The sequence below is a fragment of the Athene noctua genome, chromosome 1, assembly GCF_965140245.1.
Source record: "Athene noctua chromosome 1, bAthNoc1.hap1.1, whole genome shotgun sequence".
Lineage (NCBI taxonomy): Eukaryota > Metazoa > Chordata > Aves > Strigiformes > Strigidae > Athene > Athene noctua.
The window spans coordinates 142666776-142955133 of record NC_134037.1 but is presented as its reverse complement, the minus strand read 5'-3'; the positions used below and the strand labels follow the sequence as shown (position 1 = coordinate 142955133).

General features: G+C 42.6%; 2 protein-coding genes across 12 annotated transcripts; one reads left to right on the top strand and one right to left on the bottom strand.

Moving 5' to 3' along the window:
- The first annotated feature begins 19146 nt into the window (after positions 1-19146).
- CD47 (CD47 molecule) lies at positions 19147-46779 on the top strand. 8 transcript variants are annotated; one of them, XM_074898766.1, is made up of 12 exons: positions 19147-19261; positions 22412-22762; positions 24100-24147; positions 31433-31522; positions 34694-34795; positions 35166-35258; positions 35785-35880; positions 37625-37717; positions 39196-39227; positions 41504-41528; positions 42182-42209; positions 44396-46779. In XM_074898766.1, the coding sequence occupies exons 1-11, from the start codon at positions 19216-19218 to the stop codon at positions 42205-42207; spliced, it is 1002 nt and encodes a 333-aa protein (XP_074754867.1). In that variant the 5' UTR covers positions 19147-19215; the 3' UTR covers positions 42208-42209; positions 44396-46779. The 8 variants fall into 8 exon arrangements, with proteins under 8 accessions (XP_074754867.1, XP_074754902.1, XP_074754841.1 ...); XM_074898801.1 differs by lacking the exon at positions 41504-41528; XM_074898740.1 differs by lacking the exon at positions 42182-42209.
- A 37119-nt stretch (positions 46780-83898) lies between these two features.
- On the bottom strand, positions 83899-231946 carry BBX (BBX high mobility group box domain containing). Of its 4 annotated transcripts, none has more exons than XM_074898697.1 (18): positions 231818-231946; positions 230199-230271; positions 213508-213650; positions 203232-203349; positions 148709-148879; positions 146926-147168; positions 140820-141018; positions 133997-134064; positions 127496-127576; positions 125182-125262; positions 119881-119961; positions 113412-114327; positions 112385-112523; positions 109041-109189; positions 101264-101371; positions 93829-94077; positions 92955-93147; positions 83899-90162 (listed from the first exon to the last, which is right to left on the bottom strand). In XM_074898697.1, exons 5-18 carry the CDS (start codon positions 148868-148870, stop codon positions 90075-90077), a joined length of 2757 nt encoding a protein of 918 aa, XP_074754798.1. In that variant the 5' UTR covers positions 148871-148879; positions 203232-203349; positions 213508-213650; positions 230199-230271; positions 231818-231946; the 3' UTR covers positions 83899-90074. The 4 variants fall into 4 exon arrangements, with proteins under 4 accessions (XP_074754798.1, XP_074754808.1, XP_074754818.1 ...); XM_074898707.1 differs by lacking the exon at positions 119881-119961 and adding an exon at positions 116520-116600 and having other exon boundaries at positions 93829-94026; positions 101282-101371; positions 109041-109114; XM_074898717.1 differs by lacking the exons at positions 101264-101371; positions 119881-119961 and adding an exon at positions 116520-116600 and having other exon boundaries at positions 93829-94026.
- Between the last annotated feature and the right edge of the window lie 56412 nt (positions 231947-288358).

Here is a 288358-nt window from a genome sequence, read left to right as displayed (position 1 = left end):
ATTAAAGGCCTTTCCCTCTTACTCCACGTGACAGAGTGTGTTGGTTTAAGCCCTGCCGGGACTGGAGACCATGTTGCCATTGTCCCTCCCCAACCCTCAGACACAAGTAGGGCACAAACCCCGGGTTAAAATAAGAAGAAATTTAATACAACAGTGTAATAAACAATCTGAACAACAACAGTAGCAATGATAACAACAGTAAACAGCAATAACAGTGAACAAGATAAAAGATATACAGAGGAATACTGCAATGGTTACAGACAGCCCCGTGCTCCCTGCCACTAAAGTCACAAAGGAAAAAGTTCCCGTGCTCCCACGCCCGGACCTGACGCCAGCATGGTATGAATAACCCGGCTGGAGATCCCTTCCCCCTCTCTCTCTGTTGGGGAAGCTTAACCCTATCCTAGCTGAACCAGGACATAATCCACCCCTTTATTCTATACCATCTGCATCATGTCCAGCTGCCATTTAGCAGTTAATAATAGCAAAGTAATAATTTACACAGACACAGCATAATTTCATGGCATGTTCTCACCCAGAATCAAGTCCCCCTGTGGTACGCATCGGACCTCTCCATTGTCCTGCATCACCCACCAGGTGCACCCAGGTCCTTGGGCAAAAGCAGTCCCGTGGATGGGTTTGCCTTTACCTTTGCCTGGCTCAGGACTAAACCAGACCATTTTTCCCAATATATTCCTCATGCGCACCACAGGGACTTTATCCCCATCTACAGCACGTGGAGGTTTCGACTGAGCCGGGCCAGCTCGACTGGCAGACCCTCTTGTGTTGACTAGCCAGGTGGCCTTTGCTAGATGCATGTCCCAGTCTTTGAAGGTCCCACCTCCCAGTGCTTTCAATGTGGTTTTTAACAGTCCATTGTAGCGCTCGATCTTCCCAGAGGCTGGTGCGTGGTAGGGGATATGGTAGACCCACTCGGTGCCGTGTTCTTCTGCCCAGGCACTTATGAGGTTGTTACGGAAGTGGGTCCCGTTGTCTGACTCAATTCTCTCTGGGGTGCCGTGTCGCCACAGGACTTGGGTTTCAAGGCCCAGGATGGTGTTTTGGGCGGTGGCGTGGGGTGCTGGGTAAGTTTCCAGCCATCCAGTGGTTACTTCCACCATTGTGAGCACGTGGCGCTTCCTGTGGCGGGTCTGTGGCAGTGTGATGTAGTTGATCTGCCAGGCCTCTCCATATCTATATTTCAGCCATCGCTCTCCATTTCGCTGGGGCTTCACCCGCTTGGCATGTTTGATTGTGGCACACGTCTCACATCTGTGGATGATCTCTGCAATGGCGTCAATAGTGAGGTCCACCCCTTGATCTCAAGCCCACCTGTATGTTGCATCCCTACCTTGGTGGCCCAAGGTCTCATGGGCCCACCGGGCTATGAACAGTTCACCTTTGCGCTGCCAGTCCAAGTCCACCTGAGCCACTCTAATCTGAGCAGCTTGGTCTGCCTGCTGGTTGTGTCGATGTTCATCAGTGGCCCGACTCTTGGGTACATGGGCATCCACATGGCGCACCTTCACAACGAGGTTTTCCACACGGGCTGCAATGTCCTGCCATGATTCAGCAGCCCAGACGGTTTTACCCTTACGTTGCCAGTTGTTCTGCTTCCATTGCTGCAGCCATTTCCACAGCGTATTCGCCACTGCCCACGAGTCGGTGTAGAGGTAGAGCCTCGGCCACTTTTCCTCCTCAGCAATATCCAAAGCAAGCTGGACGGCTTTCACCTCTGCGAACTGGCTGGATTCACCCTGTCCCTCAGCAGCTTCAGTGACCCGTCGTGTGGGACTCCATACAGCAGCCTTCCATCGTCGATGTTTTCCCACAATGCGACAAGACCCATCAGTGAACAGGGCATATCGCTTCTCCTCATCCAGCAGCTTGTTATATGGTGGGGCCTCCTTAGCACATGTCACCTCCTGTTCTGGTGACATCCCGGAATCTTTGCTCTCTGGCCAGTTCATAATCACCTCTAGTATCCCTGGGCGGCTGGGGTTCCCTATTCGAGCCCGTTTTGTTATAAACGCAACCCATTTACTCCACGTAGCATCTGTTGCATGATGCGTGGAGGAGGCCTTTCCTTTGAACATCCACCCCAGCACCGGCAGTCGGGGTGCCAGGAGGAGCTGTGTTTCAGTGCCGACCACTTCTGAGGCAGCCCAAACTCCTTCGTACGCTGCCAGTATCTCCTTCTCAGTTGGTGTATAATTAGCTTCAGAGCCTTTGTATCCCCGGCTCCAAAAGCCTAGAGGTCGGCCTCGGGTCTCCCCAGGTGCTCTCTGCCAGAGGCTCCAGGTAGGGCCATTCTCCCCGGCTGCGGTGTAGAGCATGTTCTTAACCTCCTGCCCTTCCCGGACTGGCCTGAGGGCTACTGCTTGGGCAATCTCCTGTTTAATCTGTTCAAAGGATTGTTGTTGCTCAGGGCCCCATTCAAAATCGTTCTTCTTGCGGGTTACATGGTAGAGAGGGCTCACAATCAGGCTGTAGTTTGGGATGTGCATCCTCCAGAACCCCACAGCGCCCAGGAAAGACTGAGTCTCCTTTTTAGAGGTTGGTGGGGCCATGGCTGTTATCTTGTTTATCACCTCCACTGGGATGTGGTGACGCCCATCTTGCCATTTTATTCCGTCTGGGGGATTTCCAACTGGACACTGGAGCTCCACTTTTCTTTGAAGACTTCCTTTTCGTGATGGTCTTCCCTTTCAGCTGCTCTACTCATGCAACTAGGGCAGCAGTGGGCTGTCCATCCCACCTCCTCATGTTTTCTCCATGGTCGTGGAGGAAAAACCACAGGGTGCCTCGTGGTGTGTACCTTCTGCTGCCTTTCTCTTGGGTGGGGAAACGTTTACTTCTAATGTCTGAGACATCAGCCCGTGCAGATGGAATGTAGGACATGTCCTCTTCCATTTCTGGACCCTCTGAGACAGTTCCTCCACAGCTGAGACCCAGGAATGTTGGGATGAAGGGAGATATCCCTCATATTGCCGGAGCTTGCCAACCACTCCTTCCACTGTTAGAGTGTGGGTGTCTGTCCATCAGGACACTATTGCCAATGCTTTTGACTGTGCTTCTGGTGCATTCTTCAGGAACTTTCGCCTCATCAGGTGTGTGCAGGGGGCCGGGTCCATGAGTGACTGCTCATCATTCAGATCACCATAGATCATCTCAAACACAGCCAGTTCCCTGAGGTTCTGAATTCCCTTCTCAATGTTGGTCCACTTACTTAGCTGACATAGGATATCATCCTTGTAGGGGTGCCTCTCCCTTACACTGAGCAGGAGTTGCTTCCAGAGGCTGAGGGTTTGAGTCTGTTTCCCTATTTGCCTATCAATGCCAGCATCCTTGGCCAAAGATCCCAGCTGCTTGGCCTCTCTCCCCTCCATTTCAAAAGCACTGGCTCCATTGTCCCAGCATCGGAGCAGCCAGGTGCAAATCTGCTCACCTCCCAGGCAGCCGAAATCTCTCCGCATATCTCGCAGCTCAGTGGGGGTTAGAGATCGGACAGTCACCTCTGGCCCTTCCTCCTGTTCCCGTGCTGGGCCTGGCTTATCCCCATCCCCCACTTTGCGAGCTGACTTTCTGGTATCTTTGGTTTTCTGTATTGGGGCGACTGACACTGGCACTGCCTGGCTCTCTGGCTCAGTCTGTGTGCTGGTGGAGGCAACTGAGACTGGCTCTGCCTGTTCCCCCGGCCCAGATAGCATACCAGTAAGTTCATTCTCAGATTCTGCAGCCATTTCTCCCCCCTGAGGGCAGCGGGTGGTATTAAAGAGGACACGGTAGGCATGGGCAAGTCCCCAGCACATTGCAGCGATTTGTGTCTCCTGGGTTTTGCCAGCTTGGTAACAGACCCTTTCTAAGCACTCCATCGGCTTCTCAGGGCTCTGCATTTGTTCAGGAGTGAAATTCCAAAGCATTGGAGGTGGCCACCGACTCAGGCCTTTGCCCATCTTTTCCCACACCCCTTGCCACTCACTATTATCTGACCTCGGGGCAGGTTTCCGGGCACTGCTATTGTTAGAGAAGTGCCGCATGGCCAATACTGAAATCAGGCAGGCATTCAGAAAGCATTGTGCCACAATCACACCGGCCTGCAGGCTCCTAGGATAATTGAAACTCCCAAAACCCGAGAGGATCTCTTCCCCTGGCTCACCTATAGAGGGGGTGAGACCCCTAACAAAAGCCCAGGCAGCAAACAGGTACCGGCCTGCCCGCCCCCCCCCCCCCAGCGATACAAACACATTATAAGCAGTCAATAGCCAGTAGAGCACAATAAGACCCTTTATACCTTTTCCACTGATAAGAAACACCAGCACTGGGATCATATAGTGGATTTAAGGGTTAATCCAGCCCCACCACACAAGCAAGTGGGCCAGCATTGCAAACATTTTCTTATCAAACAATACAAATACAGACAGAAAAATTACACCTAACAGATTGCTCTAACACACTCTGGTCATAGTCTGTCCCTTTTTGATTCTTATTTCAGCCCTCTTGTGCCCCATGTTGGTGGGCCAAAAAAGGCTGTGGTGGTTTAGGCCCTGCTGGGACCGGAGACCACATTGCCATTTTCCCTCCCCCACCCTCAGACACAAGTAGGGCACAAACCCCGGGTTAAAATAAGAAGAAATTTAATACAACAGTGTAATAAACAATCTGAACAACAACAGTATCAATGATGACAACAATAAACAGCAATAACAGTAAACAAGACAAAAGATATACAGAGGAATACCTTAATGGTTACAGACAGCCCACCGTGTGCTCCCCGTCACCAAAGCCACAAAGGAAAAAGTTCCCACGCTCCTGCGCCCAGACCTGACATCAGCATGGTATGAATAACCTGCCTGGAGATCCCTTCCCCCTCTCTGCTGGGGAAACCTAACTCTATCCTAGCTGAACCAGGACAAACTTCAAGGAGAATTCTTTCTCAAAAAGGAAAACAAATGCCAACCTACTGTTAAACATTGCCACTCTTTTTGGCATATAGCTCTGCCATGCACTATGACATACAAAAAAGTCACTGTATTGCTAATTGTAAGTTACAGTAAGAGCAATTAAGTCATCTTTGCGTGACCTATAATAAATACTAGGTATAAATGAAGAGCCTGTATGTGAACACATCCAGTTTCTGAGCTCTTTGAATTTTGCATCCAAATTTTGCAGCCTGGGCTTCTCTCCAAGTTTGGCAAATGTTAATTAAAAAAAAAGGAGAAATTAGTGCGATGCTGTTTCTTTTCACGCCGGCTCTGAGCCCGCTCCCTGAATGTCAATGCTGCAGTGTGCCTCCACGAGGCAGCTGCACGTGTGTGCACACACACGGTGCGCGTAGTCCTGCCTGTCCTTGGGCCGAAAGCAGCCGTAGGCTTTGGCAGCATAACAGTGTGCCTGTGAGTATCCTGTCCCAGATCCTCCGGCAGCACGGCTTTCCACTTTCACGTTGATGTATTAATGTTTCAGGAAAGGGCTGGGTGTTTTCAGACAAAGGCTTGAATTGAAACTTGGGAAAAGCCTGGCCTATGACATCAGTACCTGTGAACTTAAGTAAACAGAGGATAAGAGCACCAGCTTTTCTGCATGAATACTGTTCATAGGTGGGGAGTTTCCACAGGAGGCTGCAGGATTGCCAAAGTTATTTTTGTCTGCTATTTCCTCATCTCAATGTATTTCTCCCTTCAACAACACCATGACCAGGGCTTTCTCAGGTATTAGCTAATACTTAGCTATTATTGCTCCAGGTCTTGGTGTCGCTGGAAATGTTTGTCTTTCAGCCTCCATAGTAACAGCCCTACCGTTTTGCAAACAATTATTCCCAGAAAATGCTGGTATGAGCAGGGTTGAGAGCTTTTTATTGGGAATACATAACAATTTGAATAATGCTAGTCTTTCACTTATTGGCTAGGTTTACTCTGTTCTTTTTCACTCCTGGTCTTAAATTAATTAAGAGTGGTTGTATCTCGGAACTCCATCCCAGAAGTGGCTGAGACATGCTAGTCAGTGACATGTCTTAGCTACCTGTTGTAAAAATCAACAAAGATGAACATTTTAAGGTCAGAAGTACAGAATAATTATTTCTAATAACATTCCTCTCCATGACTCACTAACTGCAATTGTTCATTCAAAATATTCTCCTGTTTCTGTGGCTTTCAAAGGATGTCAGTATTTCAGATGACATCTTAGTGTTATTTAGTAGTAACATGAAGAATTAAACTGTGGGTTGTAAGCATCCCCTAGTCCAAAAGTTTCCCCTCCCTCTTCTAGTTTTACAACTGAAGTTTCCCACTGTATCTTGGGAGGGGGGCTTTTGTAAGGTTTTCAAGAGTTCTCTCTATCCTCTCAGCATTGCTGGTCCATGACCATTTAACATTCTTTCAAAGAATCCATTTGGGAAAGAATACAAGCCAGTAATCAGACCAAGGGAGCCAGGCCATTTGTGAAATTTTGTCAAAAAAATAGTGCCAAAAAGTGGTGCAGAAGGTTTCAAGAGGTTTGACAGCATCTGTTGATCATTGTTTCCTTTGTTACAGGAAATGCACAAGTTCCCAGTATAATGGCAGGAGGAATTTCTGCCGAGTTTGACAAATTCTATCAAACAACAGTAAAAACAATGCAAACTGTGATCTTCAGAGTGTCGTTCGTTAATTTAGTACTAATCTGCCATTTCATTACAGCCTTCTGTAGACTGCCCATATTATAAGCTCAAGTAAGACATACCTGAAGATTTTTATCACCTTCAGCTGTATCATACTGGCAATAAAGGAAAAAACATCTTGTTCTGAGAAGACTTCGTTCCTGGGGCAGAAAGGTATACTCTAAGTCTGGCAGGTTTGGAGAGGTTTTTTGCTAGCAATACTCCAGTACTCTTGACATTTGTTTGAATAAGAATGTACTTAATACTCTGTTTGGATTTGTGAGGTCTCTGTTGAAAAACAGAATTGCAGCTAACTGTTCAGAGAAGATAAACAATTGAAAGTCAGATTTTCTCTCAGTTGTGAACAGGAGTGATATACAGTTAACAAATTCAAACGGATAGAATGAAAAAGCTTCCTTTAAAAAGCTCTTCTGTATTATCTCTGCTTAAATACAGAAAACATGCCTTCACATAGTTATTTATATTCCCTTCATTGCTTCTAATTAATCCTCATCCCTCTCAGGTGCACAGCGTACTCCTCAGTGATGATGCTTCCCACCAAATGCTTGAAAGTTTGATATGACTCGAATATAACTGATGAGGTCAGTCTGCTGAGCTTCTGCTAACCTGGGAGGAAACTACCTGGTGTGTCTCTGTAGAGTGCCACGTGTAAGCAGCCACTGCCAGGAGGCCTGCTGACATCAACAGGAGACCAGAAGCAGAAGCTGACCTCAACCGATCCTGTCATATAAGCCTTAACTCCTCTACAAAGTATTTCAGAAAACCCTGTAGGAGACTGCAAGAAGGCTGGGCTGACTGAATTTGCAATTACAGCTACATGCAGAAGGAAGGCGAACACCATGGTGCTTGTCACCCTTCTGCTAAAAGCAGCTAATCAAAACTCAGTGTCTCGCTGATTGCTCTAATCAGGGGCAGGAGAAAGTGGTGATAAAGCCAGTTGGTAACTTCTGTGCCCAGAATGAATCAAGCTAAAAGCAGAAAATAAAACACACAAGCTGCTCACAAATTCAGGTCTTCTACTTGTAGACTTGATCTCTTGGCTTGTTCCTGGGATCAGGCTAAATGTTCTTCTGAGTCAGGATTGGCTTTCGTACCTCACCTGTTTTTTTCAGATCTTCACCACCTCTCTTCATACGCTGTAACCTTTATGCCTAAAGCCTCAGAACTCTGGATGGATCTGCTTCTGTCTTTGTCAGAAGAGACATCTTTGTGGTGCAGCCTTCAAACCCCCTTATATTTCAGCCACCGGCTTCTGGAAAGAAACTTCCTTCTTGTCTGCATCTTGAAGAGCTGTATTGATACCCAGAGTTTCAAAGCAGCATAACTTGACCTTTACCAACATAAGGTTTGGCTAGGAGGGAACCTTTCATTTGTGAAAAAAATATGTTCTCTCCAGAGGTGGAAGAAAAGGAGAAATGCGAGAAGATACGGCCTTCAGAAAGCTATAATATTCCCTGTGGGACCCAGATTTTTATCCGGTGGCTATATATTGTGGGGTGTCTGAACACCTGAATTTGCCATTCCTGATTTTAGCAATGACCCCAACATAAAGCTTCAAGAATATAGCAATGAACAGGACCCATAGCATACAGAAAGATCTCCCACTGCACAACAGTAGACTAAGTCTGCATCTGAGAAGAAACATGGCATTTATTTTTCAGTTACTCAGAATACAAAATACCAGTTTATCAGAGTGAGGGACCTTCTGACACCCAGAAGAGAGAGCTTTTCTGTGATGCAAAAAATGCAACAACAGTAAAGGGCAATGAAGTCTTTTTATGACATTGTTTTATATTCCATCCCAGAGAATGCCGATACCTCCTTTTCACTGTCTTAAGTGTGCTAGCTCCATTATACAGATCCCGATCTTTAAACCACGCTTTGGCAAATGTATCCTTTGTGGCACTTCTGTGATCGATTGTCCTTTACTCAGTGCCATAATTGTTTACAACATGCCACAGTCTTCCACTGGGTGAAAACACATTTATTACAGACAATGGTGCCAGTGCTGATCTGTTCTTATTGGCCATTTGAAAACAAAAGCCACACAAAAAGGCGTCTGTTTTCAGCGGCTGCTCAGGTTAGTACTGGAAGTCACTTCTTGGTGCTTTTCACTCTGTGTTGGAATACAGCTGCCCCGGCTCAGGGTCCCCTTTCATTCAGGACTGCCTCCCTAGGAGAAGTGTCGCGGTGGACTCGCTTTGGGGCTAATTCTAGCACTGACCTCGCCTTTCACAAGCTGTGCAGGCAAGCTTTCACACTGAATCATTAGAGCCCTACGAATGGTTTATACAGTTAAACAGCCCAAAGTGTCAAAATGAGTCATATTTTTCAAGTGACAGTTGCTATTTTGAGTGACTGTTTTGCATTACATTTACCGGTACACCCAGGAACCAACGGTGTTTAAGCTTTCCTGCTGATCTCTGTTCCCACCACATGACCAGCTAGGGCAGTTATATCACTCATATTGCAGAGCCACACCTTGCTCTTCCCCAGAAATCATATTCCTGGATGTACATGTCACCTTGTCAGGAGGAAGTGATGAGGGTTTCTACGAAAAGTTGTTTCAGGCAGAGAAGGGTACTGCTCATACCCAGTGCCTCTGCCTTGCAGAGAGCTGAAAACAGAACCGAGACTCTATGGGCATCTGCAACCGTACCAGCGTGCGGAGTGAAGAAAGGCGAGGTTAAGGGTGTGATCACTCCCGTGGAGGATGGACTTGGAGGACAAAAGCTGGTGAACACAAGGAAACAACCGGACATGCCCATGCGGAGAAACAATCCCAGAAAAGAAATAGGAAGGCTGCAGCATGGGAAGAGTCATCAGTAGCTGGATGAGGCTGTTTGTGTGATGTGAAGGGGCAGAAGGTAGCTGCAATTGCAGAGGAAGCCAGCAAGGAAGCAAAAGCACTGGAGCAAGTATATTTGCTATAAACAGCAAGACAAAAGCACAGCTGATAGGAAAAAGGAGCAGCTCGCTTAAAGGAAGAGGGAAAAAGAGGCATTGAGGGTGGGAAGAACAGACTGGTATGAAATTGGAATTCACTGGAGACTTAACATGAGCTGACATAAGTCCCAGTACCTTCCCCCCAGCATACACACATACACAAACACTCCAAACAAACCTTACGTTAACCAGAACTACCTTTGGTGCCCAAAAGCCACAAGGAGAAATCAAAGGAAATAAGGAGAGGTGGAAAATCAAAGGGAAGTCAAAAGGTTAGGTGAGAACGGAACTTCAGAAACAGATACACAAGCAAAGGAAATTGTAAACGGAAGGAGAAGAGGAGGGGGGGGGAGGAGGAGGAAAGCAGAGCCCAGTATGCTGAATATGCTGGAGTAATGCTGGTTTTTGCATAGTCCTCCTTTGTCAGCAGCTCTTCCAGTTCTGATCTCTGAATAGCTGAAGCCGTTCCAGCAGTTACGCAGGGAGATACTACGTTGTCTGCTGCAGCCACAGCAAAACAGATAAGCACAGTGTAAACTGCTGCAAGAGTACAAGCAAGCTCCTACTTGTAACAGCTACAAGTCAATAATTAATTGTCATTGTTTGGCTACGACCTTGAAAGGAAAAGGTAAAAAAATTCTTACAGTAACCCTTTCCAGGACACTATTTTCCCTCTTGCTTTTTTTTTCCCTTCCTCTTTGGAGATGAACTGCATTTATTCACTGTTATTCAGTAGATAAACAGGATTTCATTCTTGAATGTTGTATGTCCAGTATAATTTTTACAAGCAATAGGGAAATTTCAAACAAAACTGAAACCGTTTTACAGCGGTAATTCCGGTGGAGTTCCTGTTGAACAGTTCCTTTTTTTTTCCTGTTTGCAAGCTCAAATTTGGTGTCAAAGGGCAGAACCCACAATTATCACTTCAGGCACATTTAAAGGCAGTTATATTTTAATGAAGTTTAGTTGGAAAAGCACCCTTTGGAGACCTGCTCCTTGAGGAGGGCCATGAGCTAAATTTAAAGTTGCCTCATAGAAAATAACTTCTTGTTTCTTCTTTGTCCCTACTCCAAACTGAAGGCCTGTGATGACAAGCTGGTTGAAAATACTCCTGTGTAACCAAATTCAGGTGGAAAAATGCCCACGTGATGAAGCCAAAGTGCCTTCCTTGAAACGAGCCAGTTGCAGCACTCAAGCAAGGGTTCAGCTGGAGTGCTGCCTGCATCCCTGGCACCCTGCCTCAGCGCCACACACCAACCATATGTCTCCCTGCCCTGGGCCTGGGCCAGTCTGCCTGGGAAGACTCCTGGCTCCACGGAGATCCACCAAGCTGGAGAAGGCAATGCCTCGTGGGCTGCCTGCACTGCCTCTGAGAGCCTCGTAAGCCCCAGCTGTAACAGCCGCTCGACCCAGGTAGGCGTCAGGATGAAGCCTGTCCGGAGATGCAGGACTCTGACGACAGTCACAGTAGGAAAAAAGAAACATACAGCCCTCGGACTTCAGCTTTCCCGCTAGCTTAAACTGGTGGGTAGGTTCACTTGCCCGTTTTGTTTCCTCATCTGCAACTTTCTATCACTTTCGCCCAGGAGTTGCCAACCTATAGCAGTGTGATGAGCTGCAACAGCTCACAGATCAGCCTGAAAACTAATCCTGTAGCTAATCCCTTCTGCCCATACACTCCGCACCCGTCGTCAGCTCAGGAGCACCTTGGGAAGACACAGAATGGGAAACAGAGGAAAGGAAGGCACGGTGGAGTTTTCTGTTGGCAATCCACAGTTACACCAGCTTCAGCAGGTGGTCCAGGTGCAGCCTGCAAGGACAGAGTCTGTGACTCCCCATTACCTGTTAATGGCTCCTACCAGTACGGAAGAGTTTTGCCAAGCAGGCAGGCCAACAGTACATAATTACTAAAACCAAAATACTCTCCTATTTATTCCAGTACTTAGTGTTTCTTACATTTGAATTTGATCTTGAGAAGTCCCACCAGAGAAACAATTGAATGCTCCCACCTCCACCTCACAAACACTTTTAATTTCAAGAGAGAAACTCCTTACCCCCCATCCATCTCTGCACTCTCTTGAATATAATTTCAGAAAAGACCTTCATGGCTAAATTAAACATAAGAGAATGGCAGAATGCCGGCCACTTTATCTCATAATAAAATAATAAAGATCTCATATAATATTATTACCCTTTTATACTCATTTTGGCCTTTTCCCCATTGTCTCAGAACATCTCCTTTGTCATTCATTGATTTTATTCTTAATAACAGCATTATCCTGAAACACAGGCTAGACTGAGGCTCATGCACATAACCGTACGAGAAGACAGAGCAATCATGTTCACCCACGGTGCTTTTCAGTGTAATATCTGTTGTCTTCAGTGGAAGCTGCACCTCCTCTCTCTCTCCATTGTGGGCTCTAATATACGCAGAAACCGGGAGCTCAGGGAGCCTGAGCTAAAAAAAGACTGGAGGCTGAGGAAGCGCGAAAGTAAGAACTACCGTATACGTTTGCCCTCTTCCCCAGGCATCCACGTCTGGGCACTGTCATTACAGGACGTGGGGCTAAATTGCTCTTAGGGCAGGCCCAGCACAGCCAGTTTCATATATTATACAGCTCCTGAATTTGGGTCTGGGAAGTGGTGAGAATTAAAACCTGCATCTCATGGAATATTTGCCATGGACTGAAGCTTTGTGATTAGCAGACTACACACCATCACAAATCATACTGCACATTCACTGGGGAAACGTTCCTCAATCACTTCTGTTTCCCTGTTCAAGCAGCCTTATGCACTATTCATAATGCTGTATAGAAATGGCATACATGACATTACATGCACATAAAAATCCTCTAAAAAAATGAAACACTTGCTAATCTTGTGAAGACATTGTGCTAAAAGCGGTGTATCCATCAAAAGAAAACCAAATTCTATTTCATGCAAGCTTATCAAGAAAACATACACAATATGCAACCATTTCACAGCTGCCAAAAGCGATCAGTCTAATTTCTTTTTTTAGCTAGAAGGGGAAATCTAACCAGGCAAATCTGTTGGGAGCCAAGAAGACTATTTAAAAAAAAAAAAGAAAAGTAGAAACCATCCACAACTTCATCCAGAGGCAGAACAGTTTGTCAGTGAAATGCATGCACTGGTCCAAATGAAGTAGTTGTGACGCTAATGCGGCATGTCAATCTGTGAATTTGTTGGCAGGTTGTTTGTAAATTCTGGGAACTAGAGCTACAAAAAACATTTTGTGCAGTTTTGTTTCTGGTATTCCTCTGTCCTTCTCCCTCTTTCCCCTCTCCGTCCCCTTCTCAGCCCTCCCCCATACAACAACTGGTTGCATGCTCACAATATTTCTCTTTGTGCCTATGCAAATACCGTTAGATCCAAGCATATCTCGTGAAATTTAAGGCTATCACCTGTTCACATGTACTGGGTAGCCATCAGCTTCCATAGGACAACCATTCTCCCCACCCAGCTTTCATAAAAATATCTCAGGAATGGCTATAGTTTAAGTTAGTAGCAAGAGAATCCCTCCTACTCAGCTCCCCAGCCGACCCCAACCTGCGTGCCATCAGAAACCCATTCAGCCCAGAGAGGGCTGTTAAAATAATTTGGAAAAAATGAGTATTTGGACTGTGGGCAGGGTGGCTGGATTGTCCTGCCCTGCTGGAGCATGAGAACAGCTAAACCAAGGTGGAAGGAGGACAATGGCTGCACAATCCTTACCCAGGCTCTGCTAAGAAGTGGAGTGGTGAGGGCACAGGGCCCTCCTGGGGACAGCATGGGAGTTGTCACACAAAAGATGGCTCCAGGAGACTTTGTACCTCAGAGATACACCTAAGAATCAAAACTCGTCTGCCCTCTGGGAGAGGGCGATTAATGACTTACTCCAGGAATAAGTGATCCGTGTCCAGCTTTGAATCCCCATGCAAGTAGCTTGTAGATGCTATGGGGATATGCTTACATTTTTCTGTGTCTGTGGTGCAGTCACTCTTGAGGACCACGTGGCTTCCAGCCACGTAATTAACCTCTTGGGACCTTGGTCACTGCCTCTGAATGGGGTGATACATCCCTAGCTAGGTATTCTTCAGATGAAAGAAGTGGCATTGTAATTACCGCAGTACCATCCTGCTGCAAATGGACTGCTTGTGCTTGGTTACCTACCACAGATTTAATCCGTGAGCATAACAGTCTTCTCTCCGTGTTTTCATAGCCTGGCTCTTCAGAGGAAGGCCCTTTGTTCCCAACTAGGATGATAAATGGGTTTTAGCTTTATTTTCTCAGAGGGAAGCTTATGTGATTGTGCTGTCTGTCATCTGTCTACGCCGATAAGTTTTTAACTGCCACAGCCAATTATAATTATTTCCAAAGAAAAAGATCGCTAGAGGCAAACATCTCCATGATAATTATATATCTATGGATTTTGTGAAAAGCAGCAGCAGACTGGGTTGGGGCTAGGGAGGAGGAGGGAGAAGACAGAGCATAAGACCACACTGAGAGCGTGCCAAGGAATCCTGGGAGGCCTCAGCTGATCCACAGCCCATCCTGGCCAAAAGCAGCCAGTCCGTCTGCAGGCACTGGAGAGTCACTCGGCATGGTTGTCTCTCCAAATGGCTCACAAGATGTGCTGCCTCCTCCCGTGGGTATTATTTCATAGGGGACATCACTGCAGCTGCAGCTGCTGCGGTGCAGAGGAGGAGCCGGCACAGACCTTTCTGCCAGCTGTGATGGAGGGAAAAGGTTTTATTGTTTCAATGCTGGCAGTGACACTATTTTGCCCTGGGCCTGTTGTTGAAGGTTGCACAACCTGGATGGCGGCTGGGCTGGGCTGGGCTGGGCTTGGAGGTGCCTCCCAGGAGGAGGGATGGGCTAAGTCCGAGGAGGCATGGTGAGAATTTGCTTCCTGCTGTACCTAACTGACAATAGGTGCATTGCTAACAGATATTCCTAATGTGGGGGACAATGTGCTCTCTATGCTCAGACACCTGCCAATGCAATAATGAAAGCTGCTAAGGCCAGGTTTGTAAATGCATTTAGGTGACTGATCCAAGATATTTGAAGATAGGTAGAATCTAATTCTGACGTCAAAAGGGATTCTGACTTAGACTGCCTGGGAAGTCATGTCTTTAAACAGCTTTAAAGCTATGAACCTTTCTTCTTAAATATTTTAGAAGAATTGACCCTCTCTCTGAGCGAATCTTGACTGAAATTAGAGGTTTCTGGAACTGCCCTTGAGAACCAAGTAGAAAATTACAGGTTTTGCTTAACCAAGCCATTGCCTGGAATGACAGATACTGTTTCACCATTACAGAACTTTTCTGGAAGGGGCAAAATACCTAGGATGAAATCAGATCCCCATCTTCACCACCTATATACCGTAACATCTAATTTCTTTGTTTCTTGATAATCTGATCCAGTTCTCTGGGAGTCTCACTTCAGTGGAGGGCAGCTGCAGGTAACACCCAAGACAGTTGCTCTACCTAGATGTCTCAGGCCGTGTCCTGTCGCTGGTGTTTGGTGACCTCAACTGCAAATGTTCGCACTGAGTTCAGGAGCCCTTGTGGCAGGAGAGTGTTTCACAGGCCGGGTTTTCTGTGGCCACTAAAGTCAGTACTGGGATAAGCTGTGTGATGAATCCCAGCAGCTACAGCAGCGGGTGAATAGAGAATGCAAAATAAAAATGGAAATGCAAAAAAATGTATTCAGATACACAAAGGGAAAGAGAGAGAGAGGAAGGGGAGGGAGGCGTGTGAAAGAAGCACTATTTTCCTAAAACAGCTTTGAAATGGAGGAAAAATTGCTGCATTTTAGCCATATCAAACAACTGTGAAAGTTTAGCACTTTTTCACAGCACTGCTTTATTTTTGACTAGGTTTCCAGAAACTATTACTCAAAGTTAATTCAGGCTTTGGTCTTTGGGAAGTTTTTTAATATGCTAGTGCTTAGAAGTCCATTAATATTTATAAATGTCACTTGAATCCCATTTTTACCCTATTGCCCAGGAAGGATCTCTCATAGGAAGCAACTATTGTAGCTTTTCTTCCCCTCCCCTCCCCTCCGTCCCTGCCCCATTTTCTCTTTTCTTTTTTAGAACAGTTCAGAGTTGAGCCTGTTCTAAAAATGTCATATTCTACAGAGCTGTGATATATGGTTTTGGTAGCCTGCCTATGTCCCCAATACAGGTCTGAGAGATCTTCATCCTGGAGAAATGGATATGGAGTCTATTCTCAGCTCTGCCACTGGCTAATTATGCAACCTTAGTCAGTTCATTTAACCTCGGCATGCCTCAGTTTCCGAAAAAGAAAGGGATAACAGGCTCCTCCTCTGCAAATGCTTTGTGGTGCTTGAGGGACAACAAAATTATCATCCATCACATTGCTGCTCCACTGCGACTTCTGGGTAGGGATGGTTTCTGCAAGTGTTGTATGTACTTCAAGTGAGTCCAGGAACACGGAGGGAGGTCTGGCCACTGCATTTCTTGCTGAAGGAGACAGCTCTCCCAGTCAGTTTGACAAATCAAAGCGATAGACACCCTTTTTGCTTTAGGCACACGGGTTTTTAGGTCACTCTTCAGCATTTTCCTGCCACCACAGCAGTTGCTGCCTCCTGTACGTTGGCTTGTGTACATGATCCACACCTGTCACAGCTTCGCTTGCTGACCCCACACAGTGATCACAGAATCAATGAATTAACTAGGTTGGAAAGGACTTTGAAGATCATCCAGTCCAACCATTAACCTAGCACTGACAGTTCCCAACTACACCATATCCTTAAGCGCTAAGTTAACCCGACTCTTAAACATCTCCAGGGATGGGGGCTCCACCACCTCCCTGGGCAAAATCAATGGTGCTCCAAAGAGCAGTAAACCAGTATCAAACAGCAGGTCAGTGCCCAGTAGCGGTAATAAAATAGTTGCCTAATTTAAGAACCAAAAGCATGCCTTGGAAGTCATAAATGAGGGACTCATGCACAGTTTTCAAAATAGATGACCTATTGCTTTCAGAGCATTTGGACCCAATGGGCAAGTCAGGGCTGGGTCTGTGCTTTTCACATCTTCCAAGATGTGTTTCTGTGCAAGATTCTATAGCGTATGTACACTGGGTGAAGAGACACACAGTACCACAGGGCAAAAGGAGATGAAAATGGTCACAGTGACGTTAGAAAAGCAGTTAAAAGCATGCAGCTCTCCTATTACAGCAGGGTTTGCTTTGCGTACCTGACTCAGAAAGGAAAGCAGAACCTTTCTCTCGGTACGCATCAGAAGCATCAGAACTGCCTCGTGCTGCACAGTCCTGGTTCCTGAAACCATCAGCGAGCAGAGGCATTGCAGACCTTTCTCAGCAACAGAAGGCAGAGCATTACAAGACAAAGTATTGCAGATACACACCTAGCTGGATGGCACAGCTGCCTCCAAAAAGATCAGACAAACTGCATGCACAGAGAGTTATCTTTCAGGGATCTGTGAAAGCCGGTTCAGTAGTAGAGGAGACACCACCTGACACAGAGCACCCTCTCTCACGCAAAGCTCCTGGCTGCGTGAAATTTCCCATGCGTGCCGTTTTGCTTTTAGGCTAGCGTGGGTGTCTTACGTGCTACCCTAGCAACAGTGACAAATGCGTGCCGCAGCTGTAGCCTGCCTTCTCCTCTTCGCAGCAGGAGAGCATCTCCAGTTTTCTTACAGACACCACGCTGCACGGCTCCCCACAGAGCTGACCCCGTCCCCCAACGCCTGCCTGCGGCTCTCGGCGCGCTGGCTCTCAGTCTGCGCACAGATGCGTGAGCTACAGCAGAAGCAGACATGTCCTCCCTACCACCCTCCGCTCCAGCCTGTGTCTTCTGGCCTCCGGAGGACATCATCTGAATCAACCTGGCAGGAGCAGGATCAGCTGCTTCAAGCCAGCCCCCTCCATGGTTCCTGGTGTTCAGGAAAAAAAAGCTCAAGGCTTTTTACTGAACTTGAATGCCAGAGGATGTCCAAGTGCTTTTTGAGCATCTGGAGAACACAAACGCAGCAGCCAAGGCATTGGTATCCATTAGTCACTGAAGGAGGGATGGGCAAGAATTTGAGTCTCATCGGGGGCTGGGGGGAAGAACCACCCAAGCCACTATTAATGTTGCAGCTATAAAAAACCAGTAGAAAACCCACATGAGATATAGAAGACGTGGAAATTCAGCTTTTTGCAGAATTTTGATTGTGCCCTGGTTTTCGTTCTTTGTTGAACTTCGGGACCTGTAAAAACATTTTATGTGTATCTCTCTACATATATGTACATATGTATGTGTTCCCCAGATATATGTAACAATCCTTTTTTTAATGCTTCACCAACACATAAACCCAAAAATAAGGTATGGATTTAGGCTGCAAGTATTTACTGATCCAAAATTTTGAGACAATTCTACCATAAAAAAAAAAAAAAAAAAAAAAAAAAAAAGAAAAGAAGGTCCTAAAGAGAGTAAAAAGACATTTGTTTTCTTCAGCTTCTGGAGAAAAAAAACATTAGTTGAGACACTGCTCAAATAGTCAAATGCATATTATTGCACGCACAGGAAGGAGGTAAAGAGAGCATTTATCCTCTTTTATTGAAGGGCAACAACAGATCATTTACAAATTCTTCAGTGTTTTGTGCTATCTTAAAAAAACTTCGCATTTCAGTTGCGCGTAGAGTGTTCTTTCTGCTCTAACTCGCCGGGAGGCCCCGCGGCTCGAATACGGCGGCAGGCAGGCGGGGGGCTGAGGGACCGGCCTCCCCCCCCTCGGCCTGCGGGGGTGCCGCCGAGGGCAGCGGGAACCAACCTCTGCCCGAAGGAAACAGGGGCAGGTTTCCCAGAGAGATTCGGCCGATCAGGAGGAACCGCTCCGCTCTCTTCCCCTGCCGTGTCAGGTGATTAACGAGAAAGGGAGAGGGAAACCGAAAGCGGCCGCCGTCCCCTCCTCCCGCCTCGGGCAGCCGCTGCAGGGAGGGGGCGCAGCGGGGGCTTAAGCGCCGCTGGCGGGAGGGGAAGCCCCCGCGGAGCGGGCTTCGTCCGGGTTCAGAACCAACAGAGCGATCGGGGAGTCGCCCCGTCAAGGCTTCCCCCCGTCTTGGAACGCGGCCCCTTCCTGCCGGCAGCCCCGGCCATGTCAGTCCGCCATTTTACTCCGCCGCTACTCCACACGCCGCCTTCGCCTCCGCGCGGGCAGAGGGAAACAAAGCGCCGCGACCCCGCAGCTCAGGCGGCGAGGGCGATACGCCCCGGTAACCCCCGAGAAAGCAAACGCCGAGCCCCGCCGAAGCCACCCGGCAGCCGCGGGCCGCCCCCGCCGCCCCGGGAAGGGGAGGGACGCGGCTGCGGCCGCCTCGCCGGTGGCGGCCCCCGCGGGGGCGGGGCGCGAGGGGCCCCCTCGCCCCTCCCGGGGCGGCGGAGGCGGGGAGCAGGGGGGCGCGCACCGCCCACCCCCGCGCCAGCGGCCGCAGCCAATCAGCGGCGGGAGGACGCCCCCTCCTCCCCCGGACGCCCCGCCCCCTGCGCCGAGCCGCCCGCCCCCCCCCCCCGCCCGCCCGCTGCGGCGACCAGCTCCGGAGGCCGTCGGGCTGCCTGGCCGCGCTCCCCGCCGCCGCTCCGCCATGTGGCTGCTGGCCGCTTGGGTGCTGCTCAGCGCCGTGAGCGCCGGTGAGTTCTCGCCGCCCTCTTCCTTTACCCCCTCCTTGTTGTCCCGACCCCGGTGACTGCGGCCGCGGCCAAGCCGGGCCCAAGACACCCTCCGCCCGCCCCCGCCTGCCCCGGGTTTGTGGTGCAGCCGCCCGTCAGCCCCGGAAGCGGCCCCGGGGAGGCCTCGGGAGCGAGGCGGGGTGCGAGGGCGAGCGGGAGGGCAGAGCTGCCTCCTGTGGCCCGTGGGGAAAGGGAGGGGCGGCCGCCGCCCTGAGGCGGGGGGTGCGTGAGGGGGGAGAGGGGACGGGGGGCGGTGCGTGCCCGCCCCGCCGCCGCTCTTCGGTGGTGAGGGGTGTGGGGGGTGCGGAGGGTGCAGCTCCCTCCCGTGCATCGCCCCTGCATGGAGCTCCCGGCGCTCGCTGGTGGCCGCTGAGAGCCAGCGACGGTGGCAGCAGGCGTGTGTGGGACTGCGGTCTGCTTGGCCGCAGGTCGCCAACCCTTGGCGGGGTTCCTCTAGCCCTGGGCTTTGCCGCTTCCCTCCCTCCTCCTCCTCCTCCCCGGGTTTGGGGGTGGGCCACTTCTTGGAGAAGTTGCGGGGGAGAGAAGGGGCGCCAGGACTAGCGCAGAGCTCCTCGCCTTCATGTGTCTAGTAGCATTAGGGCAGCTTAAGCTTAATGTGCTTCTTGAAGAAATACCGATGGTCAAACTGGACCTCTGTTGTACGGTCTCTAGGGTTGGCGGCATTTCTCGATCTGAAGAAAAGTTTGGGTGTCATTGATGCGTAAATGACATCTCGCAATCTAACTTCTTATTTTTCTGTGCCTCAAGAAGCAGCTCCGTGTGGGGAGGGAGAGTTAAAAAAACGACAGCACTTTGACAAGAGGTGCAAGGGCTAGATTGTTAGTTCTGTCAGTAAGCAGCACATCTAAACCCGCATGTTTAAAGCTAGTGTCTTAAATTCACGTCTGAGTCCCTGAGCTAGCAGTAGTCTGGCTTAAACGCTGAGTGCCCTAGCATGTTTTGTAGCCAGTGAGACACGCAAGTGTCCATCAGGTGCAACTACCAAGTTTAGCCAATTTTGACCTAATGTGCAGTATTCCCAGATTTGCACTGCACATATAATTTGAAACAACCTCATATTCTTCAGAAGCGGGCCCCCCAAACTGCTTGGTATAAGGCTCTGTAATTGTCACCTTAATGGGACGCCTCTAAACTGATAATCCATGAGAAAGTTCGAGGCTTGGAGCCCACCGGGTAGTCCACTGCCCGCAAGACTTGGGAACCAGTGCTGAAGCGTTCCCATGACTTCCTCCTATCGCAAGAGGAATGTCGGAAGTTGATAGTGGCAGTATCATCTGTAGTAAGCAGTCAGGTTCCCTTTAGCGAGACAGCAGCCACGCAACCTCTTCTACTAAAGCGGTCAAATTTGCAGAGGACGAAACCCGCAAATACTTGTCTGCGTGCTTCTGTTGGTGCCTGTCTGCAGCCTGCCTGTCATTTCCTCAGCACTCTGCTGGTGGAGCCGCTCGCTCAGTTGGCTCCAGGCAAAATGTGCCAGCTCTCACAGACTACACAACAGCAAACCAGTGGAATCAGTAATTTACAGCTGCTCGCCGTTCTGGGCTAGTACCAGGAGAAAATTGCCATCAATTTGTTTTAATTCCTTCAACATGGTTGTTTTTTATTTGCTTTGGTAAATATTTTGAAGTGTAGTTGCTTCCTTTAGTTGAAGATTAACCTTCTCAGTGAAGTGCAGCCGGTGGTGAATAAATTCTTCCAACGAAGTGTAAATGTGCTAGTTCTAAAGGAAGGAAAAAAAAAAAACCCAACAATCCCACGCTCAGAAACCTTTTATCGTGAGGCGGTGTTAAAATAGAACAGATGTGAAATTTATTTAGTGGAGAACTGTTGAAGCACTATAGCTTTTCATTGTGTGCATTTATCTTTTATTAGAGCATAGTTTGAGGTTTGGGTACAGTTTCCCATTGTTCTGCTTTTGTTACTTCTATTTTTTGGGGTACAGTTTAAAAATTGCAACACAGTGAGTAAACCAGAGAATAATTCTTTCTTCATTGTAAAGTTCTGTCATGCATAATACGTATAGAGTTGGTTTATTATAAGATTTTGCTATTCAGTAGTAATCCTGGTGTAATTTAAATACCAATGTTATAATTTGTGGTATTCTCAAGAACTGGTTAATGGATCTTCATTTCCGATAAAATCTCAGCATAGCGTTTGGGTCTTTCTTGAACTGTGGTTAGTCACTACTATTGTTTTAGAACTGTGGTGCAGTGTGGGAGAGGAATAGTAAAAACCGGCAGTGATAAATAACATAATCCTGTGTGCTGGTGATTTTTCATTACCTGCATTGAATGCTGTTGTTAGTAGCATTCATCACAGGGATTTATGGTACAGGTCGTTTATTGCTACAGATTCTCCATTTTCAATTCTACTGTGTATACACTCAAATACTAAGTAATTAATAATCTTATTTAATATATGGTATTGTGTGTGCACCTCCTTCATCGGAAAGGAAAAGATAGTTTGCAAGACATGATTCAAACCTATGGCATTTGGCTCCACCTTCAGAGATAAGAAGGAACAAATGACAAACCTTTGTTGACTAAGATGCCCTGCCTGCCTTTTCTCAGAAGTGTAAAAGTAGAATTTTTTTTCCCCTGTGCCCTTAACGAACTGTAAAGGATGCTTGTGGGGAGCTAATGCCTGCACCTCCGTTTTTACAGACCTGCGTGATCAGCAGCAAAAATTTGGAACATCAGTGAGACAACATGTGGTTAATGTTAGGTGTAAGCTTTGCAGAAACCAGGCCTTAACGTGTAGTTTCTGCCTGTGGCATCTTAGGGGAAGTGTCCAAGTTAGTGGCAGCCCAAAGTTTTGTTACTTGGTTTTTTAAATCAGTGATAGGGTATGGTACCTATACATTAAATGTTTGTGAGAATGGCCAAGTCCGTGTAGAGGGGCTGTGGCCGAATTATAATAATGCATTTTTTCCTTCTTTTGTTACTCCCTTAAAGCATGGTTCTTTTTTTGTGTTTTTTGGGGAGATGTTGTTTTGTTTTCTCAGATCAGGTGTTGTAATTTTTTTGTTCTGCCTTCTCTTGTATATTAAGAAATATTTCTGAATGTGTCAATTTTCATTTTTCTTTTTAGGTTCTGCCCAGTTGATGTTTAGTGTGACAGATGTTGTTGAAAAAACTGAGTGTAATAAAACTGTGATTTTACCTTGCCATGTGATTAATCTAAAGGGTAACAATGCAAATGCCATGTTTGTTACGTGGAAAAAACAAGGAAAAAGATTTTTTTCTTTTGATGGAGCAAGACAGCAGTTTTACAGAGATCCGACGGTTCCATCAGCTAACTTAGCATCTCTGGCGGATTTACCCAAGGGTATTGCCTCTCTAATGCTTGACGGTGCAGAAGCAGCTGTTGGAAATTACAGCTGTGAAGTAACAGAATTGAACAGAGAAGGAGAAACAACAGTTGAACTTAGACAGCGCATAGGTGAGTTGCCTGCCATTGTTTTAGAACCTGTTGGGAGAGAAATAAGCAAAATCTTACGGGAAAGAGAAAAATAATGAATGTAACAGTGCATTACTTTAAATTGAAAATATAAAAAATGTGATACCCAGGCCTTCTAACTTGAATGTGAATATGAGTTATTTTGGATTAAGTTATAGGGGAGTGCTTCTGTGGGAAAGATCTGAACACATTCTTTCATTCTCTAATAACATCTGGAGATCACTTGTCTAATATAGTAAAATCTGTGCTTTCCCACATCTTTTCGATTATATAGTCGGTGATATTTTCAGCACCCTCATGTTACTGCATTACATACTGAAACATATGTCTAATATCTTTGTAATACAGAGATGTATACATCCATCACAGTGGCTGCAGAAATCTTTTCTTCGAAGAATTGCATCTTGCAATCTTTGGTTATGCTGGAAAAATTACAGATAGGACTGACAGAAGTTCTGTATAAGAGCTCTAAAACTTGAGCATTTTCCAGTGAGGTTGAAAATGCTGCTACTAGATGGTAACTTGTTACGGTTGTCTAGCATTAAATGTCATCTTCAGAAGACGATGTTTAAAATAATGGTGACTAAGTGATGAATTTCTCATTTAGTGAGCCATTTTATCTTGTGAGACGCAGCCCATGTGCTTTAACGCCTCAGCTATTGAATAATGGGATCTGCCGTACATGTGCAGTCTGTCTGGTATTCTGCAGAAGTGGTTTCACTGAGCGTATGTATGTATTGCTTATCTGTTCTGCACAAGAGACTGGCTTCTTGCTTCTGGAAAGCTGCTCAGAGGCACTGAGTAGTTCTGTCAGCGTAGCACGTGGAGTCTTACTTGTGCACTGTAGAACTGTTGTAGGACATTTTTGCTATTAGTTTTTGCATTTGTCACTAAAACATTTATGAAACTCAAACAGATGTTACTTGTGTGCTGATGCAGACATCTGTGTAATTCCCAGTTGGGTCTAATTATTCAGTTAACCATATACACATAACAAATGTGATCCTGAAACGGATTGAGAGCCACTGAGAGAGAGAGAATGCTACAAAATTACTCAGTTCTTGGAACCCTACAAAACCAGGGGAAAGGGTATAGGCAGTTTTCTTCCTTCCCTTACAGCTTCTTCCTTACTCAGCCTTGTTGGACTGTTTTTGCCATTCAGTGTTAAGCTCTAGAAGAGGAAACAAGACTCAGGAATGTAGTAGAAACAAGTCCCATGTGGAACTTCTATTGTTTTATTTTTACTTTCTCTGTGTTTAGAATTTTGACAATTGTATAAAGCAGGAAACTGATGCAATTTTTCTAATTTCATTTTCTAGTTGTCAGTTGCGACGAGGAAAGTACCCCAACTCCAAAGGAAAAATGTGGTTAGTGAAGAATTTATAGTTGCGAGGTCACGTTAGGTTTGAGAGTATATGCTAAAATGTAAAAATTAGTCTTATATTTGAGGATTTAGCTGAAGGTAAAACAATCACTTCTTCTCTCTTTAAATTCTTCTGCATATATTTTTGTTGTTTGTCCCTCAGTATTCTAGAGAGACTCTTGAGATAATAAGCCAATAGAAGAAAGTATAGCAAGTGAGTTTTGAAAAGGGTTAGTCAACAATGGAAAACCTGTACCAGTCTTCACTCTGTCCTTTCTGAGCAATGAACTTGTGCTGTTGCTACTAATATGTTCCGATGGATGCTTTTACCAAGATAGTCTTACAAGAGCCAACTATTCTCCATTTCACTTTACAGAATTCCTGGATTCACCTAGGAAGTGGGTAGCAGAGTGAGCAAGATTTCTGTGCCAGTGCCCTCGTCTTTGGGCACACTCTTTCCTGATCAGTTATCTTCACAGGAGAGTGACCGTAAAGTTTCCCCTTTTTTCTCTTCTCCTTCCCTTCTCCGCTTCTCTCCTCTTCTCCGCTTCCCTCCTCTTCTCCGCTTCCCTCCTCTTCTCCGCTTCCCTCCTCTTTCTTCTCCGCTTCCCTCCTCTTTCTTCTCCGCTTCCCTCCTCTTTCTTCTCCGCTTCCCTCCTCTTTCTTCTCCGCTTCCCTCCTCTTTCTTCTCCGCTTCCCTCCTCTTTCTTCTCCGCTTCCCTCCTCTTTCTTCTCCGCTTCCCTCCTCTTTCTTCTCCGCTTCCCTCCTCTTTCTTCTCCGCTTCCCTCCTCTTTCTTCTCCGCTTCCCTCCTCTTTCTTCTCCGCTTCCCTCCTCTTTCTTCTCCGCTTCCCTCCTCTTTCTTCTCCGCTTCCCTCCTCTTTCTTCTCCGCTTCCCTCCTCTTTCTTCTCCGCTTCCCTCCTCTTTCTTCTCCGCTTCCCTCCTCTTTCTTCTCCGCTTCCCTCCTCTTTCTTCTCCGCTTCCCTCCTCTTTCTTCTCCGCTTCCCTCCTCTTTCTTCTCCGCTTCCCTCCTCTTTCTTCTCCGCTTCCCTCCTCTTTCTTCTCCGCTTCCCTCCTCTTTCTTCTCCGCTTCCCTCCTCTTTCTTCTCCGCTTCCCTCCTCTTTCTTCTCCGCTTCCCTCCTCTTTCTTCTCCGCTTCCCTCCTCTTTCTTCTCCGCTTCCCTCCTCTTTCTTCTCCGCTTCCCTCCTCTTTCTTCTCCGCTTCCCTCCTCTTTCTTCTCCGCTTCCCTCCTCTTTCTTCTCCGCTTCCCTCCTCTTTCTTCTCCGCTTCCCTCCTCTTTCTTCTCCGCTTCCCTCCTCTTTCTTCTCCGCTTCCCTCCTCTTTCTTCTCCGCTTCCCTCCTCTTTCTTCTCCGCTTCCCTCCTCTTTCTTCTCCGCTTCCCTCCTCTTTCTTCTCCGCTTCCCTCCTCTTTCTTCTCCGCTTCCCTCCTCTTTCTTCTCCGCTTCCCTCCTCTTTCTTCTCCGCTTCCCTCCTCTTTCTTCTCCGCTTCCCTCCTCTTTCTTCTCCGCTTCCCTCCTCTTTCTTCTCCGCTTCCCTCCTCTTTCTTCTCCGCTTCCCTCCTCTTTCTTCTCCGCTTCCCTCCTCTTTCTTCTCCGCTTCCCTCCTCTTTCTTCTCCGCTTCCCTCCTCTTTCTTCTCCGCTTCCCTCCTCTTTCTTCTCCGCTTCCCTCCTCTTTCTTCTCCGCTTCCCTCCTCTTTCTTCTCCGCTTCCCTCCTCTTTCTTCTCCGCTTCCCTCCTCTTTCTTCTCCGCTTCCCTCCTCTTTCTTCTCCGCTTCCCTCCTCTTTCTTCTCCGCTTCCCTCCTCTTTCTTCTCCGCTTCCCTCCTCTTTCTTCTCCGCTTCCCTCCTCTTTCTTCTCCGCTTCCCTCCTCTTTCTTCTCCGCTTCCCTCCTCTTTCTTCTCCGCTTCCCTCCTCTTTCTTCTCCGCTTCCCTCCTCTTTCTTCTCCGCTTCCCTCCTCTTTCTTCTCCGCTTCCCTCCTCTTTCTTCTCCGCTTCCCTCCTCTTTCTTCTCCGCTTCCCTCCTCTTTCTTCTCCGCTTCCCTCCTCTTTCTTCTCCGCTTCCCTCCTCTTTCTTCTCCGCTTCCCTCCTCTTTCTTCTCCGCTTCCCTCCTCTTTCTTCTCCGCTTCCCTCCTCTTTCTTCTCCGCTTCCCTCCTCTTTCTTCTCCGCTTCCCTCCTCTTTCTTCTCCGCTTCCCTCCTCTTTCTTCTCCGCTTCCCTCCTCTTTCTTCTCCGCTTCCCTCCTCTTTCTTCTCCGCTTCCCTCCTCTTTCTTCTCCGCTTCCCTCCTCTTTCTTCTCCGCTTCCCTCCTCTTTCTTCTCCGCTTCCCTCCTCTTTCTTCTCCGCTTCCCTCCTCTTTCTTCTCCGCTTCCCTCCTCTTTCTTCTCCGCTTCCCTCCTCTTTCTTCTCCGCTTCCCTCCTCTTTCTTCTCCGCTTCCCTCCTCTTTCTTCTCCGCTTCCCTCCTCTTTCTTCTCCGCTTCCCTCCTCTTTCTTCTCCGCTTCCCTCCTCTTTCTTCTCCGCTTCCCTCCTCTTTCTTCTCCGCTTCCCTCCTCTTTCTTCTCCGCTTCCCTCCTCTTTCTTCTCCGCTTCCCTCCTCTTTCTTCTCCGCTTCCCTCCTCTTTCTTCTCCGCTTCCCTCCTCTTTCTTCTCCGCTTCCCTCCTCTTTCTTCTCCGCTTCCCTCCTCTTTCTTCTCCGCTTCCCTCCTCTTTCTTCTCCGCTTCCCTCCTCTTTCTTCTCCGCTTCCCTCCTCTTTCTTCTCCGCTTCCCTCCTCTTTCTTCTCCGCTTCCCTCCTCTTTCTTCTCCGCTTCCCTCCTCTTTCTTCTCCGCTTCCCTCCTCTTTCTTCTCCGCTTCCCTCCTCTTTCTTCTCCGCTTCCCTCCTCTTTCTTCTCCGCTTCCCTCCTCTTTCTTCTCCGCTTCCCTCCTCTTTCTTCTCCGCTTCCCTCCTCTTTCTTCTCCGCTTCCCTCCTCTTTCTTCTCCGCTTCCCTCCTCTTTCTTCTCCGCTTCCCTCCTCTTTCTTCTCCGCTTCCCTCCTCTTTCTTCTCCGCTTCCCTCCTCTTTCTTCTCCGCTTCCCTCCTCTTTCTTCTCCGCTTCCCTCCTCTTTCTTCTCCGCTTCCCTCCTCTTTCTTCTCCGCTTCCCTCCTCTTTCTTCTCCGCTTCCCTCCTCTTTCTTCTCCGCTTCCCTCCTCTTTCTTCTCCGCTTCCCTCCTCTTTCTTCTCCGCTTCCCTCCTCTTTCTTCTCCGCTTCCCTCCTCTTTCTTCTCCGCTTCCCTCCTCTTTCTTCTCCGCTTCCCTCCTCTTTCTTCTCCGCTTCCCTCCTCTTTCTTCTCCGCTTCCCTCCTCTTTCTTCTCCGCTTCCCTCCTCTTTCTTCTCCGCTTCCCTCCTCTTTCTTCTCCGCTTCCCTCCTCTTTCTTCTCCGCTTCCCTCCTCTTTCTTCTCCGCTTCCCTCCTCTTTCTTCTCCGCTTCCCTCCTCTTTCTTCTCCGCTTCCCTCCTCTTTCTTCTCCGCTTCCCTCCTCTTTCTTCTCCGCTTCCCTCCTCTTTCTTCTCCGCTTCCCTCCTCTTTCTTCTCCGCTTCCCTCCTCTTTCTTCTCCGCTTCCCTCCTCTTTCTTCTCCGCTTCCCTCCTCTTTCTTCTCCGCTTCCCTCCTCTTTCTTCTCCGCTTCCCTCCTCTTTCTTCTCCGCTTCCCTCCTCTTTCTTCTCCGCTTCCCTCCTCTTTCTTCTCCGCTTCCCTCCTCTTTCTTCTCCGCTTCCCTCCTCTTTCTTCTCCGCTTCCCTCCTCTTTCTTCTCCGCTTCCCTCCTCTTTCTTCTCCGCTTCCCTCCTCTTTCTTCTCCGCTTCCCTCCTCTTTCTTCTCCGCTTCCCTCCTCTTTCTTCTCCGCTTCCCTCCTCTTTCTTCTCCGCTTCCCTCCTCTTTCTTCTCCGCTTCCCTCCTCTTTCTTCTCCGCTTCCCTCCTCTTTCTTCTCCGCTTCCCTCCTCTTTCTTCTCCGCTTCCCTCCTCTTTCTTCTCCGCTTCCCTCCTCTTTCTTCTCCGCTTCCCTCCTCTTTCTTCTCCGCTTCCCTCCTCTTCTCCGCTTCCCTCCTCTTCTCCGCTTCCCTCCTCTTCTCCGCTTCCCTCCTCTTCTCCGCTTCCCTCCTCTTCCCCGCTTCCCTCCTCTTCCCCGCTTCCCTCCTCTTCCCCGCTTCCCTCCTCTTCCCCGCTTCCCTCCTCTTCCCCGCTTCCCTCCTCTTCCCCGCTTCCCTCCTCTTCCCCGCTTCCCTCCTCTTCCCCGCTTCCCTCCTCTTCCCCGCTTCCCTCCTCTTCCCCGCTTCCCTCCTCTTCCCCGCTTCCCTCCTCTTCCCCGCTTCCCTCCTCTTCCCCGCTTCCCTCCTCTTCCCCGCTTCCCTCCTCTTCCCCGCTTCCCTCCTCTTCCCCGCTTCCCTCCTCTTCCCCGCTTCCCTCCTCTTCCCCGCTTCCCTCCTCTTCCCCGCTTCCCTCCTCTTCCCCGCTTCCCTCCTCTTCCCCGCTTCCCTCCTCTTCCCCGCTTCCCTCCTCTTCCCCGCTTCCCTCCTCTTCCCCGCTTCCCTCCTCTTCCCCGCTTCCCTCCTCTTCCCCGCTTCCCTCCTCTTCCCCGCTTCCCTCCTCTTCCCCGCTTCCCTCCTCTTCCCCGCTTCCCTCCTCTTCCCCGCTTCCCTCCTCTTCCCCGCTTCCCTCCTCTTCCCCGCTTCCCTCCTCTTCCCCGCTTCCCTCCTCTTCCCCGCTTCCCTCCTCTTCCCCGCTTCCCTCCTCTTCCCCGCTTCCCTCCTCTTCCCCGCTTCCCTCCTCTTCCCCGCTTCCCTCCTCTTCCCCGCTTCCCTCCTCTTCCCCGCTTCCCTCCTCTTCCCCGCTTCCCTCCTCTTCCCCGCTTCCCTCCTCTTCCCCGCTTCCCTCCTCTTCCCCGCTTCCCTCCTCTTCCCCGCTTCCCTCCTCTTCCCCGCTTCCCTCCTCTTCCCCGCTTCCCTCCTCTTCCCCGCTTCCCTCCTCTTCCCCGCTTCCCTCCTCTTCCCCGCTTCCCTCCTCTTCCCCGCTTCCCTCCTCTTCCCCGCTTCCCTCCTCTTCCCCGCTTCCCTCCTCTTCCCCGCTTCCCTCCTCTTCCCCGCTTCCCTCCTCTTCCCCGCTTCCCTCCTCTTCCCCGCTTCCCTCCTCTTCCCCGCTTCCCTCCTCTTCCCCGCTTCCCTCCTCTTCCCCGCTTCCCTCCTCTTCCCCGCTTCCCTCCTCTTCCCCGCTTCCCTCCTCTTCCCCGCTTCCCTCCTCTTCCCCGCTTCCCTCCTCTTCCCCGCTTCCCTCCTCTTCCCCGCTTCCCTCCTCTTCCCCGCTTCCCTCCTCTTCCCCGCTTCCCTCCTCTTCCCCGCTTCCCTCCTCTTCCCCGCTTCCCTCCTCTTCCCCGCTTCCCTCCTCTTCCCCGCTTCCCTCCTCTTCCCCGCTTCCCTCCTCTTCCCCGCTTCCCTCCTCTTCCCCGCTTCCCTCCTCTTCCCCGCTTCCCTCCTCTTCCCCGCTTCCCTCCTCTTCCCCGCTTCCCTCCTCTTCCCCGCTTCCCTCCTCTTCCCCGCTTCCCTCCTCTTCCCCGCTTCCCTCCTCTTCCCCGCTTCCCTCCTCTTCCCCGCTTCCCTCCTCTTCCCCGCTTCCCTCCTCTTCCCTTTCCTGCCCCCCTCTCCCCATGCCTGGAAGTCTCTCTTGTTAGTTTGGAAGTGACTTCTTTATACTGGCTCTCAAAAGAATACTTTTTGCCAGGAGTTTACTTTATTGCTATGAAGCATCAGAGTAAGGGAAATGTATTACTAGGAAAATATGTTCAGCTGTTTCTCTTTTTTGCCTGTTACATGTACCAGCAGTATTGCAAGCATTTCCATACAACAGACTCTTAAGACTGAACCATGTGTGGTTCCATGTTGCATGCTGAAGTCCTAGCAGATACCAGGCTTCACGGCTACTTTCCTTCTATTTGTAATACCTGGTGGTGTCACCTGGAAATGCTACAGAGGAAATGAAGCTGCTGCAGAGTCTCTGCTTGCAGATACTTTGAATTCATTAATAATTCTCAGTTGCATCGAACAGCACTGCCTGTGGGATTTGGCTTATCTGGAGAACAGCAACTGTGCATTGAAGTTACTGTTCAATATTGGTTGCTTTTCTGAAAATGCAAATGAAACAAAAAGCCTTCCTTTAAACAATTCATTAAATTTGGCTTTCTTTGGCAATAAGGAAGTTGGCAGATACTTTCCATTTCTCTGCCTTTAGTATATTTTGTGATTGCCTTGTATGCATGTTGTAACCACAGTATCTTCTTCTGAGATCCTTTGCGGGAGGAGGGGATTTGTGAATTTAAAACTGTCCTTAGGGTATTTATTTGGCATTGAAAGTTGTCAGGTATTGCTACTTAATTCTGTGTTTGTGGAGCTGCAGATACAGCTTCTAAATGTGGAGAGTAAGTGCAAGGAGTAAGCATCTGAATGAAGATGAGAAATTTCTTTAGAAGCAAATGCGCAGGCAGAGGAATGGTGGCGAGTATAATGTAAGAAATGGAGACTTTGATTTCCACTGAATGAGTCCAAATGAAGTTACGAGCAGAAATGCAAGAATCAACTGCATTTTCTAGTTCAGTGGAGATACTTTCAAAATTTTCTGTCAGAATGTGGCTTACACCGTCTTTCAGCACGAGTGACTGAACAGCCTAAGGCATCCAAGATGGATGGGAAAAAGGCTAAGTGGATGATGGTGGGAAGACCTGAAGGAAAATGTGTGATTTCTAAAATTAACAAAGCAGTGCTTCCTTCTCATTTAGATTAGCTCCTGTATTCCTTATCACCCATCTGGATTTCTTCAGGAGTTACAGCAGTTGGAGGTAGAATAGAATAGCTGGGGAAGCATCAAATTAGCCTTTCATATCTTCCCAGCTCGTTTTTCTGATCTAAATTGCTGTTTGTAGTTCCACAAGCTAACTAGCTTGCACTGCCAGACAATAGCATAAATATATCCTCTGCGCCAGCGGAGGTTAAGACCTCCAGTTTGGAAAATGTTAGTGTAACTAGAAATACTGAAAAAACCCTGTGTTGTCACACACAAGATCAGAGTGAAAAATACATAGGTAGAAGTCATAGCTTTCTTAGCCTGTTATAACTCTTAATGCTAACTATTATGTACAGTATTGAGTGATGTAGAGCATAGCCTAAAAGGAGCAATAAATGTAAAGCTAATAACCTCAGTTTTTGTTTTCTTCCTACCACTTTTCTTTGTTTATTCTCTAGGATCATGGTTTCTCCTAGTGGAAAAGGCTATCATCATAGCGTTGGTGTTCTTAGTTATTATTTTGTGTTCGGCTCAGTTCAGTATTATTGGTAAGTATTGACTCTAATTCTTTGCAATTACTGATTTGTCCTAAAATCACTTGCGTGTGTAAAGGCATCCATGTGAGACGGAAGACGGTGCTCACATCTGAAAGATGTATGGTAGAATTGATCCAGATGATACACAGAGAGATGGTATGTCTGCTTTGTCAAATAACTTGGCATTTGGTTTGCTCTGGAATCCTCTCCTGCTCATCCACGCTGTTACTAACATTTGCTTCTGGGCTTGATTTTGTCATTAATCAGCTAACACCATGAGAACTACCTTGTATACAGTTCGCAAGATGGTTCCTGATAAGCGCTGTTACTCACAGGCTTGGTCAGTGAGAGCACACCAAGTTACACTCTTCTGCATTTCATAGTCTTCCGTGTCCTTTCCAGTGAGCCTTGCACTCTTCCAGGACATGTAACATATATGTCACATAAAGCTATGAAAACACTAGTCTGCTGTAGCGTTTTCAGAGTTTGGGACCTTTGAACTGAAAACTTGGCCCCATCAGAAAGGTGATGGGGCTTCAGCGTGCTGCATGGCACCAGAGTCATGCAGGGTGGGCACAGGCACTCTGCCGTAGCAGGTATAGCCCCGAGCAGTGGCATCTGGGCCAGTCCGCTCTCCTTGCTTGGAGGCCAGGGCTAGCTTTCTGGAGTTAAGATTTTCAGCAGATGTATGTCTTCATAGACAAAGGTATCAGGTGCAGCCTAAAGGGTCTGTGTTTAGAGTGTTTAGAGCTAGTCTGCCATGTGGTAATGTTTCTGCTGCCAGAACTGTTGCAAAGGATGAGCTTTTCTGCATGTGTTTAATTTTTGTGGGGTATAATTGGTAATATCTACTGTCATTGGTTAGAAGAAAGAAGCTTTTCTTCACTGTTGGTTCACCATGATATTATTGAATCATTAGAAACAGAAATGCATTTCATTTGATGGTCATAAAATCAATATTAGAGAAGGATGGTGCTTTCTTCTTAGTGTAAAATTGTTCATTAGTCTTTTAGCACTGGCTGAGTTATAATTTAACACCAACATCAATGATTTTGTTAAATGTTTTTAGAGGCAATACATTCACGAGTGTCAACATCCTTAGATTTTTTTATGTAGTGGTATCCAACATCTGTGCAATGCAGAGTGTGCTTATGTCCTCGTCTTTCAGATGGTTCCCTGTGGTGCAATTTGTTACATCAGTCTTTTTTTTTCAGCCTTTCTCAATTTGTAAACTTCTAAAAAAACAACAAAAAAAATCTGCTTAGGGTTGAGTCCATAAGAAATGGAAAGAAATCACACTTGGAGTGATTTATAGTAATCACATACATATTCAGCCATATATATGTAATTTTCTTTATTAACTTTTACTGAACCTCTGAAAATGGCTCTTCAAAGGTCCATCCATGGTCAGAGGTTGAAAACTAATATATATATATTTAATTATTTTATTTCCCTAGTGGTAGATTCCTGATTTTCATTATTGTTTATAATGGTTTAGGAGTCTCTGAGATGTTCAGAAATTGTCATTGCCTTTGCATTCATAGCAGAAATTCAATATTTTTAGCATTTTCATAGGAAAGTAATAATTGTCCTGAAATAAGCATGGATACCTCCATGGAGAATACTGTCATTTTACAGAAGTAAATTGAGCCTGATTGGATTTTTTTGCATCTTTGCACTTTCTTGTGAGGTCTGTGAGGAAAAGTAATCATGCTAAACTTAATAAATGTGAGTGTGCTTACTGCTTGTTTTGGTTGGTTTGTTTTTTTTTTTCCCCCTTTAATTTGCACTGGTTTAGTTAATCTGTGAATCCAGTGATGCTACAGTGTACCTTGAAAGAGTTTGTTAAATGGGGCTTGATTTTTCTGTGTAACATTTGGGAATATGTTTTCTTGGTTTTGTGATTTATGAAGGGGGGGGTGGTAGTTTGGGGGTGTGTGGGGGGGTTTTGCTTACAGGATTGGCTTTTAGGATTTAACAATAGTGTATCCATTACTTATTTTTGCCTTTGTGTCTTGTTTTTCTTGTTTAGCGTATTTATAAGATGAAAAAATGTGAATTTACAGTACAGATATGTGGGAAGATTTTACTATTACTACTATCCCAAATATTTTTTTTTGTTTAAATTACAGTAGTACTCGAGAGTATGACTGGGATTCTGTTGTGTTAGGCAATGTGAATATAATGAGACACAGAGTTTTAATTACATGAGAGTGTATTCTGTAACCCTTCCATAGATTAAGATATATTAGAGGTTTTTGTCATATGTACACTCTTAGAATATTTACTGCATCTTCATGGGGTTTTTTTGTGCTAACACAGTGCATGTAAGTGGGATGTTAATTCTGTATGTGCTCCGTGTTTTTCTTTTTGAAGTTACTTACAGTATTTGTTCTCTGTGATTACCAGTTTCAACATATACCAAGATTGTTGGTATATTGATTTTCAAGCTTGGAGCAAGAGCTGCCTTTTTTGTGTCTTAGTTTTAGCAGCGTATAAGGCAGAAACAAACATGGCTTATTATGATGTTGTATTTGTACTGTTCCTTCTTTTCCAAAGACTACTGAAGTGCTGCTGCTTTGAAACCCTCCACTGGAATCAACCATTTCAGAGATGGCAGCTATTTAGCAGTGCACTTTTACTGAAAATTACTCTTGTCTATGGCATCTGAACATATAGGTCATCCCATATCCACTCATCCTCAAAGCTTTCTCATGAGATGGGAACATCACCCTGTTCCCTTGGGGACAGAGGCAATATGTCTGAGCTCACACAGTGTCACAGGGAAGAGAATTAAGCCTGGAATTTCTAAATCCTTGTCTGACACTCACCTGAGCGACAAATTCACTGTAATGTTATTTAAATGTCAGTAGTACATCTACTTGAATTAACCTCTACTATTGTTCCAAAGTTAATTTGAGGACATATGCTTGGGTTGTATAGATGGAATTAAGAATTCAACTAGAACACTGATGCCATCTTTCATTTATCTGGGTAACCCATATTAACCATATCAAACAAAGAAAATAAATAAAATCTTGGTAATACATACAGTTCTAATTTTTTAGGAGTCTGTTTCTTTGTTTAGGACCACAGTCCTAATCATAAAATGTGTGTATTTTAGTGAGAGAATCTGTATGTCTGATTGTTTTCCTCTCTGTCTCTCTTTGTTTTGTCTTTAAGCATTAAAATATGAAATTGTACCTCAGAAGAAAAGGGGCATTATTGTAGCAGGTATCATCTTCACAGCTGCTGCTGTTGTAGGCACTGTTCTTTTTGTCCAAGGTAAGTGTGTTAAAATTGCCTTCCTAGTTTAAGGGAGTAAGAGCACAAATGAACCTTTTTCATGCAGTAGTATGGAAGTTAGTACAATCTACTAATCTTAAAATAAAATTTAAAAAAATAACAGAAACAGCATTGTGGTTGTCAGACCGTGAGATGGACATAGGGAGATACAGACTACAAACCTATTTCTTGTTTTCTAACTTGCTACCATGGGTGACTGTTAGGGGCTAGGAAATGACTTCTGGAGCTTCAGTGGGTTTTTTTCTGGACTCAAAAAAACTTGACGATACTAGTGATTTACTTTTGTTGCTTTGTGCTTTCTTCCAATCAAGGATTTCTGGTTTATTATTTTCTGTACAAATATTTTCAGATGACTATAATGCACAGAATCAGTCTGGTCTTGGCCTAATTGTACTCCCTGCTGTGATTTTGGTACCACTTCAATACTTTATGTTTGGCATGGGTGAGTATTTATTTATTCACTAGCTCAAGAACATACTGATAGTAAAACTGAGTTCCCCTCCCTGCTCCCCACCCCCGAATTACATACTATTTTTATAAAGAGGTGCTACAACAGTGTACTGGATTCCTGACCTTCCTAGTATCTCAAAACAGAATGTTTAACCTGTATTTGTTTGGCTAGGTTGCTTCAGGGAAGAAGTATATATTAGCTGCTTGAAAAATGAGATTTAGGGTAGGACATCTGAGTGATTCCTGCTCTTCCTTCCCAGGTCTTGAGACTGGGATGAATAACTAACTCTCAGAATGTATGTTTCAATTTTTCTACTTGAGGTTTATTATATGCATAGATTTTTGTGTGTATATACACATACAAGAGCCCTGAGTGACTTGCGAGTTTTGTTAACTGCACTGGCCAGCTGAGCTTGGAATTGAGAAGAATCTGATTTCTAGCTTTATGTGAATGATTTACCTTTTGTGTTTCTAAACTTTAAAAATTACAATTTTGTTTCTCTTTCTGTCTTTCCCAGTTTTTGATAGTCTACCACAAGCAACATTTGCTCTGATAGGTTTGCAAATTCTTGGTTACATAATTGCTGTGGTTGGTTTTGCACTGTGTGTCTCAGGTAAGCCATCTATCTTCTGTAGAAGTCTTTTCACTTTTGTCTGCACCTGATGTTTGTTTATTTGTAACACTGAAATGCTGTGAAAATGGCTTCACTACATTGAATTGTTAGCAAGTAAGTTCTGTAAATGTACTTTAGGGTTACTCTTTTATCTGGTGAAAGAACAGCCCAAAGGCAACATTACATGTATCAGTTTCATTAGTATGACTATCCAGCATAACTGCATTCTATGAGCAGTTGCTTTAAAAAAAAAAAAAGTAATTTGTTTTAATTTTGCAACAGTTAGTGCCCTAAAGAGTCACCTAAAACCAACATTGACCTTTTTTACTGTTAATTGTTACTGATGCCTAGACTATTTAGAAACTAGGGTCACAGTAATTTTCTCATGTTCAATGATTAAATCAGAAATTCTGTGTTTAATCTCTGCTTGTATGCGACTGGTAACTGAGTCTCTTGGAAACGAATACCACTGAAACAGCCTAAGGTGGCAAATGTGGAGACAGTAAACTTGGAAGTGTTCTTGGACTGTTTTACATCTGGTTGTGGCTGATGTTCTGTTCCAGCACTGAAAAACACTCACTGTTGTAAAGGAATTCCAACTAAACACCGCACACAGTGATACCCCTTATCCCTGCCTCTAACCTTCCTTTGTCCTCTGCCCTCGTTCCCCTCTGCCCACCAGAAAACCCCACAGCAGAGAAAAGGGTGAATTTAGGGCTAGGCATCCTCAGCAGTGTATTCAGTAGTAGAATGCATACTCCTGTTCATTAAAAGCATTGTTTTGTAGAGGCGTTCTTAATTTTAATTGTTTATTGAGTTGGGGGTTTAAGAAAAACTGTTTCTTCTTGAGGTGGTTTCTAAAGGTTTGTCTAATCTGGGTGAAATGATAGACCTTGCAGTGGAGTTGTGATGTGAGTTTTATGCTTATTGTTTAGTATTTGCAGAAGTATTTGTAAGGGGCACCTAAGTGTTGTCAAATGTAATAGTAAAATAAACTGATGGGAGATGTCTGGTAAAGCATTAATCCTCTAGAGAAATACAAAATGGACGTGTTTTTGTTGTGCTCTCAAACAGAAAGTCTCCCTGTTTTTTTCAGGGTGACTTTTCACAGGTCATATAAGGTAGACATTATCTGTATCTCTGGAAGCCCAGCTCAGTAACCCTTAAGTGTCAGTAGAAAGAGCTCATCCTAGATTGAGCTCACAGACAGTTGTAATGACTTCAAGTCTCTGGAAACAAGAACCAGAGAGTTTCTGTAGTGAACTATGGTTCAGTTGTAATAGCCTGGTCCTGCTCTGTGGTATCTCTGTAAACATGGAGCATTCCTTTTATCTGTGGTGGATTTGCCTCAGAACTGGCTTCATACTCTGTTTTATCAGTAACAGTACTGTATTCTGTAATCTAATGCACTTAGAGTTCAAAACCATTGGGACTGAAGATGTAAGTTTAAAATTAAAATACAGTTATTGAAAGAATGTTGACAATTGCAATGAATTACAGTAGAATAGCTAAACTGTAGTGGAATAGTACATCGAAGCAGGATAAATCAGTAAATGCCTCTGCATCATTAAAGAGTGTATACAGAAAAAGGTGCAGAAGTAGTTCTGGGATAGCTTTGAAAGAGAAAGTAATTATGTCTGGTTTTATCAGGCTTACTTATTTCAGCATTCGGTTATATCTAAAAATATGTTTGTGCTTTTACTGTGTCAGATGATACAGTTTCTTTTATCAATTTTTTTAACAGCGTGTCCTCCCTTACATGGGTCTGTTGTGATTGCTGGCTTAGCTATTATGGCTATTGCAAATTTGCTTAGTCTGGCTTACGTGTTTATTATGGGTAAGTAGCACCTAATATTCTGCATTATTTGTTTTTAGCACTTAAATATTCAGAAGAGCAATTTTTTCTATTGTACCTTTCAGAGGTAGACACAGCTTATTTGAACATAAGGTGTGATTTCACAATTGCATAGCTTAAAAAATTACTGAAAAGTTGTCTGTATATATTGGCTTTGTTTCATAAAGCCTGTGGGGAATCTTGAATAAGGAAATTTACAGCTTATCATAATTAACTGTCTTGAGATCAACACAGCCAGGTTTCTTAAGTAAGAGTGTTTCAACTGTAGGATGGATGTTGCTGTTTAAGCTCTGCATTTACACAGTTGTCTAGCTGAAGCTTAGAAGGAAGAGAGCAAAAGCATTTCAAGGATTCTCTAGAGCAGGTTATGGGATAGTGCAGACAAAAGCTTATCAAAACATGAATTTAAAGAAGCAAAATCCGCCTAGTAATTTTTACCTCTAACCAAAGGTAGGTTAAAATAAGAGCAATTTTTAAATGCATGCCTTTCATTTTAATGAATCCTGTTTTTTCGTATGCTTAATTTTAAAAGCCAGGAGCAAAGAATAGCAATATTTTATTTCAAAAACGGGTCTGTTCGCTTGATCTCAAAAAGATGAGAAATTTAAAGGTAGAAAAGCCAGTTAAGCCTGCTAAAGAGGCAAAAAAAGTATTAATGCCATGTGATAGAACGCTGGCATACCACAGCATAACATTAGGTAGACTTTACAACTTGGGTCTGAGAGCAGAGTGGCTTTGTTTGTTTCAAGCTGTGCATGAAGGCTCTTCAGACAGCTTGTTAGTTTGGGTGCAGAACCGTGCAATTGAGGATATATTGCTTCCAGACTCAAGCTGATGTGTATACAGTCAGCGCAGTCCCTAGTCTGCGCTGAAGTGTGCAGTCTTCCAGGTTTAGTGTGGGCACAGTCAGAAATAACAGACCCTGAAACGGGGAGGATTTCCATTAAGGAAGAAATTAAAGCAGAATGCCTTATATTTGATATTTGAGATAGATGAGGATAAGTCAGAAGTGTGACAGAGGTGAAGTGAGCCTTTTAACAACAATAAAAGTAACTTTTATTGACTTTGGGCTACTTTGATGCTGTGTGCTAATGGTCTGCATAAATATTGCATCTGTAGTTTGATTAAGCTGGCTGAAAAAGTCAAATATGACTACTGGGATAGATTCCAGCACACCAAAATAAGCACAAAGAATAGTGTGTAGAGTCATTCGTTTTTAGAGCTGAATGCATGTGTGAGGCAATTTGCAGACTGTGCATGATAAGATTATTCAGTTCCTAAACAGAGCAGTGCTTAGAGGCTTTAAGTATTTGCAGGTCATCGTATTAAGTAGTTTTGGATCGGGGAAGCTTCAGTTTTGTGTGTTGCTACTTTGTTCCAAGTTTTATCAGTAGGTATTTTTATTTGGTTGATCATGACATTTATTCATCTGCCTGGTTACGTTTTTGTAATTATTTTAGGTTCCAGAATGAAAGATCGTCCTCGTCCAGGGGTAAGCTTAAAATTAATAAATTTGGGGTGACTAGATGGCTCAGGGGATTGTAGTGAGATACTGAACCTTTCTTCACTAGTTCCAATTCAGACCAGGTTGGTAGCAAGCAAAAGTTCTGGCTGTGTAACAGATGTCTAATGTTGAGTGAGTTGGTGGTCTTCATTGTCCCTATTGAGTGTGTCTATAGTACTGTAATTGCCACCCTTACCTAATGGCTCCTCCGACTGTTGTGCCCAAATGGAGTTTCAAAGGCTGTCACAAAAAGATGGTGGATGTGAAGGGAAGTTGGTGTTCTTTTACAATGCATTCTTTCACGTGAATTTATAAAGACCTTTTGCTCAATGCAAAATAGCGTTGGATTTTTTCATCTAGGTGGCTTATAACAAAGACTGAGGGGTTTTTTTTCCTATTATCTTCTACAGAACCCGTTAATATTCTCTCGAATTCCCAGGTATATGGATGCTATGGCCTTGAAATTTTTTATTTTCTTACTTACCTATAATGCCGCTTAATTCAATGAGACCATCTGAAAGCAGAGTGTCTGTCTTTAGGTAACACAGAACAAATGGAAAAGCACTTTGTCTTTTTAAAGAATGTTTTTCAGTCACACTTGAATTCTGGAGTTGTCATTCCTAAACCAGTAATTTTGACGGACTTATGCAGTGCTTTCTAGTGATCTGTGAATATGAACTGCTTGATTTTTGGAGTTTTGCAGAAGCAAGTAAAGAGGCACAACTGTAAAATACCAGTAAAATTTGCTTGTAGAAGGGGAGCATGACAAATATTATCCCATATCTTGGCTGACAGCCATAATTTGAGACATGTTTCCTGGTCTCCAGTCTACAGTCTGATACTCAGCTGTTGAAGAAACATGGTTTAACAGTGGGGCAGGGCAACTGACAACAGATTTTACAATTTTTTTTTTCTTTGATTTTTCTTACTCATTTTAAGGAATAGTATTTCAGAGGATTAGTCTCTTACTCATGGGAGGAACATAGGTGTACCAAGTTTTTTAAAAAGCCCCACATTAAAAAGGGTTCACAAAGTTCATTACGGTATAAAAATTAGCTGGAAGTGTATCACAGATACACTTCTTTCAAAACGCAATCCTGCCCTCATCTAACATGCCCATGTTTACTTGTAGAATGGAAGCAAACATAGCAGAAGGAGATTTTTTTTTTAACTTCATTTTTGGTTGTAAATAAACTTTGAAATAGAAACCAACATGCTAAATAACACCCTTTGTGGAACTCCATTCTCTTTATGTGCTGTTTTCTTCACAAGGTGGTTTTACACTGCAGCACGGATTTGACCAAGAAATAGAATTACGTGCTAGTGAACACCATGTTACACTCTGAACTGGAGACAGGAATGAAGTCAAAAGAAATTTTAAAACTTAGAGGTCATTGGAAATCTCAGCCACTGAAAGTACAGTTTCTGCAGCTGCAATTAGTGGAGGGTCAGAGACAGAGGAATTCAGGTGACAGTAATTTGTGCCCATGACCTTAGGAAGTTGTGGAAAGATCTAGTGGAAAATTAAATGTGTTAATTGTTGCTTGCTTCCATCAAGGGCTGTTCAGCATATATTGCTGAACTTTGAGGCAATAAATAGGTGTGAAGTAATCTCAAAAATACACATTGATTCTGTGTAATCTAAAGACTGTGGAAAACTTAATATTGGTGAAGTGCTTCATTTTGACACTGGGGCACACTTACAAAACGAAGCTTGATATTTTCTTGAGTCTGAGGGGGGAAAAAGGTGCATATTTTGGAATCTGCCATCTTAACCAATTACTTACTGATTTTTTTTTTCTTAACATTTCTGTAGATTGTGTGTGTTTGTTTCTGATGATTGTCTACCAGACTAAATGCACAACTGTGGTTTATTTCCATTTGAGGAGATTACACTTGATTGCTTGGCTACAATTTTTTTTTTTTTTAAATCATGCTCCTTTATTACTAACCATTGATCAAATCACGGAAATGATCAGTTAGGTTTTAGAACTTAAAAGTAGTATCTGCATGCCTTTTGCTGCCACCTAGAGGTATTTAATCTGAGGAAACATTTACAGTGGGGGAAAAAATAATAGAGAATGCAGTTGTTGATTCATTTTTTTCAGAACTCTAGTCATTAGTTTTATTAACGTTCAGCTTTCTTCATTTTTGTAGAATCACTACTTACTGTATATGTCAATTAGAGTAATTTAACTGTGGCGAGCCAAAAGTAAACATGAAGGCTTTTTATACATATATATATATTTTTAAATGTTTTGCAGAAAGCTGTAGAAGAACCACTAAATGGTAGGTGATATTCAAGGCTTATCTTCTAATTAAGGGATTAATTATGGAAAAAAGTCAAAAAATAATTGTACAACAGCACTAAAATGGCAGATTGGTATGTCAGCTTACGTGGCTCTGAGTCAGTAAGAGTTGGATCTCTCAAGGCAATTATGTCTGCAGCTCCATACTCTCTGTTCTATGCTACCGTGCTTGCTAGCCAGTGGCATTGTTTGACTGTTTTAGGACAAATTTAGTATTTGGGATATTATATCTGCCCTCTTCGCTTTGCAAAGAGTCCAGCTTTTAAGAGGAAAAGAGGGACAGGTCTTGAAAGTTGATGTTAGTTCTTCTTCATAAGCATTTATCTTGGTAGAATACTTAGGATTACAGCAAAAACTATCCTTCTTGCTCTATTCTTCTGATTTTTCTTTGGGTTGGGGAAGCTACCATGGCGTGGGTAAACTCTGATAGCACTAAAGATGGGGGTAATTTATGGTGAGAAAGGGATGACTCTGAAAATAATATTTTATTTTTTTTTTTTGCTATTCTGTTCACTAACTGGCATGCCGAGTAGTTGCAAGTTCTAACCCAAATTTTAGAATTAATCTGAATATTAATTATGAAGCATTTCTTGCTGTTTCGTTCTTACTAATCCATTTGCTTGGCTTTTAAAGATGCAAAAGGAGTGATGTTAGAATGATGGTAAGTCCAACTGTTGTCTCCAGATCTTTATTTTAATTAATATATATTTAGGGATTTTGATGTTTAGAGTTCCCCAGTGCTAATATGATGCAACTTGGAGGACAGGTTTCAGTGCAGGTGCTGTTGTTGCTCAAATTGTATTTCACTAGAAAGAATACATATTTTCCATGTCATATATAGGGGAAGAATGTATTTCTAAACAGTGAAGAGGATGAGTCACTGAGAGGGAAATATTAAATAGTATGTTTCTGATCAAATGTGGAAATTAAATAGTTTGCATGCTTCTTTTATGCATGCACAGTATTTAAGATACAGGGACTGTTTCCTTGCTGGTGGGTGGCTGTAATTTGGTTTTGGGTTTTGTTGTTAATATAACTAAGCTTTCTCTACGTATTTAATTGGTGATCTCCCATGGAAGTTCACAGGAAAATGGTTTAAAAGTAGACTTTCTTCCCCCCTCTTCCCCTTTAGATATTTTTTAATTTCTCTGGGTTTTGTTAGATTGTTCTTATTCCAATCAGATTTCACTCAATTTATTATTTTTCAGGGCCAGATAGCAGTGTTTAAAAATGAACAGAACTGAAACATATCTTAATAAAACTTAAGAACTGCTTAAAAAACTTCAACTTATTTTTGACAAACTGAATTTTGAACTTTAAGGTCTGAAGGTGCACTGTGGCTTTTGTCCATTGGTTATGCCTGGTGTTTAAAGCTCTACCAAATTTTGTAAACAAAGTTGTATGTTGCAGTGTCCTGGCCTGACTTAAGCTTTCTTCTGATTTGAAATGTCCTCAATGCTGGGATTAGTCGGTTTTTATTTTATAATGACCTGTAAGACTGCAAGACCTACTACATGTAAATAGACTCCTCCTAATTTATAATAAGCCATGAAATGAGAGGGACTGTATTAACTTGGCCCAAAATTCCCTAACTGGTACCTAGAGTGGGTAGCCAAGTGTGTGAAGATTCTTGGTTCCTGCAGCTCATATCCGTCAGAAAAGCAACAAGAGTTTGCCTGGCCAGATTGCTTTCATTGAAGAGCTTAAATTTAATATTAAATGCTCAGGTTTGAAAATGAAAACAGTCTGATTGATTCTTTTCTGTTCAGAAGCTGTACTTCCTTTTCATGGGAGTAGGATAAAAGAGCACTTGATGCTCTTGGTACTTAATGTTTCTTCCTGGAAGCTGAGAAAGCTTGTCATGAGGTATCACTCGACCCTTACCTTAGTGCTCCTCCATCAGATTACAACTTTCTCCTAGTCAGGATAAAGAGTAAGGTCACTCTAAAGCTCTTCATTTACTTGAAATGTTTTTATGTCATGCCACTTCTACAAGGCATGAATTGACAATGTGACAATAAATGAGATCAGCCCTGATTGGAACAAGGTGTATCCATTGATTTTTTTTTTTTTTTTTTTTTTTTTTTTTTTTTTTAAAAAAACGGGCTTCCTTACAAAGACCGGAAGGGAGGAAAGAATGGGGTCAGTGCAGTTACCACATACTGCTGAAGAGCAAGCTAAAGTTTTAGTTGGAGATTTTAAATAAGATGACTGTCCTTCTTGGGTCTCATTTAGACTTATAAAAACCTGCCTCCTCTTCTAGTGCTGAGGTAGAGCTTCCAGCAGCACAGAAATTGCTTATTATCCATTTCATTTTGACTTAGGGTAGAGTTAGAATTCTGTCTGCTTTTTCTGTCCTGAAGGATGTTTCCTAAAAATAACAGAAGGTTTTACAGATTGAAAGGAAGGGCTCTGAGTCGCAAGCTGGAGGGAGGAACCTTTTGAGCTTTACCTGTTTTCTACCTTAACCTTCCCTTGAAAGTTCCCACACACAGTGAGTGGGGAATGAGTCAGATGCTGAAGCATACTAGCTTACAAAACAGCATGTGAAAGTAAACCAGCACTAGGAGTAAAGACAGGACGGGTCAGACAGCTAAGTTTGGGAGCCACTACAGCTTATTCCAGTTCATGAGTTGGAGCTCCAAGGCAGTGTCCACTTTTCTGTTGTGGAGAGGCTGAAACATCACTTGCTGTTAGTACTAACTCTTTTCCATTATCTGAGCGCTAAACATGCTTTCAAAGTTGGAAATGAAAAAAAAAAAATAAATTCTTTAAGCTGTAACTTGGATAGGCAGCACAAAATGTTGCTGCTCTTCCCAAACAATCTTTGTTTTTTTTAATTCCCAGAACTGCAGAGCTATGTGATGTGTGAAAAGTACACCGTTGTTGATACACCGTGGCCTTGAAGATGCACTACTCAACGAGAAGAAATTCAGGAAACTAATTGTTTTGCATGTGTGGCAGAAGTGCTTTTGATATAAATGATGTAATTTTATAGTCACAGCAGCTGTAGCGAGGAACATGTGTGTTTGCCCACATGTGATCTTTATTTTCTTTTGTTATGGTATATATGGGAAGGTCGAGGGTGAGAATATAAAAAGCACTGTTTGCCCACTACAGGGTCTCCCTGTAGTAATCCTTAGTGGTATTATTTTCAAAAACTATCATTAGTCACTGCTTTGGTAATGGGCCTGCTCAGCCCAAAGATTGCAATACCATTTAGACTATTGTTTTCTTTATTTGTGTGCATGAGCAAGGTATGGTCATATGTCTATGATACAAGCAGGAAGTAGAGATTGTACAAATACATCTTTTCTGACATTCAGCAAAACCTTTATAAAAAATTAAAATGCTTATACACAAAGTTGCGTAAGTACAAAGTTTACTCCCAGCTCTCCTTAAGTTATTAACCAAGTTTTCCTAATTCCATGACACAGTAGTATTCCTCTCTATGGACAGTAGTCACGTGTGCCCTAGTGGCCAGTATTTTAGTCCAGTGAGAGAGCTCTCCGTGCCTCTTCTGTATTCTTTGATGAGAAACTGCTCAGCTGTTGGGGCCTAATTCAGCACTGGACTTATGGAGCACCGCAGCTAGTAATTTTCATGCTGAATGTGGTTCTCGTGTGTGTTCATGTTGTGCAGTGTGGACTGGAAGCAATTTCAGGCTTTCTTAACTCAGTGAATTTGTAGAAGTCATAGATGCTTCATAAAAACAAGGGTTGTCCTATTTGGTGTATTTTTGACGAGAGTTTTAAAATCTATTTTCTTGAATGGAAGAAGGAGCTATTTAATTTCTGACCCAAGTTTGTGATGCTGCCATTACATCACAAATACATAAAATAGAAACAAAGTAGGAGGAGCTGATGAGAAGTGAGGGGGCTCAGTTTCTGTATATATGTGAGTGGTACAGTTAATAATCAGTTTTCTAGGACTTGCACATTCCACAAGATTTTACCATGTTTTACAACTGTTTTGAGATTTGTTCCAATATAGTTGGTTTCTCTTGGACTTTATGTATACTTTGTAGAAATCTTGACACTGTCTCCTATTTGTACTAAGGTAATATATTTCAAAGGCACACATGGTTTTCTCTTTCTAACAATTTAAAACTTTGTTTGGAAAGCTGTTGCCAAACAGTAATGTAATAAAATCCATGTTTTGAAAGATTATGAGTAATTTGGCACGTCTCAGAGTTCGATGTTACAAATTAAGGTTCATATCCGTGTTGTGGGTGCATGTTGCGGAGATTCAGGTCTCTGCATGTTGAGCTCCAAGTCTTGATGCAGACACCTTACCTCAGTTTTATTTTGTTGAATTCTTGGTGCATCTGATTTTACAATATTTACTCTCATAAACAGTCCTCTTGCTAGGGCTGCAGGATTGAAGCGCTTAAAGCAACCCATGGTCCAGCCCTCACTCAAATCCGTGGAACTGGCCACAGTGAAGAGGGTTATTCATGTGACAAAACATTGAAGAAGCACTTACTTTCATACCTTCAAGTTTGTCAGTGGGAGTATTCATGTAAGATTTGAGCTCCTACATAGGAGTCTTTTGATACAGGTGTTTCCATAATCAGAGCAATCTCAACCTGAAGATGGGGAGATTACTCTCCGTTAACAATTCAGTGTAAGTATTTACCTGATTAAGTACCGTGCAGAGCTCCCTATTTATAACTAGCAATTCCCTCTGGCAAGTTGAAAGTTGAGCAGTTGGGGAATAAAAATCAAACCAGCTGGAATTCCTTGAGGTATTCTGCCTTATAAAAGCCATTATGTATAATAGCTTTATGTTAACTTCTGTAAAGTGAGCTGCAGTAGAACTCGTTTGTGTCACTGTGGGATGAGGCCAAGTTGTTACTGGGCATTGCCAAAACATGAGGAGCTCAGTGGCCATGTACAGGCTGCAGAATCAGTTGCCCCAGAAACGGGAAAAAACCCACTGTGTTAAGGGCTCTGCTCTGGATTCCTTGTAGGTACAAACTTAAAAACAAGAGTTTAAAAAGTAATTGATACACCCAGCCCTTTCCCACCAGTAATTTAAAACCAAAGTTGTTCATAACTGTATGCTTCCATTTGTGTGTGTACCTATGTGTGTATATATAAATATATAGACATTTTAAATATCTATAGATCTATAGTCTTTACCCAACAAAATGTTTTTATTTATGAAACATGAAACAATTTTGTAAATATTGTGCTAATATACTTAAAAAATAAAGTAATTTTAAGTTGTTCTTGTGAGAAATTTTCTTGTTGCTATCACATTGAACTTCTGTAACTGCTTCCATAAATTCACAGCCACAGCTCTGCCCTGCCTTTATGCCCTGTCTCCCTCCAGGTTGCTCACTGCATATACAAAAATGTTCTCAGCGTTACTTAGGCTGCTCAGATGGTTTTAGTTGGGAGATCCTGGTGTTTCTCCTTAAAAAGGTCATCCAGTTGGGGAAGAAAGTATGTAGATTGCCCTCTAATAACTTTATTTGGACTGACTGACTGCAACCATCAAATTTTGTCACCTGACTATGCTGTGGGAGCAAATACGAGCTGAGGAATAACAAACTCCAGGTGTAACTTTAAAAACACAGCAGAGCAGTGTGTACTTCCAGTCAGTCTTCATAATGCCTAAATGATATTACTGTGAGAGCAGAATTTTTTGTGTTACTACTAAAGCAATACTGTGTGAGTTCTGGCATTTCTGAAGTTGTGTTTAATAGTAGAGAAATGAGAGAAGGCTGTTAAGTCCTGTCTGGAAGTGTTTCCCCTCGCCCATTCTCTTCAGTGGAGCTGAGCTGATGGGAGCACTTAGAATTGGCAGTTCCCTGCTTGTGCAGGGTAATTTGAACCATGGCTCTTACTTCAAGATCACTTCTGAAATCTTTTGTGATTTGCCTTCACATTTGCTTTCCTCTCTAAAGGAGCCATGAACCACAGTTTGAGTTATGAAATTTAAAAATTTTAGAATTTTGCTGGACAGGGACCTAGCTGCAGGGTAAACTGTAAGCTCAGAGTGACCCTGGTCCTGAAGCTCAGGAAAACTCTGTGCTTGGGGGAAGTCTCATCTAAATGTAAGTGGTTGGAGAATCTCTCAATGCAATCACATCTAATACTGGTAATTCATGCTGTTCAGTCAGGTAACCCAGGAAAACCAACCCCAGCTGAACAGTCCGGAAGCCTTCTGAAAGGGCTTCGGGGCTTTATCAGAGCTTCATCACTGAACACTTACTACTTTTGCCTAACAGCAGAAGTGGATATCCTCTAGTTCCTTCCACTTAACAGAAGAATTTGTGGGGTTTTTTCTCCAGTAAATAATTCTTTTGTGCTTAGTGTTCTGTGCCTTTGCCATCAATACAGTCAGTAGTATCCTGGAGATAAGTACATCTTGCTTCCTGTATTCTTGAGGACTCTTGCAAAACTTTCACGATGAAAAATGTGCATGAGCTGGGCTGCCTCTCTTGTTGGTTGCCTACTGTGCATGCTCCCGAAATCTGGCGAGGGTATGGCGGGACAAACCCCGCACGCCTGTCTCGGCACTGAGGGCTGGCCAGGCCCCCTTTACCGCTGTAGCGGGGCTGTGGTCTGAGGGGAGGGAGTAGTCCTGAGGTATGAGGAAAGGGCAGAACCAGACTCTAGTGCAGTGGATTGATGAATTGGCAAGAAACTTTAATACACAAATGTAAACAGCACAGAGACAAGGATCATCTGCTTTGGGGGAGGACAACTGCAGTGTTGAAACAGGTTTTGGTTTCCTTCTGTTCTTTTGCTTGATTTTAAAGACTACAGAAAGGAGGCTTTGAGATTATTGGGCTGGAGAGTGGGTGTAATGAAGAGAAGAGAGCCTCTGTCATGAATACACATTTGGTGGAAGTATTTTTTAAGAGCTTAGGAACAGCAGATTTGCTGGAAGAGTGAACAGTTTCTCCAACTTAACTCTTAATAGTGGCACTTGTGGACCCTTCAGGAGTTGTAAGACTGTGTGTATAGTGCTAGCTGCTGTATGGGACCAACCGACTGACCAAGATGTGGTTGTCACGTGAAGCTGGCGTGCTGCCTCCACACCTCAGTCATGTCCCTGGGGCACAGGAACTAACTGGAGCGGAGTGAGGTCTGGCACGCCTTCGACTTGAATTAGAAACTACAATTTTACCTGTCGTTCACAATTTATGTACTTGCAGATAAGAAAAGATTTTGAAGCTGATTGCTCTAGCTAGTTACTCTTTTCCCTTTCTTTTAAGATTGCACAAATAGTAGGTGCAGGTTAAACTTGATTACCAGGCCTAGGGAAAAATGAAGGATGACAACATTTTTCAGAATTTCTACCGTGGGCTCAGCTTGATGGTGCTTTTATTAGGTTACATTCATTTAACTTTCCTTTATTTCTTCCATAAATGCAGCAGGAATTGCTTTCAGAACAAGAGCATTTGCTTGTATATTGGGTGTTTGGGGGGTTTTCTGCAGGGTTGTTTGGGGTTTTTTCTGTGTAAGGAAGCAGCATTCTTTAATAAATTAGATATATACCAAAAACCTAGCAGAAGTTCACTCTGCTGTTTACCAGAAGGCTCATCCAAGCACAAACAATGAAAAGTTCAAAGACAACAGTAAGGACAATTGAGATCTTCAAGGTCTATCCATTACAATTAATTTCATTTAAGTTTCAGTATAACCAGTCAAGATAGAGTTTCACTGAAGCACAAAGTGATTTAGGATTCTCTGACATTTCTTACACGTTGAGCTCTGTCGAAAAGAGAAATATCATATTAAATAGGAAGTGGAAGTAAAGGTGCTGTGTGGTGTACAGACCTCTGCAGGCACCGGGCATCAAGCTGGGTTGAATTTGGAAGCTTTGATTCAAGAAACACCGAGAATTTAAGGATTATACTACTATAATGAAAGGAGGCCAGCATGGAAACAGAAGCCTCTGAGCCCTGCACTGCAGTTATAAAAAAGTGAAGCGTTCAGCAACACGGTCCCTCTATAGCTGAAATTACAGATAAGAATGGGAACATTGCATCAAGTACATCAGGCTTTGACAGAGCGAGGCGGTTTCTATTCTAGGAAGTTTCTGAGGCTTTGGCTGGCAAACAGTTAAACAGGTACAACTGTAAGAACCTAAAATGTCCTTCCTGCTTCCTCCTCCCTTATCTGGTATGTAGGTAGGAACCTATATATGTTTGATAGACTGAGAAAGCTGAACTATACTGTGATGCTGCTATTTAATGAAACGACATTAAGAAACGTGGATAAATAAGGTTGAGAAGAGGAGGAGGGCAATTGCATTTTCTCTACAGTACCCTTTAGCTGCCCTTTTGTCTGATACTGCGGTCACCGGAGAGCTTCATCCCAGCAGGACAAGATGGTCAGGGGGCACTGGGCCCCTGTGGCAGCACAGCGGGTCCCCTCTCAGGCTGGGTGGGGAGGGGGATGCACAGCTCATCATCTCCTGCCTGCCTGTGAGAGGTGGGGAAGGGAGCCTGGCCTAGCCTGGAGGAAGAGGGTGAGTATGGATGGATGTGCAGCTGAGCGGGTTGTTTAGAGCAGGGTGTGAGATTTGCCTCGCAGATGTGCCACCCTACCACCCTTACAGCTGTGTTTAATAGAGGTGATGCCTTGATACTACCGTAGCCCTCTTCGGTTGTCCTTTTTGCTACACTTCTTCCTCGTACTAGCTCTCCAGTGAACAATCAGGGAATTAAAAAAAAAATATCACCAAATAGTTCTGGACCATGAGGCTGCTTTTGGCATTTGCAATGACAGTACACCAGAGCACCAAATATAAACAGCTTTAAATGTCACACTGAGCATGAAATGAAGCTGGTTACAGTGACAGTAAGGAGGTACGACTAAGGTATGATAAGATACATCATGACTGTGACAGTAACAGTGAAGGTGGTGGAGGAGAGAGGAGTTGCTGTCCCCCAGGGCCAGCTAAATGAACTACAGATACTTCATTGGAGACAGTGTGAGCTCTTGACAGGCTCTGCAGGTGAATTCATATTATAGCATGAGACATGTCAAAAAGCCAGGAGGGAAAAGATGCTAAAACAAGCAGCACAGGAGAAAAGTTCTGTGCCAAAAGGTACAGGACACTGCTCGTTTATTTACCAACAGTACAGAAAACACCCTCTTCGCCATGTGCACTTGGTGAGGGACTGCTGCATGCCTGAACCTGCCCTTAATCCAGATTGCAGCCTCAGGCTGGGAAACCTGAACAAAATAAGATCTTCGGTACATATGTAGCAGGATCTGCCAGGCCAAAATCTGGCCTCAGGTGAGCCTCAGAGAAAAAGCACTGGGAGCTCACAAGGCTCGAAGAAAAGAGCAGACACTGGCAAAAGGGAGCAGGTGGAGGAGGCTTCAATTGCATCTCTTCTATGTCAAGCTGTTTGGGGGCTGGGGGGGGAGCTCACATCAGCATGAAGCAGATGTAACTGGCAGTACAGTTTACCAAAGTATGGGCTAGGCCTTCCCCTGCCTTCAGCGCCGTGCTGTCCAAGCACCTTTAACTTCCCTGGCCGTGCTCCTGCAGGTGACGGACACCTCCGTTGTACTTGACACTCACCCCTGTTGTTTGCCATCACCAGTTCAGCTCGGGTTGGTTTCAACCTTCCTGAAGATGAGGAGTGAGACCCACTGTTTCATTCCAAAGCATCCCAGCATCTCAGAGTTGTATTTCAGTTTCCTCATTTGAAAAGTGTGTGTGTCCCCAGCCTCCTCCCCAGGGAGTGACGCTGCAGGGGAGATGCAGCCCATCGCAAGGCTGGCACTTTGCTTGAACCCTGCACCACCAGAGAAATGTTAAGCCTACAGGACAAAAGGGGAGTGTCAAAACTGCAAGTGCTGTAAACATCATCCTAGAAGGATTTCATACCAATTGGAAGACCTAGGAACATTTTGCTGAAATATTTCCTGATCTTGAGAGGTATGGTTTCTGTCAGGAGCTGGTCTACATTCTGCTTTGATGGCACCTGAATGATCCACAAAAAAACCCAAAACCCACCAAGCAGAAAGGGAGCTATTTTATGGATTTCCAGGTAACTTTACTAGGCCAGTCAATCTGTGACTTCTATTTTTTAATGACACAAATGTACATGCATGTAGTTGTAGGCGGATCTTCAGTTTACCATTTCTAAACCTGGTGCTCTCACAGATCTGAAAAGGAACCCAGTAAAAGAGTAGCTTTGGCAATAGAAAGATTTTAAAAGCCATACACATAGGTGACAGTCTTATTTCTCTGGAGTCAGAGCATCCCTAGGTGCCGAAGTTACCTCAGTGCCAAAGAGGAACTGATGACATTTTGAAAGCCCTTGAGATCTGCATCTTCAAGTAGGTGGATGTCTGGAGAGAATGTTGCCACCTCTGAGATGGCCTCTTACCAGCTGGATTCCTGAAGGTGAAACGGTGACCCCAAAGGAAGAAAAACCTGATTTTGCCAGTGAAGGACTAAAGATGAGAGCAAGGCTGAGTGTGTCACCAAAGTGGCACGAGGGGGATGGAGTGCAGCAGCGAGCAGAACTCCCCTTCCACCACCTTATTTGTGGTGGTTACTCGATCTCTTCACACCTGCCACAGCAATGATCTTAGCAAACTATAATGGTGGCCTACCTAATGCAGTAAAAAGCCATCTTTTTTACCACAGTGCTAATAACCTGCCTCTTCTGTAGTACTGGATCATGCTTCTGTGGTCTGATTTTACCAAAGTGACCTTCTTTTGACTCTAATGTGTAAACAGGTCACCCAAAATATATAAACAAAAAAGTGGGAGAGGCAGGGGAAGAAGACAGCTGCTTTGAAGGTACCGCCACCGTATCATGCAGATGGTACAAGACCAGCACTTGCTTCTCTCAGTCTGGAAACCCAAACTCATTCCAAGAGCCTTGCCATGCAAAATGCTCTTGGCTAAAAGAGGCAATCCCTCTTCCCACTACTGCAGAGTTACTCCTTAGTACATTTCCCTGTATTCTAGCCTAAAAAAGCTCAAGTGTGTGTGCGCTTTCCCCACTTCCCTTGGGTACCATGCACATGCTTGTGAGCCTCTGAAGGGTATCTGGCAGATCAGGTTCTTGGTTTAGATTTTTGTCCCGTCTCTTTTAACCCTTACCCAGAGCAGCTGCTGCTGAGCCCTCAGGTCCCTGCAGGCTGCTCAGGTGGCAAACACTGCCAGCACGGAGCTGCTCCCTGTTACTCAGCCAAGCCGGCTGGATTCTGTGAGGTGCAGCCTCTGAAATGCTGGTTAAACCATCCTGGACTCCTACAACACAGCACCAGTACCAGATTTCATTTGGTTTTGATTTAGTAGCAGGCCTGCCTCTATTGCCACTGCATGAGTAAACTGAAACTGCCCATAAATAAATTGCCTGTGCCAGCAAAAGCAAAAGGTTACTTTCACTTTGGTGTAAAGGCAAATAATAATAAAAACCCCTATAGTTGCTTTAAGGCTTGGGCATACTAGATGTTTGATGGCTATGGTAAGAAATGTAGGGTGTCTGCCTGGAAACCTGTAGACCCTTCCAGTGCTATAGTCCTAAACCTATTCCCATTTTGGGACCTGTCAGTGTTTTTGAGTCTCAGAGAAATTGCGTAGTCCATAGGTGAGAGAGAGAGAGGGAAGCCGCAAGTGATGAATAAAGAACGCAGACCAAGCTGAAAGGTGCTCTTGGAGCAACACATCACAACATCAGTATAAATAACTTGGAAGCTGTTAAATTATTTAACCTGAGCCTGTACCTATGTGTATGTACCTGTTCATGTGCATACACAAGCTGTGCATCCCCCATCAGGAGGAGGAGATAGATGACAGACAGACAGCTTCAGCAGACTGGAAACAGCAGCACAAGTGCCACCTCCTGGAAATGATCATCTTTAGCTGTAGCAGAGGACATGGAGGGAAAGGAGAAAAAAGGGACGTGCCACAGCAGGCAGATGCACACTCTCTGTAGTGTTCAAAGAATTTGACTGATTCTAAGCTGGCTGAGTCACCTTGAGCTGTTGTTGAGAAATGCATCCCATCGGGCCGGAGGAAGAAGAGGATGGCCTAAAAGCGCCTTGTCACTCTTCCCTTCTGCTCAGAAGCATCAGGGCCCCAGCTGGATTTTGGGAGCTGTAGTTCAGCTGTGGCTCTGTTGGAGGGGATCCAGGGGAGCCCAGGGAAAAAAACGACCCTAAGTCTAGAAAAACATGGTCTTAGAGGAAGAATTGAAACTAACAGGTTGTTTAATTAAAAAAAATAATCTGTGGCAAGGCAAGACAACACAAAGGATGAAAGGGGCAATAATCACTTCCCCAGACCCGCGGCAGGGAGGACAAAAAGCTGACTCTGCACTGGGGTGGAGTGACAGACCAGACGATTCTAAAGCTACCTTTTGCCAATGCTAATGTTTATGTTTTAACAGCTCAGCGAGAGCAACAGAAAAAAACAATTTCCACCATGGTGGTTCCTTCCCAGCCATCCCAGTGGGGAGCTGCTGCCACGTGCCATGCCAGGAGCACACAGAGGCAGGCTCACTGAGCTGGGCACGGCACCGGCACGTGGCGGGAGCGATGGCCTGCAGAGCCCTCTGGTCCCTGCTGCCCTCTCATCCCAGTGCTGCTCGGCCACTGCCGGCACAACGGGCTGAAGGCAAGGGGCAGGGGAAGCAGCACCAGCGGTGGTTTTAAAATAATTATTGGGAACTGCTGTTCATGCAGAATGGGAAAGACTCAGAACGATGACAAAAACAAGACAGTATGTCTTTATCTGTTATTTCCTCTGCAGCCACTTGAGAGATCAGTGAAGCAACACCTCAGGGAAGCAGATTTTAAATATTTGTCCAACTTCTAAAAAATTAACTTGTCTGATTGATGAAGTGGTTGATTTTTGGACAGTCAGCAAGGAGACTGGCAGAAATCCATACTACTTGTTCTCCCTCCCATCAGATACTCTGAGGACATGCTGACTCTGAGCTTGCACAGTGCTGTGGGTGAGATGGGGTAGGCAGCTCAGCCCCCACCAGGGGGATGGGGGGGAGAATTGGAAGAGTAAAAGTGAGAAAACTCGTGGGTTGAGATAAAGACAGTTTAATAGGTAAAGCAAGAGCTGTGCACACAAGCAAAGCAAAACAAGGAATTCATTCACTCCTTCCCATTGGCAGGCAGGTGTTCAGCCATCCCCAGGAAAGCAGGGTTCCATCACATGTAACAGTGACTTGGGAAGACAAATGCCATCACTCAAATGCCCCCCCCCCCTCCCCTTCTTCTTCCACAGAGGAGAGTCCTTGCTCTTCCTCCATATTGCATCTGATGGGGGGGGGGGGGGGGGGCAGGGAAAGGACTTCATCCCACAGTGGTCATCAAACAGCTGAGTGTCAGCCACTCACCTAGGCTCCTCAACAGCTAAAAAAGAGAAAAAGCACATCCACAGGGAAAGATCCGTCATTTGTTTTTAATGAAGCTGGTGAAGAGCCTGGAGAACAAATCCTGTGAGGAGAGATTGAGGGAGCTGGGACTGTTTAGTTTGAGGAGGAGAAGGCTGAGGGGAGACCTCATCACTCTCCACAACTACCTGAAAGGACATTGTAGAGAGGTTGGTGCTGGTCTCTTCTCACAGGTGATCAGTGACAGAACAAGGGGGAATGGCTTTAAACTGCAACAGGGGAGGGTCAGACAGGACATTAGGATAAATTTTTCACAGAAAGAGTGGTCAGACAGTGGAATAGGCTGCCCAGGGAGGTGGTGGAGTCACCATCCCTGGGTGTGTTTAAGGGTCGTTTGGATGAGATGTTGGGGGATATGGTGTAGGGGAGAACTTTGCAGAGTAGGGCTGATGGTTGGACTTGATGATCCCAAGGGTCTTTTCCAGCCTGAATGAGTCTGTGATTCTGTTTTGGGATGGGAATGAATCGCCTTTAGGCAATTTGTCTTTGATGTTTGTAGCTGAGATGTAGATGATTACCTTTTGAAAGGACAAGGCCAGGCCAAGTAATCACCACCATCAGGGACAGCCACTAGCTGAATGTCCCAAAAGGGGAACCGCCACTCTTAATTTAATCAGGAGTCTCTTTGCTGGTGGTACGTTTCTTAATGGCTCAATTCCTGGTGTCACATAGCTACATGGGAATCTCTGCTTTCATTTAAAGAAAAGCCATCCCTCCTGGCCATTGAATACTTGAAAATGTCAACCTTCTGTTTACCACAAACACATACATATACATGTGCACTCACACGAGCTGGGCAGTATCCCAGTGCAGTTGTTTTTAAAGACACCTGATGAGTTTTAGCTGACCCAGCCCATCATTTCTGAGGTTGCATTTCAGAGGTTGGTGTGGTAAGAAGGTATAAGGTCAAAGAAGAAGGTTTGGATGGACTGATCTCCTCAAACAGTGCATCGATGCAGCAGAATGGTCTCTCACGTCTGTACACCCCAGTCACACAAGACTCGGAGCTGCACTGATGGACTTCATTTTGCAAAGCTACACTACAGCCCCATTGCTTTATCTCAGCCTGTAGGAGACCAGAGAGTTCTGTAAAAACGGTAATCAGATTGTGAGGATGAATATTGCTATTCTGAGAGCTAGACCTGCAGGCAAAACCTCCTGCCAAGACGGGACAGACATGACTACAGCTAGGGAAAAGTGTGAGAAAGGACACGGTGGAGGGTCTGAAACTAAGTTTAATGTAAAGAGGGAAAATAGCCCTTGTGATCACTGGGATGGGAAAGGTGTGCATTTGACTGGAAGAAGACTGGGGACTTGAGACCTCATGCATGAAGCCAAACAGGGTTCTGGATCATGAGGGATGATGAGGACAGTGGTTTGTAGCAGTTCCTTTTCTTGGGAACAGCCTGCAGGATTCACAAAAAGAAAATCAGAACACTGTTGTTCCCTGGAAATGCCTCTGAAATCATGCATATGGGCTGTGCCAAAAAGGCACACAGCCATCCTCTGGTGAAGAGGAAGATGGCCAGCATTACATTTTAATGACCAGTGAGAGTCATTGGAGAGTGGGGCCCATCTTGCCTCCAGAGGCTGTTTGTCTTTGAGGATAATGCTCTTCAACAGTGGCGGGGGTTGTCTTATGCAGGGGATTATATCTACTAAAACAAAGCTAAAAGAGAGCAATTGGGGAAATATGTCATGATTACTCATAAAGACCAATTAAAAAAACGTTTTTAGTGGCTTAATTCTCATTTAGTGAGTGTGGTTGTTGGATCCATGCTTTGTTTTGTTTCAGATGGTATCTGCAGCAGGGTGAATCACTTGAACTAAACCCCTGAGCTTTTGAAATACCAGCTTTTCTTTAAGAAAGCAGAAAAATAAAGCCAAAATTTAAATTCAGGTGATTAAAATAAACAGTTTAAAAAAACTGCTTAAAAGTTCTGGTGTATTTTAACCTCTGAACTTATAAAAGAAAAGAAAAAAACAGCTTTTGGACAAGCTGTTTTAACAAATACACAGGTCCTTAAACTGCTTTGAAACCTCATAATGTTGCCAAACAGACTTTGGGGATGGAGGGTGAGACGGGAGAGTTAACAGGAGGAAATGTCTGCTTTTCTTGAGGTGTGTTTTTTGTTTTTAACACAAGAAAAAAACAGTATTGAAGGCTTGCAGGTACTGTTTTGGCCCAACCAAGCACAACCCAGGTAAGACTGAGGACCACAGCATCCTCTGACACCACACCTGGCTTTCCCAGTATAAGCAAGGGCCATGGTCTAGGAAAACCTTAATCTTCATTCCCTAGGGGCAGGTGATGCTGGTGGCTTTTTGCCTGCTGATATGCTACGGACAAATTTTAAAATATTGCTAAAAGACTATTTTTCCCATACCCAGCAGTGTTCTGTTCACTCACCTGAGAGCATGAAATGCAGTGCCATGTCTTAATGCAGTGCCATTATTTGGGTACAACAGTTAGAAAGATGGCCTTGAGGTACTTGTTAATGGTGTCTTGAGCCCTCTCCCCACACCATGGTTTTCACTTGTTTGTGACACCCAGAGCAGGGAAACACGGCAGGGAACAATGTTACTGGCACTGATCACACCAGGTGTTGCTCCACTTGCTGCAGGCCGGTGTGCTCCTCCCTTACTTGAGGGTGATGCAGCTGAAAGCAGCCACAGCTGCCCTCTCCCAGCCCAGCCATGCAGGACTCAAGCTGGGAGGATATGAAGCTGCTTTTCTGTTTTATTCTTCTTTAGCAATGCACTGACAGTGGTGTAGCCCCTATTGCAGCTGTAGTCAAACAGACACAAGAAGCTCGGTACTCATTCCTGATTTTCTATATGGAAACCAGTAGTTACCCCAGTACAGGAGATAAAGGGACTTGTACTATTTTGCTGTGGTATATAAGGTAAGTTATTAGATATATGCACATGCATACATACATAAATACACGTAGTTGTATACTGTGTGCGTTACACCGTACTGGAGCGGTGAATGCACCATACTCTGTGAACACAGGCAAGGGTAGCCTTAATTTGCAACCAGCGATGATACATCAGCTTGGAAAATAAGGGAAGGGATGGTTAATCAGCTCTTTTCTCCTTCACTGTACATTTGCTTCACTCCAATAGCTTGCAGGCATTATTAATGGACTTTATTAAAAGCCTAATCCTTCTGTCCACTCAGCTAAAGGCTGAGAAGCCCCCAGGGCACAGTTCTGAAAGGGAACCTTCAGCAGAAACCAAGAAAACAAATTCAATAGCCCAACTGGATTTTTTAAGGGCCCAAACTATGATTTCCTCCCAGGAGAGCTTTTATCTATAACAAGGCTTTCACAATAGAGCTTTCCTTGGCCATCAGGGAAAGGTGGAAACACCTCCTCGGGCAGGGTCCAGAGCATGAGCCAGGCTTTCTGCTCTCAGGGCCAGGGGCTTGCAGGTGGGGAGGCATGAGCTGGCCTCACCCCGCCAGCGGCAGACGTGGTCTTGGGTGCGAGCCCAAGGAAGGATGCCCAGGCGAGATGCGTGCAACAGTCATGCGGTGCTGGCTCGCTTGGCAGCTGCACTGCAAAGGCTTGGGCAAGGGAAAAGCATCTGTGCTGCCACCCCAGCTGTAGCTACTCCCCATTAGCTGTAAAAATTAACCTATGAAGAGCAAGCAATTAGTCAAAACTGGTAAGTTGGAAGTGTATCTGCAGATGTAAGCTGTATTTTATTCGAGTCAAAGACTACCTAATATCGCAACAGCTACGCCATATTTGGTAAGCTTCAGGAGAGGTACAGAGACATTTTGAAGGTTTCCAGCAGAATGTAAATGCTGCAGAATAACACAAGGTTTTCTAAGAGAAGTGAAATCATAAAGTCTCAGAAGGAGAGGGCAGAGCAGTAGGTATTTGTAAAGATAGCCAGCAGAAAGGAAAGAGCACAGGCTTGGGCCTGGCCAGTAGCCAAAAATGATAAAAGGAAAGAAACAGGTGAATTTGCAAGGGAAGAAAAGGGGAATTAAGGCATAAAAGCTATGGCAAAAATAGACATAATATCCCCCAAATGAAGGAAAAACCAACAATGCAACAGAAGTGACTGAAACCATGAAGTATTTCTGGAAATCCCTGTGCCCTGGGAGTTTGTAAGTGATTTAACTCCATCCTGAAAAATGCTGAGTAACAAATCCATTCCTGACTTGTCCCACACCCCATCCTTGCACACATGCACCACCGAACTGGTGCTAGACCAGGCAAGCGGCCCAGATAAACCTCTTTAATCTTTTAAATTGGACTGTGAGCACTTTTTTCCTCTATTTTTCGTAGAGAGGCTCATCACCACGGTGTGTCATTTTTTGTCTAAATGGCAAACCACAGTTGCTTTTCAGCTAGCGTGTAGCAGGGGGAGTATTTTATCTGAGTCACCAGAGCCATCTGTTTTAGACAAATATTTTAGTGAATGATCTCTTTTATAGTTAGACAGTTTCTTTATTCTCCTGTTAAAGGATCAGTTACATGAAGAAAAAGGCAGGGTGGCCTCATTGGCTTGCTCACCCTCCCTGAGCACCTGCTGGCATTAAACCCTGTGCCTTACCCAACTTCAGCACCACCAAATATTAAAATGGTCGGTGGGCAGATTTTTCAAGCTAGGTTAGAACTATGGATTAAAGTTTAAAAAGAAACATTTTTTGCTTCCTGGGCAGTTGCAAACTTCTCTTCAGTTCCCTGCATATTGCTCGGGGTATAAGAACATCATGTGGTGGGGGGGCTTCCTCAAAACATTGGCCCATGCCTGCTTCCCATGGCACTCAAACATCATTCAAGGTTCACAATCAACATTTCCTCAGCACGACAAGTTCCTCCTTTCCTTGTGAAGGGTTTGGGTGGCTTCAGCCTCAGCTCCTTCCCTTGGTTCCCACTATCAGTGGTGTTCACTTCCCCTTCTCCTTTACGCCCGTCCAATCAAACCCCAAACCAAACAGCCTCCACAACGCACACATCGGGGTGGCTTCCCCTCACGATTGGCAGCACGAGGCTCGGCAGCATCCTCTCCCATACCATGCTGCAAGACTGGTGCCAGTGGGCTGGCTACCTTCCCAGTGTCCCTCCACACATGGCTGGGCAGGGTGGGTGGCTTCAGCCCAACTGGGCTCCTGGCCTCAAACTCGCTGCAGTGCCAGGCCAATGCCTGGGTGCTGGCAGCAGTTTTGGCCGAGGCCGGTGAGGAAGCTGTAGCACACAAGGCTTCTGTCAGCAATGTCCTGTCACCCATAGCTGTGGCTATACCCATCACGTGTCTGAGACCAGTAGTCCCTGAGCCTCGGGATGTGGCACTCCATGGTGGCCAGCCCAGTTACAGGCCTTTACAGCCTTGGGATATTGTTTAATAGTATTTTTTTAAAAAAGTGATCTACCGGTGCTGGTTAGTGCTGGTGTTACTCATTCTCACACAGCACCAGAACTGTAAATATGCTATCTGATAAAAATATTTGATCGGATAAAAACTTTCCACAGAAGAAGCACAAGAAAACCATAGAGCAGTTATTTAGAAATAACATGTTCTTTGCACAGCAATAGATTGGCGGCAGGAAAAGCATCCATTTCAGAGACTTATGCATTAGCGGTGTGTGAGATCCCATGTGTGCTAATGCCACATGGACGCAGAAGGAAAAGAGGGGCCAGCGCTGCAGTGGAAGACCCTGCAGTGATGTGGTCCTAGCAGAGATGCCACCACTGCTGCTCTCGCTCAACCCATGTTACCCAAGGCACACAGTCCAGCCATTGGTGCCTCGCTCCCTGCTTCCTGCCAGCCACTGGACTCACGTGGGGATATGAGGCTTCATGGAATGGGGCAGAGAAAACACTGGGGTTTTTGTCATAGGCCAGAGTTTGTCCTCAGTTTCAGTGCAGCCCAAAGCCAGCTCTGCACGGAGATGGGTTTGGCTTCCCCTTTCTGCAGCACACCCCTCTGAAGTCACCCCTCTGAGGTGTGTGAAGGTTGGACTTTCACCTGTTCTTGCTCCCCATCGCATCCATGGGCAGGTGACACTGCTCCGGGACAGGTGCCTGAGCCCAGGTGGGCTCTTCCCAGGGTCCCTCCTCACTATCCAGCAAGGCCAAGCAGGTCAGCTGTGAGAAAGTGATTTTTCAAATGACTCATTCGCAAGTAATTTGTTGCAATGGACTAGAACAAGACAGCTTAACTGCTGACTCTATTGAAATTTCAGGGGTTTTATACACAACTAGGTGTAGTCTGTCTGTCTGTCGCCATGCACACGCACTGAAGGCCCCTAGCGCATGTGTGGCTGGAAGCTGTCCAAAAGAGGCTCCTGTATGTCCCCTTTAGGGCTTGTGTTTGGGGCATTCCTGGCCCAGAGCTGCCAGGTAATTAAATGCCAGAAGAAAATTAATGCACATGGACCACCCCACCTCCCTGTGCAGCAGAGGTGGGGGGTCACCACAGCAGCTGATCCAACATCACACAACTCGTCCAAACCAGCAGAGGCAGGAGGAGATAAATTGAGCCAAAGCACTATCGAGTGCACCAGTTTAACAGAAAGCCTGGCACGACTTGGTGGTTGCATGGGGTCCCTTGGGTCTGGGCGGGATTAGCCCTCCCTTACTGGGTGTTTTGGGTCAGTTCCACTGTGCTTGCATATGATAACCTGAAAATTGTTAGTGGACATCAGGACAGGTCTTGTTTATGTTTCGGTTTTGTACTACATAGGATTAACAGTGCCTTGTTGGGGCTTAGCTTGAAACAGCACTTAACCAGTGTAAACAGTGCGGATGTAAGTGGCTCTGAAACCACGATGTGGTATGCACTACTCGAAAAGCATAGGTACTTGCCTGGGTCTGCAGGAGACTGATGACCTATGGGACATTGGGCCATCAGAGCTTGAGAACCATTGATTCTGCTAAATAACTAAAATTAATAGAAAGCTTTGGATTGGGCTGCATTAATTTTAATGATTCTGCGCTGATTTTAGTCTTGTCTGGAAGGTGCGCAATAGCACTTCCCTCTTCTAGCAGCTCCGGGGTACCTCCAGGAGTGTCACACCTGATGTTTGATGCTGCTCTCAGAAGCACGACTCTAAATCTTGACTGCAGCATTAAAAACTGATGAAACTAGTGCTGAGCCTAAGAGTTTGGCCTCTATGTCACGCTTACACCTCAAGCATTTTACATGGGAGAAGCTCCACTCATGCAACAGGTCCCTCCACAGGGCTGCTGGTAATTAATTATCTGCATTACCATCAAATGCTGTAGCTGGACTATGCCTGCACCAGCCAGCCAAAGCCTTTTCATGTTCAGGCAGTGCTTCAGCCTGGATCACATCACTGGCTCAAACAAGTCTGGGGAATAGAGATGAGGGTGAAATAAACTGGCTTACATGAAAATTAGTAGTGCCAGTTCAACTGCTCTCAAGAGCTGGAGCAACACTGGTGAGACCTGAGAAATATCCAGCATCTCTCCAGGCCTGCAGCAATTTAAACTGACTCTGATAAAAGTTTGCTGAGTCACATGGGAGGGGCAGTATCCCCCCAGGACTCTGGGTAATGGGACCTCGTTTTCCTTCAGTGACTGGTTAGAAAAAGAAAAAAAAACTAAAAGGAAAAGCTGCCTCAAAATCTGATTATCTATTGGAAAACACTTCGCCTGGCAAAGAGGAGCCATTGGAGGCACTCTCGAAGTCAAACATTTTGGGGAGTGAGAGCCAGCTGCAGGGACAGAGCCAGGGCCTGGGGGAACTTCTGCAATAAGATACACCCTCAAGCAGGCAGTAGCTCAGTGCCACGAAGCCTGGAACCTTGGACAAACTTGTTTTGGACAGTCTTGACATTATTTCAGCTTGTGTTTTGCTGTAAGAGCAAACTGCCTGACTGTTGCCTAACTCGCTTTTAGCATTGCTTTCTGCAAGGAATGATAGCATGGGTTTGTCACTTACCACACAAGTGATCATCCTGTAACTACACCTGCAGACAAATAAAAAAAAAAAAAAAAAAAAAGACTGCTCAACCAGACTGTTTCATATGTGTAAAAAATAGCCTCAAATGAGCTCTTGATCAAGGGAAAAAACCTCATTGTTGATGTCCTTCTCCTGGCAAAGAAACAGGGATGTAGAGCACATGCCATACCAACTCATGAAGAGTAAAATAATAATAAATCAGATAATTCGTATTAGGAATTTCAGTAACATGGTAACTGAATTAATAGAACCTGTTGGGTTTTATTTCGATTATACAGGCAAGGCTTTGTTAGACTATGAATATACTCGTTTTTCCACATAGCGGATATGGTTCCTCAGCCCATGTAGGTTGAATTAAACTTCTGTAATGCAGTAAAGCAGAATTGCTTTTCATCAAGGTACTCACAGAACCCTTTTTGACCAGTCCTAGAGTCAAACTCTGGTGCCAAGTGCATCAGCTAGGGAGCAGGGAAAAGCAAGCAGCATTGTCTTTCATATCCTTCTATTAAGTGACTTGATCAGAAGATTAGATCTGCTCTACACAATGACGAACCTTGCCAAAACCAACATCTGGAAAATGGGAACAGGACTTAGAGCAGGGGCCGGCAGGAGGGATGGTGGCACACTGCAGGGGTGGGGGTTCACCATTGCAGCTCTGCAGTCCCAGCCTTCGAAGGGATAAACCTGCTGGCAAGATTATTCAACTCCCACTGGGGATTTTCCCCTTTCCTTTTCCTTTTTTTTTTTTTTTTTTTTTTTTTCCCCATGCAGACATCCCCAGCTGTGTTTAATCTTTAAATCATCTTTGTCACTGATGCATTTCCAGAGCTGCTGTACCCTGTCCCAGTGCTTTCAGAAGAAGAAGAAAACAAAGGACATCAGAAACGGGTGGCAGTAGTGGCTGTGTGCCTTGGGGAGCAGCAGCAGTGAGGCCATTAACTGTGAGACTTTGCATGCCTGTGCTCTGAATGCTTGTTTAAGGAAAATATTGAAGTTGAGATTTTTCAAAAATGTCGAAGGGATAAGCATGTCTAATTCCTATTAAAATCAACAGGAACTACATCCAGCTAGCTGGGGGTAAAAGACAAGAAAAAGGACATTAAACACCTGGCTAAAGCTATAGTGATTAATCAACCATACTCCAGCCCCCAAAGGATGAATCAAGTATACCACTAATCCAGACTTTTCTAGCAACTAAAATTTGCCTTAAAAGTCCATGTGTTATGAATACATCACTTCTTTCAGTAACATGCAAAACAAGGGAATAATTATATTACACATAAATACATATGAATATTTTCCATTAGCCTTCCAAGGACCTGGTTTTAAAAAGACCTTTACTGGCTGTCACTCAATTATACAAATTATCTGGAGATACAGAAACCAAAACCAGGGGCTAGGCCAGGCCATTTTCTCATGTGGCAAAACTCCACTGACTGCAAGTGCATTTAGGCATGGCAACAAAACATCCCTCCCAGGAACAAAAGGAATGAGAAAACGCTGGGGAAAAACTAAACTCCCTCCAACGGCTGCCTGGCATGCTGCCTTTCTGCCATGTGGCTGTGGCTTTTGCATCAAACCCACCATCACCATTAACAGCGACTGTTGAAAAGACCCAGTGGCTGAAGAAGCGACCAGCAACACGTTGGCGGACAAAGAAACGTGCAGGCGATTAATAGAGGGCTGCTGACAGACAGAGGCAGGAAGCCCTGCAGTGAAGCTCCTGAGAGGGAGACCCACCACCGCTGACAGAGGGCCTGAAATCGCATGGGAACACGTCTGCAAGCGCCGGGGCATGAGGCAGGATCACTGTCAGGAATCGGGTCTGTGTGTGTGTGCACGGGGGTGAGTGGTTTGCGGGGAGGGCTGGCGTGTAACTCCCTACCACAGAAAATGCAAACACAAAGCCCAAGCCTCTGCATTTACCACGCTCCCAAGAAGAGCAGTTACTGCGTGCAGGGGTAACCTGGACTCTGCTCTCAAAAGCTGAACTTTCTTTTGCCCCCACGCAAGCCTTTGACAGCTGATGCTTTATTAATGTTATCTGAAAGGGACTTTGGTGGGTTACTGTGCCCCTCTCCTTGCTTTGCTTCCCAGCCTACAGCCCTTTCAGAAAGCTTATTCTGGGACACCCTGCTTTCGAGGGACTCCAACACCTCCCTTTTCCTCAGCCCTGGTGACAGACCCCCCTCTATCTGAGCTCATCACCACCTCCCGGGGCCGCACAGCCCTACAGTGGTGTGCTGGTGCCACAGCAGCCTGCCTGCACCGGCCTTTCCAGGAAACCAGCCTTTGATGTCTTCAGCAGCAACTCCTCCTGACCACCACTTTCCAGAGAAGCAATTATGTGTTTGTCATCACAAACAGCCCAAAACCAAGACTTTCACGCAGCTTTAAACTTAAGCAACTCAGTTGGTATAGACCTACTTCTTCTCTCCCTCTGAAATATGGGGGAAAAGAGGATATAATCAGAAGCCCAAGTGTCAGGTTTGCTTCCTCGTGCTCTTCACCCTGTGTTTGCCATATGTGCCGCTTCATTACATGCCCTGGGAGGTCAGCACATCTAAATCTCAGTCACTAAAAGCAGCAAAAGCACAGTAGGTTATTTGCAGAGCCCTCACCCCTCCTGCTGCTTATAACTGCTGGAGACCCTGGAAGAAAAACCCTCTTCCCAAGCTGGTACAATTAGAGAATTCCCTTCCAAAGGGATGACTGGTACTGAGAATATCTGTGTTTGGTTTCCCCTTCCCCAACTCTATCTAAATAAAAGGGAATTGCAGAAAGTTTGCAGGCAAATTTCCTTTCCCAAGTGTCCATGCTATTTTAAATCTCATGATGTGCCATCAGGAGAAAAGCAGACTAGATATCAACCATTTATAGCATAGAAAGCTCAAGAATTTAAGGAGTGAGACGTATTAGTGAAAAAAAAAAATCTATATTTAGCTAGGGAGACATTAAGACCAGGAAAGGTGGAGCACTTTGGTTAAGAATTTACATCCAAGAGTGCCAGTGCCACTGCCACTGAGGATTCCTCCCCTGTGCCTTGCAATATCAGGCTTTTAATTAAAGACTCAGGTCCTTAAGATAGGAAATTAAGTGCCAGCCCAAGTGTGCCCTCAAAGCTATCTGAACGAACAGGGAGCTCATGAAATGCAGTAAGGGGGAGGAGGAGGATTTCTGCCCCAAATGGCTTGCAGTGCTTAGCTTTATTTTTTTTTTCATTTAATTTTTAAATCGGAGGCTATCACTGCTGCTCAGTGACCCACAGCCAAACCTTACCTTTGGTTATCAGACGACAAGGAAGCCGTACGCTTTTCACAGGGCAAGTCCAATACCAGGTAGCACTTGCACGCCAGGCATGTGGGCTGCCCTGTCCTGTTCTTGCAGCCAGCCCCAACAAAGCCCCGGCGGTGTCGGGCGGTGCACAGGGGCAGCTGCAGGATGGGGTGTGTGCCGCCCTGCAACGCCCGCCACGAGGAACGGGCTTTCGGGGATTCGCCTTGAGAACCTGGCTGCCGGTGTTTCCATCCCAGCAGCAGCTGTTTCCATAAATATTAACAGGACAGAAAATGAGCTCCTGGTGCGGGTAGAGACCTTCCACCCAGGAGGAGAAACGCATTTCACCACCAACCACTGCCGGTGGTTGTTGCTGCTCGAAGGGGGCCTGGCTGGCGTGGCCACGGGTTGGAAACGAGCCCCGGGTGCAGGTCCCTGGCTCAAGGGTCTTGTCTAACCCGGCCCCTGTGCAGTGGATGGAAAGCCACGAGCTGCGACAATGCTCACACAGATGAGCCCCAGGGCTTGCAGACTGAAACAGTGTTTGTTTTTTGCCCTAAACCAGTTGGTTTAATTAAAGATACCTCCCTATAATCCTGTCAGATGCATGTCCCGAGCACACAACCAATGAGACTACCCAAACCCACTGGGTTGGTACAGCCATGGGACTGGTCATTCTCTGACATGTTTTGCTTTCACCCGGGACAAGCATGTCCCCGCAGAGACTTTGAAACAGCTTGAAAGTGCTCCTTAGTCCACTGGGGTGCGAGACTTCCTCTTTGGTGAGCTGCTTCAAAGTCTTCACCAAACAGTGAAACAAACTGCAGAAAGGTACCGGTCTGTGGCTGAAGATGTGGGGTTTACCAAACCACAGCTTCTGGAGGAGCCTGGAGCGTCCCCAAACCTTCCCTCCACAAACCTGGGAGCATCTGCGGCCTGGGGCTTCCTCTGAGGACACAAGGCCCAGCATGGACACAAGATTAATTTTATTTGTACAAACGTTCTCTGTGACTGCGAGATGGAATAATATGGAGAGGAAGGTATTAACTTCCTTCAGTCTCTGCAGCAACCCTTCTTTTCTTACATCTCATTTGTGCTGGCAAAAAAGCCTGTGTCAGATCCAGTTTGCACTATGGAAAAAAACCCCAAACCGTCAATCATAAATAAGCCGTAATAAGCAATTTTAAAAAGGAAAAACATATCAAATATAGACACACGCATATAAAATATGCTTCATAATTGAGGTTTTACTCCAGCACTCATTAGTTGCTGAATATAGATGCTGTGGGCTGTTGTACACCCACTCAGAGCTGCCAGCTTTGCTGCGGCCTATGTTACCAACAATTTCTCCAGGTGGGATGTGCAAGTAAGGCCAAGTCCTGGCACAGGCACCTGAGGACACAAACCCAGTCTTTTAGGGGTTATGGTCCAAGGGAGAAGCCCCACTGCTTAGAAACAGGAACCAGCTTTTATTCCTGCTTTTCCTCCACGATGCAGCAAGCACAGCAAAATGAAGCCAGGCATTTCCCAGATGCAAGTCTCTGGTTTGTCTTCTCTGTTGATGTCAAAACAAATTGAATAATCCTCTCTATAAGACCACAAAAAAGCACTTTTTTCCCAGGAGGGGTGTGGATGGTAGAGGACCAAACTGGAGGTTCAAGAGGTCATGTTGGATTCCCTCTTCTAAACAAGGAAAGCACATCCTGAAAATGAGTAGCAAATCGTTTTTTGACTTGCTGAGCCCTTTTACAACAACATAAAATGAAGATGTGCCGCCCTTGCCCTTGCAGGCCCACCTCGAACACATTCTGGTGAGGGGCCCCTCTATCCTGCTGCCAGCAGCCATGGGGCACCCCTCGCCATGGGGCTGGCTTCAGTGTCCCTGTGTGATGGCAAAAGCACCTTCGGGGCCCTTTTTTGCCCCCACCCCGGGCTGTCTGTCCCTCACAGGCAGCTGTCAGTGGTGGGAGGGGAGCAGCTGCCCAGTTAGGATGGAGGCAGCAGCTTGCTCCACTCACCTCAGCCGGATTTGGCATGCTCCAGGCTGCGTGTGGGGGGACAACCTGACCCACAGGAGGGGATCAGCCTCTGGCTGTGCAGCACTGCTCTGGCTACGTCCCTGCACCTCCCCACTGCAGGGAGGGCAGCGGGGCTGGGGACCCTGCCCAGCGGTGCTGCATGTCTGTCTGTAACCTCATCATCAAGGTGCTCCGTCCCTCCTTGGAGAGCAGTAGCTCTTCGCCCCCTGGTGCACAAGTGAGCCCTTCCGTGGCTGCCTGGCTGGGCACTGGGGCTGCCATCCTGTTCCCCCAGGAAACCCACCTTGCGGTGCCTGGGCCAGGGTGGTGCTCAGGCAGGAGCCCAAGCAGAGCCACATGAATGCAAAACTGTAAAAATACTGTCACGTTGGCAACTGCCACCATTTAGAGCATCAGCATCCATGAGCAATTCAATTAATTAAATTACTAGGGAGTATGGACTAAGGTTTTCAGCTGTCCCTCCATGTGTACACACATGTAGTATGCACACACGTGTCCACACTAAAACCAGCAAAATAGGTGAAGGTCAGAACTGAAGCAAAAAAAATCTATTTGACTTACAAATGAGAGTTTTGTATTGCTTTTTGGAAAGCTTTGCTGCACAGGCAGCGCCACCAATTCAACTTTTGCTACAGGGTGGAACGGGTAAAAATAAATACCAGAAAATGGTTTTGACTGATGAAGGCTGAGTTTTTTAGCAGCTTCATCTCCCCAGACACCAGAGTTGTTTGTTCCTTATGCAATTTAGCAGGAAGCAGCTTTGCTCTCTTACACCCCGTCCCCTGAGCCACCACACAGGAGCAGGGCCATGCACCCACATCCCAGCTCCCAGAGAAGGACCGGCTTTGTCAGGTGAGTGACTCCATCACAGCCCCTTTGTTCTGCCTGCACCATCTTCTGCTGAGGAGAGCAAAGTTGGGGGTGATGCTGTTTGTCCCCTCAGGAGGCGACCGGTGACCTCTGAGCAGCAACGGCCTGGGGAAGAGGAACGGGGTAGAGAAGGTCATGCTCCTCCTGCAAACACAGCAACTGGCATGCTTCCACTAGTCACTTGTGGGAGAGAAATTTTTTGAAACGCAGAAAAAAAATGCCACAAATGTCAGGAGGGAGAGGAATTGCCATGCAGAACTTGACTCCCTGTTAAAATCAAACCAAAACAAAGCAATAAAACCCAAACAAGTAGATGGGGTAAGTTCAGGACGTTTGACACGTGCACGAGCGTGTTCCTGGGAGCAGTGTTTCGGCACACGCTGCCTGGGCGTGTTGCCGCTGAGGATGGAGGATTTGCTTTCCTCTGTGCGTGGGAAAGCACGGAATGCCCCCGCCATTCCCGGCCAGGCCACAGACCCGAGCCTGGCATACACGCCAAGCTCTGTACCTCAGGGTAAAAACTGGCACTGCCAGGGCACCGGGCTGTTGAGAAAGCCAGAAACTGCTGGGGCAGTGCCAGTACCTGCCACTGCCACTGCTGTCCGTGATGGAGAAGTAAAAAGTGGTGTTGTGTGAAATGAGAGGATACACAGTAATTCATCTGTGTCCACATGGTCTCCCCACATCCTTAGGGTTGGCTAGGAAGCAAGGCTACGACTGCTTGTGGTTGCAGCTCCTTCCTTTTCAGTAGGAAACGCCAGGTTTTTGTCTCAGGTGCTTGCCTGGGCCCTGCCTTGTCAAGAAGGTGCCAGGGGAGAGGTGTCCTCCTGCCAAGCAGCAGCTGCAACTCCGCCATCCACCTCCGCCGACACTGACTCCCCCTCCATGGACAATTAAGAAGCACACCGCTTGGCTTCAAAACATACAATATACTTTATTGCCTGCTAGATAATCAAAGTGAGGAGTAAACACCATAGCTGGAAAAAGCAGAAAAGGACCAGGAGAAGGAAAAGAATATCCAGTCACCAAACAAGTTATCAGGCAATAAACCATACACAATATAAATAATCTGTTTCCCAAACAACTAAATCTTTATTTTGCTAATGGCCATTATATGGTTAATTATCAGTAGTAAAATCTCTGGATTTCCTTTTCTACACAGCATTAGTAGTAAGAAATATATAAGGGACTCTGCAGAAAGCAATACAAAGGAGTTATATACACAGGCACCTTCTGTGGAGCAAGAACAGAACCTCATCTAATAAGGAAGGGCTATCTACAAACCAGAAGACCATGGTAATACAATATTAGCTCAGACTTAGTTTAGCTGCAGCCTTTCCACAAGGTAGGCTAGCCAACTTATGTATACATATATATTTTAATATAGATATATATAGAGATTTATTATTTTAAAAATAATGTGAACTACCTGTAGTTCCTAGACTAATTTTAAAGAGGCAGTGTACCTTTCTGAAGCTTCATTTCAGGAAGTATATTAAAAATGGTGTATAAAAGACTAGCAGACCCAAGCTCACAGATCAACTTCCACTATCTTCCCTCCAAATTTTTTTCTGATGCTATAGCTGCCATCTGCATTGACAGCAATGCCTTTAGTCATCTGGATTGCTATTTATGTTGCTGTAATTGCTACCACTAAGATTACTGGATTATAGTGTTAGTAATTGTTGAGTATAAATAGCAATAATGCTGCAGTACACTGACAAAGCCTGGCCGCGTTATGAAGATCTAGTCTGTATGTGCATGCAGAGTTTTGTTGTTTAATCTAAAAGAATAGTTCTCAGTCAAAGTGCTTCCCCTGCCAACCCCGCCACATTGTTCAAACCGTGTTGCAAGGGCTCCTCTCCCTAAGGAAGATGTGATGCTTCTCACCCCACACCAAACTCTCAGCAGCCCTTCACGCAGCATCCATTCATCCATCCATCCAGCCTATAATATTTTTAGGTCCATAACCCTTCCCTCTCCCACAACCAGTGTCCTGAGGGCTACTAAATATGACTTATTAAAACTAAACCCGATTATTTGAGGAAATGTTTTTAACACATTTTGGGCCAGATCTCCAGCTGGGCTACTTTGGGCTCATGCTCCCCACAGCAGGCAGACAGGCAGGCATGCAGGCTGCAGAGTGCTGCCTGTTGCCACTGCCCAAGAGCCAAGCCCAAGCCACCAAGCAGAGGATGGGTAAGGGAAAGATGTTTGCTGAGGACACTGCTAGGACCCTGAGAGACCAAGGGTGCCTTTTGTGCCACCCATTTCCAGCATGCTCCCTCTTTGCACCTTGGGGCCATTCACAAAGGCAAAGTGGAAGCACGTGCTTGCAGATGGGCAGCATGTCTTCCAAGAGAGTTTCTACTAAAAACAGGGATCGAGGGACAAGGCCCCTTTTGTAAGTGACGTCATTTTGCTCTCAGCCCAACCCTCCCCAGGCTTCGTTGCTCATGAGGTGCTACATCACTTTTGTTCACGATGCAGTTGTCACTTAACACACCCCTTGCTGTAAGGGTTTGTAGGAGCCTCTTCCCAAACCAGTGATGACACCCTAACACGCAGTTGCTCTACTTCGGGTGCCACCCCTGTGGTGAGGAGTGAGGTTTGCATGAAGTAAGTGGCTCAGATCTGAAACAGCAGCGCAAGCACAGGGCTCTCCCACTTGGGAAGAAAACGCAGTGGGATGAGATGGCTGTGGGGGTGGGAGGGATGTTTCTGGCTTTGACTCTGTTTTCACAAGAGCCCAGGTATCCCTCCCAGCCTGCAACGTTTCCTTGCGACCTGCCAAGCCAGGATCCTGCCCATGTGACTTGGCACAGTCCCACCAGCACAAGGGACCACTCTGCTCCTCTGGGATCCCTGGCCTGGCACAGGCCACTGGGCAGAAAAGTTGACATCCGACCAAAACCACACAACACACCCCCAACAGAAGCCGTCTTTTGATTACAGCGCAAAACATGTATCAAGAAAAGTGTGGCTGGCAATAAATAAACTGTTTCCCATAGTAACTCTGACGTTTTGATAGGGGAGCTTAAAAATGGGTGTTTTAAAGAAGGATGCCCTGATGGAACAGGATGTACTTGCAGTATTAGAGAATGAAGGATGGACTGTATTTAAAAACACATCTGCCATTAGCACTTAGCCAGGCAAACATGTCCTTGCTGAATTCAGTGCTGCCCTCTGCATCTTTGCTTACAAAACAGTAAAGCTAGAAAATTCCTGACTGATATTTCATAGTGACCTCAGAAGCAATCTTAGCTATTCCAAGCAGCAGGTATCCCTTCTCTCTCATCCAGGTACCCATCTGGAGCGCGCAGGTTAAGTACCACAAGAAGAGAAGCACACACAAAAGCTAGAAGCTGACCTGTACGGTGCACAATGTAAATTCTTCTGCCTGTACTAGGAAAGCCACTGTGTACAGACACTGCTTAAAACTCAGTCACTTCAGTGTCTGCATCGCCACAGAGTATTACTTTGTCTTATTTACGTACCTGGACCTTGCTTTACCCTTGGTGTTACACAGATGGACATGCAAACACAAGAGAAGGTAAATGCCCCCTTTTTTGTATTTTGGTAAGAATTTTATGCTTGCAAGGGTTACAGGATTGGTGCTATTTTTCAATTCTGTTAGTAATTCCTGTGCAGGTCTACAGGACTCAAAGCACAGGCTGATACTCAACAGCAGGCAAAATATGAGAATCACCCCGGTACACTAGGAAGCAGAAAAAAAAAGGCAAATTTTAAGAGAGATGCACTTACATTGGATATAAAATCAACTAAAGATTAATCCTTACTGTCTGCTTTTGTGTTTTTTTGTCTATGAAGGAAAAATATGTACTTTGGAACTCGTGCTCCGGTTGATGTGCTGCAAAGTGCAGCCTTTTTTGTCACTTTTGACTCCACCACAACCTATTTTTGCTTATCTTGAGTAGGGTTGCTAGGGCTGAGCAGGAGCAAGGAAATCAGGGGAAGCACGAGGGATTAAGAGTCTTTCAGAGCAGGAGAGAAACTGTGAAACACGGAAGAAAACACTTTTCCTTCTCCAGGCATTGCTGAAGATTATATCAGTCATGAAAGCTGGGGACTGCTGAACATATTGGTTAATTTGCAACTGAAGTGCAGTTTGACAGGCATCCATTGTTATAGTTTGTGTGTGAAACCAGGAGCCAAAACCTCCTAGCACTAGGCCATCCTTGCCAGGGTGATTACTGGGCTTGGGGAACATCAGTTCAACCCTTCCACACCCTTCATTTCCCCTTTTAAAGTGCCATTTCTTCCACTCACAAGATTGTTGAGGAAATTGCATTTTCTGAACTGCTCTGTTGCACCCATTTCCTTTTTAGCCACTAAACGCTTTTTTTCTTGACACTCTGAGATTGCCAACTACTGCAGGAGGTTGTCTGTGGAGATACTGCCCTTGAAAACTCAGCCTTTGGTTGGTACCCTTTGTACTGGGTTATGTCAAAGGCTCTTACTGGAACTAGACTTGGGTCCCTTGCCATATCCATGCCCATAACTGGGCCAGCAAGCACCCATAGGTGGCCAATGTTTCTGAGGCCTCTGCTTCGTGTCCTGCCTATGGTATCACTTAATTTCAGCTCTTCAATACAGCACCCAGTCCGTGTTTTAATTTGCTGTGCCTCCCTGGGTGTCAGTGACCGGGTCTGTACCACCACATGGAGCAGCTTAAAGGGAGCCTTGGGACCACAACAGGAACTGATGGGCACTGCACCCCTCCAGCAGCACCTGCAGGGACACCTCTGCTGCCACAGAAATTCACAGCTGGTGCTCAGCAGCATCCCAGCACCCTGTGCAGCCCTCAACGGTGCCACCGGCCCGTGCCATGGCAGCATGGGGCCAACAAGGGGCTGCCATGCCTTGTAGAAGGAGCTAACACTGCTTGCTGCTGGAGCCAGGGGGCTTGGCTGTTGCCTCCCCCCACCTCTGAGCTGCGTGGGGCTGCGCAGAAGAGTGGGGCTGGCGAGACCTGGGGCTAGGTCCCAGCAGCATGCTGGTACAGCTGGGCTGATCTTTGCCTGGTGCCTGGACCATCAGCGTCAAAGAGGTTTGCCAACCCATTTCTTGCAAGCCTATGATTTCCACTGAGCACAGCAAAACCCTGCCCTGGTGCCAGGCACAGTGACCAGGAGTGCAGGCAGGGAGCCTCCCGACAGCCTGGAACAGGTAGAAAATGAAAGCTATTACACCCCTTGCTTGAGGGATGTGCCTTCCCCTTTGCTTGCCCCACTGGATGCATGTTCCCAGTACTGGGTATTCTGCATGGAGAAAAGCACAGTCTGTCTCACTGAGACTCCTCGATAAACTGTGGCACCGCCCCAGATAAATCAGCACACCGTCAGCAAGGGAGCACGCTGCTCTTGCTAACACGCTGGACTCACTCCATTTGTCTCCTAAGTGTTTCAAAATTATTCCACTGGTCCTGGTTTTGGAGCTGGAGGGCGTATTGTAGGTACAGCCAAGAGTCCCTGTCCCAAAGCGTAGACCTAGGGATGTTCTGGTCCCTGCGTGGCTGACACCATCACGGGCAGCTTTTCCCACATTTCCTGGGGAGAGGCTGCATCAGCCACCAGGCAGGCACCTCACTGCAAGCACACGCAATGCTTTGCCAGCAGCATCCCACCAGAGGACAGACAGGAAAAAGCCCGCTTCCAAGCCTGTCGGGCAGCTGAGAGGATGGCTGTAGAGTGAGGGCAGGCTCCGGCACCCGCCAGCTCACCAGCCTCTCGGCATGGCTGGCACAAGCACTACCTAATGAAACGGATGCTGCTCTCTTTTGGTTTCCTCCTTGCAATATGGCTTTAATGAAGGACTTGTAGTGTCTGAAAAGGGTACTGAGGAAAAAGCTTGCAAGCTGGGTTGCTATTTTGGGTTTTTTTTGGTTTGGTTTGGTTTTCTGTTTTTTTTACTGTCAGAACTGCGTAAAAAAAAATTAAAGGCATCTGCTAGATAGAAAACACAGCACAAGGAGAAAGGTCTCTCTGAACCTCTCTGATATGGCTATTAACTGTCAACCTGACTCACAATTAGAAGGAAGAGATTTTCAAAGGCATGGAGGAATCCTGTGGCTAGCAGTAAAGTTGGGCTGGTGCTCTTTGAAAATCTTGTCTCGTATTTTATCTGATCATTATTTCTAAGGCTGCATTTATAAAAACAGCTAAAATGCTTCTCTAGAATGTTTTGGGATACCGTCTTTTTCTCCTATACCCTAAATTCTGTACTTAGGCACCGGGGGAATAAACCACCCTCAAAAAGAAAAAATAGTCAAGAAAGGCTTTTAAGGGCAGGATCAACACACACTCATCAGGTATGTGGTAAGTATAGCTTAACCTGCCTTAGGGCAGAGAAACTCTCTAGCTGATGTCTTCAAGTCCCTTTTGGCTCTGTGATTCTCTGCCAAGTAAATACTGCCAAGATCTCATCCTGCCATGACCCAGGATGTGTTTAATATCCTGACTGGCTGCTCAGTTTTCTGCCTTGGCTTGCTGTTTGTCCAGGAACACACACAGGCTCTTCAGACATCCTATTAGAGTCAGCTTACATACTCCTCACAAACCATCAAAAGCCTGTCTACTTTTACAGTCCCCCCCTTGAAAAAAAAAAAAACAACCCAGGGAGCAGCAAATCAAGAATAACGCAGAAAAATGTTAACCCTAACATTTCAAAGACTGCCACAGAAAGCTTTCCTTCAGCCTTTTGTCATCTTGAAAAAAGTTGACTGAACTGTTGGCAAGTTGATAATGAGCAAGAAAACCCCATACTGACAAGAACCACTGTGTCTTCTAAATATCCTCTGCTGGTCCTTGCCAATAGCTTGCATGGGTCGGGAATTCAAAGAGTAGCTGTTTTTTAAAATCTACTACAAGTAGCCCAAAGAATTAACTTGGTTTACATGAAACATGACTGCCTCAAAAAAAAAAAAAAAGTCAAGTTAGGAGCCTGGGACATTTTAAATAGGCACTCACAAACACTGAGATGAAACACCATCAGGAAGTATCAAAAGTACCGTGATGATGATTTGCAACGTTGCATTTTATGTAGTATGATTGCCCAAAGCCGACCCCACACATAGAGCTCCTTTCAGCTGCCTTACAGTGTGCAATTAATATAACAACATTAATAGCAACCAACCTACAGGGAATGCAAGGGAAGAGAATAAATAGCAGCAGCACTGGTCTGTCATGCTCACCTACGGATGGCTGTAGGAATCCATCTGTTTACCATTTTTGCAGTGAACAGTTACTTTAGCAGCTTGCTGACCTGCCCTCACCATAGAAACACAAACTCAGAATTTGATTTATGGAGATGCTGGCCTTTCCTATAGGCTTGTCTGCACTCTGAATTATTTTTTTCCCTCATTTATAAATTTCACAGAGGTGAAAAAAGACTACATAGTGACATATTTAATGACGAAAGTCTATGGCACCCTTCCCGAATTCATGTTTCTTGATGAAATCAATGTCCCATAACAATAATATGATAAAAATGCCTGCGCACCAGCAATAATGCCACATGCAACAGGGCCTTGAGACAACCACCACCACAGTATTTCAAGGAGACAGCCAGAGTTTACAATGGCAAGTATCCGGTGCTGCCACAGCCATTGTGAAATCTTCAACTGTAACAACTGAAAACCACAGAGACCTGCTCACCCGACACCAGCGCTGTGATGCAAAGTGCCTGGGACAGCTTTCAAACAGATGTAGGCGAAAGATGCGGAAATTAACAGCAATGATCAGACATGCAGAGCAGCAGCCCTTACTGTGATACGTGAATCCTGCAGGTGCGACTCTTACTGCAGCTTTCTGCCGTGGGTGCTGTGGGGGTCCGTTTGCACCCTTCAGCTGGCATCACGCCCCTCTGCCCCCTCCCCAATCCCTTTGGAAGCAGCAGGGCTGCTGCACGGTGCTTCCCGACAGCCAGGGTGCCTTCTCCAGAGGGACGGCAATGCTGCTTCCCAGAAACATGGTCCTGATCCCACAGGCTTCCCCGACACGTACCTGCTGGCTTAGGCGAGGCTACACGGGCAAGGTAACTGGAAAAGCCCGTATTATGTTTATATGATCTGAAGGTTTCTTCAGTAACTATGGAGGAAGAAAACATAATTGTTTGGGGACATTTTTTTCCCCTCTAAGAAGGAAATTTAGAAATGCAGTAAGTTTTATTTTACAAGTTAAGGCTTAGTATGAGTTAACACAAATGTCGTAGGCCTAATATTCATGTGCTGAAAGGGGTTTTGATTTATTTCTTAAAAAAAGCATGTGACTTCAAGGTACATTAGTTGCTATAACAAGCCATGGACTGAAAAATGAATGAGGCCAAATCCTCATAAACCGTGAATCTATTCTCAATAAACTGTTAAGAGAAGGAAATAATTCATCTTATTTCAAAAGCCTGACAGGTTCCTGACACTAACACAGCTTGGGCTTTCCTACAGAAAGCCAGGGCGGAAGAAGGGCCCGGGGAGCCCAGCTCTGCTGCTCTACCAACCTTGCTGGAGGATCCCACCTCCTTGTGCCTATCTTTTTGCAGAAGCTGTATTTGATGCACAGCCATGGTTGGGGAAAATTGTTGTTAAAATATCACAAATTCAAAAATTACTCTCTGTGGGTTTTTCAGAGTTATGCAGTAGCTGAGGAAGGTGTGGGGCACTGCCTGTCCTACTGAAAATCCGTGAGAAGCTTTGCTACTGATGTCCATCAAGTATTTAGCTGCTCAAGAGAGGAAACGCAAGATGACCGAAAAGGAAGGTGAGAAATTTGTAAGTGAGGCTTGACATTCCAAATTTCCAGCAAGAAGAGATTTGCCTCTATCAAATATGAAGCATTTTCAGTTGAACAGTATATTTGACAAAAGTGACAAAACCCAACTAGTTTTTAAACATCTTTTATGCCCCTTCTATCTTGACGGCAATGGAATTCCAAGGGCAGAGATTTATAGGATGGTGGTTTGATGCTGAAGGCAGCTGCACATTCCAGACATGACACCACATCCTGCCACATGCACTGCCAAGTGTGACAGGCCAATGCTGCCAAGGGGCTCCCATCTAGGTCTGAGGCAATGTGTGGCATCTAAAAAATGACATCCACCACTTACTATTTATTTGAAAATTGTTAAACTAACTGTATTTGTGGTTTTATTAATAAAAAGTAGTAAAAAAAAATCACTCATCTTGCAAAGCACTTGGGAGTATTTTCTGAATGGTCTAAAAGCCTAGAAATTTGTATTTAAGAATACGTTTTTATCTCATTATTAAAGATGCTTTTAAATCCCTGCTGGCAACCCTTGGCTGTCATTATAGAATCACTTTGCCAAGATGGAACAGCACACATCTATTTTTTCTCTAGGTTTTTTAAACTAGTAGTAGATTAACGTTGTCTGTGAATGTGAAACTACTGCTTTTATATTGACTCTTAGGGTGTTTTCATGGTTCTCACACATGAAACATGTATTATGAGTACAACTCTCACAAAACAGTTATTTCAAAAATACATCTGCATAGATGCTGTTTGAAAATGCTAAAATAAGAACCCAGCCATACAGATAATCTGGAGATTATTGTTCTTCCAACCACCTGATGACCAAGGTATGTCAGGTACATTTTGCCACCAGGTAGATCCAGAAATCTGTAAAACATAGGTATGTTTTCCCCTCACTCGTTTATAAGAAACGGAGTGCAGCATGCACACTGCACAAGTAGTGCAGCTGTCAGAGCTCATGGCAGCAAACATCGTGTATTCCAGGCAATTTTTATATGAAAGCCATAAAAGACTGAATGGATCCTGTTGCTATGTGTGTATGGATGCAACTGAGTAAAAACCTGCTTCACTTTTATACGGACTTTTTATGAGCACCCGGTATTTCTGCTGTTCCCAGAGCATGGCCCAAGCGAAGCTGTCAGGGACCCAAGGACAGCCAGCCTTTTCCCTGGGCATTCCTGCAGCACTGAGCCCAACAGAGTCACGCAAGGGACCTGCTCAAGCTTGCCAGTGTTGCCACCGCACCCTGTCCTCCAAAGCAGGTGGTAACTGCACTTGGCCACCCTGAGGCAGCAATCCTGGAGGACCTTGAGAACCACTAGCTACCACTTCACTGCCTTAAATCTACAGTGGGGCTGCTGCACCCGTCAGTAGGCAACACTCTTACATCAAGTATCCCTATACTACAGCTACCACCGATCTAGGCACCCGCGACCATCTTTAGAGCCAGGTATAAGTTAAGAATGTTGAGCTGCAGAAAACCAATCAACATCAAATGCTCAGGACAAGCATCACAGCAATGGAGCCTCCCGCTACAGCAACCCTCAAACTCCCTCTGGCAAGAGCACATGGTGCCAACAACAAGGTGTTGGACTCAGCAAATCAAATGAGCTTTAAATACTGCTGTTCTGATGTTTAAACCATAGGCTCTTTTGTTTTCTGCTCATGCAAGTCATCACAATTTCACTGTGAACCTGTGCTGGTACCTTCCAACAGACTAGCTTGTAGGTCTGCAATCATACATCTCTTATGTTCTACATCTGATGAGATACAGTGTTTGCATCCTTCAGCAACCCTCCATACCTAAGAGATTCCCTTGCGGGTCTGGATTTCTGCATGAGAATTAAGTAGTCACCTTCACTTCAAAAGATCCCAGAGCTGAATTAACATATGCTCAATATGGTACACTACAGATAGTTACTAGTAAAGATGTTTTGAAAAAAAATTATGTATTGAGATTAAACAGTCACATAGCAAATGCTTCCCTCCATTAGTTTCCAGAGTAGAACTATGCCTTGTGCCAGCCAAGCACAATATATTTTCTTGAAACACAGCAGGAAGAATTTTCTTAAGCACTGATTAAAATAATGATAAACATTTGGTATTATTTATGATGTACATGCAGGGAAGCACTCACTGGCAACACTTATGCCACATGTCAAATACATCTGTCATCTACAAGCAAATGGAATGGTTTAGAACTGCATCACACCTCAAGTAGCTCACATACTACTTCTGACTGAAAAATTATCACTACAGTCACTGAAGTAAACACAGCATTCGTTCCAAGCCACAGACTAGAAATGCAGGGTTTTTTTGGTTGTGGGTTTGGTTTTTTTTGTTGGGTTTTTTTTGGTTTTTTTTTTAGACCAGTTGGCAAACCTTGCTCCTGAAATTGGAACCTCTTGAAGACAACGAAATAGTCCATCTGCTGTGACGGTAATTTCCCTGACACCTTACTTCCATTAGAAAACACTGCTCTTCAAAACAAAAGGAAACCCAGCTTTGTTGCTGTAACCCATCAATCTCTGCACAATTTACACAGAGGCTCTAACTAAGACGCATTACGCCCTGCACTCTCAAAATGCTGCCTATTGAAACCTGGAAGCTCACGAAGGTCCGACTTTACTTTACTGTTGAGTTCCCAGCTCGGTTTGTTTCATTTTGTTTTACACAAAAACGTACCTGAGCAGCTGTGGGCAAGAAGAGGTCCCAGCTGCACGGACAAAATTGTTGTGGTATAGACACACTTTGCTGTCCTGGAGGGGAGAGGCTGGGAGGCTTGTGGCAAAAGAGCCTCCCTCTGCCAGAGTCCTGCTTCATGACAAACGTCACAACTGGGAGTCCTGGAAAGGTTCACTCAATAGGCAAGAGTGGGTCTTTGACCGAGCCAGCTAGGACCAAACTAGATGGAACATCCCAGAATGTAATAGGGAACTACTCGGATGTCTGCCAGAGAGAGATGTGAAATGCATTTAGATGACATCACACTGACCTATGCTAATGGCAATGGCATGCTGCAAGCCATCTGAACCACTGTCACTAGCCACAAGACTGAGAATACACTAACTCAAGATCTCAAGTTTACCATAGCATGCAGAGCTCAGAGTTGGAACTGCAGAAAGACAGTGGCATTACAAAAGCCACTATTACTGGACACCAACACCAAGTATCTTAAATTGCTGACAGATCTGGACTATCTGACTTCCAAATTCTCCTTAACTCCTGAAAGATGGAAAAATGTTTCAATAACCCACAGTGATAAGACAGCAGCATCTAGAGGCCCATGATTAGAACAGAAATCCATGATGTTAAATTTTCTGAGGTTGGTATCTGAGATACTAGACCTTGAAACTTGTGGCAACATGCTGCTGAGTCTTAAGACCTCAAGCAGCAGTATAATTTAAAAAGTCTCACTCATGAAAACATCTAGGAATCAAGATTTTTCATAATTGGAAATCCTAAAATGAGATCATAATTCTAGGTGTTGACCAAGTATTAAGGGAACCCACCCAGACCTTGGAAGGAAGGGAACTGATGCTCAGATTGATCTGACTGGAGCCTGACAGTCTGCCATGACTGGAAAGCCTTTGATAGGCCATATATCTAACTTTAAGATGTACTCCAAATAGTTTTGAATTGGAAGGATGTCTCCAGAGAGCTCAATTTTTTTCCTCAAATTTTTTTTTTTCCTTAAAGTGGATGTTGTTTGACAGCAACACCTGCATTCTCAGTGTGCAAACTGTAATAAATGCACCTGACACTCTCAGTGTTATTTGTCCATATCCAAATACTACCATAATGAAAGTAATAAACAAAATGCTACAGACTGGACTAAAGTATTAGGTGCTCACGTTGAGAAAATTACAATTCAGTGCTAAGGGTGACATTCTGACTCAACTGGTTTGATTTTTTGGGTCTATTTCAACTAGTTCCTCTTGTTTCATGTGCTGATGAATAGGTTGAAGTGCTGCTCTATATGGAATAAACTTTTTGTATTACTTTAAATAGGCTGGAATTTCAACTGGATTTTCAGCTGGGATTGAGACAGCTACATCTTGTGCTAGCTTACTTCCGCTGAAGATCTAAAGTACATTTTAAATACAACTATATTAGAGCTCAAATTCTTGCTGTTGCTGTGCCAAGAACAGTCCACAAAAAGAAGATGACACTGAATAGATGGTAGGCGTTATGTTTTACAGGTTTTATTTCTGAAAACAAAACAAACAGAACTTTGCAGCAGATATAGGATCGCAGCTCGTGTTTTGTTACAAAGTGCTAGTGTCCTACTGAGAATTGACAGCTTCACAAGCTGGTATATAGCATCCTTAAGGTAGGCTCAAGTATACTTTGTGTCTTGCTTAATGTTCTCACATTGTAGGAAAAAAAATAGTCTGTTTGAAAGCAGGGTTAGCTTCACGTTAAAAAACTCCAGGATGAACAACGAAAATGACCCAAAAAATGGCATTAAGGGGAGAATGTCAGGGCCCCTGGCAGAAGCATGGCGCTTGAGGAGGATGATGCCTTTCCACCCCGTGTTTTTCCAAAAGTATTAGGGGAAATTTATCTTACCTGACAGTTAAGAAAGTGTCAGTGTAATGCCATGCAGCTGCAAGAAGCAACGTGAAAGCTGGGTAACAAACCAGATCTAGATGGACTGAGAGTTAGCTGAATCCAGCAGGTCTTCTGCTGGAAGAACAATATGAAAGCAGATGACAAAAGATGGGAGTTCGAGGAATGAAGATGACCGTTTTAACGTAATTCAATAAAAAAACCCCAAAACAGAACAGTGACTTCAAGGTCCCTGACTCGGCATACTATACTGAGAGAATATCTATTTCTTAACATTTCTTCCAGCTTTTTTTGCTCACTGAATCAGAGCTTTTCTCCAAGTGTGACCTTTACATGGCCTTTAATGCTGAAGCTCTTCCACTCCTGGTGTTTCTTTGCAGACATACTGACGCATACCCAGTAAAGGCAGTGCAAGATTGTGTACATTTCTTCTTTCCTGAGTAAATGGCACATAGTTAAAAAAAAAAAAAACAAAACAAAAACCTAAAGGCTTCCCTTCTGCTACTTTTGACTCGGAGACAGGAGTTCTGCTCCCATATGAACAACTGGTGTCTACTGATTTAATGAAGTCTGAACTTGCGTCTTCTGTGATCAGAAAAATACATTGCAATCAAGGAGGCTTCAAGCATCCAAGGACAGGAAAAGACAAGATCCCAAACAGTCTAATTTTCAAGCCTCAAGAGGGTAAAATATATGGGCAGAACAGAGTCCTGGTTTAAATAAGTTTCCAAAGTAGTGAGGACATTTAAGTTTAAACATTGATGACGCTTGCTACTCATTTCCAGAAGAGAATCCATTTCTGAGTAAGTTCTCTTAGAGTCCAAAGACCGAAGACATAGCAAGGGCTTCTTCATGTGAGATGATTTCTCCTATACTTGTGTGGACTATAAACAAGCTTCCCAGTTGTGCAAAGACGACAAAATCCAGAAAACACAAAGTGGATACCTGGAAAGCTCAGAAGAAAAGGCAAACTTTTCTCTCACAGGCTAACTGCACTGAGTCCTGGCTCTCTCTGTCCCACAGTCTCCAGCTTTAAGCCAATACAAATCCATTGAATTCTGGGGCACTTGCATGGGTCTATTGATATTTCCAACAATGTCAACAGTGCTGAACCAGGCTCAGAAGTTTTAAAAAATAAAATGGAAGCTCCCATTATAGACATGTGTAAGCAAGAACAAATGGGCAGAAGTTCTTTGCAAAGTATACGACATCTTTACAGTCACTGTGTAGAAGTTGAATGGATGATCTGACAGGGAACTACAGCTTACAGTTCTGAGGATCCATCTCTGGGTTTTGGCATCTTCCATTTTCAGGTGGAAAACGAGCTTGTTTCTTTTTAAGTATAAAAAAAGCCAACAAACTCATACTGTAGCTAAAAGCAAATTCTGCAAATACTGCTAACTCAGCCATATGTTAAACAATCATTTGATAGTAAAGCAGGTGAAATATCAAAGAAGGTCTGTTTGAATAGTATTTATTTGCAAACATTAGTTTTAAATGGGAAAACTGTTTACAGGCACACACTAGATAACCAAAATAGAATGAACATAAAGAAATCTATTTGAAGGTCCTTATCAAATATTTCAAATATTTTATTAAATATTTTATTCGGTTTCATTATCACAGTTTCATGTACTTTAGCATGTTATACACATGACTTAACATGTGCACTTGAAAATATCAAATTAAAGTTTTTTGAAGAAAGTATGACATTCTAGAAATGTGCTTACTGACTTTCAACTACACACATCTAAGAAGGCAGTAGCTCTGTTATATCACTGATGGAGATAAATTATTGTAAGGCATGTTTACACCAAGCTTTGGAGAGAATGAAGCCAAATACTGGGTCAAAATTCAGTGGAATTATGTGTAAGAATAAAAGTTGAAGGATTGGGCTCTAGGAAGAAAGATCATAGCAAATCAGTTGTGTTAAAACTGTCAACAGATACAGGTTATTAAAAGCAAGCACTGCTGAGAAAGGTTTCCGTAGCACCCAGGGTCAGCAGGATCTGTGGTGTTTTTCAGGTGTGATTTTTGAAAATCACACCTTATGATGTAATGTGAAGGAAAGAGACCGAAACCTAGCAAGAAAGTTGGAAAACTATCATCTGAGAATCCTCATGTTGTTTTATGACCTAACCTGGGAACACTTTTGTACAGAGAACATGTTGCGAGTCACTTCACTCCGATGTGTGTGTGTGCGTGCATATGTATGCATACACATAAGACACATGCACACATTATGCCTCTCTTGCTTTTGCCACCTTAAAAGCCCCAACTACTGATTAAAGCATAGCAGTGTATGCGGGAAAATAAGGTAACAGTTGTAGGTGTGGAAAGAGTAGATGAGACCGTTACATTTGGTAGCCTTGTTAGTTAGCCTGTACGGGTGCGTTTCTTTCCAGTAGAGTACAGTGTGGGTCTGTTGGTATACGGTAACAGTCGAGACCCAGAAATATAATTATTTGGAAGAACTCAACAAATGTTAAGCTATTGGCAGTCGGTTTCAAAGTTCCATGTCAATGAAGGCCCTAGGTCACAATGATGTGCCTCCCCCAGAAACGTCACGCAAGCCCAAGTTTAACTCCAAGAGCGTAGTGGTCCATAATCGGGGCTCCTGCACTGTCACAGTGCAAACAACAATGCTGCCCCTCAAGTGAGGATGGTTTTCAGCGTAAGCTTAGGTGTGTTCCTGAGTGGAGACCTCATGTCAAGTCTTCCTAGAGTTCTGCCTTAGAAGAATTAGTGGGAGAACATAAAATACACATCCATCTCATAAGCTTCTTCAAAGTTGTCAATTCAGTAGAAAATACTGAGTATATAAATGACTATAGTAGTACTTAGGTGAGAGCATAAACCTCACTGTGCCTTTTTATTGGGGAATTCAAGGGAGGAGGCAAGTAACTCTCTCAGAGCCTAAATGCACTCATTCACGGCGCTCAGAGTCCTGAAGTGCCTCAGCATCCTGGCAGCTGTAGGTGACAGTTCCACAATATGTACAAGGTAAGGAGAATGCCACAAGTATTACAAAACATGGCAAAGATACCTAGGAGCTCTACAATCTATCAAACAAGCACAGCAAACAAACGGCATCTAATGGATAACGTATGGTATACAACACACAAGTTGCACAGTTATGTTTCCTTGTGAAATGAGGATTGCAAACGTAAACTCCAGAATAAGTTTCAAGAGCAGTATTTGGCTTACTGCATCACCTCTGGCAATATCTGAAGTCTACCACCCCATGAGCACTGCATTTTCTGCTGTTACAAAAACCCATCTCACTGAACCAACCAGAGCTTGCAGGCCCACATCCTGCAACCCATATCACTATGGCAGAGGTTAAACAAAAATGCTCCAGCAACATAGTTTGGCTACCACTGTATATTCAGCCTTTACCTTGTCTGTGATACATAAACATTGCTCTTTGAAAGTAAAGCACACAGCGATATACAAATGGTATCAATGGCTGAAAAGATTACATGATCAAGCCTGAAAGCAAATGGAAGTTAACAAAAGTAGTCTTTTAGGAGAGGTAGCCATATTAGACTCAGCATTCAAAAAAAGGGAGTGCACTCAAAGGGTCAACATACATTACAGTCTCTTGTAGACCCATCATGTTTTTGTTTTTCCTACATTTTTTTTTTCCAGAACGTACACACCCAGGCACACACGCATACGCACACATACATATATATACATCTATCTATCTATCTTTTTTTCCTTATTCCCCTTTGTTGCCATAACTTTGCCATACTGAGAACAAAGGCCAGCTTTCCTTACATCCTCTCTTAGCTGTCCCACGTCTACAACTGCTGCCTTCAGTCTGTTCAGTATCCGTACAGTAGCTAAACAGGCAGTAGAAATCCAAACTGCTTCAATTTAATATCCTGTTCCAAAAGACAGCATCCAAACTATAAGGCATTCCCTCTGTCTGATGTGAGTTACAACTCTCTTCGGTTTCTACTTGATACACACTGCAGAGTGCTCTTCAGCCTTGTGCTACAAAGACAGCTTTCACCCAAATAATGAAGACCAAAGCTGGAATTTACACACCACAAGTTCACACACTTCTACCAGTCCCTCGTTCCTGTGCCCCTTTCCAACAACGCTTATCACTTTAAAAGTCATGCACCAATGCTATAAAATAGAAACCCAAACTACCAAGAAGTCTCTTGCTCATGACTTTGGGATATTGTATTAGTATAAAAGAGCATTCAGTCATCTTAAATAAATATATTCTATTTCTGAAATCACAGCACATTCAAGGGGTAGTTACTGCCATAAGCAGAGCATTAAGTAATTTCCATAGATGTTTTTAGAATCATAGAATCGTTCAGATTCAAAAAGACCTTTAAGATCATAGAGTTTTGATTGATTTGGTCTAATATCTGGAAAATAACCTACTGTGGGGATAAGAATCTGCATCTCAAATGTTCTGCAGAACATTTTTCCCATATTTGTATACAGTACTAGAACAATTAAGAAGACATTACAGTAATTTTCTCCCAGCTGCTTAGATCTGTAGCTTCGGCTACGACAATGTATTTTGTATACCTCAAAACTACATATGAAATATCAAAGATCACTAAATAAATAAAAGCCAAGGAAAACTGGGACAGTACTGCATTTTACACTTGAGACAAGATTCCCCCCTCCCATGGATAAGTCACAGAGGACAACTATGGTAAAATGCTTTTCTTTTTTTTTTTTTTTTTTTAAAGAAAGATTTATACACAGGTTCAGATCCAGAAAATAATGTGAAATGCATAAATATCGATAGCTTTAGCTAAGTTAAAATGGGTTCAGTAAAGTATGATACAACATATTCAGAATAAACAAAGGAGAAAAGCATCATATTTTGGTTTGCTTGAGATATACATAAGGTGCAATATTTCTTCTCTAGAGGCATTTGTGGACAATGTGTTAACGGGTAACAGTGTTTGCTGGTATACTGAAGTACACACAATAGCAATAAGATTTTCCAAAATGGAAGCAGCTGAAATTAATAAAAATTAAAACAAAACAAACAAGGAAAAAAACCCAACCCCAATACAGTAAGATATTGGTCTGAAATTTTTGTTGTGCTAACAGACTTTGTTACCTGAAAATACTGATACCCCTTCTAGTAGATTCAGGGAAAATTCTAGCTACTGAAATCAAGACATCACTCAGAGAACCAACAAAGGCAAATGCCTAGTGAACTATAAAGCTTTGCAGGATTTCTGCTACTCTCAGTGCCTAATCGCTTAAAAATTAAGCATATCTACAAAAAGGTTTATAAGTATCTGAAAACAGTCATATCCAGTAAACTGACCCAATCCTACCCCCTCTCTAAGGGAAAGTCAAGGAAAAGCAGATCAAGTAAGATATTAATTCATATAGAAAAAAGTAATTTTCTGTTTCTTTTAAAAAAGGTACCATTAATATACAGAAATATCTTCAGGAACAATATTGAAATTTAAATCGAGGAAGGATGGGGTGCTTTGACAAAAATATATCTACTCTAAAGGCTTCTAGAGAAATAAGTTAGTACCATTGTCAACGTGAACGGTCTGCACTGTAACATATTTGGATTTCAGCTAATTATAAAGTGGTCCAAAACTCCAACAGCCACCTTGCTGTGACCCAACAGTTTTAATTTTTTCCTGTCTTGTTAAAATAACTTATAAAACTTTAATAAAATCTTATTAAAAATACTGCCATAGGCTGCAATGGCATTCTCGGGGCTCTTAGTCATATATTCACCTGAATTTTTTAAAAGCCTTTTCACTGACTCATTGGCTCATAAATTTTGATGTTCTTTTGTTGTTGTTCCCTTCTTCCAACACATGCATCCTCGATGGTGCTGTTTCAGTGACACTTCCCCAGCCACCTGCCTTTTGTCAGACCTTTAATCCTTTGTTACAACTTGTGTGGTATGTTGTATATCGTTTCCTGACACTGAACCAAAGACTTTCACTTAACTACAACAATGAAAGGCTAAACCTAGCAAGCATTAATAGAGTTACCGTCCATATGGCTATTACATCAAATTAGTTATAAAATAACCCCAAAACACATTATCAGTTCAGTCAAGTATAAATAAGAATGCCTGATAGAATGATGTAAACTCGCATCATTTAAAGACTTAATTCAAAGAACTTCAAACTCAATCTAATACTATCAAAAGTTCAGCCGGTATGACGAAGACTAATAGAAAATTATTGCTGGAGTCCAATTTGGTAAATTGTTGTGCTACAATGCAAAAAGTAGGGAAACATCTTGTGCTATAGAAGAAGTACCCTGTTGAATTTGTAGCTTCAGATCAATTACTAGTGATCATTTTGCATCTATTGGTAGGAATCAATGCTTGGTTATACAATAGTGTAAGTCAAGATAGCAAAGATAACAGGCCAAGTGATACACTTGGCCTGCTTCTGGGATGTATTTATGAGCGCGAAACACAAAAATTCAACATAAGCAAAGACAGAAACTGGCAGATGGATCTGTTTGGTAGTCTGAATTCAGTCAAATGTTACTCTTCCGTTGTAGTTCGTCTGTATACAACTTGCCACTTTACCAACACCAACTGTAATTGGCCCTTTTCGCAAACTCTGAAGCTGATCTGGACCGTGCATAGTAACTACAACAATGCCAGTGTCTGTAAAATGTAAAACACATGTGTATTGGTGTACATGTATATTGAAAAGTCACGGGTTTAGGTTTTTCAGAACGGTGAAATAATACTAAGGTCACTTTTGAAAAACGCATTTGCAGTACTTTTTGTTTACAGGAAAGTTTCACCAAGTCGCTCAGATATCTACGCAAAAATAAAGGAAACCTCCAAGGCATGAAAGACAAGTCAATATCTGCAGTATTTTCTTTTCCATACACCACTCCTTTTTCTAATGCACATCATCCTGGTTATTCAAAGCTAAATTAAAAAGAAACAAACCCAAACATAGCCTGTCAGAATTTTTCCCAGTAAACTCTACCACTCTGGTGGCAAATATAAAAGTGCAGAACATCTGGACCACATGGCTGCCCAAACACCGCTAACAATGGTACATCTGTCCAGGCTGCCTTGAGTTCTCTGGAACAGGATTTTAAATTCATTCTACAATATAAACGTAGGCATAACCTATTAATATAAACCATCTTAGAACTTAAATCTTCATGTACAAAAATGACTAAGAATATCTAATAATAACTAGTGCAGTGCGTCAGTGTTTTTGTTGTTTTTTTTTCTTTTTTTTTATTTTCATTTAGAATAACTAGGTATTATACGAAACTAGTTGCCATACTCTCTGGTTGGTAAAAGAGATGCTGTGTGAGCTAACAGTAAAGGCAGCCTTCTTCACACCAACCACCTATTTACTGTTTAAAAGCCTTCAATAGAAAGCAAGCTCTGGGATCATTTAATTTCTGTTCAGTCATAGACAATTAATATCACCCTCCTACATACTGGGTTCCGATTTGAGGACCTGGCCCAAGTTGCTAACGTCTGGCTTCCAGTGAATTCTGGGCCACTCAGAACAATAAACACTTGCTTGCAGTCTATAGTTTCCATCATATGGACTGACTAGCTTCCCTTGGTAAAGACAAGGCTAGGATATTAGGTAAAGCACAATGTTTTACAATAAAGTGGAGCTTCACTGGTCAGCGCAGGAAATAAGCACTGGAGCCTGAGACATTTCATTTGGCTGTCCGTCATGTGGGAGAGGTGTGGTCCTCTGACTTCTGCAAAAGAAGAAAAGAAAAGCCACACATCAGTATTTGGAGCTGGGGAGGTGCTTTTCTCAGACCAGAAAGGATGGAAAGCAGTACATGATACAGTTTAACATCCGATATGACAGCACAGTAACTGCCTGCTGCTACAGATGCCCACATACCACTGTTACAGGCTCTTTTTAGTGGTATTCCTGCAATAGTAACACAAGATCCTGAGGACAACCTGCAACACAATGCAAAGTCAGGTAAAACCACGAGGTGATGTATTTGACCACACAAAACAAAATGCATGGCGGAACAGTAAGCAAAGAGCTCACAAGTGCTGTTGCTCCTTTTGTCACTCATTTTGTAAGGGAGCAGCTTCAGCCCTCAGAAGCAGAGAGTACAGGTCATATGTAGCAAAAGAAGGTAAATGCACAGAGGCATATATCACATTAATGTGAGTCAATAGCCAGATTTTCCGCAATATGGAAATATACTCATCAGAGTTGCACATTGGGATTACTCCAATTTTCATGTCTTGACACTTCAACAGCCCAGCACAGCATCTCTTTCATTACTACAGCAGTGTTAACTTACAAATGATCCCCTGGCACAGGGTATCATAAAAATAAACTGTGCCAGAATTATGTGCTGGAAATCAACATTAATCACTGCAGCAGATGGACCTGGGAGAGCTCCTTTGCAGCTTGCTTTTTAAAATACATACACAAACCACGTCACTGCCTGTTATCTAATCTCACAAGTCAGGTTCTATTTTTGCTACAGTATGTGTCATTTGCAGCAATGAAGTTCTGGGGCCCACTTCTTATTTACGCAAGAGCCACTTTACCTCACTGTGGCACAGCCAAGACCCCAGCAGAAATGCAGTTACCAACGTGGTTTGCACAACCAGGGTGCAATGAAGTGGCCTTGGCACAAAATGAAGCTCAGGCATGCAGTGCTTAACCGGCTCATGCACAAGGTAAATAAAGCTAAACAGAAGCCTTCAACTGAAAAACCATGCTGCCACTTCCAGACAAACTTTAATTACAGTTAAAAAGGAGTTTGGCTTCCATGGCCCAAGGATCTGTGAAATTATTTAATAATTGAGTTCAGACACTGGAGAAACACATCAAGAAAACCTCTAATACTATTCTCATTTCCAGCTATTTGCAAATAAAGAAATGAGTTGCAAAAGATAACAAACAGCTGACAGAGTAGAAAACAGACGCATCTAGCCCACCAGGTTTTGTTTTCTGTTTTGACTTCCATTGGCCAAGTCTGTGAGAGTCATGGCTAAGTTTCTACTGGGAAAGAGTTCTCCCATTGTCATTTTCCCTTGGGGTGATTACAAGATGGAATTTGCAACAGTTGCTGGACATTTGCTGTGTGGTCTTTTCAGGCCTCACAGAAGGTGCTGCACTGCTCTAGCTGCATGATGAAGTGGCAAAAGGTGGAAGTAAGAAAGACCCGAAGATAGGGCTATGGAACACATTAGCTCACTTCAACAGGGACAAGAGGAGGACAAGAACTCTTACAGGAGCAAAGAGGGAAAGCAAAGTGAATCCCGTTGCTCTTGTGCAATTCCGGTCAGTGTTAATGGAAATCAATAAAACTACAAGGGTGAGAGTGAGAGCAGAATTTAGCACAGCACTTCCCCAAGTCTCACTTTGTGGCTTCTGACCATGGAAGACAACAGAAATGAGTTCAGACTTTTGCTATCTTGATAGCAGACACCTGCTTTGCACTGTTGGGAGGAAAAGCCAGACTGACTGCAGCATGAAAACACTTCTCGCCCAAAACTATGTTGCTTAAGAAAGACAACAGCTTCTGCAGAGAGGTCAGCAGGCGGGGTTCAGCTGACTGTTTCTTGTAGGGCCCCTGAGCTTCAAAATGTCTTTCAACATTTGATGCGCAGCCTGAACATGCAGGACTGGGTTGGCCAACAGGTGCCACGAGATCAACAGTAAACTGAGGTTGTGAGTGGTTTCATCAGCTGCTGCCTTGAGGAGTTTCTCAGGCAGCCAGCAATCTGTCTAATGCCATCTGCAGAGGCTGTGATGGTTTCATACTGGCCCAGCACTTCCTCACTGACCCTACACTGCAGGAAAAGATGAGGTTTCATCTCCAATAAGCTGCAGCATCATAGAACAACACTAGATAATTAAGAGCCAAGGAGGACTTGCTGTCATTGGTTTTCTCCCATCACAGGCCCAGCATGAAGGATCTGACTATGCCGAAGTGATCCAACAGCCCTAAGTAACCTGGCACATTCTCTACCTTATTCGTGTGGATGGTCTACTCAGTAACTGAGAGGACCAACCCAAGCTAATGTGACTTTCCATCACCCAGAGTTGTTCTGCCCCATGGCATTCTGCAGATGCTTTGCCTCCTAAACAGCAAAGCACACAACTAAAAATAAGTTAGCTTCCTCCAGCCATGTTCAGCATAAAAACTTCAGCTGAAGTCATATGAAATTCTGTCCACAGTCACTGAAAAATGCAAATCAGCATGCAAAAGTTACTTAAATCTATATTATCTGATAAATGGCATCAAGCATATGAACCCGTTTATATACAAAAATTGGTAGGGAAGCTTACCAGGGAGGAGCATTTTACTAACTACTGAAATAGGCTGTATTGTCATTTAGGTGGAGACTTAACACTACTAAGCAAGCAATGTAAAACAGACATTCATAGAAAGCTGTGGAAGAGGAAGCACAGGCCAAATTAAACAGTCTGCAATTCACATGCTTTCTGAACAAGCTGGTAGGCACATACTATCCATTTAGATAGCAAGGGGAAAAGAGAACCATATACCTGTGTACATTTTCCATGGCTGCTACTTCTGCCAGAGCAGCTAAGCTAAAAAATGCAGACACTGCTGGCATATCTGATGTAATACTATGATTTTCTTCTGTCTCTGCATTTCTGGAGCATTCACTGTTGCAATCTGTTTCTGCACTGGATGTTTTTTGAAGTGTACTTTGTGGCGGCTCTTTTGGCTTCTCCTCTGCAATAAAAGAAAGTTACACTTGCAAACCTAACCCTTAAATTCACAGCTGCCCATCAATATACTCACTAGTCTAGTGTTAACAGAATCTTTACCTTTAGGACCTGATTTTGCAAGTATAACCTGATACATGCTGCAACCTCTTCTGACCCAAGCTAATGGCAGAAGCACATTACTAAGGTTCATGCAGCAGTTTACTCCTTTTACATTCAACTGAGTTTGATCTTTTAGGTGAGGCAGGGGATCTTTTGCGTACATTTTAGATGTAGAAGTCCTGAAAGATTATCTTAACTGCAGAGGACTCCTGCAAGGACTGTGGCATTGACTGTCATATTACGGAATTCATTTTTACGTCCTATAACTAGGTACAGTGTAATTTCTTTGCTGGACTGGAAACAAATTATGAAAGGTAACTGTTTCCCATTTCTCTTTATAACAGCTCCCGGTTCTTAGAGAGGAATATCCAGGGAGAGAACACAGATTTGGGCATTCAAACAAAAGTAGGGCATTATGGACTCACCTATTTCCCAGTTGATTGATACCTGTATTTTAAAATAATGACCTTTCTAAGTAGGTATGAAATAAAGCTAACTGAAAAATACTTCTCTGATAGGTTGCTTGTACTCCCAAACCTTCTCCAACCATTCAGTTTTAATAAAATTTAAACTCTAATTTCCTTACCCAATGTCCCTCCTGCTGGTGACACTCGGCCGTCTGCTGTTCGGACAAGATGTGTGATCTTAGTTTTTCTTGCCTTCCTCTTCTGGCTGCCAACTAAAGGCTCATGCATCATTGCTGGCTCTGGAGTGTTCAGGGCAGATACAGAAATTTTATTCTTCCAGGCAGACTCACTGGAATTTCTGTCTTCTGAGAGTATGGCTGAAAGAGAATAAAAATGCAGTTTTACGTGGAGAATAATTTGGCTACTAGCTATGCTCATTTATCATTTTGCATCTATCTATCTATATGTATACACTCTTCCCTCACAGGTACTCAGAGCATAACCCATGGCAAGACATGATCTGAAAGTTGCAGATGCTTGCAGAGGAATAGTAGCATCAGCTCTTAAAGATATCCAGGGAGGTTCAAGTTTCTAATATTTGCAAAGAAAACTGTGAGATGGGCAATAGCGCTTCAGTGGGAGCAGGGTATCAAACAGTCTGTATAGAATGCTCTCCAACAGAAGATGCCAGCGGGTAGCTAAGAAACAAAATGTATTTAAGGAACAATAATGGTCCTCATGTAAGCTTATCTTAGCTCACAGATGGACTCACAAGCAGAATTCAGGAATTCCTGACTAACCCCCAGTCTTCCTTCTATAGTCAGTCTATGTCATCTCTAAGCAGAGGGAAATACAAAACTACAAACCTGAAAAAACACCCAAAAGGCAGCAAATATAAAAGCAGAGCTGATTGAAGACAAGAATGTGAAAAAAAGAAAGTAAGCCCGTGATAAAATACTGTGACTGAAATACGGCCTACATAGAGAGAGAAAGGAACAGTTTGAATCTTTCTCAACAGTACCAGTGTTGGCGTTTTGAAGTAGCCTTCTGCCCTGAACTGGAATATGATCACAAATTTTTACCTGACTAAACAGTCACTTTAATCTTGTTCATGAAGAAACTGGTGAGACAGCAATCACAAGATGTATTTAATCTTCCAAAGTCTGAGATCATGTGTAATCATCAATCATTTGTCATTTCTGTTGATTTAATAAGCCATACTGCTGATACCACAGGGTATCACTAGTCCATAAATTCAATGTGTGACATCGTTCTCCTCCTGTGACAGAAGTATTATAAGGCCTACCCCATCTGTGATCACGGTAAGCTAGGGCTAGAAAGAGACTACAGGTAGCAGAGGGAACACCCAAGCGATTTCTTAGAGATGCCTCTCTAACCTGTTTTGAAATTGGGAGCACTCATGGTATCTGCACCAAGTTCTCGGGGTACTATTTTACAGTGCACTGCCATCCTGAATCATTACGTATTTTATTCTAATGCCTGTATCTCATCTCCCTTGCTGTATTTTCAACTCACTTTCTTCACTACACGTCAAGGTTATACCCCATCTCTCTGAACAGTCCTTTCTATATTTCACAGATGTGTCTGTGTCTACAGTTAGCTTTCTCTTCCCCACAATTTCTTTTACTCTTTCTTCCCATTTTAAAGATATGTTTAAGACCCATTTGTTCATTTTCTGGGTGGCAGGACCAGAAAGAATTACATGCACAAACCTTAAACCAGAGTGCAAACAACTGCTCTTTCAGAATGGCTAAGCACTGAACAAGACCAGCCTCCTACACTGAGACTGGTTGTGTCATGCAGGAGCACCCGACCTCACAAACCATGTCCAATAGTCAAGCAGTCTGCATGGACTTTGCCCTCATTCATTTTAGTGTGTATTTACTGTTCATTTATTGTTTATTTTGTAGATTTAATGAGCTTCCTATTCAAAGATACGGCCAATATAACCTCTATCTTTTGCTAGGTTCTTTAACTGTCAATTGTGCAAGGATGTGGACTGGATGAAGAGAGTAGTTCCAATATTTTATCTTGTAAGCTGTTATCCTTTGCTCTTTCGTTTTAATTGGGAAGGGACCTTTTAATGTTTTATGGCATAAGAATACAATCAGATCTAGTACATACATATAAAAACATTTGGAAATGTTCCAAACCTTAAGTCGCTTATGCTCTTAATTCACCTTCATATCTGCTCTTGTAAAACATTTTTGAACTTGTGCATGCTCTTTGTTTTTAAAAAAGCACACAGCTTCAATTAGCTTTTCTCAGTTTAGCTATAGCTGCCAGCCTTTCCAGAGCAGAGCTATGCTGTGAAACTTTTTTTTTTTTAATAAACAGAGAAAGAGAAATCACAAGAAAAGATCTGCCTCATAACAGTCCAATTAAGTAGAAGCACCAATGATTGCAAATGTGACTTTCAAGTAACTCAGTCTGGCTAATAGTGAGATGTTCAGATAAGCTTACTGCACTGAGACCAAAATCTTAGTTGGAATGTATAATTAAATGGGCAGCTTTCTCTCTAGATTTCTTATTTGGGAATTCATAAGTGTTGAGTATGTATTAATGTAATGGTTTGGTTGTAGTCCAACACTAGTTGTTAATTCTGATTTGGGGATTTGCTCTAATTAGATCGTACTTTGACAGTGCTGTTTAATTCTAGTTTGACTGAGTTTATAATGGCTTTAATCTTAGTAATACAACTTTTTTTTTTTTTACACTTAAAAATATAAAGACATGATTTCACACAATAAAAAACATACAATAGAAATAAACCTGATTTGGTATGTTTTTAATTAGATGTGTTGTATATTATAAGCCATGTCAGGTCAGAAATTAACTTGATTGGTCAATACAGTAGACATTTCCCTTTTATATTTCTTATCTTTTAAGATCAAGAAATTAAAGATAAAATGTTGAAAGGCAAAATAAAAGGAGGCAATAGTTATTAAACACATAAGAAGGAGCATACAATGTGTTTGACTAAGAAAAAATAGGCGGAAGTTGCCAACAAACTCAGGATGCAGCAAGTATATTCCCTCTCCATGTTTAAAGGTTTTTCAATCCTTTAAATGAGACTTGAGTGTCCTCTACATTTTTTTTTCTCCTCTAGCACTAAAGTAAGCTCTTTATCACTTCATCATAACATTACTGCCATACAGTTTTGAAAAAGGAAGGATTAAAGGTGAACAACGAATATTTTTCTGTGTGGAGGGTGGACGTTGAAGGGAAGAGCTTTTTTTTTTTTCTCTTCTCTAGCAGTCTTAGTGGGTGTTGGGATAAGAAAACATTTAATTGACTTCTTTAAAGATTATTAGTCAAACAGACATAAAACCTAACCTGAAGGAAGTCACAAAGGCTTCACTCACAAGACCCTCTGCACTGAACTCTAGAGAAGTAAGTCAATGAAGAAGTAACCACCATATAAGCTAATTTAGGTGCTAACAGCGGTCCTCCTGTACCTTCTTCAAGAGGAACAGCACCCCACTGCTTCACCCGACAAAGGTATACCCATACCGATGCTCCAAATCAGGGCTTGGTTTTGCTGTGCAAAAAGGACAGGGCTAATAAAGTTTAATTCCCTCTATTTTTCTTTAATAATTTCTTTAATCCATTTCACATCCCTCTTGTTTTCACACAGTCCTGTGTTCAAGAGCTGTCCCATGTAGAGCTCACCTAATTTTCAGGAGAATGCTGTCTAAAAAGGCAATGAGGTTCTGCAGCTACTGTGCAGTCCTGCAAACAGGTATTTACATGGGTAGCTTTCCGCATGACAGTAGCACATGCCAGAACTACAGGACTATTTTTGCAAGCAGAGCTGAGCACATGATACAAAGATGTGGGCCTTTTGGCATGCTTACACCACAGCGACAAAAACGACTTTGAGAGAAAAAACATCTAGAGCTCTATGCCAGATGGTTTCCTGAGCCAGATTTGTTAAAAATTAGCACAGTTTACCTTATTCTGCAGGCCTGCAGCATCCATATAAGTCTTATTTTCCCCCATCTTTGTGAACAAGAAAAAATGAAGTCAACTGATCTGACTCAGCATACTACAGAAGAGGACAAGCTTTTCAGACTGAACCCCAGCAAGACACAGATTTTAAAGAATTTCTTCAGTGATGCCTATCTGTTGTGAGAGAGAGCTGAAGAAGTTCAACCACATTTAGTGGAGAATGAATGCTCTGTGGGTCTAAGCATGCTGGTATCAAGAAAGAAAGGTGAGTTGTAATGCTTTAATGGTCTTTATGAAGTTAAAAAGGGGAAGCCTACCAAGGCAGAGCAAAGCTTCAAACCACCAGTGCTTGGGGAATCACTTCATCATAGAAGTGATGCCAAGCATGCTCTGACCTGTACTCAGCTCTTCTGACAAGGGGATGCTGCTGCAATACTGCTTGTGGGGTCAGGCAGGGCACAGGGAGCTGCAGCAAGGGCTGGGGACTAACAAGCAGAGAGACACCAGCTGATAAAGCAGCAGATGGTCAAGCCAGGTGTATGGGCAGCCGTCTGGGTGGGAAGCTCTGCTGCATGAGCCTGTGCTGACCCAGCCCTCTCCCATCCTCAATGGGACACCAAAGGCACAGAGCAGCTGGCCCCCTCTGGGCTGTGGGCCCCACAGAACAGGGCTTTCTCAGCAGGAAAAAAAAATAAAGGCCATTCTGCTAATTTTCTGCACTTTCTGTTCTTTCTCAAACATATGTGCTAAGGCTGTACAGATGGATGGGCATGTGGGAGAGCTGATGGAGTATCAGTAGCAGACATTTAGCTCTACCAGCCACAGGAGATGGGGCTCCTTCACACATCAGCTAGTGCTGAGACTGGTGTATATGTTCCATCTCCTCTCCTTCTTGTGCAAACACCAGCATTGCATCTGGTTGTTACACAAACCATGGAGGAGCCCCCAGAACGGATCCCTAAATGTACCTGCAGGGAGTCAACAGTTGTGACTTACCCCTTGTTATTTAAAGCATTGCTTCCAATCAGAAAGCCTTGACAGTGTGGCAGAATATAAATTTCTCAGCTGAGTGGTGTTCAACCTCCCCAAACAAGGATGGGTCCAGCCGTGCTTCTGTCAGCCTTCTTAAGGAAGTGACACACCTCTTAACATATTCAGTTGCATTACTGTGTGCTCTCTGCCAGGAGGAGCAGGGGTGGCAGCATGTCCACCAGGATTTTACTGGGTTGTATCTATCTCTGTGAACACCTGCAAACTCATAATATGGTTACTTGCACTGGTGATGCTGTGTATGATGTGGTAACATGGAGTCAAAATTCACGCAGAAACTCAACCCAGAGACAGACCCAGACAACATGATCCAATCCCATCAAAACTTGCCTTTACTGTACTTACTTTTCTTCACTCAAGAGGGAGATGCACACAGGCACACACTTTTCAAAAGACAATAAAACATAAATCCAGCATGACAGCAACCCTTCCAAGTGTCTCCTCTCCAGCTATAATAATATTCAGGCTCCTTCTTCCAGCAAAATTAACTCCATAAAAACCAAAACCACACATTATAGACTTGTGATACACTACATAAAGGAGCTGAAATTTTCATCTAGTGTTTGAGTCACTAAATCCTTGTATATTTGAATTGAAATGAAGATGCTGGGATTCCCAGCTTGAATGTGCAGAATACAGGACAGCGGAGTCAACGAGTTTAGGGCCATGCTGCCTAGGAACTCATGAAAGGATGGAGTTACGTAGGCAGCACATGATGGCGAGGCTGTACCCACACTGCACTTCACCGATCAACACTTTGCTTTCAGTGTCACTACACTTCAGAGTAGGCAAGACCCCAGATTTTCTCCCCTTTGTAACTCAGAGAAAATGGAGTTCCCCACCAATGTATATACCCACTGTCTTTCCTTTGATAATTTCTATGTGGGCTGTGTAAGACTGCTAAATTCCTCGTGTCTTTACTTCAGTCTTGGGAGGAACTGAGCAAACTGGCCCTCCTCCAGCAAATGCACAGACACATCTTTAATGTTTAGACACGATGACATTATTCACATGCTTAACTTCCAAGGACATGCCTCTGTGTTGTGCTGGAACAAGGCCAGGGTACTCAGCACTTGCCAGGCTTGAATCTTTGATCATAGTGCACACTTCACTTTATATCAAAACCGGCTGGTTTCTTGTAATCAAATGGAGGTTTTGACATTTTGTTTAGCCACATTTTATATCTGCAGATTTTAAGATATTTATATTTTTTTACTCCATCATGTATCAAACACTTTCTGTTTCTTTTCCTACAGGAGAATTTAAACACCTCTTTTTCTTAATAATTTGTCTACATAGTATATTAATTCAGGAACAAAAATCTGAATGACACCCAATAAAAGCTACGTTAATGTATGATGCTTTTTTCACACCGGCATGGAAGCAATATAGTTACTTCTCATAAGTGAGAAGTAACACATGTTTGTTGTACAAATACAACCAAACAGAGCAAGTAATTTCAAAATATTTGCACCATTCAACGCAGTGGAGCTGGCAGAGCCTATGTGGGAAAACAGTGCACCACAGAGGACAGAAAACATAGCATCAGGATAGAGGAAATGACACAGCCAAGCCTTAAGGAAAGGTATTAAGCATAAAGGGAGCTGGGGAAACTGGAGATGGGGATTGTAATTTTATTATTGTAGAGACAGATATGGATGGGGAAAAAAAAAATGGAAGAAATTCATGGAGCTACCTAAACAAGCAGAACCAGAGAGACTCTTCTACACCACAGGGACGCTGTGGGAGAGAACTCCACTCTGGAAGGGCTAAGGAAGAGCCTGGGCACAATTTGAACAGTGTGGGCAACATGACTACAAAAGTAAAATAATAAAAAGGGCCCAGGGAAGCAGGCTAAACTATAATCCTGTGCATACTGTACACCGGAAAACACCCCTCAGAGTTGTGAGTACGCAGGTATGCAAGATCACAACAGTGTAACAAGGAAAGGACTTTGGAGAGCTACCAGCAGGATAGGGGGCAGAGCAAGCCTGGGACATAGCTTAAAAACTGCTGAATTTATTTTAAATCTGAGGGAAAGAGAAAGCTGGTTAAGATTTCTGTAGAGATGGAAGATTGGTTTAGGTTAGCATGTCTGAGATCTAGTGCAGACACAAGCTCTTATATCCTGACCAGCTGCAGTCTGCAAAGTTCTAGACAGTGGGAAACCACAGGGAGAGGAGATAGCGACATGGAGATAGCGACATGGAGAAATACTCTGACAAACGGATAAATAATACGGTCTCAGATATAGAAGGGCTGGAGATAAGAGTAACCAAAGGACTAAAGAGCTATGAGCTGTGGAAGATAAAAAGAGTTCAGGGCCAAATGTAAAACTGCCCTTGCTTTGTCAGCTCTGCTGCATGGTGCCTGGAGCAGGGAAACTGTAATTAAGGGAGATGCCAATTAAAAATAAAACAGCATCATACTGCAATAAGGTAATATGATCAATTGGAGCCAGGAGCTAACAGAATCAAAGCAGATAGGGAAATAAGGGACCAAAGCAATCAAGTACTAGAGAGCTGAGCAGCCTCTGTCTAGAAGCATTTCCCCGAGACTGAATCGAGAGAGAAGGCGGCCCAAAACCTTAACTAAGTAATGCACCAGTACCTTTGTCCGGAACATTAAGCTTCTCCTTTCTGTGTTTACATTTGCTGACAATTTTGTGGAATAAGTTCTTTTTCTGAGACTGGAATGAACCTACAGACAACATTAATAATACATACTTTTAATTAGCAGTTTTAAAAAGAATATAACAGTCACAATATCTACTATACAACCTCCCCTTCCACTAATACAGGAAATCATTTCATGGGGAAGCACAAAACCTGAGCTTCTGCCAGAACGGACTCTGGAGGCTTTCAGCGGGCTGTACTTCAATCCATCAGCTCCCAATGCTAAGTGCATACAAAGCATTTCGGAGAATCATGACCTTAGGAAAGCTTATCCATACAGTAAAACAAGGATTATTTTGCTTACAGATATGCTCTGTTTTGTGTGTATACTGGGTTTGGCTGGAATGGATTAAGCTTTCCTCATAGTAGCCTGGATGGTGCTGTGTTTTAGACTGGTGATCAAAACAGCTGTCAGTAACACACCAATGCTTTAGTTACAGCTGAACAGTTTTTTACAGAGCATCAAGCTCTCTCTCTCTCACTCTGCCACCCCAGCTGTGTGGCTGAGGGTGCACAAGAGATTGGGAGGGGACATAGTTGGGACAGCTGACCCACACTGACCAAGAGGTGTTTCATACCACATAACGTCATGCTCAGCAATAAAACTGGGGGGAGAGTTTTTTTCCAAAGTGGTCATTGCTCAGGGACTGGCCAGGCATCAGTTGTTGGTGATGAGTGCTGGCTTTTGCATCATCTGTTCCCCCCCTCCCCTTTTGAAACTGTCTTTATCTTGATCCATGAGGACTTTTTTCTTGGTTTTGCCCTTCCAGTTCTCGCCCCTACCCCACTGGCAGAGAGTGAGTGAGTGACAGTCTGGTGACTTACCTACCAGCCAAGGCCAACCCACCACAGGATACAAGAGTTACCTTTGCCTTTTTGGTGGCCAGAAATGAGTTTACAGTAAGTGCAGAAGCAAAAGCTCTCAGGGGAGGAAGTTGAGGTTATGCCCAGCTCATGGTATCATTCCTACTTCGATAGCAGAGTCTTTACTAGTAGTAGTCAGAAGACACCTTATGTGACATCAGACTACAAAGTATGTCACTAGCAGAGGTCATCAAGAAGCCATCCTTAGTCTCACAGAGTAAAGACACAACAGTAACACAGACACAGCAGTAACACAGACATAACAGACCAAAGATATAACAGAAGCATAATCTCTACACTGCAAAGACATTTTTATGGAGTCACTTTTCAGAAACTGCACTTTCAAATCTTCTTTCCAAAGATACAGCACGCAACCAAGTCTTCAGGCTAGCTCAGAAGAGACTGGCCCAAACAGAAATGAGATGCACTACAGGTGACAAGATGGCTTACAGCCTAACAGAAGGGTGTCCTTCCCATCTGCAGCTGACTTGGAACAGGATTCTACCCACCACAAACACCAGCCTCCTCCACTCCTCATTCTTAAAAGCAACCAAACACACACATTGGCTACTGAGACACAACTGCAACCTTGGTCATGTGTTACTACATGGTAAGTCTATGTCATGCATCTGCAATTTGCCATCACCGACTGTCTACATGCAAAGAAAGGAGGAAGAAAGTGTGTAGCACATGAAAGAAGAATCTCGTCTTACGAGGGGAAGACCATTCATAGACACTAGGCTGTTTGAATAATATTGAAAATTACTGAGAGAAAGCTAAAATCCAGCCAGAAACAGGCATAGAAACCCTAAGATTTTGTATGTGTTGGTTTTGTGGCTCACTGATGCTTGTTTTTTACTACTGAAGAAATCAAAACTTTGGGAAAAGATTAACAATCTCCCCAAAATCCAGAAGTCAAACAACAAACCAAATGGAAGTCTAAAAGAGACGCTGTCTTAGGCAACATCAGCTTGAATCTGAATAGCTTCAGTAGAACTTGTATAGAACATATGATAGTTCAATAGAAGAGGCCATATTCACTCAAACTGATTCAAGTGTTCTGCAAATTTTACAGTATCTTCTTGAGTATCAGAGCTGGATAAGGAGTCGTTTCAGTGAAATAAAAATGCAAAACAAAATGAAAAAGCTCAGGCAGGTTGAAGGAAAGCCCAAGTGAAAAAACTGAGCTTTTCTGAAGGCTAAGGTCAAAGACTTTGTCCACATCAACAGAGACAAGTCTTCCCACAACAATTCCAGAAGACGACAAAGGTATGTGACAAGATGATTCTTATGACTTTTTTTTTAGATTAGTTAATTAGTGATTTTTGTAGGTGCTTGGAATAAGCAACATCCTACATAGTATCACAGAAGCCTCCATTTCTACAGCTCAACCTGCACCCTATAGACCATTTCAATCAGTATCACAGAATGTCAAACAGTGCCAGCAACTCTGAGTAGCTGAGATGAAAAACTCACAAAAAGCTGACAAGCATTGCATGAAGAAGGAAACCTGTGTCTTTCACCTCTTTTCTATCATACGAGGCACCTTTGTAATAAGCTTCTACCCATGACATGTAGCGTACTACAAGGCCCGTGCCACTTGCACATAGAATTTTATTCCCAAATGAAAAATACAAGAACATTGACTTCAGTGGGGTCAAAAGAGAAGCTGCCTTTTCATAAGGAAACCTCCAATTTCCTTCCCTTTTAGCTGTTATTCCTGTGAGCCCGTGCCCATTGACCCTTGAGTACTCTTCCACCATGAATGCAGTGAAAGAGAAGATGGGCTAATAGCTAAATAGGTCAACATGTCATACTTGGACCTGAGAATATAACTCGTGACTCCATGAGAAACTTCATCCACACTCCTCGCCTGAACTACTTAAGAGTGAACTAGAGGATATGCTCACTGTCCTGTGTGCAAAGCCAAATGACAATCACTCTCACACTTACACATACAAATTGTCTAGTAATTACTGAATAGACTACCTGGTGGTTCTTCAGAAATGGCCACATTCCATCCTGCCTTTAGCCAACAGGTCTAAGCCAATGAAGTGCCAAATACAGAATCTCTGCGTGGCATATTCAGGTATGAAACCCAGAGGTTTTCGTTTATTAGAAGTTAACTGAAATTTTTAGGAGAAATTAACTGAACTAAACCAATGCGAAGAAGGAAAATATAGTCTGGACTGGAGAGAACATCCTCCAGTGTGTAGGAAAGACTGAACAATAGGGCATTCCTGTGATCATGTGCTGGTTTTGGCTGAGATAAGAGTTAATAGCCCTTTTCAGGCTCTCACTAGCAGGTGGTCTAGGGGCACAGTTTAGGCACACTCACCCATGCAGGAGTTTACAGGATGGATGGATGGGCTACACCTGCTTCAATGGGGACAGCAGGCAAGCACTCCGAGACTCCAAACAAATGCCACTTTGTCAACATTCAATCCAGAGAAAATCCGTGATTGAAAAAACCTAACTAACCTAAAAGGCTGTCTGTTAGGCAGTGGACCCTGGATGTGATTTCCTACAGAAAGCTGAAAAACACTTTTAATGTTAGTTTACTTGCTATTGTTATACAGTCATCTGCAAGTGTAAAGTGAGTCCTTTTCTCCTGCTCATCGTTCTCTACTGGAAATATTCTACATGGCTCTTCCCATACCTAGCACTTCAGCAGTTGCCACAGGATTTAACCACCTGCTAATCCCTGGTTTGTCCATTGTGCTCACCGAGGGTGGCAGGGATTTCCACTTGGGAATAGTCGCTGTGGCCAACAGCAGCTGCTCGGGGAAGCAGCAGGCAAGAAAATGAACCCACCGTACATAATGAACCATAACTGCATTTCCTCCACATTTCTGGGCATATGCCTCCTCTGCTCTCACAAAGTTCCCTATTTTAAAGGGCCTGATCAAATAGAAAACACTTCAACATGATCATAAGAAACCCAGGACTAACAGATTTGTTTGTGCATTTCTACATCTTTCAGGAGGAAGATGCTGTATTTTTAGGTCATGGTCTTTGGAACATTACGGTATGTGATCTCCAGGAATCTGAATGCTTTGAACCAAGCCAAAAAAACCCTCCACCCCAAGCTCCCTCCCCATTTGAGGAATGCCACAAAGAAGCATCCGTTTTAAGCTGATGCTTTATTTCTAGTCCTAGAGGCCAGAGACAAAAAATTGTAGGCAATCCTTTTTCCAAATAAAAGCATGCTATGCTTTCCTCTCCTTGCCTTCCCCAAATGAAAGCTTTACTGAAGTGCTTAGTGTATAAGTGAGCATTTCTTCACAGCACAAAGCAGAAATAATGACTATGCCTGTTGCTCATTTTTGCATACAAGCAGATTAGTGACTCACTGCAGACTGCTGACTTCTGTGTGGTGGGATGTTTTGGCACATATGCCATTGGAAAGAAGAAAAAAAAAAAATCAGTCACAGCTCCAGCAAATGTTGGAGCAGGCCATCTGCACAGATTCAGCATAGCTGTATTTTTCAGACATTTTGTGACATTATTATTGTATATGCACACTCCCAGTTAAAAATGCTTGGCGTAGAATTTGCCAGACCATTATGGCTTCTTCAATCCTGCTCCCACTGAAGAAAGCGGGAGCAGAATTTGAACAATTAAAAAAGCTCTGGGGAAAAAACTGCTCTCATTTAAGAAAGTTCAAATTTTCTCTTATACATGTAGATTTGAAACAGCTTTCATGTTACAGGGTTCTTCGTGTGTTTTTATATGGAAAGAACTGGCTGGAGTGATGACTGGACATGACAAGCACAATGGAAGGAGTCAGTGGGCACTGACCTGTTCACTTTCCACTTAGGAGTGGGAAAACATCCTGACAATCCTGGCTGTTTAGGTTAGGTAGCAGATCAGGCCTCTTGCAGGTATAGGTTAGCGACATTTGACAGAAAATTAATCTGGCACTATTTACTCCAAAATAAAACATATTAAGGCATACAACCCTAGTTATGGGGGGGTGGGGACATGACACACCACCCTAAAACCAGCAAACAAAAACATTTATCCATTTTTATTCACCTAACATCCTGGGAAAGTCTTAGTTTTTGCAGCACTCCAACCTATTTTGCAAATTTTAAATGTAATTCGGTAGGCACTGATCTGCAGACTGCAAAATTTAAGTATTTATCTGAAAACTGAGAATGCCTATGAAGTTTATGATCCTGCACACCAACATTCAGAAAAAGCAGGGAATGATTTTCAAGAGTGTTTACTAAACCTATCCCTAGTGATTATTACCTGTTGTTTAGAAACATCTAAAGGCCCCAACCACTAGTAGGCACTATCTGTGCTGGACATCTCTTTTAATTACCTTACAGACAGAGACAACCCCAAGGAAGAGGGAAGCAGCAGAAAGAACTCCACACAACACGGTAATGCAGAGCACAGCAGAGCAAAGTTAAGGTCCCCTACACCCCAAAACACAATCACAGCCATAAGACTATATTGACCCTTAACAGTTCACGCTCATCACACTGCAATAAGATGATGTTAACTCTGATGGTGTAAAAAGACATGATAATTCAAAAAAACCAGAACCATTCTACACCAAGCTCCATCATTTTGCTTAACACGCCATTTTCATTTTCTGCAATACTTGCAGGAGCGTAGTATGCAGACCTTTATGCTGAACACCTTTGGAGGTCAGTATTCTCTAACTGTTTTTGGAGTCATCACAGTTCACAGGCAAGCCAACAGCATGAGGCGGCTGAATGGCCTGTCAGTACACCACAAATTAAATTGAGGATTCAGCTTAATGAATGTTTTGCTCAGCTGGAACAGCTTCCCTACTAAGCTAGTAAGCTTGCTTGTATGCAGTGTGGTTCAGGTCATTTCAAATCCACAACTTGCATCCTAATAAAGAATAAAACAAATTAAAATAGACCCATTGCCATGGAGTAGTTACTTTTTTTGCAATCTTTCTTTTCCAAAAGAAAAACGGTTTGTCAGAAAGTTTTTTAGCTACCTCTTGAGAGCTAAACTTCACTCTCCAGGGAGCTGGAATGACTGACACAAGCTGACAGCTTGCCCAGCTAACTTGAGCAAATTCAATATTCATTGAAATTAGGAGCAGATATCACTAACTCCGTCTGGATTTAGTTCGGGGCTGTGGTTAGATGTTCACTACAGGAACAGCAGCGTCACTATCAGATATTCCTGCCCTGGGGCTGCTTGTTGCAACCCCACAGCTCAGTTGGTGGAAAAGTTCATGTGACTGTTTACCATCTGCTTCAGTGCAGTCAGCTGGCTTAGTTTAAAGAGCCCTTATTGTCAGCTAGAGGCAAATGCTCCATGGCCTCCTCCACAGGGCTGTGCCAAAACTACTTATATCAAGCTTGTAACCTGCCTGCAGTTATGTTTCCAACCTACCCTTGAGGCAAGGTCAAATATATTCCAAAGCTTTTTTAAGTGATGTGAACAAGGATAAAAATTAAGCTCTTGCGTATGAACCTAGCCAAAAGCAGAACGCAGTTCTGGGCTGCCTGGTTAGAGGCAGCATTCTAGTGTGACATTCCCAAACAACACAGGGCCTTGCAAAATTTTTAGACGTACAGACACTTGAACAGGTAAATACTGTAGAGAGAAATCCAAGGAGCTATTATTACTACTTCAATTGCCAGACCACGGTAGATGAAGAGATCTTGTTCCCAACAGATGCTGCTTAATTAACCACTGTATTATCATACTGTAAAGCAATTCATTCATGCTCATTGAAGAAGTTCTGTCAAATACATAAAAAGTGAAATGCATTTGAAGTCAGAACTCACTTGTTATTAGCACAAGTCTAATTTTGCAAAAGTGACTGTTCCACATCTAATTATATAAATACAAAAATCAATACCAAAACAGGCATGTACTAGAAAAGAACAGCTGCTCAATCCTGCATATTGTAATGTGATTATTGGTGAAGCCTTCAAAAGGCATAGATCTAATCCAGGGTCACCTGGCTAAAACAGCCATATTAGACCTGAAAACCTGCCAGTCAGTGGAACTACCACAGTAGCAAGAAAGTAAATGAGCTTCACATTGTGAACTCTGCATAACAAGGATCCTTTTATCTTGCAAAATGACTGGTATGTCATTCCTTCATTTTGTGATGCTTCTGTACTGTATATATACATCAGTATTTCTGCCACAATCTAAAAATAGTTATCTCCCTACGACATTCTCACTTCTCTACTACTTCTGTGTCACAGGTTGTCTGAATATAAAACAGTCAAATGTGTCATGAGTTTCTCCCTCCAAGAGCCTCAGCAATGGATCTGGGTATGGAATCAGTTTTCCTGTCCTCTAACCCTTTTTTATCATGTCAGGACATTTTTGCTCCAAACTTGTGATAGATTTTTAACATCTCAATATAAAAAAAATCCAGATGTTTAATTCAGGCATCTTAAAGTAGCTTATGTTGTAATTTATAGAGCCTAAAATTGCAGTGAAATACAAACTGGCATAAAACTACGTTTTGAAAAATGTCAAAATGTAACCTTTTGATCACCTGCCATTTCTTCTCCATTTTCTCATGGGAAAACTTGACAAATTCACTTACCCCACAAATATTCATGTTTTTAATAAATCTGCTCGCTACGAGGAATAAATTTCACATACAAACTTTAACCAGTTCTACTCAGCATGAAGGTCAAGAGTACCGCCTGAAATCTAACCCAGGTGAGAACCAAATAATTCCAGTGATAGAGAAATGTTTTCTTTAACTTCACACTTTTCACATATAACAATAAAGCAAGAATGTATAAATTCCTGAGGTTGGTGTAGCACTGTTGTTGCATAAGAATGTACTGCACATGGTAATTTACCTTTGCTGGATTTTGGTTGCTCAGATGAGCCGCTTCCAACCTTCCTCTTTTTCCTCGGAACAGCTGAATTTTTCCTGTCAAAGGTAATGGGACTGTATTGAGGAAGGCTGTTGAATTTCTTTTCAAATTCTTCTTCCAACTTTGCTAAGCTAAAGGGGAAACAAAACCAATCAAATTAAATGTAACTCTGTTTCCAGAGAAAAAAATTAAATTGTTTAGGAGCATATGTGTGTGTATACACATACCTACCTACACAGAGAGGGGGAAAGAGGTAAGGGCACACACACTGTAAACATCAAACTAGTATATATTAATCCATCTTTGGGATGAGAATGTACACTCCAGCTTCTGCATTTGTAACTCAGTACAAATTTATTACATTAGCTGCATATATTAAAATTAGAAAAAAAAAATCAATGTCATAGTGGTGACAGTTAGCTCTGTTTGCTGCACAGATTTGTACAGGAGATTTATCTGGTCTGTGAGGGGAATGAAAAATGACGATAAATAAACAAACTAAGAAGATAACTTCACATAAAAGTCCTTGCACCAGAATGAAAACAGCAACAATTCAAACCAGAAGAAAAACGTCAAGCTATTCAATCTTTCTAAAACCTGATGCTTTGGGGTGGGAATTAGCTTTGTATTTGTTCTGGGGGATTTTATTTTCTCCTCCCATATTTTATTTGTTGAGAGATGAAAAATACAACCAGTTGATGCTTTCATGAAACACAATATCCCTCATACTTCAGCCCAACCTGAATGACTGTAACTAGATTACCTACAACTCAAGAAATCCACAAACATGGTTCTGTTGTTCCTAACAGCCAGATGAAAACAAACTACTCAAATAGGATGGTATCGCATGGCATATCCTGACTGTAATGACTATGCTGGCTTCCATAAGCACTCTGTTCTGGCAAATTTTTGCAGTCAGGCAGGAACATAGAAAGAAATGATATTTTAATAAAATGCAGTGTGCACAGCTAGGCAGATTATAAATAGTACTGTCAATGACAAGGGAATGATGACATTTTCTACTTGTCCTTAATTCTGTTTGCTACAGAAAACCTGAACTCAGCAAAAGTTGCCATGACTGTTGGAGGGATGGCCCTTACACACTGTACACTTGGAAGCATCACAAGAAACATGGCATTTCTCCCTGCTCTCTTGAAGCATCACTTCAAACAAATTGCATTCTGAAAGCTTTGGTTCGCAGAACAGTACTTCATTTTATCTCTATAATCACTACTTCTTTCTGTAAGCAATCTCCCATCTTAAAACACAGCCTTGACTCTTGGCAGACTGCATGCATGGTGGGGCTTGTTTGTTTTGCTTCCGCGTGTGTGTGTGCACATGCTTCGTTTTGAAATCACAGAGCTATCTGACATTGGAGGTGCTCAGTACTGCTACCTTTCTCTTCCACGCAGATGTCCCTGACAACCATAAAGCAAGCTGATTTTCTGCTCTGACAGCTGTCATACAATTCCATCCTCTGCCCCAGCTCCTCTCCCACTGCCTGTTGCTACCTGTCCCAAGGGCATATGAGGGGCTGCAGCTCTAATTAGGAAGGCCCAACCCTGAAAGCAGATGAGCTGCCATCCTGGCTAGTAATTTACAGCTTGTGTGACACAGAGGCAGTGGAGAGTGCTGCTATCACTATGTCAGTGATTAATTATTTAAAAAAAAATAAAAAAAAGATCATTCACATTGTCATGAATTTTCAGAGCATCTCACAAGCCTGGTTAGACACACATAGCTGAGCTGAGGTCTTCATGCTGTACAGCTTAGGAGATAGACGCAGGCAGAGCACTAGCTTGGCTAAGGAGTGGGCTGCACATGGGCAAAGCACACCTGCCAGGGACCATCGGGGAAGTGTGTGCAACTGCTGCTGGAGAAGGTAAGAGGACACAGGGAGAAAGACATAATGCCCAAGGGGTGAGGACCCTCCCCCCTACACACTCAAAATGAGGCTGAAAGGTGATGCTGAAGGGAGCAGGAAAGAGCTAAGAGGAGCAGGTAGAGGTAAGAGCAGCTCTTCAAGTAGCCAGAAGATCAAGTAGTGCAATGAACAGGGATAACAGATACCTTCTCTAGCACTTACGCTCCACAAATTACCAATTCCAGTAAGTAATATTCATTAATGATGTGACTGAATCAAGAAGCAAGATTGGCAAATATGTAATTTCCACATCCAGCCGGCTAACAATGGTAGTATTTGTTTAATGAATTAATTATTAACACAATTTTCCTAGCTACTTTGAATAAATAATTTGTAACTACTTTTTAAATTTTGGTTAGGAGATGCATGTACTTTTCACACCATTAGGTGTGAAGAGTTTTCAATCTTTCAATTCAAATTTTAAAAAAAAATTACAAAACTTAAGATACAATGCACTCAAAATACTGAAAGTATTACATTAATTTCTCTTCACTATTCCAAGCAAACAAGACTTAGAGATTTTAATCAGTTTAATATTTTTGCTGTAAAGTGAGCTGCAGCTAAATTTCACATAAACTAGGTTATAAAAAAAGGCCTGCACAAAAAAAATGTATTACAATTTTAAGCATGATGTGTGGAAAATCTACTCCTCTCTAATTAATTTTCACCCTCTGAATTCAGATAATTGGAAGTCTTTAAGACTTTATAAATAAGTATGAATGGCTAAGCAGATTTAACCACTATGCCTGCAGTTAAATAAATCTGACAAAAATTGTTATTCATATACTAGAGAAGTAATTCTGGTAGCCTTGCTAAATTTTAATGCATTTGGAAACATTAATTATTCTTCTGATGTATTTAATTTCTTCATGGTGTACATGTACAGTTTAAATATCTTGTCTCTACAATGGAAAAATGATGTATTTATTATAATTATTTGCCAATATTAGAACATTGTTTACTCTTCCTCTGTAAGGAATCTCTACAAGCAGGCAGAGGCATCTTTCTTTATATTCTAATTCTGTTTATGATGACTGAACACCTACACAGAACTTCAAATACTGCTTGCAAAGCGCTCTGGAAATAAAAGCAAACGTCTTCACCACCTCTTGAGTGGGTAAATATTGCATGTGGTTTTAGAAGTGAGCAAAAAATGTTACCTAAATCTGTTTACAGTAGTGTAAACCAGGAAAGATCTCAAAGGAATTACTTTGGTATATAGACAACAGGTACCTGCAGGATCACTCAGCCAGCCCAGTGAGGTTTGTAATTTTCAGGAATTCTCTCTAATTGTGATTATTTGGGTGTTGGATGCAGTTCACTCAGCTGCAGTGAGGAGGACTCACTTAAATTACCAGGCTGACCTAACTCAAACTCTGAACAGTGTTAAGCTGTAACTTACCCGAAAACAAACTCTTCCTTTGGCTTAGGCTTTTTCAGTTTTTTGTTCCCACTTGTCCCACTTTGGGAAAAAGCCCAGTTTTCTTCATTCCAGCATCCTTCATGGTCTGAGGAGTTGCCTTTTCCTGTGCTTCTTTTTCCTGGGATGAAGGCAGAAAATTGTTTCTTACCTTTAGAAAAATGTGCCAAAACAAAGTGGGCTCAGAAGGAACTTGTGTACCCATTCAGCATTGCAACTTACAATGCTTGACCTTCTAGAAGGTGTTACAAAACGTTTATTTATTTATTTTAAACTGGATATTGATGATACTGGCAACTACTCCCTTTCCACTTCCCCCTCTGTTTTTTTATACTACCTCTAAAGTCAGGGTCTCTCAAGGTATAAAGGAAGAGAAAAAGATGAGCAGGTTTACAGTAATAAACTACCGTAAATTACAAGCATCTTTTCTTTTCTGACTGTTCTAATCACACATATAAATCTACTAATTGGAAAAATCCATTTCAAGACATCTCACTGAAAGCTTCCAGGAATTACCTCTAATTTATCCTTCTACAATGTAAAGGGTTCTCGCCCACCACCTACAGCAAAACTAACAACCACAGCAAAAGCACAACAGATCTGTCTCTTGTAGGACTGAGAACTACGCTCACAACCACAAGAGTTGTTTATACAGAAACAAGCTAATTGTTCAGGGTTACACACAACACAAGTTCTGCACACATCTATCATCAGGCTGATAAATTAACCAACAAAGCCTTTGGTCAGAAATCTTAATCTTGGATCACGAAAGGCAAAAAGGGAGAGGTTAAGAGTTTGTGGGGCAAGTAGGAACACAGGCTCCAGAAGAACTGCCCTGGACCATGGACTCCATCCCCTCCACCTGTCCCCAGCATCTCAGGTGACCAGACACAGCATTCCCACCACACACTGTTCAAACTCCAGCTTAAACACAGACTTTTGCTTTTCCTCTCACTCCAGGCAGGCTTTTGTGGTTCATGCTGTAAATGAAACACTCAGAGCCACCCACCTCTGTCCACGTTAGCACGCAGAGATGTGAGCATGCCCTCTGACACCAGAGTTTTATAAAGAGCACCTTTGCAAGATCTCTCAGATTTCCTGGAGCCACAGGTTTCTATCTTTTTAACACAGTCACTGTCCTCAGTTTTGACCTGTCCTGGTAAGTTCTGGGGTACCACCTCCTCTGTTGGGGTCAGTGGTTCCACTTTAATGTTATCAGAAGCCTCACATGGTACTTCCTTGCTGGCTGCAATACTAAGGAAATCAGGAGGCTTTGATTCTTTGGTGGTCTCCGTGGGTTTCTCCTTTGATGTTTTCTTCTCTTTCGATTTCACTTTTTTCTTTGGTGATTTTGTATCCAACACGCTTCCCTTCGCATTTGAGACAGGGCGGGTTTTTTTGCGGGGAGGTTCCGCGAGTCTCTCAGCACCCCAGTCCCCTTTTGCAACGGCTTCAATTGTATACATTACGCTTTCAATGTCCGACTCTGAAGACTGTCTCTTTTTACAAGGTTTCTTGGGGGTGGATTTTTCATTTGTGTGCCGGTCTAACTTATTTTTTTTCTTTTTCTTCTTTATTTTTTCTGGCTTTAGCCCAAGGATATTCATGTCAGCCATTGAAAGCTCTGGAGAACAGCACATGTGATCCTTTGTGTTATCATTTCTCTCAAAAGGACTGTTCTCCATTGCAAGACTAGTAAAATCTCTGCATTTTGCAGTTTGTGATTCCTCAGCTTTTGTCTCGTTCCGGTTTTGCATTTTCTCTGTCTCTGATTGTTCTAGTTTTCCTTTACAGGAGTCTTTCGCTGGTGTTTGCTCCAGGTCTACTTCCATTTCCTCTAGAACTTTGTCTCTCGCATCTGCTGGTGCTTCCACTTTTGTTTTCCCAGGTTCTTTCATTTTTACTCCTTCCGAAGCAAGGCACATCTAAAACAAGTTTAAGAACAGTCCCATGAAACAAACATCAATTGTTAACGTTACTTACCTACATTAACAGGAGCGTTACAGAGGCAATCTCTCTGGCATCTTAGCTCAGGGAAGCAAACTATGCTAAAGGACAGTGCTGAAAAACACTCCGAAGCCCTACTGAAACTGATGTGACATGATGATAGCTAAGTGCTAGAATAAGGCTACTGGGTTCTACCGCTCTAACAGAAAAAGACTCCAGCTGATCTCCGTAGTATTTCCACAATCATTTGAGTGCCTTTTATATAACCTGGAAACTCATTGCTAGACTGATTTTCAGAATACCCTAAATGCAACAGAACAATACAGTATCTCTCACTATTGTCACAGACAGGTTACTTGAAATCTCACATCCATAACCCCTTCAACTCCCAAATGTCCCTATATACAGTTCTTTCCTCCATTTTCCAAATGGCCCTGAAGGAGGGGGAAAAAAATAAGTTAATTGAATCTCAGTAACTGAGATTATTTTCTTTTACTCGAATGTGCAAAGTAATTTGGAAGGTACTAAAAAAGCCTTCCAAATCTTTCTTCTTGTCACAGACTTATTTTGCAAAGAACTGCAAAGCAGCAGTGGTTGCCATGGTTATTTCCTCCTGGAGATAACATTAATGGAAACCAAAACCCTCATACTGTCTGAGGAACAGCAATATTCAAAAAAAGAGCTGTAAAAAGGTCCTCAAACTGCCGTGTTCCTGCAGCAGACTCGGGAGATCCTCTCGTTTTTGGATCACCTGTAAGCTACTCTGACTGCTACAGAAGGTAGTCCTTCACAGCACCAAGCAGCTGCCCTTGGGAAGACATGCTTTCTTCTTCTTACTCTCCCTTTCAAAGACCCCAAGCTGAATTCCCAGTGCTATTTTAAAAACAAATGTCAACCAGACAGCCACCTGGAGCAAAACCAGATGGAAGAGGCTTGCTCTGAACAAACATCAGGAGTTTCCCTATCCTGCAGCTCAGCCCATAGGCCATGTGGTCAGTATGGATGTACCCTCCAGATCACTGGGTTCTCCACAGGTCAATTTTAGATTTCTGAAATTGGCAAGGCATTTTTTCCTTGTTCACTAAAAATATCTCTTACACCAATATATGTATGAGCATAACACCAATGACTGAATATGTTGTAGTAAGTTTCCGAAATTCCTGCTGCATAGGGCAGAAACTCCTGATCTGGTTCAGGTCAAGCTAAGTTCAGCATTAGAAACACTGGAGCTTAGGCAGCACTGTGTCTATTAGCAAGCAGTTACATTATGAAGAGGAGAATCCCACAACTATGCTGAAGTGGATTCTTGGTACCAAGGTACTTCTGTGACTTTTTTACTACACTGCAATGTAATTTTTCAAGAGCTAAAGATCAATCTTTAAAATGCAACTCATTTGACAGCAATAGTATTTTGTCAGTTCAACACTCTCCCCCCCCAGTTCTTTTTTCTTTTTACTTTTGCTGCTTCTGAACTAGCCAATAGTACAGAGGGCTACAGATATGGCTACAAAAAAGCAACTTCTGTTCTGTGAGCTCTAAATAAACTTGCAATTCATAGTCTAAGATTAGGAAAACTCAAAAAAAAAAAGGCTTAGAAACAAAAGAAATACAACATTTCACTAAGAGGCCTTTGGTTTTAACTGTTCCCAGGAGGATCTGTTGAGAGCATCACAGAAGAATTTCTACAGAAGTTACTGATCTGTTTATTCTCCATTTCAAAAAACCAGTAGGCATGAAAAGCAAAAATAAATGAAAGCAACTAATGACATTTTAACATGGATTTGTAATGGCAATGCCCTAATCTGAGTAACAGGCTAACCCAGCCCTCTCTTCTCAACTCTTTGCACCCTCCCAGCCAAACCAAACACTCAAAATATCAAACCCTAAAGAAGGAATTGAAACATTTTCAATGGCGACTGGAAAGTCCCTTTGCTACCAGGGACTGGGACTTCGCAGCTGCAGCACAGACTCTTGGAAACCTCCAAGCTGATGGCTAGTTGGGGGAAATCTTGACTTGCAGCACCCAAGCCACCATACTTTATGCTTCTATAAGCAACAAAGTAATTTTAACTGTAGCACTGTTCCACCTTTCAGACTTCGGCAAACAACATCACTAATTTCTCTGCCCCACCACACCTGTGGTAATTAGTCACCAGTGTTTTAATATTACCTCTGCCAGCTGAAATAATGCTGATGTTCCACACTGTTTTGTTAAATCAGAAGGACCTGAATGGGATGTACTTGAAGAAATCTAAGGACAGAGGGGGAGAAAAAACAACAACATTCTTTTATCAGTACAGTTGTTTTATGTTTACCACACATCTTTTGAACAGACTGTTTCCTCCCTCTTCCCAAAATTAATTCATAAGATTATAATTTCAAAAAGTAGTGCAGACCTGTGTGTGCTGTTATAAATAAAACCCTGCTCCACTGTTGCTCCGGTGGATAATACCACTGGACACTAAAAAGTATCTACAGATTTGGGCATACTCTTGTCAGGACTCCCTTTGAAGAGTAGGATGAATGGAAGCACATGCTCCCTCGCACATGAACAGACTCCAGCAGCTAAGCACCAATCTACACCAGCATGCAATCCTGCTGGTGGTGTTCTTGAAGGCTTAGTTGGACATGTGATTGCAAAATCGTTTCACTGTCATAGCTTAAGAAGGTTACTCCTGTCAGGCTGTGTATGACACTGCCTCTGGGTGTCCTACAGGACTCTCAGAGATGCTATGAATGTGAAGTAGAAGCTGCCCTCAAGCCTTTGGTAACCCTTACTACTCCTCAGAGTATGGGGGTCTGTCTGACAAGCAGGTAGATTATTATTCTCCAGAATTTTTTCCTGTATCAGGCAATGATCCTCTTCAATACTCCAGAGTGTTTTGGATCAGTTTTGAGCTAGGTGCAAAGTAATTACCTTTTCCTAAATAAATCAAAAACGTCAGTCTCAGCACTGGCCATTAGTATAAAGAAGAAAATGAGGACATATCTCATAACCTCTGATAAGGCTTGCACGTTTCTTATACTTCCTTCCTTAGAAAGAGGTGGAGTTCTAGGGACTGGGGAACTAAAGTGTTTACAACCTTTTAGCTCCCCCTATCCCCCCAAACTCAGTTTCTGTTGCTCTCCACCAACAAGGGTCCACAAAGTTGATTTTGCCGAAATCAACCCATCACTGCCATAAAGGAAATAAAGAAAAAAGGTTAACAATGCTATTGCTATGTCTCCTGGAAGATGCAGCTCTTCACAGCATCTCCCAAGCTCTGATGTTGCTTACAGCCAAGTGCTGTCAGTGCTGTTAGCACTCTGTGGCAGAAGTGGCCTCCTTGCCTTGTGGAAGTGAGGCACAGCCCCACTACAGCCTCCCTGCACTCCCATGTCCCCACACTGAAGGCTAAAGACCAACCATGCATTTAGGACAGCAAGAGACTCAGCAGAGCTGATCAGCAACAGCCTCCCAGGCTTCCAACCGCAGTGCGGCTGCTCCAAATGTTTTCAAAAACTTAGAAATTCTCAGAATATTTTAGAAAATAATTTAACCCACTTCTGCATTTTATTTTATCACCATCTGTGAAATATCAAAAAGGAAGGCACGGGGCAAGGGGGGGGAGGGAAGAAGATAACATTGGTTGATGCACATAGCAGAGACGAAGGAGGAGCAGTGCAGTGTGGTGTGCTGAAGCAGACAGGCTCCCACACACCAGAGCACTGCCATGCCAGCAGCATGGAGACAGCTGCCCAGTCCCCTCCAGCGTACAGCATCTGTGGTTTGGAGTTACAACAGTGTGGCACAGATGTCTACCAAATGAACTTGCAAACCTAAGACACCCTTGAGGTCATAACAAACACTTTATTTGAGATGCTCCAAACCAGGTCCTGAACTGCTACCTGAAAACTTAAGCAGAATCTCTCATATTTTATTCATCCAATTACAATCCAACACTACAGAGATCTCCAAAACTGGGAAAAAAAAAAAAAAAATCAATAGCACTAATGTCAAGACAAGGACGATGAGCTTAGCACATCTGCCATGCTTTTCTCAGTTTGAAGCAGAGCCTTTAACATTCATTTTGTATACTAAATCAGGCTTGCAAGAATCCATTTGAGCAGTCACTGAGAGGCAGATCACAGAAACCTGTCCAAGATGCAAATGGCACGCTGCCAGACTTAGCTTCACTTCTTCCGCCAACTGCAGTACAATCTCTGTGCTCATGTGGACAAGCACCTGTCCTTCACCCAAATTAGGGCTTCACAAGCGTCACAGTCACATCACGATTTTTAATGCTGACTTCTAAAAGTCAGGCTGCACTCAGCAAGAGCCTTACTCCGGAACGGCACTATTCAGAGCCTGCTGCTGTCCTGTAAGAGGACACCTCAAAAACTTCTGGTGTCCCTGAATAAAAGTTACCAGCCTTTCTGCTGTCCCAGGGCTGCAACAGTCAAATACCCTTATGGTCACTAATCACCATTAGGTGTAATCACCCTTGCACAGGCACTGCTGACCACATAGCACACACCCACAAACTCTTACTACTGCCAGGAACTGTCTGTAGGGTAAGGCAGGCTCTCACTCACTCATATAAGTTCCTATAAAGTCCAACAGTAGCATTCCTATTCATGGGTCAAGGCATGAAATACTTTTATTTCAGTGCTTTCAATCCCTGTCTTTTTTTCCCCCAAAAGGGATTAACCTCACCAGCAAGAATATATGGCTGGATGCCACTAGATGGGATCCAGAGAACAATTTTCCTCACTGAAATAGGATGTGATTTTGAAAGAAGAAAAAATACTAACCAACCAAACAGAAAAACAAAAAAACCAACCCACCAAGCAAAAAAAGTGTACAAGTTAAGGTGTTAGCATCCTCCCTTATTTACCTGGAATGCAGCATGTATCTTTCAGTCACCAAGAAGAATAGTATTTGCACACCAATCCTCAAAGTTTTTGGAGTGGTTAATCCATATCAAAGAGCAGATCCTCTACAAGGTCATATTTAAGACTCACAGAGAATTCTAGGACTTCTGGGAAACCTGATCTAGTATTCTTGATTACTGCTGACAGTTGCCGATTTCAGAACATAATACACTGCTTCAACTTCCAAATCTTCATACAGATTCCTGATTATGTTGAAGTCTACTTTTCTCTTCTTATTTTTCTTATTCTTCATCTCCGATTCAGCAATGCACTTTGCAGTCCTTATAAGCAAAGCTTTACTCTGTGAATCCTGGTATCCAGCTCCTCACTGGATACATATGAAGAACACCCTTGCCTCCTGAGCGCTGTTTTTATTATAAGGCTGATTATTCTAAAAAGTGTAACTTCTTCTGTGCAGTCTCCAAGGAACTATGCACATTAATAATTGTATAAAGAAAAGCTAGGTCCCTGGGACCACTACCAGTGCCTAAGTCTCTTGCTATTCCACTTTTTCCTGACTTATGTTTCTGGAAATATGAAACCTTACACAGTTCATACTTTTTTGGGGAAAAGATACACACATCTTCCTATTGTCACACTAATGGGTATAACTTTACCTCTGCCAACTGAAAGAGTGCCGACTTCCCACAGTACTTTATTGGCTCAGGACTTGACAACTGGGAAGTATTTGATGAGATCTAGGTTTTAAATGAACAGAGGAGAAAATATTTCAGTGCCACACAGGAAATAGAAAGGAAAGGAGAAAAAGAATGGAAAAAATGAATTAGTTAAAACAATTCCTTTTAGATCTTTCTGACAGAAGGCCCTACTTGAGATAGGCTGTCCCATCCAAGAACACTTAACAGGCATTTAGAAGTCAGCGGGGTCCAAGCAAATACAGAACTTTTTCCTTAGATTAGGCTCATCGATTCTCTTTGACATTTATATTGCCCACAGCTAATACTCTATCAAGTCATCTGCTTTATCTGACTAAGTGAACAAGACATATCTGTTGCTTAAAAACATGAATTGTGGTGGTCGAGGTTAAATAAAATTATTCTGGAAAACCTGGGCAGTATTTCCCATTTGGTTAGATATAGAAGAGGACCATTTGCCCTTACAGGCACTGATTGTTTCACTTTCTTTAGTTAGAAAAAAGAAGTAAGACCTTACATCTGAAGATCAAATCTAACCTTCTACAAAGACGTTGGTGTGCCGGCACCAGTGCTTTGTAAATAACTGTCACTGCACTTCAGGGAATTGCTTTTACAGCCATATTTTTTCTGACCTGTTTCCAAGAGCAGCACTATGAGTTAACCAACACAAGAATTAATCATTAGTTCTCATGTATGACCTTTTTTGGCATAGCGTTACAAAGTACTTGACCTGGAAGTCACCAAAAGCCCTAACATTAGGGGCAAGACCACCAATGTTTCTGTGGCACCTGTCTCATCACAAAAATCATGCTATGGCCATGATCTTTCAGATGCAAAAACTAGCATCTCAGACCTTCTCTTTGTATTTCATGTCATTCTTCTGAACTAGTTTATTTGAAGAGTTTACTCTTCAATTGTCAAGAAGAAGCGTTACACACACCTCGTCCTGCTCCCCCACCAAACTCCAGGACATTAATTTTACTGAAAGCTATTTAAAATACAGTGAATAATACTTGAGTGTGCATTAATAACAATTTTTAATATTAGACTAAAATAATTCAAAATCCTAGTTTTGGTTTGAGACAGTTCAGTGAACCTGCTCAGGACCCCACCGGAGCAAGTGATCTTGTATACTGCACTTTGCAGGAAGATGGCCTCAACTTTTTTGTATTTCCACCATAATAAATTCTCAGCTCTTATTGCTTTTTTCAGTGCAGTATGAATGGCAGAAAGGGGACAGACCCCCTTCCCAGTGAAGCATAACCTGAGAACATGCAGGCATATATCTTGCCTCCTGATGTACAACGTGAGGGAAAGGTCAAGAATTTCATTTTGACAAGAGGATGGGTGCTCCTAACAAAATGCAAGTGAGATTCTTGTAATACAAATAGAGAGGAAGTCAACATTTCACTTAAGTAAAAAAAAAATAATTGTCTTCTTAGTCAAGAAAACAAACTGCGAGAGACATAAATATAGAACTCGTTCTGCCAAAGTTGCTGGCCAAACTTCAGAAGTAAGAGGATGGCTAATCAATCAATCAGCTCTCACTGAGATTACAGATCTCATTCCTGTCTTAACACCAGCTTCCAATTTTAATTAGAATAATCAGAACCTGCAGTACTACAAGCACAAACTGCTACTTCTTATCTAGAGGTTTAACTTGGGGATCATTAGGATCAAGTTGTTATCTTTTATTACAATGCAGATCAGCATTTTAGCTACTATACCGCATTCTAGTTTGCATAAGAAGTATGTACCACGGTACCACTTTTTAATTTCCCTCCTAGAATAGGCATTTCACTTCAATGTAGATATTTAATAATTTTAGTATATAGGCAAACAGCAAATGCATTTGTCTATTTTCTGTAATGGCTTTACCTGGGAAGATTACAGTTTTACCTAAGGGAAAGCTGGAAGAGAAGATACTGGCTAGCTCTCACACTCCCAATTTCAAGGCATTTTGACCAAAAGTTTTGGATTCAAACCTTCTGTTCAGCACAGAAATAGAGAGGGTTGCCTGCAGGCCTGCTCAAAGTGACTATGTCAGAATGCAGTAGGGACAAAATCATCCTCAGGCATGTATTTTTCTTAAATGATAGTAACCTGCTCGACTAGCAAAGAAAATTCCACCTTGCTGCAAGTGATTGTTTTTTTGATTAAAACACCTAGAGAAAAACTTCAGAAAAGCAGCTGAAAGTGAAGAGTTTAGGGATTTTGGCTTCATTTTGTTTTTAAAATGGTTAAGCTAGCAATTTCATTGCTTCTACTCTCTGGAAGCACTTTCTTTGTTTAATAATGTATGAGAGTTTAGCTAAGTAAATCTAAAAGGTACTCTTGTTTCTTCTCAACAAAGCAGCCATCACCATCTGTTTGCATTTGCCAAACACACAATCAGTAAGACCAAGAGAGCAAGGGGTCCCATCTGCTCTGCTTCCCTCACATGGCAAGGAGAATGACAGCAATCAGTCCATGTGAGCAGACAGACTGCAAACAGCCATCACGCTAAGGAACACAGCCCACTGCTCAGAAATCACTGGCCTACATAATGGCTTTCCATAAAGGTACCAACGAGAAAGACAAAAGTAGGTCCAAGTATTTGCAACATCAGAACAAAATGAGAAAGCCAAGAGTGTAACTTGGCAACACTCTGAATTTCAGAAAACTCTTAGGAGGATGTCACAGCATCTTTGAAGACCTTCAAGGTACTTGCTGGCACATCCACAGGACCCAACAAAGTCTTACTCCTGGGATTTACATCATCTGTTGTGGCAAGTCACTGGGCAGGGCTCATTAGCCATATCCTCAACAGCTTTAACTCAGGCCTACAGCCAGCACTTGGGACAGACAACCAGATGAAAGGCTAACTGAGGCTGTAAAGACGAAAGAAATCCCATGCTACATCTACAGCTCTATATTGAGCTGTTTCTGAATGACAGGGGACTTGTACTCCTGGGGTAAAGGTGTCCATTTGAAATGACAAATCTACTCAATGGGATTGCTGTCTTCACAAAGAGGCACTCTTACTCACCCTGCTGCAAAGGCGGTGAAGAGAAAGGGAACATATGAAGAACACCCAGCCAGAACCAAAACTGAGCTGGGACAGCTGCCAAAAGTCTCCAGGCACATCCGACCACAGCATACTGCACATTTCTTCACAGGTCTGCTTGGCTACTGGCTAAATAACTATTTTCTCTCCTACTTTTTCTTTTGTAGTACTGTACATTACTGACAGCAGTCTACTGCAAATTGTGTACCATAATTTAGCTTACTAAATGCAGTAACGCGCTCATATAGACAGGACCCAGTAAGAAGTGGCACAGTAAGGAACAGGATTTTTGCCAGACCTGACAAAGACACCCTGTGCAAATGAAAGCACTTATACTTGAAAGAGCACAAGCAGCTTTAATAGCAGGGGGAAGCCAGCTTATTAAAGAGGCTCTGCAGCATGCTCAATACTTTCCCCTGGAATAACCTAAATGAAATCAAGCTGCACTCTTAAAAAAACCCCCACCATTTGTCTATTGCTATAGATAAAACATGATATTAGTTAACCATGTTGAACAAGGGTTGGTTTCTTTTTTGGGGGGTGGGGTGAGGGATGTGTTTGTTTTGTTTTTTGCTTTTCCAGGTTCCTGTGCCTTATTTTCAGACACTGAAAAAATAACCAAAAAAGTTCAACCCCTACACACTGCATGAACATTTTAATATTTTTACAAGAAAAAGTGATTAACCCTGACTTTGAAACTGTTCTCACCAGTTTCTAACTTTTTAAGCACCTCTTCTACCTAACATTTGATGATTCATACATGCACTCCAATGTGGGAAATGATCTGGCTCAGCGTACTGGTATGCAACTCAATGCACCGTCACATCCATATGACAATTTTCAGGTTTGTCATTCTGTTGTTTGTTCAGTTAAGAGAGGAAATTATTTTAGGTTCTGTGAAATTTTCAAAGTATGGCTACGTCAGGCCCTACATGGCAATTTAAAAATGCTGTAATAAAGGCAATTCATACTCTGTTTAACTCTGCAAATATATAAAACTGCTGTTTGATTAAAATGTAAGAGGGCTAATATTTTTGAAATTAAGTTAGCAGATTCACTTGTGCAGTATTTTGCAATAAAATTCACAGGAAATGTTCTCCAGCTTATATCTTTTACTTGGTTTAAAAGGCTCCATCCTGCTCAATTCTACTAATTTTCTCAAAAGAACTTCCCAAACTAACGTAACTTTAGAAAAAGGTGGCACATACAAAAACATTTTCATGATTAGAGATATTAATTCTATTGTATCTTTTATAGAGGTGTTTGTAGTCAGGTATTTTATGGCACCTGAATCAGTAAATTGTGTTTTCTTAATTGGGCCTCCTAAGAAATATATCAAGGCCCATCCCAGCCAAGCTAAAAACACACAGTACACAGTTAGCAGAAAACATTTAACAGAAAGAAGCATTCTGCATGTAATCAGACCTCCGTAAGCACGCAGAATAACAAACAGGGGTATCTTTTCATCCCATTGTGCTCCTCCACAAAAGCACCAGCTCCAATCCCAGTCTTTTCAGACACACCCTGAATTTACTTTAGCATAACTGATTCTGCAAGCAGTACCAGACTCCCCCAAATGGGCAAGAAGAGTGTCTGTGGAAAGTCAATTCATGAGGCACATTAAACACATGGGAGAAGAAATTCTTAAAAGCAATCTTTAAGAACTCCGTATCTTCAATATATGGAGGAAGGAGGATAGCTTACATACTTATGGGTAATTTATAGGCTTTATAAGTCACCACCTAACGATGCTGTTACATATCTTTGTAGCTGTTGTGATAAGCTTCCTTTGACCTGCAAGGTTATTTTCAAAGGATTCCTGCCTCTAGGGCAGTTGCCACTTCACACTGCTGCAGCCTTTTCCCATAGGCAGTGCACAGTGTCATTTCAGAATGTCTTTTCTTTGTTGTTCTCCTAGATGTAAATTAAAAGGCCATTTGAAAAATATGTCTGCAGTAGTCCTTTGATATGAAAGGCCAGGTAATGTTGACAAGCCCAGTATCTTTTGTGTATGCTACAGCTGGTAGAACTGGCCAACATCTTGTCCAGTCACTGGTTATTCCTCCCACAATTTCCTTAACACAATGCTGCCATGAAGATAAACATCAACTGATGGGAATCCCTTATAAAACAGGATGCTTAGCCATTCAGTGAGAACTCTTATTGGTTCCTTGCTCCCCCCCCCAACCTCCCCCACCATATTTCAGCCATTATACCTCAGCAAACTGAAACAATGCAGACTCCTCAGTTTGTCTTACAGCTCCTGTGACTCCGGGCTGTGATGTGCTTGAAGAGATCTGTCAGGGAAACAAATATGCTTGTATTACCCAGCTCCTCAGTTTCAGTATCAGACTTCAATGTGCTAAATTTCTGATCAATCATACAGAAAGACTCCTGGTACCTAAGAGCATGCAAACGAGTCCCAGCACACCCATACAAATAACAGTATCTGTTTTCCAGGAGACAAATAGATGGGTGATCTGTGAAATGCTGATCTTGAATTGTTTTTCACAAGGAAAATCTTTCCTAGGATTAACAGAACAGGCTAAGACTCTTTTGAAGGGTTTTTATTTGCCCGTTGATATGTCAAAACAGGGTTAGCAACAAAAACTTAACACTAAGGCTACAGAATAGCATTGCTGAGAGCACAAATTGCTACTTCGCACAGAAGGTAAGTGTGGACAGGGGTAAAATGCGTGCAGGTACTCTGAGATACCAGATCTATCCCAGACACTAAGGTAACTTAGTGTCAATTATTTTTGTGTCAAATGACACCTCTGATTAACGTTAGACCTTGGTACAAGTACCAATTATTTTGCCACTGACACACATACCTACCATGCACTGGTTAGGTGCAGCTTCACTACAGGGTGTTTAACATCCTTGAAAAGTAAGACTAGCTAATATGCATTTCTAATTACTCATCATCAGTGAGCTACTTTTAAACTGCATGTTTTAGCAGTGCAGATGAGCTTGTTTCCGGGCACCCACTGAAGTTGTTCTTCCATGGGTAAGGAAAAGTCAACGGTCACAAGCCCTTAGTAAGAGCATATCTTGCAGCACACAACACAATTCCAGTCTACTACCACATGGCTCTGTCACTTTCCTGCTTGGGCACTATAAAATGAACTGAAACAATTAAGTGAGCTGGTATTTGTCTTTAAAAGACTTCGCAGTGAAATTCAAGCAACAGACCATTCCTCAGGAGGAACTATACAAAGTATGACATTGCTCAGCAGCAATGACAGTAGAAGTATACAAAACACAAGTACAGAAAAACTTCTGACAGCAGAAGTATACAAAAGCATCTTAGAAATACTGGAAGACAGATGTTGAACCACAACCACAGATGCATCATAAGTGACATTGCAAATAATGGATTTTAGGAACTTTCTAAGTATTGCTTTCCATTGCTGGCACAATTTTCTCCTAACAATAAAAGCCAGCCGGCTGTTGAAGAGTCTAATTACATGTTACCTACTTCAGTCTGGCCATTACCTTTAATCAGAAATAAAGTATCAGTGCTCTAATTTATTTCTAATACATTTTGAAAGCCTCAGATCTTAAGTTGGAACTCAAGGTCTTCTGGGCTGATGTTAAAAGAACAAAAAACAATACAAAACAAAAACCCTAGTGTTTTCTGTGTGCTAGGATTGCAATATATCCGCTCCCTAAGTGATCATGTTTAGGGAGGAGTATGAAGGTGCACACAGCAATGAGTATTAAAGACACATGAGTCAGATTCACAGTTGGTATGAAAACAGGTAGTAAAAAGAACCCCCTGCTATAACAAAATTTCTTTCCATATGCATGTACTCAAACACCACCCAGTGCTCTGTACAATCAATACTTACACAGCTAAATATTTATGTGTCACTTGATTATGACCATTTCAAAAGTTGTAAGGATACCAACAAGCAAGCGATGCTTACAAAGGACCAGCAACCTCATGCTTGTGTTATTTATGTCAATGAAATCCACTAAAATTTGGATGAAATAGTATACACATTAAATAAGCAGATCAACCACCACAACTGCACTTCTGGCAATAACTGTAAATATGTTGACAAAAATATTGTACATAGAAAAACTGAAACATAGTTGCGTAGAGCTATTTGGTGGTTATAGAATGTAAGAAAATTTTGAAAATTCCAGTTATTTTTGATGTAGTCAACGACTAAAGCAGCCACAACAAACAAAGGAAATAATGTAACATCCAAATACACGTTCAAATTCTAGTTAGTAAGACTCTAGTTTAAAACTAAATGCAGGAATAACACATTTCTAAATTACTGCTTAAACCACAGCTCCATTATTGCACTTATGCCTTACACCATGTTCCTAAACACACCTGCACTTCAAGCCTGACCTATCTATCTTATAAATGATCCAGTACCATAAACCCAAAAAGAAGGAACAAATAAAAGCATGAATTTTAGTTCAAGGTTTTTGGTTTCTCTTTCAGCTGAACATTAGATGCTTCTCGAAAAGGAAACACTGGGGAAGACAACCCTTTTTAAAGAAACTCACCTCTGCGAACTGAAATAATGATGACTTCTGACAGGCTTCTGTAGAATTAGTTGCATCAGACTGGCAAGTGCTCGAGGAAATCTGAAACAAGGCGTGTGCAGAGTAAGACCTTGAAGGTGCTTCTTTCAAGCTAAGAACAATAGTGAGCAAAACAAAATACCAGGTACCAGTAACAAGAAGCAATGTTTAAGAAGGGCAATCTCGTCTTTCACGGTCCTGACAGGTTAAATCAAATTTAGAGGTGAAAACATAATTTAGCATCCATTTTAATGCTTTTGAAAATCCCCTAAGAAGCAGGACAAAAATACCAGGGTTATTTTTTTTTTCCTTTCTTTTATAATTCCAAACTTTGAAAGAGAGTTTTATGCAACAGAATACTAAACTGATGGTACTGGGCTACACACACAAATACTTTGTATTGGTGATGTTATCAACACAGCTATATCTGTAATTTGTGCTAAAGAAAAAGACTTAAAAGCTAAAAAAAAGTTTTCTGAAGACACTGAGAGTTGCTAAGTGACAGAAATACTTATTAGAAAAATAATCCCCAATCACCTAACAGCACAAAAATAAGTAGTTAAGGGTATGGCAGGCCTAAAATTGCTCAAATAATGTACCTAAGCATCCATTTACTGGTGCTCATGAGAAGGAGTGCAACAAAGAGTCATAACTTCTGAAATCAAAATACAAAGAAACAATTGTTCAGAAACAAGTCTTATTCAAATTAACACAGACCTTAGTCATACTCTTCTTATTAGCCAAATATGTATTAATCAAGAATCATAAATTTTATCAGATAGGATACATTCATTAAATGCCACATCTAAATGTAAAAGATTTACACGTCTAACTCCTAGAAGTATGAGGTACTGTTAGGATAAAATAAGGTATGTAACATGGCTTACAGGAAACAGAAGATGGAAGCTTTGTGGGATTTTAGGAAAACTAACAAGATGAAAAATTTTCCATAACAATTTTTTTTTTTTCATGAAATTTCAGTTTATTTAAAACATTCTGATGCAAATGTGATTTTTCTCTTATTCAGTACCAAAACAAGTATCTCAATAGCATTTCTTAGTGAATGTAGACATGAGATTTAGCTAGCAACAGCATCTGTTGCCCGTAAGCACAAAGCACCACAGAATAAGCATGCCTACAGCACATGCAGTTTCTACTGGTGCTCCCGCAGCTGTTTGTCCGGGATGCTTAAGCACTGCAATAGCACCGGTGGCATTTTGTCTCAGGAATCTGCCACCCACACTCCCCTGAAAACACTAAATCCAAGTGTAGCAACCCACAGGCCAAAGGGAACTATACCACACGACAATTTGCATATGTACAGTCAAACTTGTTTCCTCCCTGCTATAAAACCAAGCAGTAACAGTGCCTCCTATGATCTATGCTTCCATTATATTTATTAAACACCAAGGAGGATGTTTTATCAGTGTACTGCGAAGGTATACAAACCCAAAGGCTTACAAAGAATGTATTTTCAATGTCTGTCTTCTGTTTTTCCAATGGTTTGTGTTACTGTTCATAATGATGAAATGTTTATTACTGCTTTTCTCAGGTTTCTGTATGATCTGTTTAAGACGTCTGTGCCCCAGCAGTGGTGTGGACTGTACCAGGTATGCATACCTATCTTGCTGCTGATGAGTGACCTATCTCTCTGAAGGTCTAAGTCTCTGCATTGGTGTGAAATACGTAAGGATGCTGCTTGCATGTCTGAGCGCTCATCTGGTTATTTCAGGCTACTTTGCTGGTGGGATTCTCCCAAGAATAAGCAAATTTGGGATTCAACTCCCCATATAACTTAAATTTTCTGCAGTCTGACCAACTGCCTTACATAGCTTAGCTTGTGGTGTCTACTGAAGCAGTTTCTTCGCAAGTAAAGCCTATTCAATAGGCCGTATGTAAGGGCACTACTTTGCTTCGGAGAAGTGATGTGAATGAGGAAGCTGTGTGAAACCTCTCCACTCCCCGAGGCAGGGCCATGCGTGCCTGAACTCTGCCCACCTGCTGTAACAGAGACCGTGGCTTTGCAGCTCCCACCGTCCACCGAGGGGCAGGTCCATGTGAACGTGTCACACATGCCTGAGCTGGCACAGCACAGACCAGGTCCAAGTCAGGAGATGCTGACCCATGCCACCCAGGAGCACCATGCTGGAGTGGAGGAGCCCCCCCGGGGGGGCTGCTGCAGCTCAGCGCCCCAAAACACTAACACGGTAGCGCACTGCCCCCCCCCCCCCCCCCCCCCTCAGATGGGTGCAAAGAGGGAGGCCGAGTGTTCGAGCTGCCCCCAAGGCCGCACACTGGGGTTGGTCACAGCTCGGACACCCTTGCGGCACAGGAACCGCGAGCTGTGGGAGGTGCAAGGTTCAGTTTCCTACAGCTTTGTGTGTAAAGGACAGATCGCTGATGCCCAGTAACTTGAAGGTGATTTTATGGTTAGAACCACCATACTTTTCCTATCAGTTTCCGTTATTTTTGAAAAAGTTAATGCTGTTGCCTTTGCTTGACAGAAGCACTAATTTGAGCTTGTTTCTTCTACCCTGCTGCTCCCCACACACTCCTGACTGGTGGGAAATATATTATCTCCAGGATTTCTAACCTCTGTCAGGCCAAACCTGATCAAAGCGTTAATAATTACCGGAGAGAATGGATGCACAGATAGTGCCATTGCGTATGTTTCACTTCCTGCTGTTATAAAATGTCCTCAACATCCCCTTTCTTCTCTTTCCTCCTCCTAGTTTACCCTGAGCTGCACTGAGAGATTTTTCACTTCTGATTTACACCCCGGGCAATACCACCTTGTGCAGACCCGGCACTGCATGCAGCGTAACCTTTTGTTCTCAAAGGGATGGAAACCACAAGGATACTGCCTCCGTAGCCTCCCTTGGCTGGCAGGTTACTGTAATCTGCTCTAACATGGATCACACCGAAGGAAGGCGAAGGACAGCCCCTGGCTCACCTTCCGCACTGACCCATGTAAAGTGTAAACGCCGCCCTGATGTGAAAGGAAGAGGGAAGGGGGAAAACTGGTAGGAGAGCCAGGCTTTGGACTACGTGACAAATTCCAGTATTTATGGGCAGTAACCTACAGACAGGCCACTAGGTGCTGCTGTAAGGCAAGCAAAGGCCCTCACGGGCAAGTAAGAGAGACGTGCAGCGAGGGAGGTGAGCCCGCAAGCTAGAAGACCTCCTTACTCAGCTTCAGCCTTTCTACAAATAAACCTGCTGTGAGGACCAGGCTTTGCCTAGCACGGCGGCGGTAGCTAGAGCAGATCCGTCTGGTGTTTCTGCTCGGGTGTTCAACAAAATATGGTCGTATACACACCAGTCTGGCGTAACTGATGAAAGGACCCAAAAGCCACGAGGAAACTCACTGCATATCCAAGTCCTTTGTTTACTGCTGGTAAGGTATGTAGCTTCTCCTGCCTATCTGCTTAGTAACTCCAGCTGCAGCTTGGAAATCAATCCTGTATCGACACTAAATTCTGTTACCAGTAGAAAAAACTCTTGTCTATTGAAAAAAATTACAAAAATAGGAACGTAACTGGTGACATGCAGCAACAGCAACTGAAGCCTCAACATGTTTTTGTAAATATCGCTGCCTCTTCCCATCCTGCTGGCACCTGTTCTTTTGTTACCCAGTATCTGGGCTCCTGACAACCTGGAGGTTAAACACCTGCCTTGAAAAGGCCCTATCTATCCATTTAACATACACTTGACAAAAAATAAACCCCAGAGGGCATTGAATACATTTATGTGGGATTACCAGACCTCTAAGTATCATTTCCCTCATCTTCTCTCAAGTTCTGAGCAAACTATGCCAGTGCTGCCCTCCCTTCTATTAGCGTTTTTTAAGGTGATAATAGTATTTAAGGACCTATGCTTACAAGGCCACCCAAGTCTGCATAATCATACACATGCACAAGCAGTCAAACTGCATGTTGACAGATAATCATGTCTGGCAGTCTCCCAGTTTAAGAACCATATATATGCACGTGTATCTTACATGTACACACACACATGCCTTAATGATAATCAAGACTACATGATGTAACTTATGAGAATTCTTTTAAAAATGGCACTGCATCTATCTTTTTTTTAAAAAAAAGAAATGCCAGGGGTCTGCATATACAACATATATACGTACACGCATGAAAAACAATACCTGTATTTTACATAGTTAAGCAACTTCTGAACCTCTTCACTGCCAAAACCTCAACAGTCACCTTAGTACCCTAAATTCTCCCCCATGTCAATACCAACTCTTAACAAAACACAACTAACTCTCCTCCCCTGAAGAGGACAGCAGCTTAACAATTCTACAATGAATTCTTGAGCTTCTTACTGAGCCTGTCATACCACCTCCCAGCATGTTCTGCTAAACTTCTGGTTTGAGCATTAAACTGTTTTCAAGCATAAGCATGGAAATTCCACCACAGGTGGTCCCACAGGCATGCAAAGATGAACATCCTACTGTCTTCTCTGTCCACATGACCAAGGATGGGAAGCCAGAACTGCTGTTCAGTTACCCAAGTCTAAACAGGTTTAGGATCTTTACTGCATTTGGGGAACACAAGATATTTGCTCCATATCTAATCACCACTGAAACACTGAATCAAAAGGAAACAAAGAAAAATGCAAGACACACCAGGGCTGCCACACCAAGAAACTGAGGAAGTTTTCCAGTGCACAGAAACACATCTGGAGACTAAATTCCTGCTGACACGCAGTTAGGATGACTAAACAATACCCATTTGGGTTCCTTTGAGAATACCAAGCACCCAGATTGTTCTGGAGGATGCATTTTATATAGGCGACCCTCTGAAAGAATCAGAGAGGTGCGTTTTTGTTCCCTACGAAAGTGCTCTAACACTTACCTGCTCCTCAGACAGTGTACGTCAAAACTCATTAGTAAGTACAAGGTAATTTCTAGCTCATTGCAATTTTAGCAACAGCCAACAAATCCCTCAACTAATTCTGTTCACGCTGTATTTATGACAGTTATTTTGCTCTACATTTTGAGGGAAAACAGATTACACAGCTTGCCTCTTTGATGCGGAGGGCCAGGTTTCAAAAGAAGACTACAGGCCAAAAAAAGGACAGCATAATACAGCATATACATAAAGTAAATATTACATCACAAGACATTTTGCATGCTTCCATCAGAAAAAAAATGGTTTTATGTAGGTATATGGGAAATGTGTCTTTTGCCCCCCCCCAAAAGTCCCAATCAAAAAAAGTTCATATACTAAAACAATCACAAAACATCCCTTTTGAATTGTCTCTAAATTCACATGTAGATTTTCTTCCTTCGCTGCCATCTGAAATTGTACTAATTGAGGCACTTTTCATATAAAATCAAGAAAGCTCAGCTCACGAGGTCACAGCAAAGCCCCTTCTTAACGGAACTGAGTATCTGTGACTACAATACACCTTCCCACTCATTTAAACATAACATCATACTAAAATCAGTTTTTAAACTCCAAGCTGAAAGACTCAAAGTTTGCAAACTACAGGACATTCTAATTTTAGCAGAAAACAATCAATTTATTTGCACTTCTCTGCCAACCTTACCCATGGTGTTTCATATTTTTCATGCTGCAGCACAGAAAGCCAGTACCCACATCTGCACGAAGACTTCCACTGCTCAAACTGGTGTGCAAAGCACTGAGGAGCCTTGGCAGTACAGAAGCAATTAATCTCAAATGTACTACACACTTTGCATTTGGGGGTATCACATGTACATAGTTAATTATTGTTGTTCTTTCCAGGCTAGAGATTTATGGCAGTGACTACCTATTTTACCCAACACACAAACCACCTTCTGAACAACTTTCAAAGCTGGCCCAAAAAATAGGTCATAAACAATAACCAGTCTAAAGAAAGACCAGGGGTCTCTGCACTACTGGAGATATGCAGGAACGCTTTTCTTTACTAGACTCCTTCGTAAAACCGAAATGTTTGTGATGGCAATTGAACTACGAATTTCTTTTTAGACATAAAGACTTAGTGAATAGGAGCAGACTGCAATACTTTGATTACCTGTTAGCACTTGCAAGGTTTCAGAATGCATATACAATGACAGTGACTACATAGAAATTACCAGGTATTTATTTTGCTATTAGTGCCAAGACCACAGTTCTGTGAGGCACATGAAATCCTTGCCCAGAAGAGCTTGCAAACCACCCGTTTGTTAACACAGTCACTGTATGTCAACCCTTCTGTCTAAGACAGTATCCTCTCATGGTGCAGACTTCCCTGGTCTTATCAGATATTCAGTCAGCAAAGTTAACACTGATCCGATATAAAAACTGGGCCCAACCTCTACATTCACGGTTGTGATAGAAGACTCATATCACAGGGCTCACAGTCACTGTCCCACCTGAGGTTACTCAAGATGTATCTCATATTCATTTCCCACTGGTCAAATATTCCTCTTCAGAGGTCTCTTTAAACTGAGGACTTGTGGTAAGAGAGATCGATCCTTACCTCTTGTGCAGTCAGGGCATGTTCCCCTGCTAGCAGCAGCATACTCAGGCCTCCCATTTGTGTAGGATCTGTTAAAAGAGTAAAACCAAGTCTTAAGTTTATTCATTTCCTTGCTTAAAGAACCTACCATTTGCAGTGTTAAACCCCCAGAAGACTACTTGTCACAGACACTCCAAGCAAGCTGCCATAAAAGGCAGTTCAGGAGGATCACAAATAACCATTTCTGTACCCTCTGGGAGAGGCTTTCAAAGCTGTTTGAAGGATTTAATTGGATTTGTGTGCTTAACACCCCATTGCATGAATTTACAATTTTACTGCCAAAGGTTTTATGTACTACAGAGATGGATATCTTTAAAACAGCAACTGTAATGATCTCATACATAAATATACTCAAAGATGCTCTAATATCACACATGCTTATAACTCAATGAATTCTCCTACCAAAGGAGTGGTTCCCTTCCTTAAGCCAATGAACAAGTGAAAGGATGGAACAAAATTACATGATCAAGCTCTGAAGCAAAGTTTCTATTTTTCATTTAGCTTTAATTTATATTTGCATTTAGTGGTGAAAAGTGCCAGCCTGACAGCTCTGAAGCATGAAGCAGCACTTGATCCTCTGCCAAAACAGCATCAGCACTGGCCAGGCAAGCTGCCCGCCTACTTGTTGCCCTGCCAATACAATATATAATTGAGGAAAGTAAGATGGAGATATAAACGTTCTGTCTCCAAGTGTTCGATGCTGCCAGCATCTCACCTCCAGCCATCTCATCTTTACACCTCAGCTCAAAGAACGACAACAAGACGTGAAAGCAATGAACACTGACAATGCATTACTCTTGGAGTGGCTTTTCCATGCAGAACAGTGGTTGCTCTTCATCATTATGAAGACTAATTGTCTGATTTTGGGGGAGTGCCTTGGAAGCAATGCAGGGGCCTGATTTTAACAGAGTGTTACGCAGAGAGAGGGAGCCAGCCTGTGGCCCAAATGTCTTGCACAACAGCCACAATGTCAGAGAAAGGGAAACATTATCTTTGCTGTATTGCTGAGACACCAACTACAGTAATGATGGACACCAAAGATAAGTAACTTTCTCCAGATTTCACTAAGCACGCACTCAACATTTTTCAATTTCCTTTCACTGAGCTGTACGAAAACTTTTACTACAAGAATAAATTACATGTGCCCGGAATCTTTCCCTGCAATGGAGGCCAATGGGCACTAATTGTGTTAGTTGGTTGCATTTTATTATGCAACCAACTATCCAAACTCCATTTGGTTGCATTTTATTATGCCAAATTTGGATGTGGAACAGTTGCAACCAAAATGCCCACTGGGAAATCCCCAGTCCCAGACCCACTCATGAGTGGCCCCTGAGGAATTTGGTGAGCTTTTCAGCTGACATGGGCCAAACCCATACCTGTAAACCTCCAAACGATTTAGTGCTACAGATGATCCAAGCTCAGTTCAAAGGAATACTCACTGGTGCTGTTTAATTCAGTACCACAGATCCTGCCATCAGTTCCTCCTCAGACAGCATCTCTGACATTACAAGGTAAGTTTTTTCAATACTCTCTTAAAAGCAGTAAATAGAAGCAGAGGAAAGCTATGTGAATAAACTAAGCCCATCCACTATCTCAAGGATAGTGGCTCATTATCTTAAAAACACAGCCTAAATAGTATCTGGCTTCAAACCCAACGTTCAACTGGAATGAATTTCCTTTACCATAATAAACACATACATTTGGTTGTTTTTTCATAGAAAACTTTTTACTTCTAAAAAGAAAAGGGAAGAAAAGATAGTAAGTTTCTACAAAGAGTCAAGGCACTATCAGAATTGTAGGATCTAGTAAAAAGAAGTGGTTGAAGAAACAGTGACAGAAAATGGGAAGGGCCACCAACTATCGAAGCACAATTTGTAAGTGAAGTGATTCTGTCAGAAGAGCATTTTTTGCCATCAAAAGGCTTGATCAGAAACCGTTCAGTCCTTCAAATGAGGACATCAGAACAATTAAGAAGTAACAAATGAACATACATCTTGAAAGATAATGCCTGAGCAGGCAGTTAATTTGGAGGAAGGAGAGATGGGAAGATCTCTCCAGGCCCATCATAAACTTACTGAGCTCCATATTAAACAGTAAGGGCTTGGCTGGTTGCTTTCTACTTTCTTTATTCCCATTGGAAGGCTGTTGCAGAACCCAAATATTCTAAGCATTAAGAACTTCCTCCTAGTTTTCGGCTTAAATTTACTCATGGCTAGGTGGTACACATTTTTTCTGGTGCCCACATATCTAAGATTAAATAACTGTTCTCCCTAAATGGTATTTCCCTCTTCTGTGTTTACAGGAATCATCTTATTCTTGTTTTCCTAGCCTAAGCAAATCAGACCTCCGGATGTCATCAAGCATGTCCATCTCCCATGGTCCCAGACATCCCTTTAGCTCTCCCCTCCAGCTATTCCAGGTGGAGTTCATCTTTCTTGTATGTGAAGAAGCAGGAGGGCAACCACATCAGATGAGCTGCACTCTGTCCAATGGCATTAACTCCTCTCTACAGTTCCTGAAAACAGTGCCTGACACACTGCAGTACAGCACTTTCTTATGCCCACATCACACTGATGGCTCCCAGGTTCTCTCTTGTGCTTCACTTTAGTTATCTGTGGGTATTCTTCCCTCTCTTCAGTTTTGGCCAACTGGAGAACACTCAGTTTATGGCTCTAAAATTCTCCCCCTCTTCTAAGCATCTTCTTGGTGGTCTCAGCTTTCTGATCTTCAAATAAGTAGCTTGTTGTAACAGGACAAGGATAGGACTTCTTTTTCCCCAAGTAAGCAAATGCTTAAACTGTTTATTTAAATATAAAAATTAAGAGAAAGAAAAAAAAATGACAGCTAAGTGGAAAGTGGAAGTTTAATTTGGTGCTTGAACAACCTGAACACTTATGCTGCAGCTGTAGCAGAGGGCTAGTGCTTAGACATCTGATCATGATAAAAAAAATAATTCCTTCCACTAAAGCTTCAAATTACAAAATAATTTCATCTAAGGGAAGGTAAAAATGTACATATGCAAACACTGCCATATGTTTATAGTGCCTTCTCAGCACAACAATATTTCTCTTATGGCACTATGAACTTACTGGTATGAAGAATTAAGAATTTAAAGTGCTCTTTTGAAGCAATTTTTACAGTTAAATCAACAGTAGTGAGAAAACAGCACACACATTTGACTTGCAGAACGGGAGGCAATTCATTACTTTCTCAACAGCTTTTAATACTGATGAAACTCAAAACAATCTCACTATTTGGGAATGACATACTTTGTTAGTATTCGTCTGGTTAGATACTCAGTAGGCTAGCTTGTTCATCATTGCAATTTTTCAGTTAGAGGAAAGAATAAAATGAGGAAGAACTAAGCAGAAGAAAGGACAACAGGTATGAGTTTCAACTAACTTTTACGTGGGTGCAGAATTAAGCTTTTATCTAAAAAACCGAAACTTGCATCTCTGTCAGGATATTGCCTGCTCTACGAAGTGTCATTTCTTCTACGCTTTGATTCACCAAAAGGCTTTTTGGCTCAGATAGTTTTCTTCTGGTGCAGAAATGTTAAAAGTATTGGGAATCTTGCACATTTGTGTAACAAAGCTATTGCTCACTTAGCTCTGTAGTTGTGAGGGTAGGTTCTGCAATGGTCATGTTCACCTGAAAACAGGAGTTGTCTTTGCCCTATGCCCTACAACAGATCACAGGTGAGCCATGTCATGAGAAAAACATGCTCAATTACAACTTCCAGGCTGGATGAGCAGCGACACCACTAGTGGGTCTAAAGGTCAGAAGCCCAATGCTGGTGCCACCCCCCAGGTTCTTCACACAACAATAGGACAACATGAGAGACTTGAAAGTGGAGTGGTTATTGTTGGAATACCAAAAATAAAGGAGAGATATGGCCTGTGTGTGACTTAAAGAAAGGAAGATCTTACTCTATTACATTTTACATATTACATGAAATGTAATATGTAAAAAGCAAAACAGGATTAACAACTACCAACAAGTAAAACAGATTTCCTGGAATGATCCTGGAATCATATAATCCCTGTTCTAAGGAAACTATCTGCCTTGAAGGTGCAAGACATTCAGTGACACTTCAAAAGTAAAAGCGTTTCTGAGGTGGATCAGATGGTATACAGCCTGAATTTTAAAAGAGGTTGTCCTGGATAGACGAGTCAGAGTTGAACTTTCACATGAAGTCAAAGAGAGGAGGAGAACGCAACAAAATGTATTTAGCATAAACTGGTATACAGTTGACAAAACAGTAACCCATTTTGCACGGCAGACTTGTCATGATTTGGATGCTGCTAACATCTGTCAGAAGCTGTTGTTATTTTATGAGCTATTGTTATACTCAAGATAGCCAGCCTTCACTGGCATGAGGACTGGAGTGAGACCCCTATGAATTACTATGCTCATTGACTCAGTCTGCAGTAAAAAAAATTAAAAAATTAAAATCACATGTAGCACTGCCCTGGTTTGAGTGAGTGGTGGGGGGTTTTATGATAGCAGGGGAGGGGGTTACAGTGGTGGCCACTGTGAGAAGCTTCTCGAAGCTCCCCTGGGCTCCAAGTTGGATCCGCCTTTGCACCAAGGCCGGGTCAGTCAGCTGTGCTTCAATAACGTATTTAAGAGGGGGAACCTGGGAGGAGTGGCAGGAGTTGTGAGGAGAACACCTGTGCAAACACTGCCGTCAGTGGAAGGAAGGAGGAGAAGGGGAAGAGCTGCACCAGAGCAGAGACTCCCCTGTACCCGGTGGTGAGACGGCAGGGCCACCCCAACCCTGCCACCCGTGGGGGTCTGCAGTGGAGCAGATGCCAACTGGGGGCCTGTGTGGGGCCCCACGCTGGGACAGGTGAAGAAGGCTGGGACCCCGTGGGAAGAAGTCCCCGCTGTTGGTTCGGCACTGGGAGAACTGCAACAGGCGGGGGTGACCCCCACACCCGTGGGAGTGACTCATGTCAGAGTTGGTTTGTGGAGGGCTGTCCCGTGAGAGGGGGACAGTGCTGGAACAGGGGAGGAATGCCAGAAATTCCCTCCACCCTGAGATGGAAGAGGCAGCAGGACTGACTGCACCCCCCATTACCTGCCCACTGCACCACCGAGGCGTAGGAGATAGGGATATTGGGAGGAAAGCTGAGCCTGGGAAGAAGGGAGGGGCGGGGGAAGGTGTTTTCAAAACGTGGTAACGCTTCTTATGGTCCTTCTCTGTCTGTTAAGTGTTGATGGTGGTGTTAGTGTCTGTATTAAATTTATGTTATTTTTTACTTCCCCTAACAAGTCTGTCTTTTGCCTGTGACCATAATGGATGGATCATCCCTCCCTGCCCTTATCTATATTCCTGAGACTTTTGCTTTACTTTCTCCTCCTCAGCACCAGGGGGAGGGGGGGGGGGGGAGTGAGAGCCTGCATGGTGCTCAGTTGCCCTCCCTGACCTCAAAACACGACAAGCACAAAAGGGCCTTCTTCAGAAATGTGTAGCTCTACAGATGAAACAACAGATTAGCTTCCAATTAATTCTTAAGTTCACTGTCCTCTGGTCTGACAAGTGTCGATTCAAGATCTCTATGTACTCAGAAACTCTACATCTAGAGAGCCCAGCAGGAGCAGTGGGGGATGGCAGACAGGTAGACCAAGACCTATTACTTGTTCTTTGTGTTAAGTCAATAAACCTTCAAGGAGCACAGAAGTTAGTCCTCTGACAGCAAAAGCAGAATGGGATGAAGGGGCTTGAGATTTTTAGAACTGGTCTCCCATATACCATAACTATATAGTGTGAAAAACTTTATTTTGATCACATTTCACAGTTCCTTCATAGCCAGAAGAAATGTCATTACAGGAATTTTCATATCACTATACTAAAGGTATACATGCTTTTTTGTCCCTTTCTATCCTTGTACACTTGTTCCATAAAATCATTTTCCACTCTCCAAATTGTGATCTCTCTAAGGAAAAAAACTCCTATCTGCCACACACTTGTCATAAACTCCGCAGGATACAACAGAGTTTCAAATATATCAGTATTTATAAAATTAGAAACTTTAAACTGAAAAAAAAAAAAAAAAAAGAAAAAAAAGACAGTTGCTAGGTTCTTAAGCTCCACATATTTAACATTAACATCTCCGTATTTCAAGGTCATGATTGCCACAGTTCTCCTATTTGTGGATACCAGCGAAGAGATTATCTGCCTTTCACCAGTTCAGGTGCTCCATCTACACTTATTTACGGATTTGATTTAAAAAAAAAAAAAAAGCTTAAAAGGTTAGAATCTGGCCTTCCAAGGTATAATGGGCAAAATAGTATATTTTAAGTGAAATTAAATTACACTTCTCTTGATCTAAATGCAAAAAGTTAGTTCCACCAACATTCATCCACAAGAACTTTAACCCACTAACTTCACAGACACCCATAAATTACTTTTGTAAACAGCAAATTACTAAACATAATACAACGCTCTGTGGAAGAGCAAAAGAACTCACACAATCAGCATTTTCCTTTTTGACTAGAAAATGAAAGTCTCTAACAGCAAATAAGTGGAATTAAAAATCAACCAAATCTGGACCCCAAATGGAGTATGGGTTATGATGCCACAGACTTGGACTGGACTCCTGAAAGTAATCATGCACCACGGAAGTTTTAGGAAGCTGTTATGCAGAGGTTTAACTAGAGTCTTGGCAACTTAGTTTGAGACATGAAAGGTATTTGCACTACCATACCAAAACTGTATCACATCCTCAAACAAAACCAGGATGTTATGTCTGAGTAACATGGATGGAAATCTCACCTGCCATCCCGAAGTTAAGTTGTGGCATTTCTTCACTTTTACTCCCTTTCCTCGGGCTTGGTATGTCTTTTGTGGAGTCGGATGCAAAGGCCCATAGTTTTTTCCTATTTGTGACAGTGGATGTTTGCGTTTTCACTGGTTTGTTCGTTGTGGGGCACCACTTATATCCTGGATTTGCCTTCATAAATGCATCTTTGTACTAGAAAAGAAAAGGAAAGTTACCAGTCATGCCAGTCATGATATTATACTATCCACAGGGCAACAGAGTGCACTGCGTGTAAGAGGATTTAATACAGTAAATAATCCTTAAATCTTGATTTTTTAACAGTTTAATCACATGCTTAGAGTCTGACCACCAACACAATTTAATAATAATAAATATTAAGATTAATAGAGCTGTATTTTAAAAAGTGGGTTTCCTCTTTCCTCTCCTGAGGGTTTACCACACAGAGCAGGCTGAAGTTCTGATCCTGAAAACTGCTCCCCAGTGCGCTTGTATGCTTGCTGAGAAACAAAGGTATTTGAATTCTTTTGCAGGTATAATCTTTGTTTATGTTCTAGCTTGAATGAAATTAAAATATACATTTATCAAGAAATACACCATAATGCTCCTTACCTTGCATTCATTTTTCTCTAATTGTCTGTATTTTAGAACATTTGAGTGTATGCTTTCCCAAACCAGGCACCAAACCCAAACCACTACCAGTATCACCTCATTTTCAGTAACCTCTTGATACATTATCCCAGCGTTCCTTCCAAAATGTATCATGCTGCATGGCTGTATAAAATAAACTGGGACCTTTTAAAACTTTCTTTAGCCTTGAGCACACAGCACACATCTCAGTTGTTTGCTATATTCTTGGTATGAGGCAGCAAAAGGAATGAAGCCAGATTACACATAGGGGGTGAGGGAAAAGGTCTGGGTCCTACACAGTTTGGGGGTAGGGTGAAGGATGGGGACCTAATTTTATTCACAAAATGCAACAACGATGTTTTCCAAGTATCTTGCTGACCAGACCAAAACAAGATTTTTGAACGTTAACAGCAATAAAAAGAGCATATTTCAGTATTTTAGATGTGTTGCTACGCAAAGTGGAAGCAGGCGGATCAGGGGAACATGCCACACATTCCAGCTGCAAATATTTGTCTAACGACTGATAGGGGCCCACAGCACTGGCTGCTGTGGGAGCCTACACCCACTAAGTACCAGCGCTCACCACAGGGAGAAGGAACCCAGTATCAACTTGTGCACTAGGTAGCTCTCGATGGCGGCAAACAACCAAAAGAGCGGTTTTATCCTGAAGTACATGTCAGGGCAGCTGCAGGAAGTTTCTTCCGTGATTACACATGTTCCCACCCACCCAGCTGTCATCAGTCCCAGTTCCAGCACAGAGAAGCACCTATGTTTCATGCACATGCCTGCACGGAAACACACGCAGAAAGGAAAAAAAAAAAAAAAGTCCCTATAGAAATAGCACCGAAAACCTTGTCCTCCAACTAAGTCACTGCAGTGTTTTCCCAGATCAATAAACAGCCTGCTTTTTGTGGCAGGACCACCATCGCACATGTACCTCTTACTTCCATTTCCATCTTAACCTATCATCCAGCATTTGCTATCTCCAGACTGTAGCAAGGATAAAAACCTTCCAGTTTACAAGCAGCACAGCACCGTGTGAACCTGCTGTGTGAAGTCCTGTATTTATAGAAATGGCTATAAATAATAAAAATCTGCAGGGACTGCTGACCCACATACAGGCTGTATTTTCTGAATTAGATCCGCAAACTAAGGACTGTGACACCTCTCACCTCGCCCCTTTTCCCCTTCCCTCAGTTTCGTTTGGGAGCTCAGTACACCACAAAAATAGCCTGGTGGAGGGAAAGGAAGGGGAGGGGGTAAGGGAGGAGGCGGAAAGGAAATACACAGCAAAGCAGCTTTGCCTTCCATTGTTAAAGCCACAGCCCACTCACAAATCATGTTTCCAGCCTGCAGAGTGAAAAGCCCAGAATCACTAGCAACAAGGTACGTAAGTTCTGTATATCAGCATTGTTGCTTCGAGTAACTGTATTATCCTACAGAGTAATTTGACAAGCTGACAGGCTGCCTATCAGAACCAGAATATACGCCATTTGTGTGACGAGGCAGCAGTAAGCTTTTAATCAGTTTCCAACAAGAGCAATTCAAGTGAGCTGGTGTATTAATGGATTTTTTTCCTCTGTAAAGCCAAGAAGTGAACATTAACTGCACTCTCTGAAAGGGAGGGAGCCAATTGAGGAAGGACAACTTTCACAGTTTCACGCAGCCCCTTTCACAGTTTTAACACTCAAGATAAACAAAAATTTTAGAAGTTAAACAATGTCCAAGACATAGTTTTATAAAAGGCATATGGGAAACCTAATCTAAATCTCAGAAAGATTTCGGTTTTGTGTATTAGACCGAGGACCAAAATGAAGTGATAGATTCTGCTTGCCAAGTAATGAGAAGGTAACTTAAATGAGCTACACAGCAATGTAAAAATGTCAAAGGCAACAGCAGAGTTTGCTGTTTTCCTCCATTTGACCAACTGCACAGTAAACCAACTTAACACAGCCAACCTAAGGACATCTCCAAAGCGGCTTTAAAAAAAGTCAGTCCTTAACCTGGAATGCAAAGATACCGCCTTGGTTCCCACACGAATGTAGGGAGAACCTGGCGGGGCCATGTCCTGAAGTTCCAGGTAAGATAAAAAAAACATAGGATATGTTTGTGGGATAAGTCTGATGTATCATTTCTGTTTTGTGAAAGCCTGGGGAAGGATGTGTTACACATTGGGACCAGTGCCACTTCAGAGCTGAGGTTAAAGAAAGCACTGCACTTCAGTGCAACTCCCTGAGTTGGTTTCATCAACAAATAAAAAAAGATTTGCCTTCCCCAGTGTGGCGGGCACAGGAGCTCTCAAGTGGATTCCAGCTACACCTCAGCGCAGCAGTTAGCACGTGCTTAATATTAAAAGTATTCTTAAATCCCATCAACTAGCTATCAAATGTCACATGAATCCTAGAGATCTAACAAAAAAAAGAAAATCCCCTGAAAATTCTACACTCCTTTTTCACTCCCAAAGGACGCAGGGTTCGCATTACACGTTACAGTCCATATGTCACCCAGTGAAATTGCCAGACTCCGGCCAGCAAGCCAGAACATTTGTCCCCTCCTACGCCGAGGTGGCTGCCAAAGCAGCGGCATTGCAAGGACAGGACCTCCCAGTCGTGCTGACTGTACCTGCGAAACCACTGGCCGAGCATTTACGGGGAGATGTGTTCAGCTCTGCTACTGAACAGCAGCAGCCTGGATTTACCAGGCTGGTCCCACAGGAAACAATCCCAACTGCCTGGAGCTTGCCAGTGCAAGGATGTATTTAAAAACGAAGTGTTTTCTAGCAAGGGAAATGGGGCTGAGCAATAATAATCTCACTGGGTATTTTCAATGGCAGCTGAATATTCCCAGTAAACCCTGTGAGAGTTAACAGAAGAACACTAACCCTATTATTGCAGTAACTAAAAATGCTGGAACATATTTATGAGTGGCTAGAATTAATTTTCCCCTCAGTGAAGAGAAATGCTAACAAATGGCAGGGATGCTTGTGGTTCCACTTAGGAGTATTTATCAGCTACTCGGTTTATAGTCTAGATAATAAAACTTTCAAAGTTAAATCTAGGAAGTCTGCAGGATACAAACAGAAAGGCTGCTCCTAAAGAACACACCAGCAGAAGCTGACACCAAGCTCTGTAGTCAAAGCATGAGGTCTCCAGGGCAGCTGTTGCTCGAAGCGACCATAAACCGCAAGACTGAAAATTGAGGGTGCATGGGTCCAGTTTTTCTAGGTAATTAAGGCACTCCCAAGGTGCAGATAGGTACATAATGGAATTTTCCAAAAGTGTCGTAATGAACTTTAGACGTGATTATCCTCTTGGTGGGAATCAGGGATAGATGTTCAATCCACTAGGAGACTTCTCATAGTCCCACCTGTGAAAACATTTGGGTGCCTCGCTGTCTTCCAAAATCCTAAATCTTGCACATAGCTAGACATATGTAAGTAAATATACAAATGCCTTGATTTGCATACTGCTGATATAGCATCACTGTTGGTACTAAGCAGGTAAGAAACTGAAAGCTTCTTGCTCAATGCTTGATCTAAGCTAACTGGCTTTGTAAGCTATGGCTTCAAATAGCATAAACATTCTCAAGACTAAAACAGGGGGTGTAGCCACTGCAGTAGGGACCACTTCTGTCAGGCCCATTCATATCTCTGGAAGAGCAATTGAGATACTCTGGGTACACAAGACACGTTGTGGGGGCAGCAGATATGACACAGAGATGTTGCCCTGCCAGGGCAGTGGCTAGAGGCTATGAAGTGAAAACTGGAAGTCAAAGGGCTCTGAAAAGCTACATTTAAGTAACAGAAGCTCATCCACTGTATTTTGAACCCCAGTGAACTTATACATATAGCTACTTGAACAGAAGATCACTGGTACAATGGTAATTTCATGTCCTTCCAAAGGCATTCACATTCTTGACTTTTAAATGAGCTCTCCTAAGGAAAAAGAAAAATACCAATAAATGGTTCACACAATAGAACTGACATTAACATCTCTTTGACAGTCTCAGTGGCAAGCCTAACTACAAAAGTGAATGTTAAAACAAAACAAGCAATACACACACAGAGAATAGGCCTGTTGGTGAAGAAGGCCCAAATATATTCAGTAGCACATTATAGCTGCTCATTATTGTTGTAATATACACCTGTTTAAAGAATAAAAATTATATGCTGTATCTCTTTGCACATTCTTGGAACTAGTTGTAATGATGTAAACTACTTGGATTTATTGTTTCGCTTTGACGTTGAATAAGCAATTTGTTCTTCACGCTAAGAAAAATAAATAAATCACTACAGGAACAATGACTTCTACAACAATATGATTAATAGTTTCAGATCTGTCACTTTATACAGAAGTTCTGCAATTATTTTCCTTTTTAATGAATGAATTTCCTTCAGCAAGACAAAAGCTGAGAAAAGAGTCACATCAGGTTTGCTTCTTCAAAAAAATTATTTCATCTTTCCTTCCTCTGTATCTGTACTGGATCTCCTAATCGCCTTTTCCCCCACACATTTCAAGAAGCTTTGCTAATTTGTAAGTGGTAATGCAGAACAAACCAGGAATGGTTGGACAAAGCTGAGACTCAAGTATTTCAACACCGTGTCACAGATGGGAACTACAGAGGTGCTACAGACCCTGCTTCTAAAAGGACTCGCCATGCAGAACACTTCATTTTTTCTGGGGATCTTTCCAAGCTCACACGAACTACTGAACAGTCAGACCTTACATACATGTACTAACAGTAACAACAGACAACTTCGAGTGACAGGGCAGGTATGGATAATAGTTTCACCAATCATTTCACAGCTATCTGTACTTCTTGTACTGATGTAAAGATACTTTGTGAAATATGGGGATAAATCTCTTTTTCTTGCTCCCAGCTGAAGAACTCTTAGGTCTTGCTCTCCAACTTGGGTACTGGACTCTGCCTCACCAAAGGTTGCTCTACCAGAAACTAGTACACATGAAACACTAATAATTTTTAGATTCTTTAGCATCAAAGGTAAAAAGGGACTACATTTACTGACCATATTTTTGTTTGGTCCACCTATATTATAATAGCAACCTGTATTATCAATAGCAAATGCATAGCTTGAGCTAAGTATCACGAGTGGCTGACATGAATCTGTATCACTTGTTTCCAGTGACCACAATCCACACATTATCCACGTGTTAATGCTGGTACTGCAGGAACTATCAGGCGGTACCTATCACAGAATGCACATATTTGTACCAATGACTACTAGAGCCAGGTTAGTTTGTGTACACAGACCAATTTCTTTACATTCTGGTCCAAAGGATCAAGTGAATCAAAGAAAGAACAGCAGCTGCTCTGGGCACCATAATCCCACTGGAGAAGCTGAGGATCTCAGGGAAGAGAAAGACCCCACAGAAAACACTTAATACACAGAGAAACAGGCGACAGAAATATGTAATGAACTCCCTTTACGTTCACCATTCAGACGGAACATACCTCCTTGGCCATGTCAGTGTATTTCTGCTTTTCTTTTGGATCTAGAACAGCCCACCAATCTGCCAAGATCTTGGTTGCGCCACGATTATCGAGGCGAGGATGTTCTTTTCGCACGAGTGAGCGATGGCGTTTGCAGAACAAGAGAAACGCATTCATTGGTCGGCGAGCTCGTTGCTCTGAGGACTCGTCATCTTCGGTTTCATCAGCATCCTGCTCTAAACCATCAGCGCCAAGGAGTGGCACCTAGCAGAACCGAAAGGGGTGCAAACTCAATTTTCCACGCTTCTCACGGAGACTAAGAGTCTGTGTATGCTGTGTATGAACGAGGCAGATGCACACGGATACAGACAGCTGTCTCCAAATGACATCCCTTCCATCCAGAAGACCCAGAGTTCTACAACTAACCTCCTCACCTGACAGTCCAAGGTTCATTCATGCTCTCTGCAAGACCAACTAACTTGCAAATGGAGTAGATTTCTAAGCCAAGGACCATTCTCTAGTAACAGTCCTAAAGGGGCTAGAGTGAGGAAAACCTTCATAGCCCCCTCCTGCAACCTAGAAGTCATCTCAGTGGGATGAGGTGAGCAGAGCCACCTTGGACCTCAATCATGTGTATGTGAAACTACAGAACGGACAGGAAGGTTAAGTGCGTAGGTAACAGCTGTTTCCCCATCTCCTGCCACACATTACTCATCCTGTGAGCTGTGCTGCAGCACAGCCACTGCACAGCTGCCCAGTCAGAGATAGAGGGCAAATCTCAACAGAATACACCGCCAAAAAATGCCCTCTCCACTTACAGGCCAGTGTATCATTCCTACAAGGGATGGACCACAGAAGACTAGTTCTGACTGAATGAAACAAATTACTGTATGAGACAGAAAAACATCTCCTACCTAACTGCAATACTGCTAATTTTATACCACATTGTGGGAGTGACCTGTGAGGTCAACAGAGAGCACTGTCAAGAGTATCAGGCTCCTCCTTGCTGCTCCTCGTCAAGGTCACTCTTCCTTATCAGTATCTGTCTCAAGGCAGTCTCCTCATAGCACTGACCTGTCCCTCCCTGCCTTAGGAAGGCATCAAAGGAGATGCAGGTATCAATGTTATCTACATGATGGAACATCACATCTCCATAACACATTCCCACTTCTTGTTACGGAGGATGAGTCTAACTGTATTTGTGAGGTGCCACATAGGGGTCCTTACAAAAAAAGGGTTAAGGCCAGGATCACTGAACAATAACAAAATAGCAAGCATCAAACCAGAGACATATTATTCCACCTGTGCTCTCAATATTCTGGAGAATAAGTTGAATTTCACATGCAAAGACAGTAAAAATTGTTGACAACTTTTTCGTTCTTTTTCCCTTTTAATCTTTGTATTTTTGTTCAGTCTTAAAAAAGAAAGGAAACTATTAGCTTGGTATGTCATCAGAGCCACCAGAAGCAGGTATCACACAGAGGCTAACTTCATGTCTAAAATAAACATTCAAAAACACAATGTTGAAACTCCACCTTAAGCAATCGAGATCGAGACACGCACCATGTTATTAACCCAGTTAAAATTCTTACAGTCTAACTCTAAAAAAAAGAGAGTTTTGTCCAGGATTTTAAAAGCATGTCTGACAATCCACTTTTCTGTGCTATTTGCTACTTGCCTTTAAAGCCTCATGGGCACAGCAACACTTCTTTTTATTGGCTGTGTTTGTTCACAAGAGAACACAGCTAGGGAGAATCTGACCTACCATTAACCTTCTATGGTCAAAGCATCCAATGAAGTCTACCTTATCAATATCTTCCTCCTCCTCTTCTTCCTCCTCCTCTTCAGAGAAGTCAAGGAGTTTCTTGGCAAGCAGGGGATGCCACTGAAGACACTTTCTTTTTGGTCGCTTCCCAGTTCCTTCTCCTTCTGTCGAATGATCCTTATTCCTACTACTGCCTTTCATTACTGTGACCTGTCATGCAAAAACAGGCATAGGTTCACAACAAACCCTTAGGCATAAATGACCATCATATAGATACTTAAACAAACCAGTGACAAATATACCGGGCACTGATACTCAGAAGTTTTTGTCAAAATATTAGATAGAGATTTATTCCAATTATGAACAACAGCATGGATGTATCTTTTCCAATCTTAACATTTGGACTTAATGCTCAGATTAGCAACATACAATTTTAGAGCATGAAGCAAGGACACTAGCCTGTCCAGCTCTGAAATGTGCTCTTGTCTGAAGGATAACAGAAAAGCCCTCACACTTCACTCAGTCAAATGAGTGAGAGACTTCACAACTATCTCACACCTGCGTCCACTATAGTTTTTCATATTTTGCCACTGAAAAAGTCAGGATATCCCTCTTTTTAGCAGTGGAACATATCGCCAGCCATTCATCTGTTAATCACACACTTATATATAGCAATGTTGATGCAGAAACCCACGACACTATGAGCTAGGCTTTTCCAAATGCCATTAAAAGGTGCAGTAGGGAAATGTGACTCCCTGCTTAAGACAAGTGAATTTTAATACACAAATTTGAAGCAAATAACCAGAAATAATTACGGACACTTCCAAAGTACTCATCAAGAAGAGCTCCCACACAGTAAACAGAATAAACCATCTGCTGAATCAAGTGCATGCAGAAGGTAAATCATATTTCTTTACACACCTATCTTGTGTACTTACTCAAAAAATACCTCAAAACTACTTCTCAGTAAAAATACATGCTTAACACACGCTAACTACCAATTTAAGGGATGGCTTAAAAGATCTGCTACCCAACTAAGGGGCAAATAAATATACAAATAAATATAACCAGCACATCGTATCTGAGTACTAAATACCACAGCAAGCAAGTGCTGCCCACAGAGCCTGGTCCCTCGTAGCATTCTGTTTATACTACATAACATCAATGATAATCCTGACAGGAGCGTGGCTGGTCTTCCAAGAAAACAACACAAACATCAAAACAAACCAAACCTGGAGAGTGGTTAGCCACCTAGATCTTTATGAAGCCAACAAAAATTGTCAAAGTCTCACAAAAGAAGCTGGGTTATGTCCTGGTCCCACAGGCAAAGACAAGAAGCTCTGTTGCTGACCCTCAGGAGAAGGGCATGAAAAAAGGTTGAGCCTTATCACCACAAGACCACACTGCATTTTAGGATGCTGCTTTCTGGAAGATGCCTGCTAGAGCGCTAATATTTCAGCCTATAGTAGCAGAAGGGAAAGCTGCAACACCAGTACTTAGACCGGTTGCCTGAGCCCTGGTGCCACTGTTGGGGCAAATGCCTCACCAGAACCATCTCACACAGCAGCTACAGCTCATACAGCTCTGGCCACGCTCCTAAGCATCCCACCCACTTAGCGATCACTAATTCTGGTTTTGGCTGTTCTCTCCCATGTGTGTTTCTTGCTGGATAACTCACTAGCATTTTGGCAATATGCCCTTGTGTGCACCAGAAATGTGGATAAGCAGTTGCTTCCCCTGCAGACTCCAACAGCACAGAAACCTGAAGGACCTTCAATCACTGTTTGCTGGAGGAAACAACTGAATCCTAATGGAAGCAGGTTCAGAAATTTTAAACTACGTTTAAAAATGGCATCTTCCAAGGTATGTATTAGATTTTGTTAGCTCCACCACACTCATCAGCAGTACCTGGCTCCCACCAGTTAAGGATGCCCTGTAACTTCACAGCAGCTTGCCATTAAGCTCCGCACTTTGTTGTCCCCATCATGCCGCTCCTACCTGGAACACATTTAAACTCTGATTTCACAGCACTCGCTCCTCTGTTCATTTTCTGTAACCAAGTCCTGTCTTTTCCGTGAGTATTCTATGGCACGTAATCACACACTATTTCACCTAAATCTTTGTCTGTGACTTGCAAATGGGATCCAAATACACAGAAACAAACAACTTTGGCTTTGAAAGAACACTGAAGTGTGGAAAATCAAGCTGCAATCCAGTATCATGAAATGCAAGTTTGAAATTGTTTCTATCCCACCGTGACCTACGCCATGTACCACACTGCACTGTGCTCCCCATCTGTCTGTCTTTCTAAAGTGCTGAAGCACCATTTGGTTTTGTTTGGGGTATTTCTGGACACAAATTGACAAAAGCAGCTGAGCTGCTGTTCAAGCAGGAACTTCAGCTCCTGTGGGTAGCAGAGATGAGTTAAGTCTCAGAGTTTGTTAAATGATAGAGATCTGCCTCTTACTGTAGTTAATAAAGTTTCTGAGCAGGATAAATGCACTAGAAGTACAAGGAGTCAGCTACTCCAGCCCTTACCACTGAGGTAATCACCTTATCGAGGTGAGCTAATTGTATGGTCTCTGTCTACAGTCAGTCCTAAGTAAGGAAGTATTACTGGTAGCCTTCCAACTTGTTAGTGTGAAACTAAATTTATGTTTGAAGAATGCTCCATGATGCTCCTTTACAAAACTCAGCTGAAGTCTCAAGAACAGCATGACCTTTAGCTGGCACCTCTCTGCCTGTTGTCCTCAATAGATGAGCAAGATAAAACTTTACAGGGCTTAAGTGATCCCACGGTGGATTTTACACATGTTCTCCATCATCTCTGAGGCCCTGCCTATGCTCCGTGTTGAGCTCGGCAAAGCAGCACAAACTCTAGACACCAGTCACCTTGTAAATCCCAAAGGGGATATCAGTATGTTATGTCTCTCTACTACCACCCAGCTCACAAGTAATTTTTGTCTTCTATGCATGAAGGCTAGGTATTGAACACCCAGTTACCCCTAAATAAATAAACCAAATCTCACTGCGCACTAGTGCTGTAATATGCTCAGCTCCAGGAATTCAAGGGAGTTCATTAGGTTGCTTTCTTAAATTGTGAACCATTTTACCCTAGTGTTCACCCTGAAGCAGCAGTTCTACTATAAAGAGGTCATTACCCTACCAGCTGAACAAGCACTTAGGAGATCCAAGACACAGCGTAAGTCAGATCCTGGCTATTATACAGGTACCATTTACTACAAGAAAACACACAGTCACCCTTTGCTTCCACTTCGGAGTAAATCTCTGCAATGGGCAACAACAGAAGTCCTCCTGATTTAATCCCACTCATGGAGGGACTGAGGCTACAGACTAACTTCAAACTACTTCTATAGCATGGCCCAGAGAAGCCTCCCCCCCCCCCCGAAGTATGTCAAGCTATATACTCTGTGATCTCTCTCCATTCCTATAAAATAGTGGGTCATTCATGACATGAACAGATAAACTCGATTTCAGCCCTTATTTTTAAATAATTATGTGTTTTCGAATCCTTTTTCTTCATTTTTGCTTATTCATGTTCTCTTAAGTTTTGATCTACATTTCAGAGACTTTTTGTGTTCATCTTTTGCTGATGCATCTCTCAGTCAAATGGAGGACTGGCATACCGAAAAATGTTCTAATTCTATAGTACATCACATGGGACTTTAAAAAAACGGATACTGACACAGTGTGATGTACTTGTTCTCTTTTGGATTGCTTCATGGGCAATTCATTCCCTACACTTCATGGGCATTTCTGCCATCACTGTTGCTACAGTCACATAAAATGACATAATTATGAGAGGTGTCCCATAAAAAAATAAATCTAATCATATGCAAAACACAGCTAACATGGACACTTCAATTCATTTTTTTTATATGGAAGATTTTGGCAAGACGTAATTACTTAGACAAGTCCATGGTCAAATGAATCCACATATGATTAAATGACAGTGCAAGTTTTACTAGCATTATTTATTTGTTGAATGGCAAAACATTGATGGAATCAATCTAGTAGGCTCTTCAGATTCTATTTATTTATCTGATTTTTTTTTTTTTTCACCTCAACACATCATCAAGAGCATATTAGCTGCTTGTTTTGTATGGGAGACAGGAAGCTGGCAGACAGAAGCAAGCAGAAATACCAGCTCCTTCTCTCCCTCTCAGGGATCTGAGAGTGCTGGCAAGCATCCCTACCAGCAAGCTTTTGAAAAGAGAGGTGGACTTGGACCTTACAAGAACTGAAGCCTGCATTTAAGCTTAGCAAAGTCAAAGAACAACTCATGGGCAGCCTTTGTGGCTTAAAATTACAGAAGAACCAAAGCACCCAAAGTGCAAAGTTTGCAATAACTGGATTTTATGAACCTGGTCACAAAAAAAATATTTATTCTACAGTGTCAATAAAAACATCATGCATCTTTTAAGGCAGATGTAATGGCTTCAAAAGTTAGGAAGAGGAAAAACAATTCAAATCAGACAAGATTTTACAGGGTATTTCTCAGCTTAAGGATGACAAAAAAGTGACAGACACTAAGGAGAAAGTAGGAATATTTCAACAAGACAAGACATTAAGTATGGACAGCTTTGCTTAAAATAAGCCATATATGCTTTCTAACATCACCAGAGGACACCTGTCAAGGCTAACATTCATGATCTACTGACAGCAAGAGATACCTTCAGGGTGATGTTCTACACCTACCTTTAGTGGAGATACAGATCAAATGTTACAGAGACATTGCAACAGTAAAAAAAATTAAGGGTTTGTGGTTTTTTCCCCCATTTTTTTGTGTGTGCTGGCCGTATGACTTCCTTTTTCATCCTGGAAACATTAATCAAAGAATCAGTTTTCTTGGATGTCTTATAAATATGTATACCTAATAGGGCTTCAGAGAAAAAAAAAAAAAAAACAACTTAGAAAAGAGCTGGATGGTGGGGGGGAGCAGGGGAGAAGAATGATTGTTTAGTTTTTTACAGCATACTCTTTTATTTCAATTACAAAACTGTATGCAAGTCTTCATTTTTTAAGTGTTCATTAACAGGTGTTCGACTACCTTCATTAAGTTTTATTTTCTTCCTATCCTCCTCTGTTACTTAGAAAACCTGATATAGACAGGTGACCAACTTCTGCGGTCCTAATTTTGGGACTATCTCACCCCATGGCTGATCTGTCAGCAAGAATGCCACCAGTGCTTGTGCTGAACAAGCTGCACTCACCAGGCACTTCCCAAACTACATCCACAAACACCAAAATGACTATAAAGGTCTTCAAAAGTAACCAAGTGTTGTAAGGCACATGTTGTAATATGGCCTAAAAAGAAATCCAAGACCTGCAAAGGCAAAAGCCAGAGATGTGAACTGTGACTGTGGTGTAGTGACTGTTGGAAGGTTCTCCACAGAAGAATGTCTGAACATCATTCATTTCCATGAGGACAATGGAAATTAATTTCTGTTTTCCTGTTACCTTAAAACTACATTTCCTGGAGTCCAGCTGCACCCTCAGCTAACTCCAGGCATATTATTGGTACAAAGGAGCAAAGGGAAAGTTTCATGTGGATTTTCCACACCTTCTCCTCCATTTTACACTAAACTCTCTACTACTTTAAAAACAAGTATCAAAGAGAAAAAAAGAGGACCGAACTATGACAGTAATAGTTTAGTGTTTTGAGGGCTACTGAGTCAGTGACCCAAGCTGTTTCAACAAAGAAGCAGGAGAGTGGGAAATGAGTTAGTGTTCTCACAGGTCTAGTGCGCTGAAGAGGCATTTTAATTTTCAAATAAAAGCAAAAGGAGATTGCTGGCAGTAAAATACACCTAGACGAATACAAAAAGGGGGTTTTTAAAAATAAATTTATTTTAGCACTTGAATAACTGCACCAGAATATTTCCATAATGAAGGACAAAAAATAGTTGGCAGTAACTACTGACCAGTCAGTGAATACATTCTTTATTGTTTCACAGCGGAAAGCCAATAATGAGCTTTCTAATTTTCGAAGATGTGATGGTTTAACGGGAGACATGCTGAGACTCAATGGAGTCCTGTTTGCTAGCAGAGGTTTGGGATAGACTGTCACCACATGAAACACTTAGGAACGCAGCAACAAGTCCTACTTAGTTTTTAATGACACACTTCCATCTTCATAAATGATTTTAAATTATTCCTTATTCTCTTAAACTCAGATCTGAGTTGCTTCCTTTCTTTGTTCTCTAATACATAAAATTAAACTCCAAGATCATCAAAAGAAACAGAACTTTTTAGAATTTGTTTATTTTTTTTAAAGTAAATCTTTCATGCCTATTGAAGAACAATAAAAGCAATATAAAATAAAAGTCCATTTTAAACTTCAGCTCTACTCTTTCTCTGCTTATTCACACACGCACAAGAAACAAGTGTTCTTCAGGGTTTTTTAATGCAAAGAAATCAACCAGATTTTGTCTAGTACGGAAAGCACTTTATGTTGCACTCACCATTAGCATGGTATCAGGATGCTTCCATTTAAGAAATAAAAGTTTGGGGGAGAATAAATTTGTTACTGGTGTTCACTTGCCTTTTTTATGTGCGTATCATTTAGTTTTGCTTTTAGTTAATTCTGTCATACTTAATTCTTCAGAGCTATTAGTAAGAATGGTTGTAAGGGCATTTCAAGCGCTAGCTCTATCCAAATCTGCTTCTAAAAAGGAAACCACACAGACAGTAAGTGCACAGCATGGCACAAGAAAACCTTACACTGAACAAGAAAACCTCACGCGTTCAATACATAGAAAAAACCTATTTGTGCAAGGAATACTCTGCTCAGGTGTGCTTTCGTCACTATTTCAGGCAACTGTGATTTAAAAGATACTAAATGAACACAAAACTTTTTATGAGACTCAAGCATAATATAAGAAATATAGCTTGAAAAGTCACGAAGAGATATGTAATCTACTGCAAAGTCTTTTAATGACAGCTTATTTTAAATAATGATTTCTTGTTTGCTCTTCTTCCCAGTTTTCTTTTTTCTCTTCATTCACAAAAGACAACATGAAGATATATAATAGTATTTACTTTGCAGGGAGTTCTTGAGACTTTATGAGTGTCCTCATTAAAATAAGTGAAAGACAGGCAAACCCTGTCTGCTACAAAATTGCCCTCAAAAGACACACTTAAGAACTGGATCCTATCATTACAGCACACAAGTAAACTGATTAGGAAATTAAAAAGACAAAGCTTCAGATAGATCTTAACTACTGGGTTTTCCTGACATGCTTGTCAGAAAACAAAACACAGATGACTGGACCTTACTGGGCCAAGTGAGTATTTCAACCACCACTTGGCCTGAAATGCAGTATATAACCCGAACTTGGGAGTGCTACGTTAGCCATGGTACTGGAAAACCAAGTTAAGAGCATATCATGGTTAGGCTGCCAGTAAGTGACTGTTGTTGGTAGGGCAAACTATTTGTTAAACTACATCTTCGTAGCTGTAGTCTAGAAAACACACTCAAAGAAAGCAAACAGTAAAAAGACACATAAAAATGGGGGTGAAAAAAGGCAAAGAAAAGAAAAAAGAATGAAGAACAGGGCAAAGAAAAATAAAGGAAAGCTCTGTGAAAACTAGCATCATTTAGCTCGACAAAGACAAAATGATAGGCTTTGAATACATAACAGACATCAGCAAATAATCTATTTTCCACGTTCATAATCAGAGCTCAAGTGGGTGGCCTCTGCTGATGGGAAGGGAAAAGGAGGCCAAGCCTGTTAGAGTGCTCCCTCACAGGCAGCAGTATAGGGGCAGCAGAGGGGAAGTGTCTGCGGGGGGGGTCACCCAGCACCCAGGGACCCCCAGGGCTGTGGCATGAAGGGCAACGGCACTGATGAGCAAACTACCCAAGTCACCGTGTGTCATCGTCCCTACCACACATGCTAAAAGTAAAAAACCAAATGATCTAATTATGGAAACTAAGTGGTGCATGATATTTCAAGTATGCAACTAAAAAAGCATTTTTAAAATGTACTTAACATGTATTGAATGCAAGTAAGATGCTTGGATAGGAGTTTGGACAATCTTTATAAAAAACAACCACCACTCCCACTTTTCTAATGTCTTTCATTTTGTTGTTGTTTGGGGTTTTTTTCCCATCCATTTGGATGTTCCCTCCCCAGTCTGAATGCCAGGTAACAGACACTTTTAGGTAAAACCAAATCAGTAAATTTATCTTAAACTTATCAGCACTGGAAGGTAACAACTACCAGGCTTGCAGGAACTGACTTTTAGATCTACAAAAATAACCTTTATAAAAGTGAGAAATTATTTAGCAAATGGTTAAGCTTTTGTTTTCTACTACGCTTTATCCGAAATAAACCTAATCTCTGAAAAAAAGTCAGGACTTCAAACACTAATTATTAATTTTTAAAAAATAACAAAGTGACCAATACTTTTCAAATGGACTTGCTGAGGCTGCGCACAAGAAGTTCGGCTCTATTTTGCACCAAGCTTTTGAACGAAACTCACGGCTGAAACGGCAAGCCACTGACCCTGCAGGAAAAGCGTGTATTGTTGGGGCTATGCTGTTTCTCTTTAGCAGAAACATAGTGCTTCCACATCAAAACAAAGCACTGAAAAACCAATGCACATCCACAAACCCAACACCTGCTCAGTAAGTGACTGTTAAACCCAGGAGGAGGGGGGGGTGGGGGGGTGCAGGGGAAACACGCCTGCCCAAATGGCACAGCAGTTGGGGAGCAGAAGGGATAGGCATGCCGTGGAGGACGAGTCCCTGGGCAAGCGAGGAGGAGGTTTCAGAAATGCTGCTGCTACCAAGTGTCAACGGTGACCTGTGCCGGGGCTGTGATGAAGCAGCGGTTAACTGCATCAGGGCACTGGTACCCAGTGCTGGATACACTGGGGCTGAGCAGGAGGATTCGGGGTGCTGGACCCGGACGCTGTGCCACAGCCAGGCTGCCGGGGAGCAGTGGTGGGCGAGGGCTGCAGGGCACCCTCCTGGCCAGCTGTGCCCCCGGGGGCAGCACTCCTGGGGTGCAGAGAGGGGGTACGAGTGTGCATCCAGCGGCTGGTGCCGCTGCTGGGCTGCGGGGGGGGGCCGGGTCCCACCGGCTGGCCAGGCACTGCTCCAACCGCACCAAACCCAGGGGCGAGGGGCCGGGCACGTTGGCTGCTTTAGGGCCGTCTGCACCCATGCAGCGACTCTCGAGGCACGTCAAGCCACCAGCCAGTGTTCTGGGAGGAGGGAAATGTCAGTAAATACCTGCTGCGGGGAGGAGCAGAAGCCACGCTGGCACTCGGCAGCTCTGCTGAGCGATGCCCTTGCAGGGGACCTTTGCGGGCCCAGAGAAAAGCCAAGGAGATGCCCGAGGCCTTCTCAGGGCGGGTTCCCTGCGAGCTCGGGGCTTGAGGAGAGGGAAGATGCAGAGCAGAAGCCGACCCCGGGCAGCGGGTGAGGAGCTGGAGCTGCTGTTGGAGCTGTTGGTCTCCAAACCGCCCCAGCCCAGGGGGTTCCAAACGGACAGCCGGGGGGGCGGGGCAGGGAGGGGGAAGGGAAGCTCGAACCTAAGCGTCGCCCTTTTCAAAAGTAAACTTTTTCAAAAAAACACAAAACAACAAAACCCCAACAACAAGCAGCACACCATGTAAATAAACCACCAGCCAAGCCCCCAAATGATTTTCCTGCAGGCCTCTGCAAAGCAGCTGGCTGGTGCAGCTGGGGGGGAGCTTGCCTTCCAGAAATAGGTTTGGTTTGGAGGTGTAAATCACTGACATCTTTATTCAAATGCATTATTGTCTCCAAACAGGAGACTCGTGTCTTAACCAAAATGGGCCTTTTTTTGCTTTGAACTTAAGTTACAGTAGGATACTTCCTATTGCAGAATTCCTTTCGGCCTTCAGCATCTGCACAGGCAGAAACAACAAAACAAGAAACCCAGAGTCACAGCCACAGCTACGCATGCTTCACCAAAACATTAACAAGACTCCAGTGACACTCCGCTAGCCAAAATTTCTGGGTCAAAGCGTAGAAAACAAGCATTTGTGAGGGTGAGAGCTGCCTTTCGGGTCACCTGGCACTAACCACCCCACATGCCAACCAATGGCCACAGTAGGTCTGCCCACAGTCATATGCATCCCCTGGGAAAATCCACCTGGATCAGTCAAGCAGCTGCCTTTGCATGTAGCTCCTGGAGAGCAGGCGGGGGTTTCCCTCACTGCATGCCCTGTGCAGTGCCAAGGCAAAGGAGCCAGGCTTTGGGGAGCAGCGCCAGGCCTCCTGGGTATGTAGGTGGGTTCAGTCACCCAGGGGATGGGACACCTGTGCCCTGCTCTCAGGAGAAGGAGACGTGACCCACCCAGCCAGCAAGCTTTGGCATCCTTTTGCTCCAGAGCAGCATTTTTTTGCTCCTACATCTGCTGCCACACCAGGCGAGAGAGCCAACAAACCCAGGAAGGTGAGCAGAATAAATACCTGAAATTCAAAACACAGAGGAGGCAGAGCCCAACCTACTTTGCAATGTTTCCTCCCACCGAGAGGGGGATAACAACAACGGCACTACAAAAGCCCTCTGCTGACGCCAGAGCAATCTATCAACAGTGCACTTTTCCTCCAGAACAGACTGTGAAATGCAACCACCTCTCAGACAGGAGGCAAGTTGTCTGCAGAGCATCACAGACCATAGCAACAGCACAATCCAAAAAACCACTGACTTGTAGCAAGTTAAAGCAGGGGAGAAATTTTGACAGAATAGTTGCCCAACAGCAATGAAAACAAGGGTCCCGAACTGTGAGAGCACTCACATACACGCATCAAACAATTTGCTTTGTGCTCCTGTGTGATCAGGACTACCCAACCCTGCATGAAGAGCAATTTTTCTAAAAAGACACCTGTCACTCCTGTGTTTTGCCATTATTTTAATATCGTCCTAAAATTACCACCTTTGTGATTTGTTAACTGGATCACCAGGGGTTCTCTCTAGCTTTTGCAAGTCACTAAACAGTTAATCTCAGAGTAAAGAGCTTTAGAGCCAAGGAGATCACAGGTAAGACGGCTACAGATTAATAAATTTCAGTGCATGGGTACTCCCATCAGCTCACGCCCACGAGGGCATCTGCAGTTCAGCAATAGCTTCTTCACTGAAGCACCTATCGGGTCAGAACTCAGTCAGATTGAAATTTTATGTTAATTTCAATTCACTACGTGAAGAGGAATGGCCTGGAGTTCTGCTCACAGCGTTCAGAGGATGAGACACTGTGAATGGAAAAAAAAAAAGTCAATATTTTTGATTTGCCACTCCCAAAGCTTAATTTTTATCTTTGATTAGTAGGCATACGAATTGCTGTACAGTCCTAGTCACAGCAGAAATACAGCCAAGTGCTTTTGCACAGTGCGGGAACAGCACAAAAGAGGAGACGTTTCTGCAGCAGACATCGCAGGGTGAGTGTGGCTGAATGGGAAAATTGTTCTGATTCTCCTTTTCACCTCTTGTCGATTGTGTCTCGGCGTCTTCTGCAAAACTGGGACAATGCGGCTGTGTCCATCGCTACTGTAATCCTTTCTAAGGTTTACCATGTGCGTAACGAAGCTTTCATAATAAAATTCAGTCATAATTACTACCAGTGTCAGGGGAACCATATACAGCTGTGTAAGCAAATGAAAGAATTTGTCCCTTAATACGTATTTAATAGGCCATTAAATACCCTTGCACAACCCAGCACTATACTTTTGTCTACTTTCGCTCTCTTCAACTCAAGTACAATAGGATGACAGTTGTCCAAACAACCCCTCGACACAGCTACTACCCACTGCTCCTACAGAAGAATCAAATTAATGGTTACAGACAGTATTTACTCAGCTTTGCTCATCCTGGCTCATAAATCATGGTAATGTAACTCTTACGCATCTCAGAAACAACAATAAAGAGGCTACACGAAAATTTCAAATATAACAGGCTTGTGAAATGATCACTGACAAAAATACCACAAGATTGACTTGATAAGAAATTCCTAGCTACTATCATATTTCCTGCAAAATCAAATTGTCACAATCTCCTTCGATCCTCTCCCCCTACCAAGAGATAAAGTGAGTAAAGCAAATAATCCGTGAAAAGTGAACCTTTGGAGTCTGCTCCCTGCCTGAACCCTTCCCTACCAGACTCTGGGTTAATTTCCAAGCTATTGACCTAAAATAACATTAAAAGAAGTTAAAGCAGCAACACTTTGTCAAAATATGTTGTATCTCAAATTAAGCATAACCCAAGAAGGTAAACAGAATGCCAGGACAGAGCGGAATTTCATTAAAAAGCTGGATATAAGTGAAAGTAAATGGAAAACAAACAAATTAGCACATATTCATCAGTTATACATGCATTTCTCTTCTTTCTAAAGGCAGAATTTTAAGCATCAGGAACAAGATTTTAATGCAGACTAGATTCCTTAGTGCAGTGATCTAATCTGATCACAGAAGAGATACAACTAAAGGAACTTTTGACTCTGTTTTTGGAGTCATCATCTCTCAGAATCACCATCTCTCAGAACTACCCAGATCCACATAAAATCCTTCTAAGTCTATCAAAATTTGTAATGATTTTGAAAGCAGTTGTACTATCTCAATACACAATTTTCAAGTGCCATCTAGTGGTTATTTTAATTTTTATTTCAATTTGGTATTTAAAGATAATTTTCCCACTTCTAAAATTTTTTTTAAAAGTTTGTTATTTCTACCACTTACTGGTATCTTATTATTTGACTCTTAGTACTGCAATGGTAAGTAGATGCTTAAATTAAGCCTAAATTTAAGTATTCAAATGCACTGAATTTGCGCCAGAAGACAGCTGATTTCAGGACTAAGGAATTAAAAGGGAAAATAAAATCCATAAAAACAAAACAAGGTATAAATGACAGTTCATTATTTAGAGCTTTTCAGTACCACTTAATGAATTCTTACCATGAGAAAATTCTGACATGTTAAAGTCCGTAAGTAATTAGGGCCTCAACTGAATGTATGAGAAAATCCTGGAGAACAAAGCATGTTCTAGAGCATTCCTCATGCCGGATAAAGCCAAAAATCCACAGTGCCATATCAAGAGGCTTCTGTTTTACACTCAACACTACCCGTGATCTTACACAGGCTCAAAACTTTGATACTCAGCTAAGTCTGGTGACTTAACAGTATTAGTCTCACAATAGGAAAAATTACTTCAGGTCTTCTGTCTCCCACCTCAAATAACCCCTTATTCTCCAAGTATAAGAAACTGGGCTGCCTAGGTATCCCAAAAAATACCTAAAAGTGCACGTGCAATACAGTGTTCTCAAGAAGGCACCAAACCTGCAGTGTATGCCATGCAGGCAACCTGTGCAACATGCAGAGCACATAAAATCCTGAATTCAGTGTGTATGTAACGGCACGTACATGCTTGTGTCTCTATCTAGAAATCCCCATACACAAATACGTAAGTCAGTGTCAGGTAGCCAACCAACCAATGAAAGTATCTGGGCTTCTTTACAATGGACCTCTGAAAGCCTAAAAGGACAATGTTGTTGTTCTGTAACATACTTTGATAGACCTACAGTGAGATATATATATAATTTTGTGTGAGTCTATCTCTATGAAGTATTAGAACACGGAGTTTGAAACAGAGACAAAGTTAAAAACATACCATTACCTAACACCATCATCTATTAACTTCTACTGAAAGATTTGTTAGCTACCTTGCTGTGGCAGAATCAAATTCACTTGAAAAAGAAAAAAAAATAAAATTAAAATGCTTAGCTCTTAATTCATTCTGTCTTGAATCCAGATCTGAAAGCACTTTAATAAAAGGTGGGAACTTCGATAGCTTCCTTTTTCCAGTTAGGAAAGTGTCTGAGACAGATGAAATATCTTGAAAAAAAGGTCAAAACCAAATCCATGGTCAAACTGGGAAGACAGCTTGTAACTCTGATCCCAGCCCCTGCCCCCTTCTTCCATCTCTCCCTTCCAGAAGATATAAGATGAAGAAACTGAAATCTTTCCCGTTCAGCAATCCTTTTTGTGTGCTTGTTACATAGTTAATTACAAAGACATTAAACATCCCCAGTAGGCAAGCTCTAGGATCCACCTCCAGGTGGGCCTCCACAGAGCTGCAGAATTCAGATGGTAAGGCACACATGCACGGACCACTCTGCAGAGCATGCTGGTGCCCCTGCTAACCCACCCATGTTCACGAGGGTGATTGATACCGCTGGTGCGCGGCAGAGCCCCAGTAAACCAGCTGCATCACCCCACCATGACACCAGCAGGGAGGAGTTCACTAGGCAACCCACACTGCTCGTGTCAATGGAATGTTACATGGACAAACCTGGAAGCATCTCACTTCTAGACCTGAGCACAGTCTCCCATCCGTGATGCGTACAAGCCCTTAAACATACCATGTAATCTGTCTACCTGATTTGGGGCTTATCCAACATCCTCAGCGTAATAATCCATGTACAGGTCCTGGAAAATTTTTAGGATAGTGCAACTGCCTTTGGGCAATTAGATAAAAAACAATGTAAAGAGGTGGAGATGCAGGAAATCACAAAGCTGCCCCTCAATATGAGAATAGGGCATACAAAGTGCCAGAAAGTAATAAAATTTCATAATGCACAGACAAAAAAAAGGGAATAAATGTTACTTTAAAAACCCTTGGAAGAGTATTATCGCATTGCATGTCTAGCCTCAAAAATATAGCTTTGCTACTCAGCACGTTAAACTCCCCATTTAACACCTATCAAAATAACTGAAATAATTTTAAGTCCCATAGTTCCATATCTCATTGCCTAAATTGTTGCACTTCACTGTTCAATTAACCCACTAAATAAAAATGTGCGTTTAATTTGGAAAGCATGGAAGTTTTGGCCTACATGGTTGCTAGCCCTTTTAGGATAAGAGTATTTTGTGTATTCTTTCAGGTGTGTGCCCACACATCAAAATGATCTGAGACAAGAACTTCCCCCAGGATGCCAAGCAACACCAAGCCTAAGCCTATGGCTTTTCTGCAGGTGAAATGTAGATGCAAGTGAAATGTAAGCTGAAGTTCTGCATGCAGTCTTAAGCTACTTCATTTGATCGAAAAGGTCAAACCCACACAGCTTAAGCAAATTAAGAAGAAAAAAAAAAAAAGTATTTTTACCATCTTCCATACAATAATTTAAAAAATTGCTTTATTGGAGAGCTACATGAATATCATTATGAATTAGAAAATCCTGTATAAGGGTGAGCAATATTCACAAAGATCAGAAGCGTGTAACTGAATGCACCTATGTTTAATGGTTGGCATTTCACTGCAGTGTTATAGCCACATTCTCCTGAAGCTCAATGGATGACTTCAAACTCCTGGAAGGAAGCAAGCTACCAAGAAAATTTTTTCTTTGCTGAGGAGGTGGCTTTAAGCCATAAGACATGGTTTGCAGAGTTTTACCCTCAAAATCTTTCTCTCAAATAAGCTTCAAACTAAACCATCAAAAGCAAGCAGGGCTTAGACAATGCTCCCATTCTTAAGCCATATGCATTCTCAGTAATGTTGCAAAAATGCATCACCACCTCGAGTTCTGCTGAACATAACAGTCCCTTTTAAGGAGAAAGAGACTTGGCTTATTTTTAATTCATGGAAAGACAATCACATGATTCAGCAATGTCCACTTCAAAAGATCTAAAGCTAGGAATTTGACATGAGCTGCATGTGAAGGATTTAGGGCAAAGATCTTTGCATCGTTCCCCTTAAAAATAGACAATTACTCATTTTCATGCACTAACAAACCATTATTTCAAGAAAAGTGAAGTATTAAAGCCTACATTCACAGCACCTGGAGGTCTCTAGTCCTGGCTCAAGGCAGGCTTAAGTTCAAAGCTGGATCATGCTGCTCAGGACCCTGCCAAAGGACAGAGAACACACCACCTCTTTTGGCACCTGCTCCACCACCCTCACCATGGAGAATATTCTTCCTTATGCTCAACCAGAATTTCCCCTGCTGCAACTTGTGGCTACTACCTCTTGCCTGTCCTTTCACTGTGCACCTCTACGAGAAGTCTACCTTCATCTTCTTCATAACCGTCCTACAGATAGATGGAGTAAATTGAAGCCTCCCTCAGCCTTCTCTTCTCAGCTGAAACACCACCAGTTCTCACAGCCTTTCCTGGTATGTCACGTGTTCCAGAACCAACCACCTTGGTGGTCCTCAACTGTGCTGCCTCCAGCTCTTTTGGTCTCTCTTGTATGGGGGTCCACAGTCTCAGAAGCACAGAGCAGAGCCGGAAAACCCCTTCTCTCAACCTGCTGGCTACATTCTTGCTCACACAGCCCAGCCTTCAGTTTGCTTTCGTGGCTACAAGGTCACGATGCCGAGTCCTATTCAATTTACGGCCCATTAGGATCCCTTCATCTCCTCTGCAAAGCTGTTTCCTGCCTTTCTTCTAGTTGAACTTCATGGGGTTCTTGTTCACCCACTCCAGCTTTCTGAAGTTCCTCTGAATGACAGTTCTGCTCTCCTGCATATCTTCTACTTCCACCAATTTGGTGTCACCTTTGATTTGCTCAGGGCGCACTCCACCTCATCATTTGTATCATTAATGAAAATATAAACAGTGACACCAGTATCAGCCCCCAAGGAATACCACCAGTAACTCTGCCAGTTCAGTGCTGAACCACTAGTTCAGCTGATTTTTCATGCACTGTGTAATCCACCCAACCATCCATCCAGTCTGTATCCAGTTTGGCTCCAGGGATGCTAACAGAAGCGTCAAAAACCTTGGTACCATCAAAGTAAGCAAGGCCCTCTGCTCTCCCCTTGCCTACAGCACCCTGCCTTCATCATACTGATCAGGCACAATTTGCCCATGGTAAATCCATGCTTGGCTGTTCCCAGACACCTTCTTGTCATTCATATGCCTGGAAATGGCTTCCATGACCAGTGTCACAATCCTCCCAGGGACTGAGCTGAGGTCAGCCTGTCTGCTGTCTCCCAGATGTTTCTGTGTGCCTTAGAGCACAATTAACCACTTCAGGGTCTGACTTCTTCCTCTCTCATGATCCATGAGAATGATGACACTGTTTCATTTGACTTGCAGTAACCTGAGATTACAACCATGTTACCATATTTGCCAGCAATTCTAAGTGCAGAACAGCTGGAAATACCTGTAGCTGGAGAACAGGTAGCACAGCTTGTTTAGCTCAACCTTCCTGTGTTTTTTCAGAAAGCTAGCCAATACTACAAACCCAAGTTTGCAAACACCTCTTCCCCACTCAAAAGAAAAAAAAAGAATTAAAAATTCCATTATATTTAAACATTACATGGTATTTTTGTTGTGTTTGGAAATGTGAGTCCAATCTAGTCCAAGCTTTCCTTTATATTTTTGGGGGGTTTTAAATCTTTTTCAGTAGGGGGAAGAACATGAAGTTACCATGATTCTGAGGAAAGCCCTAAAAAAACTCGGCAAGAGAGCAAGAGCAAGCAAGTGAGCTTCATGGTCAAGTAATGTGTGTAATTTAAGACAACCTGGCACCTAATGAACAAATTCTTTCTAAAATCCAGATCCAGACATCAGCTGTGGACAGGCCAGTTCAGAAGTCTGTTGCTCTCTGTTCAAGGGCCTAAGCACAAAACAAGTCTTCCCTGAAAGTCTAGATCCCTGATAATCTGGTCAGTAACAAGATAAAACAACCCCACATGATTTGGTGATCAAAAGCTTAGTGGAAACAGTGAAGATGCCCAAGGACTTCAGTAAGCTTGGACAGTGCTTTCCAATTAAAGTTTCAAAAATAACTTGCTCTGTTTTTCAGGGTTTGGAGTTTGGGAGAAACAGGTGGAAAGTCTTTTAAATACTCTAGAATTGCTATGAGATGCATTAATTTGGCCGTAATCTCTGTGATACCGGGTCTTTCACAAGCCTTAAGTGGTGACACAAAGGATATTGCAAGAGACTGAAGTCGGCCCACTGAAGAATCAAACACAAAGTCAACTGAGACAGCTCCTTCTACAAGCTGTGTAGGTTTGCACTGAAACTTCCCCAGGAAGCAGAAAAGGGGTTTTCTTTTCTTTTAAAAAGATTTTAAGTGGAGGGCCACTTTGGAACACAAAAAACCTCTCAAACTCGGCTATGAATCCTTGCTTATTAAATGCTGGACTTTTAATAAAGCCCTCTCAGAATGGGTGGATTTCACTTGTGCGTGAATGTAAACGCATACCATTTGTTAAGCAGTAACTCCAAAGCCTCCATCTTTGAAACACTAAGCAGTCCTTTGTCTTTATCTTCTGATGTCCATTCCCAATGCAAATCAACTCAAAGCAGGACACTTTTACCACTTACTAAACTACGATTTTAAAAAAATCTCAGTTAAAAAAAAAAAAAAAAAAAGCCTTAAAATACCAGCCAGCAAGCCACAACTCATTCAGGCTCTCGTCACTCTCAAAAAATTGTCCCCATGTGTATCCCACATTTTCAAAAGCCTGGGGAAACAGATGGGTTTCTCCTGAACACTTTGGGTAACAATAATGGCAGGCTACTGTGGACAAGAAATACTTGTTATAATACACAGCTCACTGTTCCTTGTGCTCCTGCAGAGTACATCTTACCACCTATACTATGTTCATTATCTATGGCCTGAGCTCCTCTGCTGATTTAAACCGCAACATTATCATAAGGGAAAAAAGGGAAATATGTGCCAAGTTATTTGATCAATCCTACCTTTGTCATGCTACTGTATGAACTCAGGAGGGGGACTCCTTCAGTTCAGTGGACTCTTAAGGACATTTTTTTTCCCATCAAGAGTAACAGAGTCATGAATTCCTGCTCTCTGGGAAACACCACAGTATCTTCATGAAGTTACACTGCAGACAGCTTAAAAATTTCCTCCTGATTGGAAAGATCTCTAGAACATGAAAAGCAGAAGATGAACTGACACCTCTGTGCTTCAACATCTTGCCTGCTTTCCTATCTTTAATGCATCACATTAAATGACTCATCCCAGTCGTAAAGACTAAAACTGGATTTGTGAAAACTGGCTCTTGGTAGCTCTTTCTGACACTGATATTAAATAGCTCAGTGTGCCTTATATCATAGTTAAATTATGACAAGTCAAACATTTGGCTAAAGCTTAGGAGAAGCAAATGAGTTCTCATCATTGTAAATATTCTCAGTACAAGGGCAAAGTCAGCTCAGAGGAAGAAGTACACCAGTTCCAAAGTCAATTCTCTTTAACTAACACTTCCACTGCACCGGCTTACCACTGAAGAAGAAACCCACAGATACAGACAGCACAGATGGATTCCCAAAATTTAAAGGCAAAGTACTTCATATAACATTCACACACTGAATATTCTCTTGAAAAGAAGGATGCATCAACACCACCCATGGTAGCAACAGCAACTTCTAGTAACAAGACATCCAGCTAGAAAGCTGATTTAAAGAAAAAAGTAAAGGAAAAAACACTGTAGGAAAACATTTGACGTAGGCACTCTGAACTAACACTGAAGTCTGGAAAGAGTGATAATACATAAAATACAGGTTCCCTCTGATGCAAAGTCCCATGGCCTGGTATTCAGCTCTTTGTGCTCATTATGAATGTAAGAAGTGTGGAAAAAAAGCTGCCTTTGCATTTGGGGTTTTGTTGTTGTCAGCTATTCTTTTTTAATAAAGCCTTGTACACCTCAAAAATAGGAAGTAAAATTGTAAACTGGAAGAGCTGCAGTAGAAAATGAAGTTGCCACAAGCAGAGCTTGCACTGTTTTATTATATCTTCTTTTGGAGAGGTTTTCTGGAGAACCACCAAAAAAGCACCAGAGGCCCATAAAAACTGAAAGAAGTCCTCTTAGTAAGATAGATTATTTAAACTTTGGTTTCTCATTTTGTTTATATCATTGCCTATTTAAAACTCACATTTCTTAACTGACAATCAAAGAAATGGCTTCACAAAAAAACCCCTCCAACAGTCTGGCTCCAGCTGGGTGGTGAAAACTGCTTCTGTAGTTCTCCAGCAGAAAAAAACCAAAACAATAAACCTCCAGACAACATAAAAAAGCCACTTCACAAGTAAGCCACACCTCAAACAAGATTGGATAGTTAAGATTACAGGTAGGCATTATGATTTTTATCTTCATATCTTTATGACCACAGAGAAACAAAGATGGAAATACTGTTTTTCCCAGTTCTTGTAATCACTACTGGAGATCTTTGTTGATTGTTTAAACATGTGTAAATTTGAGTTTTTGTGAATGCCTCCAAAGCTTTTATGAGCTTTATAAAATGTATTGTTATGCCTATGCAGATATTTCTAGACAGAAATACAGATACACATTTAGACAAGATATATCTACATCTAACCATGTATACCTGTTAGGTCATAAGCTCAAGGTTTTACATCTAGCTACTCTGCCATCAGCCAAGGAGAAACTGCAGCTGTGCCCACAGATAAGTCAAAATACAGTTTACTGAAATGAAACTATCAATACAAAACTATTCCTGTAAAGGGTACAATTGCTGATGAAGCCCCTTCCTCTAGGGTTAAGGACTGGATCCCTTCGAGTGGAGGACAATTTCCTGTTCGTTGAGTGGCATAAAAATGACATCAAGGTTTGCCCTTTTAATAACGATTTGCTGAGCTGTCAATTATCAATTAAAGGATTGATCATGTCAAAGTAATTGTAAATGATACAATGAGGTCACAGAACATGGAATAGTTCCTATTTGCCGTAGTTTAGGTTTACTCAAATGTGGTAAATCTGCCTTTAGTTTTTCTCCAAAGCCAAACTCCATTTTCTGTTTGCACCACAAACTAAAGCAGGTAGGATTAGAGCAGAACAGTAACAGCCACCCTCCACCTTTTCCCCTTCCTGCAGTGAACTTCCCTGTTGCAGTAGGAGAACTATTTGCCCATCAGCCCTCCCCCAAACTTTGCCTTGCCCAGAACAATCATCCATGGCCTGAAAGAGAGAGAAGCAGCAGCCAAGAGGATGGGACACCAACCATCCAGTGCTGATGAGGAAAGAAATAATGAACATCCCACACCTCACCCAGACAACTGTCAAAGTCTTCCTTACTCTTTCTGCGTCCTTAAGAACACCCTCCTCTGAGAACACCCAGGTCAATGCAGTAGTCACCATCTCACAGTGTTCCTTTAATCACACTACCTTGTGGCAGGCAAGTGGCTTCAGCCACCCACACTCCTGCCTGAAGATACCAAAGGGCAACACGCTGTGCCAGAGCCAGGAGGGCAGCTGAACGGCATCTTGGGCCCCTCACACTGCATGCGAGGGGCTGTAGGAAGGAGAGCATGGGCATCCCTCCCATGTGCAAGGATGACACAACTGGTGTGGCAGGGCTGACAAGTGCTTCCAGCTACAGGATTAACCTCAAGGCGTTGCGGTTTTTTTACACTGCAGATTCCCTTCCTCACTACGTAACTCAATCCTCTTCCTATGTCACCAAAGCAAGCAGAGATTTCACTTGAACCAGCCCCAGCTGCCTCAGAGCAGTGCCAAGCTTGGGGCCGTACATGGCCCCTTCCACTCCACAAAGCCCACTCGACATCCTCTGCCAGCATCCTCTCCAATGGCTTGAAGTTAGAACTTCTGTACACCTTCTCATCTGCAAGACTCTCACCTGCAACAGTGGTGAACTGACTACAAAACAGCCTACAATTATTAGGAGAGAAGGGGCTGCATAGTAAATAAGCAAACGAAGTCCCTAAAGACTAATACCTTCCAATTGTTATTATTTAGACGTTTACTCTACGGTTGATAGAATAGCTATGTGTGTGGAGAAGGGGGATGGGACAGCAAGCATATTCGACAGCACACCCTGGAGATCATCTTTTTGTAATAAAAGCTGCCATCAGTTGTTAGGCAAGTAACAGCACACCAAGTATACTAAGTATCTGCTCGCACTCAGGACAACTCTAGGCAAAACTCCAGAGGATGTCAGGTCTTTGCCTTACTGGGAATTGTAGACTCGAATTTGCTCTGTTCAGCTTCAAAAACATCTTTAGAAAGCAGTGAAATGCCTGAGAAAACATCTCTTATTAAAAACACTGTACATTTAAGTAATTATTTTTTTCCTTGACTTTGATTAAACCAGAACAGTAGCCTCACACACAAAATTATAAATAAACTGTACCTGCAATAACCACCACATACAAAAACCCCAACCCCGCAAAGATGTCTCTCTAGAGAAAAGGGATCAAACAAACATCCCAGGTTTCTCCCCCCCGCCCCAATCTTGTTGTGCTAAGGAAGCCCTTAAAGTCTCTGTTGTGTTATCAGGAAAAACCCATAAAAATGTATATGATCACACCACGTTTAAACTCAAAACTAATTTAAATCAGCATGCACAAGAGACGGGAATACAAACAGACCATTACGGAACTACTGACACCCTTGTATTCAAAGCTCAGACAATCTGAGATTGTGCCTTCCCTGTTGCATGGGAAAGCACCTTTTACAATTCAGATAACCACCTACAATAACTATATGCCAGACTTTGGAAATCAAATCTTATTGAAGGAGAAAGATCCAGAGTGAAAACAAACTGACAGGTTATACGATGCTTGAAGACCTCTCCTGAACTACTCTGTGACGTTACTCTGGAGCATCTCTTCACCATGTAGAGTCCCCAGCAAAGCCAAAGGTAAATAAAGATAGATAAAACAGGATAAATAAGATAAATACATTCAGGTTTGTAATTTCCTATTTTGTAGACTCTACAATATAACCGACCATCCTGTATGCATTGTTATCACCTTGAACGGGTATTTAGTAATACAAATAAAGCAGACTTGTGCTGTTCTTTTAACTCCTGCCTGATAAAGTTCTAATGCAGTTTTATTGCTTTGCACAATAAAAGCATATGGGAATGCAAAGTGAGTTTTAAAATGGTCTCACTGGAGAAAGTAAACAATAAGTAATTTGCCAGAAATCACACTTTTTATTCTGCTGTAATATACATATAGCGAAATAACATCTAAATTGAAATAGTTGAGACACAGTTTAACATGTACAACTTTTGGGTTTTGTGGCTCTATCAAACTTATTTATTTTACTGTACACACCAATTTACAAGAACTGGGAAAGGGAATTTGTTTTTTTTATCGCTGGGGAGAGACACAGACAAGACTTTTCTGAATTATGAATTGTTTTATAACACTAATGCCCAGCAAGATGCATCTCAGAAGATCATTTATGCCGCAACATGCTAGAGCTTAGTACCAAGACACACTGTATGCAAGCTCTACATCAAATCAGAAGCCAGTTACATCATTCAGTGAGTGTTTGGTATTTTGACATTTTGCTTTCTCCAGATTACTTGTGTCACACAACTTTTCATAGGTCATTATGGGAAGTCAAATCGTCAAACAGACTTCTAAAATTTCCTACTTGTTTAGGCTGTGGAACTTAGATTACAGTTATAAGAATAAGCCCTTATTTACACAGGAACTCACATTAGTAAATTAAAACTAACTCAAATGTTTACAGTTCTTGTTTCAGTCTAAGAGTTGTTTATTCTTAGTTAATTTCCTCAACACCCTGAAGCTCAGAGGATGCCAGAGGAATAAAGCTGTACCTAATATTGGAATTTATATCCATGACATATCTGACTGTCAATGTGTCACAAAAAATGGACTGATTTCCGATGAAAGACACCACAAAGACGAAGCCTCAGAAGACAAACAATTTAGAGAATTCACTACTTTGATTTAGGTTAAACAGATTCATGAGCTTAGAAACAGGACTAAGTTACTGCAATTTCAGTAGTAGCTGAGCTGCGTAGATGACCATACACGTGCACTTTACCCTACAGCAAAAGCCAGGTCAAGCGCATTTTTGGCTTATGAAAGTCAATGACAGGAGATTTGAATGGAGAATATTAAATGAAAGGAGATTTAAGGAGATCATCTACTTCACCTCACCACTGGGAAAAGAGTATTTCCAGCGGAAGCCGCAGATACTCAGCTATGAAAACATTCTGCTGAAACATATCCTCAACCAGTGGTCTGCTGCAAAATCCATCCTACTGGAGCACCAAACTGGTGTTCACATGACAACACCCACCAGGCATCCACATTCCAGAGACCACTGCGACCACATGCAAATCTTCCTGCGTGAAAATTATGTGCGTGGTGCGTCCTACTACACTCTTGGCCATGTACCCAACATGTAACGGCCAGCTCTTAATGCATCTCTGACACTGCAAAGGGGGACACAGCAGCAGCTGGCAAGTGACTGCAGTAGGCTGACCACCACTATGGTAATGGAAAGTTGTCCCACTACTGCCAAAGTGTGAGATACAGGTTTGCAGGTCAGCAACACTATCCAACCCATTTGTTCACAACTGAACACACTGTTAAAAGGCTCAGAAACAGAATCGGATGCTGGCCAGATAGATACTGGTTATCAAACTCACCCTAACCCAGCAAAGTTTCTGCCCAGAGTCAAAAGCAAACAAGGACTATCTAGAGCTCAATGTGTGCCCTGCACTCAATTTCTGCATGAAGACAACAGCACAATACTGGATTTGCTGAAGTTTAGCCTAAGATGATATTAAAGACATAGACATCATTTTGAGTTGGAGCAAAATGGGGAAGCAGGCATCTTCCTGAGCAGTCAGACTGCCACAACTAACCACCACAGTCTTGAATCTTGTTACCTATTTAAGTCACAGGTCACAACCTCAGCAAGGCCGCTTTCTTCAGCTGACTAGACGGATTCACAGTACTTAGAGAACCTGCCCCATGTTATCAATGAACTTCTTGCACCCCCCTTGAGCTCTACTAACCATTACCTCTGGCTTAACAGGAGTAGAACTTCCTCTCCTTCTACCCATCAGGACTCCTCGATGAATGGCAAGCTGCCGAAACCAACACTAACTAGAGAGAAGTAGTATTTCAAGATTTTTTCCTGATTTCTAGCAAACAGATTATTCCTGCCAAAGATGTAAAGAGTTTGGAGGTGCCTGTCCAAGCCTGGGGATATGGGCTCAGGAGCCCCCCAGGACCCAAGCATCCACCATCTCCATGGGATACAGAAGTGCCATGGAAACACAAGTAAACAAAAACTGAACAGCCAATCCCGACGCTCGCCAGGTCGCTGCTTGCCTTATATGGAAGCAATGAATGTATCTGCTAAACTCCAAATACTCTTTCCTTTTGAAGGGATCCAGTTTGAGAAATGCCATCAAGCAAGTGGGAACCACAAGCTAACCAGCAGGCACATCCCTACAGCTCACAACAGCCAGCTTCACAGCTGTGGCTCAGTTTCATTTACCAGCTCATGAAAAGCCACGATACAACAAACATCACCTCCTAGTAAAAAGCTTTTTCAGGGAAGAGTTGTACAACACTAAAACTTGTTGTCTTTCACATATGGTCTTTTCCAAACAAGCAACATAACTCTTAGCTAAGGGCCTCACAGCTTAAAGATTATTTGATAAAAAAAGCAACCAACCTCTGAATTGAAAAAGGCTCACAAAGAAGCTAAAGATCAGAGAACTATCCTGACAAATCACGTATTACATTAGACAAACCAGCAAACACAATCCCCCCCAACTTGTCAAGGGCTTATCCACATGGATGTTGTCTAAAAAAATCAAACAGAGGGTGGGTGGTACAAGAGTGGAAAGTGCTCTTCACCATCACCTCCCAATAGGTCCTAAGTCTTGCCTAGTAACCTCTAAAACTTTGTAGAGGCTAGGGAGGGGGAAAAAAAAAAAAAAGTAGAAGCATCTCATCTGAACACCTACTGACATGTTCATGCATCCACAAGAATTAGGACAGGTTGTTGCTACCTGCTTTATGCTAGATGAAGGGAGAGGGAGAGACAGGACTGAGAAAAGAATGGTTTTATCCTGATTTTCAGCAGAAATTTTCCTTCTTCGTTCTCCCCAGCTTTCCCTTTGCAGGGAACAGGGTGAGCAATAAAAAGGCTAATCTGATGATATCTAATTGACAACCAAGTTCAAAAGGAAAAACATAACTTTCACAGGTTGATTCATCTTATGCCCCCAAATAAAGCCATGCACCAGAATTTCTACTTAAGACAAAGCTTGGCACAGGGCATAATGATTCCTAACACTATCCGCATGAGCAGAAGTTGCTTTCACTTGAACGTTTATACAGTTTGGACAAGATCGCAAACATGGCTGTGAAAAGACTGCTGAAAAAACAGTGGTATTTCCTTATATGTGTACCTGGGGTCTTCCAGACCACTCTGAACTACTGGGGACCAGCCTCTCTGCCTTGCAACCTTTTCCAAGCCAGCATATGGGACCTGTTCCCAGAGACACAGGACTGTTCAGCAGAGGAAAGAGGTGGTTGACAGTGCATGTTCAGTAGAGCCACAGAAGTGCTATGCAGCAACTTCTGAGAGAGAACAGCAAGAGCTCCCAATTACCTATGTGGGAACACATTAACCATGAAACAAGTACCTGCACAGTGGCAGTGAAGTTCCTGAGACCAGGAAGATGCCTGTGCAGAGACACCTGGAGCATGAGGAGACAGGTCCTGAAAGTGTGTCAGTCTAATTCCAACACACTGAACATGTTCATTTTAGTGCCCTCCCCAGTCTAAAGTATCAGGTACTGTACCAAGATTACAGAAATATTTATTTAGTATCACATATACAAAACATTATTGTTCAGTGAAAAGCTTCTGGGAACTGTCAACCAAAATGAGGAAACATTTAATTCCATTTAATCAATTCTCTTAATTCTTCAAGTGTTCCCAAAAAGGCATCCATCTCAAGCAGCTGTAGATCATCAGCATAACCCACAGGTCAACACATTTTGCACTAAAAAAAGGTTTACTAGAGCATGAAATGTTTAGTGCAAATGAAGGTTAATCATTTGATAATACCAGGATACCTGAATGTAATGATATTGCTTGTCTCCCTCAGCACAGTTTCTTAAAAATGCATTGAAGAGTTAAGAAACTGTTCTTTTATTTTCAGCCCCAATTCACCCAAGTTTCATCATTCCTTAGAAATATTCAGGAAAACTAAAAAAGAAATTAAGCTAGACATTAAAGATAAGTCTTCTGTAAGGAGGACATAAGAATATACCCAAATTCTTGTAGCTACAGAGAGGGCAGTCAGAGCAAAGCAAGCGAACACGACCATCTGAAAAGCAAGAGCTAAGCAGTCCAGGGAACCACAAAGCAGAGGAAAAAAGGAAGGCGAGGGGTGGAAGCAGAAAGGGAGACAAGGAGATCCAGAAAAGACAAGCTGAAATACAAGTGTCAATTAGTCTTCAAAAGCCTTTGTGACGTCTCAAGTGTTCATTCAAATGAAGGTGTCTTCATGATATTTCTCAAAACAATCAGTCTCTTCAGCAAATACCACCTGAAGGCTGCTGCTGCAGCTCTTATCAGCCAAGTACAATGCTGCAGTCTGGTATCACCTTCAAGTATCATAATTTTGATCAGAGTATGCTGTACCTGCTACTGTTACAGGCAACTTGTAAGTGAGAAGAGGTGGGAAAATATATTCCATTTCCATATATTCCTCTTAAATGTTACTCATCTCACATTTTAGCCCTATTAATAAGCCACGCAGATTTAGTGTCTGTTCACCCAAACTGCAGGAATTATACAGCTAAGAAACAAAGGCAGAAAACAGAGGATGCTGAAAGAGTTCTCTGTACTAAAAGAAGAAATCCTACTGCATTTTAAATCTTACGTGTGAACAACGTGTATGTCCTTCACTTTGGTTCTGTTGAACATTGCAACTCACAACAAGTCTTTGCCAAACTGAGAAGAACGTTTGTGCATAACTGAGGTTACTGCTCTTTTCTTAGGGCCTGCATCTTAGGGGGCTGTTTACCAGCCTTCACACTAGAACAGCTGAAAACTAAAATGCACCAATAGAGTGAGCTCAGGGAAAAGGACAGATTAAAAAAAGCCCTTTTGGTGTTGTTGCTCTCTTCCATCAAGACACTTATACTATTTATAAAATAAGTATAAAATATAATCTTACAGAGAGGACGTCAAGACCAGAGGAAATTACAGGTAAATGGGATTGAGTCAACAGCTGCATGATTTCAAATAAAAGTCATTATGAACTCTATAGTTTGGTGTCTAACTCTGAAGCTTCAAGGGCTTGCACATTTTTCTAATTTTTTTCCAAAAAAGATAGAATCATCAGGGTGTTACTTTAATTAAGGTCAGGAATTTTAAAGTCAAGAATTTAAATGAATATAATTTTAAGAGCTGAACCTTTAAAGTCATTAGCTAGCATGAAACCCATGAAAGGAGGCATTTTTAATAGCAACATCTCTTTGAAGACTGTTTTTATAAATTCTTCTGTATGAAAAGGAATTTTATCATGAACATCTGATAATCCCCCTCCCCTCCCAGTATTCTTATGCCAGGTATCAGCACACTTAACTGTCAACTAATCAAGCAGCTAGCACTATTGCTAAATGAACCTTTTATTACAATGTAGGCACATCCCAGATGTCCTCTTGCTGGTTTTGAAATCTGAGATAATTAGCAATAAATCGGAGTCATGTTTATAATCCACAAGAAAAAGTTGAGCAAATCAATTTCATTACTGTATTTTATTAACATACCTGCTATTGGGGGATAAAAAGGGAGAGCACAGCGAAGACAAGTGGGCATGAAATTCTATGATTGGGAGAGGGTCGTTTTTTATTAATATTCAATCATTAATTTAATATATATTAATATTTTTATATATTTTAGATATAAATAATTTTTTTAATCAGCAACAATGAAATCCTTAATGAAGCATCTTTAACTAAAATGAAAATGTCAGTTTTTCTATTTGCTTTATTAAAAAAATCAAAGCATCAAAGATGTTTATTTTCATTAGGCAAGTATTTCTACTTCTCTGGATCTAATTACTATTTTGCAGGTACTAATTTATTCAGAGAAGTACAAGTCTGCCCTCTAGTGACTAAAATATGCAAATTAAGTGCTATTAAAGCAGTATTACACACACACCCCCACCCCCCTTGAGAATTAAAACATGTAAATACTGATGTTTCCTGATTGTAAGATAAGGTAGGACAGACAAAAAAAAATTTTGTAAAAAGGTTCGATGGTCAGATTCACACCATAAAGATAAGTTGACCAGTAGAGTTTATTGAACTTGTTCTCAACAAGAACAAAATTAAGTCAGTTCAATTTGGTTTTCTTTGGTACCATGGAAGCCACATGGTTTGCTAGTGGAAGGCAAACAAACAAAAAACCTGAATCTTAACAGGAAGGTCTTGGGCTGCATGGAATGTCAAGGACATGCAAACTGCTCTAAGACAGACCAAGACAGTAAATGATGCAAAAATACAACAAACAAAAAAAACAAATCAAACAAAAAACCCCAAACATACACACACACAAACCCCACAAATAAACCCCACCAACCTGCAAGTGGGATTTGCTCCTTTTTAGGACCTGAAAGGAAACACACAAATTCAAACACCACAAAAGGAGATCTGAGGAACTGTATTTTTAAAGGGAGTATATGCTTCATTTGAGGTTGAATCAACTGGGGAAAAGGAAATGATCTCTTCACGAATTGTAACTGTGTATTGCAGAAGTGAACATTTGGTATCCCTAAGTTACAGGTTAAGGCCAAGAATGTTAAAGCACTATTGGATAAGTAATTTCTTCAGGTGTCCTGCAGGAGACTACTGAGGAAGTGGTTCCTGAACCATGATCCTCTTAAAGATTCACCACATGCAATAGAATACACTGGGAATGGAAACAGAAACACATCCACCCATGCTGTCAGATCTGACAGCTTTATAGCTCGCTGTGCAGTGTTTGGGGAAATAGCCTTTCATACCTCCAAATCATATTCTATGTTCAACTCAGGCACACAGATACGGAAACTTAGATGGTATGATTATTCCATTAGCATGTCGCAATTCTTGAAATCCAGTGGTTTCTGCTTTCCTTCAGAGGAAAAAATGATAAAGTTCATAGCTGCCAAGGAATGTTTAAAAATGTAGTTGTATGCATGGGAATTAAAAATCAGAAAGTTGAAAAAGCATCATCATCATCCAACTTAATTAAAAACACATCGGTAAGCAACTACTGTTCTTGGATGCTCGATTTTGAAGTGGTGGGGTGGTTTGTTTTTTTTCAGTGGTTGGAATTGGCTCTGTGCTAGAACTAGAAGGTTCAGCTGCCCACTGTATCACTATGACATTCAGAGTTTAGGATGAAGCTGTAACACAGCTTACATGCCACGTTCATTGTTGCACCCGGACCCATTTGTAATAAAATTATCTAGGCAGCTGAAACTGTCCTCCTCATGTGCTGTGGAAGGACCAGTGTGCATCAAAGCATGACATGGAAACTCCTGGCCTCCTGCTGTAGTAAAGCGTCGGGCACAAAGCAAACTTCCTGGCCAGTCTGATGGAACCATAAAGATACTTAGAGAAAAACACTGAGAAGGGGTCAGATTTCACTTCTGTAACGTCAGCACCTGGAGGGCGTTGAAATTTTCCAGCTTAGTATGCAATATACAAAATATATATATGTTACTTACTATATATATGTTGTTTATATTTTATATACACACACACAAATACAACCTGAAGAGACCGAAAAACGATATTTAAGCTTTCTGTGAAACTTGTTATATCGCTACTTTATAGTCCACAAGACACATTTTTTTTTGTTAAATTGTCCAGTCCTATGCGCAACAGCAACCTACAAGTTATTTACAAAATAAATAAATAAATAAATAATCAATACACTGATGTCTCATTAATTCTGCAAACGGTAGTAACAAGGGACATTTCAACTTCCCCCTTACTATTCTGAACAATACTAATTTCAAAATCTCATCTGGAATTAACTACATACATTTTGACTCGATGGTCTCAAAATTTTGCACTGTCAAATTGCTGTTTACTACACAAAAGGAAAAAGTATATGTACACAAATTGCATTAGGAGTAAATATCAGTTCCCTATTCCAGAAACTAGCGTTGTAACACTGACATTTTCTGACTTGGCTGAAAATCCCTCTGTCAGCGCTCACTTCAACGACAGAAAGAGTTTTACTAGTTCTTAGTCCTACTACCACCGCCGAGCCAACAGAACAACAAGCGGATAAACAGATCGCAGCCTCAGCTCTGTGTCACCAAAGTTACCCCCCAGGTTTCGTCCACAAGACCAGCTTCTGCGCATGTGACCCCTGTCCCTTTCTCTCGCACTCTGCCCAACAAGATAGCTGAGCCACCAGAAAAGGCAGAATCAGGCCTAAAATTAACTATCAAGCACAGTAAAACCCCACGAATAACCCAATTAACTCCACTACCCCAAGCTGAGTTGAGCAGGACAAACAATGCGCATTCCTATCATTCTTCCAGCTTTTGCATTCAGCAGATTTGTCACAGAAACCCAACAACTAGTCTGCAGCCTAACATGCGTTTTTGATATGGTAACACTGAATTTACTGGGAATTCCTAGGCACTGTCTTCCCTCTCCCACTGGCGTACTTCTCCAGTTAGTCCATGTACCAGCCACCTTCAGACGGTATTTCTAGTTTTGCAGAAGCGTGTCAGTGGAACGGACAGATGGACAGGCAGGTGTGCAAAACCGCTGCAGCACTCTTATGTCTAGAACTATAACCACGCAGTTTAAAAATCTATAGTAACTGTGACTCGAGATGGTTAGTGCTTGGGAGTACAATTTATCTTTCGAAGCTCGTTTGTGCCATGTTCAACACAACAGGACCTTTATTCTTATTCAATGCTCTTTTAATCCTGAAAATAAGTGGGAAAAGCATGAATATGCCCTCATAACGGAAGGAAGGAAGGAAGGAAGGAAGGAAGGAAGGAAGGAAGGAAGGAAGGAAGGAAGGAAGGAAGGAAGGAAGGAAGGAAGGAAGGAAGGAAGGAAGGAAGGAAGGAAGGAAGGAAGGAAGGAAGGAAGGAAGGAAGGAAGGAAGGAAGGAAGGAAGGAAGGAAGGAAGGAAGGAAGGAAGGAAGGAAGGAAGGAAGGAAGGAAGGAAGGAAGGAAGGAAGGAAGGAAGGAAGGAAGGAAGGAAGGAAGGAAGGAAGGAAGGAAGGAAGGAAGGAAGGAAGGAAGGAAGGAAGGAAGGAAGGAAGGAAGGAAGGAAGGAAGGAAGGAAGGAAGGAAGGAAGGAAGGAAGGAAGGAAGGAAGGAAAGAAGAAAGAAGAAAGAAGAAAGAAGAAAGAAGAAAGAAGAAAGAAGAAAGAAGAAAGAAGAAAGAAGAAAGAAGAAAGAAGAAAGAAGAAAGAAGAAAGAAAGAAGAAAAAAGAAAGAAAGAAAGAAAGAAGAAAAAAGAAAGAAAGAAAGAAAGAAAGAAAGAAAGAAAATTAATGATAAAATATTCTCCATTGTTTTGTTTTTAAATCATCTGACAGATTTTAGTATTAAAAAATTAGAGCTCTTTTACAAGGGACTGGAAAACAGTACAGTGGAGAGAAAAATTATGACTATTAATTCATCCTAATCCTACAGAACACTATTAAATACTGAATGATGATGCATAAGAGGAAAAAAGGAAGTATAAAAAAAAAATTGTTAAATTCTCTCACTCAACAAAAACCTGGAGCAAAAAGCAAAAAACCATAGTGCAGCAAAACACTCCTCAACAGTAAAATACATTTTCCTACATTGCAGCTGTCGGTTTAAAAAAAAAAAAAAAAAAAAAAAAAAAATCAACTGGAGTAGCTACTTCTATTTTCACACCTTGTGATCAACCAGATTATAAAAGATGGTCTAAATAACAGGCCCAGATATTAAAAATATCTACACACCTGCAATCTAGCATTAAGAAGTTATTTTGACCCCAACATGCTGTTCCAGCATCAGCCAACAGCTTTGGTGTACAAAAACAAATAAAATCTCAGAAGTGTTGCCCTAACAGTTATAATCGTTTTATTGGATTGACTTCTCATAGAAGCCCTAAAGTAGGAAAAAAAAAAAAAGCAAAAAAACTTAGACGCTAGGCACTTTGAGAATTTGGAAAAACACAGAAATATGTACCAAATAAACTGCAGGAAAAATATTTTTCCTAGTTAGACAAGACTTGGTTTTTGTGAGCTCTACATTTACCCACATTGTTGTGTATATTTATTAGACTGTGCACACACCCTCTATCAGGCTTTCTATTAAAGCCAGTAGCTATGCACATTGAGAGCAGCACGATTAACCCACATACAAAAAGGTAAATAGCAGGAAAAGAAAATGATCCTTTTCCGAACATATATGGTATGTTTGTGTCCTTATACATTTTCAGTGTATCAGCTCTGACAGAGCCAATAGTCTTTTGAAGGAAAGTAGGGACTCTCACAGTAAGGCTGCCTTCTTCACAATCCCTTCCCAGTTCCATTTTGTCTCAAAAGGGGAGGCATTGCATTTAAATTAAGTAAATAAAGATATTCTACGTATGATTACAAGTCCACAAAGACGTATTTAAAAGCAGACTTACAAAAGTTTTAGAACAAAGCTGGTTTTTAAAGGTAAAAAATGCTAGTTGCTTTTGCTGTTTCATCTCAAGAATACATTAAAACTATACCACGTACCAAGTTTTACACACAGATTACAAACTTGCTATAAACGTACAGATTTGCGATGCTCTGTGATCTTCAATGATTTTCATCCAAGTGCGCTTCATCCAAGTAACATTTTCAGTCTTTTCCTTTCTCTTCAGGTCCCCAGGAAAGTAGAAGAGGCAATAGTTCAATTTTTCAGGCAACACCCCCACAAATTTGGGTGTAATAAAAGGGAGGTGTGCTGGAATGGGAGCATCATTTCACTATGGACTGAGATTTGCTGGCAAGAAGCCAGGTAACCCATATGCCTATGTAGGGTCTCATGGCTTTCCCAAAAGCTTTTCCTGGTTGGATCCATGAAGAGACCTGTCTGGACGCCAGTCAGAAGCCAGCTGGATGAAGAAAACCTTCCTACACAGGAATCCTTAAGGAAGTGTACTCTCTCAGTATGTACCATTGTACAGTCTTTCCCAAATTCTGGATGTTTATTAGGGAAGTTTGTTATGTTTAGTGCCTCAGGTCATAACTGGCTTTTCCTGTAAAAATCAAGAGGCCATGTGAGCCTGGACATAGTGCTGGGAGTGTTGAAAGGGTTCTACTCCAGTCTATCTAGCTGGCACCCCAGGACATCCATCCTATTCCAGCTTTCTGGAAAACAAGAGACACCACCAGTGAACTCCTCTATGAAGAGTCCCAGTAATGCAGTAATAAGGAGCATTAGATGTCAGCTAGGGATTATTATTCTCCATTGCTAAATCATCTATTTGTTTCCGTACTATACAATAGAAAGTGGCTTTAAATTCACCACAGGAGTAGCCTTTTATGATGTAACAAATTCAATGATGATTAGTTACCCAAAATTAGTTCTACAATAACAGCAAGTGGTCAGTTACAAACCACTTGAAAAACAATTCAAGTTTACAAAGGATGAAAAAAAAAATGAAACCACATATTTTTAAGAAATGCTCATGTCTTGGATCCTTAATTGCTTTGTGCAATCACTCAAAGAGATATAAGCATTTATTTTAATAGGCAGCTACAGAAACCATCTATATAAGTACTTTCTCCCCTCCTCATAAAAGGCATTTAGAGATACCACAGAGCTGTTTCTTAAACAATGTTAACTGGAAGGCTGACAGAAAACTGAAGCAACCTGAATGGGCTAAAGGACAATGTTTTTTTCCCCTCCATCAATACCACACACAGACCAAAACCACTGTCATCCATCAGTCCTGCACCTCTTCCTTAGCACAAGTTCCAACACCGTCAGCATGCCCAGCCATATTAAAGAAAACCACTCAGGATAATCATGACTGCCTTGGGAGATTGATGCAATAGCTGGTATGACCCTGACAACAATTTCAGTAATTATTGCATTTTAAGTAAGAGTTTCAGAAAAGGCTACTTATTAAAGTCTAGGAGGCAGTAACTGTACATCAATTTTGCCTGTTCAGTAAAGATTTCATTACTCTGAAATAGTCAAGCTACTTAGGATGGGATGCTGCTGCCTAAAAACAGCCCTTCAGTGCCTGTAAGCAGGTGAAAAGTGCTGGTGTACCTGAGACCTCCCCAGGGGCTGGCTGGTATGTCTGTAGAATCCCAGAAGACACCCACCCTTCTAGAGCAGTAGCTGGAGACCAGGCAGATCACCTGGATGGCCAATTGATAGCCTGGGGGCAGGAAAATGAATGCCACTCTTCACAGCAGTGCACTTACACCCTGCCGCCTCCTCCTGTGGTCACCAACTTGTGAGTGCTTTACATTTGGCCTCCCTTTCAAATACACAAGTAATCCCTGAGGTCAACAGAAGAGAGCGTTGGTGGAGAAGTCATGCCTAAATGTAAATATTCTCAAGATCAAGACTTAAGAGCTGTGGCCTTTGAGGCCTCACTTGTTACAGCACTCCTGTTAACCGTATGAAACTCTGGTGAGATGGGCTGCACACAGAAGTCCATCATACAAGCTGAAACTTTTTTGTAGAATCTGACTTTCAGCAGAAGACACAAATGACTAATAATAAAAATTATTAGTAGTATTATAAAAAGGATAAAGACTATGAGATGAAGAAGAGATTAATTTTGTCTTGAAAAAAAATTACAATCAGGAGAGCCAATTCTTTGTACTGCCACAGCCTCTCATTTGAGGACAGAAAGGCAGGGAAAACTGGCTGTAAAAAGCCCGATTTCATTGAAACTGCCCTGGAAGAGGAGAGTCATAGGGGAGCACAGTGTACTCTTAAATATCACACCTTGGTGTGCAGCCCAGAGATATGCATAAGGCAAAACACAGCATGCTATGAGTTGCCTAAAGGCAACTCTAGCAGAGACAAGCTCCCAAGTAGTTCCAAAAATGCATCAGGAGAAACTACCTTTGTTCTACATGCTGTTCCAGGGCCAAGCACAGGCAGGAAACTGCACAGCTGGACAAGTTATCACTGAAGTTAAAATGGGAACTGATTAATTTTTCTTTAGAGATACATATCTGAAACCTTCACTGAAGGAGATGAGCCTGCACATTAACATCACACTTAGCTGTGAATGCTCTTTGGTGATTTTATACTGAAGAACGGCATTTCTGTCTTAAGATGATGCAGTAATACTCAAATCCTTTTCCTAACAGCACCTTTTGAAGTCACAGTGTGTTCTGAGGATATCACACGGCAATGCACTTGTATCATCTCATAATTAACTGTAATTACTATACAATCATTGCCAGACTTAAATGTGGTTAAACATTAACCTGTATTTGTAGACTGTATTTGCTGAACAGCATGGTATGTTCCTTCATTCCCCAATGCTATGTAATCATGCAGTTATAGACCTTATCAGAGTGGTCAACTAAAACGTTTTTTGCGGGGGTGGGAAGAAAGGCCACAGATATCTAGTTATTATTTAGACATTTTTTAAATTAAAACATAACATTTTTTGAATAAAACTTGATCAGGAAACAAAACAAATGAACATGGGACGGCTAATTCTCATCCTTTCTGGACAAACCCTCTCAAACCTCCAGTTCCAGTCCTTGGGTCTATATCAATGTAGGAAAAAGTGGCATCAAGACAACTCTTCAAGCTTGATTTCCTTACTATGCCTTATTATTCTTTACTATGATCTGTATATGTACACGTCTATTAGACAAAAAAGCATACTTCAAGTCTCCAGTATAGTATAAATGTAATTTAGTAGTTTCTTCCATAATAACGTGTTGTTAACATATTTACAAAGCTTTCACAGTAAGATTCAGCTGTTGTGAAAAAATAATACAACAACAATATAGTGTGAAGAATACTATTCAGTATTTTTTACCCATTCTAGCAGTACTCATAGTCAACAGCAGAATGCCAAGGATGACTGCAAAACTGTTGTATATACAGAATTACGTATACTGAATCTAGGGTGAGGTGAGGGGTTTTGTTGTTTGGGTTTGTTTTTTTAATGAATAAAACTTAACAGGTTTGTGCCATCACATCTATGGAACTGTATTCTATCACAGACTGAGGTGTTACAGACCTCTACAAACTTTAAAGAAAGTGCTTGATGCAGAAATACTCCACAAGATAAATTGAGATAACCTTTCAACCACACAGATGTAATGGCTATTATATTAAAAAAAAATATCAAGTCCTCTACTTCAAGTTTGTTTTGCTGCTCCTTTACATTTGAGAGGGAGTAACAGAAACAATTGGGAAATTCAGAATTTGTATCAGCTAGTTACCATCAGGACTCCACTTCCACACAGGATGTGCTGCAGTCCATCTCAGGCTGTAAAACCCCTGCTACAAACCATTCATCTCTTTGGAAACTCGATCTACAACTTTGACCTGCTTGAGAAAGCCTCCTGGCTGCCATCCTGGCCAGCACAAGGTGTTACTTTGAGGTCTCTAGCACCACCTTATGCAGTCTCTGCCACAACCTCAGTTAGGGAACCAAGCTTTATTAAATAAACATAGATTCTTTACCTTCCTTATCGTACATGCAAAAATTGAATGCGTCATCTTGTTCAGCATGATGCATTGACACAACCCATGAATAGACTGTTTAGTTGCAAATTACCTGGAAATACTATGCTGGAAAGGAGACAGACTGAAGATTATGACTGACTTCAAAGGATTCTCAACAAACCAGTGAAAGCACCAGTATCATCCTAAAACGAGGTATTAGTACTAACAACTGCTATTTAAGTATTTCAGCACTCTTTTCCCACAGGTTTCCTGTTCTCAAGGCCAGGAAAGGCTAAAGAAGGTGGTAGCAGTTTGGTCACCCTGGATGGGGAGGACTTCTGCACCATAGGCTAGCCTAGGCGGTTGCTACACAATGCACTGGAGTAGGCTTTGACGCCAAATCCAATTCTCAGCAGTACAAAAAGCATTCATCTTAAAGCAGCTTTGGGAGTATGAGGAAATCTAATCCTAGAGGGAACCTCCATGCCCCTGTACAATAGAAATCCCACCCACACCAAAACAATTTTCTGGATGCGCATCAAAGAACATACCCTCTTCAGAACGAACGCTAAACACACCCATCTTATACTGTGTCAATATTGGCACTAGGAAATGAAACCTGGTTTCTAAAACTGACACTGGGAAAGACTCCAATGTCAGAAACTTAATGAAAGTGCTAGTGCAATTTTACCCGCACTTCAGACGGTAGTAATACAGGTACAGACTTTTGCAAAATACAAGATTAAGGCTTGAAAATATCCTGGGTTTTTGCAGGACCAGGTAAAAGTTTTAAGAGCTCTTGTTTTAAGACACGTTCAGTTTGCAGTTATCTAAACCAATACGTAAATGAAAAAGGCAAACTTCAAAGTCACCTGCAAACAGTCCTCAAGAAGATGCCAAGTTGACAATAAAATCTTGCTTCATAATCAAATGCTTTTATTTGAGGGGAAAACTTTAAAAGTTATCTGAAGTTTTACTTCTTAATCCTAAATCCGGTAACTCGTGTTAAGTAAAACTGCTGTACAACCTTGTCTTAAACAAAATTCTCATCTACATTCAAAGAAGTTTCTCAGACTTTGAAGGTGTTTGTTTTGTGTTTGGTTTCTTCTCCCCTAAATAAACACAGTGCAACCCTCATTATCTGGCTCAGCCTGACCATCCTTGGTATTTCCTTCCCTGGGTCTCTGCATGAGACCTAACATTACAAAGTACGCCAATTAACCATTCTGAACATTACTATGCTATGGGTTGGAACAAAGAACTATCAGAGAGACTGACTATTCTACCACCACTTGATAGCTGATGCAGAAGGAAGAAGCAGAAAGGTAAGCAGGCAACAGAGCCCTGCAAGCTAGAGGTCTGCAGAGGGACAATGGCACCTCACTCAGCCTTTTCCCTGCTGCTGTCAGTACTGCCCCTTGATTCCATTCAGCCCCCTGAGAGAGGAACTTGCATATAAAATGTACCACTGCCACTTGTGCTCCCAACGACTGCAGTAGCCCAACTAATTCCTGAATGTCTGATGCCCTCACAGCCAATAACCTGCACACACATCCCAGCACACCACGGGGGGCCCAGAATGGGAAGAGAGACCAGGCAGAGGCTGGGGGAAATATGACTGGCACACATGCACACACATGAACGCCTCTCCCTTTGCATAGTTCTAAATAAAATTAAGCCACTCATGTCACTTCCACTGCCAGATCAGCTCAAGCATGGTGTATTTCCAATTCAGCTCATTCACCTCACTTTGATCTGTGCTACATGCTGCCTTCTATTCGTATCTACAACCACCACTGACAGCAGCAGGAAAAGTAGTATAAAACCAACAACAAAACACTTTTAAGAGTGAGAAGTTAATGGGAACTACAGGATTAGGTTTGGTTTGGTTTTTTTTTTCCCCCTTTCTCCTTTCCTGTTTATTTTTTAGTTTTTTTGGGTTGGGTTGTTGGGGGTTTTTTACATTTTACTAGTCTGATATTAAGTTGCTGCAGTACAATTTTATTTCTCTGATGTACATAAGATATTAAAGCACTGAATTAATCCAAACCAAGTGAGTTTAAGTAAATGGTGATCAGCTTTCTCCCTAGCCTTGCCCTGACCCTTCCTTCTTGACCTTTCAATTAAGCAAGGCAAGGGATCTCCCTAGAACTACAGCTTTTAAATAAATAGATAAAAACATGGAAATCTCAGAAAGCAAGCTAGACAGAACATTCAGTGTAACAAATAAAATAATGTAGCTGCAGTAAGAAGGATGGAAATGATTTAAGCAAATGCCAAAACCCAGTTTCCTTATTTCAATATTTCTTCTCATCAGTTTTGTCATGCTTCATTTACAAATCGTCTGGTTTTGAATTATAGGTCATGCAGTTTCCCTTTAGACCAGTATGAAATTGCTATAACATGGCTTTTAAACTTACAAATCCCAAAGTATGGGGTCTCAGGGCAGAAAAGAAGGTAGGGAGAAAAGGAAAGATGCCTAAGCATGTATGTCAAGGTATGGCATACTCTGAGAGAGCAAATGAGTGATACGGAATGTTTGCACACGAAGAACCATATTACATACACGTCCTACATGCATAAACGGAAAGTAACTGAAAATCCCATATAACAGCTGCTTTCATATCCTGTCTTTGTGACACATCCAAAGAACTAAACCCCAACATGCTGCAGGGTAAACATAAGCCTCAAAAGGTCAAGAAAATTCTAGTCCTGGTTTGGAAAGACTCGATCCAGAACTGTATTTTTGGAAGCTCATTCAAAAGGGGTTTTGGACTTATCAACAGGTCTTGAGTACTTAACAAAGAAAAGAGAAAACTTTAGCTGAAGAAAACTTCCAAACACGATAGGAGTGGAAAGGCTGGTACACATAACAATTACTTAAAAGTAGACACACACTCTTAATGTGTATTAAGTTTAAAAACAGGACTAGCACAGTGCTTACCACCAACACTGAAGCACTCAAACATTACAACTTCAAAGAATAATAAAAAATCTTCACAGATCAAGCTATGGTTCAGGGCCAAATCTCACCTCTATGGGATTCTTGGCTGACAAAAACAATTTTTATAGAATAAATATCATTAGCCATGTGCACTATTGCTTTACCCAGCACATACTTTGCACCAGGAACCGGTCATATTTAATGGCAATTAATGATTATTACATCTCAGAAATAACAATGGATGTCAGAGAAACACATGGAGCAACAACAGTACCAACTCATCGTCTAATTACCTTGATAAAGTGACTACACACTTAGTACAGACGTTGGCAAACATATTTATGAAACTGAAGCACTGTTTATGCTGTCTCTAAATGACAGGAAGATTATTTAATCCTGAAAATCCTAGGGTGAGTGGACCCTCTGAGTATGCACTGAAATCTGTAGGGAGTTTGTGGAAATTCTGTCTGGGCCTTAATCTTAATACAGTCTGTTCAAATTTTTTCCAGCCTAACAGGATTCATCCACCCATCTACAAGATGCAAAGACAGAGTTTTGTTGCTGATGGTTTGGGTGGGGGTTTTTGTGAGCTTTCTTTTTTTGAAAGCTTGCAATATAAGAGTTGTAACAGCAGAGCTCGACATAAAACCAGTTATCACGTGCAGTCTAGTCAACAAGTAGTATAACTTGTAAAATTAGCTTCTTCACATGTTCACTGCCTCAGTAGATCTTCCCTGACCTTAAGGAGATCTTGACCTTTGTTTTGCAAATGCTTTCAAAGTACACATCAACAAACCTCACAAATTAGTGGTTTAGAGGTGTATTATCCTATAACTACTTCAACAACTAGAAACCATGTTAACACTTCCTTCAGTTGTGAAATACAAAACCCGTTTATTTTGGTGCAGCTCATTCAGTACAGAGACATTCAGTATGGAGCCCTCTCCTTCCCTTACCAGCTCTTCACCTCCACAGCTATTTTCGGCTCCCAGTTTACCTACCAGCAGGCTGAAAGAGTCATCTAGTGGCCACAGATAATACCTACAGCCTCACCAGCTTCTGCGGTCTGGCTCTCAGAGAAAGACACAAGATTTTTGAACCCTTGAAGCACATGCAGAGGGTCCAGTATCTGAACCGTGACATGGTCCTGGCAGCAACGTTCATGATGTTCATGTTCCCTCACGGGCCGTAAGCATTATTTTCCCACTTCTGGCCTGTGTGAAGGCCAAATTCAAGTTCTGTCCTTCTTAAACATGCTTGAGAGTGGACATGGCTGTGCTGTTTCTAACCCGTATGTAGCTCACTGTTCCTCTTCAGGGGCAGCAAACAGATTTTCTGAATAACATCGCTATACATGCAAAGCACCAGGTCAAGTTCCAGTCTTGCCCACCCATTAAAGAGCAAAGCAGCAGCACAGCAGGCTAACTGATCTTTCTCAGTTCCCATCTCTTCCTTGACCAAACTCACTGCGTCGGTTTGGACAAAGCACCTAAGTGTTTAGGCAAGGTATCCCAGTCATGGAAGAACGATCTGCCTAATAACATACAAAACTCAGTAAGAACCATAGTATGCTAAACCGGTATTGCAAATAACACTTTGACGAACAGTATTAATACCTATAAAAATCTTATTAAGCTTCATAAAAATTTGTAATGCTTTACCAGTTTTCTGTTCGACACCTCCGGTCAAGTAAGCTCCAGAAATTTAAGGCAGTATAATTTTATTGGAAAACCTCAAGTATTCATCCCTCATATGAATGGTCATTTCAACTATATTATAAAATAAAGAAGAAAAAAATCAGTATACTTCAGTTCGAAACAAACTCAGATTTCGATCAGTGCTGCTCTGTGTTAATTTGTGTCACCTGCTGAGTGACTGAACTGCAGGCACCTGATCAAAGAGCAAGATTGTCTTAAGTTTATTTTTGTTTCTGGAAATCATTTTGCTGCAACACTAATGCCAGGCTAATGCTCCCTCCTTCAGAGAGTAGAAACGGCTATTTACATCTTTTCTTTTTAAATGCTTGCGCTCTTGCTTAGAGATGAATCTAATGCAGTGAGCCTCAGGTGTTAAATATTCCCCTCCACAATTTTTTAACACACGCACTACCTATGCAGTTAAACATCTTATAACTTAATCTCAGCAGCAGTGGTGTCCATCATCTCCCCCCCTCCCCCCGAAATTAGTAACTACAGGTTCTTCAGACTTGTCATGGACAAGCCAAAAGACTTCCTTAAATTTATACTCAACCTGCCTGTGACTCAAAAGTCTCTACATGCCTCAATCACCTCACTCTGAAAGCTGTCATCTAGCTTTCTTCATCAATCCTACAAATCACTTTGGTAATTCAAGTGGGAAGTTCTATGAAAGTGCAAATTATCATTATGGTATTCTTAAATTCTCACCTATTTCAGGCTGCAGTTGAAGATGGAAAATGGTGGTACCACAACTATACCAACAGGTGAAAGTAGTAAAAATGAGCCTTGCAGGCCTCACTATCAGAGTTAAATACAAAAGGTTCCTTCAAAATGGTGTGGCATGACCAGCAGCTAAGTGATGTTTAAAGGTAGTATTTAGCTCAGTCACCCTCTGATCTCAGAAGGCAACAGCTCCACCTTCCTTGTTCACAGTCTAGCAAATTTAAGTGTTGGTGAGATCTGCCTTACATGGAGGACCTGCAGAAAGACTGGCTCTAAAGCACATTTATTTCTGTAAGGTGGGGAACACATTATCCTTTTAGGTCTGTAAATCACCAAGAGCTGTTTCTTGCCACTCACTGTTCAGGGGCCCAGACAATTCTGCAGCACTCCAAGGTTTGTACAAGCACACCTGAGATCTATTTTTCTAGTTCTTAAACAGGCCTAATTTGTATTGTCAATAACAACAATATTGATATTCTGCAGCCTTAACTGGCCACTACCACATGAAGGGTAAGGCTTTCACACAAATTTAACTCACTCTGATTTTATACGTTTATTTTACTTATGTACTTATTTATTTTACACATAAGATGCTCTGTCATGTTGCCCTGTCTCGCCCCATGCTTTTGCAAAGAGAGAATGAGGAGCAGTAAGTCACTCAAGCCCCCTTTGTCCTGCTGTTACAACAAAGATGCACATGCTTTTTATATTACACACATACACACACGGACATATGTGTTTATGTGTGTATGTACCTATACAAACTTCTTTGCAGGTACATGCAAGATAAAACCAAACACCATACAGTAGGCTGGTTTGCAAAGCAGACATGCAGAAGAAAAATAGTGGCAGACTAGAATAAGAAGGCAAGAAACTGCGAAATACCACAGCCACCCTTAAAATATCTACTGCCCTTTGTGCATGGAAATTAAAATGTGAGGCTTCTTTTGGAGCTTCTACAACTTCTTAATATGCAGATAGGCCAAAGCATGGCTGTACTTTGTTAGTGCTGCAAACACCTGCGTTGACATACTTCCTTTTGCTGAAAGGTTTATTGCATTGATCAGGCTTTTATCACCCCAAAAGACAGACAGAATTTGTTTTTCCTAAAGGCCTTACCATAGACCATGTGGGAACTCTGGCTATCTGGGTAGTTGCCCCCCAACCTGACGTTTCACAAAGGGAGCGTTATTATACTCCTCTTCCAGAGATAGCACAATTTTCCAGAAGTATTTCCAGGAATAATTCAAGCAGACTGACCATCTTAAAACAAACACATTACAGACTGAAGCCGAAGCATCTTAAGACAGACTCCTTTTGCACCTTAATTGCTCATCAGAAATCAGCTGAACAGCATCAGTCCAACTGAAGATGAAGATGCCTTTCTTTAAGGGCCCTGCCCTCCTATCATTCTTCATCTTGCTGACCTGCAGGACAAGCTGAAATACCTCTCAGAACTGCTAGGAGCAAAGGATTTATCTGCTTTTAGGTACATTTGTCATCCCACACTGCAGGAAATTTAATCAGAAGCAACAGTGTAAATCGCTGATATCTGAAATATATTCACTTACTCTGAAAGCTCAGACAGAAAGTACCTCTTTTTCCTCTGCCTAACCACCACTCCACCAACACAGCAATTTGGATTCCTTGTCTCTCTAGAGGTCCACCACAGAGATGTTCCTACCTGCAGCAAACATTTCCAGGTGGAGATTCAGAATTCACAGAGCAGAGAGTCAGTGAAAGCCCAGCATCTCACTCAGAAAGCCTCTACCACAGCCTTATTCCTGTGATCATTCTGAATAAACCATGAACACCACCACAGATGGTAAGGCCTTAACTGTGTCGTTAGAATATGTCAAAGTCTTTTTCAAATGGGGTCTGGCTAGCTAGCTGCCTTCTTGCAGTCTTGAAGAGGGAGAAAACAGCTTAAATCTAGTGACTCTTTACTGGCCCTGACTAACAAGAACATGCTTCTTGAGTGAGTTCCACCAACATGGGAGGTATTACCGCTGACTGAGATTTTGACCGAGATTTTGACCGTGGTTATAGGCCCATATGGAAGTTTCTTTGGTAAAACAGCCAGCGAATTCCAGGTGTTTACACCCGATTGCTACTTCTGAGTTACCACCCACATTAACAAGCTTCAAGGAGCACCATCAGTTACAAAAAGAAAGTGATTTCGCTAAGTAGGGAACACTTACAGCTACATTACTGTAATTTTAAACTAAAAAAAACATACATTTTTGTAGCCAGCTGGGAACAAGAAAACTCAATTAAATTATTTTTTCTTTTACAGTTTCACTTTTTAATTAGTTTGGAAACAAACATTTTGCTTGAATATTTGCATAAAGATGTCCCTTCAATTTGAAAATATTTTAACCTCCCAATATCATAAAAAATACTTTACTGTACAGTAGTGTTCTAGCAGATAAAAGGGGAGAGATCCATTTTGAGCAGCTTTACTCTGCATTGGATCCTGCTTATCTTTAGTTGAAATGCACAAGTTTTTCTGGTAGCATCTTTTGGGACTGCTTCTGAAAAAAGATGTCCCCTGTGAAGCATTAGCCCTCATCACAACAAACATGTCCCATCATGTTCAAGTTTCACATCTGAAAAAAATCTCAGCTGCTGCCAGGGTTTCAACTCAGGTTAGCTGGCCTGAGGGAGGACAATGTCCCAAGGGAGCAGGCACCACACCAGCTCCCTGCACCATCCCTCCTCCATAGCTGTGACAGTGCTTCCCAGGGAGGCTCTCCCAGTGTCATCCTGGACAGAAGGCCATGCAGAAGGCTGCTGCCATTACACCATGTCCATGCAGAGGGTAGACACAACACTGTTACAAGGTGCTTGAACGGGACAGTGACTCCGTGTCCTTGTCAGTAGAAACTCTGAACTTACAGAACGATGGTCATGACCCAGCTGCATCAGCTCTGAAGGTGTTAGGTCTCTTGTATTTTGCCTAACAAAGCAAGCATTATTCTTGTGATTTACTCTCATTAACTAGCTTCTCCACTTACAGGAAGAGGAGACATTTTTCCCTCCAAAAGAAAGACATAATCAAACCAAACTGCCAATTCTTTTTTTTTTTTTTTTTTTTTTTTAAATGCTTGGGATTGATTCTACGTCACTCTTTCAATCCTTCTGCCTTTATAAAAGCCAACTGAATTTCATGCTGTGCAAGCTTGATAGGAACATTTAAATAAGTTTTCTTTCTCATCCTGAAACTATAATTTCTTTTGTAACTGTCCTACAAATACAATTTTTGTTTTGTATAAAGTTTTCATTGGACAGCATCTTCTTATAGCTTAACGTACTGTAAAGTATTACTCAAAAATCTGAGGAGTCAGTGTACTACATTTTGCTATGGGGTTTTCAGTTTACTTTGGTAGGGCAATGGAAGGAGTTAGAAATGGTATTTTCAACTCTTAACTCTACTACCTGAACAACTTCCAAGCAAAGCAAACATCAATCCTTTAATCCCTTGTCAAAATCCACTAGCATGGATTCTTGTACTTGCACGGAGTCTCACAGAGGCTAACAAGGCCCGGAACAAATGCACGGGTCTACACTAGTAAACCTCAAAATCGGATCTTTATCTTGGGATGTAACATTCAACTACCCTAGCCAAAACACAGCCCCAGGGTATTAATGTAGAAATATTTATTGCTGCATTTTACCAGCACCTAACATGCATAACAAAAGTTTAAAAACCACTAACAAAAACTTCCTGAACTCCACAAGTCACACACAAGCAACAATCACCCTGCTATTTAAAAAACAAACAAAACCTAACATAGTCTGGCCACAGATACATACTCTTCTTACAGGCCACTGGAGGAGAAGCTACCTTCTCTTCCAGAGATATGCTGCCACTAGTCAAAGTCTCAGAGTAACTGATCCTATTAACATTTTACGGTACCAGCTCTGGACTTAAGAATTTAACCAGAACCTTGAATCTGCAGTAAACTGGTATTCTGCATCCAGATGGAGCTACCTTGCTAAAATCACTTTTATCAAAAGACACTCACTGGAAGTCCCGTGCAACTTTTGAGAACAGCCCAACATGTAGCATGCTGTGCTGCATCACATGAAGGACATCTACGAAAGGCAGCACCTACTTCAGAAAGGATCACAGGGCAAAGATAAAAGCAACATCACAATTAAGACCTATCTTCAGCATCAGTAACTAACTGATGATATCTGGACTGGAAGCTATCCAGACTTCAAAATCACATATAAAAGGTATGTCCACAGTAGAAGAAATATTGACAACAGTGATCTATTTCTGGAGATACATACTCCTTCTCTTGCATTTTACTTAGCCTGCCCTTAAGGCTCTAGCTTGACAAGCAGTAAAACAGCATAAGCCAGCTCTAAAGTCAAACTCCTGGACCCTTTTTTTTTTTGCAACAACAGAGCTGTTCAGTTCTCCGCTCTCATTCATGACACAATATGATCCACCCAATGGTGGTCAGTTCTATCTTTAGTGGACAGAAAAAGTTAAGCTAATAAAACCCAGTAATTTTCACTACGATCAGTCCTCCAGTCCAGTTTATCACAGAACTGCAGAAACACTAGCACAGTCCCTTGGGGTAGGATGCAAGTGTCTGAGGCTGGGACTGTTTCATCCAGTGATAGTGTTGCCATTTAAACATGGCACTTTACTATTACCTCTGTCAATTAAGTCTTACTCATTTTGTCACGGAGCTGTAGTTCAAATAACGTATCTTCTATCTATGTTGAAGATAGGGTCAGCATTATACATGTAATGAAATAAAGATGAAAAAAAGACTCTGTGAACCATACCCTTCACTTTTCTCTTCATGCCTACAGAGAGCACTTCTTAATACCCTTACAATCTCTCCAACAAGGAAGGATCCAACTTGCAGACAGAACTTCCCATCCCCCTTCAGTGCACTCTGAAATAAATTAACAAATTTCCACAAATTAACAGAAGACCTGGTTGCCAAAACGTGACAGACAAGTAGCAAATGTATTGACCCTAGCTGTCAGCAAAGCTGGCAAATCAGTTAGAAGCACAAAATTTAGACCCACTGGTAGGAACCCTTGTCTCTACTGGTACAGGTTGGAGTTTTCACAGCAGCCTCTCATCAGTCAGAATGAAAATTTTGAAAATAAGTACAAAATGAGTAAAACGGTGCATAAGTCCAGCAGCTGTTGGGCTTAATGCTTAACATCATGATTGCTTTCTCAGACCTGCAGAGCCCCTCTACTGGCAGAATACAAGTAAAAAGGTAGTAATTTCGGCAAATAAGAATTGGGTCGTTGGGCTCACATGGGAAATACGCTTGCATCTATAGGATAAGTACATTTCCCATGCACTTCTTGTGGAAACATTAGCATTATCTTTGGAATCATCACACGGAGGCAAATGGGCATGCACCATCTTTCTAATGTGCTGATATGACACCCCATGAAATGTCTTTAAGCACAGTTTTATCCCTCAGAGTAATGACGTAACACATGGTTAATTTCTTGAGCGAGTCTATAGCAAGAAGTAGATCTAGCAGCAATGAATTTACACATTCCATGGAGGTGAAACCATGCAGTGCAACATACCCAGCATCTGAAACCAAATGCAAAAGACACATGGCCATGCAGAACTGGAAGTTTTATTATTACTTTCTACACAGTGCTCTTCCACCACTACCACAGACAGGCCACAGACTGGGCAGCAGAAGTGGTTTGTTGCTTCTCATTTGATCTTACATGTTTATCTATGAAGCTGTTCAATTACCAATGGTAAGTGTGGCCCACTAATAAAACACGCTCTGAAGAAAATATACTCTTACTTGTCCTGCAACTGAAAGTAGCGGGGCTAATTTCCACCAACGAAAAAAGTCAATCATGGCCAAAATATGTTACCGTAAATCAAACCCCAGTTTCTAACTTGCCATACCTCTCTCATTTTCCATCAAAATGCATCAAACTTTGAAATCAAAGTTTTCCTTGAACTGCTTTCAGCACAGATACTGAGGAACTTCGCTGCAAGGAAAGTATCTCCTACTCCCACAGCAAATCAAAGACTAAATTTAGTTCATTTTATAGCAGAAGCAATACATTCAACTCTGCATCACAGAAAACAGCTACTCAAAGTGTGCACTCTGGTCTGGATCAAAAGCAAAAAGTAATTCTGGTCAGGCCTCAGATCTTGGGACACATCACATGGTCCTGAAGAAGATCCTTGGTTCCTCCCTACCGTCCATCATCACCTGGGGAGCAGCCGAGACCTGTGGCAGAGCCCTGTAGCTTTAGTGGCAACATCCAACGCCAGCTAGCCCACCACAGTTATGCTTTTTGAGTGGCTTCTCACGGAGTCCTCTGCAAAATCACTAAGGGCACCTCAGTCAGAATGAACAAAGTTGTCCCATTAATCTGACTGTTAACAGGCAGTAATGAGAAGGCAGCAAAAGAAGCACCACAACACAAAGTAAGTAGCAACCCGTCACCAGTTAGGGATTAATGATTTTAGAGCTCCATTACAAGTACACAGAGAACGATGCTCACCTGTTTAAAAAGCTGAAAGTTGGTTAATAAATCTCTGGTGTTTACTTTCTTCACTCCATAAAGAAAAATAATTTTTAAAACCGTTTAAAAATCGCAACAATGGATGCAGACATGTTCCTATGCAAACTGTCCGTTTGTTGCAACTGAGATTATTTCTCCAAACAATCTGCTTTCTCTCAACTAATCCAGCTTCCATCCTGAGGGATGCTTGGCAACTGCGAAAAGGATTTTGTTGGGGTTTTTTTTCCCTTGTTTTTTCTGTGTATAATTTTATTTCCACACATTGTAAAATCATGTCATTTCCTCATATACACCATTATTCTGGATCCACAGTTATTACTAAATCACTGTAAAGTCTCTTTCTGGCGTTATTTAATCCATCTGAAAGTTGTGAAACTACTCGAGTGGTTTTTCTATCATAAGTTGTCCGGAGTGAACCTTACCATTACCATCTGTCCTTTATGGTTATATTTGTGCCCGATCTATCTAACCCTTTCAGTGAAAGAAAAACAAATTTACACGCTATGAACTTTCATTGACTACAGTTCTTCGCTACAGCAAAATCCATCATTTCCTGAGTATACTCCATTACAGCGGGAGCAAAAGCACCTCATCAGAGAGCGTTAACAACACAATGTGTTGGTGTGGATGTGCCGGGGTAGGTCGCGACTCTCGGTTCCACCTCCAGCAACTCCCTGGACCTACGCGAGGTAAAACCGGCGCTCACCTCCCTCGCCTCGCAGGGTCAGAGAGCTGGCACAGGAATGTTTTCGGCGCAGCAGGCTGCCATTCTGCCCACAGCTCTGGTTCGCTGCAACGGAACAAGAAGCACCACGAAGCCGCTCTTCCAGCTCGGCGCCTCAGTCTGCCAGGAGAAAAGCCCTGCAGCCGCCCGTAAGAATTAACTCCAGACCGATGAAAAGAACTCTTCCAGGGGGGAGGAGGAGAAGGAGGAGGAGGAGCAGCGCCCTGAGGCCAACGAGCAGCAGGAAGCTGCTCTCCGGGGCGGAGCGAGGCGGAGGGGGGCAAAGCCTCGCCGCTCGGTTTTGGCAGCATGGCCAGCGCCCGCCGCGTTACTGACATACCAGCGCGACCGACTGCACGGGCGCCAGCAACACCCCGCCCCACGCGTTAACCAAACCCCCCCCCCCCGCCGCCTTCACGCGTGGGGCGGGCTGCGGAGGCACGGCCCGCAGGAGGGGCCGGGCGCTCTGCCTCTGCAACCGGGGAAAACTCCGAACAACATCTGATGGAAGAGACCCAACTGCCATCCTCCGCCCTGCCTGACACACTCCTTTTTTTTTTTTTTTTTCGTAACTTTACCAAAAGAAAAAATAAGGAAGAGGCCGGGGGTATTCTTTAGGACAGTGGCTCTCAACCTGTGGTCCATGGACCCCTGGGAGCCACGGTGTCATCACAGCGGGTCTGCAAAAGCTTAAAGCAGGGGTCAGAAACATCCAGCCCAGAAGCATCTGGTCTGGCCCACTGCAAGTGGGAATCACTGCAATAAAGATATTATAATACGAGTGCATGCATTAACAGCTTACTTCCCCTTCTCTGCAAATTTGAAGACCCTTCATAAGAAAACTGAAATAAAGACTCGATGCAGTCTAGTGCTTTAAATCTTGAACTAAGTCTTGGTAGTCCACAGCCACAAAAGGTATTTAAAAGGGGGCAGTGGTGAAGGAAAGGTTGAGAACCCCTACTTTAGGAAGACAGCTTCAAGAACTGAAGCTTTCCAGGCTAAAATTCAAACCGACACCAAGCCGGGCTTCAACTCAGCAGCAGCACCTCCTGCTCCATGTGAGCCTTCTCTCCCGAACGCACAGGCCAGCCCCACCAAGGCCCCCTTCCTGGGGGAGCCGTGTCCCCCTAGGAGTGACTCCGCTCCTGTGGTGTGGGGCTCCCCCACCTGCTGTCCCAGCCTCTGCAAGGCTCACGCTGAATCTGCAACTTGCCACGCTGTCCCCACGCTCCTCAGGAGTGAGGTTTGTTCATACCGTTAGGACAGCATTACAAAACCCCCCAGAAAACAGAGCAGTATGGAACACCCTAAATAAATGCGAGCTTTGAAAATAAAGTGTTGAGGTAAATCCAGAAAGATACAAGCAAGGTGGAGTGACTACCATGGGAGCTATTAGCCATTGTTTCAAAAGAAGAATTAAAAACCTTAATGGAAAACAGCGTGTCAGTGGATCTTCCTAACACTCTCTACTGCCAAGACCGGATCTATACCTCTCAACGGCGAAAGCAGACAATCCCTATTTGTTTATGGTTTTTCTAAATGAGACCGTGGAGATAATGACAGAGAGTATTCCCACTTAGACACTTGTCTTGCTTTCTCTTGCAGGTCTGAATGTTTTGCTTCATTAGCTCTGCATGGCATGATTTGCAGGTATTTTGCACTGGGTGTACAGAGGGGACACGGCACCAAAACAAAACAGTACATCAGTTTAAGTCATGTTCTTACACTTTTAAAAACCCTGCTTGACGTCTTCTATGCTAGTACTGACAGGAGAAAGGAGAAGCAAGGTGGCCAACCAATTTGATTTTTACCATTTCTTTCACATATTTTCTCTTGTCTGCTCAACATGGGAACCCACAGTATGTCTTTTAACTTACATTTGGAAGATCCCATTCCAGCAGCTTGCGAAACCCAGCGACTTTTAACAAAACATTTATTGACTCATCTGGAATTCACTGGGCCTTGTTCACTTCTTGACATGGTTTCAAAGTGTGTCCTATATTCAGTCTGCAGTCAACTCCAGACTAAGCTGGAGACATAACCACACCTCTCTCCCTACCACTCTGCAGGGCCTGATGGCCTTCAGTTCTGAGAGCAGAGAGACAGGACTCGTGCCTTCGTCTTCAGCCTTCCCAGATCACAGCCTGCCTTTGGTGGCTGCAGTTACATCAACTCCTCAGGCTGTAAGCTGAAGGTCACCGATGCAGACATACATCCCCATCTGCAGCTATTCGGATGGAGTAGTCAGCTCCGACAGAGAGGATGCAAAACCTCACTGCAGCAGTATCTTCAGGTGCTGCAGCAGCATCAGCAGAGCCACAAGGAGACTAAAGGCAACCTAAATCTCAGCGTGCAGGCTAGGCCAGCCAGTGCACGAGCAGCAACAGGCCAGATCCTACCCACCTTAATGCCATTTCTGCACTAGCATCTGTGTAGTTTGGCAGCTTTATCCCTTTTCGTTCATATACTGAGACACTCTAGTTTCAATCTCAGGAGAACTTACTGATTCTTTTAGGGGAAGCTGCAAGCACTGAAGGGACATACAGCTGCTTCCTTACTATGAAAACATATAGTTTAAAGCCAGAACTGTATCGGAACTGGGAATGTTATTTATACACTCAGCTGAACAGATTTAGTGAGTATTAAAACCAAGAATCCACAAAACCTGCATGGGATATTGTGCTGGCAGCAGTGTATGGACCAACAGCAGGCAAGGTTAAAATACAGGTAAGAGCTCAGCTTCAGGGAAACACCAATCTTTTCCAATATAATTATTGTTACATAAATGCCTGGGCTTCTCAAATCAAAACCAACACCTGTACAGCATCACTCACAGCTCTGGGAGCCCATACCAAAGATAAATGGGCTCACAAGCCCACCTCCATTCCCAGGATTATTCTGTGTAGTTCTAAGAAGCTGTTTCCTACCTGCTTTATAGATGAGAGATTCTACAGCACTGAGTACTGGTTTTCCCCTGCTATTCAAATTGATACCCAGTTTTGAAAGGGCACTTCTCAGTTCTCACAAATACTGGTCAGGTAAGCTGTTGCTACATTGTACTAGCCTCCTCCTCTGCTCTACCTCTTCAGTTCAAGTACACGTGTACACCAGTGAGAGTATTTCATTAGATACAGAAGAGCAATCTCTGGCACTCTTGACATGACAGCCAAAGACAATTTATTCCAGCAACCTAGAAAACACCAGAAGCACTTAAAAAAAAAAGTATTATTAGTTAAAGTCATTAACCAATTTATGAGGTTTACTAACAAATCACTTAAGGCACATCTTTAACTGCAGCAATGCACATCTTTAACTTCAGCCTATCTTGACTTGGCAACAAACTAAAATGCTCATGTATGTTTTTAAGTAACTTGCTATTATTTATTTTGCAAACAATTTTTTATGTGTTCTGAAAGACTCTTCTCTAACAGCCCACTTCAGTCTTTTACTGTTGAAAACACTTCATCCTTAAGATGATAGGTCATATAAAGAAGAAGCTGGAGAGACACCGGCTAAAGTATTGCATTGTTTTCAGTACAAAAAGCCCAATTTCTTTAACCCCGCCTTTCTACGCAAGAAAATTCCTTGAGAAATCAGAGTAGCATCTGCTTGCACTTCAAATAATTATTCTCCGCTTCTTTGCCCTTCCCATGTTTCCTTGACCAAGGTCATCAAAATAGTAAGCACATTTTAAAATCAAAGTTTACCATTCGTATGATTTCATGAGCAGGACTGTGAAAGTCATTATTAGGCAACCATTCTTCTCAAAGTGAAACAGTTTGTGTTTAACGCTACCAAACAGTTAGACTTCTGTCATTATCTTTGCTGGCAAGTGTTATTACCCTGTCCAGAGGTCTCTGACTTCAGTATAGATACAGCGTTAGATCAGCAGTTTTTACACTGCAGTCATTATTTCCTACGGGTTTGCAAAAGTAACTAAGAAGATTAATCCATTGTTGGTAGGCTTACATTCATTTTTCAGGCATCCACAGCATCTACAGAACACTTTTTAAACTCTTTTTAAAGTAATTAAAAAAAAAAGAAAACCCACCATTTTAAATTGTGTCAGCTTTTTTCTCACAGGGAGAATACAAATTTTTTGAAAGCCTGAAAATAGTCATGAAAAGGGATCATCTAACATATAATCAACCTTTAGCTACTAGACAAGATAAAAACCTCCCTCAGAAAGAAGGCATGAAGTAGCAAGTAGCAAGCACCTACAAGTGTATACGCTCCTGTGCTTTAAACTCATTCACGTACACTTAGAAGTCCAGGCACTTCACACTGAGTAGTTAGTCTGTACTGTTTTAACATTAACTTGAAATTTTTGTATTGCTTAAACTACAGTTGTCAAAATTCATTTATATGTGACAATTTCTGATCTCTCATCCCCTACATCAAGGCAGGTAGAGATTAGGCACCAAATCATCTCTGTATTTATTTAAAACAAGCCAACCCGGAGATAGTTTGATCACAAATTTACTCACTCCATCAGTATATCTCTCTTCTCCTGAACTGACATGACAGGATGACTTCTCCTGGCTTGTTACTCTGGTACTTTATGAGCATTAAAATTACTTAGAAAGTGACCAAGATGGGGAAGACCTGGTGAAAGAAGATACAAAGGGAAAAAGTAACACTGATGAATCTTGCATGGTTGAAAGCTTTCTCCTGCTAACCAGCAAGGAGATATAACAGCAAACAATCAAGGAAACAAACATTTTGAAAGCATATTTAAAACACTCCAAAATGTAACAGGGAAGTGACTGTCAGTGAAGACATCTAAACAATTCCCCAACCAATCAAATTTGCAACATCAGTCTGCTATTGTAATCTTGCCTCTTGTAAAATTCACAAAAGAAATGTGCTCACATATACATACAGAGTTTGCAACAATATCAGTAAGTTATTATCTCCACTGAAGCTCCATATTTCATTCCAATCCCACAAAGAAATACAATCTTAATCACTAAATCTAAACAAAGTCATACTCAGCTCAAAATGGATACAATCTCCTGATCCAATGCTTATGTAGCTCTGCAATACCACACAGTTAATATAACACTAAAGAGGTAAATTAATTCATAAAACTTTCCAGAAAACACCATCAACGATATGTTTATTCAGAAATAGCAGAATCAGCATTTTGGTGATTCCTAGATTTCAGCACTTCTTCAAAGTTGTATCAAATATTTTCACGTATGCACGTGTACATACGACAGCTTTCTGAGCTATGCAGTACATGAACAGCATACACGCAACAGTGGATTTCCATCACCAGAAAGCCACTGCATGGTTACCTGCCATACACACCCACACATCACAAGTGTCCGAACAACTTTGGGTACAAATGTCATACCTAAATAATGCAGAAAACACCCAAGCCAAAAATCTTACCACAAACAGCATGCTGTCCCTTCCTATTCCTCACACACACTTGTTATCCTGAGAAGTTAAATCCCAGTTCTTCTCTGCTATAGGTGGAAGGCACTCAGATACTACATACAATCCGGTGCAATAAAATCTCAATGCTGTTGCCCCCTTTTTAGCTTTACCAAAACAAGATACTGACAAGTTTAGAGATGCAGAAGTTTACTTCTCACAATGTAAGATCACACATTACCTGTAGCACAAAAACACCACACCACCTTTCCAATATAAAAATTTCTTAAAATTAGGAAGGTTGTGTCTAGCTTTCACTTTAAGAGTAATGAGGGCTGTTCTCCATGAGATTAAAATGCAAACCAGACTTTTAAAAAGAAAACTCTTCTCTATTTTCTAGTTCCAGCAGAAACAATTTATTAGGAAGGCATATACTTTTAGTTTTTAAAACAACCCACTTTTCTTCCTATATGTACTGCTACAATATTCTATAAGCATATTCTTAAAAGAGATGCAAAGGTTCAAAGAGCAGTTGCAAAGAAAGCTATTTTGCTCTGCTAATTTGCATCATTTTATGGTTCCTATCCTCCCTCCTAAACGGAAAACTAACTGTGATAAAACATCAAGCCCAATTAGAAACAGCCACTACACACAACTATTTATTTGAATTATTTTCTTTAGAGTACATCTAATTGTTTTTACAGAATCCTTTAGTGTTTGGGCCAAATATTGTCATCTTTTCTTCAGAAAAAAACTTCCTCAGCTTCACATCTCATTCATCAAGTACTTGATTGAATTCCGATCTTGATACATATAAAAATAAATCTTTCCAATTTAATTTATTTTAATAAAATCCTGGAAAACTACTATTGCAGGCTGAGTTCTGCATTCAGGATACACTTGTGATTTTTTTCAGATTACAGTACTAGCCCAAGTTTGGCACTTATTAACTAGTGATCAAGTGCAACGTAAGACTTTAGCACTAGAACCAGAGCTCAGATTTTGGGAGCTTGGTCCCACTGTATCACATTTGCCAAAATCCTTAAGTTTAACTTTGTTTTGGGCTGTAACCTATTATCCATTCCTTTTAGATTTAAGGGCCAAAAATCCGACAGACTTCTGTAGGCACTGGGAGAAGTTGGGGAGCAAAGTGGACAAGATTTAGAAAACAGGAAAGTGACTTAAATGTGTTTTGTTCACATCTGTGGACAGCTGGCAGCTGTGCCAGCCATGCCAAGGGATGATATCAGTCTCTGTGGCAGCACCAAGCGAGAGAGAGGAGAGAGCACTGAGGGGAAGTCAGGTCCCTGCAGGTGGGCTGCCACCCCGTTCTTGGCATATCCAGGTCATACTTTCCTCCATAATCATGTTTTCTGGAAAAGCGAGGAGGACAGCAAAAGTGTCAGGGAAACAGTTTTTGTTCCATTTTACTTAAGAGAAAGCCCAGTCTGACCTTTAGCTGTCCTTACACTGTTTTAACCTACATCTGCTCTCCCACCTCTGCAGCCCCCTGTCTTGCCCTTGCTCTGTGGCAGAGGGGGCCCAGGGACCCCACCCTGCCCCAGGGCGCCCGCTCCGCCGCAGGGGTACACCAGCACACACCACAGCTTGGCAAGAGCCGGGCCTGGCCCAGCCACCCCTGGGAAGCAGAGCTGCCAGGGGGACTGCTGGCCCCAGCCAAGGCCATTGCACCTGTGAGCTAGGACAGAGGACTCCACCCTGGAAACACAAGACGGGGGTTATACCAGCAAGAAAGCACCATGTAAATACAGTACCCACCATGCAAATCCAGCAAATAAAGTAGATTTTTCAGCCACCCCTGTGGATTTATGAGATGTCACCCAATCTTTAGCTGTTCTTTTGTTCTACCAACAACTAATCCCTCTGAATGATTGTAGACAAGTTGAACTCAAGGTGCTTCTGCAAAACTGTTAATTAGCCTTGACTAATTGCAGACTCACTTTACAAAGACCATATCATTTCATCTCCAGTAATAAGTGTTGCTTAGGGTCTCGTACACCAGAGCAAAACATTTGCAGTAACATCTCTCGTGATGATGTCCACTCTTATCCAAAGACCTGAAACCAAAGCTGGACATATGAATCAATGCCTATCACATAGCCTTATCTAAGAGTTTCTCTATGTTTTGTCAGCATACTATCTAAAATTAAATGAGTCATTCTTCTCATTCAATCAAAAAAACCCAAAAAGCCCCCAAAAAAGATGACGCTTCTCTGGTCTGTGGTTTTCTCCCTGGTGTTTGTATGGGACTTTAAATCTAAAAAAAGTTTCTATTATGCAACACTTCACTTTACTATAAAAGAACACAAAACAGATTATCAACATAAAAAATTCACATTTTACTTCAAACATACAATGCCCCCCCCCCCCCCAATCAAACCCTAACTTTTTTTACGTTCTAGGTTGAGCCACCAAGTCAATGCACTATGTAAAGTGCTGATTGATGCACATATAAACACAGCAAACCTCTTCATCAAGGAAAATCATACAGGTTTCTTGCATTCAAGTCTAAAACACATCTGTGGGACACCACAGAAGAGGGTGGATCTCTTCCTATCACTCCAGTATGAGTTCAAGGAACACAGGTGCCAATCTATATGTCAACTACCTGTGTGTATAAACACAGTAACAGCACTAATATATTGGCCCTTCTGAATATACAAGCAGCATTTCTGACTGAAAGGAAAGTTTTAAGATAGGCCACTCATTACCAAAGGATGCAATGCTTTATAGATCCAAACTATGTCCTTGATCTAAGCAGAAGAGCAACAAACACTCTGGTTGTTAGCGTACAACACTGGCTTGCCAGTAACACAAGTTCTAATCCTGCATCTGTCCTGCACTCCTTCAGTTAAACACAGGTTAACAATAACAACTATTTACATTAAAACCTCATTCTGTGAAAAGCAGTAACTGTATAGCTGACCCACTGATACTTTTGCATTTTAAACTGCCACAGAAAGGTATGATGGCCCATGGGAGACAGTAAAACTTCCAGCTGCTGCTGATGAACTTTAGAGAAGTCATCAGTTGCACCTCTCTGTCTCTCACCTAGCTGACCAGCACCGGCTGCTCTCTAGGACCCTGCCAGGTACAGCCCAGCAGAAGGAAGGAGAATGAAAGTAACTGCCAGCTTTGGTGCTGAAAAGACCCAAGAAAGGACAAGTGCACTCCTCTAGGAGCAAAAAGCTGCTGTAAGAAGCAACCCAGAGAAGATCAGCATCTTCTCTAACGTTCACGTTTTTGTCAAAGAGATTCCACTATTCTAATGTGATCTTCTGACTTGGGTGTAGATGTGGGTTGTGAAATTAACCATATCACTTACAGACCAATGCAGTGTATGAACCACAGAGACACAGTAATTCCCTGTCAGCAGACACTTAATTCTTCATTGCACTAAATGCTGTATTATTTTTTTGATTTTACTTTTTCTATAAGTGAGTGGAGGGAGGCAGGAGTGAATGTTGGATTAAAGGACTGTGCTGGTATAAAAGCACAAGTCTTAGTCAAATAACTGGAGCAATAACTAGTCAGTCATCACATTTACAGTTTAATTTGGATATACCTGACCTCCTCGGAGTCACTGTAAGACCAGCTTGATTTATTTAAGCAATGGGTACTAAATATATAGCAAATCAATTGGCACACCCTAGATACTTTAGGTAAACACAGTTAACTTGGCCTCAGTACTGACTTATTTCTGTGTTTCACATACATTCCCAAGGACTCTAGGTTTCAAATAGAGCTTCTTTAAGAAAAGGCAGAAGAGCAGGTCAAAAATTCTACCTGAGCACCAAAGGGAATACACTCACTCTCCCCTGTCTCCCCCACTCCTACAAAATCCAAGAACAAGCCCTCTAATAAGCGGATCTTACCCCAAACTAGTTTTCACTTTCAGCGACAAAACTTAGTATCAAAATAAATAACAACTTAATTGAATAATAATTTCCCAAGAGAAAGTACTGTTTTCAACATCCAGTGCTATAAAAGAAATCCATAAACAGGATTTGCAACTTGCTGGCGTACGAGGAGTTGTTACTGCAGCTTAACCAGATTTTGCATCTTGAAGGAATGCCCAAAACGTGCCTTCACTGCATACGGCGCCAACTGTCAGTGACAGGCCCCAAAGAATCCAGATGGTTTCAGCAGCTCCTAGACACAGAAACCTGACTTCAACCAACCAACCGAGTAGAAGGAACTCTTAACTACAGCAGCCCAGCCCACCTCTGCATGAGCTAAGTTACCCTTACTCAATGCAAGTTAAATTAGCATGCCCAGAGCTCCATGCCAAACCATTTCTGATACTTGTTCTACTTTATTGAAAGCACACTCAGGTAACTACAAAACACAGTGGTCTACAATGCAGACATACCCTTAAGGTTTGAGATTATGCCAGGTTTTATCCACAGGTTGGGTTTTACAATGCTTCTAAAAAGGTGGTAGCAAAGAATCTTTTGAGTTTTTCTTTAAAAGACCCCACATAGTACACAGCCAGCTCTCTAGATCTCAAAATCCCTCAAATCCAACTGCAAATCAGACTCGGGAGGGATGGAGAAAACTTTGATTTGTTAGTAAACGGCACTCTGTATGTGCCTGTTCATCTAGCTGGAATCTTTAGTTGAGCTTGGCATTCACCAGAGGCCAGTGATGCCCTGCATCCCCAAGGAGGTCATGGAGAAGAGAAAGCACTCAGCGCCTCGGTAGGGGACCTGGTGGATGGGATGACTCCAATTGTCCCTGCATTAACTAAAACCAACAGAATAATTGAGACATTTAAGACAGGGTTTGTCAGATAGGAAGGGAAGACCCTGGGTTTCCTGGAAGAAGATATTTACAATGGAGAGGAACATGTCCTGTGTAGTCCTCCTCACCTCCCACCTCTATTTCCTCTGGTAATATTGTGATTAATTTGGAGTTATACAGCAATTGCCACCAACTGCCAAACTATTCAGTAATCTTTACTAGGCCCCCCAGTTCACTGTAATAATTTTAAGTATGACAAAGCAGAAATCTCTCATAATCATTTATTTATCACTGCTGAGAAACACCACCCAGTGTCCACTGTTCTCTGGAAAGCTACCACTCTGCCCAATAAGACATACATTACTATATAATCTGGAGCCTTTTTCTTTCACAGGGTATTTTCTCTGTGGTTGAATTAAAGCAAGTTGCTTGCACTACTCTTTCTACCCCTGCTATTATTATAATCACTGACCTTAAGTTTTCTAAAGAAACTTAAGATTCATCTTGCTGTAGTATTGTGAATACACAGTGGTAGCAAAGTCTCTGCAAGCCACATCAAGATTCATATGTTTATAGCATACAGGAGCTACACTTAAGCACTGTGGAGCACAGACACCTTGGCAATCTCAAAGTTTAAAACTGTTTTCTTTCATCATATTTACATACAGATAAGTGGGGTTTTTTGAGTATTTCAAGTCAACGTGACCCACTGATTCTGAGTTGCAGTGAGAACAAGGCATCTATCTGACTTGTGTGACTGAAAATTCAAATAGAAGTAATGACAGATACAGCTAAGTTTGTTTCAGTAAGCACCAACTGCCTTATAATTCACAGATGATAGTCATTTAATTTAAATACTGATAGTCAGTCCAGTCCTATTGGTACGTAACTATATAAACCATGTGCCTTTTCAACCGCATAAAACAGATTTCAGTAATGTGCTCACCAAATGCTGAATCCTTGCTTAATTATTTACTTTCCTAATCATTATTTTAGGATGTTTATGTAAGAACTAAAATTCTTTTCAAATCAGAGGCAAGTGAAAGGTAACCATTGGAAATCACAACATTTTGACTTTGAAATTATAAGCATCATCTGACTGCATCTGCTAAAATTATTCAGGTCAGCCCTAACAATAAAGATTTCTCTAAATTTCAAGCATTCTTGCAAATAGGAGTATAAAAAGAAATGCTTCTGAAGCTCCCATATTTTGGCAAGACAATGGTGTATGCTACTGCTTTACAGCAGCTGCTGAGTAGGCTCACCTCTACATCTTGTCCTGTCACCCCTATCAGTAAAATAACGTGTAGATATTTTACCAGACAATGTGTGCTAGTGCAACAGGTCTGTAATTCACTACAGAGTTCATTTTAAATGTTCTTAAGTTGCTTCTGTCATTACTAGAAAAAGAAAACACTATTTCATATACAGGCATGGAAGAATTTCCACTTAATTCACCTCATATGGCTATTCCAGATATACCATTGCAAATGCTTAAGATTCTTTTTCTTCAGCATAATGACAAGCAATTGACACTAAGTGGGAGAAACTGAAATTTCATATAAGAGCTTAATTATTTTTACTCCTAATATCTGCCTACTGGTTAAGAAAGCTACTTATTCTCTATTGCACCTTAGTCCTACTGAATTGCATTGCCTGCCCACATAAACAGGGCTGTCCAAGTTCCCAAAGATACCTAATACACAGATCTGTCCTCTCATTCAGAAACATAAAAATGGACATTTACTGATTTAAAATAACATCTCTTAACACAAATCAAGAGATTCACAAGTCTCAAAAATGACACTTCGTGGTTTACTGAATCAGGGTCAATCACTTCATCTTACTACTGTCTTGTTCAGTATTACTTCTGTCAACTAAAACCCTAAAGTCCACGGATTTTTTTTAAGGCAGGCCAGAGAGATTTTACCAAAATGAGAGACTTAGAACGCAAAGTGCAAGGTTAAGCAAGCATGAGCATACAACCACAGGTCTCAAGTCGTGCCTTCGATGAGACATACCCGATTAACCCCCTTGTTCTTTTGCAGTGCTTTATATCCTGATCACAGAATGTTTCAGGGAAGTGCTGACCAGCAGCACGTAAGAGGAAATTAAAGTAAGAAAAAGTGAAATAACAATTCCAGCAGCGTAAAGATTGGGGCACTGAGAAGAGAAAGGAACAAATTTCAACCTTATGCTCTATATATTAGCCAACAGTCTCACTACTTAGGATGAGCTATTTTGATTACTTCTAATAATCCCCAAACTTGGATACTTTTAATGCTGTTTTGATTCTTCAGAGTTTCCAAAGAAAAACATCTCTATGGGCTCACTGAAGCAGCAGAAACTTCATTAAGTCCTTTATTTCCACAGTCCCTCAGCCCCAGCAGCCATGTCCCACCTCATGATCAGCATTTCCACAATGCCAAGGTGAGTTTGCAATTTCGAGATACCCACTGCCAACTGGTTAAACTGTGAACCTCACATGCTAGCACGTCCCTGCATGGCTTCATCTCTGCTCTCCCTTCATTCACACAAGCAACTAGCCACCACTGCGTTCAAATAAAGGTCCTTTTTGTTGACAAAATAAGAATGTTTAAGCTTTCTCTTTTGAAGGAAGATTCTTGAGGACAGAATCTCATTCATTTGCCCAATTTATTTGCAAGTCCAAGAAACACCTACACAAGGGGGGTTTTGAAATTTTGGTCTAACTTGCTCATGATTTGAATGCACGCAAGTGGCAAAATCAGTTTATTACCTTTAGCTTTCTTCAGACCATGGCTTTAGTACAGAACAGTTAGTTAGCTCCTGCCACCTTGTGGGACTCCATGGACTTCCCTAAAAGCTTGTTTCAGCAGCAAGCTAGTCAGTTAAAACAAATAAACATTCAGGAGTTACTTTCCTTGTGTTTCATCATGGTGAATGTTAAAGTAAGAAGTAAGAGAGAAATATTTATGGAAAGGGCATGCCATTTTGAATATTTTCTGGTTCATTATTCCTAGCATTGTTTATATAGTTGAACTGCTGGATTTAGTAATCTCATGGAGGTGTTTTAAATATTTCAATATATGTCAAGAATCCTAAGTTTTGGAAGCTGATGTATCTAAGTTTAAAATAACACTATGATCAAATACTTGCCACCCATAGTAAATTTCACATATTTGAAATAAATTCCACACAGAAATAGTATGAATTTATGAAAATCCTTGCAGTCAGGTGCAATTTTGAAACCCAGTAATAACCTTAGTCTTATAAGGAATTATGCATGTGTTTAATTTCTAACATGGTGGTGACACATGTCCAGTTCTCCCAAAAGATCTGACTCCACATGATGACTTTTTAACGGCAACCTGACTTTGTATTTGTAAGTCTTCTCTCCTCACACCCTTCCACCCCACATGGCCAACTTAATGACTGAAGTTCTACAAAGAAGAATGAGACAATTGGAATGGAAGAACTTTTTCAACACAATAAAAAGCAGGTGAAGATCCATGGATCTTCATGCTCATCTCTTACATGTCACCTACTGCCCCTCGGACAGGTAACTCGTCACACCTACTCTATGGAAGTGCAAAAGACAACAGCAGCTGCAAACAACAGAAAAGATAGGAGGTTCTCTTTTTATCTAAGCAAAACCTCTGCTGCTCCAGATCTCAGAAATGAAAAAGCACAGAGGAGTGCAGATAATGTGACTCCGTGAACCTGATCAACAGCCTCAGTGAACCTGTTCCTTTCTATTCTCGGTACCAAGTAATTTGTTACAGATGCAAAGAAATGCAAGAACCGTTAGGCAGCACTTCTTCCCCTCCCCATCATCCCACAACTGCTTCACTGAACCTGGTGGAGAACCACCCTGCTGTGTACTTGATGCCAACTGTAGCAAACTTCACTCCGTGGAACTTCCTTCTGGGAAAGGAAAAACTGTCAACAGACTCAAAACAGGAACAGCTCTTCCTGACGTCACAAGCAAATCATCTCTAGTAAAGGCCTCAGTAGCTCATAAATAAACTCAAGAACAATAATTAGAGATCCACAGCCAAAGGAAATACAGCAGGAATGTCCTCTTTCATCCATAAGCAGAATGCATTTTTTCCAAAGGCTGAAACAATGACAAAATGTCAGGCAATGAACTGAGTTGGCACAGTATACCTGAGGGACAGAAATTTTGTCGTTTTGTATAAAAATTTTTACAATCTCCCAAGCTTCCCTGGTAACTTCACAAGTGGGGCTGTCTCTCATAGCCATCATATTTCTCACTCTCCTCATCTCCTCCTATAGTCCTAGTAGCCATACAATTAGCTTAGAAGCCAAAGTTCAGAGGTGTCCGTTGACAACCTCCAACCACACCTCAGCTCCAGTACCGAGAATCCCTCCCCTCCCAGTCTGAGCTGTGTCTGTGTCCTGACTGTCTGGAAGACACCAAAGTGTTCCTCACAGTTGTCCTTACCCATCCCAATCTCTACTACAGGAAAAGCCAGACAGACAAAGAGCCAGGGAGCTCTAGAAGACAGTCCTCAATCTGGATGATCAGGGAATGTGAACTGCAGGGCACACCCTACCCACCCCCAACAGAGCCAACACCTTGGCAGGACAGCCCAGGTACCACCATACTCTTACCTCACTCCGGGTATTAGGAGCACAGACATCTCCTCCTCAGGAACTATTTGGTTCAGCCTTTTCCCTGCTCTGGAGTACCGTGATGTTAATTCAGTCTCACTGCAACTGCAGACATGTATCTAAGAGGCACCTTCAGTCCTTGGCTACAGAGAAAAAGAAACAGCATGCTCTAGCACCAGAATGGATCAGATCCAACACCCACTGCAGGTCTCTAACACCATAAAACATACTAGGACCCTACAAGAAATTCCACTTTGATACAGGTGAATCGTATCCTGCCATACCCTTTTATTCCCACTTAATTTCTCTACTAGTTCTATAATCTGCAGCATTACCAATGCAGCAGGAAGATCCCTGTGCTAACTTTCTGCTTGCCTACATGCCCATAGCAGTCTAACTGCAGTGCCAGGGAGTTGAGCTACTACCTTGTTCTTCAGGACAGTTTGAAACCAGTGGCAGCATAGGCACACTTCTCATACACTCACCAAGAAGAGGACTTCTCCTCAGGGTAACTTAGTTGGACCTGAAAATAACAGCACTCCTAAGCAGCAGCAGACTGAAAAGGACCTGATGATTTTCAGTTCTCACTGTTGCCCACTGCATTCTGAACACCAGCAACAAAAACTGACCAGCACTAACTTTGCTTAAAGTTACAAGTTTTCTAAATAGCCAGAAGCATCTGGTACAGGTCAAGGAGGCACCACAGCATGCTTTCAGCCTGGTTCCCATCTGAAACACTACTCCTTAGCTGTCAGGGTAAGATTTGTTTTACTTTTTCTCAGAATATTTTTTTTTCTGCAAAAACATTATTTGACTTTTGTAAAGTTTTGTTGAGGGAACTTTCCAAGCAGTTATAGAAATTAATTACTTTATTCATGTATTAACTGGAGGAAGAAGTATTGAAAAACACCAAAACACTATTGGGCCACTTACCTCTTCTGTTTTTATTTTATCTATACCCTTATTGACTTTCTTTCACTGTCAACTGTCTAGTCTTACATTATAAGCAGAGCAGGGGAAAACTCTGAACCCAATTATCTCTATTGCTTGAGGAACACCTCTAAAAATCACTCAGGTTACAGAATTTACAAACTTCTGTATGTAACATGTCTTATCAGATTTCCAAGAGGAACCTCACTGCTTCATAAACCGGAATCCACAATCAGATCCATCTTCACTCATTGTTTCACTGATGCCAAGCCACAACAGCTTACCCAGAACTGTGCACAAGCCCAAGCATCTGTGCCAAAATGTCTCAGAGCAGGATCAGGTCCCTGTAAGATTAGCTGCACGTAGGGCTTCAGTCCTGCAACTACAATAGCTCTGGGAGACTGCAATGACAGAGACAATGCAGCACTGGTCCCTAAAATAATCAACTACATAAAGATCTTTGCCTGATCCACAACTGAAGCACTATTCTTAAAAACCAACCAAACATGAAACTTCTGTATTTGTGAAATAAAAATCAGTTCTTTGGATGGTAAGCAGGACCAGCATTCTTCAGGCCAAGCTCCTTAAGATCGATAGGCTGTTTCCCCCTTTTTTGTTTTGCTGTTTTTTTTAGAAGTTGTTTTTCAGGATTTTTATTTTCTTGAAGATATTTTTATTCTAGTAATTCTTTTCCCTCTCCCTCAGATGAAAACCCTACACCTCCCTTGTCTTAAAGATAAGCCCAAACCAGGAAAAACTCAGTCCAAAAGATGCAAGTTTGGCAGCATTTAAAAAAGGTCAGCAGTTAAAAAACCCCCAACTGTTAGTTTTTTTACAGTAGAACTGTAGAGCAAGGGTGGGGGATAACTCCCTTGGGAGTTTTACTGATTATCTTCTTAGCTCTCTATCATTTTATTTCACTGTATAGCACACAGATGGCTGAATCTGAAATCGGAAGGTAACAAGGTATTAAGAATTTTCTGTGAAACCAAGTTCTGCCATGATCAAGACTGGGTACCAAATGAGAAAAAGTGGAACATGCTTAAAACTCGAGGTCAGCACAGAAGTCCACAGCTCCGAATGGTACTAGCCTAAGAAAAGAAAGCACGGGATCCATGGATACTCCGTCTCATCTACTTTAAAAGACAGTCATTAGGCTTCCTTGTTACTGACCTACTACTATGAAACTACAAGTTTAAACTTGGGACCTGAACTACAAAGTGCCCCACAAAACCCCACATTGCCACAATGCTGACTTCCTCCCAGACCACTAGTGCCAATCCATAGAGCAAGGAGCGCAGGCTAGACAGCTGAACCAAACACTCTGAAATGTGTAAGTACAGACCTAAGTCTGGCCTAAGAAGCCCTTCTGAGCAGCAGGACATTTTAGCTCATGCCTGGAACCAGCATAAATATGCTTCTATCATCTTCACACATCTCAGATCACACACAGAACATGCTTATGCATCCCTGCAAAAGTCACTTTCAGAGAAGTAGCAAGAACAGAGGGCAATGCTCACACAACTGAGTTAAGAAGAGACCCTGGCTTGGAAGAACAAAACACCAGGCCCAGTAACTCTGACCTACAAGGTTATGCTTCTATCATGCAGGACAAGCTCTCAGATGTAGAAGAATAATTCTGAATTGAACTTGGATGCTAACAGATTTGGTAAGTTCACTTAACCAAGTTACTTAACCTGTAAGCCTGAAATCAATAGATGACAGTTCACTAACTTTTTTCCACCTACCAATATGGAAAAGGAGTATGTGCACATACACAGGGCAGATATTTTAGTAGCAAAGAGGTAGCTGGTATAATAAACCTAACAGTGATGCAGAAAGTTGCAGGAAGTTCAGGAGTTCTGTACTTGGTTCTGCCACCAGCCATCTGGTCTTACCTGAACATCCCTGGGTCTACTCTGCAATCTGAAAAACGGGGGTAGTAACACTGGTTCTGAAATGTTTCTAAAATGTAGTTAGTTGGTGCCTGTAAAAGTACACAATAGGAGAGCAAAGTGTTATTACACCCTAATAATGTGCTGTTTAACAAAATACGTAACACATAAATGACACCATCACCTGTGTCCTACAGTACACACTCTTAAAGACTTTGTTTATATACTTCTTTCTAAAGTTAATAGTTTTGACCCTCTGGTAGATCAAAATGCTAAAAGTCAACCTGAAGTCCATCTCTCTAGAGAAAGAAGCAGGCATCTTTTCTAGATCTTCACAAACATTAAAAACAAACTGAGCTTCAGTGTAAAACTTTCCCCAAGTATAACACCACCACTACAATTAATACAACTGGTTTTTTATGCCATGATAGAGCCAACACAGAGTAATTGGAAAAAAAAAATCTGGACAACTCTTCTCAACTTTCTGTCCTGTTACTCAGTACCAAGTTTTCTTCAAGAGACTGCACACTTTACAAAGGAAGAAGTAACCACCATCCCAAGTTTGTAAATGGAGAGAGAAAGAAAGAGGAAGGAATCTTGCTCAAGACCATGAAACTAGTTAATGGTAAAAACTGCAGCACCAGCCAGTGGGGTTTTTTTCCTGTTCCAGCCAGCATAATTTTCACCCTTTGCCAGAATCCTAGAAGAAAGTGCCAACCTTTCATTTGCTTGCTAAAATATAAGTGCAGAGATGGTACATCACCCACCCCTCTGAATATATTTGAGCTTAAATAGTAAATTGTACTAGATACAGCACTGCTTATGTCCCAGGTCGTATGTCAAGAAGTTCACTCAGTGACTGGGACACATTTTACTAGAAGCTCACTCCAAGATCACTCTTCTTCACTCCTAACACCATCGGAGTATAATTTATGCATTATTCTATGAATTTGTTCACCTTAGAAAATAGTCTTATTTCAGCTATACCAGAACACAATTGAAACAAGTACTACAGCATCAGGATACTAGTCTATACCTAGCAGGCAATTTGTGTGTGTATACTTCACTTCTACACCAGTTATCATAGCAGCATACCTCGAGGAGCTAAAAAGCAAACTCACAGAAAGGCAAGCACACCCTTGTGAAAGGGATTTTGCTGCTTTTTTTGGTCTCCGTAGCTTAAAGAGTTGTAGTGGCATACTGTATGTTTACTCTAAGGTTACTGTATCCATGCTCATACTTTAACCCATGTTTGTACAACAGTAAAATTCACACCAATCACCGGTATTACACCAGTAAAGTACAGATGATCCATAAAGAATCCTCAGTGAAATTCATTAAAGTTTTCTTACAAGTCAGACTTTATTTCCACTGAAGCCAATCGCAAAGTTCTCACTGAACTCAGCATGACAGTGATTAGACTTAATGTGGCACAGCTCCCAGGTAACAGCATAGCTCCTTATTGGATGGGAGATGGAGGAATCACAGACATGGTTAGTCGCCCCTGTCACTTTGGGGGTGTGAGGGGAGAAGTACCTGGTAAAGAGACAGAATCTATTTTGCAGACAGTGAATAATACATAAGATAGTTTGCAAAGGATATTCCCCTGCAGCTTACCTTATACAAACTTGGAGCACTCGGACTAAGATAGCACACCTGCCTTTCCACTCCCTCTATGCTTGGCTAGAGCTGCCATGAAAGCAGACTGCTTGGCAGCAACACTAGTTTGGTTCAGCACTAGCAGAAACATTTCTGGTTGTGAAGATACGATTTTCTGGACGTTCCTGAGCGTAAAATTGTTTCATGAAAAAGACTGGCCTGTCATCTAAATATGGACTATTAGTAGGATTACTTCACTAAGTTGATCCATCTGACTAACTCTCCAAAGCAAAGGGGAAAAAAAAGTGAGCTTTAATTGCAGTGATGGGACCAAGCCCCCTCCCCCCATATAAAAAAGAAAAAGGATCGAGGGTGCCTCATTCTTCCCACCAAGTGTTACTGATGTAGTTACAGAAATACTTTAAACACGCACAGCTCCTAGATGGTTTTGCCACAATCCCTGTGACTAACGCAGCCAAATTCTGTTCAGCAGCCTCAGTGGAACTGCACAAGCTCTCACTAACTCTGAATTCAGATCAAAGTGAATTTTGTATCCAGATTTTTTAGCCTGACCAGTAGCCCAGTTCAATGTAAACTAGCAGGAAAACACTGCTAAGCACATGCTGAGTAACAGGCTTCTCAGAGACATCTTAGACAGATCACCCTCAAAGATACCAAATCTCCTGAGAAAATCTTGGCTCAAATACTTATTTTCTCAAAGGGAAGAAAGCCTCAACATTTCACATGTCTAAGGAAGGGGGGCAAAAAGCAAGTTAGAAAAAGAGTAGTTCAATCCTATAGAAATGCAGTAACTATAAAATCAGCTGCATTAGTAAAACGTTATGTTTAAACACGCTAAGAGGTAATTGTTTTAGGGCAGCTTCATAAAACATGAATACTTCAGCAAAGAACAGCTTTCATCAGAAAAGTTGCTTAAATATGCAACTGCTTTACCTTCTTACTGATGTTGTACCAAATGCATGTGAAATGTATGAAAATGACAATCTGCAACTGATGACCCTTTCAGTGCAAGTGATTCATCTTTCTTTGGCTTGTTCTCTTCTTAAGAAAGAGAGTAGGTAACACTCAGTGGTTTTCCCATTTCATTTTTTTAAGGAAGGTAGGGTTTTTTTCTTTTTAAAAAGGGATTGTTTTAAAGATTTGTGACCTACAAGAGCATTTTGACGTTTGCTTCGATATTCTTCTAATTTCTACTTAGCCTTCTAATCTTATCTTTTTATATTTAGTTATATAAGACCACAGTAACTGTTGAGACTTTGAATACTCTATACATTGATAGGAAAGAATATGGCAAAACAAGACAAAGACAGGATCACAAAGCTGATGCTTGCCCTGGGGAGAGAAGGCCATAAAAACACTTCTTGAAGTGTGTAACTCCTCCTTGGGGGGGGGTGGGGGGGGTGGGGGGTGTCAGACACAAAATTGCAATATAAGAGTAGTTTGTGTAACTGTGCCACCAGGCCTCAGACACACTCTACATCTCAGAGAACAACCCTTCAACTACCTGAGGTCTAACTCTGCATTCCTTTAATTGTCACACATACTGCTACACAGTTCCTCTGCTGCAGAAAAACTGCGCAAAGCTGCAGAGTCAATACATGTTATCAAGCTCTTTGACTCTGCCCAGATGCTATTAATATTTTGGTAGGGTGGGGGTTAGAATTCTTTACCCATGTTAGCCCACAGAGTTGCTATGACATATTTACCAATATTTTTTTTCTTCCTTACTCTTCTTTCATCTAATACATTAGCAATACAGTCAGCATTTAGTAACCAACTTGGTTTCACTTTTTGGTTTCTGGACACCAGTGGTGCTAGATTCATTCCTGGAAGTTATAAAGTCTCCCCTCAACCATTAAAGTCACAGTCACATGCCACATAGTCTAGAGGAAAGCTTGCAACAATAATTTTAAAATAATCACTTAACATTTTTTTTTTTAATGTTAACTACGTCTCTATGTAAACAGACTGGTATTTGTTGATCTGTATCTGCTAGAAGCTACAGAGGGGTCTAGATCCCATGAAGACAAAAAGTTAGTATAGCCACAGTGTCACCTAGTAAGCTACTCTGCATTCCTTAATGGCAGAAGATACTGCCCAAGGCATCTGTTATTATAAAGTTTGGATACCGAAGTCATCAATATATTCAGCTTAACAGAAACAGTTACAAATTAATCCTTTGTGAACAAAGAAATCGGATCCAAATTTCAATCTGTTGTTGATGCTAAATGTATTTTAATAAAAAAATACCTAATTGCAATTTATCTTTAAACTATGATAAACCAATGTTAAATTCTATTAAATATTATAACTCAATTTATGTTAAATTAAAAATAAATTTCAATTTTTGGATGTCAAAACTATAAACACCGAACAGGTAAGTCTTCATCAAAGGAGCAAGAACAAGTAGTAAGTTTAGAACTAAGTTACCTGACAGTAGTAACTTCCACTGCATTTGTAGAGAAAATGTCTTTGCTCCATAACTCACTTAGGAGAGCTTGGTGTACAGTTGAGAAACTAACTGGGAATTGAAAAAGCAAGATCACTTGTTTTCTTCCTCATCTGAGAAAGCAAAGCAGAGAAGTTTGAGTTCTACTAGTTCTAAAAGCTTACGTTCCATTACAGCAGAGCTGGTTGCCTTAGTAAGGATAATATTTAAATTTTAAGAGCAAACTCTATTTGCATTAACTTGTGCGTATGTGTGCGTTCATGCATAAGCGTGGCTTATTTAAATAGGACAATTTTAAAGACCACAATTAGGAAAAAAGCATAATTCGTCATGTCCTAAATCAAAACTTTCTTAAACAGTTGCACTCTAAATAAATGCATATAAGCCATGTAATCACTTGGAAAGCGTGCAGGCATACGGTGCATCCTCTGAACTAACAAAAAAAGTAGTGCCAAATTCAGAGTAAAGGCTATATTTAGCAACACATTTTAACCGTCATCCACAAATAGAGATTGCTTCTGAGAAAACAAATACAAAAATACCAAAGCAAAATGAGATTAAAAGCACCCATTTAAACCAAGTGTTTATTGACCGAAATCATGATTTAACTTGGTTCAATAGGTGTAACTGGAATGTCAAGCCAATAGACACACATAAGCGTATGTACAGAGGCTCACAAGGGCAAGGAATACCTGGTGTAAAAACCTCCCTGCTTTTACTGTGCTGGCCCTGACTCTCTCCTTCAGGCCTGCTCAATCTCTGCAAAGCCTGTTAGTGCTCCACAAGATTTTTTTCCCTAGGATCCTTGAATAAGAGAACACATATTGTCCTCACTGGAAGACCTGCACTGTGCCCTTCTGTCCTGGTTCAGCTAGGATAGGGTTAAGTTTCCCCAGCAGAGAAGGGGGAAGGGATCTCCAGCGGGGTTATTCATACCATACTGATGTCAGGTCCTGGCCTGGAAGCACGGGAACTTCTTCCTTTGTGGCTTTGGTGAAGGGGAGCACACAAGCGAGCTGTCTGTAACCATTGAGGTATTTCTCTGTATATCTTCTGTCTTGTTTACTGTTATTACTGTTTATCGCTATTATCATTGCTACTGTTGTTGTTCAGATTGCTTATCACACTGTTGCGTTACATTTCTTCTTATTTTAACCCGGGGTTTGCGCCTCACTTCCAGCCTGACCGGCTGAGGGTGGGGGAGGGGTGACGGCAACGTGGTCTCCGGTCCCAGCAGGGCTTAAACCAACACACCTTCTCTCCTGCGACCAACTGCATGGAGATGTCTGTGATGACTGCCTCACCTCCCGTTTTGATTTCTCTCTTTCTGTCTCCATAAGCAAAGAATAACAGTAAACTTCAAATGCAGCTCTGTGCGTCCATCCAGGAAAGCAAGAAACTAGATCACCCATGGTACAGAAACCAGCAGGACAATTCTTAGACAAAACACAGTATCTGGCCAGTTTTCTCAGGTGCTTCCCTCCCAGCACTCCAGCATCCTCTCACTCACTTTGGCCCCATCGGCACATGGTGCAGCGAAACAGAAAGCTTGACAGGGACGTCCTCGGGAGTCCACTTTGCTATATAAATAAATAATCTGTTTCCTCTAGACATGTCTCTCAGGAGGGCAGGATCTTCCTTTGCTGATTAAAATCCAGGAAGACTTTGCAGGCACGCAGGTCCCAAGCTTTGTTTGAAGCTTCCACCTGAAGAACAGGCCAGCCCCGAGTAACAGCAAACTAAGCAGATTCTAGAACCTGCAACTGAGCATCCAGATCCCTTCAATGCCTTCCTCCAAGGGAAATCGATGGTCCAGACTGTGGTGAGATAAGATTCTGCCTGGGTCACTTTATTTACCTTCAGCTGCTTTGGTATGAAATGCTGAGGCAAGACAGATGAGCACAAGCAAACACATACAAGAGATGCAAGGAAAATACTGGTTTACTACCAAGGGAAACAAAAGATAATTTTCCCCACACACGGGCAATTCACTCTCATATTAATGGGAAATGGACACATTCAATCAACCGTTACACTTAGATATCCATAAGTTACTTTTCTTATTTAAGGTTTTCTATACTAAGAAATAAAGTCAAAAACTTCCTCCCCTTGCTCTAATTCTGACACTTGTGCTCTTTATTTAGTCCAACAGTTTTAAAAGAACGACGCTGGAGCTTTTGCTTACTCTTTCAGCACTGGAAGACATTTTTAATCGACAGAACAGAGGAAGTAAATTGTGAATAGTTACTTGCATTAATATATTCGCTACCAGTTTTGTCACTCTTCATTTTGCAGGCACCAAATTTCCCCCATAAACACCTCTGTTTCTCCAAAAGCAGCTGGAAATTAATGATGCTATTTTTATTTTCTTATTAATTCGTATGCCATAGCTCTGTAATCAGTGCTGGATCATGCTGCAATTTTGCATACTTGTTTCAAAATATATTATGAGCACTTGATGACTGATGTTTAACACAATGTATGAAAGAGTATCTCAAACAAATTAGAGGGAAGAAATACAAATAAAGACACTTCAATAAGGAAAAAAAGTTACAGACACATTCAAACAAGAAATAAACCCTGAAACTTACAAGTCTGTTGCATCGAGCACTCACTGATTAGAACTGAACCAGGCAGGAAGTTTGCACTATTCAACATGAAATCTGAGTATAAAGAAACTTTTTGCGAAGAGGAAGAACACCTGAAGCCAGACTTACTAACGAAGTGGAGGTGGTAACGCTACTCCTTTACAAATCCATCACCTCCAACCACTGATTTGCAGTACTGTTTTCTTTGCCTTCCATATAGCCAACTTGGGAAGCACACATACTTGAACAAAATGGCACACGTGCCAAAAGATGTATCACCTACCAAATTGCAGTCTCACACTTGATGCTCTTCCACCCTCTTCTCATTTATGGGAACTCTTGAGTATTTCAGCAATGCCTTTATTCCCATCTCTACTCCTAGTCTTTCCTGCATTGCTCACCATCAGGTCAGGGGATGTCTATAAGCTTGTGCGCTGATCACCGAGTACAACAGGTGCATGACCCGGGCAGGAGTATCTGCACATCAATAATTAAGAATAATGTGAAATCTGCAGCTTTCCTGAAGAATTACGGGCCACCAACAACTTCAAGCAGCAGATCTGTGAAGGGGTGCACACTGCTACTGCAGCTCTGGTTCTGAATTTTTGTTCAAGAATCCAATTGCACGGTTGTAGCTGCAGGATTGAGCTCTTCAGCAGTTAGGACAAGATACATTGATGTCCCTGTACTTTACCCCGTAATGAAAAAAAAAAATTAAATCAGCATGATGGGGTTCACTGTAGAATGGCTATTGCTCAAAGACCACTTGTGGAAAGCAAATCAAACACGGCCAACCACAAAAAAGCCTTTTCATCAACCTAGTAGAAAAGAGAAACTTCCTCTCAACTTTCAGACAGACAGAACATCACAACGTTTCAGCTCCACTGACTTTTGTGGAGTTACTTTACATGGAAGAGGCTAAAATAAGATAAGAAATTTCTCCCTCACTCCTTCCATTCTCTCCAAAGATCTTCTTTATCCAGCTTTGTCTCCAAATCTCTCATCATGTTGTTCTCTTAAATATTGCGTGGACAACCACAAAATAATGCATTCTCTCACATACACAAACAAAAACCTAGGATTATTTGCTTCATAAAAGAACACACAGGCTGAAGACCGAAGACTTACTATTCTAGCGCAAGAGATATAATCCTAACAATTATCGCGTGACATAACTTACCCACTCCCATTGGTGGTTAAGTACTGATTGTGTAGGACATGGGTACAAATGAAAAATTAAAAAAAAAAAAAAAGAAAATAAAAAGACAGATAACTTCTGACAAGGCATATGCTTAAAAGTCCTTATGTAGCTGGCAAAAAAGACGTACTGGCGAAAGAACTGAAAGGTATGGGTTCGAATCCACCAACCCAACAGCTGTAAAGTACTGCCCAACACAGTACGGTATAGTCATCAGCCCAAGACCCATCCTACCAGTGGCCCATGACCAGGTTTAAGCTTTTCTCACTTGAATTCTGCCATAGGCCAGTCAGTTCAGCTCCCATCAACAGCACCAAGGAGCAGGCCTCTAACGTGTGCACCCAGCCCTGCCACAGGGAACTCTGGGTTTCAGAAGAGCAGGACAAAGGCCCTCCTGAGAGCCTGGATGGCAGAAATACTCCTGTTGCTACACCTACACAAGAGGGGAGTAACCCCACAACTGGGCATGCAGTTAGTGTGGTTTCACAATGTCTCAAAGCAGAGTCCACTACAATTTGTTACATACATACTGCCTTTCAGAAAGAAAAAAAATCGTAACAAAAACCCAAACAGAAAACAACAAACAGGCAGAGGGAACATGCACCTTCCCACTTTCCCTCAACAAGGGAAGGGAAGGTGTAGACAGGACTTGTTAAGCTTCTTGTCAAGAGAGCTCCCACTTGAATTAAGTTCCATAGATCCCATATTGTGCAAGTCCACTGAATTATTTTTATCTTTGCCGAATGAAGCTCTCTGACATGAAGGGTCAATAAAATGGCTGTTTCTTATTTTCAGCAATTGCTACATTTTATAAAATCTCTTATATCGAAACACCCACGTGTAAGATTTCTGACAATAAAAATTCCATGCTTCCTAAGCAACTGATTTTCTTAGTGCAGTCTCATAAAATTCTGTTAACTTTCCTTCCCCTCACTAAAAATTGAAATTTTGTTGTACTAGCTTTCTTTGTACTCAGATGTGCCTGAAGCTAGTTTATTTTCACATGCTGAATTGTCCATGCTCGTAAGGACTTGCTATTACATTATGCATTTGCGTGCTATAAAGGAAAAGGCACGAACACTGGAAAGTGTCAAAACCATGCTTTTTCTCTTTGTTAATTCATCTTTTATGTAATTGAATTTATAAATATTAAAAATTTTTAAAATGCTGCTATCATTGTGAGAATACTACAATTAGGTCTATGCTCAGGCATTAAATAAGGTATGCTTTCCTCCTCAAATACACCTACTTTAAAATCAAAGCCAACCCTATTCTCAGTAACAAAACACTAGTAATCAGCAAATCTGAAAATTGTACAATCTGAAATTGAAACGTATTTATCAGGTTTAGAAATAAAAGTTCAAATTAGTAAGTTACCCTATTTATCACAATACTACCAGTGTGTCAAAGTAACATGAATACAAAAATAATTTAATTGCGAAGAACTATTTCAGACCAATGCGTATTTTAAAAACTTCACTACGAAAACCAATACCTTACTTCATAAAGTTAACACAACAAAGTTAATATTAAATAGTGTAATATAATAAATAGCGTAATATACACAGCAGCTTAAATACCACATTTAGTGGCAAAGACTCTTAAGTAAGCTCTCCTCCTACTTTAGACTCTCCTGTCAATAAATATAACCAAACTGAAAGTCAGTAAATTCACACTATTCTGAAGGTGCTTTGTGAGATTTTTTTTTAAAGTAAAATTATGAATGGAAGTTGAGTATTAGCAGAAGATGCCCACCTGGCACAGTGAAACTACTCACATGTCAAGACAGGCATTTACCAGGGAAGCTTCAGAGTGGCAGCATACACCAAGGGAAAGGACACAAAACTAAGGAGTCAGATACAGATTTTATTCCATTCCCTGCTAATGATAACCTGCAAGCCTATGCTCCTTTACTGCTCTCTATCTCAGATGCCTAAAACAGGAATAAAAGTTACCGTTTTGAGGTGTGTGATTACAGCATGGCTGATGTACTTCACCAGACAGGACACAGGCACATGAATAAGGCAATACATACAACTGCCAATTATTAATAATATCATTATTATGGAGAGACTAAGATGACTTTTTTTTCCTTTTCCAAACAACGCAATCTAACAGCAGCCCATCAAGCCATTCTTAAAGAAAGAGAAATCCTTAACGCTGGTTCATGTCTTACCCATTCTGAAACTGTTAAGAAGGGTGACAGCCGTAGGAGTCGCTTGTGAAATTCACATGTCCACTAGTACCAGGCTCACCACATTGCTCTCAGACAGAAACACTGTATCATTACTGATCTTAAAAAATAAAAATAAAATAAGGAAGTAAGTCCTAATAATCTTTTGACATAATACAGAATGAAAAAGCTTCTGACAATGATACCCCAGGAAAGGGGAGAAACATGGTAGAAAAAAAGAAATCAAGTCAATACTACAGAAGTCAGAAAGTTGGGAATTTTTCCTGTTTCTTCTCAAGATAATTTTTTAATACACAGGACAATTATCTCAATCCAGTTTTACAGACTCCCAAGTAATAATGAAAACATAAATTAAGGTAACAGTAAGGTAAAACACTATCCATACCAGGAAAACTGTTCCAATACATGGGGCACCATATGATTTAATGATACAGGGAAGTATCATTAGTCTTCATTTGCAGGTGGCAAAGGGACATATGGCTGTGCTTCCAGGAATAAACTCTGACCCTGGAAAACACCAGCAGGCCACGGCAGTACCGCTGACTCCAGCGGCAGCTGCAGCGGGCCACCCCTTTGGCAGGGCACTGGAAGTTTTGGGTCCAAAAATTTGGAAAGTGGCCCCTGGTTTTGACTACCTCACTTGCCAGAGCTCACAGAGACAGCCTGTGGCACACTCAGAAATTGAAATGAGAGTGTCATTTCAGGTCCAACTGTAACCTATAGCACCTTCCTTCACAAAGGAGCCACCTTCAAATAAACAGGGAGGCCTGAACACTGCACATGCCACATACCATCGAAAGAGAGGCCGTGTTTCACCTCCTAGCTGCCCAGATTTCACTGCAGGGTGCACTTACAGCTTTCACATAACAGCAGAGCCTTGCACACCGCAGGTCTCGTCTACCTCATCTGCACCTTCCCCGCTGCTATGCGCAGTGGAAGAGTAACTCTCCCCAGCTCGCTTGGTCAAAACTTCCTTTTTTCATACCACTCTGCTATGCCAGAAGACTGCCCTGCCTATGCCATATTGACTGAGCTTCAAATACACCGCGTACCCTCAGTCTGCAGACCACGAGCAGCAGCAACCTGGAATAACTTTAAGCTCTGAATGCGAGCAATTGTATCAGTGAATTTAACACAATTTGTCATCTGCTTAAAGATATTCACATGCTTACAGGATTGCAAGCTATGTAACAACTAATTTATGAACAACGTGTATTACGATCATTTTGGATGAAAAGGGAAAATGTTAGTTATAAAATAACTGCATGATTACCTCTGATATTTTATGTGGAAAACTGACATTTAGTATCTTTAATTATTCACACAACAGCTATGAAAGAGAAAGGTTTTCTTCCTTGAATGGAAAAATAAACATGGACAAATTCCTCTCACCATCACTCCTACACTCCTTTCCTAAATAAACCTCCTGCTGAAACCAGTGTAAGTTTTGCAGGCGACAGGTTTATGGCAAGCAGCCCCCCAAAACCTCAAAAGCGTTGAGGGAAAGCTTCTTAAATATTTTGAGTTTTTCTCAACACAGAAACCAGTTACGTTTCTGCTAAATTGTGTGTCTGCTTGAAATGGTTTATCGGCTTGGTGTGCCATGAGGGACTGTAGGATGTAACAAACTTTTGAGACAACTGGCCGATTTCTGAAGCATTCATAAGGTCCCTTGCAAAGCAGCTCACCGCCTTTTAGGCTGTGAACTTCAGCACTGCACTTGTTAACCAGGACTTGTTAATCAAGACCAGAACCCAGGTGTCTCTCTTGTACGTCTGACTGAATTACTAAACTCCATTCATGAACAGTTACTTTACTGAGAACTATATAATAAAAGAAATCTTTGCTTTTACCAAAATAAAAGCTCTCTAAAGTAAATGGAAGTTTCTAGTCATGGACAAATCTAATGAAATCTCTATTCTCCCCTTAACTAGGCATGTTATTTTTATTACCTTTCTTAAGGTAAGAAGATACTTATTTCTCCTCTTCCTCTAAAGCTTCTAATATGCCTTTTTCTTCAAAAAGATACCCTACCCTTCTTTTCTTTGTAATTTGTTCACACCAGTTCAACATCAGGTAAACCCTACATTTAGCACTATGCACAAAATCGAGATCCACTGCTGTTGAAGTTGTGGACAGATTACAACCACTGCTTCATTTCTAGGATCAAAATTCCATGCATCCAAAAGACTTCATTCCATAAAATTAAAACCAGACAGTGATAGAAGATAGTATATGAAGCAAGGTCCCCGAGCTATTCTTGTTCAGTACGCTTAACTATTGCTCCAAATAAAGAAAAAGTCCTTGGCACTTAACGCACTCTAATCTGACTCTTACCTGAGAACACAGAAAACTAAGTTCAGAAATCAGCACATTTGTATTCAACTCTGCACAACAGTTTGAAGCCTATCTGCCAGTTTTTGAATTTCCCAATGCATTTTTACTTTGTAAAAATTGTTGCACCAATTACTCTACACAGAACATGATCCTTGTCAGTAATGCTGTAAAACTGAAAGAATATTCTCCTATGCAACTAGTCCGTCAAAGAACTTCAGTAATGTAATTTGGTGTTTATACTCTCAGACCTACACATACCATCTTCCCTGCCCACAAAATCTGAAAAACTGAAATTTGGGTATAATTCCACAGGAACTGGAGAACAGGTAGAATCCTCCCTTCAAGCTATCTCCCTACAGTGGTTATTCCTGCCTTAAGACTAGTTTTGTGGTCATAGTATCACACCAGAACAGCTGCTCCCAACAGCCCCCTTCGAGTCAGCGTGTTTGGGACCATCACTTATCCTATGTCTGCTATACACTGCCTGGAAAAGGTCAAGAGTATGTTATTAATCATTCGCATTTATGAGTACTAAGCTTACCCCAAATACATGTCTTGTCTTGTTTTTAATTATGTACACAATAGTACAATAAAAAAAAATTACCTCCCACTTCCCCATTTTGGGCCAAATACAGTTCAGTGCCACCACAGGCAACTGTATGACAAGTGCTCCAAGTGCCACTCATTTTATGTCATCTATGAATGTGACCCCACAAATTTACATCATCTTTAAACTACCACTTCTACTTCAGCTTAAAAGATGTCAAACCCATCAAAAGGCATCAAAAACTTTACCCAGCATACAGATAAAGAAAAAAAGGTTGTGTACCTGAAAGCTTAGGAATACTAATAAATTAGTCATTTAGATTCATCTTTCAAATTGATAGGTACCTGCATTAATCAATGCCAAAAGAAAAAAACAGTACCACAGAAAGAGTATGGCTGCGATTCTAATTAGCTTAGTTCACGTGTTAAAATTGAACCAACTCCTGTTGCAGTAATATACAGTTCTGCTAAATTTCTCACTGATGCTTGGCCTCCAGAGATTTCTAACCACCCATTCTGTTTATATTTTCGTATTGTTCCTACCACTGAATATTAAAAGGACTTTACATTCTCATTAAGTTTTCGACCTGTGTGTTGCACTTTGCATATTCTAACATTACTTTGGTTTAAAACTTTTGTCTGAAGTCAACCAGCTGATTATCCTTACAAGACAAGGTTTAAGAAAAAACAAGAAAAAAAAAAGAAGTGGAGAGATATCTGAATATGCCCAACCTTTTAATTCTCAGGTTATTCAGACCCACCCCTACATACAAATTTTGTAATCTAGCAGTTGCTATGAGCACGTAGAGAAGACATGCTTTGAGGCACTAAATCCTGAACAAGCATCTTCCATGTAAAAAGTGGCAGCGCAAGGACCTCTACCTTATCAAGAAAAAATGAGTTCTTTTTCCGTGTGTACAGTTTACATACTTACCCAGGAAGGCAAATGGAAATTACAGACAGACGAAGACGAAGCTGTCTCAAAGCCTTTGTCATGTGATAGTGACCTATAAAGTATCAAATAAAGGCACATCATGAGCACACCATGATTTTACAATGTTGCAACTCACCACAAGGCCAACAAGAGGAAAGATCCCAAAACTTGAAACTTGCTTCCTCCTCTCCCCCCACCCAGATAAGTTGTCTTTAAAAGCAGATGACAGTCGTGGGAAACCTTAAGGAGCAAACAAAAGATGCACCGTGTCTTTAAAGGGCATCAGGACTGGGCAAACGGAGCAAATCATCTGAGCGTGCATCAGCAGGGTGGGTTATTTTCCCTCTGTGTCTCTCGTACACAGGGATGTACGTTTATGCGCACACAGACACAGATACGTACACACAGGGATGCATCACGTAATTATTTACACGCACACCCAGATAAACACGCACGTATTATCAAAATAAAAGGCAGAAAGTTGACCACCATCTGCAAGGAGGCATCCATAACAATAACCCCCGGGAACTTGCACAAGTGAGCGATCAATCCTCGCGCGTGGATAAGCCAAACAACGCCAAATTAACAAGAATAAGCCGCCAGACTGCAGGTACGAGATCCACCCGGGGAGACAGGGAGACAGGCAGGCAGGCAGAGGGACGGCCGGCCGGCTGCAAGGCTGTACCACAGTTTCAGGTAATGCCCGTTCCCCCTCGGGCCGAGCCCCGCCGAGCCGCCCGGCGTCCTGCGCCCGCCCAGCCGGCCCCGCCGCCGCCACCGCAGCCCGCGGGGAGAGCGGCGAGACCCCCGGCCGCCGCGGGGGGAGCGCCGCTTCCAGCCGCCGCCCGCCCCCGCCCGTGCAAAGTGTAGGGCCACCGGAATCCGGGCTCCGGGGTGGGGTGGAAAGAAAAGGTATTAAATATGGAGAAAGACCGCCACGACCCAGGGTTTTCCCGTCTCCCCCCCGTGTCGCGGCCCACCCCCCCCCCCCCCCGGTCACCATCAAGTTTGCATCTTAGTTACAAAATGTCGATCTTGGAGGCTGACAAGACACAGGGAGAGGGGGAGAGAAAGAGAGAGAGTGTGAGTGAGTGAGAGAGAGAGAGAGAGAGAGAGAGAAGAGAGAGTCCATCTTGCTTTGAGGGGGGAGGAGAGGAGCAATAATGCAGCGCATAAATCTCACCCTCCCGGGGGAAAAGTCTGCACAACACCTTTGGGGGCGGGCGGGCGAGCAGGGAAGGGGCGGCGGCGCGGGAAGGGGGCGCGGGGGGCTCCCCGGCCCTCCCAGCTGCCCTCCCCGGCGGGATCTGGCGAGGCAGGCTGGCAGCAAACACCTCCCTGCTGCTCCCCTCCTCCTCCCCGCGGGCCCGGGCGATGATCCCGCTGCTGCCGCCGCCGCTGCCACCGGGGAGGAGGAGGTGCCGCCGCCGCCGCCGTGAGAGCCACATGGAGACCGGCACCCCGCTCTTGCCCCGGCGGCCGGGCCGGGCCCCTCCGCCGCCCCGCCGGGCTGCGGGACTTGGACGTGTCACCAGCAGGACGGGCAATGGTTTCGGCGCCCCAGGCCCGAGTGACCACCGCCGGCCTGGCGGCGCCCCGGCCTCCCCGCGCACACTCACCTCCGGAAAAAAACTTTTAACCGCGGGCCTCCCCCGGAAAAAGTGGCGAATCCGCGAATCCGCCCCGCACACGGTTACGGCCCCGCAGCCCCCCGGCTCGGCTGGCGGCGAGCGGGGGAGACCCGGGCACGGTCCTTCCCCGCCCCGGCGGGGAGGGAGGGAGGGAGGGAGGGAGAGAGGGAGGAGGCAGGCAGGCAGGCAGGCAGGCAGGGAGGGAGGGGGCGGGCAGCCGCCTGCCGGTGCCTCTCGCCCCGCCGCCGTACATGTCGCCTCGGCGGCTCTCGCATCGCTTCGTTTTACCTTCCTCATTCAGCGGCGGCGGGCTGCCACCGATATTTCTAACGCAAACCTGCTGCCGTGCGGCGCCCGGGATTAACGCGATTGCCTCCCTTCCCCTGCCTCCAACCCTTCCTTCCCCGTCCTCCTCCTCCTCCTCCTCGCGAACCTACACTGGATCGGCTCTCCTCACAGCCATGCAAGTTTCATACATTGCAAATAAACCCGAGAGGAGGAAGAGCGAAGCGGCTGGCGGGGGGGGGGGGGGGGGGGGGGGGAGGAGGAGGAGGAGGAGGAGGAGGAGGAGGGCTGCTTTCTGTAATTTACCAGCGACCCGATCTCGCAGCAGCAAATAACAGCCGAGCACCCATCCGGCTCCCGGCGGCGGAGAGAGCCCCCCCCGAGGCGGCCGCCCCCTCCGCGGGGCGCCCCTCGCCAAGTTTTCTGTCATCGCGACCACCCAATGTCACAACTTACCTTCAGAAATAGGACTTCGCGCGGCCGAGGCCTGCCGCCGCCTCCCCCCCCCCCACGCCCCGGCCCCCGCCCGCCTCCCTTTCTCCCTCTCCACCTTAAACTTATTGACACAACATAATCCCACATCCACGCGAAACTCCGGCAGGGCCGTTCGCCCCCGCCCCCCGCTGCCCACCGGGGCCGCCGCCGCCGCCGCCCCGGGTGCATCGCCGATGACTACCGGAAAACGCACAGCCCAACTCTCCGGCCGAGCCCGGCCGCTGTTGTTGTCGGGGTCGGCGCTTGGTTTTTCCTCCCGCCCTCCCCCCCGCCCCGTGCGGCCGCCGGATCGGCTCCCTCGCCTCCCCTCCCCGGGGTTCATATACTCCCCCCCCCCCTTTCTCCCGGCGGCGGCGCCGAGCCCCCCCCCGCAGGCCGGCGGCAGCCGATACCGATCCGCGCACTCTCCCCTGCGCCTCGCCTCGCCGCCCCTCGGGATGAAGTTTCGTTTCTGCATGCCGCGATTTCCCTGTCAAGTCCCCCCGGAGGCACACACCGAGCGGCGGCCGATGGCTATCCCTCCTCCTCCTCGCCCTCCTTCCCCTTCCTCCGCCGCGGCCGCCGCTGCTCTCGCCTCTCTCTCTGTGGCGGCGAGAGGTGCCTGGTTTCAAACGCAGCCTGGCACTGGCTGGCCTACCCCTGCCGCCTTCTTCTTCGGGTTTGTTGTTTGCCTTTTTTTTTTTTTTAAATGCACTGCGCTGTATCGCAATTCACCTCGCCCCCCGCCCCCGCCCCGGTCGAGCACCCCCGGTCGCCGCTGCCCTCCCGGCTGGGCAGAGGGCTGGTGGCACCGACCCACCCGTCCTCCCCTGCCCAAACTTTCAAACGCAGGCAAGGCTGGCGAGACGGAGGAAAAGTGACTGCGAGCCGCCGCACCCGCCGCCGCGCCGGGCAGGGGAAGCTCCGCGCCTCCCTCCCGGCCGACGACGCCTCGGGGAGGTGTGGAGGCCCGGGGCGGGGAGGGGGTGTAGGGGGGGTTCTGCCCCGCCGTTGGGGCGCGGAGGGGACAGTGTGGGGCGAGGGCAGCCCCCTGCCCGCCCGCCGCTGCCTGCGGAGGGGCGGCGGGCAGCGCGCACTCACCTCGGCGGGGCCGGCCGGCGGGCGGGCGGGCAGCGCGCGCCGCTGGGCCGGAGCGAGACGCGGCGCGCGGCGGCGGAGCCCCTCCGCCTCGGCGCCCGCGGAACGCGGCTCCACACAGAGCCATGCAACCCGGGCAGCGCCACAACACTTCCCCGGGATATAAGGCGGCCCGCCATTGGCCGGCGCGCTGAGGGACGGGCTCGGCAGCCATTCAGCGGCGCCGTTACACCCGCGGCCCGCGAGGGAGCCGCCGGCGCACACACTCCCCGCACACACTCACACAAAGATCGCCGCTCCGCTCCGCTCCGCTCCGCGCGGGGGTTCGAGGAGCCGCCGGCGGCGGCGGCGGAGCGGGGCAGGTAGCAGGGGGGACCCCGGCCGCTCGGCGCCCAGGGGAGCGCGGAGCCGTACCGGCCGCGGCGCCGGCAGCCGCTGTCCATTGGCCGCCCGGGCAGGGCTGCGAGAGTAAACTACGTCTGCCCCGGGCAGCGCCGCGGGGTAACGGCGGCGGGATGCGGGCGGCGGGCACGGCCCGGCCCGCTCCGGCCCCGCTCGGCGCCGGCCGCCCCCCGCGCAGCCCCCCCGGTAACTTACTCCGCCGAGTTGGGCGGGCTTCATTCAGAGGCCAAGCCGCGGCGAGCGGAGAAGTTGAGGGCGGCAGCAGCGCATCCGCACAGCCCCTGCTCGGGGAGTAAACACGGGAAGCCGGCCCCGCCGCCCGGGGGGGAGCCGGGCCGGCGGGCCCAGGCCGGCGGTCGCCCCCTGACCTGGCGAGAGGCTTCCGGGCGGCGGGGATGCGGCGGAGCACCGGGTGGTGCCCGCTGCCTCGGTGATCCTCGCCCGAGCGTGGCGGAGAGGCCCTCAGCAGCGCGGCGGCCTCGCACCCGCCTTCCACGGAGACGGCGGGCGCTCGTCTGGCAGTACTAGCGGAGGGTAACGCCGGCGGCCGCCCCACGCCCCGTGTCCCGCCCGGTGCCCCGCGTACGGTACCGGCCGCGTGGATGTGAAATTCATCAGAGAATTGGTGCGAGTCGCGGGCTGACACGGACAAAGCGACAGCGTGAGGCCAGCAGCTTTCGGGTGACTGCGTGGCGATTGTGCTGACGGGTGTCAGAAAAGCCCTGCGGAAATGTAGTCTAACTTTTTTGGAAGGGCTCCTTTCTCCGGCAGGAACCAAACTGGAGCGTGAAAGCGTACCGTGTACGCCGGCCCACCGTATTAATGTTCGCTGGGGTTTGAGAGTAGGCAATGTCAGCCCTTTATGTTCTTTAAGGAGAAAACACATGGCATTCTTACCCTTATGAAGCGGTAGTTTTTGTGCAGCACTGTCTCCAGGTGCGACTCTGACTTCCAGTCTGCAATCAGCATGTTAAAAAAAAAAAAAAAAAAAAAGGATGTCAGAAATAATAACAGTTATTATAACAGTGGAAACTGAAGTGCGCTCGTTTTTTCCGATAAAAGAGCAATGCTTGTTCTTCACCATGCTGTTATGTACCCAACACTCCAAGGATGCTGCAGAGTTTATTCCAAACGTTCACTGTCCTGAGCTTTTTACCATGGTGGTACTCTCGATTTCAGCATCTTCCCATTGATTGCCTACTCTTCTTTCATTCCCTCCCACCCCACCCCCCATTTTTCTTTATGTCAGAATTATGGTAGATAACTCTGGAATAATATTTCTTAGTTCTGAATGAAATGGTGGGGTAAAGTACAAGCTGATTTTAGAAAGTTATATTGTATCCCTGTTTCTGAGAAGTCATTTTCAATTAGCCTGCATGGTTTTTTGTTAAGATGTGAGAACAGTACTCTAAAGGCCCCACCATCTTTCTTGATGTAAGCAGGGGTCGGTGAGTCAGTGACCATCCATCCGCTGGAAGTTAGGTGCATGTCAGGTGTCACAGCTTGGGACACTGGCAAGTGAAGGCACACAGATTTCATTAGTCACATATGAAAAGGCTGGCCTAATTTTTAGGCAGAGCTTCCTCCTATCGTTTCTAGATCGTCAAGTGTTTTGCAGTTGTAGGTAAGCAGCATCTTTTCAGCACGCATAAGCAGTTGCCAGTAGCAGTAAGAGGCCTAAACCAGATACTTAAAACCTACATGGTATACTTTCTTACTGTCAGTGCCTTGTTTCTTGGATTCTTTTACCCATATTAATAATAGTACACCACAGAGCCTCTCATACCTCTTGATTGCTAAAATCCTGCCAAAGTAAGTAATTACTGAGCAATGTAAGTGATATAGATGCTTGATAATATACATGAAGTTCATTTTAAAGGATGCTTCATTTTGCTGTTAACAGGACTCTCTATTGATGCCTTTACCGGCCATTTCAGAAAAGAGGTCACGATAGGGACACCTTGCATGTAATGTAGTTGTTTACAGCTGTAGGAAATGAATGTATAGTGCTACTAAGTAGAAATCACATTTTGTGTCCACTTTGTACAGTTACAAATGGCTTCATGAGTTGCAAGGCAGCCACCCATTAGGCCCGTAGAAGTATTCTGTCACCCTTTAAGAGAAATGAGTAGGCTAAGGTATGGTCAGAAAATAAAATGCTTAAGTTTCTACTGGCTTTGATTTATTGTGTCCATAGTGAAAGAGAGGACTGTATTTTCTTGGGCTATCAGTACAGGACCTTCTGCAAACAAGAGGTCACAAGGGGGAAGAGGGAGAGAATAGTAAATATTTCTGGGTTTCCGTTTCTCTAGATATGATTTTAATCTCTTTGCTTGCCCACTTGGAGGTATTTCTGGCTTTAGTTGGTCACTGTTACCAAGAGTTAACAAGGTGCTGACCAGAGCCTGTGAGGAATTTTTTGAGGGACAGCGAGTGCTGAAATTTTAAAAATTGTTTGCTGATTATTAATTGTTTTAAAACCCTGCACAAGTTGCATTTCCAGATTTTTCTGCAGAAGCTTTTATCGTCAGATGGCCCTTTTCTGTCACTTCTGTGTGACTGGTATTAATTTTTAAAAGAATTATGCCTCGACCCTACCTTGTGGACTGTTCACATGTACTCCTGTGTACAGCCGGCACTCTGCTGGAGTCGACGCAGCTCAGCACAGATAAAGCAGTTTGCTCAGATGCATGCGTAGCAGGATTTGGGGCTTCGAAGTTGCACGTTTGCGGCATTTGTTTGAGTTCATCTGGGTTTGCCTGTTTTGCGCTCAACTGACGGTTGAGTATGTCCCTCCCAGCCATGTGTCCCCTCTGAATTAATCCACGGCACAACATAAAACGCCTAAGTAGCCACGTGTCTATGCTCTGTCAAAAGGGACAAAAATACTTCTCTTCGTGTTGTTATTTAATAGTAACAGGAAGAATAATAGCGTTGATCTAAGTAATAGTAATCAGGATTTGTTCTGTTCCCTTCCTTTGGGGCCTGCCGTGGAGCTCACTAATGTGGGGGGGGGGGGGGCCGAGTTTGGTCCTCAATTACCATTTCTCTCCTGCTCCTGCCCAGGGCAGAAGCTACCTGCTGCCTGGGGAACCGAGCTGACCACTCGTAGCTCTTCCGGGCTGAGATAGACGCGTGCTTCCATGGCCATTTTAAATGTATTCAGATCATAAGAAGGAAGCTTGGAGAAGCCAGCTGCAGCCCGAGCCTGCAGGCCCTGGGTCCCTTTGAGCTGCTACCATGGCTGACTACAAGTGACGGTTGTCATGTGAGCAGGGAGGGAAGGCCATAAGGCAACTCTGGGAGCATATGCTTTATCTGCGTTAAGCTTTGCACACAGCCTGGGGAGAAGCATGGGGAAGAAAGGGTGAGGCAGATGCGGCCTTATGGAGTCTGTCCCACCTCGGTTGCTGTTTTTCCTGTGGCTTGTGCCCACCCACAGCCCATGGAATAGCGTGGCATCCTCCAGGTTAAAAAACACTGGAGCAGGACAATGCATTAGTGGGCCTATTTTCCTCCCCAATGCACTTGTATAACATGGTAACATTAATAGCAATTTATGTGCAGGCACTGAAGGGAGGAGGCATCTGAACTAAAGCTGCAGACTATCCACTTCGGAGTAGGAACAGAGCCACAGGATCAGTGCAGGGCAGCCATTCTTCAAGAACCACACTTTTGGGAAGTTATTGTTCCCACCTCAGCCCCTTTTAGGAACACTTTCAGTTTCTTGAGAACTCAACAGAAGTTTGTAGAAGTCAAAGAAAGCGCCAACTTTTTCTGGTGGTTTCTCTGTAGGAGGGCAGAGTTAAACTCTGTATTTCTTTGCTCCTATTCCTTACTCTATTTCACAACATTAAAATAATCAATATTTTCTTCTTTGTAATTCTGAGATGCTGCTTTTGAACGTTCTCTTTTTATAACTGTTCATCTAATTCCCACTGTCTCTATTAGCTCTTTTTCTTAGTTTTTTATGCCTCTTTTTACTAGCAGAGCAGTAACAACTGCAACCCTCTAACAGAACCAGTCACTAAGAGCATCAGATCCTACAAGCAACCTCTGGCCTAAGCTGCTAGCAGTTTCATTTGACAAGTGAGACAAGGGAGTAGGAAGGGGAACAGACAGATAAAATGACTTGCCAGGAGTCTCAGTATGGAAGCAGCAAAGTCAGGAATCAAATCTGGGCTTCTAATGTGCCGTGCATCGCTCTGTACATTTCTTTCTCTGCTGCTCTGAGATTTCTCTTTCATAGTGCCTCCCTTTTTCAGAGAAATATTACAACACCTTGAGGAGCTGTTTACCATTTTTTCCTGTTTCAGAAGAATCAAGTAATAGGTTAGCCAGAGCATCTAGATCCATTTCAGTCTATCACCTCTGTAAAAATCGCTTCTGATTCTGCAAGACTTTTAGGTATATGTTAAAATAATATATCGCTACTTAACATACTAGTGTGTGTGAAATATACAATGTCTGCAATAATGAAGCAATTGTCTGCTAAGCTTTAAACTCAGCAGATTTTCCTTGTCCTTACTGCATTACAAAAAATAGGTAAATCATTTCCGACCTGCTCACCTGAGGTTATGGAGCCCACTGATTTAGCCTAGCACAGACAAATCAGTTTCCATAGCCAGCGATGCACAGGAGAACAGTGAGTCTATCATTCACATCCAGGAATTCCTTCAGACTTACTGACAAAGCCCCCATTAAAAGCTGGCCAAAGGTTGAGCTTTCCCTCAACCCCACACTTTTGATTTTTACAGTTACTGCTTTAACTCTCATGTAAACTGCAATAATATTTAACTGCTTTAAGCATAAAATGTAATTGGAACTCATTTTTCAATCTTAGATTGTTTGGCCCTTATTACATTTTAGTGCTATCAAGTAACTCTCTCCCTCCTCCACCCAAGGGTCTCTTTTTCCTATCTCTGTTTCTGGTATTATTCAAACATTTACTTGCTTATTTGCTTGTTCTCCCTTTTCTGTAAATGTTCATGGTACTTTAAAGAAACTACAGTGCTGTTCTAGCGTCCCCCTCCAACCTCAAATATACCACCAGAGACTTCAGAGCTGCCTCACAAATATGTATTTACTTCTGTCTAGAAGAACAAGGACAGTCAAGGAGTAAAAAGTTTGTAGCCTGCTAACTCCACTGCTCAACAGAAGAGGATGTCATTTGGTCTGTCCTTGACAAGTGGCAAGTCCTTGCAGTGACTCAAGTGAAGGAGCAGCACCCATTAGGTCTGAGCATCAATTCTTAAGCTTGGTGAGCTTCCCAGATGCACGTCTCATTGCCCCACCACCATGCTTGTAGTTATGTCCATTTTGAGACCGCAGCACACTTCTTTGGCCGCACAACACTGCTACCATTTGTAAAGTAAACAAAACAAGTGACCATTTGACCCTAAATAACAAGAACGTGCATTAGTCACTGAACTACTCAAAGACATGGTATTTGACTCTTAACTTGTTATATCTAAGGAAACACAGAGCACTCGAGATTTAATATTAGTGATCTTATTCATCTCTGGAAGGGAGAGACTTCAAAGAGGCAGAGATCAGAATTTTATTCCTTCAGCTGATAATCATGTGGGGACACAGTGAAGGAGTCCTGGCAAAGAGCTGCTGGCAAAGAGGGAAGAAGCATCCAATCCAGTGGCACCCAGAGACAGGGGACTGCATCTAGCTTTCCCTTTTTGAGGAATTGCTTTTGGAATTAAAAATATCAGCTTTGAAATATGATGTAGGGTGGGGAACAAAACTGGATGGATCTTCAGGCATTCCAGAAAAAAAAAAAAAAAAAAAGAATTGATGTCTTTGACTAGTGCAACCCACTATAAATATTCTTGCAGGAGCAAGGCTGTGCACTGTTTCAGTGCATGCAGGTGAGAGAAAATTAAATCAGAACATTGCATTGTTTCTGTCCCACTGGGTCAAAATAGAGGAGAAGGTGAAACTTAAGAAGGGCACTTTTTCCTGCTCCTCCCTGCCCCAACATGAGAATCGGTGGTGGGCCAGCCTGTAAGAACTACCCCTTTTGAAAATACACAATGCGCCTTCCAGCATGCCCTCCTAATGTGGTTTTTCTCTGAAGTCGGCAGGTTCTTATGGCTTTCCTCAGTGCTGTAGCAAGGAAGATAAATACTCTATAAAGCAGGCATATTCCACACCAGAGTCTGTCTGCCAGCCTTGGTCCATTTAGCCCTCAGACACCCACGGTGGGTGTGCATTTCCCTTCCTTATTCTGTCTGTCCACAGTTCTAGCTGAAGCATTTGTTTGTGTTGAGATCTCTGCGTCACTAAAAGTTGCAGCCTTCCCCGGTTGTAATGATGTCTCTCCTTATAATGTTGTAAAAGGTGGAGTTGATCGCTATTTTAAGTCTTAACTTCACCAGCAAGAAATCACTTTGATAATACTGGGCAATTTTTTTCAAATGATTACTTTTGTCAATTGCTGGTTTGGGGAATTTATTTATGTATGTGGAGGGAAGGGGATGTGTGTAATTACCTGTATTTGCATGCAAAATTTTAATTTTGAAATGCTTTCTAAATCAAACATTTTCATGTTTCAATTAAAAAAAAAAAAAATCCTTAAAAATGCTCAAACCTGAAACACAGCATTTTTAGCGCACTTTCCTGGTTTTCAATGTCAATTTCTTTCAATGTAAGTTTTTGCAAAATAATCAATCCAGGTTAACACAAGTGATGTGTTGTCCTTTTTTTTTTTTTTTTTTTTAACTTCCAGCAATTTGAAAAAAACTGTGATTTGCATAGCCCTGTCTGCATTTTTTTCAAATGGAAGTTGTGGAAGGCATGCAGAGATCTACAGTGAGATTTATGGTCTGTGATGAACTGGGTGTTCATACAGAAACCTTAAATCTGTGACTCTGTTGAAGTCCTACTGAGAAGAACTCAAGTCGTGCGTGCTCAGCAGTGCTCAGCTTAAGTTAATAATTATTTCCCCTTCATTCTTCAATTTCCAGGCTGACTGGTTGCTCCCACTCCACTTTTCCTGCACATACAAAAACCTTATTTTGAAGAGTACTAGAGCGCCTTATGTCCAAACCTAGATCCCAGGCAAAGGGAGATTTCTATACTCATCTACTGACTTTGAGGGAACTGCTCATGCATGTAAGTTTAAGCCTGTGCGTGGTCTTGGTTCTTCCAAGAAGGCCTGCCTAGAAACAAGTGACTATGGCTTCAAAGGGCTGTCACTTCTCCGTCTTCCTTGTGAAGCTGGAGCTTTGTGTTGAGATGCATTTCTTGCTCCAGACTTTACAGTCAGTGAGTGAAATCCTGACAGCATGAAAAGCAGTGACACAGCTCCTGTTGACTACAGTGGGATATTCTCCTGCTAGCATCAGTTTGTAAGTACTTGTCAGGATCTTTTATTTTGCAATACAGATGGCAACAGCTAGACTGAAGACTGAGTCTGAGTTTTCTCAGTCAGCCAGTGCTGCAACCCAAATTTTTGTTACTGGAAAGAATTGAGGATTGGTATAACCACATTTGTTTGTATAGCTTTTAAGTTTATGATTATTTTTAATTATTTATTTTCATTGTGCTTCTGAGTGGGTATGTGAAGTACCGAAAGCCAAACAAAAATTGCCCCTCACTGGCACATCTGCATCAAAGCCAGTCTCCACATACTTTAGTAACAATAAAATACTCCTGTTATTCATACTTTTGGGGTGCAAAGCCATTTTTGTTTGAGGATGACATATTGTGTATGATGTTTGTTAACGGGGATGGAGCTAATGTTTCCTTTGGGACAAAGCCATCATATCAGTGCTGATTGAAAACTCATTACAAGGTGGGGTAATGGCACTGGGCGCCAAGCAGGGAGGCACGTGGAGGTTCACACACCAGCACATCAGCTCTAGAGCAGGGAAAGCCACTGCACTCACTCAACACCTCTTCTCTGCCTGCTGCTGCACCAGGGGCCCGTTGGATTAAATATGAGTTATAAAAGCAGATGAGGAAGCAGACAAATTAACCTGGGCCCTCACCCTCCATGCGTATGAAGACAGCAGAATGTTGCCCTAAGGATTCTGGGGAAAATCTGGCAGAATCCCTGGTGGAAAAATGGATATATTAAGTATCTCAAGCAGCTGAAGTGACAGGAAGCGGTAATATCTCTGCATGATAATAGTAACAACAGTGTGCACGTGTACGTACTGGGCTTTCTACAGAAAATCACTGACACTGAGGGCTTGTAACAACCTTTCAGAGGGATTTGGCATTAGCTTTAGCAGGCTATGAGGGAACCTAAAGGTCTCAACAAGCTGTTGCAGGCTTGAATCACTGAAAAGATTGAAGAGGAATGTGCAGCTTTACCTCAGCTGCCTTCTGGTTCAGTAGCAACTAAGGTTCAGGACCAGAGTCCAGTCCTTTATCCATTCTTTTGCCCATGATGCTTACATGTAGGTTACTGTACTGCCTCCAAACTGTGGGTGTTGTATGTTCATCTCATTTCTAAATGGTAAGAGAGTAGGTAGAAAACGGAGGCACAAAGAGGAACAATGGCTCTTTCCAAGCTACAGTGGGAAATGGCCAAACAAGAGATTAAACTGAGTTTTCTCCAGCCTGAAGTTATAGACATCCACCCAGAAACATCCCTATGCCTATGGGCACCCTGTGAACCGGCTCAGGGATTCCCCAAAGGCAGTCATCACAACTGAATTTTTAATGTTCATATGGCTTTCCATTGTCTGGCCTGTTCTCACTGTTGTCATACACCTGAGTCTGTGCTCAGACTGGCATTCAGTCCTGTATGTTCACAGTCTTATGGTTCAGTCCTGCAGCTGTGCAACTCCTCGGTCAGCTGCAAGCAGTAGCAAGCCCTGGTCAAAGTTATTGGGGAGGATCACATTTGTGTCAGCATGGGGTGGTTCTCAAAGCTCTGCTGTTCTGATGGGACTGGTATAATTCAGAGGTCAGCATCTTTGCATCCACACATGCAGGTGTGACAGGTGTACATGGATGACTGGAGGAGAAGCTGTGACCGTGCACCCTCTTCTGTTTCCTTTCCTTACCACAGAGTGTTAACTGATTTGGGAAGTGTTATTTCCTTAAGGACAAATCCTCCTAGTCTTTCACATTATAGTTGACAGGAACTCTTTCACCTTCCAATTTCAAACGGATACGTTTCATTAGAAATTTGTCATATTTCTTGTGCAACATACACCAAGCAGAACACGTATCTTCATTGAATTGTTTGAATTTGCTATCAAAATTTTTAAAAATATTTAAGTGGAAATGACATTTCCCCATGAACATTCTCATACAAACAAACAAACAAGCAAGCAAACAATCAAAACCCAAATAAAACCCAACCAGCTTCCTGGCAAGAGGAAAATTGTATGGGTAAAAATACCTGCTTGCTTGATTCCACATGCAGCTCTCCTTTTCAGGGAATGGAAATGCTTCATTGTGGAAGCCTCTAACTGCATACAGGCAGAACCTGATTATGTGAGGCTAGATTGTGGAGCTGTAATACATGCTGGCAAGCACTTTCCCAGCAGGTACAGTGACCTAAGTAAATGCCCACCAACACGAATAAGGTCTTGACAGTTCCACTGCCTGTTGATATACTTATAGGGTGAATACTGGACTGAGCTTCATTATTCACACAAGTTTGCAAGCAGAAACAGCTAAATACATGGAAACAGGGTAAACATGCAAGACTGAATACAGGTTACTGCCAGGGATGAGTTCACTTACACAAAATGTACATTCACCCAGTATGTTTGTGAGGTTTGTCCCATGTGTGCAGGGATGAACATGCACACAATACAGCAGTTTTTCCTAAATTATTGCATATATCCCTATGGATTTGAACATGTAATTGGTGAGCCCATTTCTAGAATGTTTCATCCTGTTTCTGAAATGGGGCAGGGAAAACAAATTAAAGACACCATTGAGATTCACAAATGTGAAATGTAGACTGAAATTATTGGCTACCAATTTTGATTGGAAAAACATTACTGGGAGCTGGGACAAGGATCACTTTAGCTATCTGCTAGTTCAGTAATTCGAGATGTCTTACAATAATGAATTCTCAGAGTGAGTATTCCCAATCCAAATGAACTAGCAGCAATGGCCTCAAAATGGTGCTAGATGGAAGAGCCTCGTTTCACAGGTGCCTGACTGAGCTGCTTTGAAGCATGTCAGTGTCTCTGAATCATTCAATGGTTAGACACAGCATGTGTCTGGGAGGCTATGAACTTGCATGTCTCATACTAGGAGAATACCTAGAGAATAAGCACCTCTCCTTCACTGTTCAAGTCAGGTCTAATCTATCTGTAGTCCTACAGGAAGGTATCTTCTAGGAAAATGAGAGCACAAGGATGCCACCATATATCGAAACTCTGTTATTGAAGTAGTTGGTTCTATGCTAGGGTTTTTTTGTATTTTTAATTTTGTCAGAGTTGTCTCTGTATTAACTTGGTTTGATTTCTGATAATAAACATTTCTTCCCAAGGGAAAACCTCTTGCTGACTGTTTCTGCATTGTGTTTTCTGCTGAGTTGTTCCATCACTGTAGTAAAGGCTGGAATGCCCCTTGTCTTCCAAGACACATTCAAGTGAGAATATGGGGCACGTTCTGTTTAATGTATTTTCTCCAGCACCTTGCTTCTCTTTCAATCTTTTCTCTGCATTGGTTTTTCACTCTATTTGCACTAGGGTGTGTATTACCCGCATTGTTTTTTCCACTAGATTATTTTATTGCCTTTCTTATTTCAGAATATCTCCTCATGCTGAACACAACTTCAGTAGCACTTTTAACCACGGAAAAATGTGTTTGTTCACACCTATGCTCCTTTATGGTTTAGGGCCAGTAATAGATTTAGAATCCTTCCTCAAGAGTAAGTTTTATGTAATCAGCTGTAGTGGTTTAATGAAAGGGCCCAAATACTTTTAGGCATTTTCCTGTTACCGTGAATAATAATGCACTTTCTCCAAGGGTATTATTTGCTTTTGTCTAATCTGCAACACCAAGAAAATTTTGTGGTTGCTACCTTCCCTGTTAAGACTGTTCAGCATTTTCCCAAGAAAAGACCCAGCTGGTGAAATCTTGGTGCTGTTTTTGTTAGAATACTAACCATTATTTAAAATATTGTTTGACATCTTCTCTTCTCCCGGTTTGCTTAGATCTTTTATAGCGACACTGAAGTAAGTCCAGGGTATGATTCTGTCACGTTGTCATTCCCGCACGGAGGTCTGTAGGGGTAGCCTCCTTTCTCGTGGCAGTAACTGAGTACATATGTTGCCACTGGAACTCATTGCTTTTTTTTGCAAAACTTCTGTGTTCTTGGAGAAATTTTGTTGGTAGCTAGCTAGTCAGTTTTCACTCTGAAGAGGTGTTTGCGCATGTGTATGTGTGAAACGAAGAGTGGAATAATATCCTACAAAATTCAAAGATTTCAGTTTGGCAATTGTCCTAGTCCCTTTGGGACTCTTTTGTGTATGGAGAAGTAGTATTTTAGCATAATAATAAGATAAAGGTCAAATTTTTCAGGTGAATTAACTTTTAGAAGCCCTTTTTTTCTCAATATCTGTGGATGCAGACATAATATAACAAGGATGCTAGCACAGACTGTTTCAGCATTTACCCTTTCCCAGCACATGGTGCTTGATAATAGCATCCTGTTGATCTTTGTCCTCTGTATTAAGCTCGGTGAAAGGCTGTTAGGAAACAGTTGTGGTGATGGGGACTGATGAAGCCATAGGATGCTGCTGTACCTTCTTTTCAACCAGAGATTTTATGGAAGTGTGAAAGGGTTATTTCTTATCTCTGACTAAATCCAAGGTTTCATTCCCCGGCACCATCAGCTAACACTTTTCTTTAGTATAATGCATACATGCCTTTACAAATATTTTAAAAACATTCATCCATCATGTGTTGTAAGAGAAAACTAACCCTTAAGAAGCAGAGTTCCTTGCTTATTCTCCAAGGGTGGAATTCAATTATGCAGAGGAACAAAACAAGGTTTATGTACCATCCAAGTCCCTCATAGTCCTATTTGTGCTGACTCTTTACACACGGGTAAACTCTACCACAAAGAAACAATTTCTGGGTGATGTCCGAGTGCCACAATCAATTAAATTTTGTCTGTAGGACCCCTGTCAGTATTGTGTGTGGAAGATGGAAGAGATGCCAAGTGGAGTTTTATGCCCAGTGGGCCTGGCTCATGCCCAGCTGAAGTCAGTGGAACTTTTGCCACTCCTTCCAAAATCAACAGGATGGCTCCTCCACTCACTCCCTATTTCTCTTGCTAAACCACTGTTTTCTGATATTTTCAGGCGCTCATGCTCATCAGCTTGGAATCCACACAAGGTTGGGTTTCATAATAAAAGGCAGCCCTGATTCTTTTAAATTTGAGTAGACAGAAGAGAGCAAGGTGAGTAATTTTTTTTTTCCTTGCTAATCTTGATGGGATGCTGCAGGCTTGCCAAAGATTACTTGAGTTTTCCCTGGCTAAGGTGTAAGTGAAGACTGCAGCAGTTTGAAGCAAACTGGGGTGTTGTTTTTGTAGATTTTCTTCTTAATTTACTGAAAAGGACAAAATGCATGTGCAGTGCAATCTTAGTGCCGCTCCCTCAGCTGTTTGCATTTTGGCAGTGAGTGTCACCTACTTAGAAATACTCTGTATTATCCTTCAGTAAATGATCTTTCTCGGTCCAAAGCAATCTGTTGTTACAGAAAAGTTCTTGTCTCCTCGTAGAGAGTTTACAGCACCTTGCAGGCCTGACACAGAGCCTTTGAAGTAAATGGAAAGTCTCTTAATGACCTCAAGGGTTTAGATAGTGAGCCCTATGGACTGTGCAAGACAGGTAACACCATCAAAAGCACCTAATTACTACTGACAGTCAGTGGGTCTTAGTCTCCAAATCATTTGGATGACTCTGAAAATATTTATCCCAGGGCTGCCTATACATTCTCAGCAGTACAGAGCATATGAATGGTACGCAGTGAATCATATAAAAATTCTTCTAAGTACAAAAATCTCTCTGTTCACAAAAATGATAATTTTATGCTTTGATATTTCTTTTGTGTCAACCTCTTTGTAAGCTTCCCTTTGGCTATAGTATTTGCTTAAAGTACGAATATGTACTGTGTGTCAAAATAAAATATTTATTGAATACATTTACTTTGTGTCTGTTGAGTTATGAGTGGATTCTGAAGTTCTTCTTTGCTGCACCTGTTGGGGCTATTTTACATTCTCTATTGGCTGGAGACAGTGAAAACTTGATGCTTAACAGTTCTGCAAAAAGAGATGTTTAAAGAGAATTTGATTTGAAATTTAGCAGAAACATTCACTGTTTCTGGCACTCCAGGATCAAACACAGGACCATCTAGATCCTCAGGGTAGGGATAGTTGTCTCTACTAGAACCAGTCCTGACTTGTACGTAGGCTGAAACTAAATGCTACCTCAAACAGAACTTGTCCAAGGATGCTTGAAGTGAACTATGGCTTTCCTGATGTCCTTGGATGGGGAAAAGTCCAGGGTTTGGTGTCTTTTCTCTTGAAATAATCTGAGGAGAAGTGTGAGCCAGCAGAGGACTGAATCTCTCACACCATGGCCTCTGTCAACCAGATGCTAAAATGGGTTTTGTAGATGTCCTTGACATTACCGAAGGAATGTACCACTATGACCTCTGAGAAGAAAAGGTAATGAACCAGGGAGTCTGCATGGTAGTTAAGAAATTGAAAGCATTTCTGGCGCTAACAGAGGTTCAAAAAACCAGCCTTGGGTCCAGAGAAATTTGCTTCTAGCCAGAGGAGCAAGCTAGTACTCAGGTATCGACAACAGCAGATACTCATATTGGGTTTAACTGATGGAAAGTGATATGATTGATGCCAGCTCATCAGGAAACAGGAGGGCACCTTCCCAGAACCATGTTGTGCATATAAGCACCACCAGGGTGGAAGTGGGCATTGGAAGCTCAGCTTTGCATGAGACTCCCCCTTGAGACACCAGGCACTGCAGCTACTGCCCTCTTCTGTGGTTGATTCACAATGTGTCCTACAGCCCTCACTCCACTTCTTTCCCTGAGTATCTGTTAGAAGAGACAGATGCCTTGAGGCATCTTAAGCCTCTTGCAAGAGGTGTAGGACAAACAAAGCCATTCTTATCCAGTTATGTGCTTTAATTCAGAGACAAAAGCAAAACTTCGGGCATGTTTTTCAAGGAGAATCTATGAATGACTAACTGGACCTGTGCACAGGCTCACAACCAAAGGGTTTGTGAATGGGGGAGATTAAGTTCTATTGTAGCTGCCTCTTTGTTATGTGATTGGGTTCTTTGAATATGTAAGCAGTAGATTTTGAGGCCTAGAACAAGTAAAATTAGGTAGGGATTCAGTTTAGGCTAGATCTCCTTAGGCTCCTCCAGTAAGTGGTGAAGAGACATACAGGCTCCCCTTGGACCTAAACTCACTCTGTATTTGTTTTGGTGGCTGCTCATCTCCCCTCACTCTCTATAAACATAATCTGAGGAGATTGTCTTTTGGCTGAGGTACTTGGGTACCCGAAGTTAGGTGGTGTCACAATTCCACTTAGCTTTCCTGTGTGAAGATTTAGAAGATCAGAGAACCTATAATATGCTAATTTCCTCTCCACCAAATTTAAATTAAGCTTCCAGGGGTCCCTGCCTCAAATTATCAAGTTTGTACTGTTCAAACACATTACTCAATCTGAACAGGAGTTGAGACCCAATTCAACAACTATTTTATTTCTTCCCATTACAGTCATTGCAACCATCAATATAATGCCATTATTTTTAATCCAACACAGGAAACCAATTATTTTTACTGATTAATTCTTTATCTCCAGTGGGATATTGACTACTAGAGAATGGGAATAAAGGTCTATCGAACTAAAGAGACTAAATGATGACTGGTTCTTCAAATGATAACGTTAATTTCTTAAAAAGTAAAGAAATATCAATCCCTTCTTTTATCTTCCGTGTCTCGTATCATACAGAAAGATGTCTTGTCACTCCTTGAAAGCAACACAGAAACTTCCACAGGAGGCGTGCATAAAGAGCTGCAGCCGACACATGAAAAGTCTTTAAAAACAGTTCTTCAGCTGTGGCTAGATCCATGGGGATCCAACAAGGTAGTCTTTAATTATACCTCCCCTGAAAATCTATGCAGATGTAGAATGTTTCCAGAGTTTTGCTATACCTTGAGAGCTGTTTGTGAAGACAACCCTTGCACATGTCGTAAATGGGATTTAGCCATTACACGGATGAGTTTATGCAGTTACCCATATGATCAGAGCCAAAGACTCTGATTTTTAAAAGATTTAATGTATGTTCTTACTTTGCAGGCAGAGACCTATCCTATTAAAATAAATGCACCTCTGTGAAAAGTTAAGCATGTCCATGAGCTTTTGCAAGATGGGTCAGAGTTTGTGAAAATGTACTGGGAAATCTGTGTAGTACCTCCTCAGTTTGCTTCAGTAAGAAAGTGTGTTAAAAAGCCTATATGTATTGCTGTAGAATTAAACAGTTAGCTGTATTAAAAATAACATTTTCTTGCAAAAATTTTCTGGTTGTTTTAGCAGATTTTGTTCTTTGACAGAAAATGTATTGATCTGATCCTGCAAAAGTGACTGTAGTGCTCAACAGAACAGCTCCTGCTATATAATTTTGATGTTCATAAGGTTGTGTAATATTTCATATGAAAAGTCTCTGTCAACTTCCACTGACTGTTGAATCTTAAAATGATTCATCCACACAAATACATTTTTCAGGAAAGCCTCTGAAGCAGGAGGCTGACCTCATTGCAAAATACAATTTAATTGAACATATGTTGATTTTAAAAGTATGTACATATCTATATATGTTTCTTTTCTCTTTTCTGATTTATTTTTGTGACTCATATGGAAATCCAACATTTTAAAATACATGAAAAAGGAAATTCATTGGGAGTAATACTTCTGAAGAATAAACTTGCAAAAGCATGTATTTCTATTTTGTAACTTTTTATGTTTACATATAAGTAAAGAAGTAGTGAAAGTTAATATGTGAAATAGTTAAAATTGTCAATATTTCTCAGTTATGAACTAAGCAAACTTTATATTTTCAATAATCTCAGTCCAAGTTTGTATCTTCAGATTTTCATCTCAGTATATCTGAACGTTGTTGCCAGTCCGGTATCAATGGAAAATTATTTCTATTCCTGCCTTTTACAATTCTTCTTGCTCTTAATTTCACGGGAAAAGCCATCCATAATAAACTAGGAGGGAAGAGATTGGTTCCACTGAAAGCAAATTAAGCTTTTCCAGTAGTTCACTGAAGTTAGGGGTTTCAGTCTCAAGACATAATTACAGGTAAGGGTGAACATGTTGAGGTTGGTGGTTAGCCATTAGTTCAAAGGGGACACATTTCATTCTTAAATGTTTTATTTCAGTAATATTTTAAAATATTTGTGTCACTAGATGTATACAAACACACTCACAGAGGTTCTTCTCACTCCTGTTTAATACGAGAGAAAACATGATAGTCTAAAAGTGAAAGTGCACAGAGTTGTGAGGTTTGGTTTTGTGGGTTTATTTTTTTTTAACACAGAAATAATTTGCAATGAAATTTTCGTTTATTTGCTTTTGCCCAGATGAAAAAGGCCTATTTATCATGAAAGAAAGAGGAGGTTTATCAGCTTGTCTCTGTGTTGTCAGGACCACTGCCTCATTTGTGTGTGGTGTTATATTTTCCCATAAACTTTAGTTAGGAACTAACCACAGAAACTTTAATTCACTTCTTAGTCCTACAGCAGTCAGTATTTTACAAACTTAGGACCAAATTTCAAAGCAAGTGTTCCAAAGATCATTGTGTTGCATAAAGCCACAATTTCTCAAGCATAAATATATTACTATTTAAAGGTCTATCGACCTTTAAGCTAAGCTTATGATTTTGTGACCTGTTGCACATTCACATGTTGCAGTATTCAGCTTGAAAGCTGAGCAGACTGGGGATGAGTGCAATCCAAACGTGCCAATCCAAGTGAGACCAATTTGGAAAGCTGTATCTAAAAAAAAAATCCAAATCACAGAATCATAAAATAACCCAGGTTGGAAGGGACCTTGAAAATGTAGATATTTTTTCATATCTACTCTCAAAGAACAAAAGAAGGCCCAGCACAAGTATTGTACGTCAGTAAAATATCTTGACATGATTAAATTGGATTTAAAGTGGTGCAGAGGCCTTGAAATGGTCTGATTGACTTCACCTTTGCTGACACTGGGGATTGAGCTATGGATCTTCAAAGTGAAACACCCTAATCCTCTGCAAACCATGAAGACCTGAGATTTTAACAGTCTCCATGAAATGGCTGTGAATAGAGACACGAAAAACACCCTGATACCAATCAAACCTTTATTAGTATACAGTTAGTACAATGCTTCTGCAGTAGCTGAATGAAACCAAAACCACCACACTGATATGGATTCTAAGCAATAATCAGATGGAGAAGAGAAACATATCCCAATACTGACTGAGCCCTTAACTGTATAATTTTCCTAGCCATTTAGAGCCCCTGTTAATTTCAGTTCACAGATGCAAAACCCTTTCAAGAGAGTGATGCTAGAAATTAGAGACCTCAGAAGCACTGACCTAAATAAAAGCTACTCCTTCTACAAATGCAACTTTTGAGGTTTCTTTCTGATTTAAGGGCTATTTCCCCCTCTCCCCATTCTAATTAGTCCCAAGAAAAAGTGCTGAGCTGCCCAAGAGGAAGGCTGTAGCTTTTTTGCTGAGTCCAGTTCTACTCAAGCAGCAGTCTTTGGACATCTCCCGGTCCCGTTAAGTAGTTGTATGCTGTCTCTATAGAGCTATTGGGTCACTGATGCTCTTTTACTGTTTTCTTTTATTTTCAATTGCTAAATCACTTAAAAGAAGAAATGATATAACACTGTCCTAAGATGACTATTCCAAGTGAGCAATTGCTGTAGTTGCCATAGGGATACTGAATGAATGCAGATGAAGTAGGAGATATCCAGAAGGCTCTATGAGTACGACTTTCTCTTCAGCAGCCCAGTGTGATCAAAAGAAGAGAGATTTCTGTACCTCCATAATGCTGGGCTGCAGCTGCTGCATGGCCTATGCTGAAGTGACTGTCTGGCTCTCTGCGCGCTGCTTCGACTGGAGACGTGGGCACCTTGCTCACCATTGAAAGTGGAACTTGGGCTTTTAGGTGATTTTGAAAATGCTACCACAAGTTCCCTAGGAGCAATACTGAGAAACAGCCACTTATTGTGAAGACTAATACTGCATTTTTAATAAATCCACCAATGAAACTGCAGAAGCTGCATACAGATGAGACCAAGTGGTATACTGGGGGACCTGCAGAGTCTAATTAAAATCAACTAATATTTGGAGAGGAATAGCTCCTCCATGGAGGAAGGACCTATTACGTAGGTGTTCAACACTATGACAGAGGCAAGCAATCTTTCCATGGAAAAGGACTGATAAGTGAGCTGTCTCACAGGAATACTTTGGTTCTAGTATTATTTAACCTACTGATGACACGAGGTGAAAGCTGTCAACTGGATAGAGAATGATGGTAATTTTTAGTTTATCTGTGTATTTGTGACTGTTCAAACAGGACTAATTCAAGCCTCTCTTCATTACAGATGCAATGTAAATGCAGTGGCATAATTGCCTTAACATCCTCAGAAAACACTAGCAAACTTAGATGATAACTTGGCAACACACACTAGCACTCGCAAACTCTACCTTTGGAGCACCATTTACACCCAGCCTACTCATGGAAAGAGACAGATCTTCTAACCTAAAGGTCCTCAGATTTGTGCTTTCCACTGAAGGCTACAGAGAAAGACCAATGACATTTATGATGGCAAGAATCAACTCTGCTCCTCAGGTGCTTATTTGCAGTTGTATATGAGGACAGAGCTTAGCAGTAAATTCTTTGGTTAAAAATACACAAATAAATACAGATTCAGACTACTTTTTTCGACACTGACACAGCTCGTAATTATTATGGCAAGGCTAGAGTCTCAGCTGTTGTGGATCGATGTATTTAAATTGTCTTCAGAAAAATTGCAGTGATTTACTTCAGGTCACTTAGAATATCAGCTCAGGCTTTCAGCCCCAAAATGCAAATTTGTGCTGGAAGAAAAACCATGCTGGCTGGGGTAGGCTGCAAATATAATGCTCTTTTTGGGAAAGGTATATGATCCCAAGCACTGTGCATTGACTGTATTAACAGTGTAAGATACTCTTGAAAGGATTAACTCTAGAAGGTACACCCAAATTTGAGCCAGACTAATTAATTTGAAATAGTGAGAGGTATGAATGGGATTTTATGAGAACAGATGTAAACATTCCCCAACTAAATGGAATTAATTAGCAGCCAAGGAGGAATTAGAAGACACATGGTTCACTAATAAATAAATATGCAAAATCTAACTTGTCTTGCTCAACAATGGACTAGATGGCTCAGTAGCTTCTCTATTCCCACTCATAAAAATACTGCCCGTTCTTCATATTTACACCACCTATAAGCTTAAAGCTCTGCAACTTCTTCGAAAATGTCCTCCCCCTTCTTCATTTTTAGGGTTATTATAGCATTATTAACACTATGCATTAGTACCTTTCAAAGTTGTCTGATGAAGGTTAATTAATCCCTTTTAAACCACTCAAGACTTAATTGAAATAAACAAACATTATCATATCCATCTTCCAGCTGAAGGAGATGAATCACAGAAAAGTTAAGTTGTTTCTAAAGTCATAAAACAAGTCAGTAGGCAAATCAGGGGTAGAAGTAGACAGCCCTGGACTTTTAGACTCCTACTGTAATGACAGCATTAGCTTGACTTACTAGAACCAGTATGTCTGAATGAGATAATTTTATTCAAAAGATTTCTCAATTATATTCACATTTAGGCTTGATTCCACTAATACCATAGCCAGTGGAGAAAGCAGCAGCAGATTTTCATCCTAATTTGTCCCTTTCAGTGAAAGGAAAGACAACTGCAAGACTGTGGGTGAAATAATTTTCGTAATGGGGTATTTTTTTAATGCTAGCAGGTGTCAGTATTATAAACTTTCAAGAAAAGCCAGCTGCTGTGTTCCGGTATGATCTCACCTTCCTTTCTAAATGAGCATTTAATACATCTCTAATTTCCTTGGTCAGGCACACCTCCCTCTACCTATTCCCCTGGATTACTCAGCCTTATCATATCCACAGACAGTGATGATAATGGGATCACGGGGTAATACCTAAGGCGTAAGAAGGGTCACTTGGCCATGCTTTGCTGTTCCTGTGGACCCTGCCCTGCTTTCCAGTACTTGATAACAGAGTATAGAGAAGACAGGAGGGAGGGCGAGCATGGAGGAGGGCTGCTGTTACATGTGGGTGGTGATGCAGCTCATTCCTGCATGCTGCTGTAGTGAGGAAGGCCCCCAAGGTCTCGTGGTTGTTGCAATTGGGTCCAGTCACTGGAAAGCAGGGTATGCTGTAGGTTCTTTGGGGACAGTGGCCTCTGCAGGATTTATGCAGAGTACCTACCCTCAAACTGACCCTTGGGGCTCCACAGCATACTGAAATAACACAGGCAGCATGTTTCTGAGGGGTGCTGGGCATACCCTCCGTCACCCTGAGGAGCAAAACCATACCAGGGCAGGTCTACCAGGCCTTCCTCCTGCTCCCTCCCTGAGGCAATAGGATAACCATCTGTATACCACTCTGATATGTCAGCACTAAACACCCAGCTTGTACATGACACGCTTTATCTACCATTCTGTATACAGCCTATTGACACATGACAGCGGTAGCAGGACCTCAGCGATTTTCCTGATTTCTCCTGTTTATTCCCGATTTCCACTGGCACAAGAGAAATGGATCATTGCTAGGCAGCTTTTTACAGAGTAACTACACCAACAGTGGTCGGAGAAAGTGCGCACATTTAATTTCTGCTTGGAAAATATCAGTGGTGAAAAGACTTTGTGCTAAACTTCTGCAATGGTAGACTTTCACCCTCCTGGGAATAGTTTAGACCAGATAATTGAATAACCCTTACTATTAAGAGTAGATTTAAAATATCTTAATCAATGCAATCATACACACAAAACTTTAAGTGAGTTAAACCTCATTAGCACATGACACCATGCTCAATTTCACATGCAATTACCTGGATAGACCATGTAATTATGCCACATAATTACTCATGCATTTTACGAATGAAGTTGCATGTCTGCAGCTCAAGATAATGTAGCTCTTTCATGTCAAATGAAGTCCTCTGGAGCATTTTCCACCATACTTTTTACAAAGCAAGGGCCAGAAGTTGAAACAAGTCCACTAAGAGCCCGAGAAAAAGTTAAACATTGTGATTTAGACCATGCATTTTGCTTTAGGACATTAGGACCAATTGATAGAATTTATTGGCAGAAGCTTGTTTAGAACATGTAAACTATTATAAATGTAACCTGTTATTGCTGGTATCTATTAAACCTCTTAATATGCTCTAGGCTCTCTGAGAAAGCATAAACAAGACAAACAAATAGGAAATTCCCAGGCAGGAAATAATGCCAGGCCATGTCCTCAGCTGTATCTAAATCTACTCAGTGCAGCAAATAGCAGGAATTACACTGATGTTAGTTTTAATTCTCAAATACTTTGTGATAATCTGTTTCAGCCTCTGCATAGGTTTAGCCATATAGACCTTATCAGAGTTTACACTACGGAAAAGCAAGACTACCTCTAGAGGCCAGCTGTGTCAACTCTGGCTGCTGGACTCATGCCTAAATTGTATAGGCAGTGCACAGATATCACCCTTAAAGGCAGAAGGCCTGATATGCTATTGCCTTGTATCTTATTTTGCCCTTTAATTGTATTTGTTCAAACAGAAGCGGGTATAAAATGCCACAGGTCTGATTGCAGAGAGTGGGAGGAGGGTCTTAATGACTGATCACTGCTGGATTCGTTTGTCATTCAAAAAATAAACCAAACAATTCAGAGAGAACTATATTAAAAATATATTTCATATGACCTCGCTTGAAACATTTTATTATGGGTTTGAGAGTTTCTTTAAAGATTTTATTGTTTCTTCAACAAAAAGAGCGCAGCTTTAAAACAAAAGCACTTCAGAGAAAATAATTTGGTTGAAAGAAACCCTACCAAAGAGAAATGCAGCCATTCAGTAATGCAGTGAAACAAAGTCAAACTCACACCATGATTTCCTCATCCCAAAAGCAAGGTATGTGCCAAAACAAATTTTGGTGATTAATACGCTCACCAGTAATGCCAGGTCAGCTTTATTTTTAGTAACTAAAGTAACATAACCCTTGTGTTCCTACAAACCAAGGCCCACTGCAGTGCAAACTCAGCCCTAAACACATGGGAAAAAAGGTAAGGTAAAAGGTAAGGTAAGACACGAAAAGAGCTATAATCCTGACCACTGACATGGCCTTCAGAAAATCAGGCAGTTCTAATAGGCTTGCTTTCCCTGGGAAGTGCAAGTGGCCCAGTTGTTCCCTGTGTGAGTGACTTCTAACACTGACAGGTAGCTACATCTGCTTCTCTTACTCGGGTGAGGGTATGTGGACAAGATGAAGAGGGAAAATACACAAAGGAAATGCCCAGAGATAGAAATTGTAGTACCTTTTCTATATAGTGGATCAGTTAATGTCAGCCTAGAAATGTTTGGCTTTGTGTTAGCTATGTGCTCTTGGTAGCCTATTAAAGAAAAATGAAGTAAGGTGAACTATCATCATGAGTTTTCTCTTGGGTGCTAAATCAAAGCAGAGTCAACTGAAAATAAAGCTTCCTTTATTCATAGAGCATTGGGGGGGGGTCTTACCTCCGGTACTGACCAACATATCCTCAAAACTATTTGTAGCAACCTCAAAATCCAAGACAAACTATTTTGCCATTTTTCTTCAGAATTACTAAACAATTTTGCTCTAATTGAGATTACAATCTTTTTTTTTTTTTTTTAATTGCTAAGACCGATATTTAAAAAAGCATTTTAAGTGTTTACTTCTTAAACACTTTTTAAAAACATATCCCAAGGTCCTGCTCTCCATGTAGAAATAAGAGTGTACAGTATCATACGGGATAAAGTTTACAACGCAATCTCTTGTCACTAAATCTGTGGCAAAGTAATATCATCTATTTCATACAGTTATTTAAATGTGTAGATCTCAAAGCCCTTGAGAAAAGGGGTTGTAATCATCAACACAGATGATTGCTGCTGATGGGGACCCTCAGGAGATAAAGGGATTCGGTGAAGGCTGTCCAGCACACCAAGACCAGAGCTGCACCCTACTCTCCTTGGAGCTAGGCCAGCACTCTATCCCATGGGTCATACTGCCACCTTAACAGGTTGGTTTAGTTTTTTGGGGTTTTTTTTGCTTCAGGTGGTTTGGAGCTAAGAGTGCAGCATGTTTCCCCACCCTGTGCTGTATTTTCCTCTCCTCTTGCATTTAATATGTCTGAGCTAATTTTTTTTTTTTTTTTTTTTTTAACAAGTTTTTGCTGGAAGCAGTGATAGATAATGGGAAAGTACTCCAAAGGATGTAATAAACAAAAGCCATAATTCAGGTTTAACTGATGTATTCATCACCTTGTTTTGCATAGAAATCCTTATGTCCATCTCACTTCTATCACAGGCAAACAGGTCATACCATCTCTTTCATAAATTTATTGCTTTGCCAGGTAGATTTCCTTCCCTTATCTTCCCCCTGGAAGGTTGCTCCAGAGCCTCTCTGATGCAGGAGGTAGATATTGGCTGTCATCAACTTGTTCATAGCTAGTTTTGGTCTGTCTGTTTCTGTGCCAGCGTTGTCCTTTGGGTTAAACGCACTCCTAAATTTTACGTATCTCTGTTTATAACTGCCGTGTGCCTACATTTGCTGTACTTAGTAAGAGATGCTCCATAATACATTAATCTAATGAACACAGGGAAAAAATAAGAACTTCCTTCTACTTCCCTTATCTTTAGATAAATACTATTTAGATGGCTTAAGATATAAACTATTTAGTGACTCTTGGCAAAATTTAAATGAATTCAAGGTTTTTTTCACAGTTATAAAAAATTCTCCTGGCTAGACCTGTTTGAATATTTTTTTAGTAAAATACTTTTATCAGAGACATGACTTTTTTTGAAAAAAATATCCCAGATGTTCATTGAGAGAATATCCTGTCCTTTGAAGTTTTGTTGTGAAAATACATTTTGAAACCACCTTTTGTTTAAAAAAGTACCAAATATGGAGCAATTGTTATGGAATTTTGAATTAAACCCTCCCTTTTGTCCAGTAACATTCTCTCTCTGGGAAATTCTATATTTGCAGAAAATGTTAAATTCCTTTGAGTTCATTCTGGTTTGTCATAAATAGTCCTTGAAATCCTGAATGCTTTCATGGACAAGAAATTCTGTTCCCTCACAGTTCTGCTCCTGATTCTCTCCCTCACTATAGATCAAGTGTAGATCTATGGTAGTGAATGAGACTACATCCGTACTTGAGTATAGGTTTTAGCGTGTGCTAATTATTTAAAATCTGCTAAGAGATTTTAACCTATGATTAATATTGGCACTGGTAACAACCTTATTATTGGCAGTACTCCTGAAAGTAAGAGTGGTGAGCGGGAACAGCACACAGAGAAGTGAACTCACAACAGAACTTTAAACAAAACTGAGGACAATGCATGGAAAAATTGATAAGAAGAAAAGATAAGAAGACAGAAAAACACTAGATGCAGGACCTTGCAGTCTTTATCTTCCATAACAGTTTTTTGCAGGCTGCCCTGACAGCTCTGTTGTGCTGTGCACAGACTGCTTAGACATCCATGGGAGATGGCAAAATGGAGATATTGCAGGAGTTTGGAATTACCCCAATTTTCATCCTGTTATCTGATTATGATTTTCTCAGGCTGAAACAATGTCCTTCCTTCACCACCATGACAGAAGCATTGATCCATCATCCCTGTCTGCTCCGGGTTGTTCTCTGTGTGTCGTCATCATAGTAGCTAAATTCCACAGTTCCCTTTATGTGCTGTTTGATGGAGGGCTTCTGCAGCTAACTTGGGGATCCTGCTGCCTTGAAAGATGCTCCAGATTCATTCTGAGTGCACTGTCCAGATATTTACCTCTCCTTTTTCTCTGGATGACCAAAGAGCCTGTGAAGCGCTCTGCTATGGCATTTGTTACAAATTCAATATGTCTAATACATAGTATTTTCTCTGAGAATTTTGCTTTTGAAGGTATTTAATCTCTGTCTGTGCCTTTGATGGATTTCTGGCTCTCACTGTCATGTTTTGAGACAGAGGGAACTTTTACATTGGGTATCTGTAGTTTTGCACTGAAAATCTGTAGACCTTTTCTGACCAAATCCTATTTAAGCAGATGAATATACCTCCCTTATTTCTTGTTCCTCTGGACATTTCCTTGGCATTACAGTGCTGATGATCTGATTTACTTCTTGTATTCCTTCTGCCTTCTAATAGCATGCCTGAGTTGCAAGGGATGGAATTTCCAATCTGCTCTTTGAAACAACTGGCTATTCACCTCATCCTGTTGTTGATCTCTCCTCCCATCTTATTTGCTGACTCATTGGGCTCCATGATCAGTGCAGTTTTGATACTGTAAATCACAAGTATTGAACTATAGAGTCTTTATGTCCATGACTGTATGAATTCTGCTCCAACAAACTGCTATGAGGCTACAGATAGAGAAAATTTTGATACATTAGGAAGTGCCTCATCCTAATGAGAAGTTGGTTCAGCATTCAGAAAATTATGAACCATAGGAAAACATGGATAATCCTGCCCTCTTCTTCTCAAGATGCTAGGAATTATTAAAGAACAATTGTATTTTAGAGTGGAAAACCATCACTCTAGCATAAATTACTTACACAAATCGAAGCCAGCTGCTCTCTGACATCATCAGACCCTTGATAGAAAATGAAGATTTGCTTTTGCTCTTTTTTTTTTTTTTTTTTTTTCAATTCAGTGTTTATTATCAGCAGCATTGCTAAAAGGAATAATGAAAAAATACATGTAAGAAACAATTTCACAAAAAGTACCCATCAAAAGATACAGTCACTTTCCTTTTAACAGTGAAGAATGTTTGGGGGTGAATACCAAAGAAAGCCAAATTCAATAGACTTAATTACCAAACATTGTGCTATATTTATGGAAAGCTAAGTAGTTGTTACGGCAAGACTATCAATCAAAGGTAGGATTCATATAACATTAGATAGATATCTATGGTGTAGGCATCTCGACTACAGATATGCACAGCTGAACAAGTCATTCCAGGCTTCCTTTGAGTCCATGGAAGGAAAAATAGGCACGTCTAGTCTGTGATTCATTCCATCTACAGTAGGTCTAAAATGGGTCAGATGAATCACATCCTAGAAGTGCCTGATTCCTTCAACTGACTGTAAAGAAAAACTAGCCTAGATGTAGGTATCTATACATCGTAGGCCTCTGAAAATACACAAAATAGATATAAGTTCAGACTGACCTGATACAAGAAGTTTCAGAGAAAAAAATCTGGGGGCAAGAGAAGCAATCAGATATATGCAAGAGAGATTTTAGGACAGGTAACTGAAGACATTAACAGGTTGGTCAGAAATTAGTCAGAAACAAAACCATAAATTGCAAGGCATTAGAGCTTGTACCATCTGATTGTATAAAAATAATGCAATGAATGTACTAAAGAGACAGAAGAGCAGTGTTAGTAAAAGATGACAAAGCAGGCATCTCCCTGATTTCATCCATGTCCATACATCCCTTTAGACCTGAAGCCACACTTTTCTTTGTTATTAGTGATTTTGGCATGAATTAACTCAAGCCCGAATTTGATATTTTAGATCAAATTTTTGCAACTCCAATGAATCCACACAGTGTTTTCAGCTGATCTAATGCCAGTTAAACCACCCCAGATCTAGATAGATGGTTCTCTTGTTATTTATTCTCCAGAAGTGGTTCTGCTTCTCTGAGGGTGGTGACATCAGAGAGCTACCTCCATAAGGAAGACCAGAGTGAAGCTGTTGATGTCTGTGTTACACAACCGTAGAATTCACCACTGAATTTGACCCAGAGTCTGCAAAAAGAAATGGGCTATTTGTTAGGGAACTGTCCTGCAATTTACTGAATCATCGAAAATAACCTTAGCAGGATTTTGAAAATATCAACACAAAATACTAAACTGTTTTTTAAATGTTTTCAGACTATCCGCACGTCATGTAATATACACACGGGAGCTTGAATTTATCTTAAGAGACTTAACTCATTTTTCCCCAAGAAATAAATGTACTCATAATAGATTTTCTTTCAGAAAATAATTAACTCAGTCTTAACTTGTATTTCTGTTTGGATGGATAGCTGTGTTTACTGTGTGTTCTTTCCTACAAAACCACTTGAGGAATGTCATATCTCCAGAACAGCTTTTTTTATTGATACCCATTTGCTCAGAGTACTCTTTTCTTCGTGATTTAGCTACAGTTTTAGAACATTTATTTTTATTGACAGTGAGACTAGTCCATTTTGTTGACTTTCTCAAACATTAACTGCTGTAACTTTCATTTAGACTGCCAGGATTTCCTCATTTACACATGAAATCATCCCATTCACTTCTCTAGGAAAAGGCAAGTCAGAACTAATGTTTCTTGCTCTTAAGAAGAGAAAGAGGAGAAATGGCAGCACCACCTTGGTGTTGCTCTTTTGATTTACAGCTGTCACTATTGAGGACTCAGGGAGACGGGTAAGAGCAACCACCCTCTATGTTATCTTCCCAAAGCTTCTTACAAAAAATGGTGCTGTATCCTTTAATCAGAAATTATTTCTTACCAGTCCTTTCTCTGATTCACCACTGAACTACAGCAGAACACTGTCAAACTTCGGGCATCTTCTAGAGCATTTGTGAATCAAAGATTTTCAACTGGTAAGATGGAAAAGCCAGGCATATGGAGGACGTGGGGTAAGTTGGCATTGACGACAGCCGGGTGGCTGCCTGTGGTTGCAGTGAATGGGGTTTGGTGTCCACAGTGATTCTTCATTCTCTGTTTCTCAGCCTCAGATCTCTAGCTGGAAGCCATAAAATTGGGTCTGACTCTTCAGGAAAGTAGGGAGAATAGCTGTAGAAAACAGACTAGGTTTATCAGCTGTAGATAACAGTGATTTTTTATAATATTTTTCAACGCCCTAGTTCATGAAGCCACCACAAGCTCTTATTAAGCACAGACCAATAGGCACAGGACAATTAATTAAGAGTATCAGGAAATTCACCTCATCTCATTTGATGACCACTCTGATCACCTCACATAGCCTTCTCCAGGGGAAAGGCTGTAAATTATTAAAAGTGAAGGAAATGGTTGAGTTATGAGGTTTTACCACTAGGAATTAGATTGCTATTTTTCAAAGACGCATTTTTCTTTAGTTAAAAGTTCCTGGAAATAATAATTGCTTTTGTGTTACTTAGAGACTTCTATCAAGAGAATTATTTCTTTCAGATAAAGCATCAATTACTTGATGATTTCTGCCCCTTTTAAATCAGCAACTGATAAGCACTATTAGATGTTGAATCAGAGGGAGCCTTAAAGATATGATCTAGATCCTGTGTATCTGTGCCTGACCCAAACTGGGAAAATCAAAAATAAACCCAAGAAAATATACACCGTTAAAAATAAGATCTGGATTTTACTCTCTGTTCCATATCTCTGTAATCTTGACTAATACTTAGTTTGAGGGACTAGAGCTACAGTTTTATCTCTTCTTGTGTTTTCTATACTTTTTTCTTCTCTTCATCTGAGAAGGATGCACTGGAAATGCAGGGCTAGACCTACATTTCATGCAAATTAATATAGCTCCACTGAAATCAACTGAGCTACAATGGTCTAAAACATCTAAGGATCTTTCCTACTTCTTATTTATATATTTTTAGAATAGACATAATATCTGAGTTCATATTAAAGTGTAGAATTTATCACAGCAGTAATCTCTAAGACACGGGCCTGCCTATTTCTTATGATAAAGGAATTGCATTTATTCTAGTTATGATGATAAAAATCTACTATTCCTGGGAAGATGACTTTCTGGAACCTGGATAAAATGAGCATACCCTACTCTATGCTAGGAGTTGAAGAGATGTGACTGTTGACCTAAGCAGTGAAAGAGGTGTCTGATGTTAATGCAGTTAAGCTAGCAAGACTGTGTTGGTGTCACTCAGGGGTGGATAATGTTGGGTTTTTATGTGCTGATTAAAAAAATGCAAGTTTGTTACTATTATTGTGGCCATGAAAATGAATGGATCCAGTCCCGGATACCAATAAACTGCCACAGTATATATTGTAAAAAAACATAATAATTTCCAATAGGCAGAATTCAGTCCTGTCACAAGATTTAATCCAGTCCACTGCTTGCTCCTTGTTTTTCCTGCAGCCTGTCAGAAATGGAGAGGGAACAAGTAATGTTCCCAGCTCAGAGGTTTGGTATCTCTCAGCTTGTTTCATGCTGTCCTCTTTCTTAGGGACCTCATACTGTCTGACTGCACTAACAAGATGCATATATGTTAAGTGACCAAAAATGAGGTGTCCCCTTATTCATGAGGTTGACTGTGGAGGTGTGTCAAGTTGTTTGATGGGGCCGTATGACATGGTTCTCAAATGTTGGGAATGCATGAGATCAGGAACACAGAAATTTCTGCTCATTTGATGGAGGAGTCAGGCACGGTCTGTTGTGATCAAAAGGTTGGACAATGGTGGTGCAAAGAAGTGGTTCTCAGGCAGTGGCTTGCAGGCAGCATCGTTCCCTAAAACTGGGGCTAAGAGCAAAGTATAAATTGCCTGCAGCACATCACCTACTCAGCAGCTTTGCTGATGGCTCAGCCAAGTCACGGGTTTCTGGCTTAACCAGTAAATATTCAGTTTCTTTTGAAGAGACTGTGAACATAATTTATTCAATTATGAATTTTCAAATAAATATTTATTTATTTTTAGACTCCTGAGTGCACTTTATCTTTTTATTGATGTTACTTTACACCACTATATGCCTGAAATATTTCCAGTTGTAATTATGCAGCAGAACATTTCTTTGTTGTTTCTGTTTGAGTTTTATGGTCTGGATAACATTTAGTCATAGCGAATGCCTGCCATTTCTATTCATTATTTACTGTTTGCATTACTGCAGGAGGGTACGAGGACTGGACAGCTAATACATCAGATGACTTTGCCAAAAGTGGAAGTACAAAGCCTTGCTCCAGATGATAGTTGAGGACTTCTCCAAGTCAGCGCCGCCAGGAGTGAATTCAGGATCCCTGCGTGCATGGTGCACACTGCCATTGATAGAGCTGCACCGTAGAGCAGGGCAGTGAAAGCACTAGCATTGAGGTGGCCACCAGCTTGCTGCTATGTGATCCAGCAGATACAAGCTCACTTGTAGGATCACAACGGAGCGGAAGAGTGGGTCTAAAAAACTTTAGGGCTTTCTAGCTAAACCATAGTTTGAGAAACATGGAGTCAAAATTGTTGCTTTGCCCTGCAGGGCAATCCTGTGGGACAGCCATGGAGAAGAGGCCTAGAGAAAGCAGCACAGGTAAAATGATTTGCCTGGCATGAACCTTTAATTGATGTTAAAAGTGGGAATAAAACATAATGCCCCATGTTCCCAGCTCAGCACTGTGACTACTCAGCAATACCCTGTCCTATTTGATCAGCTTTCCAAAATGGCTGTGCTCACCCTGCCATCCCCCACCCCCAATGAAGTAGCAAACCACCTACGATCTTTTTTCTGCCCTAGTTTCTTTTTTGAAAAAAAATCACAACACCGCCAACCACTTTTGCACAGCAGTCTCGGTCGTCTTTCACTATGCTCGTCCATCCAGCCTGTTATTTAAGTTCCCCCTGAAAAAAACCCACCACTTTCTTCCACAGTGCCCACACAAAGTGAGTCAATGTTCTTTTCCATTCATCTCAGAGAGACCAGGATTGCATCCAACATGTTTTCTTAAAAAAAGAAAAAAAAAAAAAAAAAAAAAAGGAAGAAGCACGGGTAAAACCACCAGGACATTCATACAAATCAGCTGAATAGTTGCACGACTGTGTTTCTACAACCCTTAATCTTCCTCATTCACACCCTCCCTACTATCTAACATACCATGTGGACCTAGCTGGTTAACTGTTAGCTTACTTGTGCATAACAGAATATTTAAATAAAACATAGTAGCAACATTTTTTTCCCATGTGATCATGCTTTTCTTCTTGGGACGGATTACCCAGTTAGATATTTTGAGTAAGAAGCTTCCCCCCTCCACTCCCATAGAAATCTTAGTCCTGGGTGGTGATTCCATCTCTGCAAAGTTGTCAAGAGTACAGCCTCATGGATTCACAGAATAACACAAATGCTTCATTTCTTTGATACCAATCTTCCTTGTTTCTGTGTTGTGCTTAGATTCACCGTTGTCATCTCTAAGGCTTGTTTCACTTGCCCATGGTACCCCTTGGTGCTCAGTGCAAGGAACAGTGCAGTCCCTTGCCATAGCCACTGGTTTTTGGTGCCATTATGTGGTTTGGGACAAGATCTAATAGGTGAGAAGTGACAAATCGCCAGCAGGTTCAGAAGGTAGTATCAGATATGCTTAAGAGTTTTTCTGGGTTTTTCCCTGGATTTCACCTGAAATTAACACGGAGAGCTTTATTTCCTATTGCTGAGGTCAGTGACAGCAGGTTAGCTTGCCAAGGCAGCAAGACTGCTTTGGATTTTGTCTGATGCTGGGATGCTCAGTGAGTGGCTGTCAACTAGTTACAGGCTGCCCAAACATGTCAGGCTTTCAGCCTTCCTCTAGCAGTGGCTTGGAGCGTGCTGTGTTGACTTCGGGTATGGTGAACAGCTTTCATAAACTTCTCACAACAGTAGGGTAACAGAAGGACTTTTGCTACTGCTGGAAAAGCCCCGTTGTTTGTTGAGACAAAAAAGTTTGGGCATTACTCACCTGGTGTTTTAATGGATAGGTTTGATTAGCACTGATGAGTATTGACAAAATAGGGAACTATCTTTATATGTGAAGAAGGCTTCTCCATGCACAAGTTCACCATGCTTTTGTACTGAAACATGTCTGGGGTCCATGTGCTGCTTTACAATGTAGATTGTGGTGTGGTTTTACTGGTAGGTGACAAGATGTGACAGTAAAGGCAAGGTTTCATGATACAGTTCTTTCCTTTTCCTCTAAGGAAACAGCTTTAAATAACACTAAGCCAAGTTAAAGGTCCATACTTTATGGAGTTGCTTTACTTTAATCACAACATGAGATAGCATGACTGAGCAAATGATACAGAAAAGGCTTTCACAAGTATCACCTGCAGTCTCTTTCCCTAAACTATGAAATAATAGCAATAAAAAGGAAGACTTATTTTTTCCTTGGTGAAGCCTACCAAAAAATGAAAAAATGTAAGACACCCACGGTCCTGTGTGCCATCTCCACTGTCAGGAGATGCACAGGGACAGAAAAGGAACAAACAAGGAATTTCTGAGTGCTGCATGTCAGTGAGTTTCAGACCTCAGCTGGACTCTAACAGCCCTAGTGCATCCTCATGGAGTTTCTGTAAGGTACAAGCAGGCATTATTCCCATTTTACAGCTAAGACGTCTGGCTGCTAAGTGGCTGTGTTCATTGTGTCTGTTCCTTCCAGAAACCAGGAGAAAAAGCAAGACTTGCACCCCCATCTTCAAAGACAGAGGGGATGCTTCTGTGAGCCCCAGGGGCATTAATGCTCCATGGGCTCGTGGCAGGGTGCCAGCCTGGGGCTGGGAGGAAGCAGGACAGGTCCATCCCCAACTGCTGCAGTCACCGCTGGGCGGCAAGGGACAGGGGACCTGGCCAGCCTCAGTACCCTGCAACAGGACCGCCTGTGAGGAGCATCCCAAAGCTGCTGGCTGATCAGCCATTCTGATAAAAACAACCCACACTCAAATACCCAACAAACTATTTAAGTGCACAAACAGAATTTTAGGAACTCGTTTTATAAAATACATTCAGATAAAGAACGGCAATTTAAACATGGAGACATCAAAGCAGGATGATTCCCATCAAGGTTTTTCAGAAACCTTACATTCAGTTAAAATCTGCAAACCCAGACACAAAATTTTGTAGAAAGTCTCTGTGGAGGTAGCATATTCCGTATGAGTAATTATGGTTCATAATCAATTTTGACTTTCCTGAAGTCGAATTAAATTATAAAACTGATTTCAGTGTGATCAGGATTAATTCATGGTCTGTAAGGCAGCATCCTTGGTTTTGACAGACTTAACTTTCTTGGTATTCCAAGAACAGTGTAATTGTTGAGGGTTTTCGCAATTCAGAATAACATAATGACAACTGCATTACAAAATCAAAAGGAAAGTTTTAATCTGAAAAAAAATCTGATATTGTTAAAACAAATACACTCACCACTTGCCTCTGTGTTAAGTCACAGTCATGAAATAAATGTCAACCAGTCTAGGTGTTCTGCTGTCATCAATTAGAGGAACTGTGTCTGAATGTGCTTAAAGTTATACCGGCGTAAGAGATATGCACATGAATACAGAATCAGGGCCACTGAATGCCAGAACATTCATTTCTGAAGTAAGGAGAACAGACTGCTGGATTTTCAGACAACATGTGTGTGCTAAAGGAATAAATGTGCCACTGATGTGTAAAATTCACCTCTGTGTACAGTGCCCTATGCACCACTTCTAAAGTGTGTTTTAAGGATGAAGTTTTGAAGATGTCTTCTACTGAGCTGGAGGGAGGATTTCATCCCCTCCAAGCAGAGACTTCAGGAGTGATCATCAATGAAAGGGTGAGAAAACTCCCTTTACATTGTCTCCAGCCCTCAAACAAGCCAGGACAGTCAAGGTTTGATTTTAAAAGCCAACAGGACAGAGTTTTATCTCCTCTGAACTTCCAGCTGGCTTCACTGGTCAACCCGCTGGAGCCTTCTGACCTTGTCTAAGCTTTGCACTGTGTCTGTACACTAATTTAACACTGAAGTCTGAGTGAATCACAGGGAAATGATAGGACACAAATTAAAAACTAGGAAGGAGTCCTGCCAAACAGGAATAATTGGCTGCAGGCATGAGCTTTACCCAGTCTCCAGCCCATTCATTTCTGCAGAACGGCTCTACAAAAGCATCAACATAAATTTGACATTCTTATGGAAAACCACCTCTAGGTGGAAGTATTGACCCTGCAGACAGAGATGAGATCATAAATATCTATGTGGCCGAAGTGATGGCAACGTTTTTTAAAAACTACTTCCTCCAATATTTTGCTTTTGAAACTGCAATTAGATGAGGTGCCTTGAGATTTATATACCTGAGGGCAGGTTGCAAAGCTCACTGGAGCCAGGAGTTTGTTTCTTTCTTGGCCCAGATCCAGAGACCATGGTTCAAAGAAGCGCTTCAAAGGTGCTGGACATTCACCTTTGGTGAATGTAGCAGTGAAGAGTGCATTCTTGGTTTTAAACATGTGCTTACATGCAGTCCTCAGACTCTGTGCTCACCATCTTGACCATATTTTGATCAACATTGCACCCTGAAGCTACGGTTCATTCAGTGTAATGTTTTGATTTTAACTGGACAAACCAAGAATATCGTTGCTACTTCCCTTTCCCTGTTCTGAGAACAAATTGCGAACTCTTGACTCCATATTTGAGGAGGTCCTTCAAAGGGTTAGTCCTGTACTTCCAGTGATGCAGGTTGCAAGCGATATGTAAGACTAAGTACCGTCTCTATTAGTGCCTTGTAGAGCGAAGGTGTGATTCACAAGGGATCGGAAAACAGACTTCTAAGACTAATTTCTGCACAGATGCTGATTGTGACACTTCCTCCTTTCTCACTGTCTAGGCTCTTTGTTAGAAATTATGAGGGAAATTTTCAAAAGGCACAGAAAGGCTGACTTCCGCTGAATATCAACAAGATATCAGATGCCCCACCTGCCCTTTACACTCTAAAAGTAAACAATAAATCATTATGCTATTGGAAAGGTTTCATTTTCTTTATTTACTTTTTTTTTCTTCTTTTTTTTCTGTTTTATCCTGGAAGCTGCTGTTGGGTTAGGCCAATATTTTCATAACTGGCTAAGTGATGTGGGAGTAGGGTTGAGTGCTTTTTTTCTGCAGGTAGGTTTTATTTACTGTCAAAAACATTGTTTATATCAACTGAACATCTCTTACTCACCATTTGTCATGCAGGAGTGAGGCTGGAAGAGAGGTGGGACAATTACTGGTCCATCTAAGAGCTCTGTGGTCACAGCTTGTGCCTGCCTACAGGGATAGTGGTTCAACTCCACTTTCCACTTGAGTGAATTTTCTTGTGTGTCCCACCCAGCCGATAAATGCCATAAATGCTATACTACTGGGTACCCTAAAATGCAGCCTTGCTGGTAACTACTGGTAGCTCTGTAGCTCCCTGCCTGCAATAATTCTCCAAATTAGAGAGCAATGTTAAGCTAAAAGCAAGGCACCGGTAGAACAACTTTGGGTCTGAATTCATGGCCAGGTAGAAAAGCTTGTGCCTAATGCTTTGCACATCTCCTGAGTTGCTAAGAAGGCTCTGCCATTTGTGCAGCACCTAGGCAGTGTTTCCACCAGCACAGTTACTCCTCACTAGCTTCCAGTGAAGAATTGTTTAGTTTTCTCACCATCGCCATCAGATCATGACTTAATCTGAGCTTCCAGGGTGCCACTGAATTGCATCCTGGAAAGGTGTGTGTGCATGTGAGCAGCCAACTCAACAAGAGAATTGATTTCCATCCACACTGGGATGCAACATTAATTAATTCAAGCACAAAGCAGTGTAAATCACTTGTTCTTTGGAGGGAGGTGGCCAAAAGTGGAGGAGGGAGAGGGCTAACCCAGCAAGCAGAGGCTGGCAGAGACTGGCTGGCTCTCCAGAAGGAAATGGGAATTGCTGGATGCTAAAAATATTTAATAGCCCATCTGTAAAGAAGGATATACCATATATCTATGTATTTTATATCTTTGTATCTATATCCTTATGTATATTTATACATAGATAAATGTATATCTTTCACTGTGTATCTCTCTGTATAGATTTACACATACATAAAGCTAATTTCCTTAGTCAAGATAAGCTCAGAACCATTACAAAGAGTCAGCCATATCATGAACACCTTTAGACTTTCCATCCTGATGCAGCCAGCTGTGGTGTGGTTTGTGGACTGGACCAATGGGTTGAGAGAGTCAGGGAGATTGTTACTCTGCTGAGTTTAACTCCCTCTGCCAGAAGATGCCAGGGAGGTTGACTTAGTGGACTCCAAATGCTGGCTTGTCATAGTGCACTTCTTACTGAGACTGACCACTGGTTCTGTTAGAGCCAAATGTGGGCACTCTGTGCAAGCCTGGCACTGGGAAATCAGTGCCATTCTATCACCCCCATCAGATGGAAAACCAGCACAGTGTTTTCTAGATACTCTTTTAAGTAAAGAACTAGATGAGCACGAGACAAATAACGTTCTTACTAATAATGGGTTGTGAGTGTAACCTTTCCTTCAAGCTGCACTGGCACAAGCCTGTACACTATGTTTTATACAAAACGTATCATTTTTTCATAATCTTTTCAAGTATCGAGTACGAGGAGATGGCTTTTTGTTCACAGGGTAGCTCACTGATTGATTGTATGTTCACACAGGGTCAAAGTCTGATCTTATTTATACCACAGTAAACTGCATGAATTGCTACATTCTTTATAGAGGAATACAATTTTAATGTTAATCTTTGTTACCATTAAAATGTTTGGAGGAATCACCACTGATTTCCTGAAGTTAGTCTGGAAATTCAAACCTTGCGTTCTGTCTTTTTTTATCTGGTTATCTAAATGATCAAGAAAGAAGCTCAGAGATGCAGTTGCACACTTGTGTTTGTGCTTTGGATTCTGGCATCTTTTTTGCACCCTTTCTTTATTAAGCAAAAAAAAAAAAAATCTAAATGGCAGAGCATATATCCTCCAAGCATTTCATTCCACCCACATAGTTCTTTTTCTTTAAAACAGTGGCTTATTCCCAACTGGAAAGGCAGCAGTCTAGCTAGAAGACAGGTTATGTTCAAGAGAGAAAGGAAGGAGGTAGCTGAATCATAGCAATTTAACTCCGGCTGGGTGGATGTAAATCCAGCCACTGGTTGCTGCTATCACAAGCGTAGTATGATTTCGGATAGAGCGAATGGCATATTGTTCTGGGTAATGAAGGCTAGAGGTCAGAACAGGCTATGCATTTGCCTTTATTGCTTGCACTCCATCAGGTGCAATATTCATTGCCTCTGCGCTGTGCACAGCCATCTCTAGCATTACTAATGAAATGTCAAATCATATTTTTATTTACTTCCTTTCTTCATCAACAGCAAATAACCACACTGACAACCCCCAAACTGATCATTTGGGGGTTTCTAAGAATGCCATCAGTAAAAGTCAGTCATCAGTAAAGAGCAGCACGTTCTGGAAATAAACTAAACAGGTTCATTTGAGGCTTTTCATAAAAAAAATGTTGCAACAAAATTAATTTGTCCAGCATTAGTCATCACCCTTTCTGCATGTTAATACTGCTTCTTCTGGAAGAAACTAGTTTTTTTTGGTTGAAAATATCCTCTCTTACAGTCAGCGCTCACAAAAGGGAGAAAAGGCACACATCTGAGTGTGTCATATTAACATGCTTCACTGTCCTGCATGGCCAAGTCATGCAGGCTGGTTTTGGTCACAGATCAGTTGTTATCGTTTTCCCGTGAGTAGCTACGTATATCTGCTGTCTTGTCAAAATCTTTGCTGCAACAGGCAGGAGGATGGCTCCTTTTTGTGTTGATTTGCCTCAGAACCAGGTGGCTTCTAAGGAACATAAAGATTTCAGAGGAACAACCTCTTCAGGAACATGGTAGAGTCCCCATCGCTGGTGGTTTTCAAGGTGTGATAGTATAGGCTGCTAGATAATCTTATCTAGTCTCCCTTTCCCTCAAAAGGCTGGACTAGATGATCTTTTGAGGACCCTTCCAACCTGGGCTGTTCTATAATTCTGTGATTCTGTGATTTGGTCAGATTGTACCTTTGCACCAAAAACCTTCCAAGAGAAGCAGTATTTGGTGAGTTTCATTCCCAGAGTAAGTTCCTTGTGTGATGCATGCTGTGCTAACATAGGTGTGGAAACAGGTGTGTGGAAGAGTCTCCTCTAGACTCATCCCCTCAGCCTCCTTCCCTTTCTTCCTTTCTTCTGGAGTTTGCCTTTTGCATTTTATGTCGAGAGTTTTTAGAGAGTGGAGTGTTTTGATCACAGAGGGTCTCTCAGGAGCCTGAAATTTCTGTCCTAGGGCTCTTGGTTACTCCTTGGGAGTGCTAGGTTTGTGCTGCCCGCAGATGGCAGCGAAGTCACCAGAATTCCTCTCCAATAGCTCAGAGACAGATGTCTTCTTGAAATCCAAATGGTCTCATGTCTACTCATGGCTGGAAACAGAGAACGGGATGGGAGTTTACCCAGAGCTCTTGATGCTGCCTTTCCCACCACTTAGACCCTGAATGTAAATTTTCCAACAGACTGATGACAAAAGTGGTGTCTGGGGCTCTTGTTTCAGTTGCAGATATTGAACATGAGAAAGCAATGTTTTATCCAACGAGGTTAGCAATCTGTCAATACCTACAGGTGTCTCTGATTATAATTAATTAATCACAAGTGCATGTTAGAAATGTGCCAAGTACTCTCTGATCAGAGAAGCTTTCAGTCAAAGGACAGACACATAGAGAGAATTTCGGGGAAAGTCAGACATTGTATTATCGTTTGTGGAGTAGCTGCTGCAAAAGCAAATTTTAATCTTGGGGTGGGGGTGTAATATTTTAGGTAGTCTATAGAGAATGTCCACTAGGATTAGAAAAGTACTTAATAGTTTCTGATGAAGAAGATGTTCGGCCTCTCAACTTCTTCTTCAACACCTGTTGCTTTTCTAACCTATGCCAGTCCAGCTCCTGCTCAGAATTAATGTGGTAGGTAAGAGACAAGTGACAACTTTCTGCCAAAGTGTGCTGAGGATGGTTAACCTGAGTTACATTTCAAAGTGTCTCAGGCTTTTCAATCAAGTATTTCTTAGAGGGATTTAGACACATCTGTGACTTTTTTATTCTGCCTGAGAACTTGCAGAACATGGGAGATGTTGGACACTTACATTCCTATGGTCCTTCAGTTTCTCTGTCCTAGGAATATCCAGTCTTTGATTAGTGACCCACTCCCTTGGGTCTGGCTGGAAAGATGATTTGAGGCTTGCCTTCAGCTCCTGCTCAGAGCAGTGTGTTCTCTTCTTTGAGAGGAAAGCATTAGCCTGATATTAGATAATTTTCAATTTAATCTTGTGAGGGCTTTAAAGATTTATATAGATTATCTGTATGTCCTTTTGGGTGCAGAATTTCATAATCATTAACCTAAACTGCCTTCACAATCACTGTGCTGTTCCTCAGCATTGCAGAGATGTTTCATCAGCTCTCACTTGTCCTCTGATTGGCATATCACAGCTTCACTTAGGATGAGACTTAACTACAGTAGAGACCTAAGTACTTAGACCTAAGTGCAAATTCATAACTGCCCACCATAAGCCCTGAGCATCTGTCCAGGAAAGTTATTAGCAGTAGCAAAATTCCTCACAAACTCCATGGGATACTTGGTTCTGAACGTGGAAACTCTTCTTAGAAGAAGGATTGGAACAGATTATGGTGTTCTTTTCAAAGAGAAAGGTGTCAATAATGTGTTAGCAAGCTGAAATTTCTATGGAAAGGTGACACCTAAAGCATGGTCCTTTAAGACACTTTTCTACCAGTTATTTTACTCTTCATTAGGCAGCTAAGTAATTTCCAGGTTCTGGATCCTAGCATGTCTCTGAATTAGTGTTATATAAAACAGTATCATAGCTGTCAAACTGTTATTTACTGTAGAAGCTCCTGTGTATGTGTGCTCAGATTCATCCAAAATGAGGATCCTCTTTGTATGGACCTCTAGGCTTTATTAATTGACCACAGTTAGCTCACAGTGACAATCAGCATCAATGTCTACAATGTGCTTGCTCCCCTTTGAGAGGTGTCTTGCTTAAAGCTTAAAAAAACTGAGCTAGTGACCTCAAATGTCCTTAATTTTTCCAAATTAGAAGTTTCATGTCCTACATGTCCCACAGATGAAAAATGAAATAGAATGATAAAATATTAGAGTGATGACCTTTTTGTGACAGAAATACTAAATTTTGAAGGGTTTTTTTTCCATAATCAGAGGACCAGAAAGAATTTCAAAATCTCAGCTTAAAGGGAATGCCAGTGTTTGAGACCAGACAACAAAAAAGCTGACCTTCTGGTGATCTCAGAAAGAAAGATCAAAAATGAAGTTTGCTTCTTCTCCAAGTGCTTGTATGCAGCTCCATTCCTAATGTATGAGTATGCCAAATTTCAACAGCCTAGCATCATGGGAATGTGGAAATCAGTTGTGTCAGTCATTCATCCTGATGCATACATCTGTATTACCTAAGACTGCATTTCTGCAGTGACCAGACTCTGGTGGCTCAAAGGATTGCTTGCTGTGTGGGAGACATCATGAAAATCAATATTAAAAATATACATTATTTCATACTAAAGGACTCCATTACAGAGGGTCTCTCTCCCATGGGAAAAAAAAAAAAGAAAAAGAAAAAGAAAAAGCAGCTTTTCTTTTGTGCTTTCCCTGAGGAGAGTGAGTTTGGTGGGAACAGCTGCTAAAATTGTTAATCCACCAACTGACTGGTCATATGAATTCCTGGAGACCTGCTATTGTTCATATGCAATATGCTCTTGCTTTCTTTCTCCATACTCTGCGTTATGCACATCTGACATCAGTACTGCAGCTGTATTATACTGATTGCTTTTTATTTGGAGGCCTCACTTCTAATTACTGAAGAAGAAAAGAGATCTCTGCCTCATATGTTGAAGAGGGAGAAAGGCTGCAGTCCTAACTGGCTCCACCAAGGTTGTACCTTTCGTTCAGGCTTCCCATGCTCTGGTCAATAGCAGACTGGTCACATGTTACACACTGTATTTTGTTGCTTATCAAATTAACACAACCCTTTATTCCTTAGGATAAAGACCCAAGGATCTCAAGCCTTTCTACAGACTAGCCATGTCTGGACACATCAACCTTATGGTTTCTGGTCTTGGATGGACCTGAGATGTTCACGTCTTCAGTAGCTTGAGAGACAGAGATGCCATAGCAATGGCTAGGGAAAATTGCTATGGATGCATGCTGGCTAGAGATGGTCATACTTCTTCCTTGAGGGCCATGAATTACAGTAATGTTGGTCTCTCAGGATGTGTGAGGCAGGCAAGGCTTTGGCATATTAACCACCCTCAAACAGAGCTTTCCAGAGCACTGATGGGAGATAGGAGCATCTTACATTGACAGTGCAGGCTGTCATGAGGATTTTGGTGCTTTTGGCTGGGATCTCTAGGAAGTTTCAGAAGCAGGCTTGGCCTGTGCTATGGTACAAATCTGGATAGTACAGAAAGGAGGAAGACTGATATTTACTAGTACCATTTCTATTATGGTCCTTACAAGGGATAATTAATCCTGGCATTTCTTGGCATGAGCGAGAGAGGAGGTCAGAACTGCATAGCTTGTCCTGTAGTATAATGCTGGCCACCTGACGGACTGAATTATGGGGGAATGTCTACTGTTTCCTCCCAAGCATGCAGCAGGGGCCACTGCGGGTGATACGCGCTGGGCTCGATGCATCACCAGGCTGTTCTACACGGGCAGCTGCGGTGTCCCTCTGAGAGGCAGCATGCCCTGTGCCAGTGCTCTGCCGTTCGATATCTCTTCCTTCTCTCCTCCGGGAACAGCTTCACAGCCTGTCACAAGGGTGACCAAGGGAAAACCAGATGAATAACTAAGAAGACCTCTGACTTCTTGAAAAAGAAGGGGGTTTTAAAAATACAGAGCCATTAAACAGCAGCACCCTATGCATTCAAAACAGGGTTCAACCATTAACAATCCAAGATACCCTCCAAGGCAATCACACCACTATTTCCTCCATACTTCACAAGTAAGGAAACTGCAACATAAGTGACATAGTTTAAGTTTCAAGCTAGGTGAATACCAGAGAAGGAATTAGCATTTATGCTCCTTAACTACCAAAACTGGTGTTTGCTCTTCAAGGCAACAATGCCTTCAAGGTCTTGTCTGGCAGACTGAACAAAACTAATGCAACTTTAATAATGTGTATTTATATTTTATGCTTCTACCATAAGGACAGGGATTCCTTAGGCTATATGATTTTGACATATAGTCAAGAGCAGTGCAGATGTAATGCAAGGAGATGGTCATGTCATAAAATCTGTAACAGAAGAGTTTTTCCCCCCCCCCCCCGTGCATCTGATTCCTTTCTTAGCATGAAGTCTCTGGTTTTGGGGTGGAAATGTGAGGTTTTATCTGGATTCGAGTTCCTTGAGCTAAAATAAATGTTGGTTTTGCTGCTGTGCTGGTTTGTTTCCATTTTTATATCAGAGGTCCTCACTGATGAACAGATTACATTTTTTTTTTGGTCTGAAATATGCCAGTCCTTCTTGCTCTATAAGTCTAAGTAAATATGTTTACAATGGGCTGATTTTTTCCTGTCCTGACTGAAGCACAAGGAGGAACTTAACATACCTTATTTTTATCTTCACAGATTAATACAGCTGGAGATTTTTTTGGGGAGGGATAGTTTTTTCCTCTTCACTGTGGAGAGGCAGTTAGGTACCTAAGGGTGTGTGTACGTAGATTTATAAGAGGATGCACCCTGCTTTCTGTCACCAGTGTCAGACCTGCTTATTAACACTGCATAAATGTCTCTGTGCAGCAGCTAGAGGAATATCAACATGCGGGTGAAATATCTGCATGCTGTAAAAACAGGGGAGTTGCCTTTAAATTCAGGATCCGAATCTCTAAATACAGTTTTCTGGAAAAACACCATTAGAATTGGCACGGGTTTTCCGGTGGATAGTTTATGTGAAATGGCACGTACAGTAGGGCTCAGGAGCTGTTGCTCTCTACCTAGATACAAAGGATGGGATTTCCAAAACAGAGCCCTCAGCGATGCCAGGGGTAGGGCAGCAGGGAAGAGGTCTGCTGTGAGCCTGCAGAGCCTGCCTGCCAGCGTGGGATCCCTCCGTAGAGCAGAATTACGTGCGGGGAAGAAATCTTCCTCTCCCTGGCTCACGGGTAGAGATATGGGCCATCTAGTGGGGAGAGAAATTAATAGCTGAGGAAAGCTCCCATTTCTGGTCTCTGGCCCACTGCCTGTCCAGTACAGCCTCTGCATATGCTGACAGTACAAGAGTTACAGGTAAATAATTCTTCTCAAATTCAGGAAGGAACAGCAAAAGTCAAGTCAGTGTAAAACATCCAGCAGTACTAAGGTTACTGGCATTTAGACTGCACTAGTATCAGGAGACCTTTGCAGAAATAATGAACTGGTTTTGTTCCTTCGCTTCAAACAAAGTGCCCTGCCGATCTGAAAATGAAGCCAGACTATTATGTGCGCCCTCTCGATATCTCTGTGTCACATTACTTCGGTAAACTATTCAATTGCATTTAGTCCATGCCCTATAGTGTCAGCTTAGCTTCTAAGAGCTGTTTCATAAGTTCATATGGTTGGGTTTATGCTGAGTTATCTTTATGGGCCACGGGGAACTGACACACATCACGTAAAGATTTGCATTTGTTTTTATAGAAGCCTGATTCTTTAATTTTTATTATTTTTTTTTAAGTCTGAAGGTGCTTGTAAGACTCTATGCTAAATATTATGAGTTCATTTTCCATTCCTAATATAGCTTGTTTCCCACCCTGCTTCCCCCCCCCCCCCCCCCAAATTTGATGAGTGCTCTTATAATAAACTCATTGAAATGTTGTTCCAAAAGGCAGTGCTTTCACAGGAACAGTGCTCAATCTCATGTAACAAAGATCTATATTAAGATCCATAGAATCTAGATAAAATGCAGTCACCGCGACTGCTGACAGCAGGAAGAACCCCCTGCCTCGCTGTGCTGAAACACCCATTGCAAATGAATCTGCCACCCAACTGCATTGCCTTGAGAGCAGTTGTATGGGAGAAATACCGCTGCTGTGAGGGAGGGAAGGAAGACACTCCTGTTTCAGGTGCCACATAGAAAAAAACATTACCAAAATTTATTTGCATGAATAATTGTTCTTTCACCTCCAGTTGCTGTAATCATTAAGATGCTTCATCAGCTTTCCTGTCTGGGTCCTGCTGTTGGAGTACAGGGCTGGTTTTGGCCACAAGCTGAGGTTGTTGCCTTAAAAAGGGGCTGCTGTGGCTTTGCAGCCAGTGTCAAACAAGCCCCACAATTATGCATCCCTCTACCACCACCCTTCTTCCTCCCCGCTCCTGGGAAGGAGGCTGGGCAGCACCTCTGGTCTGGTGCCTTCAAGTACAGAAGCCAGGGGCCAAAATCTGGTGTTGTCTGGAACTGGAGAGGACCCATCATCCATAGAAGGCAAAGACCTGGCAGTCTGGATTTTCAGCCTGTTTGGGCCAAGGAGGAGCTTTCCTTGGATTGCTGGGAGAATAACACCATTCACACAGGGTGGTGGGAGACGTCAGAGTTGGTGTCATCATCCCTGGAAGGGTAACAGGATTTTTGTTGGTGCTGCTGAGGCTCTGTTGGGGAGTGTGGTCTTTCCGCGTAATGAGGTAGCCTCCCGCGAGCAAGTCGGACACTTCAGACAGCAATGGATGGGCTCTGTAGCAAGACAGGGACCAATATCTTTGGAGAAATGGATAGATGTTTACTGACAGCAGAATGCGTGAATGCATTGGGTGGTGCTCCCATTTCCAAGAAAAAGTCTTCCCCAACTCTTGTTTTCAACAAACACTGAAGCCATACAGGATTTTAATCTAGCCCTCAAGTGTTACCCCACTGGCATTGTCCCACCACTGCTCTGGTGTGACGGCAAAATCTATCACAAGCCATCAGGTGGTCAGTTATGGCGAGACATGCTTCAGCCTAGCTAACCCCTCAATAAGCCTAACGGCAGATAATTCTTACTGATCACAAAGTTTTCCTCCCACAGTATTTGATTCTCAAGGCAATTAATGCTGGTGATTATACAGCAAGAGTATGATACAAATATATGCTTGAAAGTACCAGCCTTTAAGATAATATTTCCTTTTTCATTTTACTGTTTATGAGGGGGATGGAATATAGTGAGAACCAGGGAAAGCTGTATTGCTGCTCTGCTGTTATTGCTGTCTTTCACAGTTTTGAAGACAGAGTCTTGGGCCATTTAGATCCGTGAGCTCTGCTGCGTGGGAAGTCCCACATGAACTGGTTCCCTCCCAGCCTCTTTCACATTCATGGCTCACTGTGATCCCAGAGAACATAAGCCCTGTATAACAAGGTCAAAACTTCAGAAACTTTACAAGTGAGTTCCTGGAAAGTATGTGGTAGATGTGTGATTCTTGTCTGTATAGTAGACTTGACCCTATTGCTTTTTTTCTGGCTGCACACTACAGACAGAAAATGAAATTATGCAAAATGCTGGAAATGAAAACAAACTACAATCCCTGGTTTCATAAATTCCTTGAGCACCTGCATAATTCAAAATGTGTGTGTCATCCCATTGGCTGCAATGCATTTGCCTAGATTTCAGCTCATTTTTTGTGTTTTTCTAGAAGCTAAGCATCCCACCAAGCCTGTGACACAGTGATTTTCTGCTGCGGTAAGATCCCTGTAGTATTGACCACACAGGCTTTAAACCCATCACTTGCATTGCTACTGCCACCACGAGACTTACATCTCTGATGGACTAACAATTTTAGAAGATTAACCTCATGCTGGAGTAACTCATGCGGGAGTTCCTGTGAGAAACGAACACCTTTTCCCTCCTGACCACATTGACAATGTTTACAATTCAGATGGGTGCATGTCTTTTATTATAGCTCTGTGTGTCCCTCCCCTGCTGCCAATTCTCAGGGGGTGCTCTGTGACTGGGTCTGCCCGCTGGTGAGCAGTGGGTGGGAGCGGGGTTCGTGCAGGTCCACTCTGCGGCAGGCAGGGATGCCCTGGGGATGCTCTCCCTGCTCTCGCCCTTAGGGACAGCTCACTGGGAGAAGAGCCAGCCGTCAGCAGCATGCAGACACAGCTTCTCCATTGGAGACATCAGCTGCCTGGCCCTCGGGAAGCTTTCTGCAACACGTCCTCAAAACAGCAGAAAGAGATGGAAGATGATGCTCCTTCGCCTTCACTTGTTCCCAAAGCTGTGTGATAAAGCTGCAGCCAGTGCAGCACGGCTTCCCAGCATGGAGGCAGAGGGACAGTCGCATGGCCACAGCGATGGTAACAACAGCTAACGGGACCTGCTGACAGCCTCCGCTGCTGAGGGGGGGCTGGCAGGCGTCTCGGAGCCTTGCTGAGGTTCGGCTGACAACCCGCCTCCTGTGAAGGGCCTGAGGCCCTCTGGCCACGGCAGCGACCAGGGCGGGCCAAAGGCACGGATCCCGCCCTGCAGCTGCATTCATCTTCCCGCCTGGCTTTCCGAAAGGCCCTGCCGCCTGATGCTGGCCTCAGCTGCCCCCCCCAGGGCTCGGGGCGCTCACAGAGTCCGGGCAGCCTGTGCCCCCCAACACCCATGTGTGACCTTGGCCTGTTATTAAACTTCGTTACCTCCTTCATGTTGAAGGGCTTGAATACTACAATCGTTTCCACTGTGCAAAACCATTTATTTAACAAGGTCTGGCCTAAGTTTAGTTTTTATAACTCTTGTTCCCTTTTTTTTTTTTTTTTTTTTTTTTTTTTTTTAATAGCATTTTCTGAAATGGTCAGAGGGTTAGGAAAGCCATCTCTGGGCTTCGCATAAAGCCTGGACCTCTCTCCTTCAGGGTTTGCTCAAGAAATTTCTTTTCTTTTTCAGTCTCAATCTGTGTGCTTTTTAGCAGGTGCAAAAGTGAAATTGTCGTTGTTTTCACCAAGCTGCTGAGATGCCACGTCGAAATACCAGCCCAATAAACTCATGGGGGCTCCTAATTATGCTGGCACAAGCATAATTTAATTCAGATTGCTATAACAACAACCAGTGTCCATGCTCGCTGTAATCACGTTAAGGCCTATACATGAAATAATTAGCATCTTTATATTTGATAAATAGAGGTCCGCTCCAGGTCAGCCTCAATGAGGACACAGCATTGTTAGAAGCCAAGGCCTTTTAAAGCTTGTGCAGAATGGGCATTTGAAAATAAAACTCCACTGAAAAGAACAAAAGGAGGGCTTGATTATCAAGGAAGCACCTCCACTTGCCTCTTACCCAGTTTTTGTTCCTTCTTCTGAAAAAAAATAATAATTCATTTATTCAAGCATGAAGAATCAAAGGAAACTGTGTATAATAGATGTTCTATTTGCTCAGTTTCCTTTGCACAGCCGAGCGTGCTCTAACAGACTTCTCAAAAGCCAAGGGTGTATTTCTGCAGTCCCAAATCTGAATAAAAATGCAGGGGCATTTATTTATTTACCAGACATTTCTATGGTCATTTGTCCTGTGCCAGACCTGCCAGAATTTTGAGCAGTTCAGAGAAGTTGGAGGACACTTCCACAAGTAAGCCAGGAGCTGAGATGCCTTTGCTCCGAAGCATCCCAGTCATTTCTGCAAAGGTCTTTGTTACTTACATTTGCATAAGTAACATCCCAATAGTTTGAAATTTGTAGACATTTTTAGTTTAGCTGAACAAAAGAGGGTATGACAAGGGTAGGTATGCTACCAAATGATACGGAGAAAGTGCACAGGGTGGGGGTGTCTTCTAGTTTTTCAGAGGCAATTGATGCTTTTCAGTGAAAAATTACACTGCTTTATAATTGCAGGACATTTCACTACAAAAAAAGAAGTCATTACACTTGACTTTTTCAGTATTTTGTAACAGCGCCACAAAAATCCTTATGCTTCTAGGTTGATTCTAAAATTGAGATAGCATGTCAAATATTTTAACTTGCAGTTTCTATAAGCAGATAATGTTGGTTAATAATTTTTTTTTAAAGTGTCAGCAATTAAATTGCTCAAAATTCTCTGGAAACTCACAGAAACCTACATTTAGGTCCAGTAGACACAGTATTGAAATTTCTCATCAATCTGCTATGCATATCTGTTCTAGTGCAACAAGGTTTGTCTGCTCCATCAAATTAAGAGACAGCTCATTCAGTCAGAGGGAATCATTGTATATATTAACATCAGCAACCTGTAGATCAGTCTGGCATGTGGATTTTGTTGAGTCCAGAGCTCAGGATATTTCAACAGCATTTATTATGTGTTTCTCTTGATCGTGGAAAAAGCTCTTTCCTTTAGGAAGGACAAATACACTTCTCCCCACAGAGTTCCTCTCATTTTCCAGTGCTATGCTCCTGAAGCAGTTAAGTTTCTTAGGAAATTTCAAGCATGTTCCCCTTACCTTTAGGTCTTCATACTCCTCATTTTTTTTTCTTACTTGATTTAATTAATCTCCAGCCTATTATACTTGCTAATTTCAACCCAGATATAATATTGAATGCAATCAGAGAGGGAGAGTGATCACCAGGTAGAGCTTCCTTCCTCTGGGGATGCTTTTTCCTATAGAACAACATTAATAAACTGCCCCATGAAACTCTGCCTGCCTAACCAACACTTATTTATTTAAAGCATGTTTTCTGGTCTGTTTTCTGAAAGCTGGTGAAAGTTTTTGGATAAAAGTGAATTTCTGAAAGTGTATGTAACAGAATCATTTAGGGCATTTCCTGTCAAGATCAGACAATAGTTCCCCAACAAAACTAGAAAAAGCTCAAATTATCCTTTCAAATAATTGTCCATAAAAACAACTTTAAAATGGTTCCAAAACCAGGAAAATTGTGAGTTGCTTTTTCCTTCTATATTTATGTTATCTCCATTTGTTTTAGAAGCAAAAAGGTACCAAAACACTTCCCTTTTAAGTTCACAGAAAAACTATTTTCCTGGGGTTTTTTTGCTGTGCTATTTCAAAAAAATTAGTTACTCGGGCACCTTTATGTTCACTCAACTGTTCTGAAGTTTTTTTTAACCTAGTCTCACATGTACACGCTCATAGAGGTACTGGTGCTTTTCTGTTCCTGGACTTTTAACGCTGACGGTCGGAAAAACCTCTGTAACTCCCCGATGCTGCCACCAGAGGTCAGAGCCTCTGCAGTGTCTGGGGGAACGGGGCGGGGGAAGCGCAGCGGTGGCAGTTTTGGCAGGATGGTGCCTTTCAACACGCCCAGCCAGAAAACTCCCTCTGTCAATTATATCAAGCTGCAAGTCATAAATGTGATCGGGGCTTTCTCAAAACCCGCTCTGAAGCGGGCACGCTTAAACAACAGCCAGTATTTTATGGAATTTCAGTAAAACCCTCAGACAAGAAGCACGGGGTGGGACTGAGTGGGTTATGTACTGGGGCACTACTGTAGCCACGGAAGTCAGGTTTTGAAATTTGGGCTGTATGAACGGTTCTCCACTTTTTCTGCCTCTCTGAAGGAGAAAGTCACAAGGCGTACAGATGATGGAATGTACTTATCAGTAGCAAATCTTACATGATGGGTGTTATTTCCCTCAATGGTGTTTCTGGTTGGAATGATTCTGTATCATTTACACCGACAAACTAAGGAGGAGATAAACTTTTCCCTCTATTTTATATAAAATATAAATATATATAAATAAAAATAAATGTGTATTTATCTCAGTAGGAGTCTTTCTCCTATTCATATGACAATTCAGAGTCCACTTCTCTTCCTGATCTCCCGCCCTGCAGAGATGTCCCTGCGTCTTTGGGGCTGCTGATGGCAGTGACAAAAGTGCTGTGCTGACCTTGGGGTCCTCCCAGATCTGCTTTCACGCCTGTAGGGTTTTGCAGATCAAATCAGCTTGTAAGAGTTACAATAGAATTAAATTCACCCCCGCCCAAACCCATTGCTTACCGCCTGCTTCAAAAATCCTCTTCTGCATATTTGGTGATTTACACACTTTGTCTGGAGGTTGGGGATGAGCCAGATCTGAAAAGCAGATGTTGTGGAAGATATGCTCTCCCAGGGGAATTACTATAAAGCTTCCTATAGTCATTGCTTTGCAATTTTTCAGGAATGCAGTCAAATCTCCTCGTTAGGCACTCTGTGGCGTGGTCAGGACTCGTATTATTAACACATACATGCTTGCTGTCCTTTCCACTCTCTGCTAGATAATAAACAGACGTGCTGTTATTATTTGTACTGTACTGTGCCTGAATGTCACGCCACAGTTCAGGGTTACAGCTAGCTAGGTAAAATTTTGGTAAAATGCCACTGTGTCACAGTTTGCAGGTTTACTGAAGCCAAAGCCTTTAGTCAGTGCAGCATGTTGTGGTGTCATTCAGGTTTCAGCGGGAAGGGGTGTACCATGTGTGGGGGTCCCTGGGCAGAACCGCCTCGGGCAAGAGGAGGTTGCATGAGAGATAGCATCCAGCATGTCAACTGCAAAGCAGAGGTGTTTGTTCTGAAAACAACCATTCTGAAAAATGTCCATTTCACAAATAAACGCTTGGAAGGCTTGGTTTGGCTCCAAGTGAGAATGTGAACAAATCTGGAGGAGAGCTGTCATGTCCTCATTCTGTCCCCATCGCTCTCTGGAGCCTGTTACACCAGGCACAGTGCAGAGAAAGGGCAAGCCTGCCTTCCCCGCCACGCTGACGACCTGAGGCGGCACGACAAAAGGGTGGGAGAGCAGCAATGTTATTCCCATTGAGCACTGCGTGGCTCCTCTCTACTTGGCAAAGTGGCATGATTTCTGTTGCGGAACTGCTCTGTGTGCTGCCGTGAAAAACTCTTTGCAGCTCTCCTTACGCATGGACTGGGAAGAAGCCCGTGGGAGGATCCCCTTTGTCTTCCAACAGAAAAAACATCCTTCTCCTTTCCTGTAACCCTCAAAACTGCAGGCAGCAATGGCTGAAGTAGTTTGTCACTCTTCTCCTGAAAAAGGCAGGAATGCAAATGACGTGTACGCATCTTGTCAGAAAACAACCCGTCAGTCTGGCTGAGACCTCAGTAATATTGTTTTGTACCATTCATTGATGATCTGCTTTCAGAAATGTCTGGAATAGTGCTGTTATCGTACTGACTCTCACTGTCCCTCTGTTTATGATATTTTCCCCTGAATGACTAAAATAAGCATTTCAGATAAAGGTGTAAAAAGATCTAATGTGGATAATTTTTCCTTTTGCTTAAGTCACCATTTGAAGAAGTTTCTTTTCAATTACTGAAAGTTACAGGCATGTCATACAGACAAAAGGAGGGATTTGCCTCTTTTTATGTATATATTTTTTCTTATATAGCAAGAGTTTTCCAAAACACTACTGAAATGATTTATTTCATCCTATCTCCAACTGTCATGATGTTCCACAGGCAACTCAAGAAAAACCAGGAAAGAAAACTTTGCCAGGTTCGTTTCACAAATGCCCTCTTGTTTTTCTGTTACAAGAATTAAAGACAAAACTGCTCTCTCTTCTCTTAATCATTTGCTGTTTTCCACAGCTGTCACTCTGACGCCAGCTCAACGGTCCTACTGCCACCAAGGTCTCTGTGCAGGAAATTCATAGCAATCCTCCATTTGTTTTCACGGTTTGTCTTTGGACTCCACCCGTAGGAAGAGCAGGGGATGTTGCAGTCCTTGCAGAGGCAGACCTACACGTGCCCCACAATTTGTCCCCGGCATAGGACGCAGCAGCATCGAGGCCCTGGGCGATGCGGGAGCACAGCCTGACGGGAAGAACAGCCCAGCTGCACGGCCAGCCGTGGGATTCCTGGCTTGTCTTCGCCGTGCTCGCATAGGTGGAGCTTATCCTTTTTTAAGGCAAGAGGGAATTTTTTCGTCCTGTACAAATCATGCGTGAGGACACATGACAAAAGCGTACGTTTGCCCACCCTCCCCCCCCCCTTCCTCGCCTGCCACAGTCTTGAGGTGTCTTCTCCTCTGTAATTAGGTTAAGCGGCTCTTGCAGAATGAGCTAAGAGGAAATACAAAGCTGGAGCGTGGAGACACCTAAGGTCGGTTAAGGTTATTAGGCTCCAGCAGCATTGCTGCAGGAGGAATGCTTCCCTCGCATTTTTAGCCTTTTAGCAAATCCTTGTGGGGAACAGCTTGCCTTTAAAGACAGAAATTTTGTGTTACAAGAGAAAGCGCAAGAAAGCTGTTTTCAGCAATCAGCAGACTCTCTTTCTCACTCAGATGAGAGACCGATGTTTCCCTGCAGGTCTCTGTTCTGGCTCTCCTGCCTAATAGAGCTCCTTGTCTTTAATTTATGTGTTGGCAAATGTGCCTTACTGCCGTTTCAAAACAAAAATCTCTTTACGATGCATATGTATGTGTATGTGTATGTGTATGTGCACATACACACATGCACTTCAGTAACTCATTGCTTGCTCCTAGTGCGTATATATGGAAAAAACAGTTCCAAAAGACAGGCATTCCTCTCTCCAGAAAATACCTTTTGAAAAGCTTATTTTAGATGGTACTGATCTCAATTTTTAATTGAGGAGAAGACAGGGAGCTCTAAGGAGAAACTGCTGCTAACGAGGCACTCACTGATGTGCCTGGATGTAGATTTCCTCAACATCAGGATGCTTGTTCGCAGCTGGACAGGGAAACTCTAAAATACAGTGGTGGGCTCCAGAAGCAAGGTCCCTGGCCATTTCTTTCACCTGTAGTGGGATAAACTCTTACCTTTCTTGCAGCAACCCTCTTCAGGCTTTGACTCTCACGTCTGAGCAAGAAGGTGGCTCCCAGCAGTGGCCAGGGCAGCGTGAGAGAAGGCATCACAGAATTGCACAACCAGAATAAAATGATGTCCAATGATTTCAACTTCTTCTTCATCTCACAGCCTGCTTCCAAGCAGGGCATTCACTCAGAGCCTTGCAGCTGTCTGAAGGGGGACATGTTTGCTTTGGGTGGAAATGTATTTCCAAGAAGTCAGTGTGACATGAGAGGTTCTCGCCAGATGTTAATCTGAGATTTTACTCAGATTTTGGTGACTATAACCATAGGGTTACTACAATAAAGCCAGTGAAAAGATGCAGTCCCAGCATTTATACTGGGAGCACAGCCTTTGCTGCACTAGCACATCAGGACCTTAGTGAAGGCACAATTCTGGGACAGAAAAGGCTGGCACACCTTAGGGGCACCTCATAAAATACCCTGATGCTTTCTACTGCTAAGCAACAAGCTGCAACAACATTATAGCAGGACCTGAGAATTTCCATGCTGGCACCTCTGCCCTCCCATTTTGACCACTAAATATGATTAAAAGTTCACTCATGAATTTCAGCGATGAAGCCAACCACCTTGTTTTGAGGAGACTGCAGTGAATTAGATTAGCAGAGGGACAATGTAATATGAAAAGAGAAGCTTATAGTTAATTAAGTGAACAAGGAACTTCAGAAAGGAAGGTTGGAGTTTGAACAGAAATAGGTCATGACTACTGCTGCAGCACCACGCTTAAGGCTTTACATTCAGGAGAGTCAGTCTCAGCTGGCACCTTTTGTGCCACCACAACTGAGCCTACCTGTTTGTCCAAAACTTGGAACTGGCTGGCCAAAGGCATTTTATAGTGAACATGAGTGGAGTTGGCAAGGGCAATACTGAACTATGTGATGAGGAGCCTTGGGTGGGGGTGGCGGCTTTTCAAAGTCCACCTTTGAAAGACAGCGTTCAAGAGGTGGCTGTAGGAAGGCATTTTCTGGATTGCAGATACTGAGCAATACTGTCACGCTGGTGCAGTTTGGTGTCTGAGTAAATAGGATTTTTTTTTTTTTCTATATGAGCACATGTTTATCAATAAAGCACTGGGAGGAGAGGATGAGTACAACAGGCTGTCCCACAGAAATTGAAATACTTGCATTTCATTGAAAGTTACAGCCTGTAAATGCATCAGTTGCTTTCATACTCAAGACTTTTAAAAAACAGCATCCTTAAGCTTTCCGAACATTTGAGACATCAACATAACATGAAAAGTCTCTGCACACTTGAATTGAAACTCATAGGTGTGAAACCACATGGGCAAGCAAGACGATAATCAATGAGAAGTGGGCAATTAAAGTGAAAGAGTGAAGGGATGGAGCAAAAGGGTAAAAGACAGGTCAAGTGTCGGAGCTGGTTCCATACCAAAACTCCAGTTTCTGGAATAATGAACTAGTACTTAGGTCTTCACTCCTCGGGAGCTTATGTTTTTCTTTGTTTGGAAACATTTAGATAGCTGTGGAATAGTCATGAAAATGT

What these genes read in the sequence shown, in the direction of transcription:
- CD47 (XM_074898740.1), top strand. Translation starts at nt 19,216, where the DNA reads ATGTGGCTGCTGGCCGCTTGGGTGCTGCTCAGCGCCGTGAGCGCCG. An exon ending in AAGATCGTCCTCGTCCAGGG is followed by an intron (nt 39,228 to 41,503) that starts GTAAGCTTAAAA and finishes AATGTTTTGCAG; the next exon opens with AAAGCTGTAGAAGAACCACT. An exon ending in TGTAGAAGAACCACTAAATG is followed by an intron (nt 41,529 to 44,395) that starts GTAGGTGATATT and finishes TTTAATTCCCAG; the next exon opens with AACTGCAGAGCTATGTGATG.
- BBX (XM_074898697.1), bottom strand. Translation starts at nt 148,870, where the DNA reads ATGAAAGGCAGTAGTAGGAATAAGGATCATTCGACAGAAGGAGAAGGA. An exon ending in AGGTACTGGTGCATTACTTA is followed by an intron (nt 94,078 to 101,263) that starts GTTAAGGTTTTG and finishes AAATGAGCATAG; the next exon opens with CTAGTAGCCAAATTATTCTC. An exon ending in ACCAGCAGGAGGGACATTGG is followed by an intron (nt 93,148 to 93,828) that starts GTAAGGAAATTA and finishes CTTTTATTGCAG; the next exon opens with AGGAGAAGCCAAAAGAGCCG.